Source organism: Podarcis gaigeae (genome assembly GCF_964106915.1).
Source record: "Podarcis gaigeae genome assembly, chromosome: 3".
Lineage (NCBI taxonomy): Eukaryota > Metazoa > Chordata > Lepidosauria > Squamata > Lacertidae > Podarcis > Podarcis gaigeae.
The window spans coordinates 110,315,730-110,560,479 of record NC_139680.1 but is presented as its reverse complement, the minus strand read 5'-3'; the positions used below and the strand labels follow the sequence as shown (position 1 = coordinate 110,560,479).

General features: G+C 46.3%; 1 protein-coding gene across 2 annotated transcripts; it reads right to left on the bottom strand.

Annotated features, from left to right (window-relative positions):
• Nucleotides 1-5,745: 5,745 nt before the first annotated feature.
• SPTBN1 (spectrin beta, non-erythrocytic 1) lies at nt 5,746-240,707 on the bottom strand. Of its 2 annotated transcripts, XM_083732935.1 has the most exons (36): nt 240,208-240,707; nt 174,778-174,977; nt 102,929-103,080; nt 82,245-82,418; nt 80,244-80,335; nt 77,466-77,546; nt 75,069-75,184; nt 72,902-73,014; nt 70,604-70,791; nt 68,769-68,886; nt 65,054-65,212; nt 63,590-63,892; nt 61,543-61,696; nt 59,705-60,575; nt 59,457-59,594; nt 55,431-56,187; nt 54,052-54,254; nt 49,821-49,911; nt 46,143-46,289; nt 45,108-45,371; nt 43,800-44,024; nt 43,398-43,487; nt 41,886-42,164; nt 35,898-36,028; nt 31,705-31,909; nt 29,632-30,006; nt 27,348-27,592; nt 26,410-26,548; nt 25,574-25,658; nt 23,757-23,953; nt 23,108-23,211; nt 22,043-22,106; nt 14,090-14,328; nt 12,202-12,375; nt 9,190-9,232; nt 5,746-7,320 (listed from the first exon to the last, which is right to left on the bottom strand). In XM_083732935.1, the coding sequence occupies exons 2-36, from the start codon at nt 174,923-174,925 to the stop codon at nt 7,108-7,110; spliced, it is 7,077 nt and encodes a 2,358-aa protein (XP_083589061.1). In that variant the 5' UTR covers nt 174,926-174,977; nt 240,208-240,707; the 3' UTR covers nt 5,746-7,107. The 2 variants fall into 2 exon arrangements, with proteins under 2 accessions (XP_083589061.1, XP_083589062.1); XM_083732936.1 differs by lacking the exons at nt 174,778-174,977; nt 240,208-240,707 and adding an exon at nt 146,760-147,686.
• Between the last annotated feature and the right edge of the window lie 4,043 nt (nt 240,708-244,750).

The window sequence follows — 244,750 nt, the reverse complement described above, 5'->3', positions numbered from 1 at the left end:
GCACAGGAGTTGCACGCTCCTTGCGCCGCTTCAGTTTCTTGTCCGTGTGTGGCATATTTTTAGGCTCGGAAAGCTTTCCGATTTAGCCTGATCGCCTGTGAAGCTTTACTCATAATTCAGCTTTACCCTAAATTTAGTGGGGCTTGGGCTGCAATTCTACACCCGCTTTCATGGAAGTGAGATCCTCTCCAATGAGCATTTATTCTGATTTATGTATGGGAACCGCAAACAAAGGTCATTATTTGGCGGGGGGGTGGGGGGGAGTGAGCCTGTTGCAGCAAACCCACTTTAATTATGCAACCTGCATTTGCAGGATGCAATTTCTATTTCTTCTGTTGGTTCAGATGTACGTTTTATGGTAAGCTCCTTGCACATTTTGTAGCTGGTATAAAGCTTTCAACAAATTTGTAATTTTTAAAGCTCTGGTTCAGGTTAGCAACAAGATTTCCAACACATTACTGCATATGGGGCCTTTTTTTGTCCCCAAACCAGTGAGGGGGAGGTGAGAGCTCAGCTTCAATGCATACCATAAGGCAGGGTTTCTCAAACTTGGGCCCTCTGCTGCTGTTGGACTACAATTCCCATCATCCCCAGCTAGCAGGATCAATAGTCAGGGATGATGTGAGTTGGAGTCCAACAACAGCTGCAAGTCCAATTTTGAGAAACCTTTGCCAGCCTGCCACCTTCCAGGTGTTCTGAACTACCCCTCCCATCAGCTCTACACCCCAGCGCTACAAATCTGATTAAAGGTAAAGGGACCCCTGACCATTAGGTCCAGTCATGGCTGACTCTGGGATTGCGGTGCTCATCTCGCTTTACTGGCCAAGGGAGCCGGCTTACAGCTTCCGGGTCATGTGGCCAGCATGACTAAGCCGCTTCTAGCAAACCAGAGCAGTGCACGGAAACGCCGTTTACCTTCCCGCCGGAGTGGTACCTATTTATCTACTTGCACTTTGACGTGCTTTCGAACTGCTAGGTTGGCAGGAGCAGGGACCGAGCAACGGGAGCTCACCCTGTCGCGGGGATTCGAACACATCTGATTACGACTCTGCTAAATGTGGCCGATGGTAGTTGTAGTCTAAAACACCTGATGGGCAGCAGGCTGGCCAAGGCTGCCATGTGCCCTGGAGATGGCTGGGGTGTGAACTATCTCCCCATTGAGCTCACAGCCTCACCTTCCTAAGGTAGGCTTGGGATGCACCTGCTGCTGACCAGCAGCCTCTGATACTTTTCCCATGGGGGACAGTGGTATTTTTTTTTGGAAAAGAGCCCCCCTCCCTTCTAGGGGCACTTGGCACTGATCTACTCCTGAAACTAAACAGGTCTGCACTTGTTGGCTGTTGGATTTCCTAGGAGTCACAGGGAGCCTGTATGTCACTTATTAATATATAATATTATAATAATATAATATAATATAATATTATAATAATTAATATAATATAATCCAAAACATCTGGAGACCACCAGGTTGGGAAGGCTGGCATTTGTTTTCTCCAACTTCCTTCCATCTTATTTTTCCCCTCTGGCAACTGTTGCAGCCAGTGTGGTGTAGTGGTTAAGAGCAGTAGACTCGTAATCTGGGGAACCGGGTTTGTGTCTCCACTGGGTAGTGATAAAGAGGGATATCAAATCCAAACTCCTCCTCCTCCTCCTCCTCCTCTTCTTCTTCTTCTTCTTCTTCTCCTCCTCCTCCTCCTCCTCCTCCTCCTCCTCCAATGCTCTTCCTCCCCCCCTTTTTTTCTTGATACAGATGCATGATTTGTTTCTCTGGAGCCCAGGTTACAGTCTTTACTTAATAATCACACTGGTTTCCTGTTCTTGCACCAAGCAGTTCTAATGAAAAATTTCCCCACAACCAAACCTGCAAAGAAACCCGGAGGTTTTTGTATTAGTTTATAGATTAGATGATTCACTGTTGCACATTTGGTAAGGAACGTAACCTTGTTAAAATTAGGCATTTCTCTTGTTCCTGTGCCCTGTGGTTTCAAAAAGAGAGCCAGTGTGGTGTAGTGGTTAAGAGCGGTAGTCTCGTAATCTGGGGATCCGGGTTCGCGTCTCCGCTCCTCCACATGCAGCTGCTGGGTGACCTTGGGCTGGTCACACTTCTCTGAAGTCTCTCAGCCTCACTCACCTCGCAGAGTGTTTGTTGTGGGGGAGGAAGGGAAAGGAGAATGTTAGCCGCTTTGAGACTCCTGAAGGGGAGTGAAAGGCGGGATATCAAATCCAAACTCTTCTTCTTCAAAAAAAAAAAAGAGAAAAAAAGGCACAATGCACTTCCAAGTCATGTAGAAATTCCAAACAATGTTGATTTAAAAATCAATCTTATTATACATTGGGGGTAGGCATGGACACCAGGGTAAATGGATTTGGTTCCGAGAAATTTGTATAGAATTGCAGCTTCTATTATTCGGACAAGTGCAATGTGAAATGTTTTGCTGTAATGATCTGATAACTCTATTTGTTCAGGATAATATTCCTGTGAACCGCTTACACATTAGTGTGTAGAGCAGTGTTTTGATTTCCTAGGAGACTAAGTGAGGGGAGCATCAGAGCCCCATCATACTGATTTGGGTTACATTTCACATTAAAACCCTTCTGCATTATGTAGTTAAGCTGCTGAATTTCAACAGAGCAGGAGGATGTCGAGCTAATTGCTCTAGGAACTATTTCCCCACCAACACCACCAATACAGCTCTCATGGCAGTTAAGATCTGTTGGGACACTCCTGTTCTTGGTTGCTATGGCTGAGCATTCTATAAACAGCAACAGAGCTTTCAGAGCATAAATGCTTTGTTCATTAGGGCTTCCTCTCCTTTGGTAATGTGCCAAAGTAGCACACACAGAGAGAGATGCAGGATACAAAAGGTGATTCTATTTATTTTATTTTTAAACTGGGCCAACGGCTGTTGGTTACGGAGTGAAGAAAAGTGGTATTATTACTCTTTGATGTACGTTGAAGTGAATCTTTGAGGCTTGGGGAAGCTGACAAAGTTCCCACTAGAAATGGTTTAGCTAAAGGTGCCAGAGAGCAAGGCATTTTCCACCCTCCCTTCTGGCAGGTAAACAGTATTAAGCTAGTTCAGGAACACATTTGAGTGGAACAAAAGCACCCAGGAAGAGCATAGAGTAAGACCAGTGTAGCCTAGGAGGGGGCATGGCCTGGCAATTGCAATATGCAAATATATAATTATTATAATTTTAGTGGAAAAATCTCACAACAGTAGAAAAGACCATGACCCGTGTGTCCTTGCTCTGTCTGCAGCCTGGATGCTAACGGTTGATGGGCAACATCTGAACATTACGCATGGTGTATGTGAAGACTATTATAAATGTTCAATCTCTGCACATGGGTATCAGCTTGTCATATGGAACCACCCCACACCCCTCCTCAATGCTAGTGGTTTTCAAGACACACACACCCCTGAGCCAATTTCAGCCAATGAGAGAAGCACTTGCACAGGGTGTTTGCTGGTGGGGTTAATTAGGTGAATCCCACCCATGTTATTTTGCAGGGTGGGAAATGCAAATCTGCTAATATTTGTATTGCCCTCCAGTTACTTAGCACCATGTCTAAGGTGCAATGAATCAAGTATAAATACATGGAGAAAGGGCAACTACTAAAATATTTTTTTAAAACCCTGCATTTTGTAAAAGCGCCTTTTCTCTTCTTTCTTACTGCAGATAAAACACTTCACTTCACACCAGCCCTGTAATCAGCTAAATGAAGCTTGTTTTAAACAGCAGCTTTCTCTGAAAGATACTTAGGGACCGTAGCTAAGCCCTCACAGAGCTTCAGTTCCCAGCAGCCTTAATAAACTACAGTTCCCATGATTCTTGTGGCGGCGAGAGATGTGCTTTAACTGTATTGTGTGCATGCAACCTTAAGGAAAGGAGCTGCAGTTCAAAATACTCTTGTGCTGGCAAATTTACATACCTATTAATTCCCAAGGAGTAAAGTCACAGATGTGGAGGCATGGATCTGCTTCTGTGCATCACAGCTGCCATGTTTGGAACAAATTGCTAGATTGTGCTGTGGGTCTGCATAAAAACCAATGGCAGAACTAAACTGTGTGATTTAGCTGAAGTTGAAAATAAGCATTACTGTACAGTATCAAATGTAATACACCACTGAATTTAATGTGCACCTCAATTTTCAAAAGCTCAATTTTCAAAAGAAGAATTTGCTGGCGAATGTAAATGTGCCATCAAATCTAATGTGCACCCTAATTCTCACGATGTAATTTGGCCAAAAAAGGTAAATACGGTATTTTTTTAGCTTTGAGGCAGGACCTGCCTTACCAAGAAGATAGCAAGGTTTGGGGGGGTGATAGGCTGCAAAGCAGTGTACATGGCAATAAGCTGGTTGGGTCAATGGCCTGACTCTATATAATGCTACTTCCCATGTTCATAAGCCACAAGTCCAGATGCAGAAGGAGAAAGGTGAAGTGAGAAAGAAAAGATCAGGATGGCAGGTTTTGCAAAGGGTGTCAAATCTTTTTGTTTGTGAATTCCACTGCCAGCTGGTCACACTTATTATAATATAAAGCAGAGGTGACAATGGACATACTAGGATCCTGGGAGGTTGAATCTTTAAGGAAGAGCAGATAGTCTTGTTGGGTGGCATCCATCTATTTTGGGAGACTAAGGAGGAGGGTGCCTTTGGGGGTGAAGTCATAGAATCATAGAATCATAGAGTTGGAAGAGACCACAAGGGCCATCGAGTCCAACCCCCTGCCAAGCAGGAAACACCATCAGAGCACTCCTGACATATGATTGTCAAGCCTCTGCTTAAAGACCTCCAAAGAAGGAGACTCCACCACACTCCTTGGCAGCAAATTCCACTGTCAAACAGCTCTTACTGTTAGGAAGTTCTTCCTAATGTTTAGGTGGAATCTTATTTCTTGTAGTTTGGGTCCATTGCTCCGTGTCCGCTTCTCTGGAGCAGCAGAAAACAACCTTTCTCCCTCCTCTATGTGACATCCTTTTATATATTTGAACATGGCTATCATGCAACCTTAAGGAAAGGAGCTGCAGTTCAAAATACTCTTGTGCTGGCAAATTTACATACTGTTCAAATTTACATACTGTTCAAACTGTTGGAAGGTTATATATAATGTTTGTTGGTCATTAAGTGCACATAGTTTGTGTTTCAATTAGAGTCAAGTATGAATGCCTGATTTCCCATCCAATTTTACTGCTTCACAAAGGATTGTACCCAAAGGAAATATCTCCCCCCCCACCCCCGTGCCACTCTCCTCTCATGTGGGAATCTGCCTAATCCCAGCTTCCCATGCTCATCCAAATAAGATTTCATCAAGACCTTTCATAATAAAGGTAAAGGGACCCTTGACCATTAGGTCCAGCTGTGGCCGACTTTGGGGTTGCGGCGCTCATCTCGCTTTATTGGCCAAGGGAGCCGGCATACAGCTTCTGGGTCATGTGGCCAGCATGACTAAGCCGCTTCTGGCGAACCAGAGCAGCACACGGAAACGCCATTTACCTTCCCGCCAGTGTGATACCTATTTATCTACTTGCACTTTGACGTGCTTTCAAACTGCTAGGTTGGCAGGAGCAGGGACCCCATCACGGGGATTCAAACCACTGACCTTCTGATCGGCAAGCCCTAGGCTCAGTGGTTTAGACCACAGCGCCACCCGCATCCTACCCCTCCCCAAATCAATATCTGTTTCCTCCACCCACTTTTTAAAGGGAGAAGCAGGAAGCAGGAATCTGAACATACCAGGGTTAGTTTTAAAAGCATTTTAATGACATAGCATATATTTAACAGATAGGGTAAAAGTCTAGAGGTACAGTTCCATACAACCGAAAGCCAGTTCCAGTACTATCCTGACTACAGGCCCAGTCATTGAGAAGTCATTCCTATTAAATGTATTTCTTTTCTTTTTTTTCTGATTGTGCAGTAAGATGAAAATTGTTCATTACAATAGTTACAGTGACAGAGAAATGCACACTATGTATCAAAGAGCAAAAGGTAATGTAGCAAAATTATAACACAGTGTAGCTGCTGACAAGCAAGTTAACCATTGGAGTAACATTTTTTTTTTTTTTTGTTTTTTTTTTCTTCCAGTAAATGCTTCAGTTCCACTTTTACACTTAATCGATGATTTTAAAGGGTTTTTTTTTTAATTATACATCTAGCCTTATTATACTTTTTTTACTAGAATTATCTGAAACATACAATATAATGTATTTCAGCAAAAAAAAAAAAATCAAAATTACAGATTATTTAAAACCGTTATCAGTATGCTAAGTCTTTCTTTCCAATACCAACATTCTTAACTGTCGTTGCCGGATGTGGGGTTTTGGCGGGGGGGGGGGGGCGGGCGGTGACAGGGGGAAGAAAGCATCACGTTCATGTTTTAAGTTCACATAAACAAGATGCCCGGATATAGAAATGGTTTTGGCCTGTACGTTAAATGTTGAGCTGCACTCTTTTGTCACGGTAGAAGAGAATATGCCACCATTTCATTTGCCAGGGTTAGATTCGCAGTGGGGAGGACCAAATAGCCAAGGCTCAGCACAACAACCTCAGACGGAAGTGAAAAAAGTGTCTCTGTGTGTTTCTGTGTGTCTGTCTGTCTGTCTGTCTGTCTGTCTGTCTGTCTGTCTGTGTGGGCTTAGGAACTTTGCAAGCACCTTGTATTCCATTAACACTAAAATAGTGATGGGTTGGGGCGGGGGCGGGGCACTGTTGTTTTTTCAAGACAGCCTCAAAAAATCGAGGAACAGTTTAAATAGTAAAGATCTAATCTACATTAACCTCGTTAAAAAGAAGAAAAAAAAGGAAAGGAAGAAAAAACCAGAGAAAGAAAAGGAAAACAACGAAAGGAAAAAACAACCAAAAACCTGGCTCTTCTCTTTTACTCAGAAGCTGCCCAATGCACCTCAGACGTATTTGTAACTTTAGAATCTTTTTGTGTATTTTTTGTTTTGTTTTAAATGCTCTATAAATAAAAAAATTTAAAAAAATTAAATCACATTGAGGAACATTAGGCACAGAGAGTAATGTATTGGTTCTGAGCTTGCATGCTGGAATTCCACTGGAACGGTCGAGAGAGGTGCAGCGTGTAAAAGATAGGAGGGAGTTCACTTCTTTTTCCCAAAAAGACTGAATCTCTTCTCTTTGTCTTTCTCTTTCTCTTTCTCCCGCTTGCCAGGACTGGACTCGCTGGTTATTGTCACACTGGCTGGCAGGGTCTGGGCGCGGCTCGTCGCTGGGGTGCTGTGTGTGCTTGTGGACAACTCGGTTTTGTCCGAGATTGCAGAGGCAATGGCCTGGATCCATGTGTTCATTTCCTCCTGTGGGGGGGAGGGAGGCACGACAGGAAGGTGTTTAAAAAGAGAGAGAGATTTCAAGGAGCCCCAGGCCTTCCCATGCTTTGAAAATAAATAGCTTAAGGCAAAGGTTCTCAACCTTTTTGTGCCCACGGCTCCTGTAACCAACTACAGTGGTACCTCGGGTTACATATGCTTCAGGTTACAGACGCCGCTAACCCAGAAATAGTACCTCGGGTTAAGAACTACCTCAGGGTGAGAACAGAAATTGTGCTCCGGCAGTGCGGCGGCAGCTGAAGGCCCCATTAGCTAAAGTGGTGCTTCAGGTGAAGAACGGTTTCAGGTTAAGAACGGATCTCCGTAACAAATTAAGTACTTAACCCGAGGTACCACTGTATAGTGAGACTTTCGAAAATACTGTATAGTGGTACCTCAATTTTCTAAAGTCTCCGTGGCTGAACGTTTTGGTTTTCAAATACCAAAAAACCCGGAAGAAAACGCTTCCATTTACAATCGCACCTCAGAAGTCAAGTGGCTTCCGCTGAGTTTTTTTCAATTTTCTCTATTTAATTTGCAGACTGCCCTTTGCGCCTCCCTTTTCAAAAGTTGAACAGTCTTCCGGAACAGATGACGTTCGAAAACCGAGGTACCACTGTACTCTGTTCCTGCCGCACCCCTGTGGGGCTCAGGAACCCAGTTACATCACCCCTTGCCTGCAGAACTGACAGCCTCTCACACCCACTTGTCTGTGCATTCCCAATAGCAAGTGCCGGCGGACTGACCATCTGGGCTCCCTCGCCTGCTTGCTTGCTTACTGCAAGGCCGCCTCAGCTCAGCACTGCTGCAACAAACAGCCACACAAGCATTTGGGAGGCAGATACGCGAGAGGGCATCAGAGGAGGGAGGGAAGGAAAGAGGGACAGAGGCCAGTGTTGCCTGCGGCACTCCTGACCATCACTGAAGGCACCCCAGGGTGCCACGGCACACTGGTTAAAAACCACTGGCTTAAGGGATTGTGGTGAACTAAGGCAACTTTCACACCATACATTTTAAACAGCCCCACTCCAACCTCCAAGAGAACTCCAGGGCTTCCTGAGATTTCCCCAGGGGTTGGTTAAAGGGAAAGGGAAAGGGAAAGCGCACGGAAATGCCGTTTACCTTCCCGCCAGAGCGGTACCTATTTATCTACTTGCACCTTGATGTGCTTTTGAACTGCTAGGTTGGCAGGAGCAGGGACCGAGCAACGGGAGCTCACCCCGTCGTGGGGATTCGAACAGCCGACCTTCTGATCGGCAAGTCCTAGGCTCTGTGGTTTAACCCACAGCGACACCCGCGTCCCTACAGGGGTTGGTTACCTTGGAATAAAGGTCAGTGGAGACTGTAGAGCTTAGACTATGTTCCCCCACTTTCATCACTGCAAAAATTCTGCAAGCGCCCCCTGAAATGTGCGTGCCCATCACAACAGAGACAACAGAAATTCCAAAGCTGTCTAGCACTGCGATGTCATAACACATATGCTGAGGGTGAAGGTGTCTGTCAAGCCAGCAGCCCCGTGTTTCCTAAATTTGGGTCTTCAGCTCTTGCTGGACTACAACTCCCATCATCCTTAGCTAGCAGGTCCAGTGGTCGGAAATGGTGGGAATTAGTAGTCCAAAGGCAGCTGGAGCCCCAAGTTTGGAAAACACTTTAGTAGACACTGTACTGGGACGCTTTTAATGCTTGGCATTTTATTGTTTTTATATTTTCCTGGAAGCTGCCCTGAGTGGCTGGGGAAACCTAGTATAAGGTTTATGCAGAATGCGGCTTCAGGAGATCGCGGTGACAGCAAGACACCAGTAGCACCAACATGACTTTAGAAAAAGAAGAAGAACCCAACCAGGGACAGAAACTTACATCGTCTTTGGCTTGGAAGAGGTACTCATTGCCGTCAGTTAACCTGAAATTCAGAACGACAACATCAGGATAAAGAAGCTGCTCTTGCCAACCAATCAGGAGCAACAGGAACTGAGGACCTTGTTCTTTTTGCACCAGTAACCATGCGAAGGGCTCGTTGTCGGTGGACGTACTGCCCACCCCAGTTTTAGAGGCACCTTGCGTATCCCAACATATCCTTGCGTGCTCCATCCCTGAAGTGGACTGAGCACTTCAGAATTTGGGAGTAAGGCTTCAGTACATTGTAGTGTTCCTAGTTCCTCTTCTCGATGAAGATGGCCAGAATAAATCATGCAAAACTTGTGGGATAAATTATGCAAGTGTTCCCAATTTGCACAAATTTATTCAGCTCATATCTGGCAGGGGTGTCTTCTTGGTGCAGAACTAGGATGTCTGAGGCTGGACTGTTCGTTTTTACATTTTTACTTCCCCTTGAAATGTATTTAACAAGATTTATATACCTCTTAATCACCCAAACCTCTAAGTGGTTTACATAAAGTATAAAATACACATTAAAATTACTGATAAAATCAGATATATATATATATTTTAAAGTTAGCCTAACATTTTTCTAAATTAAAATCAGTGGTTTTAAAATTATACATTATAAAATTATATATGATGATGCATGCTGAATTCCTTGAAAGAGTGGGACAAATATTAGGTGCTGGAGGTTCCAGTGCCTCTGTGCTCCGATTCAGCAGGGGAACGTATTGGGATGCTCTGTTTCAATGAGATGCAAGAACTAGAAATCCTTGCTCATTCGGACTCTCTTTGGCTTCAATGAAGAACCTTCACAATTTCCAAAAGCATCAATTCCTCCCCCCCTTTTATGGGTTGGGTGCTTCTCTGTTGCCCTCTGCTATTTTAATAAGCGTAATAATCTCTCCCCTGCCTTTGTGAACTGCTTAGATAAGGCTTCCTTGCTTTGCCTTGTCTGCTTAGGGCTCAGGTAATGCTGAACCATTTTCGACACTGAACCATTTAATGCAAGGTGCCATGGAAGGGATACACGCAGGAGCACACTTGAGAAGCGTACTATAAACCTTTGAAGAGGGATTAGGCTGCCCTGCCGCTTGGGAGACAAGCTGTTGCTGTCTGGGCTCGGAAAGCCAAACAGTGAAGGCAGGGGGAGAATGAGGACCCAAAAGGTACTGGTGCTGAAGGCACAAACCAGTGGCTGGTGTGGTGGAGATGCTAGAGATCATAGATCATAGAATCATGGAACTGGAGAACTCTTTTTGTTCTATTGCATGGAACTCTTTTTGTTCTATTGCAAAGAGGATCCTGGCAACTCTTGGACCTCAAATCTATATGCTGATGGCAGTCCTTTGCAGCTTTGGAACACCTTCATGGTAACATGGGATGAAAGGGAAAAAAGCAAGGTCCTATTCTGGAGCCGCATACGCCAGCATTTCTCAGCCTTGGGTCTCCCTAGATGTTGTTGGACCCCAACTCCCATCATCCCTGACCACTGGTCCTGCCAGTGAGAGATGATGGGAGTTGTGGTCTAGCAACATCTGGGGACCCAAGGTTGAGAAAGGCTGATATACACTAACAAAACATGTCAAGAGTTTTCCAAGCCTATCAAGTTTTGGAAGAGAATGGTTTTTGAGTAGGTCCACTGCTGGAGGCAGTAGGCCTCTGAATACCAACTGTTGGGAATCACAAGTAGGGAGACAGCCATCCTGTTGGCCAACAGTGGGAACAGGATGCTAGACTAGATGGGTCTTCGGCCTGATCTAGCAGTCAGGCTCTTCAGCCTGGATACGTCAGTTAGTTAGAGTGTGTTGCTGCTAACACCAAGGTTGCAGGTTCGATCCCCGTTCAGGACAGTTGCATAGTTCTGCATTGCAGGGAGTTGAACAAGATGATCCTCAGGGTCCCTTCTAACTCTATGATTCTAAAGTCCTTAAAAGGTAAAGGGACCCCTGACCATTAGGTCCAGTCGTGGCCAACTCTGGGGTTGTGGCGCTCATCTCGCTTTATTGGCCGAGGGAGCCGGCGTACAGTTTCCGGGTCATGTGGCCAGCATGACTAAGCCGCTTCTGGCGAACCACAGCCGCGCACTGAAACGCCGTTTACCTTCCCGCTGGAGTGGTACCTATTTATCTACTTGCACTTTGACGTGCTTCGAACTGCTAGGTGGGCAGGAGCAGGGACAGAGCAACGGGAGCTCACCCCGTCGCGGGGATTCGAACTGCCAACCTTCTGATCGGCAAGTCCTAGGCTCTGTGGTTTAACCCACAGCGCCACCCGCGTCCCCTAAAGTCCTTATGAGAGGAATTAAAGGGAAAGAATGAGGCCCAACCCAGATATCCCCTGTGAACTGATCTCGGGACATGTCATCTGCAGCACCCAGGGGTTGTGCTGTGAATTGTGGAGGCAACGCTCCGCTTTTTGAAGGCAAACCTCGCACCAGACATGCAACAGTATGTCAAGGAGCGTTGCGGCTGCTTTCCCTGACCTTTTGCCTTCTTGCCTAGAAAACAGGGTTTTCCCCCTGACCTTTTGTCCATTCACAGATTTGTTTACTAGACATAACACTTGGCTGGAGCATGGCAGGGAACACAGACGTAATCAAGTATCAGGGAACATTCAAGGGAATCACCTGCTGACATGTGCACTTGCTAATGCTAGAAATGTGCGTAGATGGAAGTACGTTAAGTTCAGGGTGGTTTCACTCCTGTTTCCAATTGTTGACTTCTGCTAATAAAAGGAGCCTCTACAGAGCTAGCTGGCAGCTTGGTTGGAGCATGCTTGCCAGCATGATTCTGCACAGCTCACCTGCATCCAACCTCCTGTCGTCTCCGTTATTCCTACAGTGAATGCAGCTGCTCAGAATATCAGTGGATGTGGATAATGTCTGCAAACCGCTGGTGCAGGGAGCCTGGGAACTATCAGTTCCCATCCCTGTTGGGAAAAGGAAAAGTCTCTCTCTCTCTCCTTCTCCTGCAGGAAGAGGTGCCTTACCTTAGCTTGAACACATGCTTTTTCTTCTTGTATTCAACCGCCACTTCGCATGCCGCTTCTTTCAGGCTGACGGGGATCTCGTTGTGGTAGGGGATGCCCGAGGAAGCAGCCTTGGCATCTTTGTAAAAGCCCATGTCTTGCTTGTTAATGACACAGTAGACGTTATGCCAGGATCTTGGGAGACAAATGAAATAACAAGGCAAGCATTAAGGCCGCCGTCACGGATAAGCGCAGCTTCCTCCTTGCTTTTCTAACGCTGCAGCATTGCATAAGCAAATCAAAGCTCTTTTTCTGCGAGAAGATAAAACAGGTTTATGGGCAAGAAGTTTGCACGACACAGCTCTGTTGTAAAAGGGAGAGGGAAACAAAGAGAACAGGTTGTCTGCAAAAACAGAAGAGATTTCTCAATGCTATGCCATTAGGGTTTTTGCATTTTAATGATTTTATGTGCTGCGCCTAATGGTTTTCTAAAATGTTTCTATATTGCTGTACCCAGCGCTGATATTTTGAGAGAGGGTAGATAAATATCAGCACTATTTGGAAGTAAACATGATGGGTGTTTTCAGAGGGGAAGCAGTCAAGTTTGAAAGCTATCAACTTGGATACATCATTTATTCAACAATGTTTACTTGGTTATTTCTATCTTGCCTTTTTCGATCCAAAAAGGATTCCGACATGAAACTAGCAGGATGCAATGAAAACCACCAATCCACTTAAAACCTCGACATTTCAAGACGAAAATAGCCAGCAAAACCAGGGGGGAAAGAGTGTGTGATGCTGTAAGCATCTGAGATAGAAGGGGACCAAAATCAAACCTATCAACAGATAAATAAATTCAGTTTATTTATATTATGCGCATGCCGCCTGACCACAAAAATCCTTGAGGCGTTTTGAGTTTGGCTGTGAATCCTTGTGAGCAGGAATCTGGAATGCTCACCCCGTATGTGGAAGTCTTTGCAGGAGGGCAATAAATGAGGACAGGATGGCTGGCGGTCACCCCTCTCCTTTCAGCCATGCAGAGAGGAAGTGACAACGCTAAGGGAGGATATTCTTAGGCTTCAGGAAGAGTCAGAAAGAGGAAAGCCGAGAAATGCAGGAGAGCAGAGAGGAATTTGGGGGGACACATTCCGCCCTGCTTGCAGAGTGAGCAGGAAGCAGGAACAGGGACCACAAGGTGAATACTTCGGAGGTTGCAATGTATGGGAGGAGGAAGATGCAGGAGATTATCGCCAGGGTGTGTGTGTGTGCAAAGAAGGTTGCACAGCAGGAGAGGCGAGGAGGCACAGGCACGGGGTGGAAGTGAAATCAGGGGTGCAAAGTGGGACCGCGGAACAGAAGAGAGAAACGCAGTTGGGAAGGGGAGTAGCGAGATTAGTAGTTGCATGCAGAACAGGGGGCACGGGTGGGAGGAGTGAGCAGGGGTACAGCCCCTTGTTTCAGCTCGTTCCTTGCTGGGGCAACTTCAGCGGCCCGTGTTTCCCCGAGCACAGCCTGAAGCCTGCCTCCAGCTCGAACCTCACCTTGTCCTACACCCCCGTGGAGCCTGGCCACAGTGCAGAGCGGGACAGCGCCCTCTAAAGCAGCGTCCAAAGGAAGAGGAGAGGAGAAAAGGATATTTGGAGGGGGCAGCCCTCGCCCTTTGAGCAAGTAAGGAGGGAACAAGAAAACAAATGATATGCGAATCGGTCTGGGGCCAGAAGCCTTAGTGGTGGCAAGTCTCTAACAAGAGGTTGGTGGGAAATAAGGAGATAGGATTGGCGGAAGGATAAAGGAGAAACTTGGGGGGGAATCCAGTGATGAAGCGGCAATGATCCCCACTTGCATACCATGAAGGAAGAACAAACTGGAGCTCTGGGGATCCTCCACAGCTGGAGCGAACCGAACAAACCTGTTTGAAGCCTTCTTGTTGTGTGACTCCCATTCGTGTTTGCGATGCAAGAAGCCCTCCATCAGAGTGGAAGGGGCTTCTTGCGTTTTGGCCGGGAGGGTGGCAGCTGTCTGGGCCTGGAGGCCAGCCTTGGCTTTGCGGTCGGCCGTCGGCGAAGGGACGGGGCTGGTCTCTTTGGAGCTTGTCCTCTGGTCCGCTGCTCCATTGACCATTTCGTTGGCTTCCCTCGACTCTCCCATCTAAGAAACAAGAGCGGGACACGTCAGCCGCTGTTCGGCGGCAAGGCTGTTGCACGCAGCACTTTCTCGTTTAATCAAAGAACATCTTAAATGTTCTGTTTGCAAGGCTGTGTACCAAAGCCTAGGGGGTTCCAGTAAAACTACTCTCGCCCCCTCCCCATTGAAGAAACAGAGGGCTGGAGGAATTAGAACGGTATCATTTAGATTAGTACCCAATTGATAGAGGTGAAGGAACAGGAGAAAGGGAGAGGGTAACCCATCTGTGAGAGTTTTACCGCTCTTGGCTTTGCTGATCAAATCCTGAAAATGCCATGATTGAGCAAAGGCAAACTGTACATGCAATAAGGACTTCTCTATTAAGAGGCTATAGAGAACGCAATTCTTTGCTGTTCCGTAACTGGGAATAAGAAACTGGGCCCAGGATTGTGGCCGCACTGCAAGTGTTTTTGACTGTTCCAATATTGCAACAGTAAGAATCTCACTTCTGTTAAGTTCAGAAAGATCGTAAAAAAAGGAGGGGAAATCCAACTGATTCACGCCAGCCACCTTTCAATGCATCTAACGTTACTGCAGTTGGGACTTGTGCAGTACCTCTATAGATGCATTAAGCCAGTGGAAAGAGTACTGCTAACAGCATTCACAGAAGCACCCCGATGTGACCCGGCCCCACCTGCAAATTCCCCCACTCCATCACACCCATCCCCAAGGTGACAACATAATCAGAAGACAACATGCAGAAACCGGTGGGGAATATCCGAGGGCAGCATGCAATTTCATCATGTCCCCCCTCCTAGTTAGAAGAGCTTGGATCGTCAAAGACAGGCAGGTTTAGAGGGGAGAGGAAGGTGGAATGAGGCAGGGTGGACAGTTAAAACGTTAATTTATCTCAAAGTCTCTTATCGTCAGACTTTGGAATCGGGTGGATCGGATTGGGTGTTAAAGGAGCCAGGAAAACACTACAACCACTCAACTCCACACGTCTATTTACCCCCAAGACAAAGACAGAACCAAGGCCTTGGCCATCTCTCGCCTTGCCGGTCTCGATGCCTGCTGTACTGTAACTGAGATGCCTAGTGGGGCCAGCTCTGACTGGGCAGATCCTTGATGTCTTCAGCAGCCATTTCATCACCCAAATCATTTACAACCGGAATCCTGAAACTTTAATCTTTGGCAACAGTGGCTCAGTCCCAGGCGGGACGGATAACATTGATTAAAGGAGTCGGGACTTGGAATTCTGTGCCGTAGGGATTGTGGTTATTAGCAAGTTACTAAAGCCCAGCACCGCTCAATGCTCTAGTAGTAGATTACAAACACTCTGCGCCATTTTTAATTTTTTTTTCATATCGAGGACAAGCAAGGGTTCGCCAAGGACACAGTAATTAAAAGACATTTTTTGCTGCTCCGGCCAGGATTCAGACAATTCAGAAGCAGCAGAATTATTACAAAGCAAGCTGTACACTTTTGCTACAACTGTTTGGGCTGGTCCTTGGGAAAGGTGGCTGGTACCATTGATTCCCATTCCAGTATGTTGGCCAAATGCTAAAGGCCTCCAGTCATCCATGGGCTAAGGCCTTCTAGGTAGTGGCACCCGAGTTTGAAACTCCTTCCTTTGGGAGGCTCAGTGCACCCGTTCCCTCCCAGCTTTCAGCCACAATCCTACTCCTAGTGAACTCAACTTCACTGGAAACAATGGGATTTACAGCTGGTTAAATATGTATCAGATTCTGCTGTTTTCTAAGGCTGCAGTCCTATACTCTCTTATATGGAAATAGGAACTACTGGACTCTGTGGGGTTTACTTCTGAGTAGACATTTACAGAATTGCACTGCAAGCTACCCAGAGCCTTTAAAAAAACAACAGCTCCCCTCACCCCAATCCTTTGAACCAAGAACCAGGTCAAGTTTTGCTGGCACAGTATCAACCCCCCTCTCCCCTTATAAAATAACTTAATGTCCCAGGAGGGGAGCCCAAACCCTGAACTAAATTTAATGTGTGTAACTCCCCCCACCATGTTAACTCTTAGTTTTGTGTTTTTTATGGTTACTCTCCCTTGGGGATGAGAGATGTGGAGAAAGTGGGCTTTGCTCAAAAACTAGGGGAAACTTCCTAGGATTAGTAAAAGAGAAATCAAATAACGGAACCAGAGTTTCCGTGGTAGAGACACTTGAATTCGCTTCCTTGGAGGTTTTGAATGAATGGGCAAGAGATGTTAAGTCAGAGGACTCTAGGTATAGAATATGCTTTCCCAACTTGGTGCCCTCCAGATGTTTCGGACCATCGCCATGCTGACTAGGGAGTCATAGTCCCAGTGATCTGGCAGGAACAATGGTTGGGAAAGGCTGGTAGAGAATATACTGTATTAGAGCAGGGAATGTAAAAAGAGAGACTTGTGGGAGCCAGCAGGGGCTGGTGCCCCTGGGGACTGGCAGGGCAGAAAGTGGGGAGACCAACAGAAGGTGGACCCAGAGCCCACGACAGGCACAGTGAGAGCCAACGGGAGGCAAGAGCCAACTAATTCAACTTCTGTCCTCATCTTCCTCTCGGCTGAGTTTTACAAGTGCAGCACTGAGGCAGGAGAGGAAGAAGATGACGTGCAGTTCAGGCCCTGTTGGCCTAGCTGCAAGTAGGAGGGCAACTGGTGGTGGCACAAGGAGGGCAGGCCAAGGTTGGTGGGGCAGTGCCCGATTCACCAAAAAGCACCAGGCTCCACTGGTGGAAGCTCCTCCGTTCAGATTCTACCAACTGAGAAAAATAAAGGAATTTTGTGGAGTGAAGAATCAACTATATTTGCAAACCAGGCCATCAATATTACACCGTATTTTTCGCTCTATAAGATGCACTTCCCCCTCCTAAAAAGTAAGGGAAAAAGTGTGTGCGTCATGTGGAGCGAATGCAGGCTGCGCAGCTTTCACTGAAGCCAGGAGAGCAAGAGGGATCGGCAAAAGCAACGCGAAGCCTCGAAAGCTCCCGCTGCACTCAGGAGGCTTCGGGCGGCTATCCCTGAAGCTGGAGAGCCGCTGCACAGCTTTCCCTCTCTGTGCAACGCCCCTTCAGCGAAGCGGGAGGAGAAATGAAAAGGGCTCCGTTTCTCCTCCCGCTTTGCTGGAGAGGCGCTGAGCAGAGAGGGAGAGAACATTTTTTTTCTTGTTCTCCTCCTCTAAAACTAGATGCGTCTTATGGTCGGGTGCGTCTTATAGAGCGAAAAATACGGTGCATTGTGGTAATGCCACCTTCCCAGCAGCGCAGGTGGGTCAAGTCCGAGGAAAACCTGAGAGCCAGACACACAGCCTCTGTATTCTTGCCTGTTTCTGGCAACTTCTGTGGCTGCTCATCTGACTCCTGGGTTGCCCAGGGCTTGCTTGCCTGCACTGGCAGAGACTAGGGAAAGAAGCATAGGGAAGGCACTTGTGCTCATGCAAGCGAAGACTGCTGCGGATCTGGCTTTAGCTCGCTGCAGCACGGCCATCTTGTTAAGATTATGAACAAAGCTGTCATTTTGCTTTTCAGTATTTTTGCAGCCTGCTTTCAGAAACGGTTTCCGCAATGAACAGAATAATAATAACAACAACAATAATAACAAGCATGTATGCAAATGATGCATGGTGACACACAGGGGGAAATAATAAGAGCTAAGCAAAACTTTAATGGAAACATGCTTTGAGCATGCAGACAAAACACCATGGGTGACAATGGTTAACAACAACAACAACAGATAAACACAAGCATGTTATGAATACACGTTGTCATCATTGGAAGGTTAACTGCAAGTCAGCTGATTCTTGAGGTATTTAAATCCTGATGCAACACAGCAGCGAGGGACGCAACATGGAATACATCCCCGCTCCCCCCCCCCCAGTTTGCTTTTCAAAGTGCATGAATCAAGATCTACATTCAGTCGTCCACCTCCTTGAGCCTCTGTACTGTTAGATGAGGAATCAAGGGATCTGCGTAAGGGAATGACAACCCACGTGTTGTTCTGTGAAATGCCACAGTTTTTCAGAACCAAAAAAATATAGGCAGCTATTAACAGAGAAGACTGCGGTGTCCTTTGCTGCCTGAGATTCAGGTTTGAGGTATCTTTTCCTCCAGTTTTCCCCTGAATGCTAGAGCTCTATGTTGCCATTATATGAGGAAACTGAGCATCTCTTAGGCATTTTTGGCTACAGGATAGAACAGGTTTGGAACAGTCCCTTTGCCTGGCCAAGGGTCAAAAAGGCATCTCTGGTTCCTGCAGGGTTTAATGCACTTTGAGGGGCAGCAACCTAGAACTGGTGTAAAAGAAGCACCAAAACATGTCAACACATTGATATAAGGAAATCTAAAGAGCATGAATTAAGAAGTTATACGGTGATATCCTGATGAGAGGGGGAGGAAGAGAGAGAGAGACATGTATGATAATGAAGAAAGACATGGTTGCATGGAAGAATAAAATCCTAGCCTTCTCACTCCTCACAAATGTTGCCAGGTACACTTTGAGAAACTAAACTGATAACCGGTACGCCTTCATGTGGACTCGGAGGTTCAGCAAAGGGAAACCAGATTTATCAAATGTGGTTTGCTAATTATAAAGGTTAATAACTAACTAACCCTTATACAGGTGGTAAAGATTGCAGCAGAAATTCTTCATGGGAGGAAACCAAGGCCGTATTGAAAAATGGCAAAACTACAAATAAATTTGGAGACATCTAACAAATGTCAATTATTCTTTACCTTTACCAGCTGAGGCAACCACCCATCGACTATGCTACAATCCAAGTTTATGTAAACAAAAAGTCTTCTTAATGCCACTTTTGTGCAAAATTACTGAATCTGAAGTTGCAACCCCAGAGCGCATGTTTAGCAATCTTTATCGCTACCCACAATCAAGGGAGGTTAAAGAAGATCCCCCCCTTTAAAAGTGTGGAATTTCTCTACTCTTTCAATGTGTCTTTTCATGTGGATTGGTGGTCCTAATTCAGAGGTGAAGATTGCCAGATGACCCCTGGGTTTCACTGAGGGCTTCAAACACCTCACCTTCCTCCTCCTACAGTAGCAGCAGATAGACTCACAGTAGATACCAATTCAACTGTCATTAATTCTCTCCAAATAATCCAAACACATCTCTGCTATAGCCTCTGCTACTGCCTTAACCCCCTCATGGAACTACATTCCAAAGAATTCCTTGAAGAGAAGAATGTTGCCACCCTACCACTACCCAAAAACCTGTAATTTGATACTATGCTCACCCTCCTCTGTTCTCCACCTTCACACAGAATGGAAGTGTCTAGAGCAGGTGTAGTCAATGTGCTGCCCTCTAGAAATTGATGGGCTCAAACTCCCATGAGCCCCTGCCATAATCAGGGATGATGGGAGCTCTGTTGATCAACAACATCCGGCTAAGAATCAGCCTTAAAGGTCTAAGCCCCTCAACCTAGTGCAACCTCAAAGGGCTGTTGGGAGGATTAAAAGGGGAGGAAGGGAAAGAGAATCATGTACGCCACTTTGGAGAAAAGGTGGGATAGAAATCTAATAATTAAATAAACAAAGAGGATGCACCTTCACTATTAATACGTTTTCCTACTCCCCCCCCCCATCTCCTTACACTTCTAGGAATACAAAGGGTTGAAGTCATGGAAAAAGCCAAGGTATCTGCAGCCTAGTAGGGTGTGGGGAGAATCTTAGACCCAGCAGGGCCAAGTGTTGGTGCCTGGCTGGAATGTGTCCTCAAACTCTGGCAATGCCTTTTGCTTCCCTGGGTAGAGGACAGAGAGGTGTGTATGTGTGCGAGAGAGAATGTAAAAACTAGCCTACTGTGCAGAGGTAAAATGTTCACTCATTGCCCCACCCACTTTAGCCCCTGGCTCCTCCCACCGCTGGCAAGTGCCTCTGCCCCCCGCCCAGAAAGGAATGCTGCTCTCGGCTGAAAAGTGCCCCCACCCCTGCTGTAGGATGAAAAACAAGGTGGGCATCAAGGCACTGAGCTCCCCAGGTAGAATGTTGAGGGCCAGCGCATGGGAAAGGCAAGCATCCTCTTTATCTGTGTGCGACAGGTGAGCATATGAAAATGAAGGTGCTTCCTTTCCCGATATATGTTCCGGGTGGCAATGCTAGGAGGGATGGGGGAGGCAGATGTTCAAGGTTCCTCTTCCCCCCAGGGCTTAACTTGCTTGGAAAAGGGGAAAAACTGGGAACAAACAGTCCCAGCAACAGGAACAAGGGATGCTCACGCTATTAAAACCCCACAGTTTTAATGGCCCATTGGCATTTATTTATTTTTTGCAGATTGCAATCCTAACCATGCTTCCTTGGAAATTAAATCCCACTACTGAGTGCAATAAGGTTTGTTCCCTAGTAACTGTGTTCAAGGAGGGTAGCCTGAAAGATGCTGTGGAGAAGACCTGCTCCTGCACATGAGGTGCAGAGGGTTGTCCTGTGTTCAGCCTCACATGATCTGCATCCACCCACTCCAACCAGGCCCTACTTTAAAAGGACTAAGAGAGTCCCGTGGTTTTGAATGGGGTTTATGCACCAAATAACCAACTCACTGGCTAGGGAAGAGGAACACTGGAACAAGTTGCCGAGACAGTAAGATCACACTGACTACTAATTTTGGTAGCGTCCTTCCATTTAAGCTTTATTGGCGGTTGCTGGGTTCACACTGCTTGGAATGTTCAACAACTTACTAACCTCTAGGTCAGGGGTGGAGAACCTCAGGCCCAAGAGCCAAAATGTGGCCTTCCAGGGCTTTCTAACCGGCCCTCAGCACTCTCCCTAGCCATGTCCCCTCACTGGCCCTGTAATGCTGTTGCCTGGCTGGAGTTTGGCCTTGAATTGTGATAATGCCTCTTAGAATAGAGGACACAGGACTGTGGATGCATGTTGAGAAACGTCTGACTTTTGCACGGCTGGGTTGCAGCCAGCACACTGTACTAACAGCTGTATCTGTTACTCCACCCACTTCTCCCTCTGGTCTTGCCTGCTTTTCACCTCTCGGACTGCTTACCATGGGCATGCGGCCCTCATAAGGTTGCGCAGAGCGTAGTGTGGCCCCTGGGATGAAAAAGCTTCCCCACGCCTGCTCTTTTGGTGCAGATGATTCTCCCTGACTCTGAATTCCACACCCCCAGTTTACATATCCTCATCTGCCGCCTGCTTTCTGTCTGTAGGCCTGGATTGTGCGCCTGAAGGCATTTGCCGATATCACAACTGGCTTCCTGGCTCAAAACTGTTAGTACAGCTAGGGACATCGTACCTGTCGGTCTCTATTTCTCGTCTTCCGCAACGATGAGATCTCATTACATCTCAATTACTCACACAAACGGGGCGGCTTTAGCGGCAGAAATCTCAAAAGCTATTAACAAAACGAAAAACTCACAACAAAAGATCATTGAGACAGTCGCAGTGCAACCGGGGTGGGGTGGGGGGGAGCCTTGAAGGATTTAGAGTTGAGGAAATTGAGGGTGCCTACATGGGCACTGGAGAGAGTGGCTGGGTGTGATGGCGACTCAACTGAACACAAGCTGAATGTGGCGGGGTGTGTGGTTGCAGTGGGAGAGAAGCAGTAAAGGGAATTTGGAGGGCCGGCAAATCGGGGAGGAACAGGGGAGAAAAAGCAGCCCGTGGCCTTCTGCAAACCGCTCTGCGTCTTTCAATGTCCAGAACGAGGCCGGTCACTAGCCGTCCATCTGCCACTAAAGTTTTTGTAGTTTTGGTAGGTTTGGGAGCGGTAACTAACCCGAGGAGATTCCTGGTCTGGTGGCAAACCATTCTGGGATACCTGCTCTCCTTTTGTGCTGTCCCTGTTGAGAAAGAGAGAGAGAGAGAGAAAGTGAGAAAGAGATGGAAAGGAGACACCGTAGACCAGGGCATTTGCCATGGGCATCCAGGCACACTGAAGAAAACTCTGGTGAGCTGCCTGGCCTCTGTGACACATTCTGGGGGCACACACTTCTTTCCTGTGGGGGTGCCTTGGCAGCTTTGTTGGATTTCACTGCCCACCTTTGCCTCTGGCCCTTGGAAGATTGCCCCAAAGGAAATCCAGGCCTTGGGCTGATATAAAAGGCTTCTGATAACTTCTCTGGACTACCCAATGCTGCCGCTTACCAGTGCCAGATTTACGTATACGCTAAACAAGCTATTCCTGCCCACCTAGCAGTTCGAAAGCACATCAAAGTGCAAGTAGATAAATAGGTGCCGCTCCGGTGGGAAGGTAAATGGAGTTTCCGTGCGCTGCTCTGGTTCGCCAGAAGCGGCTTAGCCATGCTGGCCACATGACCCGGAAGCTGTACGCCGACTCCCTTGGCCAATAAAGCGAGATGAGCGTCGCAACCCCAGAGTCGGCCGTGACTGGACCGAATGGTCAGGGGTCCCTTTACCTTCTTTACCTTTAAACAAGCTATAGCTTAGGGACCCACTCTCTTGGGGGGCCCCCAAAAAATTAAAAGAAAAAAACGATGTACATTTCCAAAATATAAGATAAAAGCAAATAAAATAAAACCTACACACAGCAACAGTGTTTTGTGTTGTGTAGGCTCCTATGATGTAAGTAATGGGCCCCGCCTGCTAGCCTGCTCCCTGAAATATGACTGGTTTGCTCATTTCTATATATAGGGTGCCTGCATTCTGCATGTGCAAATGGCTTTAGATACCTACTAGGTCCATAAATCACCATATAGCATCTATTCAATACGAAAAACAGTGACAATTTGTTGTTGACAAAGGACAGCTGGACATGCAAAGGTCCCCGTTACCTTCAGTGGCTTAGGGCCTCATCAAACCTAAATCCGGCCCTGCTCCTTACCATTGCTGAGACTCCTCTCCGGTCTTGGGGCTTGGCTCCGGAGAAGGAGGCTGCCTCTTCCTCTCTTCCTCTTCTTGCTGTCGACGTACTTCCAACAATTCCAACTGGGGAGCAGAGAAGAAACAGTGCAACTTTAGGGTCCCTCCGTTCTCAGAAATGTCGGCCATTTTAGATGCTTGTTAGCTCCCTCAAAATGCCACTCCTGCAAGAACCTGATTAGCTGTTGGATTGGATTGGCTCAGGGGAAAAAAGTTCAACTATTCCCCCCGCCTGCAGAAAACAGGAAATCATTCAGTTTATTTCTAACAGAATCTAAATTTAGCTCTGTAACATATTACAGTGGTACCTCGGATTACATACGCTTCAGGTTACGGACTCCGCTAACCCAGAAATAGTACCTCACGTTAAGAATTTTGCTTCAGGATGAGAACAGAAATCGTGCTCTGGTGGTGCGGCAGCAGCGGGAGGCCCCATTAGTTAAAGTGGTGCTCCAGGTTAAGAACAGTTTCAGGTTAAGAATGGATCTCTGGAACAAATTAAGTACGTAACCAGAGGTACCACTGTAGCTTTGTGACTCCCAGCAATAGGAGCTAGAACAAAGCCATCGTGCGTGAGCACATGCGTCCCTGAAATGGCTCCTGCGACTCACCGTAGTAAGTCTTTCAAGCGCCGAAAATCTCTCGTCCCAAGTTGCGGCAGACTTCTCAAACGCTTCGTGCCTCTTGATGAGCTTCTCCACTTCGTCCACGCTTTGCCCGATCTCGCGGCTCGACAGGTACGGCTCCTGCCCCAGCAGCCAGGCCTCGGCAACGCTGGCGTCCCTCGAAAACTGGTGCACTTCCAAAACTAAGCCAAAGGCAGAAACGTCAGGTGCTCAGGGCCAGCAAACACTGTGCAATGATAGGCCTAGCCTCTTAAGGCAGGCGCTTTCTTAAATACATGGCATCTTTCTCCTAGCTCTTGGGGGTCCTGTTTCATCAGGTTGGTACTAAACCAATCCTTTGGGAATGTCCTAAAGTGTCACTGATATATTTTCACCCAGGGGCATCCCCATGATAGACAAAGGACGCCAGAAATCATTGTCATCAATGAACTGTCCTTCTCCCTAAGGTCCCATGTTGCGTTGAATGGACACTCCATGTATCTAGACCAGGGGTGGAGAATCTGTAGCTCTCCATTTTATTTTATTTTTAATAACATATTTATTGAAATTTTCCAAAAAAAATCCAAAAAAGAAAAAGAAAAAAGAAAACATTTACATTTAAACCTTACTTTCAATAACATCTTTCCAAGACTTCCCCGCACCTCCCCTTCTTGTATTCCATTTCCATTTGTTTAGTTCAACAAGTTCTTATCCCAAATTTTTGACCTTATTGTATTTAGCGCATTATTCAATTTTAGTTCATTTTATATAGCCACTTTCCCTTTATAATCCACAGTCTTATACATTAAAATCTTTTTCTAAGGTCGACCCCAATTCCCTTCCACGAATTCCCCTTTTTTATACTCATAACAAGACAAAATAAAGAAAGAAGAAAGATTCAAAATATATTTGTACACCCTTTGGATTCCCAAACTCCAACCCCCCTTTCCCGGTTTCGATCCCCAATGTCCATCAGTCTATCTGCTATCAGCCTGGAGACCTCACATCCGAGGCCCTTAATTCTCTCTCAGTTCCTCTTTGCCGGTTTTTTTGGTAGTCCTTTATATCAAGCACCAAATCTCGGAGAAGCTCTGTCTCGAAAATATCCATTTTTCTTCCATCCAGACCTCTATATTTAAAAGTGGTGTAGCTCTCCATTTGTTGTTGGGTACCCATCACCCTTGACAAGTGGGCAGTCTGGCTGGGGCTGATGGGAGCTGGTATTCATCACCATACGGAGGGCCCTGGCTTTCAATTTTTCCCTACTCCTCCAACACTTAAGTCAGCATTCCATGGCTGCTGAGCATGCCCACTCCCCACACTGGCTGTTTTGGGTTCTTTCCCCTTACAGTTCTCCCCCTTGGTTGTATCTCTGCAAGCCTTTGGGTTCCCTTAACCCTACTGTTCTCAAAGCTACCACCATGAGTTTGACCAAACTGGGGGAGGCAGTGGAATACAGGAGTGCCTGGCGTGCTCTGGTCCATGGGGTCAGGAAGAGTCGGACACGACTAAACAACAACAGCAACAACCCTACTGATACGTCCCTTTGTTTTAGTCTCCCATTCTGTATTAATATTGTTGTTGTTGTTTATTAATTAATATACTGCTTAATTGCAAAGGTGGCTTTTAAGTGGCTGGCTTTGTGCTTGCCATATGTCTTCGGTGTTCACATCACCAGCTTTGCAACAACGGCAAACCGCATACACTCCTGGCCGTGTATTAAAAAATGCCGACAACACTTAGGAAAGACTGCCGCCTTAAAAAAAACTCATTGCTCTAAGATCTCATTGCTCTAATAAGACAGACAAGGGGTTGGGTCTTACTCAGTCTCAGCCACTCCCATCTGTCTTCCCATTTGTCAATCATTTCTTTTCTCTTCTCTGTGAGCTGCAATAGCTTTTCCTTGATCTGCAAGGAATAAAAGAATGGAATGTTAGCATTGTGCTACAGGCTTCTTCTTCTTCTTATATTTGACTTTAACAGAGCTGCATCTGGCATCTGGGATCATGTTAGGAAAAGCAGGCTCTGTGTTTCACATCCAGGTTTCTTGCTAGTCACTGGTGGACAGTGTCCATTGGATCTGGTAGGGGAGGGGGTTTGTTGGGAGGGTGGGGGGAAACAACACGAGCCTTGGTTTGGGATGATGTGACAATAGACTCTGGTTTGTTTTGTCTGTGGAGGAGGAGGAGGGGAGGAGCACAATGAGAATGCTTAGGTAGCATGTATGAGCAGAGCTGGTGTGTAAATTGATTAGATTAGATAGGATGGGACAGAGCAATAGAGATAGAAGCAATAGGATTAATTAGACAGTATAAAATAGTATAGGTATGACATATTAGATAGGACAGGACACAATAGATTAGCTAAGATAGAGTAATAAAAAGGGATCGATTATATTAGGAAGTCAGGATACAGATTAGATTGATGGGATAGGATAAAGTAGATCAATAAAATAGGCTACATTAGATCGCCAGGACAGATGGAGTCCATTAAGTAGGGTCAACAGAAGGGAATGCAAAGCACTTTGGTGAAGTCAAGATACATAACAAAACCTAGATTCAATTAATATAGATGGTCCTCAGGTCTGAAACGGTGATCCTAATACATTGTTTTCTCAACCACCACTCCTGCATAGTTGCAGAGAGGAAGCACACTGTACCTCTTCTGACGCATAGTGTTTCCTCGCCAGCAACGATTTGCCCAGCTCAATGCAAGTCGTAAAGCTGTCATTACGGGCATCTATTTCTGCTTTGATTCCCTGGTGATTGTTCATCAGCAGTTCTACGGAGGAAACATCCCTGAAACGAAACGGTGGTTCAGAAAGTCGCACGCTCGGTTTATTAAATGCTTTTGAAGCCCACCGCCAACAGAAACTGAAGCCTAGTTCTCATGGAGGCAGTAAGCCTGTGATCCTCAGGTATGCCACCTCCTCCTGTACGTGGGGCTCATAACCATTTTACAGACAGGAAGACTGAGGTGGAGAGTTAGCAGCCAAGTGTGTTGCTGGCTGAGAACGGATCTGAACTCAAGCCTCCTGAGTCCAGTTCAATCCCAACATTATGCTTCAAGAATGCTAGGTAGGCCTCACCAGCAACAACCACACGGACACAGCTAGAGGCCTAGCGCTAAACATTTGGCTTGTTGTTCCACATTACCAGTGCTGCATTTACACATAAGCTAAACAAGCTATATCTTAGGCGCCACTCTCTTGGGGCCCCCAAAAAAATTAAAGAAAAAAACAACTGGATGTGCATTTCTAAAATGTAAGATAAAAAACAAATAAAACAAAACCTACATACGGCAACAGTGTTTTGTGTTGTGTAGGCTCCTATGATGTAAGTAATGGGCCCCGCCTGCTAGCCTGCTCCCTAAAATATCACTGGTTTGCTCATTTCTATATATAGGGTGCCTACATTCTGCATGTGCAAATGGCTTTAGATACCTATTAGGTCAATAAACTACCATATAGCATATATTCAACACAAAAAAAACCAGTGGCAATTTGTTGTTGACAAAGGACAGCTGGAAATATAAAGGGCCCCATTACCTTCAGTAGCTTAGGGCCTCATCAAACCTAAATCCGGCCCTGCACATTACCTAGGCTTCTCTTGGGCTTCGATCTGGCGAATGACATCCTCCATCCAAAGCATGAGATCTCGGACCATGCTGAAGAAGCGGAATTTGTCCCCAGTGTCTACCAGCCTGACCCTGCGTCCCTCGCAGGCATCAAGCAAGGTCTTCCACGCTTCCAGAACCTCATTTTCACGCCTTTGGATATCGTCGGCCTTGTCTCCAGCGTAAGCAGACTGGAGGCGGGCGGCATCTTCTTGCAGTTGCCTTACCTGGCGAGGGAAGAAAGAGGAAGCCCATCAGCCAACGCGATTGTTGGAAGGCCTGCTATGGAACTATAGCCAGGGCTGCAACTAGGCTGCAAAACCTGGGAGATGAGTAATGTTGCAGAATGTGGCAGCGGGTACAGAATTAATAATAATAATAATAATAATAATAATAATAATAATAATAATAATTTGTATTTATACCCCACCCTCCCCAGCCAAGGCCGGGCTCAGGGTGGCTAACAAGCAATGATAAAAACAAGTTGAATGAATACAACTTAAAAAAAAAGATTAGAATACAACATTAAAATATTAAAATGCAGCCTCATCACAGGAGGAGAAAGGAAAAAGAAAAAAGAAAAAAGAAAGAGGGGGAGGGAATCAAACTGGCTCCAAGCCAAAGGCCAGGCGGAACAACTCTGTCTTACAGGCCCTGTGGAAAGAAATCAGATCCTGCAGGGCCCTGGTCTCATGAGGCAGAGCGTTCCACCAGGCCGGAGCCAGTGCTGAAAAGGCCCTGGCTCTGGTTGAAGCTAATCTAAGTTCCTTAGGGCCCGGGACCACTAGGGTGTTATAATTTATGGACCTTGAGGCTCTGCATGGGGCATACCAGGAGATATAACCACCTTGGCTTCTTATTTCAAAACAAGACTAACCACCAAGTTCCTAGCCCTTATGACTGTGAAGACAAGTGTCAGGGAACTGCCATCAGCTCAGAGGCGAGAGGTGGGAGGGCAGTTGGGTTACAGGGAGCCTCCAAAGATTGTGCAAAGCAGGACTTCCTCTGCGGAGGAGGGAAGCCACGCCTCCAGTGGGGAAGGGGTGCAGGGCTCGGAGGAGAGCCACAGCACTGAGCATGGACAAAGCGGGGGGGGGGAGGCAAGTCCCCCTCTGCCCACCCCCTCTCTGTGCAGTCGGTTTACGCGCAGAGAGGGGAGGCGTAGGATGGGGGTCAAAAGACTACTCTGCTGGGGAAAGTTTAAGGACCGCCCACTCCCGGATTCTGCTAGTGACTAAGGCATCCTGCACTGTGAATGTTTTTGCACCGATAATAAAGCCTTTGAAAAGACCAGTGGGGGGTCTTGCCTGCCCACTCTCGAGCAACCACGCCGGCAGACATAACAATAAGCTTTAAGACATATGGGCAACCGAGACCAGCCCAAGTCATTTTACTGCCTGAGGCAAAGGACAAGATGGCACTCGCCTGATTCCACATACGGAAGCCAATCAGATTGACCGATGAATCTTACTTGAACATGGGGACAGAGGGCAACAGACCAGCTTAGGTGGCACAGGGAAGGCTGTGTGGCACACAAACACAGTTGTGCCCTCCGACACTTTACCACCACTACCCAACCCCCAGCATTTGCCGCCTGAGGCACTGTCTCATTCTGCCTAACAGCAGGGGCGGCCAAGTTCCACAAGGGCAGCATTGAGTCTATGGAGGAGGAAGCTTGCAATGTGCTACCCCCTTAGCTAATTGTAAGAAGGCAGGTAGGTAAAGTAAAGGTAAAGGGACCACTGACCATTAGGTCCAGTCGTGACCGACTCTGGGGTTGCGGCGCTCATCTCGCTTTATTGGCCGAGGGAGCCGGCATACAGCTTCTGGGTCATGTGGCCAGCATGACTAAGCCGCTTCTGGCAAACCAGAGCAGCACATGCAAATGCCGTTTACCTTCCCGCCAGAGCGGTACCTATTTATCTACTTGCACTTTCAAACTGCTTGGATGGCAGGAGCTGGGACCGAGCAACGGGAGCTTACCCCGTCATGGGGATTCGAACCACCGACCTTCTGATCGGCAAGTCCTAGGTTCTGTGGTTTAACCCACAGCGCCACCCGCATCCCTTGGCAAGTAGGTAGGAGTAGCTAAAAGTAGATTGAGGTTGGTGGGCAGCCATGGGGGACCACCCTAGAAGACCAGAAAACGAAGGAGAGCTGCCGGCAGCCCATATCAATGCACAATCTTCTTTCTTGACCACCTGAAACCACGTAGATCCCTGCATTAAGGGGGCTGTGCTAAAAAATACTGTCTCAGCATGCACACCTGTGTCCCTAAGGCCTGAATGTCATGTTCGAACGTTGTATGCATCCTCTGCAAGGTTTCCACCGTGTTCTGGTCCCTCCCAAGCTCCTCGGGCAGCTTCTTGTGTTTGTCCTGTATCCGCCCAAAGATCTCCTTGGCATCGTGGTAAAATTTGTGCAGTTCATAAGAGGCGGCGAGGATCTGCGTTCTCGTGTCGATGAGTTCCAGGAGGTCAGCCCAGGCCTCGTTGAGACCATCCTTCCACTCAGCGATGGTGGCGGCATCAGAATGTCCGGAGTTGATGAGCTCATCGGCCATGTGGTTGACGGTGTCCACACGCTCCTGCCCAATGTTGCCGGTGTCCCGGGCAAATTCGCGGAATCGCTCTTGCAACATCTGGAAAGAGAGAGGCCGTTAAGGAAACGGGTTCCAAATCAAGTGGAAGGCCACTTTCCAGCTTGCTTGGGTAACAATACATTACAGCATGAGTGATGTTCGAAAAGAGACTGACATCAGCAACACGAGACTGTACCAGAAGCTGAAGAGGAGTCAGATATGTGGAATACATGGATGTTAGTAGTAGTAGTAGTAATAATAATAATAAATTTTATTTATACCCTGCCCTCCCCAGCCAAGACCGGGCTGAGGGCGGCTAACACCAAATATAAAAACAATTGATTGAAATACAGCTTTAAAAACAAGATTAAAATACATTAAAACATTAAAATGTAGCCTCATTTCAGTGGAAACTCAATCAAAAAAATTTGGGGGATAAAAACGTCAAGTCTTCACCAAGGCTAACTATCCAGACTGGTCCTACATGGGCCAGAAAAAAGCCAGGGAAGTCCTCAAATAGGAGTTCCAACACAGAAGGAGAAAGGAAAAAAGAAAGAGGGGGAGGGAATCAAATTGATTCCAAGCCAAAGGCCAGGTGGAACAACTCTGTCTTATAGGCCCTGCAGAAAGAAATCGGATCCTGCAGGGCCCAGGTCTCATGAGACAGAGCGTTCCACCAGGCCGGAGCCAATGTTGAAAAGGCCCTGGCTCTGGTTGAGGCTAATCTGACTTCCTTAGGGCCCGGGACCTCTAGGGTGTTGCTATTTATGGACCTTAAGGTCCTCCATGGGGTCCTGTAGGTACAAGGGTCCTAGGTCGTGTATCTATACATATGTATGTGCATGCATCTATGTGTATGATGTACACCTGTTTACCTGAAGGAGCATCTCCACACCCATTGTCCAGCCCAGACACTGAGGTCCAGCTCTGAGGGCCATCTGGCAGTTACTTCACTGTGAGAAGTTAAGTTACAGGGAGCCTGGCAAAAGGCCTTCTTGGTAGTTGCACCTGCCCGGTGGAATGCCCTTCCATCAGATGTCAAAGAGCTAAACAATTATATGACTTTTCATAGACACTTGAAGGCAGCCCTGTATTGGAAAGCTTTCAATATCTGATGTTTTGTTGTGTTCCTTTATATTCTGTTGGAAGTTGGCCAGAGTGGCTGGAGCAACCCAGTCAGATGGGCAGGGTACAAGTAATAAACTGTTATTATTATTTACACATGCATTATATCGAGACTATTCCCATTGCCTGTATGAATTGTCAGATTGCGAGACTTTGTAGAATTTAACAGCAAGGGTCAAAGATCATTGCTTCTCACACCACAAAAGACCTTTTTTTTTGCTCCCCATACAAGCGCTGGGTAAAATGACCTAGCTCCAAGGAGCTGAAAGTGGTGTGCATGGTCCCTGCCACCATTTTGTCCTCATAACAACTTTCTGTGGTAGGTTAGGTTGAGTGTCGGTGAGTGGCCAAAGATCAGTTGTGGACCTTCATGGCTAAATGGGGATTTGAACCTTGAACTCCCAAGTCCAACACTGTAACCACAACAGCTCTTATTTGTGTGTGTGTGTGTGTGTAAAACAGTGTGGAATACAAGTTTTGGTTTTCATTTCTTGTTCTATGGCCAACTGGCCTTTCCAACCATGGACGTTACCTGTAGACTGCCTTGCATACTAACGAAATACAGGAAAAAAACAAAACAACTGCAAATTGTGGAAAGCTGAAAAAATAGGAAGAGCCATCTGATCATCTTACTGTCACATGTTCGTAATCCTGTCCCAGCTCATGGGATCCGGCCACCACTTCCCTTTCGGCAATCCATTGCTCCAAGTCATCCACTTCGCGGTTCAACTGGAACAGCCTGTGTCTCTCGTCGAGCTTGCCTCTTCTCTCCTCAGCGAGGTCTTTCAGGCCTGCGTACAGCTTGTCTACTTTGGACTGCCGCATGCTAATGCGCTCACTGAGGGGAAGACAAGGGAATGTGTGAAAAGAGAGTTAATTCCATCCACTTAATTTTTTTTTTTTTTTTTAAACATACAATTTTATTTGGAGGCACTGTTCTTCTTTCTACTACAAGAGCGCCGTGGACACTAGGGACAAAATTAGGGTGGCCATGTTTCAAACAGTGAAAATCTGGACAGAAAACTTGTTCAGCTTTTTATTTTTTCTTTCCCTGCCCCAAGTTGTTGTGCTTCTTTGGCAAATTTGCAAAAAAGGAGAGGAAGTTTTGGAGCTATTTTTTGAGGGAAATCACCAATACGGATTTTCCTGGACATTTTAGCGCCTTCCGCTCAGACACTACTTCTGACAGCAGTATTCCGGTTACGTCCGGGAAATTCCGGACGTATGGCAACCCGACACAAAATGGCCACTGCTAGGATGTGGCATAATACAAAATGGCTGCCGCACTGTAAAGAATAGAAAATGGTACAGGCATGGCACCCCAGCCACTGCCATACACAGAAAGAATCTCTTTGCCCCTCTCATCTGCTCAGAATGGATGGGAGGGTGAATGTCTAATTTGGGCAACAAGTCAAATGTACAAGGAGGCTGAGCCAGTGCAAACAGGAACTGAGCAGGAAGAATGGAGAGTCTCTCATGCCCTGTGGATATTTTGAGGGGATATTTGAGGGGCCGACCTTTCATAGGTGCCATTGGTGGTATTGGCAGGTACCCTGGAGTCTGGGGGGGGGAGCACACTGGTGACTCCAGGGAGATACAATCCGTGTCTGCCTAACTGCTGAATGACTAAATTTATTGTTTATTTGCTTTAGATATAAATGGGATCACTCATTTGGCTCAATGATTTCAGTATATGATCCTAAGCAAGTGCTGATTACGTGGGTTGCCAGCACAGATATATGGTGAAATGGCTTACAAATTGAATTTTTCTTATTTTAGTGGTGTGTTTACTTACCAGTTAAAAAAACAGAGTTTTTGTTAAGTTGTGGGTTGACATAGCAGACGACACAGCGATTTCTCCAAAGCAGCTCTTTATTTTGTAAGCTGGAACCGAACTAAACTGAGGAGCTCAGTCAGCCAGCTTATATAGAGCTACAGAACAATTGTAACTGTTGCAACGTTCTAAAACTATCCAATCACTGAACGTCACTTTTCGATCCTTCATTTGCATACAAAACTATCCAATCACTGAACGTCACTTTTCGATCCTTCATTTGCATAACTATCTACAGTATCCCCCTGCTGGTCCAGGGTGAGAACTTCAGTACGTAACAGTTTTCTCATGCAGGCACATTTAAGCTACATTCTCAAAGAAACATGCAAACTATATTTATTAATTCCTAGAGTCCTAACCCTTTCTGATTTTTAGTGGTTTTACTAAAAGACAGGTGGATTGGGGGGGGTTACTAAAAACATTTTGCTTTATTATTATTTTTACGTTGTAACAGAAACAGAAGAGCATGAGCCGCATTGTTAGGCTTTTTCTGTTTGTCAATTTGTTTGGGATTATTTGGATTTTAGTGGCATGGTTATAATAGGTATTTTCTGCATGTGCTCACACGTTTCACAGCCTGTTGATTCCCCCAAAGCCAAACAGATATCCAGAATTAGTTGTAAATAATAATGATCACACCTTATTGGACTTGCCTCTTACACATGGGATGGGAATCGTCAGGCCCGGGGGCCAAATGTGGTCCCTTGTCTCTCTACCTGATCCTTGGGACTCTTACCAGTCCATGACCCCCACACCGCAAGCCACGGCCCTTTCCTAGCCCTGCTCTACAGCATCCTTGACTGCTTTTGTCTAGCTGGAATATGTCCTTCATCTTAGACAATGCTTCCTGCTTGCCTGGGCAGAGAAATGCTTCTATGGAAAAAGCTCTGCCTTTTGCATGGCTGGAATATAGCCTACTGCACAAGCCTACGAGTAAAATCCATTGCTCTGCCCATTTTTCCTTCTGGCCCCACCCATGCGGCCCCTGAAATGTTGCTTATGATGGAATGTGGCCCTCATCCGCCAAAAGGTTCCCCTGCCCTGCCTTCCACCTTTCCAGTTATTGATGCAATCTGCCAGTGCTGCTTGCTGTCAAATTTGGGAAGCTGACGGCTCAGTAAATTTGTTGCGGGGGTCAAATCTGGCCTGTGGGAAACATCAGCCTATTGCCCCCAATCTAGCTCATCGATTGTAGTGGAGCTAGGACGCCAGAACAAAGTTCACAAAATCTGACAGTTTCCAGTTTTGTTTGTTTTAAAAAGACAAGCCTGGGAGATGTGCGCTAAGATACTTTCCAGACCTGACAGCCCGATTCTACGACTTTTTCCCATGACCCAGAGGAAAAGGCTCAGATGTCCAGGATTTCCGCCAGCGATGAATGCTATTGATAAACAGATCATCCACATCGCTGGAAAGGCTTCTTCCGCAGCCTGAGTGTGTTTGAATTTCCAAAGGAAATGCAATGCAATTTTGATCGATGCATCGCTTATTTCCTGTCCAGTGAACGACAATTTAGGAGCACGTGCAAGTTGGCAAATCGTTTCTGGATCCGTGCAGAACAGGACAGAGGAGAAATTAACCTTCTCCAGGAACCCTTTTCCTCCCAGTTTTCTCTGCCCAGTTTATGCTGAATTCCAGCATCAGCTGTCAAATATATGTACTCATGAATTATTTATCATTTCCTTTGTCGGACTGCATTTGGGTTTTTTTCCCCATTTGGCGCTCCCTGCCTCCAGTTTCCTTTTTCAGGGGACAATCGTCTCTGATTTATACAGCTGTTCATCTTGAACTTCTGATTATGGTACCTTTGTCTGTTTGATATAAACACCTCCATCTTACCCTTCTTTGGAACCTCCCTGCAGGTCAGTGGACAGCATGCAAGAGATACTCTGAATTCTACCTTCGTTCCTTTTCTCTTTTTAATAACTAAATATGCATTTCTTTATTCTTATTTTTGGAATTTGTAACCCACTTAAAAGGATTCATTGGAGGCTAAAAGGGGTATTGGGACGCAGGTGGCGCTGTGGGTTAAAGCCTCAGCGCCTAGGACTTGCCGATCGAAAGGTCGGCGGTTCGAATCCCTGCGGCGGGGTGCGCTCCCGCTGCTCGGTCCCAGCACCTGCCAACCTAGCAGTTCGAAAGCACCTCCGGGTGCAAGTAGATAAATAGGGACCGCTTACCAGCGGGAAGGTAAACGGCGTTTCCGTGTGCGGCTCTGGCTCACCAGAGCAGCGATGTCACGCTGGCCACGTGACCCGGAAGTGTCTCCGGACAGCGCTGGCCCCTGGCCTCTTAAGTGAGATGGGCACACAACCCCAGAGTCTGTCAAGACTGGCCTGTACGGGCAGGGGTACCTTTACCTTTTAAAAGGGGTATTAAACATAAAAAGCATCTAAAAATACAAAAACACTCTTTGGGCATCATTTATTTGCAGACAGGATAGGAATGTTAAATATTTATTAGTGTGGTATGTTCCTATTGGCAGCTTTGTTGCTGAGGTTCAATATTATTTCTCCCAGTAGCCTGACAGAAGCCTCGCACTACTGGATAACTGATCAGCTTAAAGGTTTAAACTAAACACAGTTCCCCATGATGTCCAAACTTGAGGAACTGGTTTGTTTAACTATGGTTACTGAGAGCATACCTTAGCTCCAGATCCAACCTTGTTCTGAAACCACAGCATAGGCAAACCATGGTTTCCTGAGAACAAACATCATGGGAAACTGGGGTTAGTTTAAAAGTAGAAGTTGAAGCTTTCAGTTCTCCTCCTCTGGTGTGCAAAAGAAGCATTATTCACATAGTGGGGCACAATTGTTCCTAGTTATATGTTTACTGGACCATAGTCGGGACCATAGTCTGGACCATTTGTTGGTGAGCCAGGATGGGGAGTGCAGAAAGGAAACTACACTTGCTGGACTTAAATCCAGCATGGAAGTTCTTAAAAATTCCTTGGGGAAACGGCAAACTACAAATATAAAACAGCAAGAGTCACCTCTCTGGATGATTGTCTGCCACCAAAGTCCTGCTAGTCTTGGATAGTTGGTGCACGGTCTCAGCATAGTCTTCTACGGCCTGCTCCAAAATCTGGTGTTTCTTCAACATGGAAACTGCACTTTGTTCATCCTAAAGTGGCGAGAGAGGACAGCGTCATTTTCCTTGCATGACACCATGATGGAGGGAGTCATCTTGGTGTGCGTAAATAGGGAGGGCTTCACCTAACAAATCCTGTCAGGAGAAGCTTCTGCTTCCACAATGTGGCTTCTCCCCCTTCTTCCCCTGTGCACCCCCCAAATTGGTTCGGGGGTGTGTGTGTCAGAGAACAGAACAGGGACTGAGGGGAGGGGGAAATTGTTCTGCCTGGCAAGCTGAAATGCTTGCACAGATGTAGTTTCTAAGAGCCTCAAACCGCATTCCACCCACAATGCATATTATAATGTATATTTTAAACTATTTTTACTTATACTTGGGCTTTTGGGGGCGGTCAACTTTTTAAAAACTTCTGTCTTTTATTGGTAATTTTAAGGCACCGATAATTTTAATGAGACAAAGTTGCAGGAGGTGCCCACTACATGCACAGACGCAGGGCTGTCCCTCCGTCATCCTGCTGTCTGCTCCCAACTCAGTAATATCCAGAGGCAGACCCACACCAAGATGATGATGATGATGATGATAATAATATTATTATTAATAATAATAATTTTTAATTTAAAAAAATTAATTTTTTATTATTGAAAAACCAGGCTCAGGGCGGCTAACAACAAATTTAAAACACTTTAAAACACTTAATTATAATAAAAGCAGCATAAAATACAGTATAAAACATGAGTAACAGTAAAATTCAAACATCAAAAATCAATTAGATAATCCCCAGGGCTAGCTGGCTGAATTGGTCCTACTTGGTCCAGCAAGGAGGCCAGGGGAGAATTAGCTGTGGGGTCTCAGAGCAGGTGATCTTCATAAATGGGGAATGGGGAGGAAGAGAAGGGAAATAAAAGATCAGGCTAAATTCTTTAAATATCTTTAAATAAAAGATAAGAGGGGGTGGAAAGAGGGCTGAAGTGCACTAGGGTCCAGAAGCAGCTCTGGGGGGGGGGGGCAGAGTATAATAATATAATATAAATTTATTATTTCGGTCACAGACCAGTTCCAGCTCACATACAATATCAGGGAAGTCATAAAACACGATAGAGATACATTTTAACTTGCAATTGGGTATAACAGGGACAATACAGATATAGAAGCAGTTAAAAATATCTAAGTTAAATCTTAATCACTAAAATATAACCTAAAATCGTCATTTAAGGCCTTGGTCAGTATGGTAACACAGCTTGTTCCCTAGGTTTTATGTCAGTCGCACAGATTTTGGCCACCCTTCGCGTGATCTCTGGATCCTTGTCCTCTACCAGGGATTTTAGACATTGAAGTTCGGACCCATTTGGAGATTTTTGTATAGCAGGGATGATAAGTACCAAATGTATATCCCCGTAGAAATGACAGCGTAGCAAGACATGAGAGACAAGTTTCTACCTCCATCAAGCCGCAGGGGCAGACTCGTTCCGCATATGGTTTACCCTCGAATCTGCCCCGCAATAAGGCAGATGGCAGCACGTTGAATCTAGCGAGGGTAAACGACCGTCTGTATTTAGGTATTTGTAATTTTGACAGATATATTGCTCCCATTCTCTTTTATTGCTGGGTGTTTATTCATCTCACTCACCTGACATTGCAATTCCACATCCCAGATTCATAGAATCATAGAATCATAGAGTTGGAAGAGACCACAAGGGCCATCGAGTCCAACCCCCTGCCAAGCAGGAAACACCATCAGAGCACTCCTGACATATGGTTGTCAAGCCTCTGCTTAAAGACCTCCAAAGGAGACTCCACCACACTCCTTGGCAGCAAATTCCACTGTCGAACAGCTCTTACTGTCAGGAAGTTCTTCCTAACGTTTAGGTGGAATCTTCTTTCTTGTAGTTTGGAACCATTGCTCCGTGTCCACTTCTCTGGAGCGGCAGAAAACAACCTTTCTCCCTCCTCTATGTGACATCCTTTTATATATTTGAACATGGCTATCATATCACCCCTTAACCTCCTCTTCTCCAGGCTAAACATGCCCAGCTCCCTTAGCCGTTCCTCATAAGGCATCGTTTCCAGGCCTTTGACCATTTTGGTTGCCCTCCTCTGGACACGTTCCAGTTTGTCAGTGTCCTTCTTGAACTGTGGTGCCCAGAACTGGACACAGTACTCCAGGTGAGGCTGGGGGCAGAGTGAAGATACAAGAATAGCCTCCTGACAGCAGCATCAGTGCCACTTACTGGGAGAGGCAGTGGCGAGGTCAGGGTGGCACACATGCACCAGCAGAGCCAGTCTGGCACTCTGATACCTCTTTGCAGTCCTGGCCATGCCTCTGCCAAGCTCCCCCCACCTTCTGATAAACAGGAGCGACACTGCTACCAGGAGGCTATTGCAATGCAGCGCAACTTCACTGGGCAAGCCACTCCTGTTTGAGTGCCACTCTGGGCCTGACAGGTGGCATATGTGCCAAAAGGCTGGGCCACCTCCTGACTGCCATAAATTACTTAAGGAGGTAAGAACATGAGAAGAGTTTTGCTGTACCAGGCCAAAGGCTCTATCTAACACCCTCAGCATCCTGATCTTTTCAACGCAGGGTTTTCAAATCAGGCTACAAGCCCCCTTTCCTGACTTTAGGAAGTTGAAAAAGAGGGGCATCTATCTGAACGAAATGGCTGAAAGCTCCAGAAAAGATACACTGGAAAAAAAGCAAACACAAGGAAACGGGTCCAAGCCAAAAGACAGGTTGTGAATTGGCTGGCTAAGATTTATAAAACAGAATCAGATAAGTGTTGGAAGTGCAAAGGAGTGGAGGGAATGTTCCTCCACATGTGGTGGACATGTAAAAAGGTATTGGGAAATGATTTATAATGAATTGGGGGGAAATGTTCGAAACTAGAAGAAGAAGAAGCGTTTGGATTTGATATCCCGCCTTTCACTCCCCTTCAGGAGTCTCAAAGCGGCTAACATTCTCCTTTCCCTTCCTCCCCCACAACAAACACTCTGTGAGGTGAGTGGGGCTGAGAGACTTCAAAGAAGTGTGACTGGTCCAAGGTCACCCAGCAGCTGCATGTGGAGGAGCGGAGACGCGAACCCGGATCCCCAGATTACGAGACTACCGCTCTTAACCACTACACCACACTGGCTTTCCCCCAAAAAGCCAGAGTCCTTTTTGTTGGGGATAACTCAGACTGAAATTCCCAGGTGTTAGAAAAGGTTATTTATGTATTCAACTACCGTGGCCCATGTTTTGTTAGCCCAAAAATGGAAAGTGAGTGAGGTCCCAACTAAATAAGCTCGACAACTTATGAATATAAGCAACTTGCAGATTTAACATATAGAATAAGAGAGCAAGAAGAACATACGTTTAAAGAAGATTGGAAAACATTTATTGAATATGTGGGAAATAATTGTATACAGTTGAAAATGCTGGCAGCATTAAGATAAATTCAACAGAGTAAATATTTTTTGATGGATGTAAAAGTGGGAAATTGATTTGAATGGTTATAGTAAAATATGCAGGGATGTAGGATGGGTAAAATGAACCATGGAAAGAGAAGAAGGGAAGTCATTGGATATTTTAAAGTTTGTAAAATGTTTATTTGAAATTGTAAAATGGGAAATTTAATAAAAATTATTCTGAAAAAGAAAAGACAGGTTGTGAATTAGCTGATAGTGCCAGGTTAGGTCGCAATTATAATATGACCTCTAACCAAGGCAAATCAACGTGAACCAAGTAGAGGAGTTCAAATGCAGTCCTACTTTAGAAGTCGAATGGAATCCATTCTGGAAGTCCGTTCAACTTCCAAAACCTTTGGAAACCAAAGCGCAGCCTCCGATTGGCTGCAGGAAGCTGCTGCAGGAAGCTGCTGCAGCCAATTGGAAGCCGCGGAAGCCCAGTCGGATGTTCAGGTTCCAAAGAATGTTCGCAAACTGGAACAATCACTTCCGAGTTTGGGGCGTTCGGGAGCCAAAACGTCTAAGTACCAAAGTGTTTGGTATTCAAGGTACAACTGTATAAACAAACCTGGGATATTTTGTTTGTTTGTTTGAAAAAGGTGTTCACAAACTAGGGCTAGAAAAAAGGGCCTTTTTGCTCCACCCTAATAAAAACTTGAGAATCCACAGCATATAAAGCATATAAGAGACGGCGCAGCGAAGGAAGAAGATGGGGCTTGATTTCTCTTAAGTGGTTCAATCATGTTCTAAAACCGACTTCAGCAAACGCGCACTGAGAAGCACAAGACTTTGTGGGAAGAAATTACAGGTATCTGCTGGTTCACTCCAGCTACCCTGTGCAATCGCACTGTTTTGCTGTAGCTGTATTTCGTAAACTCACAGAACCTTGACATGTTCTGACTGTGTCTGGGTAGCAGTTCTTGCTGGATATTTCTGTGTCATTAAACATAAATGACGTCAGACTTTCCACAGAAAGGGGGTGGGGGGACACACAGAGAGAAATAGAAATGTGGAAAAATTGAACCTTTCAATCAAAGCGGCAAAAATAGAAACAGGCACCGACTACTGGAAGATGGATTCTGGGCTAAATGATGCTTAGAACTGCACCAAAGCATTAAACTTCTCCACCAGCCAAATGATTTATAGAACCTGAAAGTGATTTCTGCTGGGCAATAACTGTTACTCATTTATCTCTGTCTACCTCTGCAACTCTCTGGGGAGGATTTCATAAAAAGATATGGGACCCCAATTGGTGTTGGGCGGTAGAATAATAGAAATGTAGAGTTGGAAGGGACTCCAAGGGTCATCTAGTCCAACATGATGCAATGCAGGAAACTCAGCTAAATCATCCATGACAGATGGCCATCCAACCAGTGCTTACTAACCTCCAAGAAAGGAGCGTCCACAACTTCCCAGAGACCGCATATGTAAGTAAAATCACGTATGGTAGGGAACACCATCTAAAAAGCCAGTAAACACCTTCTAAACCTCTAGAAGCCCTTGGAAAACCCAGCAGCACTTATTAGGCATTTTCCCTTCTCTTTTTGCAGTTTTTGAGATCGTATTAGAGCCGCTTTTGCCATTTTCGCACCTTTTCGCCGTTTAAATCAAAAAAATTTCTTTATTTCCTAGTGCCACACAAAGATTTGGTCATCAGTGAGTCAAATGTGCCTTAAGTGGGGAGCTGCCTGTATATCCGTTGAGTTTTCCTGCATTAGATTGCTGTACACTTGATGACTGAGGTAACTGAACTAACTCCACCCCAAGGCACTGTGTTTGAGATGGTATGTTGTGTTTGTGGTGTCACATAACCCAATCATACATGCAAGTATACCTGAAGGAGCGTCTCTACCCCCATCGCTCAGCCCGGAAGCTGAGGTCCAGCTCCGAGGGCCTTCTAGTGGTGCCCTCCCTGTGAGAAGTGAGGTTACAGTGGACCAGGCAGAGGGCCTTCTCGGTGGTGGTGCCCACCCTGTGGAACGCCCTCCCATCAGATGTCAGGGAAATAAACAACTATCTGACTTTGAGAAGGCATCTGAAGGCAGCCCTGTTTAGGGAAGTTTGATCTTTGATCATGTTTTATTATGTTGGAAGCAGCCCTGAGTGGCTGGGCAAACCCAGCCCGATGGGTGGGGTGTAAATAATAAATTATTATCATTATTATATGAGAGAACATGGTTGCAATGTGTGCTTCTAATCAAGTGTACAGAAATCAAATTGACAGTACATGCCTACGTTGAACCAGTCCTAAGGACTATTGGAGCCCATAGCTCTATGAAGGGTATATGGGATATCTGGCAACAAAATTGCAGCACCCCTCATAAAATGGCAGTTCCCAGAGTCCTTCAAAGCCATGTCAATTAGCCTGGTTTCCAAACTGGCATAAACCGATAGTGCGGATGTCCCCTGGTGCCAACAGGCCGCGTCTACATGGATGCCGACTTACCTTAGCCTTCTCTTCTGACATCATGTAGAGTTCCTGTTCGCTCATCCAGGCTTCGGCCTCCGCGGCGTCAAAGTAGTACTGCTGGGCTTTGTGGGACTCCTCAAGGCGCTTGTGGCGTTTCTCCGTCTCCTCAATCAGGAGGCTCCACAGCTGCTGCAAGTCTGCCAGCCGCTGCTGGATTGCTTCGGCATTAAGGCTGCTGTCTGTAATGATGTTTTGGCTCCTCTCGAAAATGTCGTCGATGCGAGGCTGGTGCCCCTGGATTTCCTTCTGAAGTGTCTAATGTGGGAAATTCAACACTCGGGTTGGAAATAGCTCATCGAACAAACACTTTGGAAAGAAAGACAACGGGAAGTCATCCAGGAGGGCAGACTCCCAGAATGCTGTGTGAGAGAATTTGAGAGAAAGTGAGAGCACAAAATGTTCTGATGGTACCTGTGCTTCCATCAGTCATTTTGGCCCAGTGGCATAAATTTCAGCGGGCGAAAGGACTCATTACTACTACAGGGAAGGCAACGAGATGACAACTTGAAGGCCTTTGGGCCTTTATGTTACACTCGCCACAGAGACTGGTATCTCCAGGGTGACTTTTGCATCTTACAGTGTTATCCTTTAATACAGGGTTTTCCAAGCTTGGGTCCCCAGCTGTTTTTGGACTACAATTCCCATCATCCCTGACCACTGGTCCTGCTGGCTAGGGATGATGGGAATTGTAGTCCAAAAAAAAAACAAGATGGCGACCCCAGGTTGGGAAACTCTGATTTAATATTTAATAAGATGTATGTTGGGACCAGAGACTCGTTATTTATATTTGTCTTTCCACATAAATGGTGCCAAGATGCCATCCCTAGAGTTTCAACACCCACTGTCCATGGCAGTAAAGTCCGCATGCAGGAGAACACAATGACAAGTGTAACCTATAGAGCAGGTTGTTTTAACCGGATCTCTTTACCCTGGCCTTTTGACACCTGAAATGTATGTTTTTAGGACCCACCCTCCTTCTGTGACTCTAATTTGTTTTGACTGTTTTTAATTCTGAATTTTAAATTGTTGGCACCAGCCCTGGGACCTGTTGGTGAGGGGTGGGTAATACACTTGATCACAGCCACCACCACCCATCCTGGAGGGACATTGGGAAGAGAGGATTCAACTTCTGGCATTGCCATTGATGTCTTAGGTGAGATCTGGGTGATATCTCTATACCACTGGTCTCACAGTCTGTAAAAAGGGCACAACACTTCTGCCAAATCTGACCACAATGCAAAGTGTACACTAAAGACTAGAAGGTAGGGGTAGGGAGATTTCAAAAATGACAAATGTGCTTTCTGGGCTCTACTTGCGTGTTTGTGGGTCAAAGTGATACAAGTACTTCTTTTCGTCTATCCACCTGCTCTGCTTTGTTGGGTGATCCCTAGTATTATGAGAGAAAGCATTCCTAAAGGCCTCCCTTGATCGTCTGCCCATTTGGGAATCACTGTACTACTTTGGATCCAGGCAGGTTTAGCCACTTACCTGATTCTTCTTAATGAGCAACTGTACAGTCTGGAGGTTGTGCCCGTGATCTGTCGATGTGGCAATGGGCATCCTCTCTCCAACCCACAACTAGAGGGAGGGAAATAAGATGGCAAAGTAACTCAATGGCATATCCATGGGAAATGAAGGGTAACAGGCAGACCCAACCATTGCAGCTAGTAGCCCCTGGTGATCTTATCCTCTATTAATCTCATCTCCTTTTAACTTGGTGGGTGCAAATTATGTGCTACGTAAAGAAGAACTTGCTTCTGTCTGCCCTGAATCTCCCGCCACTCAATTTCATTGGATGAAATCAGGTTCCATTACTATGGCAGAAACTGGAGAAGCTTCTCTCTATCTGCTTTCTCAGCAAGTGGACCTTGGAAGAACTTTGAAACTCACAATTTCATCCTCCACATCCCGGTTGAACTGGTGGATCTCCTTGGAGGCCAGCAGATGGGCCTTCCTCTCGGTCAAGGGTTCCAGCAGCTCCACAAACTTCTTCTCCACGATGAAGCGTTTGCTGTCAACTTCGTCGGCACTCTTGCCCTCCTGGCTCAGCGCCTGGGCCTGGCTCTGCAGCTCCTCAATCTCTTTCTTACGGACATCCATTTGGTTCTCAAGCATCTAAAATGGCAGGGAGAGGAATATACATGTTCACTAGCCATTCTCTTCCAGTGCGATGCTGCTGCTGCTGCTGCAGCAGCCTTCCCCAACCTGATGCTCTTTGGAAGTTGCTTGACTCCAGCTTCCATCAGTCCCAATCAACTTGTGGGGCTGTGAAGGAGTGTAGCCCAAAACATCAAGAGGGCACCTGGTGGGAGAAGGTTGTACTACTAGGAAAGTGTGTTGTTGTTGTTGTTATAATAAATTAAAAAATTGTCCAGTAGCACCTTAGAGACCAACTACGTTTGTTCTGGGTATAAGCTTTCGTGTGCACGCATACTTCTTCAGATACCTGTTGTTATGTTACGTATTCTGTGTTTCAATTTCATATTTTAATGTTGCAACCTGCATTGAGACCTTAGGGTGAAGGACAAGTAAATAGGTAGTAATAATAATAATAATAATAATAATAATAATAATAATAATAATATTTTATTTATATCCTGCCCTCCTCAGCTGAAGCCGGGCTCAGAGCGGCTAACAACAGTAAAATAATACAACATTCTAAAATCATTTCATTATAAAATCAGTTGAAATCAAATTAATGGCAACCATTGGGCTAGAGTTCTGTGAGGATTGCCAAAGGAGGGGGTCAGGCTGTGCCCTGACCAAAGGCCTTGTGAAACAGCTCTGTCTTGCAGGCCCTGTGGAAAGATGTCAAGTCCCGCAGGGCCCTAGTCTCTTGTGACAGAGCATTCCACCAGATTGGGGCCACGGCCGAAAAAGCCCTGGCTCTGGTTGAGGCCAGCCTAACCTCCCTGTGGCCCGGGACCTCCAAGATGTTTTTGTTTGAAGACCGTAAGGTCCTCCGTGGGACATACCAGGAGAGGCGGTCCCGTAGGTATGAGGTTTATTGATAATAATAATAATGAAAATAATAATAAATGCTTCAAGAGTGAGGGATTTCAGCCACCTTGGGTGCTCGGTGTTTGGAAAGGCAGTTGTGTAATTTTAATTTTAGAAACAAGGAAATGCATATATTCATATCTTTCTCTATCTCCAACCACCTCTCCTCGCTGAAAGAAGCTGCTCCGATCACTTCACCTGTTGCTTCTTCAGCAGAATATTGACGCTGGTGAGGTCCTTGCCGTAGTCGTCTGACTGAATCTGGCTTTCCAGGCCATTCAGCCACTTATCCAAGTCAGCACAGCTCTGGGTGAACAGCTCAGCCTTGTTGGCATCAAAAAGCCGCTGGGCTTTCGTCTGGGTGGTGCTTTCAAGCACTTCCCACATATGGTGCAGGCTCGTCAGCTTCTCTTTCACGATTCCCTCCGTTTCGGGTTTCTCAGCGATCAGCTGCATTCCTTCCTGCAAACAAACAGAAACCCTTTAAGCTTTGTGGGTTAGAACAGCCTGGGGACCAGAAACAAGTGAATGTTAATGTTTCTTTCTTTCTTTTCTGTATAACAACTAAGGGCATGTTTTGTCACTTGAAATTAAAAACGAGTTTTTAAAAAAATAACATGAAACAGCTGTTACCTCGCTGATTCAAAGAGCAGATTTGTGAAGCAGGTAGACGTCATTCTCTCCACATTAATGGCTGGAGGGAAAGCTGAGAGGACAGCTGTTCTGCGGTGACTGAGGGGATTCCTGGCTGGGATGAGACTTCAGCCAAGGACTTTAAAGCCCAAAGCTGGCATTCTTTTCTTACTAAATCAGCTAGGCCTCTCCGCAGCCTGGAAACATCCCTGAGTATAGTAGCCTGGCTCCTACATATGCATGAAAACACCAGCCTTTAGCTGCCCAGGTGAAAAACAGAGCTCACTGTCACTGCTCTCACAAGGTAACCGCAGGCAGGTCGGTACGGTGAGGATTTCAAAACACTTTGTGCACAACAGAAGAAATTGTACAAATTCACAGCGCCGCCTCGACACATTCGGGAGGAATTCTTATGCCACATCAAACTAATATTAACCCAAAGGCTTGGCAGTCAAAATGGCGCCGTGTGTCTCCAAAGCCAAATGCTCTGAAGCATAAAATGAGCATTTAAAAACAAACAAACAAACAGCAGGCACCTCAGAGACAGTTCCTTGGACATCTTGTGGGCTTTCACACAGCTTTTCCCCCACACGCACTCACCTTCTCAATTTTGTCAAGCCATTCTTTGTTGGAACCAAGCTCTGCCATGAAGGCCTGGTGTTTCAGCCATTTGCTGTGCAGGTTCCTCGCTTCATCATAAGACATGTCCTGCGCTGTAAGCATCTTCTCATTAATCCAGAGTGACAGCTGTGGGAGGGAAGGGGAGAAGAAGAGGGGTATTTTTTGTGTTGTGGCTGCAGATGCCTCGGGGCGGCTCCTCCAACCATATAACCCTCCCCTCCTCTAAGAAGAAGATGATTTGTTCCCATCGTTCTTGTTGCTCTGAGTGGAAAGGGAATGACAGAATGCAGCGACCTTCCTTGGGTGTTACGCCTCTCCTGCGATGGAGAGTTGGGGATAAGCATGGCGACTCTGCTACCTCTGTTGCACCGCCATGTCTGTCTCCACCATCCTCTTTGTGTTGGAGGGTGAACGTTTGCCGTGGGTCATCTTCCCCACTCACATAGGATCTCTGCATAAGTTGGGTCCCTTGGTGTTATTGGACCACAGCTTCCATCCTCCCTGGCCATTGGCTAACTTTGCTAGGGATGGTGTGAGTTGTAATCCATAAACACCTGGGGACCCAAGGATGATTAAAACTCTGAGATTCCCCAGGATGCTAAACTGGTGGGCAACCGACACAGGTAGAGTAGTCTCCCCACTGCAGATATTGGCTGCATATGTACTATACATTTGAAGCATATGTAGGAAGAGTCTGCTGGATCAAGATAATGGCCCATTCTGTCTTCATAGTGGCCAACCGATTGCCAATGGGAAGCCCAAAAGTAGGCCCCGAATGCAACAGCACTTTTACCACTCGTGATGCCCAACAACTGAAACCCAGAGGCATGTTGCCTCCAAAAGTGAAGGTAAAACATAACCAGTCTTGGTGGAGGCTGGAGTAGGTAGTACTAGGTGGACTAGTAGCTTGACCCAACATAAGACGGTCTACACATTTACTAGCGTTCAGCATGAGATGTATTGGGCATCCTTGCATTAGGTTCAATACAAGAAAGCCACAGCTCTTGAAGAAGTGTTTGGATTTGATATCCCGCTTTATCACCACCCTAAGGAGTCTCAAAGCGGCTAACATTCTCCTTTTCCTTCCTCCACCACAATAAACACTCTGTGAGGTGAGTGGGGCTGAGAGACTTCAGAGAAGTGTGACTGACCCAAGGTCACCCAGCAGCTGCATGTGGAGGAGCGGGGAAGCGAACCCAGTTCACCAGATTACGAGACTACCGCTCTTAACCACTACACCCCACTGGCTCTTGCCTTTGCCTGGGGCTGCTGACCACCTGCTATTGCCAACGAACCTAGCCCAGATCAGAAGGCCCCGTTTAAGGTTAAGGAAAGCATGTGGCATGTTTAGAAAAAGCCGTGTGCTCTGCATCTCTCCAGCCAACTGCCCCAACAGGAAAATATGTGCACAGTTTGCTGCTTGCAGCAGAAGTCTCCCACACAGAGAGGACCTCGCCTAAGGCGAGCCCAGCCGCCCCTGGCTTTGGCCTACAAAGGGCATTTTTCATTCATTCACGAACATTTGCAAAGGTCACTTCATAAAAGGCTCGTTAAGGGCGGCAATAAAAGGGGAAATGTTCCGGAATTAGAAGAATCTGCCTTTCAGAGGAAGATAACAAAGAGGCCTGTTCATGGACCAAGGAGTTTCCTGCTGGGGCCTCTGTCCCCAGGGCAGCAACATGTTCCTACTGGGTGCCATATTATCCTGACCTATGGAAAGATGCTTTCTCAGGCTCCTGTCCTGGAACATCATGAGATAAGAGCATAGGAAGCTCACACTAAGTCAGGCCACTGGCTCAGCTAGCTTAGTGCAGTCTATGCTGACTGACAGTGGCTCTTTGAGGTTGCAGGCAGATGTCACAGACTGGCTGGATGCCAAGGAGCGTTGGGAGGTGCCAGCTGGGGAAAGGAAACCCCAGGGGAAGAAAGCTCAGAGCCAGGGGATTGGTGGTGGGATGACGATGAGTGACCAGAGGGAGCAGGTGTTGGAAGCTGAAGAGGTAATAGGGTTTAGTGAGCAGGAAGAGGCTGTGGCAGAGGGCAGTTCAGACTCGGAGGCAGAAGCAGAGGTTGAAGAGGAGAGGGGCCAAGAGGCGGAGGCAGGCTGGTGGAGAAGCCAGGCTGTCTCCACCATCCGCTTGGTCTCCCAGAACCCAAAAAGGTATGAAGAGGGTGGAGCAAAGACAGACAAGGTGTCTGAGTCTCAGATTGCTTGGGAAGGAACTGGGGGACTAGGTGACTTAAGAGAGCTGTGGGAAGACAAGAGACCTTCCTCGTTGGGGCAAGATCTAGCCAGAAGACTTACTGTACTCTCTAGGCCTGAGCCATTGTGCTTCTTTGAATAAAGCCTCAACTTCATGGGCGCCTTATGATTTATTGCTGGCCTGCTCCTAACACCTGCCCTGACAGAGGGGGCATTCTCAGCTCGACTGGGAGATGCCATGGATTGCACCATTCCTTCTCTTCTACCCTTTGCCCTATCTGTCCCAGGCTCTGAAAGGTCTGGACGACTCATATACTACGATCACAGAGAGCTGCCTCATGCTATTCCACCCAGCCTGCACTGTCAACTCTCAGCAGGAGGCAGCTGTCAAGATCTCAGACAGATTATAGCCTTTTCCAGCCCCACCCTGGGAAAGAGGTGTGGGGTGCAATGGGGAGGGTGGGATTTCCCTGCAGCCCTCTGGCTTATTGGGACTGCTTCTCATGAAATTTCTCTCCTTTCTGGGCAATGCACCAGAAGACTCTCTTCGATCTGAATGAAAAATGCATGTGGATTTTCTTAACAAAGTGAGACAACAAGAAGCTAGTCACCTGTGGACTTTGCATTCTGATTTACACAGGTTTCTTTTCCATGAACAGAGCGGCAGGGGGTCCATATAGTAAAAAGGTCCATATAGTAAAAGCTATGGTTTTCCCAGTAGTGATGTATGGAAGTGAGAGCTGGACCATAAAGAAGGCTGATCACTGAAGAATTGATGCTGGAGGAGACTCTTGAGAGTCCCATGGACTGCAAGAAGATCAAACCTATCCATTCTGAAGGAAATCAGCCCTGAGTGCTCACTGGAAGGACAGATCCTGAAGCTGAGACTCCAATACTTTGGTCACCTCACGAGAAGAGAAGACTCTCTGGAAAAGACCCTGATGTTGGGAAAGATTGAGGGCACAAGGAGAAGGGGACGACAGAGGACAAGATGATTGGACAGTGTTCCCGAAGCTACCAGCATGAGTTTGACCAAACTGCGGGAGGCAATGGAAGACAGAAGTGCCTGGCGTACTCTGGTCCATGGGGTCACGAAGAGTCGGACACGACTAAACGACTAAACAACAACACCTAATCTCCAGGATCAAGTCCATAGGGTGGACAATATCCCATTTTTAAAAATAAAAAGAGACAAAATTTATTTAACCGCTAACGAAAAAGGTAGGCGGGGAAATTCTCTAATAACTGGCTGCTATTAGAGGGTAGGTAATCAATTTCTTCAGGGATGACGCCTCTTATCTATTATAAGTTAATGGATCAGAGATGAGAGACAAATGGAAACCCAAAGAGAAAGAGCGTGATTCTAAGCCAGCTTTGTTCAAGGAGAAAATGAGAGGCCTTTCTTGCCAAATATTATTTTCCCTCAAAAAAACAAAAAACAAAAAACAACTTACCTCTTGGCAATCCTGAAGAAACTTTTGAAGATCTCTGTTGTCTTTTAATCTCATCAGAAGCTCGCTGGCCACCTCCCGGTTCTTCTTATGCCTGTTGAAAACAAAAACAAGGAAGGAACTTCTTAAAATGTGGAAACTCTGGAGGACTTTTGTGGTTTTGATTATTATACGCTGCTTGAATGGAAGCTCTGTTGCAGCTCTGAGCATATCTCCCAATCTTTTGGACTCTCCAAACATCCTCTAATCGGGGACAACACTCCTTGAAAAGAAGGACACAATGGCAGGCTTCAGAACTTTTCCCACACGCAACAGAATGAAGCAAAGCATTATGGAGAGTTGTCCGTCCAGAATAATGCAAGAGACATCAACAAAGGATGGGGCTTTGTGTTTAATGTCTGTTCTGGGGAGGGGCAGCAGTTTGCAGAACTATGGACGCTGGAAAAATGAGATACATATTTCCTAAAAAAAATTCCTACACTCCTTAAGAGAGACAGCAGGTTGAATCGTTACTAATGCAGCTATAGTTTTTGAGCAGCCAAAATACTTTCCCCTCAGAAAGGAGCTGAGTGGGGGGCACAACTGAGAGAAGATCCCTTCCTGCGTAGGCGACATGTCCTCACAGCAGTTTCCTATGCTTTGAAACCAGAATTGGAGGGGGTTGTTTTATTATTTATATGCCACACACCTGACTGTGTTGCCCCAGCCACTCTGGGCAGCTTCCAACAAAATATAAAATCGCCAGAAAACATCAAACACGGAAAACTTCCCTGTACAAGAAAGCTCACAAAGATCACCTTGCAAAATCAGACACACCCAGTAAAACACACACACACACACACACACACACACACACACACAAACACCCAGCCTCAGGTATTCTAAACCAGGAGTGTCCAACTCCCAAGAGACTACGATCTGCTCACAGAGTTATAAACTGGCAGTGATCTATCCCCTTTTTGGGGGGTTCAGGCCAAAGTTGAGTTTTTTTTAGGGAGGAGGAAAGCCCCGTTTTTGGGGGGTGCAGGGCAAAAATGTTGAGCTTTTTTTAGGGGAGCCAAAGTTGTTGAGCTTCTTTAGGGGGAGCCAGTGATTTACCAGTGATCTACCACAGACATCCAATGATCTACTGGTAGATCATAATCTACCTGTTGGACGTGACTGTTCTAGACGTTTCAGAGTACAACTCCTCTTTTCCCTATTCAGCCTGTGAAAATGGGGAAGAGTGTTCCCAAGAGGCACATTGCGGTCTCCAACATCAGAAGGTTCGCAGGCGTTATTCTACTAGTAATAACCCTGCCCTGTATATCCATATTATTACTGCTACACTGCAACTGAAGACATGTTGAGCCCCAAAGAGTATCCTGTCTAACTAAGGCTGCCTTCTCAATTCCGGTGAGATTTGAACCCAGAACTCTGTGATTTGCAGCTTCTTCTCTTGGCTACACCGGCTCTCGTTGTATGTGCTAGAAATGAAGCAAGCTAGGCAGAGAGATGGTCCCTTGCCAAAGGCCACCTAGCGAGCAGGAATTTGAAACCAGCCCCTTTCCCTGTTCAAGGCTCCAAAACTCTCACCTGCTGCATTATAATGGCATTTCACTTCTAGAAAGAAAATATGAGGTCCATGTGGTTACACACGCTCCTTTTTTTGTAGGGGAAGAGAACATTAGATTGTAAAACCATGCTGGTTACAGACAGTGGTCATGCGATTTCCTGTACATCATTTGAGCTATATTGGATTTAGCCACAGAGACTGGGCCAGCTTCCCCTGCGCTAATCAAATTAGGATTTCTCTCCTGTTGTACAGGGCAAAAATTGGTCCAACTTTTATTTTAATCACATTAAAGTTAACATGCTTTGACCAAACTTGAAGCCTCTTTCTGATCCCATTACACATTACGAGGCTTTCTCACAGAAGACAAGTTTTCCTCAAAGGCTCTTTAATAAGTCACTGCTATGACTCAGCACCCCATAAACTTACTTCCACCAAGACCAGCTCCAGCGGTTTCTATAATCCCTAAAGAAAGTAACAGCCTTAAGATTGCCTTGCAGGTGATTAGGCTTATGTAAACGGAGGCTGTGGTTTTAAAAAAGCAAAACATCCATAAAAATGTGTCGTTGCTTACCCCAAAAAAGCTTAACGTCTTTCCAGACGCAGTCACAACATTAAAACGAGCAACCCAAACTTGAAACTGCCTGCTGGCGATGCTGTAGAAGACTTGTGCTGCATCGCAGGAGAAGTTGGTCATCCCTATCCAGAGGTATCTTTCAGGTGTTGCCGAACTACAACTCCCATCATCCCCAGTCATTGGCCATGCTAGCCGGGGCTGATGGGAGTTGGCGTCCAAATGTCTGGAGGGCACTAAGTTGGCGAAGGCTGGTGTGGCAAGCTTTGTGAGCCTCTCTTTCCTTCTGGTTCCTTCATTTTGGCGGCCATTTTGTGAGGGAGAAACACAGGTGGTAGTTGACAGAGGAAGGTGTCTCATACCAAGACAGAGCGCTGGTCCATCTCACTGAGCACTGGCAACTCCAAGAGCGCAAGAAGAGCTTTGCCAGATCAACCCAGAGGCCCCTCTAGCTAAGCATCCTGCATCCCACAACAAGCAACTGGATATGCCTATGGGAAGCCCACAACCTGAGAGGAATTGCACTAATAATAATAATAATAATAATAATAATAATAATAATTTATTATTTATACCTCGCCCATCTGGCTGAGTTTCCCCAACCACTCTGGGCGGCTCCCAATAAGTGTTAAAAACAGTACAGCATTAAATATTAAAAACTTCTCTAAACAGGGCTGCCTTCAGATGTCTTCTAAAAGTTTGGTAGTTATTTTCCTCTTTGACATCTGCTGGGAGGGCGTTCCACAGGGTGGGTGCCACTACCAAGAAGGCCCTCTGTCTGGTTCCCTGTAACTTGGCTTCTCGCAATGAGGGAAGCACCAGAAGGCCCTCAGCGCTGGATCTCAGTGTCCGGGCAGAACGATGGGGAAGGATACGCTCCTTCAGGTATACTGGGCCAAGACCGTTTAGGGCTTTAAAGGTCAGCACCAACACTTTGAACTGTGCTCGGAAACGTACTGGGAGCCAATGCAGATCTCTCAGGACCAGTGTTATGTGGTCCCGGAGGCCACTCCCACTCTTCCACTTGTAATCAAAAGTAACCAGTATTCAGAGGCGTGTCACCCCTGATCTGGGGCAGCAGCTATCCAAGGTTACTCAGGGGTTGGAAAAACTCAGGCCCTCCAGGCCTGGCTTTCAGAACACTGCCCAGACCACACTGCTCACTGGCTCACCCCGTGTTTTTTGCCTGGCTGGAATATGTCCTTGAAATCTGATTCCCCCCCCCCCCCCTAGATTTCAGCATGTGTAGGAACTAGCCCACTGCCAAAAGGTAACCATTTTCACTTGTTGTTCTGCTGCCTTCTGTCTCTGGCCCCCCTCTCCATAGGACAGGTGGCCCCTCAAGCAGCAGCCCAGAAGGGAATGAGACCCTCGGGCTGAAACAAGGGTCTTCATCCCTACTCTAAATGAAGATGCCCAAGGAAGAACCTCGGATGTTCTCTGTGCAGACATGTGCCTTTTCTGCTCAAGTGATGAGGCGCGGCAGCTGACATCCCAGAGTGCTGCAGCCTCAAGGGCCAATGTCAACCCTTCGTCCTGCTGTGTCTCTCACACTTCCATCTGGCAGCGGATAACAGACAGCGCTGCGGCTGGCTGGCTGGGTGGGTGCACTGCTCACGGCGAACTTCCTAAGTCTAGACAGACTTGGCAGGGACAGTCGGTGCAGGAAATGTGTTGGGTGCAATTATGAGGTGGCGTTGATAGCATCTGTCAACACCTCCCATTACAATTAGCGGTCCTGAAGCAACGACTTATGCGCTGAGATGGTCTGTTGTTCACGGTGCAATCTGAGAGCCTTTCATAGCCAACATTTTCTAGAACAGCCCAAGAAGCATTATAAAGGGCATGTGTACCTGCTGCCCTTGGGTAGCTGCCGGGGCCACAGCACCATAGCAGGGCCTACAGCTGGCATTCGTCCTGGACTTCCCTTGAGGGAAGGTCTGGCCTGGTAACACTGGTCAAGTAAAACTGGATAGCCATAGTTTAATTGTGCACTGGATAGATCCACTTCTGGATATAAAGTCACATGTAAATTTTGTAAAAACAGGCAAACGCAAATAAGAAAATGGGGAGCCCAAGACTCACTAAATATTCTCAGGAAAGTCTACCTGTCATCAATGGAGTCCACTTTCTCTTGGATCTTGTCAGAGTTGATGTTGCCATCGCTAACCAGTCTCCTTCCGGTCTCTACAACTGCGTTGATCTTCTCCTCGTTGGCATCCATTGTGGTCATGAAATCCTCCTGTTTTTTGATTGCAGCTTCTGCCCCCTCCAAAGTGGTGGGCATTTCAGTGTGTGCCAAAACATATTCCTGTAATGATTAAAACAGCTATAGTGAAGCCTTTCCAACAGTGACTCTGTTGGCACAAATATCACTTCTGTGAATTCTCTATTGTATGCCAAGGAAGCAGCACAACACCTCCCGGAAAACTTTACAAATCTGTGTTGAGCCCAGAGTGGGCAAGTCATCTTCACATATTTATGGGGTATGTTAGAGCATTCACAAAACCAAGCCACGTATCACTGGTTACATTCAGATGCTCTATTCCCAGTCCTCCAGAACACAGTTTAGAGATGACTGGGAACAAGTCTCAAATTCAAACTTCCCTTCCTTCTTCCCCTTTCTCCACTCTTTGTCATGCCTTTTTAGAAGACTTCCTGATTCCCTTAAACTGTGGTTTGCTATTAAGTCTGAACCATCAAACCGTGGTTTGCGTGATCCCTCCAAACCAGAACTGGAAAACAGGTCCAAACTGCGGTTTGCTAGGTTCACTCAAACCACAGTCTAGCGACTGAAACTTCACAGCAAACTATGGTCTGAGAAACCAGGACATCTTCTATTAAGGCATGCCAGAGAGGGAAGGGGCAGGGAAGGAGCCTGAATCATGGTCTGGAGAAGGCAGCCAACAGATCAACTTGAGAAGATTAATTTGTAAGAAAATGGTTCTGTGAAGCAGTTCTTGAGGATCAATTAGGAAACTGCTTCCTGAGTTTTCTGAGCTCTACACCATGGGCCCAGATTCCAAATTAGTTTTGCTGGTACCAAAACTTATGTGCTGCTCATAGCTGTTAACATTTTCCCTTTCTTAAGGGAAATTCCCTTATTCCAAATAGGATTCCTCACAAGAAAAGGGAGAAGTTGACGCCTATGGTGCTGCTACGAGGAAATAACTTACAGTGGAAGGTTAGATTCGGGATTTAAACCTCTTTCAGAAACCATGCATGGCAAATAGGCCCCAGAATTGCTCATATTACGTGACCTTTGACAGGCTAGTCAGATAGAAGCCTAGGGCCTTACACTGAGTCCATCTAACTCAGCATTGTCCACTCTGACTGGCAGTGGCTGCCTGGGGTTTCAGGCAGGGGACATTCCCAGCCTTGACTGGGGATACAGGAAATGAACCTGGACCCTTCTGCCTGCAAAGCACTGTTCCACCCGTGAGCTATGGACCTCCCCACTCCCCTTCTTAACATGACACCCACTCACCTGGTTGTTAAGGAAGGCTTCTGCTTGCTTTGTGTCTCTGAGGAACAGCTGATAGGCATGGGACTGGGAGAGAAGGTTCTGCCGGTTTTCCCACATCTTGTGCAGCTCGTTCCATCCGGTGTCCAAGGCCTGCAGGCGCTGGTGCAGGAACATGTACTGAGCATCCGTCTGCCCTTGGGTCACCATCTCGCCCATGTCTCTCATCTTCTGATAGTCCTCTTCGTAATTGTCGATCTCGTTCTTGATGTTCTCATGCTGTGTGAGCAGCTTCTCGGCCTCCGTCAGCGTGTTCGGCATGTCTTCCGAGGCAATGGCCGTCTGGGTGCGGGACAGCCAAGACTGGAAGTCGTCCAGGTCGCGCAGGAACTGCTGAAGTTTGCTGGCCTCCCCAAGGGACTCCTCGCGGTTCTTCAAAGTCGTCTTCATCTCTTCCCAAACGTCGTTGATTTCGGCGAGCCTTGACAGGATGGCCCGAGCTTGGTCGGGGTGCTCCGATTCCAACTTTTCGGCTTCTTTCTGGAGGTCACTTAACTTGGCCTCAATGGCGACCAAATCGCGCTCCATTCCAGTCAGCTTCCTCTGAAGAGCGATAACGCCGGCCAGGTCATTCCCAAGCTCTTGGGTGGATTCAATGACCTTTGTCTTCTCCCTGATCCACGACTTGGTTTCGTTGCATTCAAGGTGGTAGTTCTGGATACTGAGGGCTGAGAGCAGGGCCTCTTTCTTCACGTCAACGAGCTCTCTGAACTGGCTCCACCTTGTACAGAGAAACACAGGAGGTAAGATGGAGAAGCGTAACATTTATCACGGCTCCTCCTTCCCAATCTGCCAGATGTGCTCTTTAGTATATGAGGTACCTCTGCTCCCTCAGCTCGCAATTAAGTTTAAAGACACCCAGTAGGAGTTGTTGATCGGTGAACTGTAAGTCATGTTCTTATTGTGTACTGGGCCACAGTATTACTGCTAGAGTATCTGAATAAAGAAAATAACTAACAATTCTTGGAAGAGTCTCAGGCGGAACCTTTTCCTCATTTTGATTTTGGAACTTTGCTCCCCCACTTTAATGGCTGTAATTCTAAACAACCTGAAGCAGTTAAGACAGGGGTCAGCAACCTAAGGCCAATGAGCCACAAGTGGCCCACAGGGGTCCTTTAGCCAGCCCACAAACTGAGCTGCCCGCTTGGCAAGCCCCCGCACGCTGCACTAAACTGGTGCAGCGTGGGGACTCGCTTCTGCGTCACTGGAAAATCGCAGGCGCGCGTGCTCATGTGTGCGCACGTTCCAGCCCACAGAGGAATTTCCGCTGCAGTGAACCGGGCCAGGCAAGGTAAACCTTGCCAACGCCTGAGTTAAGATTAAGTGGTAGAGTGGTACCTCGGGTTACAAACGCTTCAGGTTACAAACGCTTCAGGTTACAGACTCTGCTAACCCAGAAATAGTACCTCGGGTTAAGAACTTTGCTTCAGGATGAGAACAGAAATTGTGCTCCGGCGGCACGGCAGCAGCAGAAGGCCCCATTAGCTAAAGTGGTGCTTCAGATTAAGAACAGTTTCAGGTTAAATGAGACTGATGGACACTTGCTGGGGACTGAAACCGGGAAAGGGGTGGGTGGAGTCTGGGAATCCAAAGGGTATATAATTATAATTTGTTCTGTTTTTATTTTGTTCTGCTATTTGTACGGAAATTGGGAAAGTTGTGGAAGGGAAATTTTGGTCAACTTTAGGAAAAATGTTTAAGAATGAGTAATGATGTATAAGTATTGATGTTTAAGTTTGGATAAGTCAAAACTGGCTTTTAAAATGGTTTAAATTAAATGAAAATAAGGTTTGCAAAAATAAATTGAGGAAATGGAAGAAAGAGGAAAAGTAAAATAGCAACATGTTAAAATAAATTATTAAGTTAAAGTTGAGAAATAAGTAATAAGGACTTGCTGAGTTAATAATTTAAATTGGAATACAAGAAGGGGAGGTGTGAGGAGGTCTGAGAAACAAGTTAAAAGAAAATAAGTAACTGAAATTTTATGTGTTTTTAATTGTTTTTAAGTTTTGGATTTTTGTTACTTTTTGTCTATTTTTGTTTTTGTGTGGTTTTTGGAAAATGCTAATAAATACTCATTTAAAAAAAAAGAACAGTTTCAGGTTAAGAATGGACCTCCAGAACGAATTAAGTACTTAGCCCAAGGCAGCACCGTATATAAATCTCTTTCCACTTATGAGGTTTTCAGCCATTTTGGGTCCATGGCTCCCTTGACCAACTACATTCTTTCTGCGGCACCCCTGTGGGGCTCAATAGTCCGGTTATGTCACCCCTTGCCAGCAGAGCCAGCAACCCATCACCCTTTTTTGAACACCCTCCCTTGTGGAGGGTTCCCTCTTCTCTCTCATCTCCTTGGGAGTCCTCTGGGCAGCTGCAGCTGCTGCCCCTGGTCTTTGAGCTTCTCCTCCACCCTAAAAAGAGGTGCCTCGTCCCACTGCCCCACAGGGGCCTGGGAAGCACCCCCTGGCCAGTCCCAGAGGCACCATTCACCTGGGGAGCTTGCAGCCAGCGCTGCTGCAGCAAACAGCTGTGAAAGCCTTGGGGAGGCTGAGACACGAGAGGGCATCTGAGGAGGGAGGGAAGGAAAGAGGGATAGAGGCAGTGGCATAGCGTGGGGGGTGCAGGGGGGGCCGGCCGCACTGGGTGCAACATCTGGGGGTTAGGGTTAGGGGGCGCAAATCCACGCGTTAGGGGGCGCAAATTACTTGCCTTGCCCCGGGTGCTGACAACCCACGCTATGCCACTGGATAGAGGCCAGTGTTGCCTGTGGCACCCCTTATCATCACTCAAGGCACCGCAGGGTGCTATGGCACACTGGTTGAAAACCACTAGCTTATAGACTTTGCAGGGACTTTTCATAATGAAATTGGAACCCAATTACACAAAATACAGGAGGTTAAAAAAGATATACAGTGGTACCTCTAGTAACGAACTTAATTTGTTCCGGAGGTCCGTTCTTAACCTGAAACTGTTCTTAACTAGAGGCGTGCTTTTGCTAATGGGGCCTCTTGCTGCCTCTGCGCCGCCAGCACACGATTTCCGTTCTCATCCTGGGGCAAAGTTCACAACTTGAGGCAACTCTTCCAGGTTAGCGGAGTTTGTAACCCGAAGCGTTTGTAACCCGAGGTACCACTGTATATGTATTTGGATAATAATAATAATATTTATATATTAAATAAGCATATGTATATAGAATTGTAATTGTTGATTCTTATGGTGTTATAATGTGCCTTTCTTTTCCCCACTCACATTTTTACTTTTTATGCTGTTGTTTAAAACATCATAAAATAATAATAAATCTGTACAGTAAATAAATAAATTTCTCATCTTGATCTGCAAGAGGAAATCCAGTTAAGCAACACAAAATCTGTCACGGATGCTTTAGGTGAGATTCCTGCATTGCAGGGGGTTGGGCTAGGTTTGGGGGTCCCTTCCAACTCTACAGTGCTATGATTCTATGAAATGGGGTGCACACCACTACAAAATGACATCAGATCTACGGGGGTTGGGTCCTAATGCTGCCCCACATAAAAGGCAGGAAAGAACCAGTACTGCATTCTTCCCTGAACCCACTGTCAGGGAACTGACATCGGAGCGAGAGGTGGAGGCAAGGCTCCAAAGCGATGCAGGAGAGAGGACCAGCAGGGGGGAAGGAATTCAGCGTAACACCAGTAGAGAAGGGAGGGAGATGGAGGATTTGGAGACAGGGCTCCAAGACCCTTCACCAGAGACTAGTGGGGAGAGCGCTGACACGCCTCTGCCTTCCCCTTACTTGCGCAGACGAGTTCCACGTAGGGAAAGTAGGAGGAGACTTGGCGTCAAACAGCTCTTATGCTGGAAGAGGTTCAAGAAACACCTACTGACGGATTCTGCAAGCGACTGACCGGCCACGGAGTGTGGGCTGTCAGCCAAGGCATGGTTAGCCAGGCAATCTAACCGAAATTGAAGGCAACTTACACACAAGTAACCCCTTACAACCATTACACCCACCTTGTGTTGAGTTTATCTTGCTGCGCCTTGATCTCCTTCTCGCCCGGATGGCCATTGTGGATTAGCTGCCTCGCAATCTGGTTCACCACAGCAACCCGTGACGCCTGATTGTTCATTTCCGGCTCTAAGCTTTCAAATCTAGAGAGGGGGTAAAAAGAAGAATAGGAAGCATGAGCAGAGCGCCGACAACTAAGCAGTATCAGGTGCTGAGCTGCGATTACCCGACGAAGCCCATCTCAGCCTCTCACCTGTGCTGGATCACCTCCAAGTCTTCCAGTTTCTCAGGGATCTCCATGTTGATCAGCCACTGTTCCTTCTCGTCGATCCAAAGCTCACAGGCATCTGCTTCGCTGAGCATCTTGTATAGGGCCAGGGTGTCCTGCAGGGCCTGTTTACGAAGCCGCGTGAGCTCCGCAACCTCCTTGTACCTTTCTTCCATTCCGGACAGCCTACTCTGCACGTCTGTCGATTCCGCGTGCTCCCGCGGCAAGGCCCCGGCCTGTTCATGCAGGGAATCCATGATGGACCTGTAGCTTGCGATCTCCTCCGCGACGTCTTTGTGTTTCTTCACCAAGGACTGAGTGGAATACTCGTCGTGGCCCACGTCGCTGCTGGAGACAATCTTGAGGATGTCCAACATCCACGCGTCGATATCGTCAGCGTCTGCCTGGAACTGGTGGAGGAGGGAAGCTTCTTCCAGTCGCTTCTTGCGGATGGTGGAGAGCTGCTCCAGATTGGCCCACTGGTTCTTGATGTCTGCGATCCTCTCTCTGATCTTCTCCGACCCAAAGTGGTCCTCGGCTATCATGTCCTCCCCTTCCTTGATGGCCTGTTGGAAGTGGCTGCTCCGACCGCTCATCTCGTCCTCAAACGCCTTATGCTTGCTGAGAAGGCGGACGATGCTGGTCAAGTCCTTTCCGTAATCATCCGACGACAAGATCTGCTCTTTTTCCCTTATCCAGCCCTCCTCTTCAGCCATCTCCCAGAAGAACTTCCAGAGGCGCCGGGACTCTTCCAAGCGAGCTCGGCGCTCGGCCGCTAACTGACACAGCTCCTGGTAGCAGAACTCCATGTGAGCCACTCGGTCTCGGATAACTTGCGGGTCGCAGGGCTTGTAACCTGTTGGTAGGCACAAGAGGCATATGGAAAGTCAAACTGCAGAGCAGGCCAAATTATATTCAGCAGCTGATGTTAAGATAATGCCTGTGCTCATGGGCGCTGAGGACCAAACAGATTCACTTTAACAGATGCAATCTTCTGGGATGCCTTACATGTCGAGGCAAATCAGACTGCTGGGACGTGTTTGGAGACCCCACTCAACGTTCTTCTGCCAGCAAGAAGCGCACAAACAGGTCCAAACCCACCCATCCCACACTACATCTGTCATTATCCTGCACCCTTCACGCAGGTGCTCCTATGTCCCCACCCTGCCTCGCCCGCTACTTTCCTCTGTAACGTGATGAGAGAGATGTGCCACCACCCCACATGCTCTGCTGTAGGAAATTCCGAAGGAGCCACATGCAAAGTGGAACGTACGTACAGTCGTACCTTGGAAGTCAAACAGAATCCGTTCCAGAAGTCCATTCGACTTCCAAAATGTTCAGAAACCAAAGCGCGGCCTCTGATTGGCTGTAGGAAGCTCCTGCAGCCAATCGGAACCCGCAGAGGATGTTCGGCTTCCAAAAGAACGTTCAAAAACCGGAACACTCACTTCTGGGTTTTGATCATTTGGGAGCTGATTTGTTCAGGAGCCAAGGCATTTGAGGTCCAAGGTACGACTGTATGTTGTCCACAATGGGAATCTCCCAGATAAAGGAATTACAGCATGCCCAATAGGGGGAAATGGGGCATGGTATAGAAGCTCATGCCTCCTGACTGCTGGTAGAAAAAGTTGGGGCTAAGGAGGCACAGTGAGCCACAAATCGTCTGGACAAATGCTTTATTGGGGTGTAGAGTCACCTTGGTCTACATAAAATTAGTTTATTACACTTGTGGGCCAACAAAGAGCTCAAAAGTGGCTCTCCACCAAAGGATAAGTAAACAAGGGCTTACTAGCCTAAGCTGCTGTTTCTTAAAACAGACTTACCTTCTCCGTCTGTGGCAAATTTTTGGGCTGATGCATTGACCCCTCTCACTCTCTCGGCCTGAATGGAGATGTCAGCCTCTACAAGTGTGTGTTTCTGCAATAGGTCTTCCACTCCGAGGAGATGCTTGCCATAGTCTTGAGACAGCAACAACACCTGTTTACACAAAACCACCCAGTCAAAACCACCATTTTTCTAGAGTTCCTGGGGGCAAACTATGTGTTTTATGGCTGGCTTTTCATTAGAGAGGCGTCTTTTGAGATCTAAATGGTATTTTGTGCCCAAATATGCACGCTTTGCTATGAAGTACTGGTGTTTCCCAGGTAAGCCTTGCAAATGTCGAATTCGGTCTCTCACACCCGCCTGATTCTACACACACACAACTCTCTTAACTGGCTTGAGCCCACGTTTATTTTGGACCCCAATATGACGTGAGAACCAGCTCACAGCGGGATGGGCGCCACTGCCATTTCACTGAGCATGAACATCTGGCGAGGCAACCCACAAAAAATTCAAGATGGCAACCTTGCTGTATGTCATATGTTTGCAGGTTACGAATCAGCAACTAGAAGCCCCTAAACCAAACCCAGCCTTGCAATGAGTCCTGGCTGGTTTCCTAGCTGCCAACCCTGGAGAAAGGTGTGTGGAGGAGATGGTGTTCTGCTCTCAAAATTGCCGTTCCTTGAAACTAGTTGTGGGAACCATTCAAATGATCACCCTTCCATCACTCTGGCACTTGCCTGAATTATCAAAATTAAACAGTGCTATTGGAATTGTGGCAATTAAAAAGTGTTTTGTTTGCTAATATGTTTAATTTAGTATGACCACAGAATCTGTACCGTATTGGCCTGAATATAATCCGCACTTTCCCCCCAAATTCTGACCGTGAACAAGTGCAGCTTATATTCGCAACCTTACGATATTGCTGCTGAAACAGCTGCCCTAGGTCCTTGACCCTGCCTTGCCTTCCAAGGCCGGAATAGAGAGCGCCCGCCCCCCCAGATGCCATCAGAAGGGCCGCCGGGGGTGCGGGACAACGGCGCCCAAGCCTCCCCCGAACTACCGTAAAGGGGGAAGGCCACCGGCAAAATGACGCAGCCTCCCCCCCCCCCCGAAGCAGCCCAGGAGCTTTTCCCCCCTCCCCCTCCATTTTAAAGGTGTGGATTATATTTGGGTACGGTTTATATTTGGGCCAATACGGTACATCCTTAGTTGTGAGACTTGGCTCTTTTTATTTTTAAAAAGATGGTCAAAGAAAATAATAACCTAGGTAATTTCTAAATAATTACAGTCTAAAAGGTCCAGCCCTAATGTTAAATTATTTTTGTATGCCACAACTGCTGCTTGAATTTTACTAGCTAAAAAGTGGAAAACGCAAGAATTACCAACGGTGGAAGAATGGCAGATGAAGATGATGGACTTTTTGGAGCTAGCCGACCTAACCGGAAGAGTCAGCGACCAGAAGGAGGAGGAGTATCAGGAAAAATGGTCAAAATTTAATGATTATTTAGTTAAATATGTTAAGTTAAATTAAGTAGAAACAGCTTGCAGATACTTAATTGGCTTAGGATTTTATATAAATTAAGTGATGAACTAATATATTTAATTTCAAAAGATTTAAGGGTGTTAATCTTCAAGTTAAATTTTATAAGAACTGTGATTTGGAAAACCGTTACAAGGATATACACTGAAATTCAACCAAGGGGAAGTGAGGCAGTCACTTAACAATGCTAATAGGTGTAATTTTTAATAAGGTTATGGTTTATGTTTGTTTGTTTATAATTATGTGAAAATCAATAAAACCTTTTGAAAAATAAATAAAAATAGAAGGTCCAACTCTGTTTCTGAGCCTATTTGTCCCCCACTTCTGCCAATTACCGTATTTTTTGCACCATAACACTCACTTTTTTCCTCCTAGAAACTATGGGGAAATGTCTGTGCGTGTTATGGAGGAAATGCCTACGGGTGGCATGCCTATGGATTTTCCTCCTCTAAAAACTACGTGCGTGTTATGGTCGGGTGCGTGTTATAGAGCGAAAAATACGGTACCTTCATCTCATCCATCCAGTCCATAATATACAGCATCTCCTGGAATATCTTCTGCAGACCAAGGTTCATCTCCAGCCGTTGTCTGCGTGCCCTGAGCAGTTCCAGGAGGTACTCCCATAGGCGGAAGACGTTGTCTTTCCTGGCTGTGATGCGTTTGATGTCGTGGTAGTTCTCAGCCTCCAGCTCCTTGGCCACAGCAACCACCGCCTGGACCCTTTCTTCGTAGGCGGCAATGTCCGTCTCGATGGCTTCGTGCTTCTTCGTGGCAGCCTCCACAGCGGGGAGGTCAAACCCAAAGTTGTCCTGTTAAAAGACAGAGGGTTCCGTTTTTTTAATGGCCCTGTGACAAGGGTTACTGAACGTGGGAAGATTTATGGACGGTATTTCTTCACACAGCAACAAGTTAAATTCCAAACCACATGGAGGCAATGATGGCCAACAACATGGATGGCTTCAAACAAGGAGAAGACTAATTTGTGGAGGGTAAGGTTAGCAGCTAATGGCTATGTTCCCCCTCCACTGCGGGAGGCGCTATGCCTCTGAATGCCAGTCCCTGAAGAACACAAACAGAGAAAATGCTGTTGTGCTCATGTCCTCCTTCTTGGCTTCTCATAGGCTTCTGGTTGGCCAATGTGAGAACAGGGTGCTGGACCAGACATGCCTTTGTTTCAGACATGCCTTCAGATTTCTTTTGTTCTGTTTCAATTTTATTTATAATTTCTCCTAAAATAAAATACAATTGCTCAAACGTTTTCCAATACAGTCGTACCATGGAAGTCAAACAGAATCCGTTCCGGAAGTCCATTTGACTTCCAAAAAGTTTGGAAACCAAAGCACGGCTTCTGATTGGCTGCAGGAAGCTCCTGCAGCCAATTGGAACCCACAGAAGCCCCGTCGGACGTTTGGCTTCCAAAAATAGTTTGCAAACTGGAACAGTCACTTCCGGGTCCCAAAATGTTTGAGAACTAAGCTGTTAGAAAACCAAGGTACAACTGTATATATTTCCTTGAGAGTCAACTTCCCACCCACCCTTCCATGGTTTCCTCAAATTATTTGTTGCTGCTGCATATTATAATGAATCTATACCTTCCTTCCTCCACCTTATTCTCAGAGTAACTTTTTCTGCTGAGCTTACTCCAAATCTGCTAGCGTTTTAGCATGTTTACAATAGGTTTTTTTAAATAATCTGCACACATTTTCCAATACTCCTTAAAAGCTGTCTCGTCTTGTTCTCTAATTCTGCTAATTAAACTTGCTAATTCTGCATATGAACCAGTTGGGCCCATATGGACCTTAGAAATAGGCAACACTTGATGAGCAGTCGGACAAGCTTTAATTTTCTCTGAATTCCACAAGGGGGTTCAACAAGCTGTCAGGTGCTCAGTGCAGAGTGGGTTGGCCAGTAAAATGTTACTTTAAACACACACACACACACACACACACACACACACACACCAATCTCACCTGAGAAACCAGACGCTGGTTTTCGCTCAACCACGTCTCCCTCATAGCTGCCTTGCGGTCAAATCTGCGGGCGAGTTGTTCCAGTTTCTCCTGTCGGATGAGCTCGTTACGCAGTGCCAGTTCTCTTTCATGTTCAGCTTTTTCCAGTCTTTCCCAGGCCTGGGTAAGCCAAAAAATAGATGCATTTTTTTTATTATTAAAAAAATGAATTTACATAAAGAAAAAGTCTGTGAGAAGTTCTATTAAGTGCTGAATCATCAATGCACAATAATATTAATAAGGAAAGATTCGGATGGTTGGCATTAATTAGAGAACAGAAGGCACAGTGCGTGGATTTGGGGTGGGCCAAAGTGTCACAGAAGTTAGTTTTGCCCAAACAGGCACAAAACATGCCTCTTTTATCCAGGTAATTTTCTTTTCATACTCTATTGGAATAGCTCTGGGGCTCTGCATGGCAGTAAACATATGTTCTCTCACAGAACCTGAGGGCTGACACAAGGGGCAGAGAGTAGCTTTCTTTTCTTTTTTTTTAAAGGACATGTTTCTAGATTTCATGGCTGCAGCAAAAAACTAAAGTGAAGTAAAAGCGTAAAACCTAAAAACATGGTATGTAATTCAGGACGGATATGAAAAAGAAGGCTTAAGCTTCCTTTCAGTGTATCACTTTGGACCCGCAGAAAGAAACCGCTAAGAGCTGGGCGAGTCATTTGTATGGAACATTCTGTTCCTTTTACTGAATGTGAGACCCCATCCCCCCCTAGTCCTAAGCATTGATTCTGCTTATTTAGAAAATGTATTGATCACTTTATATGCAAATGAATCTCAGAGTGATTTACAAAGCAGAAATCAACATAATGCAAAATCTTAATAATAATAATAATAAACAACCTATCAAAACAACATTATCCTGTACCAAAATTAGCAGCAATCAGGCCAGGATTAACTTTCTGGGAAGCCCTGGTGAAATAAAAATGTCTTCAAGAGGGGTGCCAAGTTCCCAAAAGGGACAGCGCCTGTCTTGACATCTTGTGGAACGAAGCCCTATAGCACAAATGCTGCTATGCTACTGATGGATGTATCCATCACATTTATATCCCACCTTCCCTCACGGTGGTGCGCTCTCCTCCTTCTCGTTTTATCCTACAACAACCCTGTGAGGTAGGTTAGGCTGAGAGACCGTGAATGGCCCACAATCACCCAGCTGAGTTCCATGGCTGAGCAGGGATTTGTCCGCTATGCAGTGGACGCTGGCAGGCCCCTGATGACCGCAGTGAGCACAGCAGCAGACACGGGTAAGCTGACATCTTAGGTACCCTTGCTTCCCAAAAGGGTTTTGTTCAGTTGCGTACTTTGAAGCCAGAACCATAACGGTGCTGTGCCTAAATGCTAAAAAGCAAGCCAGCCTATTTGTCACGTAAAGAAACAGATCTGTAATTAGCCACATGCTGTTCTGGAGGGTTTTTCCTAAATCCTGGGGATTGTCACGCGGCCTGGAACACAAGGATCTCCAGGATCTTACAGACAAGGGAGTCTTAACAGACAAATACGGGAGTGGGAGAGTTTTATAGCTTGAAGCGATCCGGAGCCAAGCTTGCGGATGCAAGCAACAGCTGCCCTGCGAATTCCAGCCAGGATGAAAAAGCAAATTAGGAAGGCTTACCCTGTTTTAAAGCACTTTGCTATTCCCCCCAGGGATCTCGCTGAGCTGCTTGCTGTTCAGCTGGCTAAACCAGAAAAGCAGCTCTGTGGCTCCCCCCCACCCCTATCTCGGCATCTTTGTTGCACTGCAATGAGACTCCCTGCAAGATGCCCCCATCGTACAAAAGGATCTTCTACAAGGAGGAAAGGTTATTGCATTTGGGCCTTTTTAATTTGGAGAAAAGGAATGAAAGAGGTGACATGATCGGAGTGCATAGAATTATACACGGCTTGGAGAAAGTGGCTTGAGGGAAGTTTTCTTATAATAACAACAGCAGCAACAGCAATTGCATGCCGCCCATCTGACTGGGTTTCCCCAGCCACACTGGGCAGCTCCCAACAGAATATTAAAAGCACGATAAAACATCAGACATTAAAAACTCCCCCCTCTCTCTTTCAGAGCACAAGAATGTGTGGACACCCAACAAAAATGAATGTGGAAGACTTCAGGACAGGCAAGAGAAAGTGCTTATTCACAGTGATGATGGCCATCAACTTGGATAACTTTAAAAAAGAAGTAGGGATATTAATGGAAGGTAATGTTATCTGCGGTGGCAACCCCTAATGGTGATGTTCTGTCACCTCTTCCTTATCACAGAATCATAGAGTTGGCAGGGAATGAGCAGCTATGCTTTATGGGGATCGAACCCGCTTCAAGTTACGAGAAAGGAGATTCCATCTCAACATCAAAAAGAACTTTCTGATGGTAAGAGACAGTGGAATGGTCTCCTTTGGGAAGTTCAGACTCTCTTTTGGAGGTTTCTAAGCAGACGTTGGCTGACCATCTTCCGTGGATGCTTTAGTTGAGATTCCTGCATGGAAGGGAGTTGGACATGGGGTGGCTTCCAACTCTGCAATTCTATGGTTCTACGAAATGGGGTTGCTTTAGTGGAGCTATGTGTACATACACAAGGAAAGGTGTCCCTAGAGGGCACTTTTGAACTGTTGCAGCTCCTTTTCAGTGGTGGCTCCTTGTTTTTGCAATGCCCACCCCAAGGAGGCCTACCTGGAGAGATTTCACATACGGCACTTGTGTGCCATTTCAGGCTTGCTCTTGGCTGGAGCTCGTGGCTATTACAGAGAGAGCTTAACAATGAGCCCTGGTATGGATGGTATGTGAAGCCAAGCCTTGGTTTAGTGAGGTGTAGGAGCAAACAGGATCAGAGAAGGGGACATCCTCTCTGAGACCAAGCACATTTGTCCATCATTTGGCATAATAATAATAATAATAATAATAATAATAATAATAATAATAATAATAATAATTTTTATTTATACCCCACCCTCCCCACCCAGAGCTGGGCTCAGGGCGGCTAACTCCAATAAAAAGAGTAAAAACATAATGGGGGGGGGAACCAATTTAAAATACAGGTTAAAATGCAATTTAAAATGCAGCCTCATTTTAAAAGTAGCCCATAGATCAAAACCACAAAGGGAGGGAAACATAAGGGTCAGACTGAGTCCAAACCAAAGGCCAGGTGGAACAGTACAGGCCCTGCAGAAAGATGTCAAGTCCCGCAGGGCCCTGGTCTCTTGTGACAGAGCTTTCCACCAAGTCGGGGCCAGTACTGAAAAGGCCCTGGCCCTAGTTGAGACCAATCTAACCACCTTGCAACTTGGGACCTACAAAGTGTTGTCATTTGTGGACCTTAAGGTCCTCCGTGGGGCATATCACGAGAGGCGGTGCCATAGGTACGTGGGTCCTAGGCCGCATGGGGCTTTAAAGGTCAAAACCAGCACCTACAACCTGACCCTGTACTCCACCGGAATGTGTTATGCAAACCAAGCCACTGTTGTGTTGGTTCTTTTACACCATTTAGAGGTGCTTTCTGTATATAAAAAAGCAGTCTGTAATTTTTAAAATAAGAAAATGAATACTACGAATAAAGGCATGCTAGAAATCCTATCCCTGGTCCACCTAGGACTCTCTGCATGGAACGGCCTGATTCCACAAAGTACCCATAGCTCAGCTGCTAACACTACAGAAAACAATTAATCCAGGAAGTTGTATATTTACCTTGTTGATATCTGAGATGAGTTTCCCTTCCCTGGGCATGTACACTTTCTGATTATTAGCCCTCATTTTGCTTTGGATGGTGAAGAGCAGGACTTCCAAGTTTCCTTTTTCTGTGAATCTAAAAAAAGATAAAAAAACGAGGGGAGCCGAAAGGGAAACGTTATCTCTCCAAGCAAGCGACCAGACATTTCGTCCCGAGATCTACGTATTTTATATGGTTGACAGTTCTTGTTTTTTGAATCCCCCCTTCCCGGATTTTATATTGCTGTGTGCAAGACACATGTGCTCAGCTAGAAACAGCTGGTTCAAATGTCACAATCCGGACAGGTCAGGCGATTGACCGTTTGCATTTAGCTCCCAGCAGATGAAAGGAACAAGCTTTTATTATTATTATTAAATCTTTTCTCGCAGTGTCTGCTTTGTGCGTGCTTGCTGACCGGTGAATTCGAAGCCTCACTATGCAATTCCTGCAGTTGACGGCAAAACGCCCAGCTAGGTTTCCGCCACAGGATCGGAGCCTTCGAGCTTTTACAAGAGGCACGCATCCTGCTTTTTAATGCTGCACAATTTGTGCGTTTCCAAACAGGCATGTCGGAGTCAACTTGATAAACATTCTGGGTATTGCTCTGAAAATCACCGGTTTAAACTTCCTCTGAGTTATGCTACCGTGAGATAAGGTACATGGCTCAATCCTGAACAATACACTGGAGTGTACATAGAGCTTTTTTGCGAGAGAGGGCTTCCCCCTTCACTCCAATGTCCATGCGTGCGATGAATGTGCGTGTCTGGGGCCTCTGCTGACAGTGAAGAAAACAAGGCACCAGCTCCCGGCACATTAGAGGTCCTGTGAGTCGTGGTGTTTTTTATGATTTCTGATGCCCCTGGGCAGAGAACAAGCTTACTCACTTCTCCAGGTAAGTGTGTATGAAATTACCTGGGAGTAAGCCACTGATCTCAGTGTGATTTACTTCTGAGTGTAAATACAAAAGAGTTTCCTGTAAAATGCAGGAGCAGCGTTACCCCCAAACAAAACACCAACAGGATAAGGCTGGCAAAACCAACCCAATCAAGATCAGTAAGATAAAAAGCTAACTAAATATTATCTGAGAATAACTTTTGGGCATATAAGGGTGATTGCTGGACTGTTGCCAAAGAAAGCCAAACGGATTCCAAAATGCTTCAGATTAAAAAAACGTGCATTCGATTAATGTGTTTGGTAGAGCAGAAAGCTTTCAAGATGCACAGGGCTCTTCTTCAGTCCAAAAGGAACAGCTCTGTGCGACTCAAAAACCTGCCAACTTCTCAGCACATAAAAAGTAATAAGCTACTGTGATTCCCACTTCTGTTTGTTGGCATACCAGGTATTTGCCCAATAAAAGGTAATGTATTAAACATTTGGGACGCCTACGCAAAGATAAATTGTCGTGGGCTGCAGTGAGCTGCTCCTTCCCACAACGCCTTTTCTGCTTTGTGGGTGTGTGCAACTGCTTGCCCCCCCTTTTGTTTACATGCTACAGCGGAGACAACTGCAATCATCTCCAGCATATAATAATGTCCGACACACACACCACTTAGAGCCTTGCAGTTCTGTTTGTGGAGACAATAATTTGGTAGCGGGAGAGACCACAGAGGAAGTAGTACAAGGAGAAACGAAGCTTTTAGCAAATGTCAGAAGGCATCTAACCATGAACTAAGGAGGGCTTGTGAAACATGAGCAGCGTAACTAGCTTCTAATTGTCTGGGACTGGAAGATGCAAACTGCCTAAAGGCTCCCCAACTGTTTTGATCGAGCTGGGATGAATTCCCGAAAAAGGACAGTGTCGGACGAGACCTACTTGGGTGGCTTCTCCACTGTGCGGTAGGTGTTGAACGCCTGGAGCTGTTGCTGCACCCCAACCAGGGAGTTGGCAAACTTGCGGTTGTTCAGGATGATGATGGTTTGCTCAATCCACTCCAGGAGGTCGGAAGCCAGCGACTCGTACTTCTCAATCATCTTCTCTGTTTCGATGGCGTTGTCAAGCACCTAGGATAATAATAATAATAATAATAATAATAATAATAATAATAATAATAAATTTTATTTTTATCCCGCCCTCCCCAGCCGAAGCCGGGCTCAGGGCGGCTAACAATAATAAAATAGTACAACATTCTAAAATCATTTCATTATAAAATTCATTCCAATCAAATTGATGGCAACCATTAGGCTAAAGTTCTGTCAAAGGAGGGAGTCAGGCTGCGCCCTGACCAAAGGCCTGGTGGAACAGCTCCATCTTGCAGGCCCTGCAGAAAGATGTCAAGTCCTGCAGGGCCCTAGTCTCCTGCGACAGAGCATTCAACCAGATTGGAGCCACAGCCGAAAAAGCCCTGGCTCTAATTGAGGCCAGCCTAACCTCTCTGTGGCCTGGGACCTTCAGGATGTTTTTGTTTGAAGACCGTAAGTTCCTCTGTGGGGAACATACCAGGAGAGGCGGTCCCGTAGGTACAAGGGTCCTAGGCCGTATAGGGCTTTAAAGGTTAAAACCAGCACCTTAAACCTGATCCTGTACTCCACCGGGAGCCAGTGCAGCTGGTATAGCACCGGGTGAATGTGATCTCACAGCGAGGACCCCGTAAGGAGTCTCGCCACGGCATTCTGCACCCGCTGGAGTTTCTGGGTCAGTCTCAAGGGCAGCACCACGTAGAGCGAGTTACAATAATCCAGTCTGGAGGTGATCGTCGCGTGGATCACAGTGGCTAAGTCAGGACGAGAGAGGTAAGGAGCCAACTGCTTTGCTTGGCGGAGATGAAAAAATGCCGCCTTTGTTATAGCTTCAATCTGCGCCTCCATGGAAAGGGAGGTGTCGAAGATTACACCCAAACTCTTAACGGACGGTGCTTGCACTAATTGAACCCCCGCAAGAGATGGGAGTTGTCCCCCCCCATCCCATCTCGTCACCTCCAGACTCAAGGGCTGCCCTTGAGACTGACCCAGCCAAAAGCAGGCAGAGAAGCAGGCAGAAAGGGACATCTGAGGGCCTAGGACAAGTGCTCCCCGTGGGGGACAGGAGACAGGAGGGCTGGAAAGGAAGCCAGCGAGGCAAAACCACCGACTCCTGACAACGCACAGCAATGAAACAGTAGGAGAGGAGTGTTGACTCAGAAAGAGGCATGTTTCCATGATCCCAGGTTGCTCCGGGGGGAGCGTGACGGATGGGGTCTTATGACTTCAGAGAACGCGCCTCTCCTGACTGCAAAAGCAGCAGCTGACCTGCAAAAATGCAGCACGCCGTGACTTTCCGAGTGCTAACGGAAAATTATTTCTGTCTGCGCTTCCAGATTGGGGGAGGGAGGGGGGGAACAGACGGTCACACAATTCCGCTTTCAAAACAACAGTTCACAGAAGGTTTGAAACTGGGGCTTCGGCGAGATTATATTACTCAGAATATTTGTGCAGTGCTTTTATCCCAAGTTCGCGTTCTGGTCCCATGAACTACGCTTGGGATGGCAGGAAGCCACAGTGTGACTGTAGCAGCTGCCACAGGCTCCTGCAGAGAGTTCCCTACTGATTGCCTTAGTCCTATCACTTGCCCATTTATTTGACTATTTTCCACTGGCAGTGCCCAGCTTCATCTAGGGCTCTGAGCAAAAAAGGAAATTGCTGCTCTTTGTTACTCCGAGTCCAAGGAAAAGGCTGGTGGCTGACAGCGGGAGGGCATGTTTGCAGAGAAAAGGCCAGAAGTAGGCTCCCTGTAGGCAGCTTTAGTTTCTGCAAAACTGCTAGCTGCTACAGTCACTCAGAGGCTTCCTGCCACTTTCACAGGCCTCTGTGTCAGCTGGGACAGGTGGAATCTACACACATGTAAAAAAGGCTGTGAAAATGCTTTTTTAAAAAAAGTTTTGAAAAATACATTGAATTTTCCATAGCTCACTGTCGCCATCTTGTGCCACATTTGTGCATTGCACTTTACAACCCATTTAAAGCGTTTTATTTGCAGCTGTGTAGATGGGGCCTTAATGCACAAAATACACGGTTCTATGGCATCCAGCAGGTAGGTCACTCGTGTTTTCGTTTTAGAGGAGGAAAACACAGCAAAAGACAGTAATGCTAAGCAAAGTTTTGCGAACAAAGGCCCATGAAACTGTAGAATGCAAACCTTTCCAATGCGCTTTCCTTCCACGGCTAAAGCTTTCATCTTGCTGAAGTAGTGGTAGTATGTCACAACGTAGGTGATGATGGACTTTTCATCAGGGTGGTCAACACTGATATCTGTTAATGTGTGGGAAGAGAGAGAGAGAAGGGGGAAAAACCAACAAGATGGTGTTACTGCAGCAGAGAATTGAGCTGCACGTGATTCCAAAACAATTTGCATCATGCTGGCAACTTAGGCAAGGCCTGAGAATTCAGCTGGAACTAGATGTTAACAGAAAAAGCAGCTGCCAAGACTATCTCCTCACTCCCTGTAGCATCTCAAGGAATTTACCCTGCCTCCTGATGTCACAACCTGCTGTGTTTACTTACCATACAGAAATCCACTAAGTTACACTAACTCTCAAACGAGTCCCCCATTTTGGCCACACCCACGCCACGCATTTAAGGTGGTACCGTACCACTTTAAGCAGTCACGGCTTCCCCCAAAGCATGCTGGGAGGTTGTTAAAGGTGCTGAGAGTTGTGAGGAGACCTCTATGCCCCTCACAGAACTACAATTCTCAAAACAAAAAAAATTCCTTCCAGTAGCACCTTAAAGACCAACTAAGTCAGTTCTTGGTATGAGCTTTCGTGTGCATGCAGATATCTGAAGAAGTGTGCATGCACACGAAAGCTCATACCAAGAACTGACTTAGTTGGTCTTTAAGGTTCTACTGGAAGGAATTTTTTTTGTTTTGACTATGGCAGACCAACACGGCTACCTATCTGTAACTACAATTCTCAAGAATTTCCTGTGGAGAGGAAAGGATGGTTAAGCCACTCTGCAAATTGTAGCTCTAGGAGGGAAACAGGAATCTCCTAATGACACTCGGCTTCCTTAACAAACTACAGCTCCCAGAATGCTTTGGGGGAAAGCCGTGGCTGCTTAAAATAGCACGATACCACTTTAAGTGTGCAGGGTGGATGTGGTTTTCTTGCCATTGGCTCAAGCTGGTGGGAGGCAGGGAAACACGGAGTGATTTCACTGCACAAACAAAGTTCTTGCAGGCGTTACTGGGGATGGAGAGGAGATAAACCTGTCTGCTGCCGCTTTTTTTCTTCTTCTTCACTGTGTTTAGAATAACATCCTACTTCTGGCCTGTGTCAAAGCTCTGGAGTTGAGAGCTTGAAAGTCCAGATTTATTCCCTGAGTGAAAATATATACAGAATCATTCACCCAGCCTGGAAGTTACTCACGATGGATGGTGTGATTTGCCTATGAAGGAAGAGGTGGGGAGATTTTTTAAGCCCAAGGGCCGCATTTCTTTCTGAGCAACCTTCTGAGAGCCACATGCCAGTGGTCGGCAGGAGCAGAGGGCGTAAGTGAGCAGGAGAAATGGATTTTATAAATGGCACCTTTATGCAGGAGGCTCCTTTCTGTGGACATGCAGGTGCCCCTCTCTATCCTCCATCCAAGAATGCAGGGGGATTTTTCAGAATTCAAGGGCATAACCCAGCCAGGCAAAAACACCTGAGGAGGATGTGAATCAGGGCCAGGGAGGGGTGTCCTTGGGGAGGGTGTGTGGCTGGGGGAGAGTCCTGAGGACCATCGAGAGATCCCTGGAGGGCGATGTCAGGATCCGGGCCAGAGCTTCCGGTCCCTGCTACACAGACGTGCATATTTTGTGTAGGTCTACGGCAACGGAATAAGAACCAGGTCACAGAATCCTGTACATATTTGCTGAGAAATGCTGGCCTCGCTGTTTGGCAACTAGAAGACATCTGAAGGCAGCCCTGTTTAGGGAAGCTTTTGATGTTTAATAGATTATTGTATTTTAATATTTTGTTGGAAGCCGCCCAGAGTGGCTGGGGAAACCTAGCCAGATGGGTGGAGTATAGATAAATAAATTATTATTATTATTATTATTATTATTATTATTATTATTATTATTATTTACTAGGTGACTTGGTTGACTCATCTGCAGAATGGGTTTGCAATCTGTGCCTGACCTATCGCCACAATTGCCGCAGGGGAAGTTGCATCTTGCTTGATTCTCCAGCTACTCTTTCCCAACTTCTTCCTTCAGGAGGCAACAAGTAGCGAGAAGAGGCTCCGGGAGGAAGGGGGCAGAGGCACTGAGGGCAGGGGAGAATACGGAACACACTGCTGCATCAGTGGCAGGCCGTTCTTACCTTCCGGGTCCAGGAGTTTAGTAAGGCCAAGGTGCTGCTCTGCCAGGTTAAAAGCGTTCTGCAGATTGTAGTGTGCATTTGATTTCTTCAGCTTATCAAAATCAATTAGGTCGGGCCTAAGCAAGAAACAGGAGAACATAAATCACTTTGTGCCATTTCCCATAAAGTGAACTGAGTCAGAAATATGAACGACAGAAGCAGAAAGACCAGGAGTCAAGTCTCCTAGAAATGTTAGGCACAGCTGCACATGATGTGCAGTTGATAGTGGGAGGCAGTGCTTATGTGACCTCCCGTAAGCGGTGTTGCTGCAATTCTGCCATCCGCTACTGTGCACAGTTGCCAACTTTTCATAGACAAACATCTGTGCTGCATGGTCCTTGGGGCAGTGAAGTGTTGCCCCAAACAGCATGTGGGTTAAGGAGAACCTGATGTTGGGAACTGGGAGGGGAGGGGAAGATGCTGACATGGAAAAGAATGGCAGGCGAGAGACGGAGACATGAACATGTGCAGCAGGCGAAGAGGCATGGGGGGGGGAGAGCATGCACCAGGAGTAAGGTAAAGGTAAAGGGACCCCTGACCATTAGGTCCAGTCATGGCCAACTCTGGGGTTGCGGCGCTCATCTCGCCTTATTGGCCGAGGGAGCCGGCGTACAGCTTCCGGGTCATGTGGCCAGCATGACTAAGCCGCTTCTGGCGAACCAGAGCAGCGCACGGAAACGCCGTTTACCTTCCCACCGTAGTGGTACCTATTTATCTACTTTTTGTTGTGCTTTCGAACTGCTAGGTTGGCAGGAGCAGGGACCGAGCAACGGGAGCTCACCCAGTCGCGGGGATTCGAACCGCCGACCTTCTGATCGGCAAGTCCTTGGCTCTGTGGTTTAACCCACAGCGCCAGCCGCATCCCGCACCAGGAGTAGGTGTGGGCAAATAACAACGAGGGACAGAGATTCCCCTTAGCTGGAAGGGGAAAGGTTGTGTATACAGTGGACGCTCAGGTTGCAAACGTGATCCGTGCGGGATGCACATTCACAACCCGCAGTTGCGTGTCTGCGCATGCGTGGGTTGTGATTCGGCGCTTCTGTGCATGTGCAAAGCGCAATTTAGCGCTTCTGTGCATGTGTGACTGCTGAAACCCGAAAGTAACCTGTTCCGGTACTTCTGGGTTTCAGCAGTCTGTAACCCCCCAAAAAATGCAACCTGAAGCGGCTTTAACCTGAGGTATATGACTGTACAAGAAAAGGCCCCTCCCCCCAAGCCAAAGATTGGTTACAGGTTTCTAGTTTCTAGATAGAGGACAGGATTTCAAGAGGGTGTGTATGAGGGATAATAAGGAACCAGGCAACTGCTTCCCCACTGCTGAAGAGGCAATCCACTCTTCAATCAGAAGAGCGGCTTGTGTTTTCGGCGGAGGAAACTGCTACCGCATGCAACAACCAACAAAGCCGCAGTTGTGACCACCATTCTCTTCAAGCAGGGCTCACATTGCTTCCGTAAATACGAATGCAAAGTGTTACAAGGTCAGTTCCAGAGCAAGGTGAGCAAAATTCAGGTCTCTGTCTCAAGGAGCTTACAAGGAGCTTCAGGCAGGCCAGCAGAGAAAGAGAAGGAAGGGTAAAAAAAGGATATACCCTGAGCCAGTGCAGGATATACTGTATTTTTCGCTCTGTAGGATGCACCCGACCATAGGACGCTCCTTGTTTTAGAGGGGGAGAACAAGAAAAAAAAATCTCCCCCTCTCTGCTCAGCGCCCCTTCAGCGAAGCGGCAGGAGAAACGGAGCCCCTTCCATTTCTCCTCCCGCTTGGCTGAAGGGGCGCTGAGCAGCTCTCCCTCTCTGCTGAAGCCAAGAAAGTCTATCCCTGATGCCTTTGGAGCGCAGCACGAGTTCCCGCTGCACTCCGGAGGCTTCAGGTTCCTTTAGCTGAAGCCGGGAGAGCAAGACTCTCCTGGCTTCAGCGAAAGCAACGCAAAGCCTCCGGAGCGCAGAGGGAACGCTCCCTCTGCGCTTCGGTGGCTTCGTGTTGCTATCACTAGAGCCAAGGAGCCTGCATTCGCTCCATAGGACCCACACACATTTCGCCTTAATTTTTGGAGGGGAAAAAGTGCGTCCTATAGAGCGAAAAATACGGTACTTAGAAATCAATCCAATGAATGCTTCGCTGGGAGTAAGCCCCACTGAATGCAGTAGGATTTGCCTCCTTGTCTACATGCATAGGATTGGTCCGTTGCGGCAACAAAGGGAGTAGAAGCGAAGTCTTTTGCAGAGAGAAAAAGAGGTGATGCGAGGCAGCTGTTCTGGAAGAGGGGACCCAGCACTGCGGCTACGCCATGAGTTGCGATTCTGCATCCGCTGGTCCAGAGCTTAAAAACTTCATCACCGTCTCCGACAAGTGCCCACCTGTGTTTATGGATTAGCGCGTTGAAAGCCATGCCGTCCCTCCAGCTGGTGGTGAAGTTGTGAATGTTGACGTTGGGATAGCTGGCACAACAAAAGAACCAAAGATGGAAGGGTGGGGGGAGAGAAACAAAACAAAGAAAACTCCATCAGTATAGGATTAAGGCTCAGAGATATGAATAATGAGAGGCGCCGAGTTAGCCGGAAAAAAGGTTGTGCTCAAGCAACCTTTGGGTTACTATTTTTAAGTGGAACTGCAGAAGGCCAAATGGGAAACGCCCTCCTGGAGAACTCACTGGCAATTCCTCTTTTTTAAAAAAGATGCAGAGGTTTCAGATATGGAATAGATAATGGACTTACTGACACCTAGGGGAACAGAACTATTACTTAAAAGGAGATGCTCTGAGGCCTCAGTTGGATAGCCAGAGGGGAACACCTTGCCTATTATTCCGCTACCCAGTCATTTGATCCTTGGGAGAGATACTTTAACAGCACTGTACGCTCCTGAGGTTCATCTCGCATCTGTAAAGCCGATCAATGGCTACTGATCATGATGGATGATGGCCATCGTTCTGCCTCTGTGGTCGGAAGCATCAACATTTCTGAATACCAGTTGCTGGAAAGCACAGGAGGGGAGAGGGCTTGTGTTCAAATCCTGCTTGGGGGTTCCTCACAGGCACCTGGTTGGCCACTGTAAGAACAGGATGCTGGACTAGGTGGGCCATTGGCCTCATCCTTCACAGCTCTATGTTCCTACCCTAGTCTGCGGTCACAGTTTATACAGACGGAATGGTTTTTAAATGTTTGCGTTGTTTTTATATGCAGAATTGCGTTTACACTGGTTTTTATTGTTGTGGCGGTTTTGTTTGTTTTATAATTGTATGCTTTATTGTAACGACTCGCCCTGGGACCTTGTGGTGAAGAATGCGTAAGAGATCAAATAAAATAAATGCATTTTTAAAAATAAAATAAAAAGGCCAGGACATTTAGTGTGACCTTTTGGAATCTGCTTCCCATGAAAATCAGGCAGGTAGCTATCTAATGTATTCCTTTTTTTGCTGCCCACAGCAGCCATCTTGTGCTGGCACCCACAGGTTTTTTTAAAAAATCATTTTAATCCCTGAAAAACTGCCTCCCGGGTGCTAAGATCGAAAGTGGATGCCCTCTTGGTTGTTACACCATGTTCAGAAACTCAGCGAGTGGAGGCCTGGGAGGGGCATTCTCTGTGGTGGCCCCTAAGTTGTGAAACTTTCTTCCCATGGGGATGAATCCAGCACCCTCATTCAGCAAATGCTGAAGAGACACCCTGACCTTTGACACTTGAGATGCATATTGCTAGGGCCCACTTTATTTCTGTAATTTAAAATTGTTTCCAGCAGTTTTTAATATTGTGCAATGTTGTGTTTTAATGTTAACATTGTGTTTTAATAGCCGAAACCTTAGGGTGAAGGGCGGATATTAAATTATAATAATCATAATTTTCTTTACCAAAAAAATAAATAAATCCCTCCAGGTACTTCCAAAACTATCATTGGGGGCCTGCTTAACACTCACCTGTCTACCCAGGCAACCCATGTGGCTATTACGATGTCTTATAAATATGACCTACTGAATCTGTGATGCATTTTGCACTAGTTTAACAAATGTAATTTTTGCTGAGTTTTATGAGGTTCACCCCCGCGGCGTTTCATCTCCTTTGTGCTGGAGGGGTAGACATCTTTGCAAACAAATAAATAAAAATTAAGAAGCACGGGGTTGCCGCAGGTGGCAGGGGAAAGGCGGGGAAGGCTTCTGTCAAGGAAATGGAGCCATTTCGGTGACCAAATAGCAGGCTAGGATACAAGCAGGGGGTGGGAGCCAGGCCTCAAAACCTGTGGCAAGATTTGGGCAGCCCAGCTGGTTGACCGATCTGTGCCAAAACTAGGAAGCAAGGAGATGGGGAGGTGGTTCTCGAATGGGGATGGAGAACCCTTTGCAGCCCAAAGGCCACATTTACACCTGGACAAATTTCTGAGGGGGACGTGTGACAGAGGAGGCTGGGGCCGATGACCTTATTAAGGGCAAATTGGGGTGCACACGTCCTGGTCTCTCTACCAGGTCTGGGCTTCAGTGTCAAGGTTTGAAAATGGAAGTGGATCCATCAGGTTACATTCTCCACCACAGAGGATTGTGGGAAGTTGCCTTAAACTGGGCCCAGTCTATGAATTAGTCAATAACGCATATCAGAGATTCAGACAGGGTCCACCAATCCCCACCTGAAGATGGCAGGGATTGAACCTGTGGCGTTTTGCATGCAATGCATGTGGTCTGCCACAGAGCGACAGCCCCGGAGGCTTCTGGGAAGGCAGCCATTTTAAACGCACAACTTCTGTAAAGCATTCAGCCCCTAAATTCCGTATCTTAGTGCCGGCGCTGTTAAGTGTTGTTCTGAGCCACTGTATTCACAAAAACGACCTCTGTTGGCCCATATTTTCTGCAGGACAGCACAAGTTATGGCGCTGCCAAAGAGAAGAAAGTCTTGCTCCCTGCTCTGCACACCGATTTGCCTTAAGGGAAGCTGTTCATTAACTCGGGACACTGCACTTAAGGAGAGGTCGAGGCCTGTGTGTTTTAAATGCACTGCAGCCTCCCCCCAGCCTGGTGCCCTCTGGATGCTTCGGACTACAACTCCCATCAACCCCTTCCAGCTGATGGGATTTGTAGTCTTAAACACTCAGAGAGCACGCGACTTGAGAGAGGCTCCCCCAGCACTGTCTAGAGGACTACTGGGTCAAAACTCACCCGGCTGTCTTCATCTGGCACCATAGTAGCAGTGCATCTTTCGCAGACTTCTTCTCTTTGTTGTCTTCTGTTTCAACACTGATGTCTTGGATCTGCAATGCAACACATGGATCAGCAAGTCAATTTTCCCCCAGCCCATTTATTTTTGGCAGCCTTCAAACTTTCTGAGAGAGCACTGTTGCCGAACCAACTGCAGAGTAGGTGAGTATAAGAACCAGCATGTGAACATGCACGCGCGCGCACGCACACACACACACACACACAGAGGTTGGAGAAACGTGCTAAGAGGAAGGCATGCTTGGCAAATCCACACCATGATCAGCTCCCGCCCAGAAACCTATGTCCCCACTGTGGAAGGATGTCTGGATCCAGAATTGGCCTCCACGGTCACTTATAGACTCATTGTTAAAACTGTGTTTATGGAAGACAATCTTACTCGGCTACTAGTGATTGCCAAAGAAGAAGACAGAAAGCGTGCACCGGATTCCAAAACAATCTGAAGGTTTCCTTCCCTATATATGTACAAAATAATATCGTGAACAGAGCTGGCTACTTCCACTTTTAAAGGAGCATGCTTCATATAGCATGAGAATGACCCAGCCCAGATAAAGTACACAAGCCCCACAGATTTCAAAGTGCGGAACTTTGGTTTCTGCCTATAAACTCCAGCAGGTTCAGCTCCCTCGTAAATCTTTGTGAACTGTAGCCTTGGCTCCGTAGGAAATCGCAGCCCTGATCTGCATAATTACGTAACAAAGTGCTGAGAAGGAATGCCCCGTGGGGAGAGGTTGAGGGAAATTCTCTCTGAAGGGGAAGAGGCAGAAATAAACTGGATCTTTGGTGGGATGGGACCGCTAATATTGGTTTCCTGGCAGGTGGGTCGCTGTTCCTTTCCAGGAGGGAGATGGGAGGTGGACGTTGGTGCCCCAAAAACACACCAGCAGGAGCAGCCCACCTGCCAGAACACTAGCATGGCGGTTTCATCCCACCCAGAGAGACCCGCTACCACAAAATATGTTGCTGTGGCACAAAATGCTGAAGGTTTATCACGGGGCTACACCTTTGTCTTTTTCCTTAATTAATTACAGGTGTTTGTGTGGGGTGTTGGTCTTACTGGAAATACATTATTATTTCAGATTATTTACGTATCTCCCTTTGCACAAGCCACAGGACAGTTTACAACAGTGGTTCCCCAAGTCAGATGGTACCAGACCCGAGGGTGGGGGTGAGGATTACAGGGAGGGGGCACTAAGAGGCAAGCCTTGGTCGTTGGGAGATGTAAATGGTTACCAGGCTTTGACAAGCTCGTATCACTGCAACAAGCTCCTCAATTTTGTTGAAGTGATTAAACTAAATCGCTTCAACTGGATTTTGAATAAATGCGCCGTTTGGAATTTTAATACCTACTTTCGTGGGTCGCGCAAAGTGCTATTCTGAATTGTGCTTTTTATAGGGTAGGGAGCACTGGGGATGGGTTTATGGAAGCAAGGGGACAGCAGTCCCAAAAAATTGGGAAGCGTTGGTTTTCAACCAGGCAAAATTGAGTAAAATTCCTAAAATAAAACAGTCCTTTAAAAATGCATAAGGAACCAAAGAAAAATAACTGTTAATAGAAGCAGAAGCAGCAATGAGTGCATAGGAAGGCTTCACCCTCCGCTATCGGAATGGGAATTTCCCTAGCTCTCAGTGCGGCTTGGAGTATTTTAGGGGGAAAGTTCCTATCGTTGCCAGTGAGAACTTTCTCGCCATGGCTCCCAGGCATGCAAAGGTGTGGGGGGTGATTTTAATTTCGTTCTGCAGCTTAGGAATGAAGAAATCTTCCTCCCCTTCCTATTCAAAGTAAGAACCAGCCCCAGCCTGTATAACTAACTATAAACAAAATGCACCATGCATTCAGGGCAGCCCTAAAGTGATTCCGCTAAAGCTGATGATCTGGGAAGCCGGGAACGATGAGCGTGACTTACAGGGAAAGGCAAGGGCCGAAGGTGATCTCAGATTTACCTGGAACCTCAATATGATAGTCCAAATAAGGCCGAGGGTTAGTCTGTGGTTCCCGTCCACGATATCGTGGGAGCCCATGTTTTCGAGATGCACCCGCTGCTCTTTCAGGAACTGGAGGGCTTTGTCGACGTTCTCCAAGCAGTGAATGCGCATCCTTCCCTTTGTTGGCTTGGGCTGCAAGAAGAACATTCGGAAGAAAAAGAAAGAAGGGAAACAAAACGTCAGTGCAAAGGTGGTCAATCAAGGGTGCATGAATCCAAGCAGACAACTCATTTTCAGTTCTGTGGCTGGCAAGAAGTTCCTGCACACACAAGGCTTTCCCATCCATTTCAATGGACAGTTCTGCATGCGGACAAGGATCCCTGCTGTCAGACAGGCCCCCTCCGCGGAAGTGCATGGGAAGCCCTTGATGGTTAATTTCTGACCCCACAAGGAACAGATCATAGCTGTCAACCGTCCCTTATTTGGCGGGAAACTCCTTTATCCCAGCACCGTGTCCCGCTGCTGTCCCTTATTGATGATGTCCCTTAAATTTCCCGGGTTTCAAAGGAAGCAGCTCCTCTCCCTCCCTCCCTGCCGGCCAGGGAGGCTCCAACTGTGTTGCTTGGCTGCGTTGCTCACCCAATAAGAAGTCTAAGAACAACTGGGGGGTGGAGCTTGCATGCCTTGTGCTGATCAAATCGGCTGCGTTTCCTGGGGACTCGCCTTTGCTCAGCGCTTCCCAGCGGTGAGGTGACGGTGGTTTTCCTTGCTGCATCCCCTTTGCCGGGTTGCTGCGCTGTGGAAACCACCGCTTGAGGCTTCGTTTGGCTGCTGGCTGGGCTTTCTGCCTTTGGCTTGGAGGGGCTCAGAAGTTGAACATACCTGTGCTTGCAAAATCCCTTATTTTGGCTGCTGATCCCTTATTTTTAAGGCTGCTGGTCCCTTATTTTCAAACCTGTAAGTTGACAGCTATGGAACAGGTGTATGGTGGCAATGATGCCAATCAATTTGAATGGGTCTACTCAGAGTATGAATGATGCAGCCCGCTGTATCCTGCTTCTGATGAGTGTCCTGTAATATGAGTGACTACGAAGCAAAGGCAGCCAAAGCCAACAAGGGTGATTATCTCCCAGCATAATAATAAATAAAACCTTCGTTCTTTCGAACTCTTCGTCCACCACTAGGAACTGTCTCCACTCGTAGTCCCCGCATGAATGGAGGGATAATTTTGGATAAGTTATCCAAAATACCTCAGGAAGTTGCCAAAGGAATGCTCATTCAGAGACTCCTTGGGCTGTATCATTGAGCTGGAGAATAAATACTTGTCTTTGTAGCAGGGAGATTTTGTTTGGCGCAGAGAGAACTGGTGTGAAACAGCTTGGCCGACGGGTTTTTATTTTATTTTTCTGGTCAAAAGGCTAAGGAGTAAACCAGACACAAATCCGGACTGGAGTCCCTAAGGCGGTTGGATGGCGCCTTGAACGCTTTCTCCTGGCAACTCCTGCAGCCAAGCTGGTGCCAAATGTATTGCTTTCCTTTCTTTTGGACCCCATCAGCGAGGCTGAGAGGGGGGTCTTGTCAACTGGGCAGTCCAGGACCTCCATATACACTGCCCAAGCTTGCACCCCAGGGAGGTCACTTCCATGCTGCTAACACAGCCATTTAACTTCACCCCTGTAGGTGTACTCCATTGTTTTTTGAGGCAGATGGATGCCGACGATGACAACAACTCAAGGGAAGACACCAGGACCCGTGAAGTTGGTAGAAGAGATCTGAACTCAGATCCTGCTGGCCCAATGCAATGTGCTATCCACTGCCCGCCTTGAACTTCGGACTGCTCTCTTTAGTTCTCACAAGGGCTGGGCGATATCTGGTTTCCAACTTCGCAATATAGCATCGCGATATACCGATATATCACAATGCCTGAAATAAGGATGGATCTACGCAGAGGCACTGGCTGGATTCACTGTTTTCCCTGCATCTTGATTTTTGCCAGCGCCCACTCTTGCGATTTGTTTCCTCCTTTGGGAGGCAAGGGAGACCTAAGTCGGTAGAGTTAAGGGGGCTGCAGAAATCAAGAGAAGCATTTTTTCCCACACTGTGATATTTGCGTAACACACACACACACGTCATGATTCGCAATATCTTGCCAGGTACAAAATTATGAAACCGATATCGTAATTCAAACAGGTTTCGGGTGATATATCGATATATCGCCCAGCTCAAGTTCTCGCAATGCAAACATTCTTGCAAAAAAAAAATCACACTTTGCAGCCAGAATAATTGGTCAAGCAAACCAAAAACATGTGCAAGTTTTTACCAGGTATCAAGCTGGATATAGTATTTGACGATGCAATCTTGAAGGCAGGCCCTTGTCAACAAATTACCTTCCAGTATGCAGAGAGCTAGAAGAAGAGTTTGAATTTGATATCCTGCTTTATCACTATCCGAAGGAGTCTCAAAGCGGCTAACATTCTCCTTTCCCTTCCTTCCCCACAACAAACACTCTGTGAGGTGAGTGGGGCTGAGAGACTTCAGAGAAGTGTGACTGGCCCAAGGTCACCCAGCAGCTGCATGTGGAGGAGCGGAGACGCGAACCCAGTTCACCAGATTACAAGTCTACCGCTCTTAACCACTACACCACACTGGCTTTTTCTGGTCCCTCTTAAAGACTTCAGGTTCCGCAAGAATAGAATAGATAGTTTATTACGGCCATAGGCCCATATTCAATACATCATACAGCAAAACAGATATAACAAAATAAAATTAATAAATTAAAATACGTTTAAATCAAGTACATCTCAAACCGTAAATTTCTAAATTCCATTAAAATAAGAACAATATAGTGCTTAAAATATCAAATTATCAGTATAAATCAATATTATTTAGGCAAAATCAATAATCATAGAGTAATCCATTTTTCCTCTTATAAGCTAATACTGTTATCAGAAATCTGGCAACAGAAAGGGACCTACTCGGATCAGAATCTTGCAGTAAATGTATTAGCTGTATTTCCAAGGAGTCACCCGAGATTTCCAATAGTAAAGGGGACAAAAATCTGATCCGAGAAACTGAATGTAGTGAACAACAGATTCCGGTTCCGCAAAATTTGCAGCACCCACTCTCCACAGGTGCACACATACCTAGACAAAGATTTTGTTCCCTGGCTTGCCTGAAGTTGGGTTTTAAAATACAGAGTGTACATGATGCTAGTTAAATTTAACTGGAACACCCCCATTCTTGTGTCCCTGTACTCGCATTCCTTGCAGTGGTGGGAAAGTGCTAAACGAGCAAATAAAGCTCTGGTTGATCACAGTAATGAGAACTGGGAAGACTCCAGGAAGTGCTGGCTGCCAACATGCAAACCTCTTTTTAAAAAGGCCTGCTCAGAATCACAGCCATGGCTGATTGAGTAGGCTCTGTGAGAAGCGAACTTTACAACTTCTTTTGGGATCCTATATATATATATATATATATTTGCTTTCGTAGATTTTCACGGGTACAGGAATGCAGGTTTTGGTGTCCTCGGGTGTCTTCCCGTGTAAAAGTTGGGGTGTCTAGGCGACGTTTCGACGAGGTCTCACTCGTCATCTTCAGGCTGGTGCTTTCGGCTTCTTGTTACTGGAACAGAGCGGGATCTCAATGTTTGAGTTCCTATAAATACTGTAGAGGGGGTGTGGTGTCTAGCCTCCAATGTTCTGGGCAGAGAGGAAGTTCCCAGGCTAGTGTGCCTTTTCTTCTTTTGTTCCTTAATTACTTGAGAGATACCTTGAGTGATTTCTTGAGTGAAATCCTGAGTACCACTTAGGTGGGTCATTAGGTGTGGATTAGTTGCTAAAGTCTTTGTGTCTTGACCTCTTGAACTTTGTGAAGAGTTTTCCTGAGAAGATGGCTGTATTGCACTTAGTTGTGCTTTGGCTTGGCTTCGTGTATAGGGGCGAGCTGTGGTTTTGTGGCTTGTGTCAGCCAGATCTGTGTAGGGATTGCAGGGGGGTGCAGCATCCGGAGGTGCCACCATGGATTGGCTACTGGATGGTGTCAGTAATTCATCTGTGGAGAGGGTCTGGGTTTGGGTCTGGTGTGGTTGATTGGTGTTGGCGTTCTGTGTGCCTCTGGATCTGGTGTCAGTTTTTGTGGGGAGGGCTAATTTCCAGATGTCTGGCAAGCGGGATGTGTCGTCACGCTTGTTCATGTTGTGAGGGTGTTTCTCTATCTCGATGGCTTCCATGATTATTCTCTTGTGGTGATGTTCCGTGTTAAAGAGCAATTTGGAATCTGCAAAATTAATTTCGTGTCCTGTTTCTTTCATGTGTTGGAAAAGAGAGGAAGTTTTTTCTTCTTTTTTGACGGCATTCTTGTGTTCTGCGATACGTGCATTTATTCGTCTGTTTGTTTGTCCAATGTACGTGGCTGGGCAGACTTTGCAGGGTATTTCATAGATCCCTTGGTTTTCCAACTGGATTTTATACACTTTGAAACCAATGCTTTAGACAAGTCAGAACACAAACCCAAACTTTGGCTCAGATATGTTGACGACACCTTTGTAATTTGGCCACACGGGAAGGAAAAACTGGATAGCTTCCTCACACATCTCAACAACTTACACCCCAAAATACAATTCACTATGGAAATAGAAGCCAACAACCAACTTCCCTTCCTTGACGTCCTAATCTACAAAAAACCTGATGGCTCCCTAGGACACACTATCTACCAGAAAAAAACACACACCAACCGCTACTTACATGCACAATCACACCACCACCCTGCACAAATAAACTCCGTAGCCAAGACTCTCATCTCCAGAACCAAACGCCTGGCTGACAAAGACCACTTGACAACTGAGTTACAGAATCTCTCAAATGTGTTAATTGCCAATGGATACCAGCAAAACAGGATTACGAAGCTAATCCAAAAGGAAACACCCCCCAAAAACCAAGACACAGAAGAAAACAATGGCATGGCCCTCCTTCCTTATATCAAGGGCACTACAGATAAAATTAGCAAAATCCTCCATAAACACAATATCAAAACAGCCTTTTGCACCAACCAAAAAATAGCCAATATCCTCAGAAACCCCAAGGATAAAATCCAGTTGGAAAACCAAGGGATCTATGAAATACCCTGCAAAGTCTGCCCAGCCACGTACATTGGACAAACAAACAGACGAATAAATGCACGTATCGCAGAACACAAGAATGCCGTCAAAAAAGAAGAAAAAACTTCCTCTCTTTTCCAACACATGAAAGAAACAGGACACGAAATTAATTTTGCAGATTCCAAATTGCTCTTTAACACGGAACATCACCACAAGAGAATAATCATGGAAGCCATCGAGATAGAGAAACACCCTCACAACATGAACAAGCGTGACGACACATCCCGCTTGCCAGACATCTGGAAATTAGCCCTCCCCACAAAAACTGACACCAGATCCAGAGGCACACAGAACGCCAACACCAATCAACCACACCAGACCCAAACCCAGACCCTCTCCACAGATGAATTACTGACACCATCCAGTAGCCAATCCATGGTGGCACCTCCGGATGCTGCACCCCCCTGCAATCCCTACACAGATCTGGCTGACACAAGCCACAAAACCACAGCTCGCCCCTATACACGAAGCCAAGCCAAAGCACAACTAAGTGCAATACAGCCATCTTCTCAGGAAAACTCTTCACAAAGTTCAAGAGGTCAAGACACAAAGACTTTAGCAACTAATCCACACCTAATGACCCACCTAAGTGGTACTCAGGATTTCACTCAAGAAATCACTCAAGGTATCTCTCAAGTAATTAAGGAACAAAAGAAGAAAAGGCACACTAGCCTGGGAACTTCCTCTCTGCCCAGAACATTGGAGGCTAGACACCACACCCCCTCTACAGTATTTATAGGAACTCAAACATTGAGATCCCGCTCTGTTCCAGTAACAAGAAGCCGAAAGCACCAGCCTGAAGATGACGAGTGAGACCTCGTCGAAACGTCGCCTAGACACCCCAACTTTTACACGGGAAGACACCCGAGGACACCAAAACCTGCATATATATATATATATATATATATATATATATATATATATATGAGCAAGATGGATGTTAGGAAGGAGAAATTCGTTCCAGCTCGCTCCCACGAAGGAACAAGAAAAGGAGGCACATAATCCGGCGGGGTGGTGAGAGCGGAACGTTGGAGACAAGCTGCAAATTGGGCAGAAACCACATTTAAAAAGCATCTGTCAAGTTGCAGCATTAAAGGGCTCTGTGTGCAGCTCCTAAAGAGGGGAAAGAAGAAAAATGGGGAGGGGGTGAGTCAGCGAGCTAACTGCCTCCGGAACAATTGCAATTTACTACATTGAAGTTAATTGGGATTCGTGGGATTGCTTTGTGAGGAACAGCAGAGCTACAATGCTTCCCAGAATTCATCTAGTATAATGAGTCAGGATTCTCCGTAATGATACGATATTAGCAACATGGGCCCCTCCTCCTCCACCTCCTGATACAGATCATAGAGGCCAAACATGAGGAACCTGAGGACCAGGAGTTGAATGTGGCCCCCAGGCCTCTCTATGTGGCCCTTGGAGCCTTCTCCAGAAGCCACACTAATCGCTAGCCCTGCTTTGCACCTGGAAGCTTTTGCTAGCTGAAAAAGTGTCCCTAATCTGGACGGAAGGCAGAGAGGGGTGAGCGATTGTGTGTGCAAACAAGCCATGGGGACAAAGGTAACATTTGCATCTGCTGCTGGGCCTATTTTTGCACCATTAGCATGTAGCCCTTAGCAGCTTGCCCAGAAGGGAGTGTGTCCCTTGGAGCTCTGGCCCAAGAAACAGCTTTTCTGTTCCTACTTCCTTTTCCTGACTTGCCCATCAGTCCAAGCATTCAAGTCTGCCAGAATACATCACCAAGATATATTCTGCCTAGGTTCCTGCAATGAACCCCAGGAGAGGCATAACATTAAAACACGTCGTTTTCTGGGGTGGGGGGAGACTCTGGAGTCTGCTGGCAGTCCCAAAACGCCACAACTGTTATGTACTGAAGTTCTCACCCTGGGCCAGCAGCGGGATGCTGTAGATAGTTTTCACTCAGGTCCACATATGCAAATAAGGGATTGAAAGTGACGTTCAGCGATTGGATAGTTACAGAAAATGGTTACTGTTGCGTTCTAGTGGAGCTCTATACAGTGGTACCTCGGGTTACATACGCTTCAGGTTACATACGCTTCAGGTTACAGACCCAGAAATAGTGCTTCAGGTTAAGAAATTTGCTTCAGGATGAGAACAGAAATCGTGCTCCAGCGGTGCGGCAGCAGCGGGAGGCCCTATTAGCTAAAGTGGTGCTTCAGGTTAAGAACAGTTTCAGGTTAAGTACGGACCTCCAGAACAAATTAAGTACTTAACCCGATGTACCACTGTATAAGCAGGCTGGCTGAACCCTTCAGTTCAGTTCCGTTCTGGCCTATGAATAAACAAGAGCTGTTTGAAGAATTGCTGTGTCGTCTGATATGTTCACCCACAACTTAACAACGACAATCCCACTTATGGAGGCTTCTATGAAGAGCTACATTCCATTGGTGGCAATGTGTCAGGGAATGCATGGCAACGGTGGGCGGAGCAGGAGCCAGCAGTGGGCGGAGCCAAAACCATAAGTAGGTGGAGCTAAGACCAAAAGTGGGTGGGGACAAATGCCCCCGTCGCAACACTCCTTCTTTCCCTTTCTCTTCCTACCCACCTGGTGGGAGGAGGCAAGACAGGCTGCTCTTGCAAGATGCCCAAACTGATCACTTGGCAAGATGGCTGCTCTATTGCTGCATCAATTTTTGGCCCTCTTCCTCCAGTTCTTCCCCCACCTTGACCTCTTTCCCACGGGGCTCCCATCTGCATATGAAACTGAGCCAAGAGATGCAAGAAAGTAGACCCAAAACTGAAGAGGTGCATTCCTTCCCCACCTACGGCACTACGAGAACGGGGTTAGCGGCATTTTAAAGGCGCTCCTGCACTCAGTAGGGTTCTCTTATCTCAGAGTCTGGCTCAAAGCTGCAGGGTTTTCTTCTCTGGGGAAGATGTCATAGAATCATAGAATCATAGAGTTGGAAGAGACCACAAGGGCTATCGAGTCCAACCCCCTGCCAAGCAGGAAACACCATCAGAGCACTCCTGACATATGGTTGTCAAGCCTCTGCTTAAAGACCTCCAAAGAAGGAGACTCCACCACACTCCTTGGCAGCAAATTCCACTGTCAAACAGCTCTTACTGTCAGGACGTTCTTCCTAATGTTTAGGTGGTATCTTCTTTCTTGTAGTTTGGATCCATTGCTCCGTGTCCGCTTCTCTGGAGCAGCAGAAAACAACCTTTCTCCCTCCTCTATGTGACATCCTTTTATATATTTGAACATGGCTATCATATCACCCCTTAACCTCCTCTTCTCCGGGCTAAACATGCCCAGCTCCCTTAGCCGTTCCTCATAAGGCATCGTTTCCAGGCCTTTGACCATTTTGGTTGCCCTCCTCTGGACACGTTCCAGTTTGTCAGTGCCAACTAAGGGCAAGGGGGCCAGTGCCAAGGCAGAAGGCTTGAGGACATCTGATACGTGTTATGCCCATTAAGCACCAGGCTCTGCCCTCCCCACATCCTGACAGGTATGCTACTAGGGTCTCCTGCCTTCCTCCACCAGGTCCCACCTCTTCCTGCTTACAGAAGGCCAAGCAAACCCCCAGCCAATGTAGCCTTGGGACGCTGCCCTCTCAGTCATGACATTAATGCAACATCTCTTTTGCTTTCCGTTCCGTCGATTTAAGCGACTCACTGAAACAGCTGCGGCAAAAACCAGAAGTTTATACAGCTGTATTATGTATCTCAGGGAAACATGTGGCATAAACATTAATATTTTGCTACGCTCACCCCTTTCTGACCCCTGTGACTCTGATGTAAAAAGTTTCACTTCATCTTGCTGCAACACACTGAAATTCTTCATTCTGGGTGCATAACGGCAAGAATCTCATCTGTTCTTCTCTGGAGGGGGGGAGGTTTATTGGTTTGTGGGGGTTCCCCACCCCCCGGTGTTTGTTCTTGCCTTTTATTATAAATTTTGTGTCTTTATCTTGTATTTTGATGTTGTGAACCGCCCTGATTTCTGCAGCTGAAGGACGGAAATGCAAATTAATTAATTTCTGTGATCTACTAGGAAACTAAAGAAGCTTAAGCTTCAGGGCCACTAGTCCTGGAGGGGCCACAGAAGCAACTTTAGTCTACAAAAAATGGGTCACACAACTCAAATTGATTTATTTTTTTTGTCATATATATATTTCAACAACCCCAAAGTTTGGGGTTCAGCAGCACAGAGGTTGTGCAGGTATGACAATCTGTCATGGAACAATCCCACTGAAGAAGGTAAGAGGGGTTACCCAGACCTCATTGCTGGTTGAGAAGGAGCCCCTCTAATAGTTCAGAACCACTGAAGGCGGTGAAGGTCCTGTGTGAGTGTCTGCAGGCGGTTGGAGGATAGATGGGGGCTAATGGATTGAGGTTGAATCCTGACAAGACAGAAGTACTGTCTTTGGGGGACAGGAGGCAGGCAGGTGTGGAGGACTCCCTGGTCCTGAATGGGGTAACTGTGCCCCTGAAGGACCAATTACGCAGCCTGGGAGTCATTCTGGACTCACAGCTGTCCATGGAGGCACAGGTCAATTCTGTGTCCAGGGTAGCTGTTTATCAGCTCCATCTGGCACGCAGGCTGAGACCCTACCTGCCCGCAGACTGTCTTGCCAGAGTGGTGCATGCTCCAGTTATTTCTCGTTTAGACTACTGCAATGTGCTCTATGCGGGGCTACATTTGAAGGTGACCCAGAAACTACAACTAATCCAGAATGCGGCAGCTAGACTGGTGACTGGGAGCGGCCGCCGAGACCAAATAACACTGGTCCTGAAAGACCTACACTGGTTCCCAGTACGTGTCCGAGCACGATTCAAAGTGTTGGGGCTGACCTTTAAAGCCCTAAACAGCCTCGGTCCAGTATACCTGAAGGAGCGCCTCCACCCGCATTGTTCAGCCCGGACACTGAAGTCCAGTGCCAAGGGCCTTCTGGCGGTTCCCTCAATGCGAGAAGCCAAGTTACAGGGAACCAGGCAGAGGGCCTTCTCGGTAGTGGCACCCGCCCTGTGAAACGCCTCCCACCAGATGTCAAAGAGAAAACAACTACCAGACTTTTAGGCATCTGAAGGCAGCCCTGCTTAGGGAAGCTTTTAATGTTTAATAGACTATTGTATTTTAATATTCTGTTGGAAGCCACCCAGAGTGGCTGGGGAAACCCAGCCAGATGGGCGGGGTATAAATAAAAAATTATTATTATATTATTATTATTATTCAAGCTTCAGGGCCCCCAAAATGTAGGTCCCCCACTGCCCCAGACCACTACACAGCTAGCTGCTCATGGGAAGCTCTCTTGCAAGATATAGTCTGCCAACAAACACATGACCCAGGCTAGTTATTTTTCAGCTGGTATGGAAAGTAACTGCTGAGAAAACAAGGTTTAATTATCACTGTCGGAATAGAACTGGTGGTAATTAAGATCTGCAGGTCAGAGAGCTCCTTATCCTGTTGCTGATCAGCTGGTTTGTGGAAAGAGGGAATATTGATTTTGCTCCTCCAGAATTGCATTTGCTACCACTGGTAATAACTGTTTTTCTTTTTTCTTTTTCTTTATTATGCTTGCGCACCAACAAAACACAAAAAAACCTGTACATTTACGTCATTTGTTACAAAGATATAAAATTAACAAGAACAACAACTCATGTATTTTGAAAATAAATCTTCTTAAAGTACATCAAACTTCCCATCGTCTCCATTACCACTGGTAATAACTGTTTTTCAGCAATGTTGCACGCCAGTGGTTTGCTTTTTTAAAAAAGAAACAGGACTATAAATGAGTAACTTCATAATGTTGCTCAGTGATTAACTGTGCACCCCTAGCCTTATATATTTTCCACCCTAAAAATCAGAGAAACAATATTTTTCGGAGAACTTAGCTTTTGCTACTTCAAAATATTTCCATCAAGTTAATTAGGAGCCCTAATCTTCCGCTCCAACCTTCTGGCAAATAGTGGAGACCTGTGGAAATGAATGTAGTTAGAACTGAACCCAAAAGGTACTTAGAAGCAAAGGAAGAGGAAATTTCTTGTTTTGTCTCTTTGTGCTTCAACCTATAGAACTGGAGCAAGTAAGAACTGTTAAGTTGTGGGTGAACATATCAGACGACACAGCGATTCTTCAAACAGCTCTTGTTTATTCAGAGGCCAGAACAGAACTGAACTGAAGGGTTCAGTCAGCCTACTTATATAGAGCTCCATATAGCCTGCTTATATAGAGCTCCAGTACAACGTAACTGTAACAATTCCCTAAAACTATCCAATCACTGAACGTCACTTTCAATCCCTTATTTGCATAACTATCTACAGTATCCCCCTGCTGGCCCAGGGTGAGAACTTCAGTACATAACATGAACGATTTCACAATGGACACCATTCATACTTGGAACATCTTTCCTCAACCTGATGTCCTCCAGATACTGTGGACTACAGCTCCCATAATCCCTGATGATTGGCCAAGGTGGCTGGGGCTGATGGTCTTTGCAGTGCAAAACATTTGCAGGACATGAGATTGGGGGGAGCAGACATAGAATCACCCTATGCAACAGAAGATAGGGTTCCTATACTTTAATAGGCAGGTAGAGTGAATTTTGGTAAGTAGCGTATTTTTCGCTCTATAAGAAGCACCAGACCATAAGATGCACCTAGTTTTTGGAGGAGGAAAACAAGGAAAAAAAATATATTCTGAATCTCAGAAGCCAGAACAGCAAGAGGAATCGCTGCACAGCGATCCCTCTTACCGTTCTGGCTTCTGGGATAGCTGTGCAGCCTGCACTCGCTCCATAAGACGCACACACATTTCCCCTTACTTTTTAGGAGGGAAAAAAGTCTTATAGAGCAAAAAATACAGTACTGAGTAAAACTTGCAGTGCTAAGACGCTGCAAGGTACCTGCCAAAATCCATGGAACATACAAGGGTTCGTTGGAAACTGCTGAGAGTTTCTTCACTAGATCAGTCACAACGGGCAGGTTTCCCTGCAGAGCAACAGGTAGTCACAAGCAAGCACTGGCTAGGTCTTAAGACGATATCTCATTCTCTCCCCACTCTACACCCTGAGCCACAATTCTATATACATGAATTTGCATCCCAGAATCTTCTGCGATGTGCAGGGCTTCTGTGATGAAGCCGTCAATGTAGAAGAGGGTCCCTGAAGTTTTTAAAATATACTGTTGTGTATAGCTGTTAACACAGCTTTGTATCTACAAGCTTGCCTGGTCACCAATAGGTGATCAAGAATTCTGCTCAGGCGAGTATACATTAGAATAAATTGGAGTATTCCATCCCTCCTCTGTCATTGATGTGTTCTTACACTGTTTGGGACGAAGGGGTTTTTACTTCCTTCACAACCAGCATGAAAACACAGGCTACTAGGCTTTAGTAACTTTCACAGACTATTTTTTTTTTTGCAAACTTTTGTTTGCAAGCTTCTGTTAATACATAAGAGAAACTCTCTGCTCTACAACATCTGATACCCCTTGTCTACACTCAGTGCCAACCCCAGATACTAGCTTCTGGGAATGAAGTGTTTATAAAGGGGAACTTGGAACTTTGAAGCAACATTCACGCAGAACAGAATCGACTGCTTTTGAGATATGTTATGGCCCAGCTGACAAGTAGCATGTTAGGCCTTGACTTGGAAGGTTAAGATTCAGCTGCTTCCCCTGTTCCTGGGTTAATAACAACCTACTCCACAGGCTTACGGCAAGATACTCCCTGATGTAAATAATAATAAACACATTTCCTCTTCCTTCAGTCTGAGGAAGTGGGACGGGGAGTTTGGACAGGGAGGAATGCAAACTGGCTTCCTTCGCTCGCTGTGTTTATGTTTGTTTAAGAATTTCAGTTATGTGCTGGGCACACATAAAGCGAGGCAACTTTAATTCCTTCTAATCTTCCCCCCTCTGTGCAATAAAGGGCAAAATTCGCCAGAGAAGATGTGTGCATGTGAGATGACCTTTGGGGCTTTCGGAAAAAATAAAGGAATTATTGTTAAAGCACTGAACGGCCAAAAGTGCCGTTTTATATAAACGAGCCTCGTGCTGGTTTGTTTGTGTTACTGTCGGGAGGGAAAGAATCCTAAAATGTTGTTGCCTTTTCACGCTAGCTGGATTCTTTTCCCACTTCGCAAATAGGAAAATAATCCACTTTTTAATTATCTGGCGGATTGACCTTTAAGGACTAGCCTCTTGATTTATTTCCCCGAGGGCAAAAGTGACCCACCTTCACTTTCTGGAAACACTTTTGGATTTGGACAACAACAAAGAAGTTGTGAAAGGAAACATCTTTTAAAAATAATAAAGGTAAACTTTAATGGATCTGCTAAGTAGTGGAAAGGATATCAATGTAGAAAAAATAAAATGGGGTGCATTGGTATACTCTTCTTTCACATACCCGCATTCCCCATAACGGCAGCAGCTCCATTCATAAAATTGTAGAGTTGGAAGAGATCGTGAGGATAATCTAGTCCAACCTCTTGCAATGCAGGAATATGCAGCTGTCCCATATGTCGCAGGAACCCCCCCCCCCAATCATTCAGTTTGTACAAACTCGACACACACACACACACACACACACACTCACACACGACATACGCTACGCTTCTGTTATAAATTAATAGAAAATCAACCATACATCGGATCTGCACTGTTGCACTTTTATTTTACTCCATGAAGGAAGGACTACAAAATTGATACAGGGCAGCCATAATCCCTTGAGCATACCAGCACATACACAGGAGCCCTGCCCAGTTGCTAGGCCAACCCTGATGGTCCTAGACAGAAGACCATCAAGGTCACAAAGAACTTGCATATAGGAGTGGATTCAGCACGGACTGGAACAAAGGACAATGATCAACTCTTCCCTCTGGGGGCAGGAAACTGCAAACTCCCCTTTGTCACCTGGAAAGTACTCATGGGGAAGGGGAAAGGGGGGAACCAGCCAGGTGACAGGATACTCAGGTTACCACCACAACTCCTCCCTCAACCCCTCCTTTTTGTGATGTATCAATGATGTAGTTGTGATGTAGTTCTAGGGGTGTAGTTTGGGGAATTAGTAACTAATAAAAGTTGGGGTCTTCTTTTGTTCTGGGCTTCCATTTTGTTTCACCTGGTGGCAGGTGGGAGTCCTGTCATGACAGTCTTCAATAAAGACCAAGCCTACTGGCTGCTGTTTTGCTCTGGTATTCCTGGCTGGTGTTTTTGTCCAAGGAAGCCCTCAGATTTCTCCGTTAACACATATGAGGATCGAACCTGCAACCTTGGCGTTATCAGCATCATGTTCTACCCAGCTAAGCTATCCGCTTGGATCAGGAGATCAGCCACATTTAAGGTACCAATAACCTTGTATTTGCCTACCATATCCCACGCCATAATATATTTGTTGGGGTTGCATCCAATGGTTCAACAAGAGTAAGGCAGCTTGCCCCAAAGATCTTTCTCTTCTCCATCTCCCCTCTGCACCCTCTCCCTCCATATCCCACATCCAAACCCCTCTTATAGGGTCAGGAGCCATTCCTGGTCACTGGGAGCTGTGCTGTATGGAGCGGTAACAGAAGTGGTTAATGTCTGTAATCAGGTGGAGGGATATTGCTAGTGCTTCTATATTGTCATGTTTACCGAGTGTTTTAATATTTATGTCCCTAAAGCGCTTGCTGAATTACACGGGGAAATTTTCGCGGTACGTAACGGCAATCCAATCCCTGTATCAAATAAAAGGGGAGTGCAAAGTTGCGATTAGAAACTTCCCTTTCAAGACCCAGAACTTGAGAGGTAAAATAATACCTACTATACTCTGCTGCATTTAAAAACCAGCTAAGGAGCATTAAACTGCATTCAGGTATCCTGCAAACCATTTCCTGCAAGCGCAAAAGGAGGAAATTAGAAGTGACTTCTCTCTCCTCCATCATCATTATCTTCTTCCAATTTTCTGGACCGTGGAGAACATTTCACACATTTACGTCTTTTTACTGTGTGCAACAATATGGACAAACGGATTCTTCAGTCTCTCGGTCTCTCTCATTTTCCCTTTTTGTACTTTGAGCAAACATCTTCGTCTATTTGAAGCTGCGTCCCCTCCCCCCCCCTTAATATTGTGAAATAAATGAATGGATTATTATTGTTGAATTATTATTTATTTAACACTCGAGTCACTTTTGTTACAAAAGCTCAAAGGAACAAACACATACATTTAAAAAACCCCAGCATAAAACAAACGGGAAAAGGGAAAAACTAAAAACCTGAAAAAGATGTGTCTTTTCCCAAGCAAACCATAGCATGTCATTGATCTGTTTTCAGTTATCTCCACTGGAGCGAGATCCCTCCATTCAATTTTAGGTGAGTCCACCTGCCTCACCTCCTGACTGGAGTCCTATGCACAGTCTCCACTGTTCAACATCCACCTCCCGACCCTCTGTAGAGGTTTCTGGTGGATAGAGAAGGTTGATTTTGAGAGAAGTCTTCTCTCTCTCGGCTGTGACCTGGACTCACAGCTGTCCATGGAGGTGCAGGTCAATTCTGTGTCCAGGGCGGCTGTCCACCAGCTCCACCTGGTACGCAGGCTGAGACCCTCCCTGCCCGCAGACTGTCTCGCCAGAGTGGTGCATGCTCTGGTTATCTCCCGCTTGGACTACTGCAATGCGCTCTACATGGGGCTACCTTTGAAGGTGACTTGGAAACTAGTTAATCCAGAATGCAGCAGCTAGACTGCTGACTGGGAGTGGCCACCGAGACCACATAACACCGGTCTTGAAAGGCCTACTTTGGCTTCCAGTACGTTTCCAAGCACAATTCAAAGTGTTGGTGCTGACCTTTGAAGCCCTAAATGGCCTAGGCCCAGTATACCTGAAGGAGCGTCTCCATCCCATTGTTCAGCCCGGACACTGAGGTACAGCGCCAAGGGCCTTCTGGCGGTTCCCTCACTGCAAGAAGTGCAGCCAGATGGGCGGGGTATAAATAATAAATTATTATTATTATTATTATTATTATTATTATTATTATTATTATTATTATTATTAATATAAGGTGTGGTGGTGAACAGGCAGAGACGCCCTCTTGGCACTCACCAGAATGGGGCATAGCAAGGCACCCAAGAGCTCAGGGGAGCTGCAGTTTGGCACAAACACCTGTGGTGCTGCCACTGCCAACTCAGACCTCCCCATACCTGGCTGGCACTTCCCCCTGTTCTATTGTTGTGGGGGCAGCAGGGCTGATGCCCCTCTGACCCCCACCCCAAAATATGCTGTTGTGGCACAAAATGCTAAACATTTATCACAGGGCTACACCTTTGTCTTTTTCCTTAATTAATTACAGGTGTGTGTGGGGGGGTGTTGGTATTGTTTTCGGAACAAATAAGGAAATAATGGCCCAACAGGAACATGTGTGTGGATGCAGGAATGCTTAAGCGGAGTTGTGAACTAACTTTTTTTTTTTTTACTGTAGCTTATATTCCCACCCACCCATTCTGGTCTTCTGAGGCACCAGACGTGCAGCCATTTTGTGGCTGCTTCTGCAGAAACATTTCCAAAAAGCAAACAGTTGGAAATGGCCCTTGGGTGGCGGCTTATCTAAATTCTGGGCTGCAAAATCCTAGAAGGCTCCCTTGGCTTTAGCCATGATCCTACCCATCGAGCGTGGCAGTGGGATCACCAATGCTTAACTCAAAACAACTATCAGCATGCATGGAGGAAAAAGAAACATAAACAGGAGAGGGTTCAGCAAACGAGATTTAAAAGCTAATCCTGCAAACATACTTCGGAATGCATGCAATTATCTCAAGGCCTTCGCAAACCACTTTATCTAGATGTTTGTTTGCAGTGGAAGGCGTGCCAGAATGAGAGCTCTTTGCACAGAGATTGCTGCACTTGTGTTCCTTCTAAAGTCAAGGCAACCAGGCTGGGAAGCACCTACTGTGTATTATAAAAATCAAGTCTTCGGAGCCTCACACAACTACAGCCAAACACATGTGGTTAATATGATAGCACTGCAACAGTACTGTAAGTGAATTGGGGATGTTGCAGGCAGTTGAAGCTCAAAGACTGGGAAGCGTAGCTCCCTGAGGGGGACAGAGGTCTCCAAACAACTTCTGGCACCGTTAACAAACTACAATTCTCTCTTTTCTTTTTTTTAAAATAATTTTTATTCATTTTCCAAACAAATTTTATACAATCAACAAATTATTTTACACTCATTCTTCAATTTTTGACTTCCCTCAGTTTCTCTGTCAATCTTTTGTAAAATTTCTATTTATTGACGCATTTCTAAACATGATATTGCCTTTCCCAACTCCTTTTCCTCTTACTCTCTTTTTTGCGATATTTCTTACTATCTCACAGTCTCTTCAAAACAACAAACTACAATCCTCAGGATTCTTTGGGAGAAAGCCATGACTGTTAAAGCAGTGAAACAGCGCTTAAATGTATGGAGTGGGTTTGGCCCAAATGCAGCCTTTATTTATCATTCATTCTGATTTCAAAGAATCATAGAAACAAATTGGAAGGGACCCTGAGGATCATCTAGGTCATGGGTAGGCAAACTAAGGCCCGGAGTCCAGATCTGGCCCAATCGCCTTCTCATTCTGGCCTGCGGACAGTCCAGGAATCAGCATGTTTTTACATTAGTAGAATGTGTCCTTTTATTTAAAATGCATCTCTGGGTTATTTGTGGGGCATAGGAATTCGTTCATATTTTTTTCCAAAATATAGTCCGGCCCCCCACAAGGTCTGAGGGACAGTGGACCGGCCCCCTGCTGAAAAAGTCTGCTGAGCCCTGATCTAGCCCAACCCCCTGCAATGCAGGAATATGCAGCTGTCCTGTGAGGGATTGTGGGGTGGCTATACGACAAAGAGCATTCGTCCTGATTTCCTTGTGAAGAGTTATACCGTATTTTTCGCTCCATAGGGCGCACCTGACCATAGGGCGCACCTAGTTTTCAGAGGGGGAAATCAAGGGAAAAAATATGATTCCCCTGAGGAGATTTCACCCCTCCCATACCCAAGAATCTCCTGAGAATCTCCTGAGGTCTCTGCTGACTCTACAGAGAGGAGGAGCAATGTACTGCTCTCTACTTAATTAGTCAAGTGAGTGAATATCTGTGTGTGAGAGAGTCAGTCAGTGTGTTGGAGAGAGAGTGCAAGAGATCGTGTTTATAGATAAGATTGCTGCTAAGAGCAGCTGCAGGCACTCAGAGTATAGCATTGATTTATGCTCAGAATATTTAGCTCTGTATATAGTCTTGTATTATAGCTGTAGTTATAGAATAAAGGAGGATATTTTACAGAGCTGCTCTCCGAGTGGTTTATACTCTGCAAGATTCTGCAAAACGCTGCTGCGCAACGACTGTATTATTGAGACAGTGAATCCGGTGCTCTCAGCTCCAAGCTGTGAGTCCACAGCACTGTGGCCTGTTCCTGTGGGAAAGGAGGTCTCTGGCAGTGCTACCCCAGCTCGCCTAGCCCAGTCGGGGCTGTAGTGCATGAGTCCAGTTAGTACACTGGCTCAAGGGCGATGCTGACATCCCCCCCCCCAGCTCTGGGAGCAGCGGACAGGCTGCAGGCAGCCTGTGCGCTTCTCCCAGACCTTCTCCCTGCTTTTACGGGAGGTGGGGGAATTCCCCCACCTCCTGCAGAAGCCCACAGAAGCCGTGTGCTCTTTAAAAGGGCTGCACGGCTTCTCCTGGCTTTTCTGGGAGGTGGGGGAATTCCCTCACCTCTCACAAAAACCCGCAGGAGCCGCTCGCTCTTTAAAAGGCGCGTGGCTCCTGTGGGCTTTTCTACGAGGTGGGAGAAGGGACTGATGCGGCCAGTCAGTCCCTTCTCCCTCCTGGGGAAAAGCCTGCAAGAGAGCACGGATCTTGTGTGCGGCTCTTGGGGGCTTTTCTCGCCTGCCTCCCCCCTGCATTCGCTCCATAGGGCACACACAAATTTTCTCTTGCTTTTTAGGAGAGAAAAAGTGCATCCTATAGAGCGAAAAATACGGTCTGTCTTTTCACTGATCATTAGTTCATTCCCATTTTTCACTACGTTTTCCCGTACTTTGCAAAAAAACATGCTGTTGTTTTTTTTAAAGTGGGCTTGTTGCACTAGGGCAGTGAATCTTTTTTATCCACTTCAGTTGCACAACACTAAATTTCTTGAACTCCTCCTGCAAAATAGTGACAACAAAGGCACCACTTGTGTGCACATGAGAACACAGAAGGAGGACCACTGGAACAGACCAAGGAGTTTGATAGTCCACCACCTCATCTTTAGGAGCAACAGCCTGTCAGTCAATGAATTTGTTCTTCACTTGTCCCCGTACCCATCTGTGGTGGTTAAGCAATTGGAGCTGATGGCTTTGCTTGCCCGAGATGGAATTCTGGATTTCTGGGCCACAGAAAATATATCTTGAAAGGCTGGTGCCAAAAGACGTGGGTGGAGCTGTGGTCTAAACCACTGAGCCTCTTGGACTTGCAGACTGGAAGGTTGGCTGTTCGAATCCCTGCAACGGAGTGAGCTCCCATTGCTTTGTCCCAGCTTCTACCAACCTAGCAGTTCAAAAGCACGCCAGTGCAAGTAGATAAATAGGTAGCGCTGTGGCGAGAAGGTAAACAGCGTTTCTGTGCGCTCTGGTTTCTATCACGGTGTTCCATTGTGCCGGAAGCAGTTTAGTCATGCTGGCCCCATGACCCAGAAAGCTGTCTGTGGAGAAACGCCAGTTCCCTCGGTCTGAAAGTGAGATGAGCGCCACACCCCATAGTCGCCTTTGACTGGACTTAACCTTTACCAAAAGAAGTATTTGGAAGAGTATGCCCCCAGAGCCACACAGCATCAATAATGATATCACTCTTGTTTATTACTTCACTGTTATCTAGCTGCTAACGGATAAAATGAATGACTGGAGTACTTTACTGAAACTTTCACAAAGCTTGAAATGTTTTTCTAAGCAATTTTATTTCACTTTTACTAGACCTCTGGTCTAGATGACACAAGTTCACCTTAAGATGGGGACCAAAATATGAAGAATGCGGAACGTGGGACTCTCCAAAAGCAGTTGGACTCCAACTCCCATCATACCTGGCCTGGGATCTGGAAGGCCACAGCTCCCCCCAACCTGATACCTTGTAGATGTTGTTGGACTACAACTCCCATCAGCCCCAGTGAGCATTTGCTGGGGCTGATGGGAATTGTTGTGCCACCACCTGTAGAGGACATCGTGTTGGCAGAGGCTGTTATGAGGTAAGAGTCACACACAATAAGTTTATTCAGATAACACACTTTCCTCTCCTGTCCCAGTTATCCAGAGCGAACCCTTTCTAAACCTCTTAGCTCTTCACTCCTGTTAAAATCAAGGCAAGAAAATGAGACGAAGGGTAATTTGCACATTTCACTCACATCAACTGAAATAACACCCCCCCAAAAAACATGGCAGGACTTTAATGTGAAATTGCCCCATGGCCACACTCAGTATATCATGAGAGGCACTCAATGCTCTTGCTTTGACTTTAGAACTAACAGACCTGCAGCAAATTTAGACTCTTGTTACAACAGGGACGGCACAGATGCCATAAAGATTTGCATTGGAAATGGGCACTTACAAGTCTCTCTCCCGAAAGAACTTCCAGCAGTTTGATAAGCATCCGTCCATCGCGAAGGTCGGCGTACAAGTCCGTAATTCTACAGGACACACGTGCCAAGTGAGAGTTAACCCACTTCGTGAAAGTCTTCTTTTGGACTGCCTCTCGTTCATCTGGTGAAAAGACGTACAAAAGAATGGCAGAGTTTAAGCAGGGATGCAATCAAAGCACATCCTGATAAGACACTTCTTTGAGTGCATGACATGATCACACCCCCTGGTCCATCAAGCCCAGAAGTCTCTCCCAAATCGCAGTGGTACTTCCTGGATCAGCTGGCCAGGAATTTTTAAAATTGCACATCCCAGAGGGGACCTGGGACTGTCTACGTTTAGGCTGAGCTACTGACCCGCCTTGTTTCCTAGAACCATTACAACCACCAATATTGTCATCCATGTTCGCCCACGATACCCAAAGGATCACCACAAGCACTGGTTACAGGAGCCTGTAGTTTACCGTATTTTCCGCTCTATAAGATGCACCAGACCATAAGATGCACCTAGTTTTTGGAGGAGGAAAACAAGGAAAAAAATATTCTGAATCCCAGAAGAGGCTTTGTGTGGCTAAGCCAGAAGCTAGAACGGCGAGAGGGAGCACTGCGCAGCGATCCCTCTCGCTGTTCTGGCTTCTGGGATAGCTGCGCAGCCTGCATTCGCTCCATAGGAGGGAAAAAGTGTGTCTTATAGAGGGAAAAATACGTTAAGTCTCACTTGGCACAGGAAGATGCCTTCTATCATGCCAGACCATTGCCCTGTTTAGCTCAGTGCTGTTGACACTGAATGTCTGCGGCTATCCACAGAGCTCAAGCTGTTCCCCTTATTCTGCGTTGATTTAGCTCTTCTAATAAAAAAATGAAAGGGAGGGAAGATCGCCTAATGCAGTGTTTCTCAGACTTGGGTCTGCTGCTATTGCTGGACTACAAATCCCATCATCCCTAGCTAGGAGGACCAGTTGTCAGGGATGATGGGAGTTGTACTCCAGCAACAGCCTGGGAAACGAAGTTTATGAAACACTGAAATTTGTATGAATGGTTCTAAAGCCCCACAAGGTTTGAAGTTAATCTGGTTTTACAGAAACACATGGCCAAACAGGGGCCAGCTTTGGCTGAGTTCTTGGGAGCACTTTCACAATTGTTTGCACGGCCAGTTGTTGGGCAACACAGAGTTGTTTTGCCGTTGCACAAGAGCAGCACTCCAGACAGGTCACCATGCGACTGCCCAGTGACCTTGGGTTGTATTCAAAGGCGGTTCTGTCTTATTTAAAAAATAAAAACCAGCTCATGTAAAGCAGGGCACGTGATTCCCTCTTACCCACTTCCCAAAATCTGCACATGAGGATTGTGGGATCTTAAAGGAACAGAATAAGTTATGGCATAGAAGGCTGCAGCGGTGAGGATCAGTGAAGATAAGAGTATTCTGATTTGTAGAAACACTTTACAGCAAGGTAAAACCCCATTTGATACAACTGCCTTTAATTTTTTGTTAATCATTCCCCCCCCAAAAAAAACACCATAGGGTAATATTTAAATAAAATAAAAATAAAAATTTAAAGCTCTGTGGCAAAGCACATCTTTGCATACTGGCGATCTCATGCTTTTGCCTGTGTTAGAGGTTCTCAGGTAGCAGAGCTGGTGAAGATCCTAGATTGAGATCTTGGGAGACCCACTGTCAGAGCACAGCAGTGCAAGATCCCGACCCCCTAAACAATCTTGGACGCATTCAAAATTAAGTTGCAATGCCCTGCCCCTCCCAGTCCGCCCCCACAAAAAAAGAACAACCTCAGCCTGTTGTTTTCTAAAGACCTTTTGTGATTATTTCCCCTCACAATAATGGTAGCAATACTGTCTGCACAGGACACACAAGACTTTGGGAGGATTTGTGCTTGGAGAGGTGAATTCCCTCTATATTCTAGCCATGGAGCCCACATTCTTTGCTTTCACTGCAAATAAACCTTGAGACAGAGGTCTGGCTGTGGTGGTCAGCCTATGCCATTCATTTAATTGCTAATTTTCTAGCCTGCCCTTCTTCCCAAAGGAGCCCTGGGTGGCAATCAGCAAAACAGTAACTTTTTTCAATTGAAAACATCTTTAAAAAACCAAACAAAAACAAACACATATCCTCACAGCCAATCATTTCAAGCATTTACAGGAACTATATTTCAGCCCTGAGATGCCTGTGTGAACAGGGAACCCACTTCAGGCTGGAGGGGAAGGTTGACACACGAATGAATGTTCCTCCACATGATAACAAGAGTTTCTGGCACATGTAAACATGGAAGTCAGGAACACATGTTCTAGGCCGCACCTCCACCATCCATTTAAAGCATGACGATACCTTTCATTCATAGCTTCCACCAAAGAATTCTGGGAGTTGTAGTTTGGTTAAGGGTGTTGGCACTTACTCCCCAGCATTCCCTGTGAGGAGGGACTGGTTGTTCAAGGATAGTAGCCTAGGGAAAGGAATAGGGGCCTCTGAACGACTACCAGTACCCTTGACAAACTACAGTTCCCAGAATGCTTTGGGGAAGCCATGATTGTTTAAAGTGGCATCACAGGGCTTTAAATGTGTGAAATGTAGTTCCAGTTTTCAATAATAATAATAATAATAATAATAATAATAATAATAATAATAATAATAATAATATATTTATACCCCGCCCATCTAGCTGGGTTTCCCCAGCCACCCTGGGTGGCTTCCTACTGAATATTAAAAACCATACAGCATCAGACATTAAAAACATCCCTAAACTGGGCCGCCTTCCGTTGTCTTTTAAAAGTAAAATAGTTGTTTATTTCCTTGACATCTGAAGGAAGGGCGTTCCACAGGGTGGGGGCCACTACCGAGAAGGCCCTCTGTCTGGTTCCCTGTAACCTCACTTCTTGCAGTGAGGGAACCGCCAGAAGGCCCTCAGCGCTGGACCTCAGTGTCCGAGTTGAACGATGGGGGTGGAGATGTTCCTTCAGGTATACTGGACCGAGGCCATTTAGGGCTATTAAAGATCAGCACCAACACTTTGAATTGTGCTCGAAAACGTACTGGGAGCCAATGGAGATCTTTCAGGACCGGTGTTATATGGTCTCGGCGGCCACTCCCAGTCACCAGTCTAGCTGCCGCATTCTGGATTAATTGCAGTTTCCGGGTCACCTTCAAAGGTAGCCCCAGGTAGAGCACATTGCAGTAGTCCAAGCGGGCGATAACCAGAGCATGCACCACTCTGGCGAGACAGTCTGCTGGCAGGTAGGATCTCAGCCTACGTACCAGGTGGAGCTGGTAGACAGCTGCCCTGGACACAGAACTGACCTGCGCCTCCATGGACAGTGGCAAGTCCAAAATGACTCCCAGGCTGCACACCTTTTCCTTCAGGGGCACAGTTACTCCATTCAGGACCAGGGAGTCCTCCACACCCACCTGCCCCCTGTCCCCCCAAAACAGTACTTCTGTATTGTCAGGATTCAACCTCCTGACAAGAAGGGAAGCTCTCCATGGTGAAGCATTCGATCAAAGAAGCCCTGACCTTCCGTTTGAGGTGTGGCAGAGTTATTAGGCTTCTTGTCTGTTGCTAACCTCCGGCTTCAATACGCTACAGACCTTTGCTCTGTGACATCACTTTCTGTGGTGCGTGTGTGTGTTTTATATTAAGCCTCCATTCCTGTTGCTGTTGTAACTGTTGCCTCATGGCTACAAAGTACACCCAACTTTACTTCCGTTGCAACACTGGAATGCGAAACATCCAAGTGGAGGCTGGAGAGGTTGAAATGATTCGGGCAAACAGAACAGGGAGGTGATCCCCTTCGCTAGAAAGCACAAACCTCATTTTAGCAAAGCAAAATACTTTAAAACCCTATAAGGCCTAGGGCCCTAGTACCTACAGGACTACCTCTCCTGGGATGCCCCACAGAGGACCTTATGGTTTGCAAATAATAACACTTTGGAGGTCCCGAGCCTCAAGGAGATTAGACTGGTGTCGACCGGGGCCAAGGCCTTTTTGGTGGAATGCTCTGCCACAAGAGACCAGGGTCCTGTGGGATTTGACATCTTTCTGCAGGGCCTGCAAGATGGAGCTGTTCCGCCAGGCCTTTGGTCGGGGTTCAGTCTGACTCCCTCTCCCCTTTCATAAGAACTTGCATGAAAGTGGCCTCCTAATTTTTCTCATAGGCCCATATAAGTTCAGCACAAACAGCTGGGCCTGGTGAGCATTTAAGGTCCCCAACCCTAATCTGATTGGATTTTATTCTGATCCTGATCTGATTTGAGGATGTATTTTAATTGATTGTCTGATTTTATGTTAATATGTTATACATTTGATGATGTTAGCTGCTGAGCCTGGTTTTGGGCAGGGTATAAATAAAAATTATTATTATTACCAATGAACGAGTGGCATTGAGTTGTCCTTGTATGAGTATGGCATAATCTCATTGTTTGCTATCATCTCTGAAGGTTAACAGGAATCTTTCTCACCCAATTATTTAAAACTAGCATCAGTGTGTGTGTGTGTGTGTGTGTGTGTGTGTGTAGATATATATAAAATCCACAGTTGAATTTTTTTTTACCCCCATCTTTAACTGTCTTGGATATGAAATTGTTTTAAAATATGCAATAGTTTAATATATGTTTTTACTGCTGAAGGTCATGTTGTTAAATTGCCTTTGAGGTGTCTCACAGGAAGTAATTCATAAATGGAATGGAATGGAAATTTTGAAAAATCTCCTGAGTAATGGGCACAGTTATGCAGATGTTCTGTGTTCAATGGGCCAGCAAAGAGGCAAGCCCATGTAGGCTAGAACATCATCATCATCATCATCATCATCATCATACCCCACCCATCTGGCTGGGTTTCCCAAGCAACTGTGGGCAGCTTACAGCATATATAAAAACATAGTAAAATATCAAGCATTAAAAAGAACTCCACTGACAAATTTGGTTGCTGTCCTCCACCATCCATGAGAAAACGCAGTAACGCAATAGAGACTCACAACTCTTATTTATGCCTGCCAAAATATGGATAAATTGCCATGGAAAGGTTGCCTGGAGTCCAGAAGAACAGTATTTTGCAGGATGAAGTTGAGCCAATACCAGAATTTTGAGTTTGCACATTTATAGTGGATTGAAGTGTTCTGTCACCCCTAGTGTAACAAATCCGCTTTTTAAGAAAAAAATTAAAAATGACTCTCTGTAGTTTGACTATCAGGAAGAATTAGACATACTACCTAAGCAAAGCAGGATGAGTGCACAAACAAATCAAAACTAATGTTCAGCGAAGACTGGATATAATCTAGCTCAACTTTGTGAAAGCAAATTTGGATGAATACTCAATAAAAAAAGGTCATCTGGAGAGGCTCTAAATGAATAGTGCCTTAAGAATGTCATTTATTTCCCAATTTCCTCCGCAGAATATTAAATGCATGGGTTGGTTTTTTTTACTCAGCCATTTCCCCCGCTATTTTACTTCCCCTAATTTCACGTTTCCATGTTTTTAGGCAAGACGTGAAAAACTGTGACTTCTAAGGGACTGTCTGCAGGCTTCCCTGAAGTAAAACACGCAATGCAGGGAAGAGGAGTCCCAGCTGTGTTCACGGAAAAGTTCTCCGGCTCACCCAGCAAATACGGAGAATGTTCCCGGCTGCTGTGTACACACTGAGCATGTTCCAAATACACAGGCTAACCCACATTGCAGGGGCATCATCGGGTCATGAGAGCATTGTGTGAACCGACCTTTGCTGAGCAGATTTCAAGAAGGTTGTGTCCATTTGAAAACAGCTGGCTGTTTCTGTTTGAGAGTTTCACAACCACCAAAAAATCTCTCTGTAGTCTCTTGCCACTTTCAAGCACATAAATCGCACGGACAATTTTCCCTACCAAACCACTGAAGTTTGAAAATGCAACAAGGATGATGTACAGTGGTACCTCGGGTTACAGATGCTTCAGGTTACAGACTCTGCTAACCTAGAAATAGTACCTCGGGTTAATAACTTTGCTTCAGGATGAGAACAGAAATCGTGCTCTGGCGGCGTGGCGGCAGTGGGAGGCCCCATTAGCTAAAGTGGTGCTTCAGGTTAAGAACAGTTTCAGGTTAAGAACAGACCTCCAGAACAAATTACAGTGGTGCCCCGCAAGACGAACACCTCGCAAGACGGAAAACCCGCTAGACGAAAGGGTTTTCCGTTTTGGAGGCGCTTCGCAAAACGAATTTCCCTATGGGCTTGCTTCGCAAGACGAAAATGTCTTGCAAGTTCCTGCGGGGTTTTTCCCCCTTTCCCCCCCCTTTTCCTAAGCCCTAAACCGCTTATCAGCTGATCCGCTAAAAGCCGCTAAACCGCTAATAGCGCTAATCCGCTAAGCTGTCAATGGGCTTGCTTCGCAAGACGAAAAAACCACTATACGAAGAGCCTCACGGAACGGATTAATTTCGTCTTGTGAGGCACCACTGTAAGTTCTTAACCTGAGGTACCGCTGTATAGGTCTTGATGGATTTATTGAATGAAAGACTTTGTTCCTGTACTTAAGAGTGGATGCCAGGAAGTCAGCTCCTAAGGAAGGAAGGAAGGAAGGAAGAAGCATCCACAAAAGAAGATAAATAATTCTGGCAAAATAAATTATTGAACTATGCTGGACAAATCAGTTAACTTGAAACCCAAGAAAGAAAGAGGACTTTGGGGGGGGGGAGGACTTTGGGGGGTGGGAAGGGGGGAGGAATGTTTAATGCATATCTTTTAAGCTTTGTGCATAGTGTTTTACATTAGTATAACTTTAAATGTCACTTGTAATAAGTTGAAGAAGGTTTAAAATTGGATTATTAATAATATAAGGTTTTAAGGACATGCGTGAACGAGTACTAAACAATGGAACCAAGAGGGGGAGAGGATGGAAGGCAAGCAAAAATTATGGTTAAAAATTGCTTTATGGTGTTTTTGTTGTGATTTTTGGAAAATTAATAAAATGTTATCAAAAAGGAAAAAAAGGGGGGGGGGAGAAAATGCAACAAGGATAACTAAACAGTCACATTCCTTTTTGGAGGGCTGAAGTTGTGCTTTCCTCCAACCCCCCAAAAAAGAACAGTTTATTGAAATGCATTCTTTCTAAAAGCAAACGCAGAGCTCTGAAAACTTCCGATAACTAAGTGGACATCTTAGCTTGAGAATTCCATAAAGGTACAAAGGTCATATCTTCATCACCTGCTTTACAGAGGCTGGTCTTCTACCTGAAGGGCTATCAGAGAACAGTTCTCTAACCATCCAAAAAGTTATACAGTCCAAGTCCCATTTAAAGATAAAGAACCCTAAAAAAGAGAGCAGAACCCTAAAAAAAGAGAGCAAAATGGGCTTTGAGGTATGGAAGTGAGAGCTGGACCATAAAGAAGGCTGATCGCCAAAGAATGGATGCTTTTGAATTATGGTGCTGGAGGAGACTCTTGAGAGTCCCATGGACTGCAAGAAGATCAAACGCATCCATTCTGAAGGAAATCAGCCCTGAGTGCTCACTGGAAGGACAGACCTGAAGCTGAGGCTCCAATACTTTGGTCACCTCATGAGAAGAGAAGACACCCTGGAAAAGACCCTGATGCTGGGAAAGATTGAGGGCACACGGAGAAGGGGACGACAGAGGATGAGATGGTTGGACAGTGTTCTCAAAGCTACCAGCATGAGTTTGAGCAAACTGCAGGAGGCAGTGGAAGACAGGAGTGCCTGGCGTGCTCTGGTCCATGGGGTCATGAAGAGTCGGACACGACTAAACGACTAAACAACAACAACATCAAGATTTAGCCTGGACAGCAGATCAAGCTAAGGGTGCTGACCTCACAGAACTACAATTCCCAAGACCCTTAACAAACTACAGTTCCCAAGGTTCCCTGTGGCTGTTGAAGTAGCATAAGAGTGCTTTAAATGGAAGATGTTGGGGATGTGACCCAAATGGGTTGCCAGATCAGGGAAACCCAAATTCCTCCAACTGCTGCAAGAGATCAGCTTGCAAAAGCAAGTCAGGACCACAGAAGCTTTTCTTTTGGGAATTATAGGGACAGAACTACCTAAAATGTACAGAAAGCTAATCATAGATGCTACCACAGAGGCTAGAATGTTACTTGCCCCAAATCGCAAAGAAGCAGAAGTCCCAGCAAAGGAAGAATGGCTACAAAAACTTATGGAATATGCAGAAATGGCGAAACTTACCGGAAGAACAAGAAATCCAGATAACAAACTTTTAATAAAATAATGAAAATGGAATATTTACAGAGAAACTGTAAAGAGATAAGAACATTGACAGGATTATTGTAATAACCTACAGTTTTATAAGAGTATATATTTAAAGTAGATGAATAAATGAGCCAATTAAATGAATTTGGATATGCAGAAAAATAAATTTAAGGAACCATAGAAAGAGGGGAAAGGAAGTCAAGTTTTGAAATGTTAATAAAATTGGTGACATGTGTGAAATTAGTGAAATGTATAAACTTGAAAAGTATACATTAAAAAATTGATTATTTTAAAAAAATCATAGAATTGTAGTGTTGGAAGGGACCCTTATAATCATCTAGTCCAACCCTCTGCAATGCAGGAATACGCCGCTGTCCCATATGGGGATCGAACCTGTAAACTTGGCATTATCAGCACCATCCATGCCTTAACCAGCTGGACAGTCATCTTTTCCTTCATTTTGTGGGGTTATGAACACAGCTATTTTACGGCCTGAGACTGCAAGGCTCCATAGCTCCAGTACACTGAACGTGCTTTGCAGGCAGAAAGGGTTTGGAATCCCTGGTTTTAAAAGGTGTCAGGTATCAGGTGATGGGAAACCTGAGACCCTGGAGAGCCACTGCCGGCCTGAGAAGACCTGACTAGGCTAGCTGGGCAGGCAAGACTGACCTGAAAAAGCAGTTTCCAGTGCTTATCAGGAGCATTTGCAGCTCAGCAATATGACACCTGCTTCACGAGTGTGAGCTTTCGGATTCAACCTCCAGCATCCTCAGCTACAGCTTGGAGCTGTCTGAAGACCTGGACCACTGCCAGTCAGTGCAGAGCCCGCGGACTGTCTTGCCAGCGTGGTGCATGCTCTAGTTATCTTCCGCTTGGACTACTGCAATGCGCTCTACGTGAGGCTACCTTTGAAGGCGACCCGGAAACTGCAATTAATCCAGAATGCAGCAGCTAGACTGGTGACTGGGGGTGGCTGCCGGGACCACATAATACCGGTCCTGAGAGATCTGCATTGGCTCCCAGTACGTTCCCGGGCACAATTCAAAGTGTTGGTGCTGACCTTTAAAGCCCTAAACAGCCTCGGCCCAGTATACCTGAAGGAGCATCTCCACCCCCATCGTTTTGCCCGGACACTGAGGTCCAGTGCCAAGGGCCTTCTGGCAGTTCCCTCATTGCGAGAAGTGAGGTTACAGGGAACCAGACAGAGGGCCTTCTCGGTAGTGGCGCCCACCCTGTGGAACACCCTCCCAGCAGATGTGAAGGAAATAAGTAGCTATCCTATCTTTAAAAGACACCTGAAGGCAGCCCTGTTCAGGGAAGTTTTTAATATTTAATGCTGTACTGTTTTTAATCACTTGATTGGGAGCCGCCCAGAGTGGCTGGGGAAACTCAGCCAGATGGGCGGGGTATAAATTATTATTATTATTATTATTATTATTATTATTATTATTATTATTATATTGAGCTAGATGGACCAGTGGTCTGGCCCTGCGTGAGGAAGCTTCCTGTGTTTTCAAGACCTCTGAGACCCTTTTTTATGAATTAAAACTGGAGTTGCACTCCGCACACCCCAAATGCCCACTTTTCAAGGAGACACCTGCTCTGCCCATTTTGCTTGTTTTTCCTCTTTCTTCCCCCTCCCTCTTTCCTTTTGTGCTGCGTCCTTTAGATTACAAACCTGCAGGCAAAGAACGGTTTTCTTAAGATTAGGTATATTGCTTTCAAAATTGATTTACACATCAATTTACATTACGAATGCCAGAGAAAATAAGATAGAGGAGGAAAATCCTTGTGATAATGTTTAATAAAGTGAGAAGGAAAGACGAGATCATCAGAGGTAAAACAGATACTGGGGTGGAGGGGAACCCGCAAGAAAAATTGTCGTTGGAAATAACACTTGCCCTTCTCTTAATCTACTGAGTTACAAAACTCTTACAGAACCAGAAAAGGACTAATACGAACCCTTGTTTCTTATTCCAAAATATTTTGAAAGGGGGGTCATTCTTGTTCAAACTCTCTTGTTTTTAACTGATATTCCAGAAGCGGCTCTCGGAGCCATCCTGTCTGAAGAGCAGCCGAAATACGCTTTCCGTAAATAAACGATTAAACAAGCAATTGTTATTGATCATTAATTAGCTGGGCATGACATCTAAGGCCCCAGGAGCCTTGAAGGGGTTGCACAGATGGATAAAAGCTTTGTATCTGCAGGGTAGGGTGGGAGACCAGTGCTGAAGATTTCTAATTAAAGCCAGAGGATATGGGTGGAGTAGCCAAACGTCAGATAGCAGTTGTTTCCTGGGGTCTGTATACACACAGAGAGGGGAGGGAGACAATCTAAGCATCGTACAAAGCTCACGCAGCAGGAAAAGGGAAGTAGCTCTCTAGAGTTTTGCATTGATAACACAGAGAGTCGGACTTATCTCTAGAGCCACTTCCACCAGGCGGAAACCCCAGAGGACACAAATAAGCTGTCCAAATAAAGGGCTGGTAACTTGGGAGTTTGGGTCAAGATTTGGCATGTCTCCCTAGAGGTGCAATGCACCTTTACACGGGGCTGCCCTTGAAGAAGCGAGAGCTGGACCATAAAGAAGGCTGATCACCAAAGAATGGATGCTTTTGGATTATGGTGCTGGAGGAGACTCTTGAGAGACAGGATAACGGTCAGCGAGACAGGATAACGGTCCAATCTTTTTTTATAAAAAGTATTATTTCAAAAAGCAGAGACATAACCTTGCCAACAAAGATATTATAGTTCAAGCTATGGTTTTCCCAGTAGTGATGTATGGAAGCGAGAGCTGGACCATAAAGAAGGCTGATCGCCAAAGAATTGATGCTTTTGAATTATGGTGCTGGAGGAGACTCTTGAGAGTCTCATGGACTGCAAGAAGATCAAACCAATCCATTCTTAATGAAATCAGCCCTGAGTGCTCACTGGAAGGACAGATCCTGAAGCTGAGGCTCCAATACTTTGGTCACCTCATGAGAAGAGAAGACTCCCTGGAAAAGACCCTGATGTTGGGAAAGATGGAGGGCACAAGGAGAAGGGGACGACAGAGGAAGAGATGGTTGGACAGTGTTTTCGAAGCTACGAACATGAGTTTGACCAAACTGCGGGAGGCAGTGGAAGACAGGAGTGCCTGGTGTGCTCTGGTCCATGGGGTCATGAAGAGTCGGACACGACTAAACGACTAAACAACAACAACAACAAGCCCTTGAAGGCCGTTTGGAAATTTGCATCCAGAAACTGACTTAGGCTAGCAGTGCATTTGTGTAAAGGAATATTGGCAAAAGATTATAAAGGTTATTTCTGATGTGTTTCAGGTTAAGATAGAAGTCAATAGAGAAATGCTTATCTCAGGAATACTGGGGAATAGTAAAATAGAAAGAAAAGAGCAAGACTGGTATAAAATTATGATCTTGGCTGGTATGCTTGTTTTTGCATTGGGAATGGAAAGAAAAGGATAAATGGACAATGGAAAAACGGAATTACTTCGTTTTTGAATATATACAATCTGATATATTTGAACAGGTAATGACAGAAGATACATGGGAAAATAAACTCAAAAGATTTTGAATAAATGGACAAGTTATAGGAAATGGATAGCATGGGGGGAAGACAACCCAAGCATCCAAATTAGAATGAATACTCTGTAAACATGGTTAAAGATTTGAAGAGAGAACAATTTGGGGGGGGGGAGGGGTTAAAGGGGAGGGAGGAAGGGATAAAATTGGCTGGAAGTTATTGGAATCTTAATAAGAACATGATACAACATAACAAACACTAATATATTTTCTTTTTTCTATGGATAATTTTGTTATATGTTACTTTTTTCTAATTTCAATAAAGCGTTTTAAACACACACACACAAAAAAAAAACTTAGGCTAGCAGGGATTGGGAGCAGAGATTGTATTGAAACAATTCCAGTAGGTTTCTCAGCTCAATTCAGTAGGCTGGACATAATGTTTGAAGCCCTGCAAGGCTGAGGAACCAGATATCGCTGGACTGCCTTCCAGCCATTGCAGACAATACCGAGCCAGATGAGTCAGAGGTCCAACTCAGTAAAAGCCAACTTCCTATACCCACAGGTAACAACACACAACTCGGCGGTTCCCTCTCATTCATTTCAATTGGTTCAGGGGCCGGCCCTGACATTGGGCAGAATGAGGCAGCCACCTCAGGCAGCAGATGCTATGGGGCAAAAAGCAGCGAGAGCCACCGAGTCTGCCCTGCAGCCAAGTAAGCTAACCTGCTGCCCTCAGGTGTGGTGGGGGGCTCTGCCCCATTGCTGGAGGGCAGCTTTCATACATGGGAGATATCTCAGTCAGAAAATGTCTTTTGGTCGACCCCGAACACACTCATTTATACCAAATGAACAGCAGAGTGTGAAGGGCACAGATGGGGGAGCACAGAGCTATCTGTTTATTTAAATACCGTATTTTTCAATCTATAAGATGCCCCCCCATGTATAAGACACCCCCTATTTTGGGGGACTCAGATATAAGAAAATGGGGGGGGGAGATGGCCCAGAGTATAAGATGCCCCCTAATTTCTGACATTATTTTAAAGGAAAAAACCTAGTCTTTTACACGGAAAAACACAGTACTTCTAAGCTGCGCTATTGTAGGAAGTATGTGCAGCATAAAAACATTCATGTTCCAAAGACCTGTCAAAGCAGTACGGTTTTGAAATGGTGTCTAAAAGAAAAGCGGGGGGGACTCCCACTGGACTTCTATTGGCAAGGAGTTCCACAGGCAGGGCCAGCCACGCTAAAGCCTGATGAAGGCCGACTGAACCTCAGGGGCACAGGGGAGACCACCCAAAGGAGCCCATCAGAAGACCTCAGGAGCATAAGGGATTAGGTATTTGGGTCCCGAGCCGTTTGAGGCATAAGAACCTTGAAAACTGGCAGCAAATTGGAACCGGTGCTGCTCTCTCAGCAAAAGTAACATGGCAGTCTGGCTGCTGCATTCTGCAGCAGATACAAAGGCAGCCCTACGTGAAGGACACCTCAAGCCTTGAGGTGACGTTCAGCTGGGTGATCCCAAAATCTCTCCCCAAGCGCCTCCTGCCAAATACACTTCTGGAATCTGAGACCTCCTTGCCAAACAAAGGCACATCTCTTGTTGCGATGCCAGCCATGTATTCGCTGGGTTTGAAATAAAGGCATCGCAGATAAAATTGCCAACCACATTCTAAATGCTTCATGGTAGAATTTAGTCATGCTTTATTTGTTTGGGGTAGCTCGTTCAATCTGCTTTAAAGCGTTTGAACCACGGTGATGCAGAAGGCAGAATTGTCGTCCTATGTGTTTACTCAGGTGAGCAGACTTCCCAAACCTATAATCATCATTCATCATTTATGTGGCATTATTGTGCTTTGCAGTCGTTTGGCATTCCTTCCCACAACCATTCAGGGTTGGAGGACATGTTTTAATGCTGAAAGCAAGGAGTGAAACCGAGACCATGTTGCTCAAAGCTAACCTGTTGATTTTATCCAAGCAGGGAAACTGTGGATACCAGTTTTGGATCTTTAACTATGGTTTGAAGACCTGGTTTGCTCTGAGAAACTGAAAACCATAGTTTCCCGATTTGGACTGAAACAGTAAACTAAGGAAGATTTTGACATTGCTTTCAGAATCACCATGAAGGGAGGAGAGAAATAAGTGCAAAGACAAAAGTCTCATTCTAAACTTAAAAGTGGGACAGGATTGTTAAAACCAGGATTACTCTGTCTATTCTCTGGTGGATCACGCTGGGAATGTTGAAGGAACAGATTTCTGAAATCCTTCTGTTTGCTCAGGGCATGCTAACACCGATGAAATCTCCACACAGGCTATCAGAGTGAATGGGATTATTCTGGTGTAACACGTCCACTGATTCACCCCTCCAGCATGATAAAAAGGTCAATAGTGCGAAAAAAGAAAATAAAAGAGGAAGGCAGGGCAAGAGTCACATTGCTGTCAGGAGATTCAGGATGCAGGGACTCAGAACTGTTTTCTCAAGAAATGGAAATACGCCTTTAGATCCTGCCCCACCCGCCAGAGCTCCATAAATTCCTGCAATTCCTGGAGCTTTTCCCTTCAAGAAGGATGCCCTTGAAAACATTGCTGCCCTGCGAGAGCAGCTTGCTTCTGTTGCTCCTCTTGGGTGAAACAATCGCCCAAAAGAGAACCTTTGGAACCAAAGCAGGCAAAGTACTAGCTGTGGAATTTATTTTTTAATTTTTGCTGGCAACAGGCTCTACCAATTAAAAAAGAAAAACCAGAATTGACCCGAAGCTGAACTTTAGATTTCATGCGGCTTCTCACACTGCACGTGTCGTTAAAGGGCTTGCCCATGCCAGGATGTCTGCGTTATCGACACAACCGCTTTCTGCGAACGGCCACATAATATTCCATTATCCACTTCTGTACTTCTCTGTATTCTATTGGCTTTAGACTTCACGGCTTGTACAGTCCCTGCCCCTGCCCCCAATGCAATGCAATATAACATTTCATGCATCTGATGAACTACACAGTGGTACCTTGGTTTGCATACGTCTTGGTGTGCATATGTTTTGGATTACAAAAATGTCAAACCCGGAAGTGCGTGTCCTGGTTTGCAACCTTTTTTTTGGATTACAACCCCCCCTTTTTTTTTTGATTACGGACAAAAAATTTTGGAGGCCCCATTGGCGAAAGCGCGCCTTGGGTCACAACCTGTTTTGGTTTACAAACGGACCTCTGGAACGGATTATGGTTATAAACGTACGAGCACCATTCAAAGTGTTGGTGCTGACCTTGAAAGCCCTAAATGGCCTCGGTCCTGTATACCTAAAGGAGCATCTCTACCCTCACCATTCTGCCCAGACACTGAGGTCCAGCGCCGAGGGCCTTCTGGCGGTTCCCTCAATGCGAGAAGCCAAGTTACAGGGAACCAGGCAGAGGGCCTTCTTGGTAGTGGCACCCACCCTGTGGAACACCCTCCCATCAGATGTCAAAGAGATAAACAACTACCTGACATTTAGAAGACATCTGAAGGCAGTCCTGTTCAGGGAAGTTTTTAATGTGTGATATTTTAATGTATTTTTAATCATTGTTGGAAGCTGCCCAGAGTGGCTGGGGAGACCCAGCCAGATGGGTGGGGCACAAATAATAAATTATTATTATTATTATTATTATTATTATTATTATTATTAACCAAAGTACTACTGTATTCCACAAAAGGCATAAACTTATACCTTAATAAATCCGTTAGTCCTTAAGGTGTCACAACATTCTTCTTTGTTTCTATTTCATGTGTACTTAGAATCATAGAATCGTAGATTTGGAAGGGACCATGAAGGTCGTCCCTTCCAAGCCCCTGCAATGCAGGAATCTTTGGCCCAACACGGGGCTTGAACTCATTAACTTAAGATTAGGAATCTCAGGCTCTATGGTACTGTGCATAGTCCAGCCTTAGGGATTTAGGAAGCTGCCTTAAACAGAGACAAACCAGAGGTCTATCTAGATTCTAGCACAATACTGTCTATTATAATAAACAAAAATATGCCCTTATTCCTTTATGGGAAACACAAGAGCCCTTGTAGAGTTCTCTGTAGGTTCTCCATCAGTCAGAGAAAATGACAGAGGTCAACCAGAGAATATTGAGAAGCAAAGCAGCTAGTAAGCCTGATCTTTATTAAAGCTGTTGCAACAGGGTGCTCCCCTCACACGCAGGAAAGGAGGAGGACCCAAAACCCAGGTGTGCCTGCCATTATAGAGACATTTTAAATTCCCTGCCCTGGAGCTCAAGACCACCCCTCCATACATCATACATACATCACAGAAGGGGTGTAACCCAAGACCACCCCCCACAAACATCATACCTACATCACAGAAAAGGTGGTCTACAACAGAAATTTGAATGTTGCTGATTTTCCTGTCTGCCAGGTTACCTGATAATGACTTTCCTGGTAGTCCGCCCATTCCTTTGAGATGGTGATCACCCAATTCCTGTAACAAGGAAGGTGTTTTTTTCACCTCCTCCCTCCTTGCAGAGAAACATTTGGTCAGCTTGGGAGTCAAAATGGTTTCAGGACTGTCTTCCTGTGCTGTTTTAGACATGTGGTTTGTATATTTATGTCCATGTTTGCTTGGTACATTTATGAACATTTATTATATATCTAAGACCTTAAAATTCTTGTAACACTATACTATACACTGATTGGCAGCAACACGTTCAGGAAGAGGTCTTTTCCATTCCTACATGGTGATGCCAGGAACTGAACCCAGAACCTTCTTCCATGGATTATTTAGTTGAGATTCCTGAGTCGCAGGGGGCTGGACTAGATGACCCCCCCAGGTTCCCTTCCAACAACTCTTGATTCTCTTATTCTACAAAAATGATTCTGTTATTCTTGTACGCACATGAACAGTCTCAATACTATTTTTCTACATGCGAGGAGGTTAGGGCTCCCTGCCCCCGTCGTGGTGGAACAACCAAACATGATGATGATGATGATGATGATGATGATGATTTATTATTTATATCCCACCCATCTGGCTGGGCTTCCCCAGCCGCTCTGGGAAGCTTCCAACAAAATATTAAAATACAGTAATGCATCAAACATTAAAAGCTTTCAGATGTCTTCTAAAAGTCTGGTAGTTGTTGTTCTCTTTGACATCTGGTGGGAGTGTGTTCCACAGGACAGGTGTCACTACTGAGAAGGCCCTCTGCCTGGTTTCCTGTAATTTGGCTTCTCGCAGCGAGGGAAGCGCCAGAAGGCCCTCGGCGCTGGACCTCAGTGAGAACGATGGAGGTGGAGATGCTCCTTCAGACAAACCTCCCCATTTAACGTCTGCAATGGCACAGTCGAAAGATTTACCATGTGATTTTTGCTGATTGTCTGCACTGGCCCCCTTAGCAGCCAATCACAGAGGCAGAAAACAAAGCACAGTTCGAAGCTCAAAAGTGTATTTGACAACCTACTGACCAACTGACCAAATAATCTGGGATGTTATAATAAGAGGAACACATTATCCTTCCTGGAGCTACTGCTCATTCCACATAATTAATGCCACCCATACTGAATAGCTAGAGGTGCTTTTTGGGGGTGGCGCAGAAGAAGCTTGCCTGATTTCTTTATTTAAAAAGCACAAGCGGTGAGCCACATCAGAGGAAACACAGGGAATGTTTTGCCCAATAGCTATAGTTTGGGGTGCACAACATCACAGGATAGGGTTTCAAAGGAAAGTGGGGGTACTTAGGAATACCCACATGTCAGCCAGGATTCAGCTGGAAGGTGGGCTTTTTAAATTGCTTTATATCGCATACTGATTTTAAACGGCAATTTCTATAATCTTTGCTTTCAAGCAGGCTAACCAGCCCCCAAGCTCTGCGCGTAGAGCAAATGAATTCAGATAAATACTGCAAAAGGAGCGAAGGATGTGGCTGGCTGGCAAACATTTTGAGACTTTTTAGGCCATTATAATTGCTGTCTTAAGGTTGGAGACCCGCCCCCCCCCTCCTGAAGTTGACAGGGATACTGGCTGCCCAGGATGTACTGGCTTGGGGATCAACCAGATCCTCTATGATATGCAACTGGATAGCTCAGTCAGGAGAGCACAATGCTCTTCATCTCAGGGCTGTGGGTTCAAGTTTCCTGCATTGCAGGGGGTTGGAATAGATGACCCTTATGGTCCCTTCCAATTCTACAGTTCTATGATTCTATGAGAAACCAGTTCTTCTTCTTTGGAGATCAAGTAAGATAAACCTGGTTTATCCGCAAACACGGTTTTAACTGTGGGTCCGTGACTGTGGAGGCCAATTCTGGATCCACACGTCCTTCCTCAGTGGGGACAGTGGTTTCCAGGCAGGAGTTGACCACGGTGAGGGTTTGCCAGCGTGCCTTCCTCTTAGCATGTTTCTTCCTTTCGTTCTGAGTTTGAGTGTCTTCAAAGCCCTTGACACCTTTGGTAAAGGCTGTTCTCCAACTGGAGCGCTCACAGGCCAGTGCTCACAGGCCAGCGCTCCCAGTTGTCAGTGTTTATACTACATTTTTAAAAGACTCTTCCTTTGAAAGAGTCTTTAAAACCTCCTTTGTTGACCACCAGCATTACACTTTCCATTTTTATGTTTGGAGGAGAGCTTTGGAAGACCATAATGAGGCACAACATGACCAGTCCAACGAAGTGGATGTTGAAGAATCATTGCTTCGACAATGCCTGGGACTTTTCAGTTGAGAGAAAAGGGCGAGTCTGGAACAGGGTAAAAGGTAAAGGTAAAGGTACCCCTGCCCGTACGGGCCAGTCTTGACAGACTCTGGGGTTGTGCGCCCATCTCACTCAAGAGGCCAGGGGCCAGCGCTGTCCGGAGACACTTCCGGGTCACGTGGCCAGCGTGACAAAGCTGCATCTGGCGAGCCAGAGCCGCACACGGAAACGCCATTTACCTTCCCGCTGGTAAGCGGTCCCTATTTATCTACTTGCACCCGGAGGTGCTTTCGAACTGCTAGGTTGGCAGGCGCTGGGACCGAGCAGCGGGAGCGCACCCCGCCACAGGGATTCGAACCGCCGACCTTTCGATCGGCAAGTCCTAGGCGCTGAGGCTTTAACCCACAGCGCCACCTGCGTCCTCTGGAACAGGGTACAGGTGTCCTAAAAATCTGCATGTGTTGGAGAAAATCGACAGACAACAGCTCTTCTTCCTCTCACAATACTAGAACTTAGAATCCTTCTGATGAAGCTGCAGGGCTCTTATTATGTTCTTATGTTCCTACGGGGTTTGCCAAGGCCAGTTTAGCAATTCAGCATCAGAGCTGGGATTAACACACAGACCTCCCAAGCCTGCCTTTTAATAACAAACACAACTGACCAAACCAGGCCTTCCAAAATAACGAAAAAAGGGGGGATACTTTAGAATTTAATCAGCGGCCAAAACAATCCTGCCCCTTCTACTTTGATACTACTTAAGCCTCAGGGAGATGATAAACAGTTATATAAAAGAATCTGAAAGCATCCCCAGTGAAATACCAGTAGAAGCTGCATGAGTATGGTTAAAAAACAAAAAAAGGGATTTCAGGGTTGCTGGTTGTGTGATGCCCTGATACAGCGGGAGGGCATGAGAAAATCAGCCATCTGGAAAAGCCTCACATACCAATATACGCAACATAAGAAGTCATTTGAGGTTATCAATTCTAAAGCGACAGCTTTTTTTCTCTTTCAAAAAGAATTGCAGCTATTTTTATTTTTTTTAAAAAGATGAATAAATCACATTTCTAAGCAGTTTTATGGTCAAACGTGCTGTGTGCACTGAGAGCGCCTTCCTAAATCCACTCAACAAGACACTTAACCATGTTACGGCACCAAGGGTGAGGTACAAATTAAGCACCGCGTGTGAAAAGTTAATTACGCATTGCGCAAGTGTCCCCCCACCCCTCGCCTGCAGAACCGACTGCCGAGCCATCTAGCTTAAGGATGCTCACCAGAGCTCATTCCTGAGACAGGACTAGAAACCTATCATTTACCCTGTCTGGCTGCTTGCAGAATTCAAAGGGTGTGTGCCCTATCCAAAAGAACAGGTACCATTTTTCCACAGACATCCACCCTCCATAGCCGTCCCTGTGTATGATTGGGGTTTGAGGCAAACCATCGTTTGGCATTTCACCCCAACCAGGAAACTATGGTTTGCATTGGCTCTGCAAATCTGAATTAGAAACCAGTGCATAGGGAAGAATGCAAGGCCACATGAGTCGATTCCTCATCCATGTAACTTCATTCCACAGCTTGGCAATTTGTCTGAATAATCACATAGGGAGTTGCCTTCTGGCTAAGCTTGAAACTACCACAGGACCCAACTTTTTGTCTCAGAATTCTGATTTGGCTTCCTTTTCCGTAGTATTCTAACTGCAAGACACACCATGGGTACTTTTCCCTTTTATCCTCTGAACCTTAATGTGGCAATGGGCTCAAGGTTTTCAAACTCTCAACTGCAGTAGTTTAAAAAGCGACGTGCTCCTGTTTTCAGAACAACAGATTTAACAGAAACTATTGTTGCAGAGGGACACGGGTGGCGCTGTGGCTTAAACCACAGAGCCCAGGACTTGCTGATCAGAAGGTCGGCGGTTCGAATCCCCGTGATGGGGTGAGCTCCCGTTGCTCAGTCCCAGCTCCTGCCAACCTAGCAGTTCGAAAGCACCTCAAAGTGCAAGTAGATAAATAGGTACCGCTCTGGTGGGAAGGTAAACGGTGTTTCCGTGCACTGCTCTGGTTCGCCAGAAGCGGCTTAGTCATGCTGGCCACATGACCCAGAAGCTGTCTGCGGACAAATGCCGGCTCCCTCGGCCCATAGAGCAAGGTGAGTGCCGCAACCCCAGAGTCGGTCACGGCTGGACCTAATGGTCAGGGATCCCTTTACCTTTACTTATTGTTGCAGAAATGAAAGTATTCAGCAAAGTTATCAGTGTCCTAAGCATGTTTACCTGGAAATAAGTCTGACTGGATTCAAGAATGTTTACTCCAAATAAGTTTGCATAAAGATCATAAACTAATAGCACAATCTGATGTATATTTACTTAAAGATTGTCTGCCCCATTATGTTCAGTGGGGATTACCCTGAAGAGGACTGCCGCTTTATAGATAGCTTTTCGCTAGCTGTCTTGAATTGTTGGTAAAAATGCCACTTCAGTCTCATTCCAATATTTTTTAGCGGAAACGGCTGTGTCTACGTGAGGAACTCTGTTAGTTGGGCCACCAGGGTTGACCTGGGTCACTTGCATTGTTCTCTCACTGAAACTCTGGGGGCATTGTCTTGGGAGAATAAAGTCTTCTTTGGATTCCTTTATTTAGAAACGGAAAAACATGTCTCCCCCCTTCCCCACGTCACCCTTGCCCTGCCCTGCCTCCCTCATAATAATAATAATAATTTATTATTTATAACCCACCCATCTGGCTGGGCTTCCCTAGCCACTCTGGGGGGCTTCCATCAAATTATTAAAATATAGTAATGCACCAAACATTAAAAGCTTCCCTAAACAGGGACGCGGGTGGTGTTGTGGGTTAAACCACAGAGCCTAGGACTTTCCAGTCAGAAGGTTCAAATCCCCGCAACGTGGTGAGCTCCTGCCAACCTAGCAGTTCGAAAGCATGTCAAAGTGCAAGTAGATAAATAGGTACCACTTCGGCGGGAAGGTAAACTGTTTAAAGGTAAAGGGACCCCTGACCATTAGGTCCAGTCGTGGCCGACTCTGGGGTTGCGGCGCTCATCTCGCTTTATTGGCCGATGGAGCCGGCGTACAGCTTCCAGGTCATGTGGCCAGCATGACTAAGCGGCTTCTGGCAAACCAGAGCAATGCACGGAAATGCTGTTTACATTCCTGCCGGAGCAGTACCTATTTATCTACTTGCACTTTGACGTGCTTTCGAACTGCTAGGTTGACAGGAGCAGGGACCGAGCAATGGGAGCTCACCCCGTCGCAGGGATTCGAACCACCGACCTTCTGTGCTAGGCTCTGTGGTTTAACCCACAGCGCCACCCGTGTCCCTCTGACAGTGGTAGATGCCATGAAAACACCTCTGTGAGAAGATGCCAGACACACCTCTGTGACAAGGGACTTCTACAACCTAGAAGCTGCCACACTGAATTCCTTCTCTGAGATGACCACAACCACCTGAAGTTCTAAGGTTGGTGGAGCTACCAAGAGGACCTTGAAGTAGAGAATACTAATTGAGATGAACCAGAAGTGTTCTTGCACCAATTTTGAAATGCAATGCAAATAAAACTGCCATTTTTACAGTGACCGGATTTTGTTTTAAAACAATAGAGGAACAGTATAGTAAGCCACTGTGTTGCTGAGATATTAATAATTTTTCTGTCCTCCAAAGATTGGGCTCATAACCACGATGCACAGTTTGTTCCTATGGAAACAGGATGGGGGAAAAGAGTCATTTGCATTCGGTAATTACCACCTAAGCTAGATTTTGAACTGCACAATGCAACACGGTAAGAACTCAGAAATTCAACGACCCCAGCAGATATTTAACTCACTTTGAAATCTCCCAATTTGAAAGCATGTCAAATTATTCCACGGCTTACAGTAAAAATTGCTGTTAACTGGCTGGATCAATTTGAGAGCTTTTTTGCACAAAGCCACTGCAATTTTTTTAAAAAAAGAATAAAGCAGGAGGGAGGAGATTTTTCAAAAAATAATTATACGTAATGAGATTTGGCGCTGATATGATTTGAGAAACATTTTAAAAAAGGCATCTTCTCCCTATCCTTGTGAGCTCTTCTAAGAAAAGAGCTATGAAACTCATTTATTCAAAAGCTTGAGCTTGGCAGATATAAATTCATTAGCATGTTTAGAAGAAGCTGCAGAGAAATGTTAAAATCTGCCTGTTGAGAAAGAACATCATTGTGATCACTGAGGTTCATCACCAGGTGGAACCTATAAGCAAAAATGTGTGGCAATTATTATTTTGTCCATCTCTTCTCTTCGCCTTCCTTTTCCTCAACAACTCAGCATCCCTCAGCAACTCTTCACAGCTTCTGTGCAAAGCAGAACTTTGAGTTTAAAATAAATTCCATGCATCTAGCCCTCTCGATCCAGGTGTTGCCTGAGAAACCTGCAGATGCGCTGGAGATTTCTGCTAAGTGTTAGCAAGCGGCCAAAGCTTGAGTGGGGTCTGCATTGCCTGGGCAGGACTTTTGCATTCCTACCCAAACCCCTCTCTATGATTCACAGCTTTTTCCATTGTGCCTTACTAAGCCTTCTTCTTCCTGGTACCTTCCAGATGCTTGGGACTGAACCAGGTGGGGCTGATGGGCGTTGTCCAAAATGTCTGTAGAACATCAAGTTGGGGAAAGGTGCCCCAAAGTGTAGGCCACAACCCCAGCTGGGCAACATGTTGTTGTTTAGTCGTTTAGTCGTGTCCAACTCTTCGTGACCCCATGGACCAGAGCACACCAGGCACTCCTGTCTTCCACTGCCTCCCGCAGTTTGGTCAAACTCATGCTGGTAGCTTTGAGAACATTGTCCAACCATCTCATTCTCTGTCGTCCCCTTCTCCTCGTGCCCTCCATCTTTCCCAACATCAGGGTCTTTTCCAGGGAGCCTTCTCTTCTCATGAGGTGGCCAAAGTACTGGAGCCTCAGTTTCAGAATCTGCCCTTCCAGTGAGCACTCAGGGCTGATTTCCTTAATGATGGATAGGTCTGATCTTCTTGCAGTCCATGAGACTCTCAAGAGTCTCCTCCAGCACCATAAATCAAAAGCATCCATTCTTTGGCAATCAGCCTTCTTTATGGTCCAGCTCTCACTTCCATACATCACTACTGGGAAAACCATAGCTTTAACTATACGGACCTTTGTTGGCAAGGTGATGTCTCTGCTTTTTAAGATGCTGTCTAGATGTGGGCGACATACAGATGACCGAAAGCTTTGACATTGACTGGAATGTTTCTCTCCCTCCCTCTGAACGGCACATCTGGTCTCACGTAGTGGGATACTGCAGAGTGTTATATGCAAAGAAAATATTTGAAAAGCGCATGATGCAATTCCAGATTCCATCTCTCGAGACCAGGTCAGTAACTATGCATCGGTGGAATTTCGGAACACCGTGGCGCAGGTTTCTTGCAGAAGATCTCTGAAAATAAGTATACCCCTAGCCATCATTTGGTGATGTGTATCTCAAAAGCCTGTGTCCCTTTAAAAACCCAGCATTGTTAGGAGTGTCCCAGAATAACCAGACACTGCTAATGCTTTAACACTGGAGGTATTGCACATCAAGTTTTTTCCTTAATTTCCTTAGGCCTGATCCAGTGGTGCTCTTCTTATATTATGTAATTTCGGGTTACTCAGTGAAATTGCTTGGCATCACATCTAAGAAAGAATGTTACACAATGCACAACCAGTTTCTGGAATTCATGACCACAAGATATGGCTGCAAGCTTAGACGGCCTTGGAAGGATTAGGCAAATACACAGAGAACAGGTTGCTTTCCTGATAGCGTGCCTCCACATCAAAAGTTCCCCGCACTTGGAAAGCTAACACATCAGGGTATTGTGATGCATGACCAAAAAAAAAAACCCCAATATGAAAAATTTCCAGCATTTTATTTTTCTGTGGATTTTTTCTCTGTGTCTCTCAGTTCGTTAGTAACCATGAATGCATGCCAAGCCCAACTAAATTGTCAGCAAGTTTATGTCCGTTTCAAAGTTATTACCTTTATTTACCCAATACGATTAAACTATGCATGCTAAATTAGATCACTGATTCTTTTTCCCTTGACGTACACCAATCTAACATGCACAGCGGAGATTTTCCAATTCAAAAGTTTCTGGAAAACCCACACCGCTATCAGCAAGAAAGGACAGGATAGGAGCTGTGAATGTCCCCAAACCTCACATTTGAGGTTGCTCTTATATTTTGTATGAATGCATACATACACCTGGTAAGAGCTATTTGACAGAGGACTGGACTCCCATAGGAAGTGGCGTACTCTCCGTCCTTGGAGGCTTATCAGCCGAGGTTGGTTGGCCATTCATCATGGATTGAGATTCCTGCATTGCAGGGGGTTGGACTAGGTGACCCTTGGGTCCCAGCTTTAAAGTTCTACGATTCTATGAAAATCTACATACAGTGGTACCTCGGGCTAAGAACAAATAATTATTTGTGGAGGTCTGTTCTTAACCTGAAACTGTTCTTAACCTGAGGTACCACTTCAGCTAATGGGGCCTCCCACTGCCGTGGCACGATTTCTGTTCTCATCCTGAAGCAAAGTTCTTCACCCGAGGTACTATTTGTGGCTTAGTGGAGTCTGTAACCTGAAGCGTCTGTAATCTGAAGCGTCTGTAACCCGAGGTACCACTGTATTAGGAACATGTACAGTGGTAACTCGGGTTAAGAACTTAATTTGTTTTGGAGATCCGTTCTTAACCTGAAACTGTCCTTAACCTGAGGTAACACTTTAGCTAATGGGGCCTCCGCTGCCGCCGGAGCACAATTTCTGTTCTTGTCCTGAAGCAAGGTTCTTAACCCGAGGTAATATTTATGGGTTAGCAGAGTCTGTAACCTGAAGCGTCTGTAACCCGAGGTTACCACTGTATTGAATCAAGAGGAGGGGATATCAAGCTACATTAGGACCACAGCACATGGGGAGATAAAATCTGACCCTTTATGACCCCGGTACTCAAATCTGGGCTGTAACAGTGGAGAACGTCTCCGCTCCAATCTCTGATGAACAAAACGCACACTTCTGAGTCGAATCCTGCAGGTTTCCAAACGAATCATTTTAGGACTGTTGGTTGTGCTTTCTTTTCCACCCTTTCCCCCCCCCTTTTTAAAAAGACAACCATGCCAGAGATTTCACAGGATCTCTCGCCTGCACCATGATTATTATATGCTTGCTTATAAAGAACATTCCACTTGGAGACTGAAGGACCTTTCAATTCGGCTTTCTCCCCAGCCACCCACCCTTTCCTAAGAGGGGAAAACAGTGGGGCATTCAAGCCCTCTGCGGAGACTGGTTAATATTAGTTTGGCTACAGTAGTTTTCTTTCACAAAGGACGCTCTCAGCTCGGGGCTGCCAAGTTCCAGCAGGCACAGTACAAGGCCCTTTGTGCTGGCATGGATTCCCTCCCCGCCATTGTGACCTTAGCCTCTACATTAAAAGTCACAACTATGAGTGATCATCATCCATCCAGCATGCTTTTGGCGGGCAGGAAAAACAAAAAAACAAGAGGCCCTTGCTTCCATTCTTTCTCCATTAAGGTTATATTCACATTCTGAAGAAATAAGAAGTAGTGGGATCTGCAACAAAATGTTGCAGCACGGAGTCCCAGATGTATAAAAATACTGTTTGCTACAATCACTCCTTGCCCGTCAAGGAGAGCTGGTGTTAATCGCAGATCATTTCTCTTTATTTTCAAAAGGCCTCATAATCAGAAGGTTTGGCTTTGCATGTCAACCGAACCCATAAGGTTTTTTCTTGGCTACAGTTGTGGTTAGTGTGAAGAGAGTTTAACCATGGTGTCCCTGTTTGGACAACATGCTCAGCCAGACCTTGGCTCACCACTGCATGACAATGACTGGTGGGGAGGAGTAAAATAGCTTTTTCTCGGGGGGGGGGGGGCGGTCTACACATTCATGCAGTCCCAGTAAACCATGGTTTGCTCTAGATTCACATTCCTGTGAATCTAGTTAACATCATGCATGTCTTTGAGGCTGCAACCTCACCTGCAAGTAATTCCCACTGAACTCAACAAAGTTTACTTCTGAGCACACATGCATGGGATCGCACTGTGAACCACACAAGTGAAAGACTTCCTGCCCTTCCCTTTCCCTCCTATAGAATCATAGAATCGGAAGGGATCCTGAGCAGCTGTCCCATGCGGGGATCGAACCTGCAACCTTGGCGTTATCAGCAGCAAGCTCTAACCAACTGAGCTATCCACAAGAAGGCATGAGACAACCTTGACGGCTGTTGCTCCTTTGAGCCAATGGGAAAACTCACAGAGTCTCGGTAACAACCAGTAGTGAATTCTTGGCTCTTCAAGCAAGGAGGGGAATGATCAGAAATGGTTGCATGACCAAGCATGGCACAATAAGGGATTCACAACACAGGGGTTTGGTCAATATGAATGGACCTTTTCACTCCCACGTGGAGCAAGTGAGTCAAGGCTTACGTCTCCATTGTACTAGTGAACAATGTCCCTCTGCCTCCTGGCACACATGCAGAAGATTCAGTGGTCCATCCCCAGCATCTCCAATTAGCACTGGGAATGTCAGTGTACCTTGGCGTCCCCAGTCAGTGTGGACAATACTGAGCTAGGTAGACCGATTGCCTGACTTCGTATAAGGCAACCTCCTATACCCCAGGCTTTACCTGGCAATGCTGTGGATTGAACCACAAAGCCAACTGTTTTCTGGTTTCAGTTAATCAATTTGTCTTACAGAACATGAGAAATGAGTGGAATAAAGAACTGAGCTTTCCTATTCACCGGGACAATGTTTTAGCTTCCGTAGCAAATGGGTCCTTGGATTAAAAACTAAAGATATTTAGAATTTATTAGACTCCAGTACGCTTGTACAGAAAAAGACTATCTACATCAATGTGTTGTTGGAGATGTAATCCAGAAAATGCTTCTTTGAAACATATGTTTATGCAATGTCTGAAGCTTACCAATTTTTGGAGGAAGGTATTTAGATGAATAAATACTACTTTGGGGAAAATATTAACATTGTCAGGTGATAATAATATCCTAAACCCTCATACCAACTGTATGTTGTTTGACAGTGGATCTACGTAGATGGACCTTACTTCTGCCAAAAGATCGATATTGATTCATTGGAAAGACAATACTATGGCCCCCTTTGAGTAATGGATAAAAGATAGGATCACTCTTGCAACATACGGACCAGATTGCTTTTAGGCGCAGATTGTGTAAGGATAAATACAATGATATTAGGAATGCATTTATAAAAATTACAATGACTAGTTAATAATTTCATGCTCTGTTGAATAATCATACTACTTATATGCTCATATATTGTATCACAGCTTCGAGCACTTTCCCCCCCTTTTTCTTTTGTTCTCTCCCTTTTTTCACATCCTTCATTTATTTCTCCACTGAAAACGGCCAATGAAATATCAATATTAGTTTTGGCCTTCCACACAATACAACCAGCCGGCTATGCAGTGAAAGGAAGATATTCTCCTCTACTCAGGGTTGCAAAGAGTCTTAGAAAGTGTTAGGTTCCCCAAACAGCTTTTGACTGGTCATGTTCATCACTCGTTAGGGTGTGTGTGTGTGCTGGAGCTCTCTCTTCCGAGAGGAGACAGAAAACTGTAGAGCACATGAAATTGTGCATCCAGTGACCAGCCGGCTGCTGTTTTATTGTGCTTTCTGTATTTTGGTGCAAGTTGCCCTTGTACCATGTGGAAAGGCAGAGAAGCAGTGCTTTAAATAAATTAAGCACTGCATAGCCAGCACAGAGTGAAACTATGGAACTTGGTGCCCCAGGAATCAGCGATTGTGGTGGCCTGGGACTCGGGCTCGGAACCAGAGGAGACTCAGCCTACACCAGATCCTTTGCCTCAGGCATCACCTGAACCAAGCCTGGGGCCTGATCCTGAAGAGTCCCAGTCTGCACAGGTTCCCCTGCAACAAACACCAGCTGGGCCGAGTCAGGGGCCTGAGCCTGCCCTGGCTCCAGATGCGGGGATTCCCTCGTTGCCTTCAGCTGGGCCATCGCTTACAGCTGCTCCACTACTGGTTTGGTCAGGGGAGGCTGAGGTGGCCCCTGGGTCTAGTAACCCACTGACGTCTCCAGAGACTAAGGTCTGAGAGAAGGAGAGACCTGAGTACTCGCAGAAGGAGAGCTCGCCTTCGGGCAAAACAGGGAGGTGAGTCGCTGGGGGATCAGGACCAGCCGCTACCCTGACAAAGATAAAAGGCTGTCGGACAATGTCCCAGGTTGTGGGAGCAACATTGCTGTATGCTAGATCCTGTACCTGGCCTTGCCTGGTTTCCTGCTTTGGCCCTGTCGGACTGACTCTTAGCGGAACCTTTGGGTTCTGGACTGGTCCTGGACCATGTTGCACAGGTTACCCCTGGGCCCAGCACAGTGATGGTCACCGACTTGGATGGCTTTAGAAGAGGATTAGACAAGTGCAAGTCTTCTTCTAGCTCTTGTCTCCACGGTGGAAGGCAGCAATGGTTCTGAATGCCAGTTGCTGGAAACGGCAGGAGGGGAGAGAGTTCATGTGCCCGGGGACCTGCTTGTCTGGCTGGCCATTGTGAGAACAGGACGCTGGACTTGGTGGGCCACTGGCCTGATCCAGTAGACTCTTCTGACGTTGTTGAGCGTGCTCACCAAAGGGGACAGACTGCTTTTCTACCTAAGATTGCAGGGTTCTTTGTGGGAACAGGGATGAAAGAAAACGGACAGCTGCACGAATTGTGATAGCTAGGAAGTGGAAGGGGCAAACAGAATATAAAATGGTATAAAGAGGTGTGGGATATAGCTGTTAATGATAAATTTACATGTGCCATTAAGGTAAGGCAGGGAACATGGAGGAGAAATGATTTCAAGGAGATATGGGAAGGTGTTTGTACTGTTAAAACGGAAAGGAGTCAAACCATCACAAGAGGTGTTGAAATTTGAGGAGGTTGGATAATTACAATGGAATGGTCTTGGTGGTAGGGTGCACATTTTTATTCTTATTTATTTATTATGATTACAGCTTGTTCCCTAAGTTTTATGGCAATCGCACAGAATTTGGCTACCCTGAACGTGATCTCAGGATCCTTGTCCTCTACCAGGGATTTTAGGCATTGAAGTTCGGATTCATTTGGCGATTTTTGCATAGCAGGGGTAATAAATACCGAGCGTAGAAACGGCAGCATAACATGAGAGACAATTTCTACCTCCATCAAGCCGCAGGGGCAGACTCGTTCCACGTATGGTTATTACTTTGTCAAAATAAAATAATAATATTTTTTTAAAAAAACAAACAAATACAAAAAGAAAACTACAAGGAAATACCTGCCTCACCATCTGCATAAATTCTCCCTGCTTTTAAAAAGCCCTCGCATCACTTCTTTCCATCCCAAGACATGGATTTCCAGTTATGTTGGAAGGCGTCCTAGTAGGCTTTGAGTGACACAGAAACAAGGCCAGGGTGGCAAAGACATGGGAGCGAAGCCACATGGGCCTACGTGCCATTTCCTATTTTTATAATTCTGCCGCACTCGATTTCGGGCTTGTGAACAATGAGGGATTAATTCCGTAATGAAGCATAATCCCCAGGCTTCTAATTCTGCTTGGCAATGGCCTTTGACACCGACCTTGAAAGGACTATCCTTGCTCAGGAGCACAGGCAGATTTCCTTCCCAAGACCTGTTTAACAGCATTGCCTCTGGGAGCCAATAAAGCCAGCTAGATTAAACACTGATGCTCTGGCAACAGCTAGCCGGTACTCCTGGCTCCACGGACGCTGGCATTTTTGCTGCAGAGGTGAGGAAACCTGGGCAGCCTGAGGGCCACACTTCCTCATAGAGAAGCTTCAGGGGGCCACACTTCTGTGGTGGGTGGGGCCAGAGGCAAAGAAAGTGGGCAAGGCAACAGCTGAAAACCCTTACCTTTATTCCTGCCTTGCAAATGCCAGAGATTTCTGCAGACAGCCAATGTGGGCCATACCAGTTCATCCTATGGGTGATGGAGCAAATGATTTGACTTCTCCATGCCATAGCTGTCAAGCGTCCCTTATTTGGCGGGACAGTCCCTTATCCCAGCGCTGTGTCCCGCTGCTGTCCCTTATTGATGATGTCCCTTAAATTTTCCGGGTTTCAAAGGAAGCAGCTCCTCTCCCTCCCTCCCTGCCTACCAGGGAGGCTCCAACTGTGTTGCTTGCCTGCGTTGCTCACCCAATAAGAAGTCTAAGAAGGACTGGGGGGTGGAGCTTGCATGCCTTGTGCTGATCAAATCGGCTGCGTTGCCTGGGGACTTGCCTTTGCTCAGCGCTTCCCAGCAGAGAGGTGACGGTAGTTTTACTTGCTGCATCCCCTTTGCCGGGTTGCTGCACTGTGGGAACCACAGCTTGAGGCTTCATTTGGCTGCTGGCTGGGCTTTCTGCCTTTGGCTCGGAGGGGCTCAGAAGCTGAACATACCTGTGCCCAGAAAATCCCTTATTTTGGCTGCTGGTCCCTTATTTTTGAGGCTGCTGGTCCCTTATTTTCAAACCTGTAAGTTGACAGCTATGCTCCATGCACACAGAAACCTGGTAGTGGAAGGAGAAGCCTTGACTGGAGTTCTTCTCTTTTGCACGTACAGAGTTTTTATTTTAGTGTCCCGGACATGTCCTAAAGCTTGCGGTGGGAGGTCTGGGAACAGAGGACAAGGCGCGAAGGGCTTCTCCTCTGTTCCCGGGGCTTGCGGTGGGAGGAGGGTTTTTCCTCCCCACCGCCAACATTCAGAATGCTGTTCTGAATGTTGGCGGTGGGGAGGAAAGCCCTCCTCCCACCGCAAGCCTTCAGGACAGGTCCGGGAACAGAGGGGAAGGTGCGCAGCGCTTCTCCTCTGTTCCCAGACCTGTCTTGAAGACTTGCGGTGGGAGGAAGGTTTTCCTCCCCACCGCCAACATTCAGAAGGCTGTTCTGAAGGCTGGCGGTGGGAAGAAAAGCCCTTCTCCCCCGCCAGCCTTCAGAAGAGTTCCCGCCTAGGCTGTGGATAGCAGCCTGCTGCCCCGCGCGAGGGGCGCTCTTAAGCAGAGCGCCCCGCGCGCGGGGCAGACATTCGCCGCTTGGGGAGCCCTGCAGGGGAAGTCCTGCAGGGCTCCCCAAGCTGCAAATGTCTGCCCCTCACGCGGGGCAGCAGGCTGCTATCCGCAGCTTGGAGAGCCCTCTGGACCTCTTCTGAAGGCGGGGGGCAAAAGTCTTTGCTCCCCCCCGCCTGCCTTCAAAAGCCGTCCGGGAGCATTTTAAAATCGCCCCGGGACAGCGGATGAATTCTCCGCTGTCCCGGGGCGATTTTAAAATGCTGGCGGGCGGCAGCGCTGCCGCCTGCCAGCATTTTAAGATCGCCCCGGGACAGCGGAGAAGTCTCCGCTGTCCCGGGAAGGCAGGCGGGGGGAAGCAAAGACTTTCGCCCCCCCCCCCGCCGGCCTTCAGAAGAGGTCGGGGGACAGACTGTCCCCAGACCTGGTCTGAAGGCGGTTTCCATAGGAACGCATTGATTGATTTTCAATGCATTCCTATGGGAAACTGTGCTTCGCAAGACGAAAAACTCGCAAGACGAAAAGACTTGCGGAACGAATTAATTTCGTCTTGCGAGGCACCACTGTACCTAATAAAAATAAAAACAACCCAATAGGGCCAGAAATTCACGGAAGACTGGAGTAAATTTACGGACTATTTGAAAAGTAATTGTGAAGAACAGACGACGTTTGTAGTGTTGCAAGAAGTTTTGTGAGGATTATTATTAGAAGTATTGTGAAAATGGAGAGGGGGGAGGATGATTTGTTAAGAGATGTAAAGGCAATATAAAGTTAAGAAATGCATAAGAAGTGGATAAAACGGTGGATCATCAGAGGTGCTGATGGAAGTCCAAAAAGATTGTATAAGTGATAAGTTTTGTGATACATTTTATAATTTATATGTTAAAATTAATAAAAAATATTATAAAAAAGGAGAGAAGGCCCTGTTCTCATGTTGAATGAACCCCTCGAGGAGGGGATACACACAAAGGAGGGCCGCAGAAGATGATCTCAGGGTCAGGGTAGGTTCATATGGAAAAAGGTGGTTCTTGAGGTATTGCAGTCCAGAGATCTATGGATGAAGGGTGGTATACAAATTTAATTCATAATATTAACCCACCCTTTACACTGTTACAGTGGTACCTCGGGTTAAGTACTTAATTCGTTCCGGAGGTCCGTTCTTAACCTGAAACTGTTCTTAACCCCACTTTAGCTAATGGGGCCTCCTGCTGCCGCCACGCCGCCGGAGCACAATTTCTGTTCTCATCCTGAAGCAAAGTTCTTAACCCGAGGTACCACTGTAGTGCTATCAGAGCACAGGGAATTGCCTTATACTGAATCAGACCATGGGTTCTGATAGCTCTGCAATTTCCCAATCCTGAGAAGCCAGGAAGAAACCGGGAATGTTTTGCATGCAAAGTATCTGCTCTACCACAAAGCTATGGCTGTTTCCAATAGTACCATAAGCAAGATAAAATCTCCAAAGGCTCTAATAAAACTTAGTACTGGAGTTTCGTTTCCCAAATTAAAAAAAAAAAAAGCATCTGAACCATTGAGAATCTGTCTGTTCTAGTAACTAGCCCTAGCAAGAACTCTTATAATTACAATTTCGGGACATGCATTGTGACACCCTTCTGAAATATTCAAACACTTCCAAGACAGAAAGCAAAATATCAAATATTTTGCATGCTCGGAGAAAGAGAGGAGGTGGAGGCAGGGAATAGGAGGCAATTTCCCACTCTTTTAAAGCCAACGTTTTTGGAGCGATTCATTTAATATAAGATGACTGTGCTCCTTTATGTTGCCAGGGCTGTGTTAACGTCTTGCGCTGAAACTGAATAACACAGAGACATTTAATCCTGCTCAGCACAGTTTTTAAATGGGAACTGAAGGGTGGCGGGAAGGAGACAAAACCCCTTTGAAGGAAGTACAGTAATTAAATACCTGCACTATAACCTTGCTCAGGCTTGGCAGGGGGCAGCAGTAGGACAAAGGCAGACCATAGCTATACTTGAAATTCTGGCCATGAACATCTGGGCAATGCATAATAGGAAACACAACAAACTGCCCAGTTTAAAAAAGGAGGGGGGAATCCAATGCAGGAAACGGCTTCTATGAATCAGGATGCAACACTATAATTTTCTCTTCTCCAACTTTCCTCCAGTGCTTTAAATTAAGGCATATTTTAATGGCACTCAAGGGAGAGCATAGTTAAGAGCAAAAATCCATCCAAAAATTGCATGCAAAATAAGAGATGTGCACTGCTAACGTTGCTTCGTACTAAAGTATCAAAGTATTTTTAGTTATATGGGCTGCAAAGGTTCGCCTGATGAAGAACTCTGTGCCACCTTTTTACATGTTTTTGTTGGGACACCTTCGAGGTATGCTAGAGCATTACGCGTTTTTGAAGCAGCATCTGTGCATCATGTCACTGGGATGCAAGGAAATGTCTTACTCACTTGTCTTGCTAAGTGTTGATTCCTGCCAATGAAAGGGTTTCCCCCACAGAAACACTCTGAGATAAGATACATACAGAATTATGGTGCCGGAACAGTTGAGTTCCAAATCACTGGTCACTACAGATTTGGCAAAACCTAACCATAACAAAAAGTAGTGGATCAGTGGAATTACCTCTTGGAAGTATTGTTAAAATAAATAAATCTGTTTACATAGTGTCTTTTTGCCAACTCAAGGTGGACCAGGGGCCAACAGTGACTGCATATGTTGGATCAACAACCATTTGAATAACCAACTGTAACAAAAGGACAAACGAGTACAAAAAAAGGAGCACATATGATGACCTCGAGACTCTCCACAAACAAATCAGCACCCGCCAAAAGGTTGGCAGAACAGCAGTAAAATTCTCCACAGCCTTACTGAAAGTCAAAATGGACTGGACCACTTTGGCCTTGTCATGACTTGAGTCAAGACTCTCCTTCTTCAGGGGACAAGGCTAGTGATCAGAATGCAAGAGAAAATGGCCAAACAGAAGCACTTCTGCAAAGGAAAGCCCATTGTGCTGGCATCTCTCCAGCCTGAAAGCATCGCCCTGCTTTTCTCTAACTCAGAGGCCTCCAGCTCAGAAGCTCCAGGCAGTGGCGTAGCGTGGGGGGTGCGGGGGGGGGGCGGCCGCACCGGGCGCAACATCTGGGGGTTAGGGAAATCCATGGGTTAGGGGGCGCAGATCCACGGGTTAGGGGGCGCAAATGCATGGGTTAGGGGGCGCAAATTACTTGCCTTGCCCCGGGTGCTGATAACCCACGCTACGCCACCGGCTCCAGGGGAATCACAGTGTCAGGTGTGCGTGCAGGAGCCAGGCCCTGTGACCAACAGGACTTTGCAGGACTGGGGCCTTCCTAAGTTTGTTCTGAAGAGGCAAGGCGCAGTTACACAGGTGAGGCCGATTGGTAACTCACAGCACCTGGCGGCAAGAGCTGGGAAGGGATATAAGGTCAGCATTTCCCTTTGGCTCTTTGCCACAGCAACACATTCCTTGCCTTGCTGCGTTTGGCTTCTTGCTTCCTGATCCTTGAACCTCGGCTTCTTGACTTCTTGCTTCTTGATCCTCGGACCCCTGACTCTGTGACTCCCAGCCCTCGGACCCTTGGCTTCCTGGCTTCTGGACCCCTGTTCCTGCTCCCACCCCGCCATATTGCCCCCGGTCCTAACATCCCCTGCCAGGACTTTGATCGCCTGTGAACGGGACTGTGACACACAGTCTCTCTCGCTCTGTCCAAGTCAAAAACTGCTAAAGCTGGCAGGGCCCCCTTAAATTCATAATCATTATTACCTGCCATTCACCAGAAGATCCTGGGGGTGAGGGTGGTTATGGCAGTGAATGAAGAGGCTTCTCTTACCAAAGACACAACTAGCAATTGATATATCTGAGGATGGCTGCGGCTGAAGCAACATTAAGCCTGAGCTCTTCATGGAGCTGTCCAGGTACCTTTGAAGCTTTGCCCCTGTACTGCTGAGGCCATTGTTCAAAACATAGCAAGCCTCCCCAGTTCCAAAGCTGTGGCACCAATACCAAGAAGGCTCTGCTCCATCAAGTCACCAGCCTTGCCTCTCATCTTGCCTCCTCCGAAGATCTGGCTGACCTAGGAGGTTGATATGAGTGAAGGCACTCCTTAAGGTACACTGGCTCAGAGTTCAGAATGCAAGGCACCATCCCTGTATTCCTGTTTCAAAGGAATCCTTGCTCTTTCCTAGGTCAGTTGGGCATTGCAGCTTGCTACGAAGCTGACATGGGAGAAAAGCAGCCTCTGTTTCTTTTACTCATTTGAAATAAACCCACAAGAACAAATCTCTATGATGGAGCTTTCCAAAATATGCACCACGACACGTTACTGTGTCGGCTGCAGTGTGTAAGTGTGTTGCACCAACACACCCCACACTCCTCCCAGGGCTGGAAGGGGGTTAGTTTAACCTCCAGTTTGCTTGTAAAACTGAATTACTGTGTCGCGAAATGATGCATGTCACCAACATGAAAAGTTTGGAAAGCTATGCTCTATAGGATCTAGCAGAAGTCTTTCCCATCACCTGCTACCTGTTTCTTTTCCCCTTTTGGGCCAGGGATTCAACTTGCAACCTTCCTCCTGCTAAGCATGTTCTCCATCCCAGACCTATGGTTCCATGCTTGCATTTAATACTTTGCGTCTCTTCCTGCAACACCGAGAGAGGAACAACAAGGTGCTGTTATTCCCTTTCACAGAGCATACTGTGCGGCATTAATGGTTCATGACCTTACGGTCTATTATCTGCTGGAGCAGATTTTGGAATACAAGCCCCAAAGAAAGTTAACACTCCCGTTGTGACAAGAAACACAGGCCCTGCACAACCGCATTGGCCAGAACAGGCTTAGGAAACGCCGCAAAGTGCGAGCAAGTGCTTGTGAGTCACGACCTGGTTACAAAAACACAGCTGTACACTTTTTGCATTGCCAACAATTAAAAACTTGAGAGTTTAGTCTGAATTGCTCTCTGAGCAGCAGTAGGAACCCATCCAGACCTTGTACAGTGACCATGCTTACAGAACCATGCGGATGCTTGTACCACTGAGATATGCCCCTTCCATCAAACTGACATATAAATGTTCTTAAATAAATATGTGAAATTATAAATGAAATCATGCCACTACTGTCTCTGTTGGGCTGTGGTGTTGGTTTGGGAGGAAAGTTTGCAATATTTGGAGTTTTCTATTTTTTTGGGGGGGAGGGCAAATAAATGGGGGGTGTACACAATTAGGCATGGTGTGGAGAAAAGCGGTGGGTGAGGTTTTTCCTCCCTCTCGCATTGGATAATCCAATGAAGCTGAATGTTGCGAGCAGTGTTTGAAATTCCCATTGTTCTAGGTGCATTTTGCGACAGGGAATTTCGTTAGCATGAGCAGTTTCTGAGCTCTGGGCGTAGTAGCGCACCTAATATTTCAGATTAAAACTGCAGAGTGGAAGGAAAGGAGGACCTTTTTTTTTCTTTTTTTAAATAAGGAGTCTCAAAGTGGCTAACCTTCTCCTTTCCCTTCCTCCCCCACAACAAACACTCTGTGAGGTGAGTGGGGCTGAGAGACTTCAGAGAAGTGTGACTGGCCCAAGGTCACCCAGCAGCTGCATGTGGAGGAGCGGAGACGCGAACCCGGTTCACCAGATTACGAGACTACCGCTCTTAACCACTACACCTCACTGGCTCTCGAAAGGAGTACCTTTTTCTGCCTCTCCCCTTCCAGCTACTCTCCGAAGACTGGAGAAGAGACCCTTTTAAGAATATTAGAGGGGCTTTTATACTGAGGCATCAGAGGGAACCACGTCTGTTTAAAGTGTTGGACGCTGGAAATGCAGTTTCTGTCAGATTGATCGTTTGATTTCTGTCACGTGATTCTTTGACAGCGTTCTACTCACTAGGGCAGGTTTTGCGCCGAAAACGCTAAGGCAGATAGTAAGGATGCTGAACCTGTTTTTAGATTACAACTGCAAACAGAGGTTGTGTTCGCTGGATATTGATTTCTTTTTGCTGACTCACATTTAAACTGATCTAAAATAATCTAAAGTTGTTTAACCAAGCTAGGAGCAAGTGGGCCTCAAGTAAATGGTAGATCTGAAACTGTGCAGAGAAGGAGAAACATCATCCACTGAACACTCTAGCAAACAAGACTGTTTTGACTTGGAACGTAAAGACAGAAAGGCCAGCGCCAAATGAGTATTTCTGGGGTATTCCATAGTTGGGGCACTAATTCAATAAGGCCCTGACCACCACTCATGTAACTTCAGAGAGTGGAGGCATTCAGAGCAGGACCACAAGTGATGATTTCATGAAACTGACAGGCTCATACATATACATAACAGGAAATATGAATTTCCAGTGCAGTAGAATTGTTAGACTTTAGCAGCATCAACCACAAAGAGTTTTGTGGAACCTTAAAAGCAAGGGTGAGGAATGAAGAACAGGATGGACAAATGCAGCCCTCTCAACCTGACCTTCAGAACTGAGAAAGTTCCCCTTAACTGCATTAAAGACTATCAGATTTAAAACAGCATAAACTTTCATGGGCTACAGTCAACTTCAGAAAGGAAGAAGAGAAAAAGAGCCCCTGCTTCAGGATATCTTAGGAAACCTTCTAGCCAAACGAAAATTTCTGGATGGTTGTGATACCCCACCAAGCCTTGACTTCACTCACACTGACTATCTGCAAGAACTGCGGGCCAAACAATAGTTGAGCACACCCTAACAAAATGTTTTTGACAGGATCTGGCAGCGCAAATCTCAACTTTCGCCCCACACCTTCTAGCACAGATCTGTTAACTGATCAAACTTGCTAATGTTCTCATCAAAGCTAGCAATTCAATGACTTTATCTCAGAGTCAGGTGCCTCTTTTCCCACAGGAGAGGCAAATCTGCATAGATACTACAAGTTAATCCGCTTGACAAAACCAACCCCAATCATTCGGAAGGCAGCCAAATCCACACCCCTTTGTGCAATCCAGCATTCCGAAAGAAACACTGTAATTATATGCTGCACACATTAATAACAGCTCCGCTATAAATTCTGAAAATTAATGCAACTAAACGCTGGAGTGTTGTAGCACCTGCCCGTTTAATTATCTAATATGCCACACCACGGGGCAAAGAAAGGAAGGAACTGTCTTCAAAATATCTCTCAGCACGACATTTACATCTCCCTTCAACAGCATTTGTTAGATCAGCACGTTCTAGTGTCTCTACACACAATTGAGATGTGGTTTTTGCCGGCAATATAGACATTTGGCCGTACTTCCTCGAAATCAAATTAACAATAATAGGACACACCCCATTCTTCAACTGTGATTTGTTTTAAACTGCCTTTTTAAATATATATTTTTATTAAAGATTTCTTGGTTCACAAAAGTTATGTGCAATGTCTCTTTTCTCAAGTTACATTTTCTACAGATCAGTTTCATTTGTTGAGCCATTAGTGTTACATTAGGAAGAAAAAGGGGGAAAGAGGTGGGGGGGGAATGGTGAGTGGGGTGAGGTGGTTATGCTTTTATTCTACTTACTGCATATGTGGGGTTTTGTGTCAGCGTCACTTGTGTGGGTTCTCTTCACTATTCGCTTGTATTCCTTTGGTGGTGAGACAGGTTGGGGTTGGTCTAGGGCAGGGGTTGGGGTTGGTCTAGGGCAGGGGTTGGGGTTGGTCTAGGGCAGGGGTAGGCAACCTAAGGCCCGGGGGCCAAATGCGGCCCATTCGCCTTCTCAATCTGGCCTGCGGACAGTTCGGGAATCAGCATGTCTTTACATGAGTAGAATGTGTCCTTTTATTTAAAATGCATCTCTGGGTTATTTGTGGGGTCTGCCTGGCGTTTTTACATGAGTAGAATGTGTGCTTTTATTTAAAATACATCTCTGGGTTATTTGTGGGGCCTGCCTGGCGTTTTTACATGAGTAGAATGCGTGCTTTTATTTAAAATGCATCTCTGGGTTATTTGTGGGGCATAGGAATTCGTTCATTTCCTCCCCCCAAAAATATAGTCCGGCCCACCACATGGTCTGAGGGATGGTGGACCGGCCCACGGCTGAAAAAGGTTGCTGCCCCTGGCCTAGGGTGTGTTTGGTTGCCTTTGACTGGCTGTAGTCGTATTTTAAATCGCTGAGAACAGCCCTGGGACCTTGGGGTAAAGAGCAGAAATAATGACACCAAGAATAACAATGCCTTCCCTAACCTGGTGCCCTCCAGATGTTTGGGGCTACAACTTCCATCAGCCCCAGCGGCAGGTACCTAAAAAGGGAAGACTGCCCCAAAGAGTATCACTGGAAAGACCAATAGCAGACTACTCAAATAACCAAATAACATATTCACACTTATCAAGAGTTACCCAGGTGTTTCTTGACATTCCATGTAGTTTCTCAAGATCCAATCAACTCCCATCAGGGCTGGCCCAGGAAATCATAGAACCGTAGAGCTGGAAGGGACCCACGAGGGTCATCTACTCCAACCCCTGCAAATGCAAGAGTCTCAGCTAAAGCACCCAGGACAGATGGCCACCCCACCTCTGCTTAAAAACCTCCAATGAACAAACCTCCAGAGGGAGTCCGTTCCACTGTCAAACGGCTCTTCCTGTCAGCAATTTTTTTCCTGATCTTTAGTCAGATTCCTCTTCTTGCAACTTGAAACCTTGCTGCCAGAGGTAAAGAACCAGAGGTGCATTCCCTACCCCCACGGTTCCATGTACAAAAGCCAAGCAGACTTGGAATTGAGTTTCAGTTCAACGCTGGCAGGAGGACAGCACCCCACAACATCTCTGAGGGCTTATCCATTCTTCCTCTTGTCCTGCGAATTGCCCTGTCTCCAGGAAAACTGCTCAATCGGAGCAAACAGCACTTCAGGTTTTGTCTGATTGACGACTGCTGTTGGCTCCAGTTTAGCACTAAAGAGCTGGTTTTCCCTGGGAAAGGAGTAGGAGGGGAGAACCACTCAGAATGATGCCTAGGAAGCACGAGTCAAGCAGAAAGCGACTCAGACCCATACTTTTTAGGCACAGAACAAGCGGAAGTGTGGAGGAGCCCTAAGTGCAGCAGGAGAACTTAGGGCTCTGGAGGCAGGCTAAATGGGACACACGTCACTTCCCAGAGTTCCCTGGGAAGGACTGCAGTGCTGTGAAGGAAATAGGGGTCTCCTAACAACTCTCAAAGCACCCATAAGAAACTACATTTCCCAGGATTCTTTGGGGGAAAGCCACGAGTGTTTAAAGTGGAATGATGGTGCTTTGAATGCATAGTGCAGATGCGACTCATGTTTTCTAAGAACAGGGCATTCCCTCATCCATGTTCTGCTAGCATGCAAATATTGTGTGTGTGTATATATAATATATATATATATATAATATATATATTAAGTTTGCTCACATAAATAAAGGAAAGCAATACTTTTTACAAAAGCACGAGCGAGGTTCTACAAAATATTATGATATCCCCGGGGTACCATCTGATGCCGGCCTCAGGAGCGCAAAGATTCAAGCTTTCACCCTCTGGACGTTTTTGCTAATTTTTTTTTATTTGACATTCTCACTTCACAGTGTCTTATTTATTTTTTGAATTTAGGTTCTTCGGAACAGGAGTTGCTAAGGAAACAGCTAGCAGCACAAGATTTGTGTTACAATTACTAGATACGGTTCATGCTCAGTTCACTGCCAACCAAACCTACAAATTAACTGAATGGAGCAGCGATTCCTGCAATTAAATGCATTGCAAACGAGCAGAGCGTTTGGGGGACAGAACAAACTTGCATCTTAAAGTTATGTGTGTAGTAGTGCATGGTGCTGGTTTTGGACCAGAGGGATCGGGTCCAACCCTCTGTGCAGTCAGGAAGTTTACTGGGTAACCTTGGGGCAGTCAATTGGGTAAGATACAAATATGGCGGACCATTTTTCAGTAAGGGGGGTGCATTTTCTCGTGGCAAAACTTCTAGAGGCAACATGCCAGCAATTTTTTAAAGTTTTCTTTAAAAAAAAAAAAACCAAACAAGCTATGATCTAGCAGGGTTACAGATTTGCAATTTGGATTTTCACTGAAACACCACCTTTTTCAAGGGTGAATAATTCTGCGACCTTAGTCGCACCACAGTTTCTCTGTCTTTCAGCTGAAGGAAATTATTGGCTCGTCTCATGGGTTTGGAGGGCAAATGAGCTAAGGAAGCGTTTCCTCTCCCCCCCCCCCCTTGAGCAATAAATCTAATTAAATAAATATAGAAACAATAGGGCATTTAAAGACTTAGAAAAACTCTGCAGGGTTGTCAGCAGAAGCTTTGTGACAGCACACTGTTCGTTTATCCCAATCGTTGGCATTTGGTGCCAATCGTTGGCTCTTGAAGACTGCTTCCTGTACCTAAATCCCACCCCAAACAATGCATTTCATCACCATTTCCCCCAGTTCCAACATCCTCTGCTGTTCTATGAATAGACAGGCCTTTGTGATGGATTGTCCTGCAACAGGGAGACCCTTCCTCCATATCTTCCTTCCAATTCAGCTGCTGTTGTGTTTTTCAATTAAATCTTAATCTTCGCCACACCAGCGCAGAGGGTTTGGCATTTATTTCTGCTAGAGCAAGCCGGTGCACAATTCAAAACCACAAGCAAAACGGGCTGCAAATAAATTCCTCAAGCGGTGAAACTGACAAGGTGATAAACCTGCTTCTTTAGGGCTGTGTCAGGGGAGAGACTGGGGGTGTGATTTCACGCCCAATGGCCAGGCTCTTCCAGGAGCAAGCTAGGATGGTCAGGATTCAAAAGAACTTCACACACCCAAGAGGCTGCTGGCGTGTACTTAATTTTTAAGCAGTAGGCTACCTTTCCCTATGTCACATGGCAATCCGCTTTTTAACTTGAGGGGTTTATTTATTTTTTACCAGATCTGGCATGTAGGCCTTCTGGTCAAAGGGCAGAGAGAGTCAGAAAAGCAACCTGGGCATTCATACTGCTAAAAGAGGTATCAGCTGGCTGGCTCTGGAAAACCCAAAGGTTTGCAAAAGCATGGAAGAACTTTAAGGGGGAACCTAGCGGCAGGGACTAAAAATAGCCCAACGTGAACCCCAATAGGATCAGTGCTCAGAGAATGGAGACAGACAGCTGGTTGGAAAACTGGGAGAAGGAATGAATTGGAGTATCCTACAAAAGGGCTTGGCTGGCTGGCAAGTTGTAGATCCCACTTGTATAACTTCTAACTCGCGCTGCATAGATTTGGATCCCAATTTTGCTTCACCTTCCCATCCAGCCCCAAGCCAATGTCTACTTTGCTCGACAATGTTTCCAAAGGTATGGCTGGTTTTTAATCCATTTGTATCCAGCGCCGGATCACTTCTGTGTGCTTCCCACAAAGATCAACATATTACAATGGATTCCTTCACCACCCCCTACCCCCATGCCAAGAAATTAAGAGAAAAACCAACACAGAATCATAAAATTGTAGGCTTGGAAGATGGCCAAGCCAAAAAACTACATTCTTGGAGCTCGCTTTCTGACAGGAACCACAGCGCTCAAGTCTGTGGGACGGCAGGGAGCAAAAATAAGAAATATATACACTGAGGTTTGAACTTTTGACTGCTTTTTGTAGATATGCAATTCCAGGAGAGAGGGAAAAATGTGTGAGATGTGTGTGTGTGAAATAAAGAGAGAGGGAGAATCAGCTTTAGATTCTGAATTGTCCTTATTTCATCCACGCCAGAGAATCCACCATACATAAAACACACACACTGCTCTAAAATTGCCAAGGACAACCCCGCTCCATCATATTTTGACATCCCCAGAACTACCACATTTCCTAGTTGTCATTGTTTCATGCGAATGAGAAAGCGGATTGGGGGGGGGGCACCCCAGGCTTCCATAGTCAGCCCTGGGAAAGACATCTCTTTCTCTCCCCCCCCAAAAAATCCCCAAGATAAAAGCCATAATCCATGGCATGCCAGGAATGGGGTTGCCCAAGTAGGTGAGGGATGCCCACCTGAAACGGTTGGGAGTCATCCTGTGGTCGCCCGAGTGCGCCCAAAGGATCACAGAGCCAGGGAGAGGGAGAGATTTTACACCTGAAGGCTGTAAATCGCCGGAGGGGGTTTCAGACAAAAAGACCACTCCCTCTTCCCCCATTTCCTTGTCCTATTGTTCTCAATGGCAGAGTCCGAGAGGGGCCCCGGATCACCTTTTCCAGGAGGAGGTTACCGTGACCGGGATCCCGTGAAACCAGGAAAACCAGCCTGGCAGAACTAGGGAATATAATACACCTATTCTTTTCGAAATCGGGTGCCCTCTGCGCGCGCGCCGCCAAAGCGAAGCTCGAAGGAGTATCAGGATCAACTCGCCGTTTTAAGCAGCAGCAACGCTCCATTATTTTATTTTACTGATGAGAGGGAAAGCGAAGTGCAGCCGCTTACCTTGCAACTGCTTGAACCTCCCTTCCAGCTGATTGTAATTGTATGGCACCGAGGCGGGGCACGCGGGGGACAAGGGCACGGGCATGCTAGCCGGGTTCTGCACTTCCATGGAGGAGAGGGAGCCGCTCGGAGGTTAAGATCCCAGCATGCGAAACGGAACGGATGCGCTTAAAAAGAGGAGGGAACCGGCGCAACCCACAGGTTGCTCCCAAAGGCAAATCCAGGCGGATCCCAGTTTCCTCGGGCGCGTGGTGCCCTTTCGCTCCACGATTCCTTTTAAAAAATGAAAATAAATCCTTCTCCGATCTCAGTCCCAGCCTTCTCCACACCCGATTCGATTCAAAGCAGTCCGGCGGAGGATGGCATCCTATAGCGCGCGCGCGCGAACTTAAACCCGCGTGGGCTGCTGGCGATCCCCCCTGCGCGCGATCGAGTTGACTTCGGGTTGCAAGCTTTCTTTACTTGCAATCCGGATCCACGCAAAAAAGAGACACAAAACAACCCGCCCAGGTTGCAAGTCCAGAGTCGAAGCGCGCGCGCGCGCCCGCCCGCCTGCCCGCGCTGCTTTTCGTGCTCCTTCCTTCCTCCCTCCCTCCCTCCTCTCCCCGCACCTCTCAGACCTTTCTGCTACTTTGCAAGATCCCCCAGTAGCCACTGGCGGCGTATTTAGTGGCGGTGATGTCACTGATTAGCATAAAGCATTGTGGAGGACTGTACCAATGGCGGGAGGCGGCGGGGTGGGGAGCGCAGGCGGTGGATCGCGCGCGCCAAGCGAGGCGGAGCTCGCTGGGGATCGAGAGCATCCGCGCGCAGGGGCGCCTCTCCAAAGGTCCCCGGAGAGGAGGCCGAGAGCTCGGGGCGCGCGCCCGTTCCCAAGCGGGAGGGGATGGGCACCTACTGGCGCACGCGGCCGAGAGGCAATGGTACCTTCCGAAAAGCAAGCTGGTAGAATTACGCTCTTTTGTTAAGAGCCTCATGTAACGGAAAAGTCTCAGATTACTATCGCCTGAAAAGGAGGGCACTTTTCCCTCCTTTATCTTCAGCGCTGCGCACTGGAAAGGAGAAAAGGAGAAAGATAGAAAGTAGCTAACTCTCCCGGGACAGAAACACTCATTCAGCATTTAGCATCGGGGGTTTCTTTAAAAAATAATTTTAAAAATCCTTAGAAATGCACACTTTTGGAAAACTATGAATGAGCCCTCTTCACCCAGCAATTAAGTCCCATGTGATTTAATTGGAGATGCTAAATATTTTGACGTCTAGAAAGCAGGGCATGGACCTCGCCATCCAGTTGCGATCAGGCCTTCTGCTCATTTAGCAAATTACACTTGGAACATAATAGCAGTGTTTGCATTTCTGTGTCTTTCATTTAAAATGAGGGCTTTTCCTCTACTTTGCAAGGGCTTGGTTTTTAAATGAAGTCTTTGGGGGGTAAGGGCACATTAGCCCTTCCCAAGTGAGCATCCTTTAAGGGGGGCAGTTGTTGGCCGTGACAGATATGGCTGATCATAGGACCACAGAATTGAGGACTTGGAAGGGATCTTGAGGGTGAACCTGGTCTAACCGCCTGCAAATGAAGGAATAATGATGATGATGATGATGATGATGATGATTTATTTATACCCCTCCCATCTGGCTAAATTTCCCCAGCCACTCTGGGCTGCTCCCAATCGAGTGTTAAAAACAATACAGCATTAAATACTAAAAACTTTCCTAAACAGGGCTGCCTTCAGATGTCTTTTAAAGATAAGATAGCTGCTTATTTCCTTCAGATCTGAAGGGAGGGTGTTCCACAGGGCGGGCGCCTCTACCGAGAAGGCCTTCTGGCGGTTCCCTCATTGCGAGAAGTGAGGTTACAGGGAACCAGACAGAGGGCCTTCTCGGTAGAGGCGCCCGCCCTGTGGAACACCCTCCCTTCAGATCTGAAGGAAATAAGCAGCTATCTTATCTTTAAAAGACATCTGAAGGCAGCCCTGTTTAGGAAAGTTTTTAGTATTTAATGCTGTATTGTTTTTAACACTCGATTGGGAGCAGCCCAGAGTGGCTGGGGAAATTTAGCCAGATGGGAGGGGTATAAATAAATTTAGAAGGCTAAACAATGGGGGTGGAGACGCTCCAGGTATACAGGACTGAGGCCGTTTAGGGCTTTAAAGGTCAGCACCAACACTTTGAATTGTGCTTGGAAACATACTGGAATCTCAACCAGGTCATCCATGACAGATGGCCATCCAACCTCTGCTTTAAAACTTCCAAGGAAAGTGAGACCACCACCTCTTGTGGGAGTCCGCTCCACTGTTGAACGGCTCTTACTGCCAGAAAGTTCTTCCTGATGACCCCAAGGTGGTTATCACCTATGGAAGCTAAGGCTCTGAAAAGACCCAATATGGAGGCCAAATGGCCAAAGTATTGGGAAATATTAGAAAAAGATGGAGATAACTGGAGGCTGCAGAGTTTGGAGAAACTAAAAGATAAAGTGCGAGATTGGCTACATTATGCTCAGATTAAAGAGGTTTTTAAACTGGATAAAAAGATAGGATTCCAGGTGGAAAAATTGAAGTTGGAAACAGAACTGTTAGAACCTAAGACTAAGGTACTTTCAAGAATGTACAACTTGCTGTTAAAATGGAATACACAGGATGAAACGGTTAAATCAGCGATGATAAAATGGGCACAGGATATCGGGTACAATATCATGTTTGTTGACTGGGAAAGGTTATGGACCACCGGTATGAAGTTCACAGCATGTAATGCCTTGAAAGAGAATATTATGAAAATGATATATAGGTGGTACATGACCCCAGTCAAACTTGCAAAAATATATCACCTGTCTGATAATAAGTGTTGGAAATGTAAGGAAACTGAAGGAACGTTCTTTCACCTCTGGTGGACTTGCCCTAGGGTTAAGGCTTTCTGGGAAATGATATACAATGAGCTGAAAAAGGTATTTAAGTATACCTTCCCTAAGAAACCAGAGGCCTTTCTTCTGGGCATTGTTGGCCAGAGGGTGTCAAAGAAGGACCGAACACTTTTTATGTATGCAACAACAGCAGCAAGGATAAAAGGTAAAGGTAAAGGTACCCCTGCCCGTACGGGCCAGTCTTGACAGACTCTGGGGTTGTGCGCCCATCTCACTTAAGAGGCCAGGGGCCAGCGCTGTCCGGAGACACTTCCGGGTCACGTGGCCAGCGTGACATCGCTGCTCTGGCGAGCCAGAGCTGCACACGGAAACGCCGTTTACCTTCCCGCTGGTAAGCGGTCCCTATTTATCTACTTGCACCCGGAGGTGCTTTCGAACTGCTAGGTTGGCAGGCGCTGGGACCGAGCAGCGGGAGCGCACCCCGCCGCAGGGATTCGAACCGTCGACCTTTCGATCGGCAAGTCCTAGGCACTGAGGCTTTAACCCACAGCGCCACCTGCGTCCCTGCAGCAAGGATACTTGTCGCCAAATACTGGAAAACCCAAGATTTGCCCACGCTGGAAGAATGGCAGATGCAACTGATGGACTATATGGAACTAGCAGAAATGACCGGCAGAATCCAAGACCTGGGAGAGGAAGCAGTGGAAGAGGATTGGAAGAAATTTAAGGACTATTTACAAAAACATTGCAAATTGTTTGAGTGCTAAGATGGATGCGAGACTGAAAATAACACGGCACCATTAAGTTAGTTGAAAAGAATATGAGAGTGAGTGAACTTTAAGAGAAAGATAAGCTTTGAATAAATAATATGCCCAAATCAGGGACTTAAGATTTAGACAAAGGCATTCAAAGTTAGGGACATAATATTGGAAATTTATAGAATAAGAATTGAAACAAGGTGATAAATTGCTGGTTAAAGTTGTATAAATCTGGAACGCAGGAGCGAGAGATGTGAGGAAGTCTAAAAAGTGAAGAAAATATGGTTACTAAAAGAGGTTAATTTTATATTTTCTTTTCTTGTTTTGTTTTCTGTTTGTTCTGTTATACTTTCTACTGTATTAATAAAATCTTTAATAATTTTTTTTTTTTAAGAAAGTTCTTCCTGATGTTTAGCAGGAGTCTCCTTTCTCGTAACTGGAATCCATTAGTTTGAGTCCTGGAGTAGAAGAAAGCAAGCTTCTCCCACCCTCCATGTGACAGCCCTTTAGATATTTGAAGCTGGCTATCAGATAATCCTCTGTACCAAAACGGGATAGATGCCTTTGACGGCCTTTCGCCCCAGATTGGAAGCAGTCACAAAACAATGGATATATTCAAATTTCTGAAAGTAAGGAACCTGCTGCTGCTGTGATGCTGTAGGATACTTGGGAGAGGGGAGGAGAAACGATCCAGAAGTGAAGTTTAGTTTACAGCAGTGGAAACTTACATGCATGGTACATCTGTTGACTACTCAGCATCCAATGACCCACAGTTGTTCAAGGAGAGATGGAAGTTCTGCTGCTGCACTTGATGACACGGTTTTAAGAACATAAAGAAATATGAAGAGCCTGCCAGATCAGACCAATGGCCTTTCTAATCCACCCCAGTGACCAACCAGATGCCTATGGGAAGGTCCTGAATGGGGTAATTGTGTACCTGAAGGACCAGGTGCGCAGCCTGGGAGTCATTTTGGACTCACAGCTGTCCATGGAGGGACAGGTTAATTCTGAGCTCCACCTGGTACGCAGGCTAAGATCCTACCTGCCTGTGGACTGTCTTGCCAGAGTGGTGCATGTTCTAGTTATCTCCCGCTTGGACTACTACAATGCGTTCTACGTGGGGCTACCTTTGAAGGTATCCTGGAAACTGCAATTAATCCAGAATGTGGCAGCTAGACTGGTGACTGGGAGTGGCTGCCAGGACCACATAACACCAGTCCTGAGAGATCTGCATTGGCTCCCAGTACGTTTTGAGCACAATTCAAAGTGTTGGTGCTGACCTTTAAAGCCCTAAACGGCCTCGGTCCTGGTTAGGTTGGCAGGAGCAGGGACCGAGCAATGGGAGCTCACCCCGTCGCTGGAATTCGAACCGCCGACTTTCTGATCAGCAAGTCCCAGGCTCTGTGGTTTAACCCACAGCCCCATCCACGTCCCTCTGGAATAAGAGTTATGAGTAAATGTCTCCTCCTCCTCATTTCAACCAGTCCCTTGGAAATAAGGGCTCTGGGTATTTCATCCTACATAGATCACTTCCCGTTGAACCCAAACCACGTGCTTGCATTTGCCTCCTTGCCATGCTACAGGCTCCTGGTTGCACCAGCATTATTCACTGAGTACCCAAATTCCTTTCATTTGAGTCAGAGCTCCCGCCTCCCCCTCCTTCCTCCCCTTTTAACACTGCAAAATGTTGCCTTTGTTTGGTTTCTGTAGTTTTGCCATTTTTTTTTTAGTCATGCAGTAAATGCGAAACTAATTTTTTGTAGGAGAGACAGAATGGCACACAACACGGGGCATTCAGAATCATGCGTGCCCAAAAGAGGAAGGCGGCCTACTCCTTTTTTGCCCTGTTCTATGTGGGATGTGTGAATTTATTCCCAAAACAAGATTCCTCATCAGAAAAGGGGTCTTGTTGACTTTGTCAGGGCTGCTTCTTCTTCAAGGATTTTAGAGATGAGGTATAAATAAATTTGGAGCACTCGTTACTCTATTCTTGGTTTAGAAACACATGCAAAATTTCACAAAGACTGTGGACAGATAAAATCAGATTCTAAATATATGGTTACAGTAGCCCTTTGCTTAAACTTTGGGGTCCAGTGATCTAGTAAAGTCACAGTCCTATACACGACTCAGTCCTAATCTTGTTTACTCAGAAGTAAGTCCCTCTGAGCACAACAGTCCTTACCGTTTGGTTAACGGCATTTAGGGCTACAGTTCCAGTACACTCCTATGGCTTGTTTACTCAGAAGTAAGTGTCGCTCAGTTAATTCCTGTGATGTTGATGAAAAGTGATGGCAATGAAACCAAAATATGTGGTGCACGCCAAACATTCTCAGAGCGTTTAGCTGTCTAATGCAAAATTCAACGAATGCAATCCATTCCCCCCCGATGGTGGGTTTCTGTTCCCCTGAAATATAATATGGGCAGAACCTTTGGGGATTGCTAACATTGCAAGACTGGAGTAGCAGAGTAAAACCTGGCCTTGTGCCTTAGAAAACAATGTGGCTGCATGCAGGGATTGCCAATAATAATAGTGGTAATCGCCTCGTGCTTCATTTTCACTATGGCATCTATTTTGTGTGTTCCTGTGCGCTTCCAGTGCTGACAGAGAGTTCCATCTTCTAAAAAAGCATCAGCTTACGTGCCTCTGCTGAAGGCAAGATAGTGCTTTTAGTGGAACAATGTTCTGACCGTGGAATAGCAAATCCCTGTGTTTCCTCTAAAGCCCTTTCCCTGATAATCTTTGCCCTGCCACCTGTCTCTGAAATAGACAGAATGCCACACAGCATCTCTTCGGTGCTTTCTTTCTTTAAAAAAATGAACAAACCATCCAATTCTCCCATTTAAAAAACAAACAAACAAAAAATGTGCATTCTATATCCAGCCTGGGAGGAACAGGATCATAAAACCAGGTTACCACAATAGTTGATCATCTGGATTTCCCTCCAGTTAAGGACAAAAGACGAGATCGGCTGGATCCATCAGTAGCCCAGCTTCTCAAGCAGCGTCTTAAGAACATGAGAAGAGATTTGCTGGATCAGGCCAATGGCTGGCCCATCTAGCCCAGCACCCTGTTCTCACAGTGGCCAACTAGATACCCCAGTGAAGAAGAAGAGTTTGGATTTGATATCCCGCTTTATCACTACCCAAAGGAGTCTCAAAGCAACTAACATTCTCCTTTCCCTTCCTCCCCCACAACGGACACTCGGTGAGGTGAGTGGGGCTGAGAGACTTCAGAGAAATGTGACTAGCCCAAGGTCACCCAGTAGCTGCATTTGGAGGAGCAGGGAATCGAACCCGGTTCACCAGATTACGAGTCTACCGCTCTAGCCACACTGGCCAGAGAGCTGTCGTATTCACATCCCGCTTGGGAAGCATGCAAGTGGGATGTGAACACGACAGCTCTCTGGCCAGTCTAGCTAGTAGTCATGGGTGGCCCTCTCCTCTGCGAATTTCTCCAATCCTCTTTTGAAGCCACTCAAGTTGTTGGCCATCGCTCCTTCCTGCGGGTGCGAGTTCCATAGTTTAATTATGTACTGCGTGAAGAAGTACTTTGAAGTACGCTTGGACTACTGCAATGCGCTCTACGTGGGGCTACCTTTGAAGGCGATCCGGAAACTACAACTAATCCAGAATGCGGCAGCTAGACTGGTGACTGGGAGTGGCTGCCAAGACCACATAACAGCGGTCCTGAAAGACCTACATTGGTTCCCAGTACGTTTCCGAGCACAATTCAAAGTGTTGGTGCTGACCTTTAAAGCTCTAAATGGCCTCGGCCCAGTATACCTGAAGGAGCATCTCCACCCCCATTGTTCAGCCCGGACACTGAGGTCCTGCGCTGAGGGCCTTCTGACGGTTCCCTCACTCCGATAAGTGAGGTTACAGGGAACCAGGCAGAGGGCCTTCTTGGTAGTGGCGCCCATCCTGTGGAACGCTCTCCCATCAGATGTGAAGGAAATAAACAACTGAAGGCAGCCCTGTTTAGGGAAGTTTTTTATGTTTGATGTTTTATCATGTTTTCAATATACTGTTGGGGGGTATAAATAAATGATTTGTTTGTTTGTTTGTTTTATTATTTATTGTGTGAGCCCTGAATCTTCCAATGCTCCGCTGTTTCTCGATCTACAGTGGTACCTCAGGTTACAGATGCTTCAGGTTACAGACGCTTCACTAACCCAGAAATAGTACCTCGGGTTAACAACTTTGCTTCAGGATGAGAGCAGAAATCGTGCAGCAGCAGGAGGAGGTCCCATTAGCTAAAGTGGTACCTCAGGTTAAGAACAGTTTCAGGAATTAAGTTCTTAACCCGAGGTACCACTGTACTTTCTCTGCAAAGGGAAGAGTAAAAGGGCAGTGCATGTGGCCACACTGTGGGAAGAAATACTTTGTGTCTGTGTTCTGAACCTATTGCTTATCAGTTTCATTTTAGCGTTAAGGCAGATGGTAAACAATATACAGTATATCTCTCTCCAAACTATTTATGACTTTATCGGCCACCATTTCCCCTCTATCTGGATGTCTGTTTGACTGCACCTGGAGCACCGTGCCTGAGCCAAGTTTCAGGAAAATCTAGCCGTTGATATATGTTATAGTAATATTAGCCTGATTTGTAACCCTAGACAAAGATTGGCTCTTTTGATACTCCCTCTACATCAGGATCTCCAATGGTGGCAACTGTTACGTTCCATTCCTGCTGTACTGAATCAACATCCCCAGCTAAGCCGGCAGTACATAACACCTGTAGGCACATCCATTCAACTGCCGGCGCCCCACCCTTGGCAAACAGGTGTTGCTATGCAAGTCTCCATGCTCTGTGACACCAAAGCACAGGTGAACAGGCACAGAGAAGAACTGTGTTTATAACCAAACAAGCGCCACAGCCGCTTGCTTTTTAATGGCTTCTGGCAGAGGCAGCCAATTCCCGGGGCTTTCCAGTGTGTTAAGAAGGCAAGGAAAGAAGAGAGAGATAGCCAAGGTTCATGAAATTATGCAGGCTGCAGAGGAAGGGTGGGGACCCTGTGCCTCGCCACACCTTGCTGGACTACAACTCCCATCATTCCTCCACTGACCTTGCTAGCTGGGGCTCATGGGAGTCGGAGTCCGACAAAAGCTGAAGGACACCATGTTGGTTTATGGCCTTGGGGTGTGGGGAACTCAGGTGAGGCCCTCAAGGCCCCTATGTCTGGCCCTCAAAATTCTCCCCAGGCCCTATTTTGCACCCTCATTTTGCATTTGTGCCTGGCTGGAATGTCTCCTTGAGCTCTGATAATGGTCGCTTGCCTGGAGGACAGAGAAGGGCGTGTGAGTGTCTGAGTGGAAGGTAAAACTGCATCAGTTTTTTTACCTACGCCAAGGTAAAACTGAATTAGTTGCTCTGCCTCTGGCTCCACCCACCACAGACTTGTGGCCCTCAGAAGTCTGTCCAGAAGTGAATGTGGCCCTCAGGCTGCGGGGAAAAAATCCCTGTCCTGCTCTAAACTTAAAAATGAGCTGGCCGGTGGTTGAAAAGAGGAAAGGGGACTATAGCTCAATGGCAGAGCCCATGATGCTTTGCTATTATTATTATAATTATTATTATTAGGCCTTTGTTGTCCTGCTCTGAACACCGTTAAAACATTTGTTTCATTAGGCAAGTCTACCCAGACATGTAATTTTTATCGTGCACAATAGTTTCAAAAATATTGCTTCCATCTATATTTTGATGTTGCATTTATGGTGTTTAAAGTCTGTTTTTATAGTTATCCTTCACTGATGTTTTATACCATTTAATAATGCAAGCCACTTAAAGAAGATTATTGGGGGTTTTCTTAATTAAGTAGGATATAAGTATGAATGAATGAATGAATGAATGCAAACAACCAATCCCAGGCTCAATCCCAATGCTCTCTAGTAAAGGTAAAGGGACCCCTGACCATTAGGTCCAGTTGTGGCCGACTCTGGGGTTGCGGCGCTCGTCTCGCTTTACTGGCTGAGGCAACCGGCGTACAGCTTCCGGGTCATGTGGCCAGCATGACTAAGCCGCTTCTGGCGAACCAGAGCAGCGCACAGAAACGCCGTTTACCTTCCCACCGGAGCGGTACCTATTTATCTACTTGCACTTTGACGTGCTTTCGAACTGTTAGGTTGGCAGGAGCAGGGACCGAGCAATGGGAGCTCACCCCGTCACGGGGATTCGAACCGCCGAAATTCTGATCAGCAAGTCCTAGGGTCTGGACCCAAATAACAGGGCTGGAAAACACATCAGCCTGGGACCACGTGGGAGGCCTGTTGCCGCCCTGGGAGTGGGCTGCTGCATGGCAAAAACTCAGAACATGTCACAAGTGAGGGAAAATCCAGCAATTAGTGCTTACTTCACAGCTTGGACCTTTGCCAGCTTGCATCTTGGAGGTGGGGGCCGAGGGGGTAGCTGTTGAAGCGAGTTCTTGCACAGTTCATTCAGTCCAAAATTGCTCCAAGGCTCAGATTTGCTTATTTTTCTGTTATTAAGCAGTGCCTCGGACTGGTCACGAGGCGCTCACATGCTCTGAGACACTTGCTTCTGGACGTTTAGGCTTTACATCTGTCATCTGTTTTAGCTGATCAAGCATGTCAAGTAATGCCTCACGGAAGAGGAGCGTTGACACCCCTGTGCTGGCCGAGTTTCTTCTCAAAGCGCGGGGTAGTTTTTCTTTACCGCGCAGAAGACCCAGGGGCTGCCCCATTTTATCCTCAAAACGATACTGTAGGCTAAGTCTGGCGTACGGAAAGATAACCACTGAGCAACCTGTCTGGACAGGGCTGTCACCCTGGTCCAAGTGCAGCAGCCCAGCCAAAGAGCCTTGCAGCATGTTAGAGGCTAACAAATTACTTACACATCGCAATTGAGGCAAGTTACGTCTACTCCACAAAAGCTTATGCCTTGATAAATGTTTTATTGTTTATGATGTCACAGGACTTTCTGAAATTAACCATTCTCTCCTACTATAGAGCCAAACTGTGGGAGGCAGTGGAAGACAAGAGTGCCTGTCGTGCTCTGGTCCATGGAGTCATGAAGAGTCGGACACAACGAAACGACTAAACAACATACTAAAGGCCCTTCCAGATACCCTTTTTTCATTGTGCATGTACTGAAAGGTAGGAGGGACAGCAAGGGAGGTAATAATTTGAACCAGGGTGCCAATTTCAAGGAAACCATTGGGTGTGAGGAGTGGGTGTGTATGAACCCAGATAAGGCAACTTGATCCAGAGTCTGAAGTATCTGAAGAAGTGTGCATGCACACGAAAGCTTATACCCAGAACTAACTTAGTTGGTCTCTAAGGTGCTACTGGACATTTTTTTAATTTTTTAATTTATTTTGATCCAGAGTGGAAGCCCTTGATTGTCCATTCTGGGGTGACTGAATCAAAGATTTTGGCTTACCAAAATCTTTAGCTTTCATCAACCTAGCACCCTCCAGCTGTTTTGAACTACAACATCCATGAGACTGGCAAGAGTTGTGTCCAGAACAGCTTCCAAAGACTGAAGTTTTGTCTAGATTGACCGCACACGCTCAAGATCACACCCAAGTAATTAATCTGGAATAGCTACCACTCCCTGGGGCCATTTAGCTCTTTAACATTTACAGATAGAATAGAGGGGAACTCAGCACTCAACTGTTCCTTAAAAACAAAGGTCCCATTCTTAAATTACAAAACCACAGTTGCAATCATCGTCGCTGCTCCACCACTCCAGAAAAGTTGATCTTCCTCCAGATCATGGAGGAAGAACAAGACAAGGGATGCATACATACAATGCTTTTAAAGCACATTCAAAGCACATTTCTCCATCTCAGATTTCTGGGCATTGTAGGGTTGCTACAGGGTTGTAGGGCATTGGTAAGCTACAGGTTCGAAGCAATGATTCTTCAACATCAACTTCATTGGACTGGTTATGTGAGGATGCCTGATTATCGTCTTCCAAAGCAACTACCCTATTCCGAACTTAAAAATGGAAAGTGTAATGCTGGTGGTCAACAAAAGAGGTTTAAAACTCTCTCAAGGCAAATCTTAAAAAGTGTAGAATAAACACTGACAACTGAGAAACACTGGCCTGCAAGCGCTCCAATTGGAGAACAGCCTTTACCAAAGGTGTCGTGGACTTTGAAAATGCTCAAACTCAGGACAAAATGGCGAAACATGCTAAGAGGAAGGCATGTTTGGCAAACCCTCACCGTGATCAACGCCCGCCCAGAAACCTATGTTTCCACTATGGAAGGATGTGTGGATCCAGAATTGGCCTCCACAGTTACTTATGGACCCACTGTTAAGACCGTGCTTATGGAAGACAATCTTACTCGGCTGTGAGTGATCACCAAAGAAGAAGAAGACAGTGTCTAGAATTCTTGAAGGGAAATAATGTGCTTCGAATGTGCACACAGCATCTCTCCTTGCCCATAATCCAGCATCTAGCAAGTGAGGAGCTCTTCCAACGTGATCTTGGTTTCCACATTCAAGCAGTAACAGAGCAACCCTTGATGGAGCCACAGAAAGCAGCAACCACACCACTCCCATAATATAAGGCTCCAGTTGTGCACCAGCGTTGTCAAGGAGTGCTTAGGGATAATTAAGCAATTTGAAGAGATCTTATGGGCCCTGAGGTATTTGACTCACAAGTCTGGAATGGATAATTTCTCTAGTCTTCAGGGTGACACTAAAAAAGTATACCGTTAAGTCTGAGGGCTGCAGGAACCCAGTCAATCCCACTTGGCATGGGATTAACACCATCTGCAAAACAATTTGATGGATTTAGAGAAACCCAAAGTACAATTTGTGGGGGTGTTCACTGTTGTTGGCCCAAAGCTATTGTCGTTTAATTATACAATGTTTGTTCTTAAATATAAAAAATGCGGCTCAGCCCTTTAGAAAAACTCTCATTAAACGGACTTGGAGATAGATTTTGGGAGTAAAATAAAAACAAATCCGGACTTCTAAAATATTTCCAGGTGTTGGACATGACCGAACGCTTTGCCTTCATACTTTGAAAGGCAATTCTACAATAGCAACGTGGCCTAGCAACTTATTTTTTTATAGATAAAAAACGAAAAACTGCCATTCTCAGGATTCCCAGCCACATTCTCCAACTTTCACACAGAAATTCCTTGTGGCTGGATATTTACAAAACAGTGAGCCTGAAGGTTGTGGAGAAATAGTTGAAAACATGCTTCTGTTGAAGGCACAGTCAGAGACATTGATAGGTCCTTAAAATGTTTTTTGGGCAAAGGCCTATACCATAAATTGTTATTTAAATTTGCACATGTGCTAATTTGTAGATATAGCTGGAAATAGAGGCCAACTTTTGGAGGGAAAGCCAACCTATATGAAAAGTAAAATTTAAAAGAAATACACAAGAAGCAAGCAAAGGATGTGTGAGGAAGCTGTCTTATACGCTCAGAAAATAGTGGAATCTTCTTCCTTGGAGGTTTCTAAGCAGGGGTTGGATGGCCACCAGTCATGGATGATTTAGCTGAGATTCCTGCATTGCAGGGGGTTGGACTAGATGACCCTCGGGGTCCCTTCCACCTTACTTTTCCCACCCCGACCTGGCCACAGTGATCCATGCGACGGTCATCTCCTGGCTTGACTACTGTAATTCGCTCTACGCGGGGCTGCCCTTGAAGCTGACCCAGAAACTCCAGTGGGTTCAGAATGCTGTAGCGAGGCTCCTCACGGGGTCCCTGCCATGGGAGCATATTCACCCAGTGCTTTTCCAGCTGCACTGGCTCCCGGTGGAGTACAGGGTCAGATTTAAGGTGCTCCTTTTGACCTTTAAAGCCCTTCACGGCCTAGGACCCTCATACCTACGGGACCGCCTCTCCCGGTATGCCCCACAGAGAGCATAAATAGCAACACCCTAGTGGTCCCGGGTCCTAAGGAAGTTAGATTAGCTTCAACCAGAGCCAGGGCCTTTTCAACACTGGTTCCGACCTGGTGGAACGCTCTGCCTCATGAGACCAGGGCCCTGCAGGATCTGATTTCTCCCCGCAGGACCTGTAAGGCAGAGTTGTTCTGCCTGGCCTTTGGCTTGGAGTCAAATTGATTCCCTCCCCCTCTTTCTTTTTTCTTTTTCCTCCTGTGATGAGGCTGCATTTTAATGTTTCAATATTTTAATGTTGTATTTTAATCTTGTTTTTAGTTGTATTCATTCAACTTGTTTTTATTATTGCTTGTTAGCCGCCCTGAGCCCGGCCTTGGCTGGGGAGGGTGGGGTATAAATAATAATAATAATAATAATAATAATAATAATAATAATAATAATAATAACTATTATTATTATTATTATTATTATTATTATTATTATTATTATTACCTGAAGATGCTAGGGATTATACCTAGGACCAGATGCTCTACCACTGAGCCCTTCCCCAAAGGAGATTTGGGGCATGTTCGCGAAAGGCTTGGGGGGTTGGGACCCCTGGGCCATCCTGTAACAAGCCCCCTAGTCAAAATCCCTAGGCGCTTTTGGGACAAGGATTCCAAGGGCCTTGTCTTCAAACCCTGCATTGTTGTCCGGGGCCTAGCACTCTGTTGGACTCCAAAAATCCAAGAGGCTGTTTAGGAGACATGATAGAGCAAGCAGCGAAACGCAGGCTGGAAGTTACATCATAGGTGTGCAACGACATGATACTTAATGCTGCTTGAAATATTGGAGGAAAGGGACCGATTAAAGAAAGGATAAACTAAATGTTTTCAATCCCCAAATGTAAAGCCCTCCCTTCCAAACTTCTTCTGAGTGCCAAAACGAATGAAATGTACATTTCCTAAAACACTCCAATCCTCCTACGTGGTATTTTTTCTCTTTTTAATATATATTTGTGGTTTGGGAATTGCCTCTTAGTACAAGAGTGCTAGACGCCTGTTTAGATGCGGTCCACACGTTTTCTAGGCCGAAAGGCTGGAGAAATCCCAGGCTCCTTGGCTGGCCAGGCACTGAAGTATTTCGATATTGTTCCGCACTTCTATATATCATTGACACATGGGAGCAGGATTCTAAGTTCTTAAAAGATACGATGTTAGTTAGGAATCTGAAACATTTTTCCAGCTCTGTTGTTATGAAGAGGTGAAGTTACCCACTGAACTTTGAGCAAAGGAGACAGGATAGTGATGAACAATTAATATTGAGGCCTCGCCATGTGTTTTTTTCTGGCAAGCTGAGGCTTAACGAAGCCTGTGACCATATAATTAAAGTTGCTATTGTGGTAGTAAGCTGAGGGCCAAGGGGGGAAATAAAGCCCAATTCATTATTGAGGAACATATGTAGTCCAAAAAAGAGTGGGAACAAGCTCTATGAGCTTGAACATTTCTTCTTCCACCGTCTCCATTTCCCCCTTCCCATCTGTAGGCAGATTTCCTGTTTGTCAAGCAGTTCCCCGTGACATCCCAACTGCAAAACTGTGGTTTAATGGCTCCCTACAAACTGGCATGCAGGTGGCGCTGTGGGTTGAACCACAGAGCCTAGGATTTGCTGATCAGAAGGTTGGCGGTTCGAATCCCCACGACGCGGTGAGCTCCTGTTGCTCGGTCCCAGCTCCTGCCAACCTAGCAGTTCGAAAGCATCTCAAAGTGCAAGTAGATAAATAGGTACCGCTCCAGCGGGAAAGTAAACGGCATTTCTGTGCGCTGCTCTGGTTCGCCAGAAGCAGCTTAGTTATGCTGGCCACATGACCCGGAAGCTGTACACCGGCTCCCTCGGCCAATAAAGCAAGAGTCAGTCACGACTGGACCTAACGGTCAGTGGTCCCTTTACCTTTTACAAACTGGCACTGCAAACAAGGATTTAGGTTTCCTGATCACACTGTGATGGACACTGTGATTTAACAAGAAGATGATTCTCTTCAGGTGCCAGGTGGGCAAGGCGAGGATGGAGGAAAACAAGGGAGAACTCACAGAGGTATAATTTTCAGAGTGGCTTAGCAAATCTATCCATCTTCACAGGGGAATCTGGGAATCGTAGCTCTGAGAAGGGTACGGCGGTCTCCTGACAAGTCTCAGCGCCCTTAACAAACTACAGTTCCCGGGATTATTTGGAGTGGAAAAGCCATGGCTGCTTAAAGTGCCATCATAGTATTTTAAATGCATGGCATGCAGCCTAGCTCTTTCTTTGTCCTGCTGTTATAGATGAAGGGCTAAGAGAGAGAGAGAGAGAGAATGGATTACTTAAGAGGCCTCCTAGTAGGTTCATCATGGCAATGGCAGGATTAAGCCCCTGATTCACAGCTCAGTTTCCTAGCCATTAATGCTGCATCAGTTAATCTTCTTGCTAAAGCGGGTTTGGAATTAACCAAAAGACACTCTCCTAATTTTATTTTGGAACAGGCTCAGCTAGCAATTACAATCCTTTGGTACAGTTTCTAAGCAACGCACAGGCTTCCGGCAAGGGGGGGGGGGTGCAATTCATAGAACAATATTTTCTCAATAAAAGCAGAAGCTTTGCAAGGCGAACACTCGCAAACAAAGATGGCAGAACATTCCCTTCTCGAAACACACTCGGCACACGGGCACTTCAATTATGACTGACATCTGTCAGCAGCTCTTGTAAAATGTGATCGGCAACAGCAAAGTAATGGAAGGGGGAGGGGAATCCCTTTTTAAAATCAGAGCCGGAGAAGAACATTCCATCCCAAAGTATCTAATGTTTACTGCTGTGCCTACTTTGCGCAGCCACTTTTTTGCAGTTTGGTTCCTCCAAAACGGCAAACTTTATATATATTTTTTAATTTGTCTGTCCAGGTCAAACTACTTGGCTGGACCTGCTTTCCCCATTAACAAAACCTGTGTCAGTTGTGCTTTTCCAGATGGTCGCTATTTTTGCAGGAAGGATCCAAAGACACACATTGTGTGTGCCAATTCCATGCAGCAGTTGCCCCAACCATGAAGATACTTCACCTCCCAAATTTCCTGGTCAGCAAGGTTGAGTAACTGGAGGGACAGTGGCATAGCTGTCAACTTACAGATTTGAAAATAAGGGGCCAGCAGCCTCGAAAATAAGGGATCAGCAGCCAAAATAAGGGATCAACAATTACTTTGATAAAATACATATTTTGTTGTGTGCAAATGGCTTTAGATATCTATTAGGTCCATAAATTACCATATAGCATATATTCAACACAAAAAAAACAGCAATAGGTTGTTGTTGACAAAGGACAGCTGGACATAGAAAGGGCCCCATTACCTTCAGCAGCTTATTTAAGGGACATCATCAATAAGGGACAGCAGCGGGACATGGTGCTGGGATATGGGACTGTCCCGCCAAATAAGGGACGCTTGACAGCTATGGACAGTGACTCGGCAGACCGCACTTCTCAAACCTTCCTGCGCAACACAAAATTGCCAGTCAACTTCTTCACAAAGCTAGGTTATGCCAGTGTGGGGTAAATCAGGTTGTGGCTAACCTGCTGTTTTCCTTTCGACGCTGAACTACAACTCCCATCATCCCTGACCACTGAGCCATGTTGGCAGTGAGTGTTCAGCCAAATCTGGACAGCCACAGGTTTCAACCAATGGGGGTGGCGTTTAAATGCTTTCCAGTTTCTCAGCTGTTCTCTGCTTCTCCCATTGACCACATGACCGTGCCTGACAGCTCACTGTGTCCCCTGCTGAAATCACAGAAGCATGAAGTTCGTTCCTTTGTTTGCTTGAAGGCTCCGGCCTGCAGCAAGTTCTTGCCACAGCTCGGAAGGAGCAGAGCAATGTCTACTTCTCAGGTCATAACAGAGGTTAACAAATACAATGGAAATATCCATCTTCGTATTTTATTTTATTTCATCGTTGGCAGCATCTCCCAGATTCTCCTGGATTCATTCTTTTTTCAAGTGCATTTTCTCAGTTCCCAATGGATTTCTGGAAGCTGAGGAATAAAACAGCCACACTCCTCAGAATTTCCAGAGTTGTCCGCCAGCTGCATGCTTGTGCTCTGTTCCACTCACAACATCCATTATTGAGCTCAAACGTCTACTCTCCTAGTGCCATTTATCAAAGCCCAAGCAGTCCCCCATGTCTGATTGTCTCCTTTCTCACCCACCGATCCATCGCTTTCCTTTTGTACACAAACTATAAAGCCATTTTATGCACATTTGCTCCATGCAAAATCAGGCTATGTAGCCTGAGTGAGCTGGAACGTGTGTACAAGGGAACAAATATGATGTCCCTTTCTGTGTTCCTTCTTACACACACCGGCCATTAAGGGTTAAAAAAAAAAGTAGAGCCAGTCTGGTGCATAGCCAGAGCAGGGTGGGGAACCTGCACCTCCAAATTTTGTTTGGCTCCAGCTCCAGCCAGTGTACCCAATGGTCAGAGCTGTAGTACAGCAACATATGGAGGGCTATAGGTTCCCCATCCCTAGATTAGAGCGTCAGACTCTGGAGCAGGAAAACCCAGCTTGCAATTTCATTCAAGCATGAAGATCACTGGTTTACCTCTGCACAGCTAGTGTCTCTCTCTTAGCCATACTCCCTCCCAGGGGTATCATGAAGAGGACAGGAAAAATCATGAAGACCGCCATTTTGTTGGCGACCCCAGTGCTTTTTTTTTGTTTAAAAAATGTTGAGGGATACTCTTGTTTTCCTGCACATATTGAAATACTGCCCCTCAATGAGGCCAAACCTAGATTAAGGGGTTTAGGGGTATGTGCACCCCTGAGCATAGCTGTCAAGCGTCCCTTATTTGGCGGGACAGTCCCGTATCCCAGCGCCATGTCCCGCTGCTGTCCCTTATTGATGATGTCCCTTAAATAAGCTACTGAAGGTAACGGGGCCCTTTCTATGTCCAGCTGTCCTTTGTCAACAATAAATTGTCACTGTTTTTGTGTGTTGAATATATGCTATATGGTAATTTATGGACCTAATAGGTATCTAAAGCCATTTGCACACAACAAAATATGTATTTTATCAAAGTAATTGTTGATCCCTTATTTTGGCTACGGATCCCATATTTTCGAGGCTGCTGGTCCCTTATTTTCAAATCTGTAAGTTGACAGCTATGTCCCTGAGTCACCCCAGGAAAAAACCACTGGGCGATCGCACTTGTCCACTCCCAAACCTAGCTGGAGGTAAGGTTGCTCACATCTTTTGTACCTCTGTTAACTCTGACCTACTTGTTCAGTTGAAACGGACAAAGCTCCATTTTGCTAGCCAAATGGAGAACACCCTTTCCCCCGCTTACTGCAAGCCCACTGCCAAATGAATAGGCTACTGGCAGGGGACAGAATGATCCTATGCTTCAGTTCGGGCCGATTCCTCATCCAGTAAAATGTGCCTTTTCTCCTCTGTCAAATGTTGGAAGGTACGTATGATATGGGACTGCCAAGTGACAAGGGGAGTGTGGGCGTGGGGAAGCAAGGGGGGAGGATTTGGCCTGGCCGGTTTGTTCGAACTCCTGTGGGCCTACTGGTGGAAAGTTTCATGTAAAAGCCAGAAATTTGGAAGGCTTACCAGAGTTATGTGAGGTAATCTGGAATTTGTTGAGAAAGAAGTACAGTGGTACCTCAGGTTACGTACACTTCAGGCTACATACACTTCAGGTTACAGACTCCACACAACCCGAAATAGTGCTTCAGCTTAAGAACTTTGCTTCAGGTTGAGAACAGAAATCGTGCTCTGGCGGCGCGGCATCAGCAGGAGGCCCCATGAGTTAAAGTGGTGCTTCAGGTTAAGAACAGTTTCAGGTTAAGTACGGACCTCCAGAACGAATTAAGTACTTAACCCGAGGTACCACTGTATGCAGAAACTTGCAGATGCGCACTAAGGTGCTGTCAAGTTCAGACCCAAAGTGCTGTGTTTGGTGCAAGATGGCGGCACCTCGTTCTTTAGTTGCCACATACACAAAGAGTGTGTGCTTAGCACAAGTCTCAAGAACAAACTCCTTCAACAGAAAGCAGAGGTGGCATAGGGCTCCCTCCTCGTCACTGAATACTCCTTCCATCTTTACCCCCAAACAGGACTGGCTAGAGTAAGAGATTTCCCCTCCTCCATGCCCAGCCATTAAAGGTTCAAGATTCTTGCCCTTCTCTGTACCTGATCCCCACGCAGCTGGCTGTGCATTGTATATTATCATCATCGCCTTCTCAACCTCTCTGTGGCTTTTGATATCATTGTCTATTATATCCTCCTGGACTGGCTCTGCGGGGTGGGGATTGGTGCACTGTGCTACACCTGAAGATGTAAAGACAACTCATTGGGTTTTAAATATTGGGGTTTTAATATTGTTTGTTAATTAGACTTGCTATCATATTAATGGCATTTGCCATTAATAGGTGAACCACCTTGAGATCTGCGGGTATAGGGCGGTATACAAAATATAATAATAATAATAATAATAATAATACCGCCAGATTATGTCAAGAGCTAAAAGCAGCCTCAGACATCTCTAGGGTATTAACTGTAGCCCTGATCAAAATATCTGTATGTGCAGCATCTCCTGGGAAAGGAAGAGGCCATAGATGTTTGAGCAACCCTGAGGCTTCCAGCTGACTAAATATAAAAAGGTAAAGGTAAAGGTAAAGGACCCCTGGACCTTTATGGCGGCTATGGGGTTGCGGCGCTCATCTCGCTTTCAGGCCAAGGGAGCCAGCATTTGTCCACAGACAGCTTTCCGGGTCATGAGGCCAGCATGACTAAACCGCTACTGGTGCACAGAGTGCCAGAGTGCCACGGAAACGCCATTTGCCTGCCTGCTGCTGAGGTACCTATTTATCTACTTGCACTGGTGTGCTTTTGAACCGCTAGGTTGGCAGGTGCTGGGACCGAGCAACGGGAGCTCACCCCATTGCGGGGATTCGAACCGCCGAACTTCCGATCAGCAAGCCCAAGAGGCTCAGCACCACCCATGTCCCTATTGACTAAATATACTGAGGAGTAACTTGCGAACCAGGTGCTTTGGGTTCTACGTTTCCTCCTACTAATTGACAGAACCTTCAGGCATCCTTCATGGACTTGCTCCTTGGCTGCCTCCACTGCTGCTAGCCCTTCTGAATCAAATCTTGCAGATGGTTTCACTGCACTTACAATGTTTGTGTGTGTGTTGTGTGGTGACATAGGAGGGGGAAGCATAACCCAGAACATACCGCAAACAATGTGGGAGGCATTATAGCTCAGCAGAAGACTTTTGTTTGTAGAAGATCGGAAATGCATGTTCAAGTAACCCAGATTGCTGGGCTAGCACAGAACTCTGCATGAGACCCTCTGTAACACCACACCAGAAATACATTTGGTAAAATGAAGAGGTAACCTTTTTGTGCTATTTTTTCCCAAATTTTACAAATTGTAATGCAACTTTGCCTAATGCACATGTTTTTCAAATTGTTCCCCCCCCCAAATATAACACTTTTTTTTGGGTGTTACTTCCATTAATAAACACACTGAAATGCACACCTTGCCCTAGCATATGCATTTTTGTACACATTACAGAGAAGTGTACAGAGAAGGATGGCTGTGCTTTGGTTCACATATTACTTTAGGAAAGTAAACTGAATCAATCTCTCTCTCTCTCTCTCTCTCTCTCTCTCTCTCTCTCTCCGCAACCTCGCAAATCCCTAGCAGTTCATGCCCTCCCCATTCCCAAATAAATACATTCTGGGGAGAAAGCCGGATAGAGAAGACCTAAATTTAGCGCTGTATCAAATCTACAGCAGGCTTCTCAAAGCACTGAAACGAGTGCCTCTTTTAGACAAGCTAAATAATTGAGTTGCCCACATTGTATTAGATGTCCCTTAAGTGATTGTTTCGTGTGTATTATTCATGCCTCACCTGGGGTGTGAAGCAGCACCCAAATAAAGAGGAGCCTTCCTGATGGGATAACTGCTCACATCGTTGGAACAAAAATCACTACCATTCCCAGCTGGATTAAAACAAAAACAAAAAACACCAGATCATAAGCTCCTGTGACCACACCGCCAATAATACCTCCCATAAAAATTATTTAAATCTATCTAGGTCATCTGGGCAAGTTCGGTGATGCGCCTAAGGAGCCTAGGCAGAAATGCCCTTCTCAAATCCATAGAAATCCAACTACAGTGGTACCTCGGGTTAAGTACTTAATTCGTTCCGGAGGTCCATTCTTAACCTGAAACTGTTCTCAACCTGAAGCACCACTTTAGCTAATGCTATAGCCTGCTGCTGCCTCGCTGCCGGAGCACAATTTCTGTTCTCATCCTGAAGCAAAGTTCTTAACCTGAAGCACTATTTCTGGGTTAGCGGAGTCTGTACCCTGAAGTGTATGTAACCTGAAGCGTATGTAACCCGAGGTACCACTGTAGAGGCATCATCTGATGACTCCAGTTGTAATAGGCTAGTCCAGGCTATACCCAGTGTCTTCTTCCTAAGCACAGATTTGTGCTGTCAGGAAGCGGAGATAGAGACTGATCCAAGAGACAGGAGGAATCCATTGTGCTGACCAGACTGGTCCATGGTGTGTGTAGTTCAGCTGCAGCCCAAGTGGTGCCCCTTCCAGGGGCTCTGGACTCCAATCCCCAGCAGCCCTGACCAGCATGGCCAATGGCAGAGGATTATGGGAGTTGCAGCCCAAAACATCTGGAGGTGCACCATGTTGGCTACCCCTGGTGGAGCTGGCGGGGTGTCATAGTCAGATCAGGGAGTCCTGGGTACAAATCTTGAGTTAGAAATGGGCCTAAGCATCTCGGGGTGGATACAAATGAGATTAGATAAATAAAAAGCATCTATTTAGGGCATCTAAAGGTAATGGTAAAGGGACCCCTGACCATTCGGTCCAGTCATGACCGACTCTGGGGTTGTGGCGCTCATCTCGCTTTACTGGCTGAGGGAGCCAGCGTACAGCTTCCGGGTCATGTGGCCAGCATGACTAAGCAGCTTCTGGTGAACAAGAGCAGCGCACTGAAACGGCGTTTACCTTCTCACCAGAGCGGTACCTATTTATCTACTTGAACTTTGACATGCCTTTGAACTGCTAGGTTTGCAGGAGAAGGGATCGAACTATGGGAGCTCACCCCGTCATGGGGATTCGAACCACGACCTTCTGATCAGCAAGTCCTAGGCTCTGTGGTTTAATGCACAGCACCACCCACATCCCATTTAGGGAATCTATCTACTGCTTATTCATGTGCCTTTCTAAGCGAGATGGTAGTTTGGCCTAGCCAGTCTATCGTGCCTGTTGAGGTGGAGTTTGCAAATTCCCATCGCACCCTTACAACAACAACAACAACAACAAAGGCTTGGTTGGCTTGCTAGGTTAGGATTTTGCTGCAAAGCACAAGGTGCTTGTTGCACACTGTGGATTCCCTGTGGCAGCAGCTTGCTCCTAAGCCAGCCCATCTCTTACTATCAGAACAACAAGAGTTGTCTATTCCCCTTTGCCAAATGGTGGTGCAGTTGCAGGTGCTAGAGAGAGAGAGGGAATGCGCTACAACAGCAGGAAGAATACTTATTGCAAAGTATTGGAAGACACAAGATCTACTCATTTTGGAAGAATGGCAGACGAAGGTGATGGACTATATGGGATTGGCAGAAATGACTGGCAGAATCCGAGACCAGGGAGAAGAGTCGGTGGAAGAAGACTGGAAGAAATTTAAAAACTATCTACAGAAATATTGTAAAATTAATGAATGTTAGAATGATGTTGGATAGAAATTAAGTGGTTTCCAGCTGTAATGCTTTAAGAGAATATGAAAAAAGGGTTATAAACAGGTAAAAATCTGATGGTAAGGATTTGCTGAACCAACAATTTGAAGTGGAATACAAAAAAGGGAGGTATGAGGAGGTCTGGGAAACAAGCTAAAGGAAAACAAGCAATGGAAAATCTGTGTGTTTTTAACTATTTTTATTTTGTATTTTTGTTATTTTTTTCATTTTTATTGTAATACTTTAAAAAACCTTAATAAATATCCTTTAAAAAAAAGAGAGGGAGAGAGAGAGAGAGAGAGAGAGAATGTGTGTAGTTTTTATGAAGAAGGAGAGTTTGGATTTGATATCCCGTTTTATCACTACCCGAAGGAGTCTCAAAGCGGCTAACATTCTCCTTTCCCTTCCTCCACCACAACAAACACTTTGTGAGGTGAGTGGGGCTGAGAGACTTCAGAGAAGTGTGACTGGCCCAAGGTCACCCAGCAGCTGCATGTGGAGCAGCGGGGAAGCGAACCCGGTTCCCCAGATTACGAGTCCACCGCTCTGAACCACTGCACCACACTGGCTCACAGTGGTTGCAGCTATTGCTATCGACATGGCCATCTCCAAATATCTCAAGGGCTGTCCCATGGAAGAGGGAGCAAGCTTGTTTTCTTCTGCTCCACAGGGTAGGACCCAGGGCTTCAAGTTACAAGAAAGGAGATTCCGACAAAACACCAGGAAGAACTTTTTGACAGTAAGAGCTTTTTGACAGTGGCAGTCTCCCTTGGGAGGTTGTGGAGGTTTTGAAGCAGAGCTTGGGTGACCATCTGCCATGAATGCTTTATCTGAGAATTCCTGCATATCAGGGGGTTGGACTAGATAACTGTTGGGGGTCCCTTCTCTACAATTCCATGATTCCTCTTTTTGCAAGGAACCCAGGGGATCTCCAGCACTTTCTGAGTTGGCGTAGTCCTGCCTTTCAGCATGTCTCATTTGGCATTTGGTTCAGAGGTCAGGAATGTCAGCATGCTACCGTGCATTTTGGGGAATCATGCGCAAAGTGCATTGAAATGACTATGCAAGTTAAGATTCTTTTCCCGCGTTGCAGTCATGGGGTTGTTTATATCACATGACGGTGCATGTTTTCATTCCACAGTGTGGGAAGTGACGGACACGGGGTGTTTATATTACTGTGCTTCCGTGATGCAGGATTTTTGTCCCTTTGTTCTCTCTCTTTGCTGTCTGATGCAGAAGAGCAGGCACCCCCAAACTCAGCCCTCCAGATGTTTTGGGACTACAACTCCCACCATCCCTAGCTAACAGGACCAGTGGTCAGGGATGATGGGAACTGTAGTCCCAAAACATCTGGAGGGCCGAGTTTGGGGATGCCGGTTGAAGAGGAAGGAGGTGAGTTGCGATGCTCCGAGTGTATATATGTAAATAAATGTAGTTTAGCCAAAAAGCTGCGCTACTGAGTCTGAACGCTGACTGCCTATACTCTGCTGATCCTGATGTGTGCTGATGCCTCATGGTATCAGTCGCTGTGATGTTCGGGCTGGAGAAAGCTTTTGTATCTCCCGAACGAACGACCAGGAGGGAGAGAACATGCCAGTCAGGCATATGTCTCTGCCGGATTCCTACTCATGTGTAGAGCCTCCTGACACACCTCCTCCCCCCCAAAGGAAAAACCAGAGATATGTTTTTGTGTTCACATACACACACAGGAGGGACGTGGGTGGCGCTGTGAGTTAAACCACAGAGCCTAGGGCTTGCCGATCAGAGGGTCGGCAGTTCGAATCCCTGTGACGGGGTGAGCTCCCGTTGCTCGGTCCCTGCTCCTGCCAACCCAGCAGTTCGAAAGCACGTCAAAGTGCAAGTAGATAAATAGGTACCGCTCCAGTGGGAAGGTAAACAGCGTTTCCGTGTGCTGCTCTGGTTCACCAGAAGCGGCTTAGTCATGCTGACCACATGACCCGGAAGCTGTACGCCGGCTCCCTCGGCCAGTAAAGCAAGATGAGCACCACAACCCCAGAGTCGGTCATGACTGGACCTAATGGTTAGGGGTCCCTTTACCTTAACACACACAGCACTGTGCCCCTGTGAGTTCTGCTCAGCAACTCCCCTGCCATTCCTACCACATTAAGCTCCTAGCCCTTCTCCTTTGCACCCCATGAAACTACTAAGCTTGCTTGTCACCTTCCCAACCCCAATCTCTTCATGCACATGTGATGCTGTGCTGTGATGCAGCACCACAGATCCTCCAAAGGAATGACAGCCTTATGTATAAAGGAAGATATGCACATGCTCATTCATGTGCATGCACATGTATATGTGTTTTGTGTATATGGATTTATGTGTACCTCTGTGTACAAACATACTTGGGCCATATGTAGCATGTTCCAGGCAGGAACAGAATCTGCCCGCTGATGGTTTTTAGCACGGGTAGGCAAATTAAGGCCCGGGGGCCGAATCCGGCCCAATCGCCTTCTAAATCCGGCCCAAAGACGGTCCAGGAATCAGCGTGTTTTTACATGAGTAGAATGTGTCCTTTTATTTAAAATGCATCTCTGGGTTATTTGTGGGGCATAGGAATTCCTTCATATATTTTTTTCAAAATATAGTCTGGCCCCCCACAAGGTCTGGAGGACAGTGGACCGGCCCCCTGCTGAAAATGTTTGCTGGTTTTGAGGAACACAACCTGAGAACTGCTTTTGACTGCCACAGAACAAGTGCAAGGCTCTGGGCTTTGTTTTTTTTCCATTCCGTCTGAGAACTGGGTAACCACCGCCAAGATAACAGATTATGACGCCGCGAGGGTGGAAAATTATGTTGCCCTCTAGCTCCCGTAGGGACACTGAAATGAATGTTGTTGGCACCGTAACTCTTGTGATACAAAGCGACTGGACTTTGCAGACAGGGGTTTATAAACTCTGACAACGTGCAGCTGATTTATGCGTCTTAAGTAGTTTTCTAGACATACATCTGCAAAAGAACTAGACAAAACATTGCTTCGACCCAGGGTGGGAAGTTGAGAAGGGCGCTTGCACCGAAACACAGGGGCTGCTGACTCTGTGATAAATGTTGACTTCAAAAGATACAAGTGCTCAGGGGTCTGTGGGCTACACAGAGATTTTCATCAAGTTTGGCAGTTGGCACAGAATGCCAGTTTAAGTGTTGTCATCGTCCCCCAACACACTTACGTGTGATCAACTCTCCTGCAACTGCGTATAAGTGTGGTGCCAAGAAATCAGTAAAAATTTCAATTTGAACCCGGAAATAGTGGAAGAGAGCTGGAGAGTCCTCGTAGCTCAGGATGAGACCCTCCCTGAAGCCCGAAGGGGATGTCAGTGAGGGCAGAGGAAGCTCCAAAGAGACGTGAGGTGTAGTTGGGCTTTGTTTAGGCTGCTCGGCCTACCTGCCTAATGGCTGATGCAGCTGCTTTCTTGCATATCCTCCAGAGAAGCCCCAGATATTTTGGTTTGGATTGGGAAGAGAGCTTGATTTCAACAACTGCTTCCCCTGTAGATCCTGCTGTCTGAGATGGTTGCCTCATCTTTCCTCATGGGTGGGCCGGCCCTGATGAAAACACCTGTGTGGATCAGAGCCTAACTGACAGCTGGGAAAAGGTGAAGACCAGCTTATATGCAGAGCTCAGTGAATTTGGGGAGGGAGTGCAGGGTCACAGCAGAAGGTGTAAAAGGGATTCTATGCACTTACAGCTGATCTCTCTCTCTCTCTCTCTCTCTCTCTCACACACACACACACACACACACACACACACACACACACACACACAAGCTCTTCCACACTATCAGGAACCCAAGGAAATAACCCGTTTCTGTTTTTCTGTTGAAAACCTGGGAGGTAGGGAGAAGATAGGACCACTGGGCATGATCCTGATTCCCCCCCTTCACAGTTAGACAAAGCAATATGGAAATTGAGAAGAGGTCTTTCTCTACTGATGATGGCAGTCAATCAACCACTATAGACCTTCCTAAATAGTTCTCCATAGGGAAGCTAAATTCAAAGCACCACAGCCATTGATCCATTTTCTGGAGACATCAGCCCCTCATTAAAACTTCTGAAATTGAACTTTCAGAGTACCTGTCCCCATCGCAGTACCGTGTCATTCTTGAAATAGGAGAGTTCACCATTATTATTACTTTATCATTTCTAAAGTAGCTGTCAAATCCATGAAACTTGCTTTAAAGGTGTGGGGTTTTTTTTTAAAAAAAAAGGATGGCTGAAAGATATTAACATGTAGTTTGGTCATTTGGATGTTAACACCCAACCATAAGGTGCTCAAACTATGGCTTGCAAACCACCTTCACCACAGTCTCCAGTCCTGATTTGGTCGCCAATCAGAAATCATGGTTTAAAGCAACTGGTTGTGTGTTTGCTTCACTAAGAGGCAATAGGTGTGGTTATGCTGAACACTCCTGTTAAATAAAAAAAAATTCCTTCCAGTAGCACCTTAAAGACCAACTAAGTTAGTTCTTGGTATGAGCTTTCGTGTGCATGCACACTTCTTCAGATACAAGTGTGCATGCACACGAAAGCTCATACCAAGAACTAACTTAGTTGGTCTTTAAGGTGCTACTGGAAGGAATTTTTTTTGTTTTGACTATGGCAGACCAACACGGCTACCTATCTGTAACTGGAACTCCTGTTAAATAGAGATCAGCTCTGTTTCCTGAAAGTTGTAGCTGGATTCAGAGGGTAGACCACAAGCTATTATTTGGGCCACCTTTGTGCTAGGAACACAAACAGCACAAGATGAATAATTGCACCAATGGTAGAAAAGGTGAAAGTCCTACCTGCTAAGGCTTTGATGCGAGACCTCTCAAACAGCCGTGCGGAACTGTTCTCGTTGTCCCACTCTTCAACATCCCAGCGGTTGTTGACATCGCTGTATTGCTGTTGGATTTCAATGTTGTCATAGTCTGTCGCTACTGTCGTCGTCATCTTGGATCTTCTTAAGCCAGCCTCTGCATCAGCTACCCCTTAAAAAACTCTCCTGTGAAGGAAGAACGAAAGAAAGAAAAGAGAGAGAGGGAGGGAGATGTGTTTAGTTGTTGCTTTTTAAAGATTTCTTCCTAGTTAAGTATGCAAAGGATCACAGCCGAAGTTGTAGACGTCGTTGATCAGGCTTCCTCAACCTCAGCCCTCCAGATGTTTTGAGACTACAATTCCCATCATCCCTGACCACTGGTCCTGCTAGCTAGGGATCATGGGAGTTGTAGGCCAAAAACATCTGGAGGGCCGAGGTTGAGGAAGCCTGTCGTTGATGGTTGTATACCTATAACATCTGGAGGGGCATGTCCTATGGCTTGGGGCCACAGCAGTTGAAGGACTGCCTATTCTGACACAAATCTGCCTGGATGCTGAGATTCATGTGTCAGCCTTCTGAAGCAAAGGGCTTGGTCATTTGAAGACAGGGCCTTTTCTGCTGTGGCACCACATCTCTCAAATCTCCACACCAGTGAGGTTCACCTGGCACCATCTTTGTTCTCTTCCCAGCAACAGATAAACATCCATTTGATTTTCTAGGCCATTTGAGGCTGCAATCCGGGGATAGCTCTACAGCATGAGACCCTTAATCTCAGGGTTGTGGGTTCGAGTCCCATGTTGGGTGAAAGATTCCTGCATTGCAGGGGGTTGGACTAGATGACCCTCGTGGTCCCTTCCAACTCTACAGTTCTATGATTCACCAACCTGGGAGTAAGGCCTATTCAACTCAGAGGAACTTGTGTATAAGATGTGCATAAAATTCTGCTTAGCCTACAGATATAGCTTTATGTTGCTGTTTCATTTTATGCTGTTCTGCTGTGATTCAACTCGTTGTGATTTTATTATTTTACTGTACTGTAAGACCCTCTGAGCACTTTGGCTGAAAAACAGCTAACGGTCGTTTTAAATAAACAGAGAAATGAAAAGTATTGATGAAACCCCCCCTGTCTTTTATTCTGACACCCACTTTTCTGCAACCGGCCCCTCGGCTCAGAATTTTCATACATTTGCCCTGAGTGTTGATATTCACAATCTGGCAATGCAAAAACCCTTAAAGGTCTCTCTCTCTCTCTTGTGCTTTTCCTCTAACTAACCGATGCCACCTACTGACAGTTCAAATTGTTTTCTATTTTCAAGCCAGCCATAGCAAAACATGTTTAATTCCTCTGCACGGACCGCGGGCTGTGAAACAAATTAAGATACTCCCAGGTGAGGCAGGATTTTGGTGGGATGAGTATTCCACATCTGTGGTGACATCTTAAGGCAGCCTTCCTTCCCCAACATGACAGGGGCGGGTTGCTTTGAACTACAGCTCCCATCATTCCCAGCAGGCATAACTAGGGTTGCTGGGAGTTGTAGTCTAAAACATCCAGAAACAACCAGATTGGGGAAGGTTGCCTTGATCACTGTAGAAAGCAATATTTATCTCTTGCAAAAACATTTTAACCTTTCTGTTTTTCTATCTGCTTTGCTCTTCATATAATAATAGAATAAAAGCTCATTTTACCTCTAATTTATCCCTACATTTTTTTGCGAAATAAACCCTTTTATTTATTTTGCTGGTTTTTGAGGAGGTTTTTTTTTTTTTAAAGGGATGCTGTCTCTTTTGTGCAAGTTCCTCTGGCGACTGCTTCATTGCGTCCCGTAGCAGGGTGGTTGTTGTATGTATCTACATCATTTTCTTTGAAGTAGTTTTGGAGAGTTTTTGTGAGGCTCTCTCTCATTTGTTTATTTGTGGTTAGGATATTGCACAGAGGTTGTCAGAACAGTGCTTGAAACTGTATTATAACATTTGCAATAATATCTAGGACCTCCCAGTCCACCTGACCTAGAAATCTATTTGAGTGATGACACAGGACAAAACCCGTTGCTCTTAAAACAGCTTTTTTAAAAACCCCAAACATACAGTTCCTTATTTTACACTTGTGGGTTGATATTTCCCCCCTCAGAGGTTCTTTCAGCCTCAGTCCTCTTTCGCTCTGCTTTGTGTTATTATGTGCCTGATAAACAGAAGGGACACAATGCGAGAGGATTATGCAAGTGTGATTAAGCCACCTGATAAGAAGGTTGCTAGAGCAACGCTGTGATTTCACGAACCTATTGCTCTGCTGTGCAAAGCGGATTGACTTAGCGGGATTTCCTTTGCGTGCATAGAGGTATTTGGGCAAGGCATTGTGATCATCATTGTTATGGTCAATTGAATTTTTACTGGAAACCAGAGTTAAATTTCTTCAAATATCTAAAGGGCTGTCATGTAGAAGATGGAGCAAGCTTGTTTTCTCCTGCTCTGGAGGGTAGGACTCTTAAACCAAGAGTCGAGAGTCGATTTCATGCTCTTTATTCAGCTCATAGTAGTAAGGAGGAATGGAAGTTCCCCCAGAATGTCTGCTTTATATTCATTATTTACACAATGGGCCCCACGTGATTGGCTAATTCTGGGATTCACCTGTAGGCCAATCAGGTTGCAGATTCACTTCTACCCTGAGCTGGATTAGGTAGCTCCTGTGGACCAATCAGACTGCTGCATTCTGGACCCTATTGTTCTAGGACCAATCAGGCTGCTGCATTCTGAATCCTATTGATCTAGGACCAATCAGACTGCTGCATTCTGAATCCTATTGATCTAGGACCAATCAGACTGCTGCATTCTGAATCCTATTGTTCTAGGACCAATCAGACTGCTGCATTCTGAATCCTATTGTTCTAGGACCAATCAGACTGCTGCCTTTTGGATCCTATTCAACTCAGTACATAACACAGTGGTACCTCTGGTTACGAACTTAATTCGTTCCGGAGGTCCGTTCTTAAGCTGAAACCGTTCTTATCCTGAGGTGCGCTTTTGCTAATGGGGCCTCCCACTGTGCGCAATTTCTGTTTGCATCCTGGGGCAAAGTTTGCAACCAGGAGCAGCTACTTCCGGGTTAGCGGAGCTCATAACCTGAAGCATTCATAACCAGAAGCGTTCGTAACCAGAGGTACCACTGTACAGTGAAACCTCGGGTTACAGGCGCTTCAGGTTACAGACTCCACTAACCCAGAAATAGTACCTCAGGTTAAGAGCTTTGCTTCAGGATGAGAACAAAAATCACACAGCGGCAGCGGGAGGCCCCATTAGCTAAAGTGGTACCTCAGGTTTAAGAACAGTTTCAGGTTAAGAACGGACCTCCGGAACGAATTAAATTCTTAACCGGAGGTACAAATGTACAAGAAAGGAGATTCCGACTAAACATCAGGAATAACTTTCTGGCAGTAAGAGCTGTTTGGCAGTGGGACAGACTCCCATGCGAGGTTGTGGACTCTCCTTCCTTGGAGGTTTTTAAGCAGAAATTGGATGGCCATCTGTCATGGATGTTTTAGTTGAGATTCCTGCATTGCAGGGGGTTGGACTGAATGACCCCCGGGTTCCCTTCCAATGCAGTTCTGTGATTCTATTATTCATCTTTATGAGTGTGGCATTAATTGTGCAATTCAAATAACGTATACATTGTTGCTGGAATTAATCAGGTTAGTTATCTCAGTTCAACAAATTCTTTTTTTTTTTAATAAAATTTTTATTAAGAATTTTGTTAATACAGTAGAGAAAAGACAGAATAAACAGATAATAGACAGAAAAAAGAACAAACATAAAATTTAACATCTTGTAGTACCCATCTTTTCTTCATCCTTTGGACTTCCTCACATCTCCCGCTCTTGCGTTCCAAATTTATAAAACTTTAGTCAGCAACTTATCTTTATAAAACTTTAGTCAGCAACTTATTACCTTGTTTCAACTTATCACCTTGTTTCAACTTATCACCTTGTTTCAACAAATTCTTATCAAACGTAATTCCTACATAAAAAGGTAAAGGGACCCCTGCCCATTAGGTCCAGTTGTGGCCGACTCTGGGGTTATGGCGCTCATCTCGCTTTATTGGCCGAGGGAGCCGATGTACAGCTTCCGGGTCATGTGGCCAGCATGACTAAGCCGCTTCTGGCGAATCAGAGCAGCACACGGAAACGCCGTTTACCTTCCTGCTGGAGCGGTACCTATTTATCTACTTGCACTTTGACGTGCTTTCGAACTGCTAGGTTGGCAGGAGCAGGGACCGAGCAACAGGAGCTCACCCCGTTGCGGGGATTTGAACCGCCGACCTTCTGATCGGCAAGTCCTAGGCTCTGTGGTTTAACCCACAGCACCACCCGCGTCCAATTCCTACATAGGAGGTGCCAAATCAATGGGGAAAGTGCAAAAGGCCTCTCCTAGTCATTTTGATATTCTGCAACATTGATGCAACAATAGTGGGTTAGTGGTAGATTTACACTGGACCAGCAATACTTATATCATTCCCTTCTATGATGCTTCCCCTGTGCTCTTTGCATTATTGCCCTCTGGAGGGGCACTTGTGCACTACAGTGGAACAATAGTGGGGCTCAAAAAAGAAAAATTACTGGATTTCAGCAGGAAGTTACAGAACAATCACTGATCGAAAGAAACAAAACAGTATGTCTGCCCCGAAACTTTTGGCAATGAGATGATGTATGACCACCATGATATTCACCATCATGCTCAAATAATCAGCTGTACACAATAAAATTTATGTCTGGAAATTGAAATACTTTATTGTCACTTGTACAACTTGTATACAGTGAGATTACACGAGCACCCCCCACTCAGCTCTCTTAAGTCTTAATTCCCCTCCTTTACTGACGCCCACCCACCAAACCCGAAAGTCAGTTGCCCTGTTGTTATCTTTTCATTCAGCAGCCTAACAGCCCACAGATAGAAGCTGTTCTTTACCCTGTTGGTGCGACTAATCATGCTTCTATATCTTCTGCCCGAGGGCAGGAGATCAAGAAAGTGCCGGCCAGGGTGTGAATCATCCCTGAGAATTTTCCTCACTCTCCTGAGGCAACTTCCACGATGTCATCCAGCAGATTCATGGGACAGCCCATAATATCTTGTGCTGTATTCACCACCCTCTGTAGGCACTTCTTATCAGTTGATGTCAAACCACACCATGATACATTATGATAGAACATTTTCTATTGTTGATTGATAGAAGGAGATCATCAAATGTTGATTGACACCGTTTCGCAATACTCTGAGGAGATGGAGTCTCTGTTGGGCTTTCTTAACCACCTGGGTTGTATTGATTTTCCAAGTAAGGTCTTCACTGAGATAAACTCCTAGGAATTTAAAGGAAGGAACTCTCTTTCTGGAGAGGCCCTTTCCACAAGTTCAGTACCCTGCCATAAACGGGCATTCTGTTTTTAGGGCTTGGAGCCGAAACAAAATAATTAACTCTGAACTCTCTTCAAATAATCTCTTGTTTAACATTTGAGGAAGTTGGGGCAGCTCCCTAACCACTGTATATTGACAAAAATGATTCGATTTTATTATATGCAAATGCAGAACTGCCTAAGAACTTATCATGGGGTTGAATTAACAACGAAACCAATTTTCCCCCTCTTTGTCTTATAACAGCAGCAGCAGCAATAACAACGACATAATTCCAGCTTGTTGACAGGCATGCAAGGAGAAAACTGTTTGAAGGAACTCTGCTGTGGAGCAGATTGTGCATTTAATAAAATAAAATAAATACCTCTTTTAAAAAAAAAAGCTATCCAGATGGCCAAACTTATTGTTCCCAGGGAAATGTTTCATTTTTCTCTGTCCGGAGCCATTTAAAAGTAAAATTGGAGGAGAACTCGGCACCTCTTCCCGCTCCATTGCACAGGCTACATCCATCCATCTCATTTTTGGCCCAAGATCACCAAACTCTATTGTGCAATCTGAGCTTTCCCTGATGCGCAAAAAAAGAGAGCATCCATGGCTGCTGTGACTGGCATAATAAAATCATTATTAGAGAAGGGCAGAATCAGTACCATGGAGCCAGGCAAACACGAAGCAGAAAGCCAGTAACTGAGCCAAAGGCAAAGAATGCACTGATGATACCCTGAAGGAAACTTAAACAGATAATTCATATCGGGCTGTGCTCGGTGGCTAAAAAGAAAACAAGAAACTCCTCAAGACGTACATTGGCTCCCAGTACATTTCCGAGCACAATTCAAAGTGTTGGTGCTGACCTTTAAACCCTAAACGGCCTCAGTCCAGTATATCTGAAGGAGCGTCCCCACCCCCATTGTTCTGCCCGAACACTGAGGTCCAGCACCGAGGGCCTTCTGGCGGTTCCCTCACTGTGAGATGTGAGTTTACAGGGAACCAGGCCTTCTCGGTAGTGGCGCCCTCCCAACAGATGTCAAGGAAATAAACAACTACAGTCATACCTCTTCTTACAAATGCTTCATGTTGCATTTTTCGGGTTAAGAACGCGGCAAACCCAGAAGTGTTTACTTCCGGGTTTTGCTGCATGCACATGCGCAGAAGCATTATGCCCGGTTCGCACATGCGCAAAAGTGTTCTGCACGGTTCGCTCATGAGCAGAAGCACTCTATCGCACTTCACACATGCGCAGAAGCCCCGCTCTGATTGCAGACTTTTCGGGGTACGAATGGCATCCTGGAACTGATTGTGTCTGCAACCACTGTATCTGACTTTTAGAAGACATCTGAAGGCAGCGCTGTTTAGGGAAGTTTTTTAATGTTCGATGTTTTCTCATGTTTTTAATATTTTGTTGGGAGCAGCCCAGAGTGGCAAGGGAAACCCAGCCAGATGGGCAGGGTATAAATATTATTATTATTATTATGCCACTCAGCACCTAGAATCATAGAATTGTACAGTTGGAAGGGACCACGAGGGTCATCTAGTCCAACCCCCTGCAATGCAGGAATATTTTTTCCAATGTGGGACTTGAACCCACAACCCTGAGATGAAGAGTCTCACGCTCTACCAACTGACCTATGTTGCAGCTTCAACATTCAAACCTGCATGATCTCTTCTGCTGGGGAATGGCAAGAAGCTATAGAAAGCATTGAAGGTCTACTGGCCGAAGGATACACTTTGCAGCATCACCTGAGATTTCATTGGGCATTCCCCAAGACACTTCCAAGCATCCCAAACCACAGGGGCTAGAAACTTGATTTTTTAAACATGGAAGTCGAAAGCTGAATTCTGCACCTAGCACCACATTCTGCATTGGTGTGTGCACAGACCAGGCCACCCCTGGATATGGGGAAGTGTCCTTGACGTTCTCCAGGTATAGGAAAGGACATGATCAGGAAGTTGTCAAGGGAAACAATGGCTCATTGGCAGAATCCCATTAGCCCAAACTGAAGGACTATGGCTCAGTTGCTTTTTCATTCTGTTCACTGTCCGCCCTGATGATTTCAGCAAGCTGCTTTGTAGGGTCTGAACAGCTTTGACCAGCCACAGAGTCAGCAGAAAGCAGGAAACAGCCGTATTGTCCGACATCTGCTTACGACTGCACTTTGCCACTGGGCAGACAGGACCTGGTTGTTGCTGCTGTTTTGTCCTGCAAGTACGTTTCCTAGCACAATTGAAAGTGTTGGTGCTGATCTTTAAAGCCCTGAAGGAGCGTCTCCACCTGTATACCTGTAGTGGTGCCTGCCCTGTGGAACACCCTCCCAGCAGATGGCAAGGCAATAAACAACTATTTTACTTTTAAAAGACAACTGAAGGCGGCCCTGTTTAGGGAAGTTTTTAATGTCTGATGCTGTATTGTTTTTTATATTCAGTTGGAAGCCGCCCAGAGTGGCTGGGTAAACCCAGCCAGATGAGTGGGGTATACATAATAAATAATAATAATAATAATAATAATAATAATAATAATAATAATAATTATTGCATGCCCTTTCACAACATGCAGGTCTGTGACGGAGGTCATTCTCACTCCCCTAGCCTATCTTTAAAGCAGAGATTGACATCCATTTTGGGGGTTGTCAGCACATTTGCAAACTGGCATTGCATATCCAGCACCAGGGAAAGGTTCTGCAGGGACTTGTGTGCCCAGAAGCACTGTGTTGGCAACCATAATCTAAATGCCTGTGTCTTCCAAGTCAATGCCTTGCCTATGGGCTTCTCACAATTGTCTGATGGGTCACGAATGAAAGCAGGATGCTGGAAGAGGATCAACCTCTGGTTTGATCCAGCTGTACTTTTCTTCCATCACTGTTGTTGTTTAGTTGTGTCCGATTCTTCATGACCCCATGGACCAGAGCGCGCCAGGCACTCCTGTCTTCCACTGCCTCCCCCAGTTTGGTCAAACTCATGCTGGTAGCTTTGAGAACAGTATCCAACCATCTCTTCCTCTGTCATCCCCTTCTCCTTGTGCCCTCAATCTTTCCCAACATCAGGGTCTTTTCCAGGGAGTCTTCTCTTCTGATTAGGTGGCCAAAGTATTGTAGCCTCAGCTTCAGGATCTGTCCTTTCAGTGAGCACTCAGGACTGATTTCCTTAAGAATGGATATGTTTGATCTTCTTGCAGTCCGTGGGACTCTCAAGAGTCTCCTCCAGCACCATAATTCAAAAGCATCAATTCTTCGGTGATCAGACTTCTTCATGGTCCAGCTCTCACTTCCATACATCACTACTGGGAAAACCAGCATCGTTAGCAATCCCTAAAACTGGGCAGCCTGTTCTGGAAAGAGCCCATGCATTCCCCAGGTTTTGCTGCTCTGATGAACATAGCTGCTCATTAAACTTGTTATCAGGTTTTTTTTTTATTTAAAAAAATCAGCATGATATTATGTTGGTTTTATTATATTTTGTTAGCTATATTAAACTGTGTAGTCATTTAATTGGAGACATGATGGCGATGATAAAGCAATAATATGTAGATTCATTGCAGCCTTCAAGATTATTATTTACTTCCAATAGCCTTGTTCACACACTGAACACAGGTACAATCTATCTCTACATGTGTACCTCTACACACACACGTGTGTGTCTTTGTGTGTGACTCTACGCTTGCTGAAGATTATCTGATAATAACAGTACAAGTGTGCAAGTCAAGTATTGTGTGCCCAGGTACGCAGCCTGTACACTTATTGAATGCAATGTGTGAATGCTCCTAACATTAAGACTCAGTTCAGTTCAATTGTTTGCCTGTGACCCATTCAACAACGAAAAGAAAGATTACACTGTGGGATATTTTGCAACCACAGGAAGTTCACAAGAAAGCCATTTCTAAACCCATACACTTCAAAGCCCATTTCAGATATTAAAATAGTCTCCTTTCTCCTGGCATCCTCTTCAAAATGAGAGAGATAGAGAAGAAATAAAATGGTTTATAAGATGTGATTGGGAGCAGCTTTTTCCACGTCGCTTTCAAAGTCAATTTCTAAAGGGCAGGACATGTATATTTACTCCCATAAATAAACCGGATTTTAATGCATTTATCTGATAAGGACTAAGCCATTTGATCTAAACCATCTGAGAACTTTTTATTATTTTTATTATTATAAAGAGAAACAAAGAGGAAGAACCTCACACCCTTATTGCTTAACTTGGGTGCACCAGGAGGCTGGCTGTTTAAACAGGAAAAGGTTATAGTTGCTGTAATCCTGTCTCGGCAACATCTGGATTTACTTCGCCATGCTCGTACTATCCTGACAGAATAATATTTGCTTTAAGGAGTTATTATTCCTTTGTAAAATATCCTCTCGTCAGTTTCAGGTTACCAGCAGAGCCGGAGGATTATCAAGGGGTTTGAGGAGAGCTGTGTGGCAGCCAGCAAGCGTCTCTGAGTGGCAGTCCCAAAGGGACTCATTTCTATGCAAATGATCTGCTCGCTGACTAATCTGCCGAACGGCCAAGTGCACTGCTCCTAGGACAGCCTCGCAAATAAATAATTTGCTGGACTGCGGGGCCCAGAGACCAGAGGAACTCCCGCCGAACCACAGGCAGCTGGAGCAAATTCTGGAGCCTCTTGTGGGAGCCAAAGGAAATGTCACAAAAAAAGTGTGCAAGTTCTCAAGTCCTCCAGAGCTCTTTCATCAGGATATTATTGATTGAAGAACGCTCCATCACTACGTACGCTAACGTTGTATTTTTCTGTTCAACGCTATCTTCCCTCCTGTTTTGATTTAGGCTGTTGATTTAGGCTATCCGTACTGTTTTATATGAAGCTGCACAGGTTTGCTTTCTTTTTTTAAAAAAAAGATATTCAAAATTATAACAAGACATATTATCCAAAAACTTATCATCCTTATTCCCCCCATTTTTCCTCCCTCCCCCCTCCCACACAGAACCCCCCCCCACCCCATCATATGTGGTGGGATTGTAAGGTAATTAAATTTTTGGGGGAAATGATATACAACGAATTGAAGAAAATGTTTCATTTAACATTTGTTAAAAAACCCGAGGCATTTTTGTTGGGGATTGTAGGGAAAGACCTGCCAAAAAAATTGAAAAACATCTTCATGTATGTGAAAACGGCTGCGAGAGTTCTGGTAGCACAAGGATGGAAGACTGAAGAAATCCCAACTAAAGAATCATGGCAAGAAAAACTGATGGACTATGCAGAACTGGCAAAACTGACATATAAGCTACGGGACAAGGATAACTTTGACTTTAAGGATGAATGGGAACCTTTTACAAAGTATCTGAAGACGCAACAAAGCGAACTGGACTCCTTGGCAGGTTTTGAATAAACATTCACAATTTTTTTTACTGATAATAATCAGCTAAACAGTTGGAGGATCTATACAACTTTGTAACATGCAGAAAACAGCATTATTAGAGAAACCAAAGACTGGAACTGAGGGAAGTCGGGGGGTGCACGGATTTGCTTTCTGTATCTATTGACGCCGAAGGTATTTTTAATTGTTATCGGTATGTTCTCCGGAGTGTTGCATTTATTGTTTCTCTGATATGCAGTGAGCCACTTTGGGCACAAGTCTGCAGAAAAGCAGCATATAAATATTAATGGCAGATGACGATGACCAAAGGTATTTGGGATCCAAACTATTCTGATGTTTTGAATCCCAAATGTAAAAGGCAGAAGATTCTGGTGTCATAGCGAGACAGGATAACGGTCCAATCTTTTTTCATAAAAAGTATTATTTCAAAAAGCAGAGACATAACCTTGCCAACAAAGATATTATAGTTCAAGCTATGGTTTTCCCAGTAGTGATGTATGGAAGCGAGAGCTGGACCATAAAGAAGGCTGATCGCCAAAGAATTGATGCTTTTGAATTATGGTGCTGGAGGAGACTCTTGAGAATCCCATGGACTGCAAGAAGATCAAACCTCTCCATTCTGAAGGAAACCAGCCCTAAGTGCTCACTGGAAGGACAGATCCTGAAGCTGAGGCTCCAATACTTTGGCCACCTCATGAGAAGAGAAGACTCCCTGGAAAAGACCCTGATGTTGGGAAAGATGGAGGGCATAAGGAGAAGGGAATGACAGGGGACGAGATGGTTGGACAGTGTTCTCGAAGCTACCAGCATGAGTTTGACCAAACTGGGGGAGGCAGTGGAAGGCAGGAGTGTCTGGCATGCTCTGGTCCTGGGGTCACGAAGAGTCGGCCACGACTAAACGACTAAACAACAAAATTATTTTCAATAGAAGTTCTTTACAAAAACTGATGGAAAGCCAGCATCTTTGCTTCTCACGCAAGGAAGAGTTATTCTAAGACGGGCAAGCTACATAACGTGTGTGCCTTATCAAAAACAAAGAAAGGTATCGTGCTTCTTGCTTCTGGTATATTCTTTGACCCGCTTGCAAATTTAAACTATAGATCAAGTGAGTAAAACTAATACAAAAAATATGGTTTTTATTGTGTTGCAGCCCTGCTTCTTATGCTGATATTGCTCCATGAACATCATTTGCCCGAATGGGAGGAAGTTAAATTGGAAGAGTTAGAGAGAGAGTTAGAGAGAAGGGGAATCCAGGGAAAAGGTGCTAATCTTTAGGCATAATGTGCCCAAAAGCAAGCAGCATGCTGTTGTAACTCCATTTTGCCAGCTTACCACAAGTAAAACAAGATCCCTGTCTCCTTCTATGGCTTTGTTTCAACCACCCAACTATTTCTGCACTGCCTCCCACATCCTTGTAGCCGGAGGCACGTCCAGGAGTTAGTAGCAGAGATAGCGGACAGAGATAAGCTTTTCTCTTTGTCTCATAACAAGTAGAACTTGGAGGCCATCCAATGAATGATAGGAGATTCAGGGAAGACAAAATAAAGTACCGTATTTTTTGCTCTATAAGACTCACTTTTTCCCTCCTAAAAAGTAAGGGGAAATGTGTGTGTGCCTTATAGAGCGAATGCAGGCTGCACAACTATCCCAGAAGCCAGAACAGTAAGAGGGATCGCTGTGCAGCGATCCCTCTTGCTGTTCCAGCTTCTGAGATTCAGAATTTTTTTTTCTTGTTTTCCTCCTCCAAAAACTAGGTGCGTCTTATGGTCTGGTGCGTCTTATAGAGCGAAAAATACGAAAAATACCTCACACAGCACATAGTTAAAACCATGGCGTCCACTTCCACCGAATGCGGCGATAGCCACCAACCTTTAAAAGAGGATAAGGCAAGTTTGTGGGGGATAAAGCAATCAGTGGCTACAAGTCAGGATTAAATAAATCAATAAATTTTTATTTATACCCTGCCCTTCCCGGTTCAGAAAACCGGGCTTAGGGCAGCTAACAACAAATTTAAAACACTTAATTGAGGCAACAAAAAACAGCATAAAATAACAATAAATTCACAATTCAAAAATCAGTTTAGGAGGAAATCCATCTAATAAACATTAGATGATCACTAGGGCTAGCTGGCTAAATTAGTCCTATTTGGGCCAGTGAGGAGACCAGGGGAGAATTAGCTGTGGGATCCTAGAGCGAGTAATCGTCATAAAAAGGGGAGGGGGAGGGAAGAGAAGGGAAGGGAAATAAAAGATCAGGCTGAATTCAAATTAAAGACCAGGTGGAATAGCTCTGTCTTACAGGCCCGACGGAAGGAGGTTAAATCCTGAAGGGCCCTGGTCTCATGGGACAGAGCATTCCACCAGGTTGGAGCCATCACTGAGAAGGCCCCGGCCCTGGTAGAGGATAATCTGACTTCTGTAGGGCCCGGGACCTCTAAACTATGATTAGAACAGATTTAGACTCATAAGAGTTGGAAAGGACCCTGAGGATCATCTAGTTCAGGTTTCCTCAACCTCGGCCCCCCAGATGTTTTGAGACTACAATTCCCATCATCCCTGACCACTGGTCCTGCTAGCTAGGGGTCATGGGAGTTGTAGGCCAAAAACATCTGGAGGGCCGAGGTTGAGGAAGCCTGATCTAGTTCAGCCCCTTGCGATGCATGAATATGCAGTTGTCCCTTAAGGGGATCAAACCTGCAACCTTGGCATTGTCAGCACCATGCTCTAGCCAGTGTGATAGGAATTTTGAGGTCTTAGATATATGTTAAATATTCATAAGTGTACCAACCAAGCACATACATAGATCAGCACAGGAAAACCGACCTGAAACCATTTTTGATTCCGAAACTGACCAAATGTTTTCTCTGCAAGGTCAAAGGAAAATGGAAAAGCCTCCCCATTGTCTTTTCCTTCACAAATCCTGTCTTAAGGGCACATTTAAGATATGAATAGGGTGTGAGCCTGTGACCTGGCTCAGGAACTAAGTATTTATCATTACAAAAGATTGGCCAGGCTCCCCAGGAAATCCAATCAAGTGACCATTAAACAGGTAACCTGTCTGACGAGCTAAACAACGCACTCAGATTTCTGCTGTAGACCACCTTTTCTGTGATGTAGGTATGATGTATCTGGGGGGTGGTGGTCTTAGGTTACACCCATTCTGTGATCCAAGTGATGGATGGATATCTGCTCCCTTCCACTGTAGGAGGCAGTGAGCCTCTGAATGCCAGCTGCTGGGAATCCCAAGTGGGGAGGGTGCTGTCCTCATGGTCCTCCTTTGGGGCTTCCCCCACAGGCATCTGCCTTTCCACTGTCAGAACAGGGTGCTGGACTAAGATGTGCCTTTGACCTGATCTTAGCAGCCGCCAGCAATCCAAAGACAACCATTGGAGAACGGGAAGGGCTTAGAAGGAAACTTCTCCTAGCTGCCAGCAAAGAAACTACTTTAAAGGTAAAGGGACCCCTGACCATTAGGTCCACTCGTGGCTGACTCTGGGGTTGCGGTGCTCATCTCGCTTTATTGGCCGAGGGAGCCGGCGTACAGCTTCTGGGTCATGTGGCCAGCATGACTAAGCCGCTTCTGGAGAACCAGAGCAGCGCACGGAAACGCCTTTTACCTTCCCGCCAGAGCGGTACCTATTTATCTACTTGCACTTTGACGTGCTTTTGAACTGCTAGGTTGGCAGGAGCAGGGACCGAGCAACGGGAGCTCACCCCGTCACGGGGATTCGAACCGCCGACCTTCTGATCGGCAAGTCCTAGGTTCTGTGGTTTAAGCCACAGCGCCACCCACGTAAAGAAACTACTTTACTTGTCTGTTAATCAAAGGACCAGAGAAAAAGTTGTCTCTTCACTTGACGGGCCGAGGAATTACTTGCTCTGCAGCCACATACTCGGGTGGGGTGGGGTGAGACAGAATTCTTGTCACATTTTGAGACAGTCAGCTTGCAAACCATGACAATTTAGACCTGGCACTATTGGGAAAAAAAAAACTGAACAGAAAACGAAAGCAGTCATTTAACTGGAATAATTTTATTTCTGAAGAAAACCATGCTATTTAAAAGGAACAGAAAGCGAAAGCAGCTTTAACTGGAATAATTTTATTTCTGAAGAAAACCATGCTATTTAAAAGGAACAGAAAGCGAAAGCAGCTTTAACTGGAATAATTTTATTTCTGAAGAAAACCATGCTATTTTAAAAGATTTCTAAATGTGGAATTAGTTTCTGTCCCCCCTGCAGGTTTCTATTCCCTGCAGTCTGATGAAATTCCTAGGGATTTCTGATCTGGTAACTATTACCTCCTTCCTGCAGGGACTCTGCCAAACAAACAGGCCAGGAATTGTTGCATTTCTAGTGGATACACACACACACACCCTTTCCTCCTGAATTCTCACCTTCTTCCCACCCTAATCTTCTTAGGAGCATCCCCCACCCTCCCAACTTCTTTGCTGGTTAGTAAAATGGGCAGCCAGCTATGTGGCTAAATTAACAAAGAGGAAGGGGCTTTTAAAGCAAGGCCCATCTCTATATAGTGGGAAGAGGGCACATCGGCAAGTAGAAGTCAATATGGATTGCAGCATGGGAAGCGTGAAGGCACCAGGATAACTTGAGGCAGCCTACCTACACTGGTCCATTTTTACGATGCCTATAAAACAGAGAGGATCATAGAAGAATTGTGGAAGGGACCCAAGGGTCATCTAGTCCATTGCAATACAATGCAGGGAACCAGACAGAGGGCCTTCTCGGTAGTGGCGCCCACCCTGTGGAACACCCTCCCTTCAGATGTGAAGGAAATAAGCAGCTATCCTATCTTTAAAAGACATCTGAAGGCAGCCCTGTTCAGGGAAGTTTTTAATATTTAATGCCGTACTGTTTTTAACACTTGATTGGGAGTCGCCCAGAGTGGCTGGGGAAACTCAGCCAGATGGGCGGGGTATTATTATTATTATTATTATTATTATTATTATTATTATTATTTCGGATAAAGCATCCCTGACAGAACACTTGTAACTGTCAGATGCTGATGGTGGTTGCTCGTGAGTAACCAGTCAGGATACCCAACCTGTCTTTTACAGGTTTTATTGTGCAAACTATTTACAGTGCAGACCTACAAAGTTCATGTCCGTCTCAGTCACTTGCAGAATCCGGGAGCGGCCCCTAACATAAGAACTCCAAGCTTCCTCCTTCCCTCCTCGCATTTCACCCCTCTGTGCAAGCTGGGCAACGGAAGTGGCATGCGTCCCTCCTGGCCAGCCTGGCAAGGTGAGGCGCTGGGGCTCTCAGCAGCATCCTCAAGCCCTTTCCCTGCTTGGCTGGCCCCTTCCCTCTCTTCTTCACTGGAGGTGTGGCTTTTCCCACCCCTGGAAGAGGAACTGCTCCTCAGGAGTTTCGGAGGCTCTCTGTATCCCAACGGCCCCCCTGCCCCCCTCCCCTGTTCTGATGGCAGTCCCTTGACAGTAACAATAGATGAAAATCTAAAAGATGAAAAAATTAAACCTGTCATGGGCCAGGAGTCGGCTTCACCTGCTGAACAGCAGCCTGAAGGAGCAGAAGGTGAAGTGGTTCCACCTGCTGCTGATGAGCTTCCTTGCTCCTGGTGAGAACCAGCTGGCTCCAACTTTCTTAAGCATAGTTTCCAGCCTTAGTCGGTTGCTGGAAACAGCATTCATCACTCCTGATAAGACCTTGCTGCTTCTTGTGACCTTGGACCCTCGGCTTTTTTGACCCCCGAATCGCCTGACTACATGAACTGAGATACTTCTGACCTTAGGACTGGACTGAACCTTGTACAGTGGTACCTCTGGTTAAGAACTTAATTCGTTCTGGAAGTCCGTTCTTAACCTGAAACTGTTCTTAACCTGAGGTACTACTTTAGCTAATGGAGCTTCCTGCCGCCGCTGCACAATTTCTGTTCTCATCCTGAAGCAAAGTTCTTAAACCGAGGTACTATTTCTGGGTTAGCAGAGTCTGTAACCTGAAGTGTCTGTAACCCAAGGTACCACTGTATATGGACTCTGCCTCCAGGCAAGTACCCCCCTGAGACTTGGCTGGCTTCTCCTTCCACTGAGCTCTGCCATGACTGGCAGCACAGGACTACGACAAAACCAAACCATAATATGGGCACATAGAATGAGTACAGCTGCACATGGGTGAAAATGAGAAAGTCCAGGTAAAAAAATATTAGCAGTGCCATTTGATTATCAGGTATCATTCCCAATCTGCCAGGTGTGTGTTGAAGGTTGTCTTGAAAATGAGGGTTCCTCTGGAACAGGCACTTAGTAACAAAATGTCTCTGCAACTTCTTAGCTGGAATTGTAACGGTTTGAACCTTCCCCGAAGAAGACGCCAAGTTTTTCATATTTTGAAGAGAGAACAGTTAGACTTAATATGTTTGCAAGAAACCCATATTGCCAGGACACACAGGAAATTATTGATAAATAAGAGACTTGGACAGGAATTTATCTCATCAGACAAAGTATATATTCTAAACAAAAAGCAAAGTTAATTGTAAACAATGTGGTAACGGAAGAAATATCTATAGAAAAAGGGACACGACAGGGTTGCCCAATATCCCCTCTGCTTTTTATATCAGTCCTGGAGGTTTTGTTAAATATGATTAGAAGGGACCAGTTGGTTAAAGGAGTTCAGGTCGGAGCCAGACACCACAAATTAAGAGCATTTGCAGATGACCTAGTTTTGACTTTGCAACACCCAGACTCTAGTACCAAAAGAGTGCTAGAACTAATTGAAATATTCGGTCAGGTAGCAGGATTTAAATTGAACAAACAGAAAACAAAGGTTTTGGAGAAAAATTTAACAACGGAAGAAAGAGAGAGGTTTCAGAGTGAAACAGGTTTGGAAATAACGAAAAAAGTGAAATACCTGGGGGTAAACTTAACATCTAGGAATGCGAATTTATTTAAAGATAATTATGAAAAATGTTGGTCAGAAGTAAAGAAAGATTTAGAAACATGGTCAAGGTTGAAACTGTCCTTGTTAGGTCGAATCGCTACTATTAAGATGAATGTATTGCCTAGAATGCTATTTTTGTTTCAGACCTTACAAATTATGGACAAGATGGATTGTTTCAAGAGGTGGCAGAAAGATATATCAAAATTTGTCTGGCAGGGCAAAAAGCCCAGAATTAAGTTTAAGATTTTAACTGATGCGAAAGATAGAGGGGGTTTTGCCCTGCCGGACTTAAGATTATATTATGAAGCAGCAGCTTACTGCTGGCTGAAAGACTGGCTACTTCTTGAGAACACAGACATTTTGGATTTGGAAGGATATGATAACAGTTTTGGTTGGCATGCATACTTATGGTATAACAAGGCAATGGTGTACAAAGGCTTTAAAAACCATATTGTTAGAAAAGCATTATATAATGTTTGGAGCAGATACAAAGACCTATTGGAAAGTAAAACTCCCAGGTGGTTGTCACCAATGGAAGCTAAGGGGGTGAAAAAACTTAATATGGATTCTAAATGGCCAAAATATTGTGAAATCTTAGAATATGAAGGTGAAAGGGTTAAGCTTCAGAGCTATGAAAAACTAAAGTCCAAAGTTCGAGACTGGCTGCATTACCACCAGATAAATGAGACATTCAAAGAGGACAGGAAAATAGGATTTCAGAAGGAGAGGTCAAAGTTAGAAACAGAACTGTTAGAACCCAATACTAAGAATCTGTCTAGAATGTATAATTTGCTGCTTAAATGGAATACACAGGAGGAAACGGTGAAATCAGCTATGATTAAATGGGCACAAGATATCGGTCATGACATTATGTTTGCTGACTGGGAACAGTTATGGACCACTGGTGTTAAGTTCACGGCATGTAATGCCTTAAAAGAAAATATAATGAAAATGATCTACAGGTGGTACATGACTCCAGTCAAGCTTGCAAAAAATTATCATTTGCCCAATAATAAATGTTGGAAATGTAAGGAGAATGAAGGTACCTTCTATCACCTATGGTGGACCTGCCCGAGGGTGAAAGCATTCTGGGAAATGATCTATAATGAAATTAAGAAAGTCCTTAAATGGACATTTACTAAGAAACCAGAGGCTTTCCTCCTGGGCATGGTTGGCCAATTGGTGCCAAAGAAGGATAGGATCTTCTTTATGTATGCTACTACAGCAGCAAGAATTCTTCTGGCAAAGTATTGGAAGATGCAAGAACTACCTACTCTGGAAGAATGGCAGACAAAGGTGATTGACTTCATGGGACTGGCAGAGATGACCGGCAGAATTCATGACCAGGGGAAAGAGGCAGTGGAAGAAGATTGGAAGAAATTTAAAATATATCTTAAAAACTGTTGTAAAATTGAGGAGTGTTAAGATGTCAAGGGGTAAGAAGCAGAGAACTACAGCTGTAACCAATAAATTTATGGGAATTTAATGAAAAGGAACTAAATGGATAAATTGATTAAAGGGTTGCTAAAAATTATTTTTTAAAATAAGGATGCAGCAAAAGGGAGGTATGGGGAAGTCGACTGAAAGAAGTTACAAGAAAATAAGATTATGAATTTATTTTTGTTTGATTTGTCTATGTTTGTTTGTGTTTTGTGATGTGTTTGCCTTTTAATTATGTGTTTTAAAAATTGAATAAAAATTATTTAAAAAAGAAAAAGAAAATGAGGGTTCCTCTGTATACGTAATGAAGGAATGCCAAATCGTATTAAAAAGTGTCAGGGGGTGGGGGGGTGTTTCTGGTTTTTTATTTATACTTAATGGTGAGAATAAGGCGTGTTGTTAATCCTTAAGTTGCATTTCGCAAAGCAACGTGCATCGCCTTATAATAATAATTTATTATTTATACCCTGCCCATCTGGCTGGGTTTCCCCAGCCACTCTGGGTGGCTTCCCACAAAAGATCAAAAATACACTAAAACATCAGTCATTTAAAAATTCCCTAAACAGGGCTGCCTTCAGAGGTCTTCTAAAAGTCAGGTAGTTGTTTATTTCCTTGACATCTGAAGGGAGGGCGTTCCACAGGGCGGGCGCCACTACCGAGAAGGCCCTCTGCCTGGTTCCCTGTAGCTTCGCTTCCCAAAGTGAGGGAACCGCCAGGAGGCCATTGGAGCTGGACCTCAGTGTCCGGGCTGAATGATGGGGGTGGAGACGCTCCTACAGGTATACTGGGCCGAGGCCATTTGGGGCTTTAAAGTTCAGCACCAACACTTTGAACTGTGCTCGGAAACATACTGGGAGCCAATGTAGGTCTTTCAAGACCGGTGTGATGTGATGTCGGCTGCCGCATTCTGCTGGTTTTCATTTAGTCATAATGCTAAGATAAGGCATCCAAAGAATTAGCAATTGATGCCCTTGCCACACTGTATTTTGGGCTGCAGGAAGTGGAGGGAGGTTGATGGGGCACACTTGCTTCCATCCAGCCCTCACCTCCTGCAGCCATACTTGTGCCATCACTTCCTGTGCCATCACTTCCTGTGCCCTCAGCTGCTTCCATGATGGCAGCTGCAGAGCAACCAAGCTACCCATTGCAGTGGATTGCTGTCTAGGGAGCCACAGAAACAGATTAGGAAGTGACCAGTGTGTCCTTTGCACCTTGGAGAGCTCCCTCACTGCAAATATGACTATAGAAAGGTGGGGCCTACAGTTGGCCATAAATACCTTTCTTACAAAGAAAGGTTCTTGCCTTTTTCCTGCCGCTTTGCCACAATTTGCACTTCTCTATTTATCAGCTTTGCGCCTCTCCAACCAAACAATGTTGACAAAAATGCGTATGTTGAGGGGATAAATATAGATATAGATTAGCGGAAATGACAAAAAAAGGCATTGTGTTAGGGAAACAGCTCTCCAGAGATAAGTACGTTGGGCAAAATTGCATACAAAACTGGATGTATTAGGAAAAATTCCCACTAAAATGCTGGCAAAGTTTCATGAGGGCTTAATAATAATAATAATAATGATGATGATGATGATGTCAGGTGCAAAAATATGGTTAACTGAAAAGATTGAGAAAATGAGAAAGACCAAGACTGACAGATTTGCTGATCGGTAGTTCTAGCACAAAGAAATCTTTCTGAAAGGAGATGAAGAGGTCAGGTGAAAATGGAGCAAGCTGGCTGTGTTTGCCCATTCTGAAGCTCTTACTTAATAGAGTGCAGCTGCCCCCCATTCCATACTGCATGCCTCACATTTTTCCCCCAGCCAACTCCCCACAAGGAGCTCTCTTGATCTTCTGAGCTCTAGCTGATGCAGAGATAAAACAGGTGCTATCAGTCAGAGAAATAGAAATAGAATAATACACAATTATTGTTGTGTATTGTGTATTCTACTGTGAATTAGAAATAGAAATAAAAACACACAGTGCCACCACTTTTCTTACTAGGTGCATGACTCTTAATTCAGGGGTGGGGAATCTGTGGCTCTCCAGAGGTTGCTGGACTACAACTCCCATTGTCCCTGACCATGGACTACGCTGGCTGGGGCTGATGGGAGTTGGAGTCCAACCACCTCTGGAGGGCCATGGACCCCCTGTCCTTGCTGTAGATCTTTAGCACTACCACCTATCACTGTAGAGGCAAAGCCATGAAGGTTTAGAACTTGCAGAGGTGGACTGCATTTCAGGAGAGCTGTTTCAATGAGTTTTGGATCTCAGCGACTGAGCTGCTTTGCCCTAATTTGTGGCTGAGACAATTTCTGATCTTTTTGGTTTCACAGAAAACCACACAACCAGCAGTGTGGAAAGCTCCTGGAGGCAACAAACAACGACTCTTGGCGTGTGTGTTTTGCTTTAGAATGGGAAAGACACCACCAGGCAATTTGACGACATGCTTCTGGTACAATGATTGGGGCGCATTTCTGCAGTATTGACACTGGCAATGTTTTAGTTATTGTGAAAATGCTATTCCTCGCCCGTTTAGCACAATCGCTGCTAATTTCATTGTCGTGTAGGTATTGGGGTGCCTGTCAAAGAGCACAACCTTCTTGCGCACTGCTCTTCCGACTTCTCATCCCGTTTTCTTTTTTCGAAACTGCATATGGAGGCAAATGAAGGGACAGTCACTTTTCGTGGAAGCCTGAGTGCTGCTAGACACACAATCATGAACTGCCTGGACCTTAGTCTGATGCAAAAAGATCATTGTTTAAGTTCTCATGAAGCACCCTATGTCATTTTTCTTGTGATTTTAATCATTTATCAGGTGTTCCACATCCATCGCTGTAGTACTGCAGATAGTTGCAACGTTAGGTTTGTGCATGAACACTTGACAATCGTACCAGAACTATTAATGACAGTAGTGGCTGTCAGATCCATGTAGCCAGATTTGCTGAGGCTTTAGTAAAAACCCAGGACACGGGTGGCGCTGTGGGTTAAACCACAGAGCCTAGGACTTGCTGATCAGGTCGGCGGTTCGAATCCCCGCGACGGGGTGAGCTCCCATTGCTTGGTCCCTGCTCCTGCCAACCTAGCAGTTCGAAAGCACATCAAAGTGCAAGTAGATAAATAGGTACCGCTCTGGCGGGAAGGTAAAAGGCGTTTCCGTGCGCTGCTCTGGTTCGCCAGAAGCGGCTTAGGCATGCTGGCCACATGACCCGGAAGCTGTACGCTGGCTTCCTTGGCCAATAAAGTAAGATGAGCGCTGCAACCCCAGAGTCAGTCACGACTAGACCTAATGGTCAGGGGTCCCTTTACCTAGTAAAAACCCAGCCTAGATTGTGTTTCACAGCTAACTTTTGTGCCTCCCATATGGCCTTCTCCAGTCTCTCAGTCCCCACTCACATTATTTGCTGGTCTGCTTTTTTTAAAAAAGGAAGCAAGAATGAAAACTATTTTTTAAAAAAACAACGCCTCTGGAGACTAGTTTTCTTGATCATATAAACAGCCATTGGTCCCAAATAAACAGATCACTTCCCACCGATGACCTCCTTTGCTTAATAAAGAGATTGAGTGGATTAGCAAACTCATTTCTGCGAGGATTGGGTGGAGCACGGGACAGAAAGATTAAAGGGCATCTTCATATTCTGCCCTCTTTTTAATTAGATTGTAATATTTAGGCCTTTCAACGGAACACAAGCACATATTCCAACCAAGGTTATCTCATACAGCAATGATTGTGTACTCCAGATGTTTTAGACTATATAATTTCTATCAACTCTTCCCGTTGCCCAGGCTGGCTCAGGTCTGATGAGAGTCTGAAAATACCTGGCAGGCACAAGTTTGGGGAAGGCTGTTCAACAGAAAAGTCATAAACCTCAATAGCAGAAACAATAGTAGTGGATTTTTTTTGCCCGGGGAGAAAAGAAGGAGGGAGTTATCAAACCAATACATAAATCTAGGGTGTTCCTTACATGTTCCTTCAAGCTGGGCTATAACATAGCAAAGATCACAACGAAACCTCCCAGTTATAAATCGTATCCAGCCATTAACTCTAAACTTAGTGTGAACTGAAACTTTTGAGATATCTACGTACTGTATCAGATCATTAATTTTCATCTAAGGAGGGGATATTTGAGGGTCAGGAGAAAACACTGGGCTGCTCAAAAAATGTGCTGTTGCTTGGACGGTGCTCAGCTCAACAGCTGCATCGCTTCGTGACTTCGACAAACACTCTCTGGGTTAGCCAAAACGTCTATTTGTGCTGGCCAGCCTCCAAGGTTTTATTATTATGTACGATTAGTTTGTACTGAGAAATGCGAGCCGAGAAGAAAAATACACCCATCAAGGCTCTGTAATTGGGGACATATGTTCCCCTTTCCCCCCTTTTCTTTCGGGAAGTCGGATCCGCCAGCCAGGATACCGCATATCGTTTTGATCACCTGTTTGCATTTTGGGGTTGTTGTTGCTTTTAATAAGATAGCTATGCCAGTTATGCTCTGAGAATATTCTGGACTGTCTCGTTCAATATAGAAATCACTTTTGAGCTCCTGTTTCCCCCCCATCTCTTTCCCTCAGCCTTCTCTCTGTGTTAGATTCCCTCTGTGACAGGTTCCCCTTCGGTTATGTGAACATGTAAAACGTTCAGGAAAAAGGTTATGTTTTAAAGTAAAGGAGGCCCATTATTTCAGCAAACATCCTTCCTGCCCCCTGCAGTTTTATTCCCCGTGGCAGATCTCACTGAGAAATACTAGTGCTGGGAATTATTTTTCCTTTGTGACTGGAAGCTGGAAATTATTGTATCTGCTCACTATTTGCATTCCATCTAATTTTAAGGATATCTGGAAAGTGATTGAAATAATTTTTTGACTTAATTGACAGGTCCAGAGCTCCTGGGTGCACACTAGGGTTGTGGACACAAAAGTTTTTGAGCTTTTTAAAGTTTTGCCCAAAGCTGTTGAGCATTTTTCCTTGCTGTTGAGCAAAGAAGTTTCTGAGCTATTTTTAAGGCAATTCACCAAAAACTACACTTCTGAAATGGGTTGGCATACGTCCGGATTTTCCCGGACATTGGAGCAATTTCTACCTGGATACCGTTTGACCAAACTGCGGGAGGCATTGGAAGACAGAAGTGCCTGGCGTGCTCCGGTCCATGGGGTCACGAAGAGTCGAATGCGACTAAAGGACTAAACAACAACAACAACAACCGTTTCCAATGGCCGAATCCCAACAAAGTCTCAGAAATTTCGGACAAAAGGCAACCCTAGCAGTGCTGGCCCAAGATATTCTGGCACCTGAGGTGAACCACAGAATAGAGAAATCAAGATTGACATCAGAATCTGCTGCCCCTCTGGATTCTGCCGCCTGAGACTGTCGTCTCACCTTGCCTCATGGGTGGGCCAGCCCTGGCACATCCAAGTGTACGACAACATGAAAACATTTAAAGCAAACACAAAGCAATCATTAGAGTGGCTGCCTTGAGTGACATCCTCCAGCTCATCGATCATCACCACATTTCAGATTTCCATGCCAAGGGAAGCTTTTCTTCCAATGCAAATAGCAGCTGTGGAGGACCTGATCCAATCTGGGACCAAATTTGGCATGGGAGGGGAGACAAATAATTTAGGCTCCCCTCCACCACATTGCCCTTCATACCAGTGTCCTGATCTGCACATGGGAAGGTTGCGCTTCCTATTTGTTCATGTTTTTAAAGGCATTAGGTAATCCCTAACTCTGCAAGCTGTCTTCAAAATGCCATGCTACGTTTTTTCATTTTTTTCGGGGATCTTACTGCTTTATTCACTATCACAGATGAAATTTTCAACATGCACACACAGATTGCCATATTTTATTTCGGTAAACCACTGTCTCTGTATTAAGTGGCATGTAAATATATTAAATGAGATAAATAGGTAGATAAACAGGTTCCACTCCGGCGGGAAGGTAAACGGCGTTTCCGTGCGCTGCTCTGGTTCGCCAGAAGCAGCTTAGTCATGCTGGCCACATGACCCGGAAGCTGTACGCCGGCTCCCTTGGCCAATAAAGCGAGATGAGCGCCGCAACCCCAGAGTTGGTCATGACTGGACCTAATAGTCAAGGGTCCCTTTACCCTTACCTTTACTGTACCAACGGAGCTATCCCAGCTATCCTGGGACCTTCTGCATGCAGCTCAGGGACTGTACAACTGAACTCTCCCTTTACATAAAGACATACTCAAAAAACAGCATTCCTGATACAAAAAGAGGGAGGACCTTGTGTAGCGGGGAATGCCGCTAAATGGCAAATTCCGAGTTGTTTGTTTTGTGTTAGAACAGTTGGCCACATTTCTTCTTTCCCCTGTCAAGGGCCGTGTTATCTTGGGGGTTCATCTATAAGGGGCCACATTTCAGTGGAGCGCAGAGCCAAAGCTGATGATGAACGGAGCCAGAGGCAAAAGTGTTCTGGATTAAGCACTCCAGGATGACCCCGCCCCCGCTCCATTTCTATTTTCACCATGGCTATCTTAAATTAGGTTTCCCAGTGCTACGAGGAAAGAGTGCCTGGTTGGTTCAAATCCTTTTGTCATCAGCCCAGAAGTCTTCCAGGTGGCCTCTGACAAGTCACTCTCCCTTAGCACAACCTTCCTGGTTGCCATGAGGATAAAATGCAGGTTTGTGGAAGGAGCAGATAACCAGATGGAAAGGCAATTAGGCAATCCCATGGCAACTACCAGGTGTGTGTGTGTGGAACCTGCAGCAGAGAAATCATATTAAGCTGATAATCTTATCTTCTCACCATCAAGACCTCCTTATTCTTGCTATTCCTGCCCTGTGTGGGTTGGTCCGGTCATTTGTATCTGTTATATTGCAGTGGTGTGTGTGTGTGTGTTATGGTTTGCAGATGGTGTAGGGGTTTCTGGGTGTATGTGGTCCCTCCCCCCCGTAATAATAGAGGGGTTGCTCCCATTCACTGTCATGGGGGAAAGTAAACATACTCAGGTATTGTGGTAAAGCTGCCCATGGTATATGCCATTTTTCATGGGAAGAGGCTATAGCTCAGAGATAGAGCTCCAGGTTCAATCCCCAGCGTCTGGAGTTAGGGGTAGGAGAGATCCTGGTCTGAAACCCTGGAGAGCTGCTGCCAGTCAGTGTAGACAATACTGAGTGACATGGATGAATGCTCTGGCTCAGTGTAAAGCTGTGTTGCTGGGTACCACACCGGTCTTGAAAGACCTACACTGGCTCCCAGTACGTTTCCGAGCACAATTCAAAGTGTTGGTGCTGACCTTCAAAGCCCTAAATGGCCTCAGCCCAGTATACCTGAAGGGGCGTCTCCACCCCCAGCCACTCTGGGCGGCTTCCAACAGAACACAAAAATACAATAACCTATTAAACATTAAAAGCTTCCCTAAACAGGGCTGCCTTCAGATGTCTTCTAAAAGTCTGGTAGTTGTTTTTCTCTTTGTCATCTGGTGGTAGGGTGTTCCACAGGGCGGGTGCCACCACCAAGAAGGCCCTCTGCCTGGTTCCCTGTAACTTGGCTTCTCGCAGTGAGGGAACCGCCAGAAGGCCCTCGGCGCTGGACCTCAGTGTCCAGGCTGAACGATGGAGGTGGAGACTCTCCTTCAGGTATACTGGACCAAGGCCGTTTAGGGCTTTAAAGGTCAGCACCAACACTTTGAATTGTGCTTAGAAACGTACTGACTCAGGACTGACATCCTGAGATTTGCTTACACCTGCCCATCTGCCTCTGCATGTCTGCTGTTGCAAACAGAGGAAGGAACTCGATATATGAGTCAGAGAGGTGTGGGGCCCAACAACATGGTTTCTCATACAGCACTGGTGGCTTGTAATTCAGAAGATATACTCAAACAAAGATATAAAACTTTGACATCCTGTGAAGGCTGCCAATGGAACATCCATTCCCCTGAGATCTCTCTTTGGGAGAGGCTTGTGTAGGAGGAAGGGAGGAGGCTGTGAGATGCCAAGAATGTAATGGGACAGTCCGAGCTGATCAGAATCTGCCGGGGAAAATAATTCGCATTTTCACCTTCTTCCAAATCGCCTCGAGATAATCCCGATATGGACCCTGGCCACGGGGCAGTCTAAACTGCATCCTGTTTTGGCAAAGTTCAGAGATCTTGCTTGGACGGTGTCCCTATTGCCATTTCCTCTTAAGCGCGGCAAACGCTTACGTCCCTGCAAACGGAAGATCCGGGGCGTGCTGGCAGGAAAGCAGTTTATGGGAAGGGAGGACTTGGGAGCTACTCAGGGCAGGAAAAGGAGCCTGGGTTGTTCGTCGACGCTCTCCAAGAAAAGAAGGTTTTCCTGGAATGTTTTCTGCGTACACTGGAAAGTGCAAAGCAGGGGAGGCCAGACCATTGGGGCAAACGGGGTACTGATCTCAGTCTGCCCTCTGCCAGCCCCCATTCGCCTGCCTTCCTGCTGGCAACTGGTCCAGAGGGTGCCACAGCTCACCAGTCTCTTCCTTAAGGCTTGGTGTTGCCCTTGTAGGACTCGTCAGGGAGGAGGATGGAGACAAAACTAGAATTCATTCTGGCTCCACCCACTACTGGGTATCCAGCCTTCCACCCTACATGTTCTAATGGGCATCAGCTGCCACCGGTACAGAGTATAGCACCGAAGGGGCAGAGGACCAGCTGAGATGCCGTTCATTTCATTCTATATATTTAAAGGTAAAGGGACCCCTAACCATTAGGTCCAGTCGCAAATGACTCTGGGGTTGCGGCGCTCATCTCGTTTTATTGGCCAAGGGAGCCGGTGTACAGCTTCCGGGTCATGTGGCCAGCATGACTAAGCCGCTTCTGGCAAACCAGAGCAGCGCACAGAAACGCCATTTACCTTCCCGCCGGAGCAGTACCTATTTATCTACTTGCACTTTGACGTGCTTTCGAACTGCTAGGTTGGCAGGAGCAGGGACCAAGCAACAGACCCTCACCCTGTCACGGCGATTCGAACCACCGACCTTCTGATTGGCAAGTCCTAGGCTCTGTGGCTTAACCCACAGCGCCACCCACGTTGGTAGAGTAGGGGGACCCTTAATCTCAGGATCGTGAGTTTGAGCCCTTTGCTGGCCAAAAATTTCCGCATGGCAGGGGGTTGGACTAAATGACCCTAGCTGTCCCTTCCAATTCCATGATTCTATGAATCCCCAGCATCTCCAAGCAGGGCTGAGAGGGACCCCTTCCTAAAATCGTCATGTTTGCTGAGTTGCTTGGTTAGCTCAACTGGGTAGAGCATGGTGCTGATAATGCCAGGTTCACAGGTTTGATCCCCGTATGGGTGCATATTCCTAAATTGCCGGAAGTTGGACTAGAATCCACAGGGTCCTCTTATGATTCTATGAAGTTATCTCCCAGGATTTCCTTAGCAACTGTGGAACGTGAACCCCCTCTTCGTTTTTAGTTGTTTTGTTTTTGTCCCGCTGCTGCTGTTCCCCCAACATTCAGGAGAGGGCGGCCAAAGAGGCCAGCGAAATGCAAAGACCAAAAAAAAAATCACCCTTTCAGTGTGCATTTCTAAAGGTTCCCCCAATTGATACAAATCCCAGGCAGAGAAGAGAGGATTTGCAGGTTAGGGAAAGCAGAACAGAAGCAAAGCTTCAGGCAACGGCTGGATTTATGCAATTGGGTTTTGCAACTTATTATTTCGCAGTCGTTGGCAGGCCCACCCCTGCGTTTCACTGGTGTGTTTTACATAGCACCGACTTTGTAAACTGTTACAGAGGTGCGGCAGGTCAGAAGGCGGCCCAGTTGAGAGGAGCGAAAGATGTGCCAGAGACCACCTCTGGCTTCGCTTAGATGTGGTTCTCGCATACAACAACCAGATGCGCTGGTGAGGCTTCTGAAAGCAAGGAGGCGGGTGGAATCGGGGCCCATAAAAGCCCCCAGCTTGATCCACCTGCAGAGATGCGCCAAGAAAGTCGAAAAGGGGGAACGGTAGGAAATAAACAATATTCCAAAGGTGATCTGTGGGTGTTACGCAGATGCTTTGCTGGCACGAAGCTCTTGCGGAGGATTTATTTCGGAAGACGCGAAGCAGATGACCGCGCCAGCGAAAGGCAGCGCCGCTTCTCCGTATGGGCCTGGAGGGCATTCAGAAGGAGCAAAGAATCCAAATGTCTGCGACATCTGGATTTCACTCTGCTCAGATGGAAAGCTAAGCAGCAGGGAGATCCAGGAGAGGAAGAGGGGAGCTAGCTAGTTTATCCACAGTAAGACCACTGAGCTCAGTATTGAGTGAGTGGCTGGCTACCAGTCCTACCTGGAGCTGCCAGGGGCTTCTGCATGTGAAGCAGGTGTCTACCAATGAGCCACAGCCCCTTCCCCTTAAAAATTCAGATGCATATCCTGAACACGGCTTTGAGAGCACAGTACATGTGAAAAGGATCTAGGAGTCTTGGTTGACCACAAACTTGACACGAGCCAACAGTGTGACGCGGCAGCTAAAAAAGCCAATGCAATTCTGGGCTGCATCAATAGGAGTCTAGCATCTAGATCAAGGGAAGGAATAGTGCCACTGTATTCTGCTCTGGTCAGACCTCACCTGGAGTACTGTGTCCAGTTCTGGGCACCACAGTTCAAGAAGGACACTGACAAACTGGAACGTGTCCAGAGGAGAGCAACCAAAATGGTCAAAGGCCTGGAAACGATGCCTTATGAGGAACGGCTAAGGGAGCTGGGCATGTTTAGCCTGGAGAAGAGGAGGCTAAGGGGTGATATGATAGCCATGTTCAAATACATAAAAGGATGTCACATAGAGGAGGGAGAAAGGTTGTTTTCTGCTGCTCCAGAGAAGCGGACACGGAGCAATGGTTCCTAACTAAAAGAAAAAAGATTTCACCTAAACATTAGGAAGAACTTCCTGACAGTAAGAGCTGTTCGACAGTGGAATTTGCTCCCAAGGAGTGTGGTGGAGTCTCCTTCTTTGGAGGTCTTTAAGCAGAGGCTTGACAACCATATGTCAGGAGTGCTCTGATGGTGTTTCCTGCTTGGCAGGGGGTTGGACTCGATGGCCCTTGTGGTCTCTTCCAACTCTATGATTCTATGATTCTATGAAAGAGCATAGGATGTTGAACACTGGAAACTACCTTATACCGAGCCAGTACTGAGGTCAGTACTGTCTAAAAGAGAGGGACCACAACTCCCATCAGACCAACCCAACAATGGACAATCTCCAAGGATGATGATGATGATGATGATGATGATGATGATGATAATAATAATAATAATAATAATAATAATAATAATAATAATAATTTATTACAGTCATACCTCAAGTTGAATGTGCTTCGGGTTGGGCGCGTTCGAGTTGTGTTCCGTGGCAACCCGAAAGTAACGGAGTGCATTACTTCCGGGTTTCGCCACTTACGCATGTGCAGACGCTCAAAATGACATCATGCGCATGCGCAGAAGTGGCGAAATGTGACCCGTGCGTGCACAGGTGCGCCGTCACTTCTTGCGTTCTGTTTGTGATGCAAACAGGGCTCCAGAACAGATCCTGTTCGCATCCCGAGGTACCACTGTATTTGTACCCCGCCCATCTGGCTAGGTTTCCCCAGCTACTCTGGGCGGCTTCCAACAAAGATGAAAAATACATTAAAATGTCACACATTAAAAACTTCCCTGAACAGGGCTGCCTTAAGATGTTTTCTGAATGTTTATCTCTTTGACATCTGATGGGAGGGCATTCCACAGGGCAGGCACCACCACCGAGAAGGCCCTCTGCCTGGTTCCCTGTAGCTTTCCTTCTCACAATGAGGGAACTACCAGAAGGCCCTCGGCGCTGGACCTCAGCGTCCGGGCAGAACGATGGGGGTGGAGAAGCTCCTTCAGGTATACTGGGCCGAGGCCGTTTAGGGCTTTAAAGGTCAACACCAACACTTTGAATTGTGCTCGGCTGCTAGACTGATAGAAGTTGTAGTCCAAAATATCTAGAGTGGGGTTTCCCAAACTAGTGGTCTCCAGCTGTTTTCGGAGTACAGGCAGTGCCCCTTCACACAGGAAATATGGGTCAATCACTATCTTCCACTGTCATTTTGCAGCCACCTGGGCAAATTCCAAATGACCCTTTCCTACTTCTTGAGGGTGGGTGGGAATTGTTGTTGTTGTTGTTGTTTAGTCGTGTCCGACTCTTCATGACCCCATGGGCCAGAGCACGCCAGACACTCCTGTCTTCCACTGCCTCCCGCAGTTTGGTCAAACTCATGCTGGTAGCTTCGAGAACACTGTCCAACCATCTCGTCCTCTGTCATCCCCTTTTCCTTGTGCCCTTAATCTTTCCCAACATCAGGGTCTTTTCCAGGGAGTCTTCTCTTCTCATGAGGTGACCAAAGTATTGGAGCCTCAGCTTCACAATCTGTCCTTCCAGTGAGCACTCAGGGCTGATTTCCTTAAGAACGGAGAGGTTTGATCTTCTTGCAGTCCATGGGACTCTCAAGACTCTCCTCCAGCACCATAATTCAAAAGCATTAATTCTTTGGCAATCAGCCTTCTTTATGGTCCAGCTCTCACTTCCATACATCACTACTGGGAATGTGGGTGGGAATAGGGTCCACCAAGGCCCCATCGAAAGTGAGAGAAGGGGTGAAATAGTGATTCCATCGTTCTATCTTCATAATTCCTCCTTTCTTTGGATTCAGGGCCAAATGCAGGAAGTGGTTTCCAGCCAAGGACAGCCAGCCAGCGCACCCAACTTTCCTTCACTGGTCTGAGTCACTGATAGAGTTGAAAGCCTTGTGTGTTGTTGCTACCACACTCAGGAAGAAGTCGTAGAGATAAGTGGATTGCAGGATTTGAGTTGTGCAGTCTTGCAGAAGATGGATGCACTCAGAAGGATTTGGGGTGTGTTTGCATACCCTTGCAATAGATGGATACAAGTTATGACTCAGGGGGTCTGGTTGACCGCCATACCTGCAACCGGAAAGGGAATGTCCAAAAGGTCAGGCAGGCCATACCATGACCTCAAGGAATGTGATCCTTTGCCTTCAGAAGAGGGCTTGAGCCGTTTTCTTGAGCGCTCTGTAGCGATCTGATCTGCTGGTGCAGAGCCCTTATGTAACATAGCTGCATTGCTCTCTGACTTTGCTGAAATGTGAGGATTGTTTAGGAAGGGCAAGTGGTCCTGTTTTTGAGCAGAGAAGTCATAACCACAGACGATCCACTGGCTCCTTCCAAATCTAGTATCCTGCATATGCATATCGAGGTGCGTAAATGCAGCTTTCTGCAAGTAGAACACCCTAAGTTATGGCGGGGAACAGAGACACAGGGAGCGTCTGGCCACACGCCCTGCTTTATTTAAGGTTGGGACTGGCAACAGCGGTGGAGCACTGCAGAAGAAAAACCACTGGCCAATTAGATGAGATACAAGAGGTCTGAGTCAAGTGTTTGGCAGCGCATCAACAGAAGAAGGAGGACCTCCTTTCCCCCTCTGCCGACAGCAAGTGCAGTCAAGACAATGCCGACTGCTGCATCATGGCTCAGCAACTGGGAGCAAGGCAAAGGGGTGGCTCCTCTTCTTCTCTTTGAGCGCAAATCAACCTTTGCTGGGTTGAGCCCACACTTAACTGTGACGTCAGTCATCGGTGCAGCTCCCAGTTGGCCCCCGATCACAGTTAACATAGCTGCTGCGGTATGTTGCTTGTTTATTTTATTCCCCAACCATAGAGTCGCAGAGCTGGAAGGGATCCCGACGGTCACCTAGTCCAACCCGCTGCTGTAATGCAGGAATCTCAACTCAAGCATCCATGGCACATGGCCATCCAACCTCTGCTTAAAAACCTCCAAGGAAGGAGAGTCCACAACCTCCCGAGGGAGACCATTCCAATGTCTAACAGCTCTTAGTGTCAGAAAGTTCTTCCTGATGTTGAGTCACAATCTCCTTTTTGTAATGAAGCCATTGGTTCGAGTCCTGCCCTCCAGAGCAGGAGAAAAACAAGCTTGTTCCCTCTTCCATGTGACAGCCCTTGAGATATCTGAAGATGGCTATCATGCGTCTTCTCAGTCTCCTCTTTTCCAGGGTGAACATACCCAACTCCCTCAACTGTTCCTCATCAGGCTTGGTTTCATCTTGGTTGCCTTCCTCTGCACACGTTCCAACTTGTCCACATCCTCCGTAAATTGTGGTGCCCAGAACTGGACACAGTACTCCAGGTGTGGTCTGAACAAATTACTTAATTAATTTCTAAGCCACCTTGAGCTACCAAGGTGGCGCAAACCAAAATGGTAGAACAATTGGAAATGAAGTCAACATTAAAACAAGTTGGATAACAAATTGATATGGAATAATGCTCAAAGAAAGTTGCACAATGGTAGGACGGGGCAGGCAGAGGGAGAGTTTTGGACACCATGGCATCTTCCCCACTGCAGGGAAACCTCAGGCCTGGTGGTCAAATGTGGCCCTCCAGGTTTTTCTTTCTCTCACACGCTGTTTCCCTAGCCCAGGGTTTCCCAAACTTGAGTCTCCAGCAGTTTTTGGACTACAACTCCCATCATCCCTAGCAAAGCAGGACCAGCGGTCAGGGATGATGGGAATTGTAGTCCAAAACCAGTTTGGGGAACTCTGCCTTAGGCCTTGTCCCTCACTGACCTTGCTTCACAAACCCCTTGCCTGGAAGGAGGATAAAGGGGTTTGAGAGAGAGTAGGTAGCGATTCCCCTCCTATCCAAACATAAAAGGGATATTCTGGGCTCCACCCTCTTTTGCCTCTGGCCGTGCCCTCCACTGTCATGTGGCCCTTGACAGCTTGCCCAAAGGGGAATGTGGCCCTCAGGATAAAAACATCCCCCCAAGTCAGCTTGCCAGTCAAGGCGGTGGTGGGAGGATCACACCCTAATTCTGTGTTCCCTCAGAAGTGGAAATTTACCGTCGCCATGCGGGAAGGGCAGGGAAAGGTGAACGGCAGCACCGCTTTATTGAGTGCTGTTGAGAGACTTGAAAGAAATGACAAAAGGAATCAGGCAGAAAAGATCTTTCGTGTCATGGCTGATCATCTCCCAGCTGCTCTCGGATTCTTTCGGAGCCCCAAGAGGGACAATATTTCAAAACCTGCTCTGAGGTTATAGAACAGAGTGTACATTAAAAAAAAAAAACCCAAAACAAAAACCCCAACACTCCTTGCAAGCAGAAAATTAGCACTGTGGGAAACAACAGGCTGCTTTAAGTCCTGATTCAGTATAAGACAGCTTCCTATGTTCTTATTGCAGGGAGTTCCCTCACCCCCCCCCCCATAGGGCAGAATCTGAAAATGGCTTCCCTGGCCCGCAGTCTAAAGTGGCGCAGACCACCCTCCCAACACCCCATTTTGCCGCATGCGTAGAAAAGCCTGGAGAACGCTCTGGCTTTTTTTTTCTTTGGAAAATGATTTCAGAAGAAAGGAACAGGCCCAGACAATCATTATCGCAGTGCTGGACGAGATCCAGCCCTGAGATAATTTCTGGGAATCGATACAGATTCAAGCCGTTGTCCCCACCCTCTCGGCTAAACATGACTTTAATTTAAATCAGGCCTTGGCCGCAAATGCATTTGCACCCCTCTAGTGAGAGTGAAACAAACTTGTTCACTGCGGTGGGCCAAATTTTTTCTCCCCCCACCCCACCCCCAGCCCTACAGCCTTAGTAAATCCTACAAACAGCCATGAGTTGTGAATGGCCATCAGCTCTTTCCTTAGAGAACAATTTTCCCTGGAGAAGGAAGGGCAGTGGAGATCTTTCCCCTGCACAGAGTCACCCCCCAAAAAAAAACTCCAACCACCTCCACCTGCCTCTGTCCCACCAAGTTCTAGACCAGGGATGGGGAATCCTCCAGATTTTGCTCAACTACAACCTCCATCATCCACAGCCTTTGGCCATGTTGGTTGGGGCTGATGGAGCAACGTCCAGAGGCCACAAGCTCCCCATCTCTCTGCTAGACCTGCCCCTATATCCCTGGTGGGGGGGTGGTGTTTCAGAGGACAATCTATTAAGAACCCTCTTTATGGGGTGAATTGTCCTCCCCAAATTGGAGTTGTCGTTCACTCCCTTAAAAGGGGGAACAATGTCAAGACTCAAGAGCATAAGAATGTGCCGGATCAGGCCAGTGCCCCCCAAGGAATCATGGAAACTGTAATTTGCTAAGGATGCTGCATCTCTGTGAGAAGTAAATTACAGCTTCCACGGTTTTTTTAGGGAAAAGCCATGGCTGTTAAAGGCATGGTGTCGTTGTGACCTCTAGCACAGGGGTCAGCAAACTTCTTCAGCAGGGGGCCGGTCCACTGTCCCTCAGACCTTGTGGGGGGCCGGACTATATTTTGAAGAAAAAAATGAACGAATTCCTATGCCCCACAAATAACCCAGAGATGCATTCTAAATAAAAGCACACATTCTACTCTTGTAAAAACACACTGATTCCTGGGACATTGGTGGGCCGGATTTAGAAGGCAATTGGGCCAGATCCGGCCCCCAGGCCTTGGTTTGCCTACCCATGCTCTAGCACAACAGCACTTCTGCTTCAATGGGTATTCAGGCGCATGATCATCTCTGATACTTTAGATCAGCCTTTCTCAACCTGTGGGTCCCCAGCTGTTGTTGAACTACAACTCCCATCACCCCTAGCTAGCAAGGCCAGAGCTCAGGGATGATGGGAGTTGTAGTCCAACAACATCTGGGGACCCACAGGTTGAGAACCACTGCTTTAGATACAGTAGTAGCACACAGCTACCAAGCACAACAGCTGTGTGCCGCTGAAGACTCTCTGTGAATCTGTCTAATCTCCCTTCGGAAGCTACCCAAATGGATGGGCATTGCCACATCTCGTAGCAGTGAATTCCACAGTTTAACCTTGCACTCTGTGAAGGAACGCTTTATTTCGTCTGCCCTGAGTCTTCGGCTTCACGGAGATGAACCCATGGTGCTCTTGTATTATGCAAGCAAGAGAAAAGCTTTGTGAAGCACAGCTGGAGTGTCATCTGCTGCCTGCCTTGCACTTGGACTGAATCTGGGTGACTCACGAAGGGTTTACACATTTTCAAGTGCGGATCAAGAGAAGCGCTCTTAGTCCTGGCCGACCGAACCCAGAACAGACCAGCAGATTTGGGTGTGGGTTGCAAATCCAAGGGTTGGAGGAAATTACCAAGTGGCTGAAATATTCGCAAGAATTCCTTCTCAGAGGGAAGCTGCCAAACAAAGCTGTAACAGTCTAACAGGCAAAGATAACGGGAACTAAGATTGTGGGAGACCATTTAAAAAAAAGTCATTGACTCTCCTTTTGCTCCCATTACGTCCTCATCTACGAGAAAGCCCTGAGTGACATTTAAGCTGCATCCAGGTGCAAGATTCAAGAAAATTCTTTGTCCCGATCCTGCTACCTGCTCAGAGCCTCATTTAGGGCTAGGAATGGGCAAATCTGTCAATCTCAGCTTTTCTAAAGTTTCACAGTTTTCTAATCTTAGCTCTAGTTCTCTATATTTGCAAATCAATTTGCACTTTTCAAAAAAGCCAGTGTGGTGTAGTGGTTAAGAGCGGTGGACTTGTAATCTGGTGAGCCGGGTTCACGTCTCCACTCCTCCACATACAGCTGCTGGGTGATCTTGGGCTAGTCACGCTTCTCTGAAGTCTCTCAGCCCCACTAACCTCACAGAGTGTTTGTTGTGGGGGAGGAAGGGAAAAGGAGATTGTTAGTCACTTAGGGTAGTGATAAAGCGGCATATCAAATCCAAATTCCTCCTCCTCCTCCTCCTCCTCTTCTTCTTCTTCTTCATAAAACTCATCAGCGCTTTAGTGAGAATTTATCCCAATATACACATTTTTGTATGCAGTGTTCCTCAATGCACATGTTTTTGCAAAGCAATTTGCCCTAAAGGCATTTCTGTATGTAATTTCCACTAATAGATGCATTTTTTGTGCACACTTTACACTAGTACAGTGGTACCTTGCTTTAAGAACAGCTTAGTTTATGAACAACTTGGATCAAGAATGTTGCAAACCCGGAAGTAGGTGTTTTGGTTTGTGAACTTTGCCTTGGAAGCAGAACATGTTGAGTGTTCCATTTGTAAATCGAGTCCCCCGCTGCTATGGGAAAGCACGCCTTGGTTTAAGAATGGTTTGGTTTAAGAATGGACTTCCGGAACAGAGTAAGTTCATAAACCAAGGTACCACTGTACATGCATTTATGTATACATTGCCTGGCTGGAGGACAACACAGCAAACTTTGGAGAAGTGGCGTTTTCGAGTAACGGCTGTGTTTTGGTTCTCGTACGTTCTCGGAAAGTGAAAATTAGGTACGTTCACCTTTCAATGAGAACGGAATCAAAGTTCTCCCCCGTCCCTACTTGGGACTCCTCTAACAACCTGTTTACTGAGCATCCATCCTGATTTGCACAAAGCTTCCACAGAGGTTAGACTACAGGCTCATCTACAACGTACCCAAAAATCCACATCTTCCACATTTGATTTGCCCTCTCTTCTCCTCTGCTGGGCCATACCTTTCTGATTTGTACACAAATCACACCCATTTTCCAACCAGACATTTCAAGGACCCAGCACTGTATGGCCGATAATTCCTGCTTATTTTGCTTTTTCATCCTTCCGCTCCTCTACCTGCTTTTCCTCTCTCCAATATTACATGCACATCAATGCTCCCCACTCAATGCATTGTTTCGTGGGAAACAACCGGCAAGGCATCAGATTCCCACCTCAGTCCTTCCCACCCCCCTTGCCATCTCCCCCCTTCCCTCTCACTCATATTTCACAGCTTGTTTGTTTTTTCAATTCTTTATCTGCATGCAAATCTGTATATGTGTACATATTGAATTTTCAACTGAATGCAAAACACGCACGAAATACAGTGGTACCACTGGTTATAGAATAGATAGTTTATTACGGCCATAGACCCATATTCAATACATCATACAGCAAAACAGGTATAACAAAATAAAATTAATAAATAAAAATGTGTTTAAATCAAGTACATCTCAAACCGTGAATTTCTAAATTCCATTAAAATAAGAACAATATAGCGCTTAAAATATCAAATTATCAGTATAAATCAATATTATTTAGGTCCATTCTTAACCTGAAACCGTTCTTAACCTGAGGTACCACTTTAGCTAATGGGGCCTCCTGCTGCCGCCGCTGTGTAATTTATGTTCTCATCCTGAGGTAAAGTTCTTAACCCGAGGTACTGCTTCCGGGTTAGCGGAGTCTGTAACCTGTAACCTGTAACCTGAAGTGTTTGTAACCTGAGGTGTTTGTAACCCGAGGTACCACTGTATTAGCCGCTGGCGCACTCACCACGCCAGCCAGAAACAAATATCCTGGTTTCCTGAGAAACAGTGATTAAGGCACCCAACTCCATCCATGCGCCTTCCTGACTTCCCCACAACATACCAAATATGTGGGGAGGACAAAACATGCGACCACACAGCCCATGCCAATTAACACAAGCCAGCAAGCCTGTTGCACCCCACAGTCAAAAGTAAGCAGGACAGGTGTCAGAACCAGAAAGAACAAATGTTATGCTTGCCACCCTGGACCAGGAGACAGATAAAAATTTGCTAGAGCACTTATGCGCATCATGTACACCGTGCATGTTCAATGTTACCAAAAAAAAAAAAAACCAACCATGGAAAAATAATCATTTTTTAAAAGGGCTTTTAAAAAGACACCCAGCAGCCACAATTAGCAACCAGCCACAAATGAACGAAATCGCTCCCAGAAACAAGAATGAGAAACTGTCAAAGCAGGAGGCAGGAAGGAGGAGGGACGTCCTCTGCATGCAAAACAGGCTCTGGTGGATTTAGTGGATGAGGCCGATAGTGGGTCTAATGGTCCAGAAGGTGGTTTCTGCATGTGCCGTAGAGGGAAGTGAGGGGCAGATGGGGCTTGTCAACCTGGGAAGGGAGCCCATCTAGAAGAAGGAAAACTCTGATCCTAAACCTCCGCCGTCTTGCAGCTCTACTCATTCCAATTAAAAAAGCAGCCTCATTTTAATAATAGCCCATAGATCCAAACCATAAGGGGAGGGAAACATAAGGGTCAGACTGAGTCCAAACCAAAGGCCAGGCGGAACAGTAAACTACCTTGCAGGGTTGTTGTTATAAGGATTAATGAGCTGCTATGCATGGAGCTATGCATGGGACGCGGGTGGCGCTGTGGGTTAAACCACAGAGCCTAGGACTTGCCGATCAGAAGTTCGACGGTTCGAATCCCCGCAACGGGGTGAGCGCCCGTTGCTCTGTCCCTGCTCCTGCCAACCTAGCAGTTCGAAAGCCCGTCAAAGTGCAAGTAGATAAATAGGTACCGCTCCGGCGGGAAGGTAAACGGCATTTCCGTGCGCTGCTCTGGTTCGCCAGAAGCGGCTTAGTCATGCTGGCCACATGACCCGGAAGCTGGACGCCGGCTCCCTTGGCCAATAAAGTGAGATGAGTGCCACAACCCCCGAGTCGTCCACGACTGGACCTAATGGTCAGGGGTCCCTTTACCTTTACCTATGCATGGAGCACATTTAGCACACACACAAAAAGAGGTAAATAAATGCTCATTATTCTTATCGTCTAGCAGCAGCACGGCCTTTCAGCCCTCAAACAAATTGTACTGTACTTCTTACGCAGATAGCTACACAGCTACCCTAGACTAAATAATATGGAGGCTGCAATGGAAGTCTGCAGGCAAGGATAAACTAATAATAATAATAATAATTTTTATTTATAACTAGGCTTCACGTCATATCCATGCTCAGAAATATCCCCTCCCCCATTACATCTAGCCTGATGAAACCTTCTGTGTAACTCAGAAGTTTGCCTGTTGCGTTCCAAACACTGGCTGGTCCTCATTTAAAGGAATTACTTCACTCACTCTGCATCTTCCCCCAAACCCAAACAAGCTGCCTTTTAATTGCAAGACCCGTCACAGCGGCCTCTGTGAATCTCGCTTTGGGTTTTTAATACGTTTGTAAAATTGCAGAGGTATGCCACATAATACTAGTGAAAGGAGAAAACTGCCCACCCCTGTTCTCCCGACACGTTTGGATTTCTCTATTAGTCTATTCCAGTGTTTAGGCTACCATGAGATAAGGTGGCATTCTGACCTCTAACTTGTACTGACAGGTGACAAATGATAGCATTTACTTGTTAGTTAAACAAGCTACTGGATCGGCCTTTAGCAGTCTGTGCCGGCTGGGCCTGATGGCACTTAATTGTCTGAAATATCTGGACGACTGCCGGCAGCTGCACTAGGTCTTCGTAAGAGGCCTTTCGAGGTCGGACACCTGGGCGCATCTTTCAGCAGTGGGAAAACAAGAGGAACTGGCGGGTCTGCTGTGTTGAGCATTTGAATGGTGGGCAACCCAGACGATAAGGGCATCTGGCGATAAGAGTATCTCCAGGAAGGTCAAAGATTGCTCCCCGTCTGGGATGCAGGAGTGCAGCTGCCAGTCAGTGTGGACGACGTTGAGCTCGATGAAGCAATGACTCATTGCAAGGCAGCTTTCTGTGCCCCTTAAGCACCGTCTCAGGTCTGGGCACAGGGAATCATTTCTCTGGAACAATGGAAGCATTTGCCCTGCCACTGTGGCTATTGCTCTGATGCAACCACGGTAGACAGAAAGGGAGGGAATGCTTGTAACAGGGAGAGGGGAGGAGTCTATATTGTCTCTGCTTTCCTAATTTCTAATTACAGCCATTCCTCCAATTCCCGGAAAAGTGAGCCGGGTGCGAAATCAATTTCACACCAGAAGGGGAAACACAATTCCCTTCCGTTTTTTAAAACGCAACAATATCTAACAGAATTTATATACCACTTGCTTGTAAACGGAACCTCGGATTTGTAAACCCACGTGATTTACATAAAAAAAGGACTTTAAAATTATCAACAGAAGACAAAGTTAAAATCAAGTATTTCAAAAAATTCAGAATATAATTAAAATCAACCGTTAAACTAAAAACAGACTAAAGCACATGCCGACTTCTGCATGTCCAGATTGCACTGCCTAAACAAAAATGTTTTTAGCAGACACTAAGAATCATAGAATTGTAGAATTGGAAGGGACCCCAAGGATCATCTAGTCCAACCCCTTGCAATGCGGGAAGAATTCAGCTGCCTGATATCAAACATGCGGGGAGTTCCAAAGGATAGGTGCTGCCATGTTAGAAGATGGGTTTCTTACAAGTGTTGAAGATATTAAGAAGAATGCTACCATGCGGCTGGTGTGCTTTAACGCCGAAATATTGTTTTTTAAAAAAGAACACACACAAACTATTGACTTTTATTGTCATTCTGCAGAGCTGTTATCTGTGTGTGTTATTTATACCACTGCTTTCACTGCTACTTTATTGTTATTTATTGTTAATCCCACCACTGTTTTGCGGTGCTGCAAGTTAAATCTAGCCGTTTGGTTGCATTTTTATGCTTTGGAAGTAGGGACGTGAGAGAAATTTCATTCAGTTCACACATAAAGGCAAACCTACCCAATTCAGTGTGCCTTTGAACCTCAACTGCAAAATAGCAGAAGTCCGGCCACACACTGTGATAATTCCTAACCAACCTACAGAGCTGCAAAAGGGATGCACAGCTCTCCTTTGTAATATAAATACCTTGCCAACAATGGTCCATATAGTTAAAGCTATGGTTTTCCCAGTAGTGATGTATGGAAGTGAGAGCTGGACCATAAAGAAGGCTGATCACCAAAGAATTGATGCTTTTAAATTATGGTGCTGGAGGAGACCCTTGAGAGTCCCATGGACTGCAAGAAGATCAAACCTCTCCATTCTTAAGGAAATCAGCCCTGAGTGCTCACTGGAAGGACAGATCCTGAAGCTGAGGCTCCGATACTTTGGCCACCTCATGAGAAGAGAAGACTCCCTGGAAAAGCCCCTGATGTTGGGAAAGATGGAGGGCACAAGGAGAAGGGGACGACAGAGGATGAGATGGTTGGACAGTGTTCTCGAAGCTACAAACATGAGTCTGACCAAACTGCGGGAGGCAGGGGAAGACAGGAGTGCCTGGCGTGCTCTGGTCCATGGGGTCACAAAGAGTCGGACATGACTAAACGACTAAACAACAACAACAACAACAGTCATACCTTGAATTACAGTCGCTTCAGGTTGCGTTTTTGGGGGTTACGGACCCGCTGAAACCTGGAAGTACCAGAACAAGTTACTTCCGGGTTTCGGGGGTCGTGCATGCACAGTAGCGCTAAATCATGCTTTGTGCATGCACAGAAGCGCTGAATTGCAACCCGCACATGCGCAGACGCGCCGCTGCGGGTTGCAAATGCTGCGGGTTGCAAACGTGCATCCCACACGGATCACGTCTGCAACCCGAGTGTCCACTGTATGCCATTCCCACCCACCCACACTTAAACAAAGCTGAAAAGCAACTGACAGCATCTGCTGACATTCCAAAAGCATTGACTTTTTTAATCTGTTTACCTCTCCATTAACAAGGCCCTCTTTCCTCTGGCTATCTCACCAATGCCCTTTAGCCTTCATTCCAAATGCAGACACTGAACTCACACATGCACACACCACCCGGGAGTCAAGGATGCTTGAACACTCTCACCTAAGAAGAAGCAGCTAGAGCCTTCTCAACAATATATTGGATGCTGCCAGCCACAACACTAATGCTAGCTGCAATGCCAGTTAAAACAAAACATGCCAGATAAACCTTATTGCGATTTACCACACCTCTTGCAGGAAGCCAGAATGGCAAGGTCTCTTAGGAGAAGAAAAACCTAAGAGGATCCTTAAGCTGAACCAAAGAAAATCCCAAGTCAGGGGTGGCGAAACTCACACTGTGTCCTTGGGACTCTCCCCAGCTGTAAAGTGTCCTCGAGCTCTAATAACAGCGATATTGAGAGGCAGTGTAGTGTAATGGTTAGAGGTGTTGGACTATGACTCAGGAGACCAGGGTTTGAATCCTGACACTCAGCCGTGGAACTCCCTGGGTGACCTTGGTCCAGGCACCGTCTCCCAGCCAACCCTACCTCACAGGGTTGTTGAGAGTATAAAAGGTGGAGGTTTCTCTGAAATTTCCACTCCACCCCCTCACAGTGCTGAAGAGGCATAGCTGTCAACTTTTCCCTTTTCTTGCGAGAAATCCTATTCGGAATAAGGGAATTTCCCTTTTAAAAAGGGAAACATTGACAGCTATGGTCAGGGGTAGGCAACCTAAGGGCTGCGGGCTGGATGCGGCCCAATCACCTTCTCAATCCGGCCCCCGGAATGTTATGTTGTGGGTGAACATATCAGACGACACAGCGATTCTTCAAACAGCTCTTCTTTATTCAGATGCCAGAACAGAACTGAACTGAGGAGCTCAGTCAGCCTGCTTATATAGAGCTCCAGAACAAAGTAACTGTTGCAACTTTCTAAAACTATCCAATCACTGAACGTCACTTTTGATCCTTCATTTGCATAACTGTCTACACTATCCCCCTGCTGGCCCAGGGTGAGAACTTCAGTACATAACACGAACGGTCTGGGAATTAGCATGTTTTACATAAGTAGAATGTGTACTTTTACTTAAAATGCATTTCTGGGTTATTTGTGGGGCTTGCCTGGTGTTTTTCCATGAGTAGAATGTGCCCTTTTATTTAAAATGCATCTCTGGGTTATTTGTGGGGCATAGGAATTCGTTCATTTTTTTCCTTCAAAATATAGTCTGGCCTACCTCAAGGTCTGAGGGACAGTGGACCGGCCCACAGCTGGAAAAGGTTGCTGACCCCTGATCTGGGTGATTTCCCCCCCCCCCCTAGCAAAGGTGTGTCTTACCTCTTCAGCAGCTTGAGCTCTTGCAGGTGTTAATAGGTGGGTCACAGTCTGCCTCTGTCACCCATACCAAATGTGTACAAGCAGTACTGTTTCCTTTATACATTTGCCCTATCTTATCATAGAATCATAGAGTTGGAAGAGACCACAAGGGCCATCGAGTCCAACCCCCTGCCAAGCAGGAAACACCATCAGAGCACTCCTGACATATGGTTGTCAAGCCTCTGCTTAAAGACCTCCAAAGAAGGAGACTCCACCACACTCCTTGGCAGCAAATTCCACTGTCAAACAGCTCTTACTGTCAGGAAGTTCTTCCTAATGTTTAGGTGGAATCTTCTTTCTTGTAGTTTGGATCCATTGCTCCGTGTCCACTTCTCTGGAGCAGCAGAAAACAACCTTTCTCCCTCCTCTATGTGACATCCTTTTATATATTTGAACATGGCTATCATATCACCCCTTAACCTCCTCTTCTCCAGGCTAAACATGCCCAGCTCCCTTAACCGTTCCTCATAAGGCATCATTTCCAGGCCTTTGACCATTTTGGTTGCCCTCCTCTGGACACGTTCCAGTTTTATGGTCGGCAATAGAATAAATTCATAATCCAAGGGATTGCAAAGAAAAGGCCCCAAACATTTATCTTACAACATGGCCAGCTAAAGCTAATTTCCACCCCAAATTCCACCACTGGCTCCTTGGCCTGATGCTGCTCTTCATTCCATCCAGAACTTTAAAAAACAAAAACAGCTGTACTTTCCTGACTGCTGTGGAAGAAGAAATAAAATTGCTTTTCCCCCCACCTCCCTCTCAAACTGCCCATAGGGTGGCAGAGAAGTTTGCCGATCCATGCAGGGAAGCTGTGGTCACATGCCCACAGCCACAGTAACAAAAGCTTAATTCTCTTTAATCCATGGTCTGTTCTCATGGGGCATAGGTTCTCATGTTACGGCTCACCACCAGGGGTGAACCGAAAATGATTTTTTGGGTTTTTGGTCTTGGTGTGGCAGTAGTTCCAAGCCAGTCGCCGCATGGAATGGCTAAGGAGCGTGGGGAATGTTTGTGACAGCACCACCCACCCATGTTCCTTACACTGATGCAAGGAGGATTCAAAGCATACAGACAGAGCGTTGATATTATATCTGCAGAGCGGGCTTCTGAAACCGAAAGCAGGGAGAGTTCAGGCAGGCCAGTTCATCTACAATTCTGTGAATGCACACCTGGTTTGCAGAGAATCTCATCTTTCATTATTATTATGTTTTTAATGAAAAGCAGGATTCCAAACTTCATGGTCTGAAAGGTGTTATGTACTGAGCTGAATCCTAGAGCAATAGGATCCAGAATGCAGCAGTCTGATTGGTCCGCAGGAGCCACCCAATCCAGCTCCAGGTGGAAGTGAATCCGCAACCTGATTGGCCGGCAATAGCAGCCAATCAGGCTTCTGGAGGAAGCGAATCTGCAACCTAATTGGCCTACAGGAGCAACCCGGAATTAGCCAATCATGCGGGCCCCATTGTGTATATATAGCTGGACGTTTGGGGGAAAGATTCATTCAGTGCTACTACAAGCTGAATAAAGAGCACGAAATTCACACTTGACTCCAAGTATATTTCAAAAGGTATGCCTGAAAGCCTGCAGGAAGTGTCTGGGAAAGGTTCCCACGTTCATCTGACTTCCTGCCATAGCTAGGGATGATGGGAGTTGTAGTCCAACAACAGCTGGGGACTCAAGTTTGAGGAACACTGGTCAAGGCTTGCCAGACATGGAAGTGGTTTGCGCACTATTTGGAAAACCCACACCAGTTCGGCCAGCCTTCCCTAACCTGTTGCCTCCCAGAGGTTTTGAACCACAACTCCCATCAGCCCCAGCCAGCATGGGCAACGGCCATGGATGATGGGAGTTTTTGTCCTAAACATTTGGAGAGTACAGTGGACACTCGGGTTGTGAACGTGATCCGTGTGGGATGCATGTTCGCAACCCGCAGTGTTCGCAACCCACATCTGCGCGTCTATGTGTGGGTTGCGATTTGGCGCTTCTGTGCATACGCAAAGTGTGATTAAGCGCTTCTGCGCATGCGCGACTGCCAAAGCCCAGAAGTAACCTGTTCTGGTACTTCTGAGTTTCGGCGGTCCGCAACCTGAAGTAGCTTTAACCTGAGGTATGACTGTGCCAGGTTGAGAATGCTGGGTGGGTTAAGGCGTTCTTTCCGATGGGGAAGAAACTGCTGCTTAAAATTCCACACGCTTTGTGTGTGCATGTGCTGATGTTCAGAACACCTGCATTATGAACATCCACATTGTAGCCCTGGCCTGTTTTTAACCCCATCACTTTATTTTTTTATCAGGAGGGGCCAAAATGCACTCTCCTCTTCAAGATCACGCTTATTTGTTCCTGTGTCCAAAAGAAGCCTGCTAACCATGCTGGTTGTGCTCTAGTTTCACGCTAAAAGGCAGAAACATTTCTAAACACCAGTCGCTGGCAACCATGGGAAGAGAGAGTTCTGTTGTGCTCATGCGCTGCTTGCAGGCTTCCCATAATATATTTGGCTGGCTGTAGTGAGAACGCGATGCTGGACTAGATGGGTCACTGGCCTGATCCAACGGGACTTTTCTTATGTTGAGATGCTCTTAAGTCGCCGAGCCTTAAGAAGGAAATGTATAATTCCTTTTTTCAGCCTCAAACAAAGAGTCATATTTAGCAAGAAGCAGTCATCCACAAAAGGGATGGGTTAAACCACAGAGCTTAGGACTTGCCGATCAGAAGGTCGGCGGTTCGAATCCCCGCAACGGGGTGAGCTCCCGTTGCTCGGTCCCTGCTCCTGCCAACCTAGCAGTTCGAAAGCATACCAGTGCAAGTAGATAAATAGGTACCGCTCCGGCGGGAAGGTAAACGGCGTTTTTGTGCGCTGCTTGGTTTGCCAGAAACGGCTTAGTCATGCTGGCCACATGACCTGGAAGCTGTACGCCGGCTCCCTCGGCCAATAAAGCGAGATGAGCGCCACAACCCCAGAGTCGGTCACGACTGGACCTAATGGTCAGGGGTCCCTTTACCTTTTAGTCATCCACAAATGGCAGAAGAGAGGCTGAATGCAGTGATTTTACATCACTCAAGCAAATGCCACCTGTAAACCAAGGAGGGGGGAGAAAGGAAGGGGAGAAGGAGCCTCCAGCCCTTTAATGCATTGTCGAGAAAGAATTTGTGCTAGAATGAGGTAAGCGACAACACTCTTCAGTTCTCTTGTCAACCAGGCCTGATACTATTTTAAGGTATAGCACGGCTGCATTAGCAAGCGTTTGTGGAACAGGCTCGTCTCAACCTCCTGGACAGACGCCAACACATTCCAGCATTTAATGCACAGCTTTGCTTGGGATTTGGTCGCGCAGATTTCCGAGACGCAGCCGTCCTCTGCGTTTCCCACATTATAAGGCGATCCACCCTTTCCTAGCATGAGGTCACGTTGTACAAATCTCTGGCTGCAAACGAGAAAAACATTTGGAACCAGCTCCTCCCGAGAGCCCAGGTCACAAAGAGAGCAATTAAACAAGCTTCCTCCACGAAGGGGAAAAGAAATACAAAATAAAGGGAGAAGAAATAAAGGGGGAAGGGGGAATCCTTAAGAGCTCGGAGAAAATGGTGGGCTGGTTTTTCAGGCTGCTCTAAATCAGCCTAGTTCCACTGCAGATTTGCTCCACAGAATGTGTGCACAGAGTAACAGCAGTGAAATATTGAGGCTTGGTTACAGCGCACTGTGAAGGTGATGGCAATTCACTTGTAAGAAAAGGAGAGCAGGTTGCCATGGAACCACCAGAAGCGATTTGCTTCCAAAATGTCTTTGGCAGTCAAAGCTAGCATGGCCAGAACTGTGGGTTTTCATGCCAAAGAAGGAAATAAGCAGAACAAACGGAATAAGGCCTCATCCGCACCAAACATTTTCAGAACTACTGTTATCACTTTAACTGTCATCGCTCCCCGCAAGGAATTGTGGGAACTGTACTTTGCTAAGGGTATAGGGCCTCTAGGGAAAAGGGCAGTATATACCGTATTTTTCGCTCTATAAGGCGCACCAGACAAGGCGCACCTAGTTTTTGGAGGAGGAAAATAAGAAAAAAAAATATTCTGAATCTCAGAAGCCAGAACAGCAAGAGGGATCGCTGCGCAGTGAAAGCAGCAATCCCTCTTGCTGTTCTGGCTTCTGTGATAGCTGTGCAGCCTGCATTCGCTCCATAAGACGCATATACATTTCCCCTTACTTTTTAGGAGGGAAAAAGTGAGTCTTATAGAGCAAAAAATATGGTAAATTCAATAAATTGTAAAAAGAATAAAGGGGGTGTCGAGAGACTCCTGATCTCCTCATGGAGCTATAGTTTTCCAGGAAGGATTGACTATTAAACTACTCTGGGAATTGTAGCACTGGGAGGGAAATAGGGTGTCTCCTAACGGCTCCCAGAACCCATAACTATAGTTCCCATAATTATATTTACCATTCACAGTCCTGGCACACACAGCCCTGGTTTCCTCAGGCCTGTCGTCGAAGGAGAAGGCAGAGGGCATGATAACAGCGCAAGATCAGTGGTAATGGGAGAACAGGTGCCCTGAAGCTCGATTAGCAGTTGGAGAGACTGGTTAGGCATGATAAATTAACCCGTCTCTTTTCTGCCAGCTTCATAGCTGTCAAATCTGGTTAAGTCAAATGCCACGACTGAGAGAGTACAAACATTTCTTGATTTTTTGCAAGCTTCATAAGCAAGGGCCCTGTGGATCAGTTTTCTGAGGGGGTCAACTTGCCCCACATGTGTTGATTCAGGCGCTTCGATATGTAGAACACATATTTTTGTGATTGCCACAGAACATTCATTCCACATTTCTGAGGAGTCTTATCTTTTTGGCATGGCAGCACCTTTGCTTTGGAATTCCTTAGCTATGGGCCGTGCTCTTGCCACAATCTGCCAAAATGCTTTATTTTAGCGAGCCTACCCCAGACATATAATTTAGTTGCCTTTTATTTTTTTAAAAAACACCCTCTACATTTTAGTGATCATTATTTTACGTATGTTTCTTGATTTTAAACAGCTTTGTGCATCTTATCTGCATTTCAACTACTATTGGGTTATATTTACACTGCTTGGAGAGCTTTGCGATTAAGCAGGTTGTAAATCTTTCTAAATAAACCAAGTTGATTTTACCGTATTTATTACATTCACATCCTGCCTTTTGTCCAAGGAAGCTCAAAGTGGCATACCAGTTTCTCCCACACACCTTGTTTAATCATCACAACAGCCTTGTAAGGCAGTTGCAAGGCTGAGAGAGACTAGCCCAAGTTCACCCAATGTGCACTGGGGATTCGAACCCTGATCTCCTGGTTCCTAGTGCAGCGCTCTAACCGAACTGGCTGGCGCGCACGCAAAAAGTGCTCTGCAACTGGAGAGATGCATAGACTTTTCAGAGGCGAAGGAGCAAGGCTGAAAGCGCCCTTCAAAAGTCATTGCAACCATGATCTTTCAAGGGTTCCTTCAAGAGCAAACAGGAACAGCTAAACCTCACGCTGCATTCCACCGGCGCTATAAATGCAATGCTTAATTAGAAATCTTTGCTCCTTACACCACTATGCCTAGCTGCGCTCCATTCCTTCTGCCAAGAACGGCTACAGATCATCTTGAAACGCTTTAATTAGATATTTGTTTATTGCGAGGGAAGTCAGAGGCAGGGCTGGCAGGGCCAGTGGGGTGGGGGGAGGAGGAAAAAGAAGAAGAAATAGCTGTTTGGAACATAATAAACATGTTAAGTCTTTAAAGGGCCACAGGATTCTTTGTAGTTTTTGCACATGCAATAGGTGAACCAGCATAATATAATACCTTTGCCATGTATCTTTAAAAATATGCAAGCCAGCCATTGATTCTGATACGGGGGGGGGGGGGCGAGTGGGGTCTTTGCGGAAGGGGGCGTCCTAATTGAGACACGGGATTCTTACGAGACGTGTGGCTGCCTGCCAGCAAAATGGTCTTTCGCAGCTGGAAAAAATAAACACTCTTGGGAGAAACGCTCTACGGTTATGGTTGGCCATAGACACAAGTGAGCATCATTTCACTTAACCACCTAACCCCTGAATGTGGGATCCAAAACCAGGCAAACCCAGACCTCAGCTGGACCCTGGAAAGTCCCCACCCTTCCTTCTGGAGAGGCCCACTCAGCTGCGTGCTAAGGGAAGGTTGCCTTCCGTACCCCAAGGAGGAGAAAGGAGTGAGTCTCCTTTTTTTTTTTTTGAAAAGTTTTTATTGTTAAAGTAATTCAGCATTAATACACACATATTGTGAATATACAAACATACATTTCATACAATCCTTAAAAATGTTCAAACATACCTACACTCAATCCCACAGATAATTCCTTTTCCCAGCACCATCCACCACCCCTCACCCCACCTTTGCGTTAGACTTCCAATCTACTCAATTGCCATTTCTTCCACTTCTATTACTTCCTTTCACACACCTTTAACCTAATTTCATGCTTCTTTTTCTATTACAGATTTGTTATCCATCTTATTTAGTATTCCAGTATTTAAAACGGAACTTGTTTATTCTAATAGGAGTTCTGATTTTTCAATATGGTTTTGCAAGTATCCTTTAAACATCTCAAAAGAGAAGACAGACAGGGACTGGAAGGAGTGAGTCTCCATTTGCCTTCAGTCCCATGGCAAATGGAGAGTGGAAAGCAGGCGACTGGTTTCTCGCTCCCACGAGGGCCGGGGTGGGGAACACAGGTCCCTCCTGATGGCACTGAACTACCCACTCCCATTATCGCTGACCACAGTAGCTGAAAATGCTAGGAATTGTGCTCCAGTGAGATCTGGGAGGTCACAGGTACCCCATCCCATGCACTTCACCTGGGGAAGGGCTATAGCTTAGTGGTAGGGCATCTGCTTTGCACACAGAAGGTCCCTGGTTCTATCCCCAGGAACCCCAGGTAGGACTGGGAGAGAGACCCGACCTCCCTCCGGAAACCATGCCAGTCAGTGTGGGCAATCCTGAGCTACATGGACCAATGGGTATGACTCCGTATAACTGTCTAAGTCAGGAGTCCCCAAACTAAGACCCGAGGTCTGGATAAGGGCCGAGAGACTCGTTCATCCAGCCCGCGGCGACCCCTGCTGCCCACTGCTGCCGCCCACTCTTATCGGCGCTGCACTGTGTGGCTGCCCACTTCCGGGTCAGAGGAGCACTGGAAATAGCTTGAGCGCATGCGCAAGCATTACACTCATACCTCAGGTTTAATATGCTTCAGGTTGAGCGTTTTCAGGTTGCGACCCAGAAGTAACAGAGCGTGATACTTCCGGGTTTTGCCGCTCGCACATGCACAGACGCTCAAAATGATGTCATGCGCATGAGCAGAAGCAGCGAATCAGGACCTGTGCACGCGCAAACATGGGTTTCGTTCTACTCAGGATGCGAATGGGGCTCCGAAATGGATCCTCTTCGCATCCAGAGGTACCACTGTATTTGCGCATGCGTTATTTCCGGTGCACATCCGGGTCGGAGGAGGCCCGTGCACATGCGCACAAGCTATTTCCGGTGCTCCTCCGACCCGGAAGTGCGCCGGAAATAGCGTGTGCGCATGGGCACACACTCCCCCGCGATCGGCGCTGGAGACACCAGCCTGAGGCGTGGTAAGTTTGCTGACCGCTGGTCTAAGTGCACAGATTGGTTTTCAAGTCTGCTGATGATGCTCAGCTCTGCCTTTCTTTCCACCCTCAGATCTCAGAAAGACTGGCGGAATCCTAAACCAGAGCCCGGAGGCCGTTCTGGGACAGATGTGGGCAAGCAAACTGAGGTTGAATCCAAACAAGATGGAAGCGCTGAGCCTAGGGAGATCTGCAGCTCCCGAAGGTCTTTTTGCAGCTACTCTGCGATGGGGTGGCAGTTTGGGAGTTTCTCCTGGATTCTGCGCTGACTGGGGAAGCATCGGTGACAAGGACTGTCTTTTAGCAGCTTCAGCTGGTACGCCAACAGCACTCCTACCTGGGGCGGGGAGCTGTCTTTGCCACAGTGACCAGTGTCCTGGTCACATGCGGGCTAGACTAGACTGGTGCAATGCGCTCTAAGTGGGGCTGCACTTAAATGCAGTTCAGATACAGCTGGAGGCCTATTGGGGACAACATGGTCAGCATCTAGCCAACTGCAGGGCCTACTGGTGGGTTTCCGGGCCCAATGGAAAGTGCTGTTGAGTCCATCTTGTGGTCCACCCCTTTAGTATACCCCATAGGACAGCAAGGGGGATAACCACGAGAGAGAGGACCTTCTCTAAGTGGCCTCACGGGTATCAAATCACATTCCGTTGGACCTGTGTCAAATTTCTACATTTCAGGCCTTTCTGGAGACCCTGAAAACTTCCTTTTTATGGCCCTCAAGGCATTATGTTTAATAACCGGGTGATGGGCTGACTAAACCATGCTCTTTCCAGCTCTGTGGAACATTGTTTGGTGGCCATTTTAAGCCTTAAAATGTTGTCTACTTTTCCTTTTTATTTTTACCTTTCCTTTTTATCTCTAGTTTGATTTGTAAGTCGCTTTGAGCAGGCACTTGCCCAGGAAAGCGGCCTCTTTAGAAAAAAACAGGCAAATAAACACATAAGCGGTTGCAGAAAAAAACCTTTGGTTGATTGTCAGCTAATTGACTGCCAACCAACCAGGGCAGCCCGCAAGCAAAACTTTTGAGAGCAACAGCACTCTCCCCACGCTGCTTCTGACAGTAGAGGCAGAACATAGCCATCGTGACTGGTAGCCACTGATAGCCTTGTAAAGGTAAAGGTAAAGGTACCCCTGCCCGTACGGGCCAGTCTTGCCAGACTCTGGGGTTGTGCGCCCATCTCACTCAAGAGGCCAGGGGCCAGCGCTGTCCGGAGACACTTCCGGGTCACGTGGCCAGCGTGACATCGCTGCTCTGGCGAGCCAGAGCCGCACACGGAAACGCCGTTTACCTTCCCGCTGGTAAGCGGTCCCTATTTATCTACTTGCACCCGGAGGTGCTTTCGAACTGCTAGGTTGGCAGGCGCTGGGACCGAGCAGCAGGAGCGCACCCCGCCGCAGGGATTCGAACCGCCGACCTTTCGATCAGCAAGTCCTAGGCGCTGAGGCTTTAACCCACAGCGCCACCTGCGTCCCCTTGTACATAAGCACAAACCTGGTAACTACAAGGAAGAATGGGTTGCATGCAGTTGAGCACATGGAAGGATATGCATTTGAGTGAATGGGCTAGTGGAGAAGGAGGGGGGGGCATTCTGCCCCATTTTTTAACCCAGCAGAGAAATAATATGGGCTGCAGCAGGAGGGACAGAGTTTCCCATCCATTTTCTGCTAGTAAGTGTGTGTGTGTGTGTGCATTTGTACACTTATAACTTTTGTGGGGACGCAGGTGGCGCTGTGGGTAAAACCTCAGTGCCTAGGACTTGCTGATCGTAAGGTCGGCGGTTCGAATCCCCACGGTGGGATGAGCTTCCGTCGTTCGATCCCAGCTCCTGCCCACCTAGCAGTTCAAAAGCACCCTTAAGTGCAAGCAGATAAATAGGGACCGCTTTATAGCGGGAAGGTAAACGGCGTTCCGTGTGCTGCGCTGGTGCTGGCTCGCCAGCTGCAGATTCGTCACGCTGGCCACGTGACCCGGAAGTGTCTTCGGACGGCGACGGCTCCCAGCCTCTTAAGCAAGATGAGCACGCAACCCTAGAGTCGGACACGACTGGCCCGTACGGGCAGGGGTACCTTTACCCTTTACCTTTAACTTTTGTGGACTTATAGGAAAAGACGAAACAGGACAAAATCATATGCATGTTTACTCAGAAGTCCCACTGCATGTAAAGATTGCAGCCTCAGTTAATCAATCAACTGGGTTTTTTTTAAAAGCATAGAATCCATCTTATTAAAATGTTTAATTCTTTAAAAGTTTCAAGTGGTTGACAAGACTCTTGAATTTCCCCATTATATTAGTGGAATGGGCTTTTCACTCAAATGGGAATTTAACATACAGACAAGATTAGTCATCCAAAATCGCAGCTTATTCGTATGGATGTTCTGCACAATAATTACATGCTAGTGGTTTTCTTCAGAGTTTGCTGGTGTATAATGTGAACCCATTAAAACCTCCACAGAAGATTCCACTGCTTCCCCAAGGAACTTGTTCCACTTTCTTGTACTTTTTCTTCATATCTTGTTTAAATTTACACTGCAGCAATCTTAAGAGCACTACCTCCTTAATTTCAGGCAATAATGACCAAAGCCTGCCTTTCCCTATTGCAGCTTTAATCAGCGAATGTTCTTCGGATGCACAGCAATTATCAGTATCATGGCGTCCCAACAGAAACACCCAGGGGACACAAAGGTTTAAATTCTATCATCCAAGGATGGGGAACCTATGACGCACCAGATGCTGGGCAATAGCTCCCAGCCTCCCTGACCATTGCCCATGCTGGCTGCAGCTGACGGAAGCTGGCATCCACCAACACCTGGCTCTCCACCCAGTTTTGTGCCAAAGTAAACTGCAATGTAAGGGACGCAGGTGGCTCTGTGGGTTAAACCACAGAGCCTAGGACTTGCCGATCAGAAGTTGGTGGTTCGAATCCCCAAGACGGGGTGAGCTCCCATTGCTTGGTTCCTGCTCCTACCAACCTAGCAGTTTGAAAGCACGTCAAAATGCAAGTAGATAAAAAGGTACCGCTCTGGTGGGAAGGTAAACGGCGTTTCCGTGCACTGCTCTGGTTCGCCAGAAGCGGCTTAGTCATGCTGGCCACATGACCCGGAAGTTGTATGCTGGCTCCCTCGGCCAATAAAGCGAGATGAGCGCCACAACCCCAGTCGGCCATGACTGGACCTAATGGTCAGGGGTCCCTTTACTTAAACTGCAATGTATTCCGCTAGAACTGACTGCAGGTACTCTAGGGGAAAAACACAAAGAGGGTGGCAGCGATAAGACCTCAGCCAGGCCAGATGTCTACCACTTGCCAGCCTTCCTGCTTAACAACCAGCCCAACTGCTTCCTTAGTCTCACATGTGTTCCTTGGGATAGCTCAGTCGCTAGAGAATCAGAATCTTAATCTCAGCTTCATGGGTTCTGACAAAAGATGCGAGCATTGCAGGGGCTTGGAGTAGGGGGCCCTTGAGGTCCCTTCTACAATTCTATGATTCTAAGTTCTGAAGCAGGGTCCGGATGTGGCCCTCAAGGCCTCTCTATGTGGCCCTCTGAACTCTCCATAGGCCACACCCCTCGCCAGTCCTGGCTTTGTACGCTGAGAGTTTTTGCCTGGCTGGAATGTGTCCTTGAGCTCTGGTATTCCAGCTTGTTTATCTGTATGGAGAGTATAGAGATGCCCAAGTGTGTGTGGAAACTAGACTGGTAGCGACGTCTTCAGGTGCAAGGAGAGCCCGGGCGATTTCAAACGTCTCCTCTCCGCAGACGCTGAAGAATATTGCCCTCTTCTTGGCGTCTTCTTCATCGGTGACACCTTTGGCTTCTAGGAGGAAGGTGAAATGGGAGGCGTACGCTTCCCAGTCTCCAGATGCTGGGTTGAATGGCGAGAAGCTGCTGTCGGTTGCCATTCTGAGTTCCTTGTGTCCCGGAGCTGAAGCCTGGATACACGGTGCGAGGCAGCGGTGCGGCAGGTGGCGGTGCTGCGGGTGGCAGTCAGCTCAGCGGGATCCCATTCTCGTCGCCAGTGAAATATACTCAGAGTCGCAAAGTGATTTCATGCTCTTTATTCAGCTCATAGTGGTGAGGAGGAATGAATGCAAGTCCCCTCAAAGTATCTGCTTTATATACATTATTTACACAATGAGCTGCAGATGATTGGCTAATTCCGGAATTCTACTGTAAGCCAATCAGGTTGTGGATTCACTTCTATCTAGAGCATGATTGGGTGGTTCCTGCTAACCAATCATACTGCTGCATTGTTCTAGGACCAATCAGACTGCTGCATTCTGAATCCTATTGTTCTAGGACCAATCAGACTGCTGCAGTTTGGATCCTATTCAACTCAGTACATAACAAAAGGTAAAATTTACACCCCTTGCTCTGCTCACATTTCCTCTGCCCCCCCCCCAAAAGGTTGCCAAGAAGAGAATATGGCCCCCAGGCTGAAAGGTGTTTCCCACCCCTGTCCTTAAGCTGTGCCGTTTCAGTCATGTTTCTGTTTGTAATCTTTGCCGTGCGGTTTTATCTTTAACAAACTCCGTTCTCCTCTGAACATCTGGAAGAAGTTATGTCATTGGAGTGACCCCAACACCACTCCCATTGTTTAGGAAACCAAGTGTGCGGATTTTTAAAATCCAGATGTTCCTGAAAAGGCACACAGGTGATTGCTAGACATGCTCCACAGCTGTGTGGGCAGAAGATGTTTAGCTCTCATTGAGGTGGCAAACCTGTGTCTGGGATGTGCCTCTTCGTACTATAAACTGAGGTTTACATTATATTATTATTATTATTATTATTATTATTATTATTATTATTATACAGTTGTACCTTGGTTTTCAAACAGCTTAGTTCTTGAACGTTTTGGCTCTCGAACGCCGCAAACCCAGAAGTGACTGTTCCGGCTTGCAAACTATTTTTGGAAGCCGAACGTCCGACACGGATTCTGATTGGCTGCAGGAGCCAATCAGAAGCCGTGCTTTGGTTTCTGAATGTTTTGGAAGTCAAACAGACTTCCGGAATGGATTCCGTTTGACTTCCAATATATAACTGTAATAATATTTGTACCCCGCCTGTGATGGGATAATGAGCTGCTTGTGCGTAAAGCTTGATCCCTCCGGGTTTTGGCTGGTCAGCCAACCTGAGTCTCTAACGGAGCCCCCAAAGCATGACTCCGTCAGTCGCTGGTAGAATCCGACAGTGGGCGTCTACGGAACTTACTCCAACATAAAAGCTGTTTGACGGACATGCGCCTCCTGGACTCTCTGCGTGACAGCTTCCGGCGAGGGGTGGGGGTTGCTAAAGGGGGTCTTGTTACCTCCTCACTGTTCTCACTGGAAGTATCCCAGAGCCTCCCCTCCGACTCCCTTTCCCTTTGAGCTCCTGCTCTCCCCCTACTGGTTCCCTCTTCTGCTGCAGAGTCTCTCCTATTCTCCTGGAGCCTTTCTACCACCTGTTCTTCCGATGGCAGTTCCCTGACACCGCCCATCTGATTGGGCCCATTACAGAATACTCCTCCACTGCAAAAAAACACAACTCCCTCAATCTAAGGGAGAAAGAGTTTAGCTCTCATTGAGGTGGCAATTTCATCAAGGCTATTAATAATGGTTAGTAGCCAGAATGGCTTAATGCTGCTTCTTGAATCATGGTGCTTCCATTTGATGGCTTAACATTACATATGGCTCACAGATATACTCCAAATGGGCTGTTGGCAACAGGGTTTTTTTTTAAAAAAAGATGGTCTGCAGAAGGAGAAAAATCTGGTTTAAACAGGGGGGTATATGGCCTGGCATTCTGATGCCCACAGCATTGTAAGGTGGCTGCAAAAAGGGCATGCTTGAAGACCACCCATTCCATGACTAAACGACTAAACAACAACAACATGCCATGTCTCAGCAAAAAAAGTTTGTGTGGATTAGAGAGCATGTCTCGAATAACTCTCCAACCTTAATTTGCCCTTGGGGAGAGAACCACAACTATTGACTGTACAGGTGGCCGCTGAACTATTTCCCCTTCTCGTCATTAAAACCCTATATATCAATCACTCTCTTTCACAGCCACCAGAACTCCCACCTTTCATTAGCAAGCTAAAAAAATAAGCCACACAACTATAGAACTTATTTAAAGGTTTTGCATCCTGACTCCAGCCTTCCAGGTGTTTTGGGACTACAATTCCCACCATCCCTGATCACTGGTCCTGTTAGCTAGGGATGATGGGAGTTGTAGTCCCAAAACATCTGGAGGGCCGAGTTTGCCTATGCCTGACCTGGAGGCTCTCAATAAAGCATCCAAAAGCCCCCAATAAACATAGGAAAAGAGGAAGAAGCTTCCTTATAGTGAGTCAAACCAATGATCCATCTAACATAGTATTGTCTAGACCAGGCTTTCCCAAACTTGGGTCTCCAGCTGCTTTTGGACTCCAACTCCCATCATCCCTGACTCCCATCACAGGGATGATGGGAGTTGTAGTCCAAAAGCAGCTAGAGACCCAAGTTTGGGAAAGCCTAGTCCAGACTGACTTGTGGTGATTCTTCTCCAGGGTTTCAGAATACACAGTGTGAGTTCTTTTCTTTTCATTGATCTGGATTTAACTGAAACTGACACGGGGACAAACAGAAGAAGACGCCTTCACCCCGGTATGGCTCCCCTTTATCACATACACAGCCCAACAAGACAATGACAATAATCCACCAACAGCATACAAATTAAATGGCTAACCTGATCCAAAACACCCACCCACCCCACTCACACACGAAAACAAGGACCACCACAGCCAACCACAAATGAACAGCCACACCCTAGGCCAACCCCAACCTCTCTCGCCACCAAAGGAACACAAATGAACAGCACGAGCAACGCTGACACCAAACCCTACATACATTAAGCAAAATAGAACATCGCCACCCGACCCCCCCACCCCCAATGTCTCAACAAATGAAACTGATTTGTAAAAATGTTACATGGAAAAAATACGAGAGATATTACACATACTTCTGTAAAACAAGAAAATCTTTAATAATAATAATAATAATAAAAATACATAGTGTGACCAAACCAAATCTACTAAGACAGAACAATTCGCCCAACTGCAAATGCTTTTCTGCACCAGAAGACCAACAAATATATCCTCTGAGAAGCCTCCTCTTGGAGGTGATTATATCTCGGGGGCCACCACATCACAAAAGTCATGCAGGCACACACAAAATCTCACAGCATCCATTACACAAGCAACCTCAAAACTCTCCAAAAGAGTCTGTTAATCAGAAGTTTGGATACATGAAAGCATCCCTGTGTCTCACAACACTCCCTGATCACGTTCGAAAACCATGGCGCAGCTTCCGATTGGCTGCAGGAGCTCCCTGCTCTCAATCGGAAGCCGCGGAGGACGTTCAGCTTCCAAAGAACATTCGCAAACTGGAACACTCACTTCCGGGGTTGCGCCGTTCAGGAGCCAAAACGTTTGAGTCGAAAGGCGTTCGTCAACCGAGGTACGACTGTATTCCTGACTTATATAAAACGTGTCCCTCTAGCTGCGGACGTGCTCTGCTTCTTTAGCTCTCCAGAACCAAGTACACATTTCCACTGGATGTTTTCCAGGAAAAGCGAAATGGGAGATCTGACCATCGGGGCCTCCTTCTGCAGAAATTTCTCAGAGGGGGGGGGGAAAGCACTGGGAAATGTAGTTTGGGCACTGAGCCACCAGGAACCTTCTTGGGCGAGTTTGATTTGAGTCCATTTTATAGGAAACTTTATAGGAGACGTTGTAAGACCATGCTGAGTTAGACAAATACACCGTAGCTTGCAAGTTACAACTGGTAGGATTGCTGCAGTTTGCACCATGCTACAGGTTCACCGTGGCAATATTAGGTAAGATATATGAGTACTTCAAGATTCTTAATTATTTTTTTTTAATTGAAGGCTGCGATCCTGCTTACGCTTATCTGGAAGCAAGTGCTGTAGATGCATTAATGGGCCATAGGTCAGTGATAGGGCGCATGCTTTGGCATGCAGAAGGTCCTCCTTTTACTCCCTGGCATCTCCTTTGACGCCAGAGAGGTGCTGCCAGCCAGAGTAGGAAATGCTGCCAGTCAGAGTAGGCCAAGGTGGAGAAATTGTTGTTGTTGTTGTTTCCCCTTTCTACAAGGGGCACTCTCAAGGTGGCTATCATTAAACAGGAACAGAGTGGGTGTATGGGGAAGCTGAATACAGCCTGTAAGATTTCATTCCTCCCAGTCTTCATGGTTTCCCTGATTCTAAATGTTTTCATACACAGGGCAAGTTCTTGCCCTGTCATTAAAAATGCAAAAAAAACCAAAAACCACCCTCTAAACACAATCAGAGTGCAAAATTTAAATGTCACAGGAATCATCACCAGACTTCCTCCTTAAAAACTACAAAGACTAGTTCCAAGATAAGGGAAAGTGTTCAATGAATGCATGAGTCTCAAATTCTGATTTGTGTGTGTGTGTGTGAGAGAGAGAGAGAGAGAGAGAATGTGTGACACTGTGTGCATGTGGGGTCACTCATGGGACTTCTGCTGGATTTTCCATAACCTCACTGAGACATTTTCCAAACACATCAGCAGGGGGGGAAGTGACTTTCTCAATTGGTTCCCAGCAGAAAATGGCCAACAATCCCCTCATCTACTGATCCCGGAAATCAGGGTACAACGACCCGCACATCTGTGAAAATTCAGCTTCAGTGGCATGGATTTACATGGTGAATGGCTGGGATGATGCTGGAAAACATTTAAACCACAACCATGACCTCCTTCCCCTCAACATAATACTCATTCCTTTTTTTCTTTCAGTGAGAAAATGCCACATGAATAGCTCTCACCATTCAGGGTTATCAACTCTCTCAAACCATAAATGACATCTATTTCAGTAACCACAGTGGCTAAGACTGCAAACCCTAACCCCAGCTACCTGGGAGTAAGCCCCATGGTATTCAGCAGGACTTGAATTTGGGGTAGGCATGGCTAGGACTGCAAGCCCAGAAAAGCAGCTGCAGACTAGGAAGCTCTGAATCTTGCTTCTGACATCAGCTGGCGTCTATCAGGTGTCACCCTTTGACAGCTCCTGGGGCTCAAGGGCATTGGCGAGGTCACAGGATTTGACACCTGCCTTGGGCCTCCCTCTCAAACATTCCCCCATCCATGGGATCATTTGGTGGCAGAAGATGAATCCATGCCTAGTATACAGCCTTTCATTTTGAATTTCCCACAATGCCCCGGAACAATGCTACGTTGGGGCATTATGGGTAAATAAAATGGCAGGTGGCTTTCAGTTGCTGCTACGTTGCCTCACCTTGATGGTGAGTGGGTGATGTTGATAAGCAAAATTGGGGGAGCCAGCAAGCAGTGATTTGGGCAGGGGGTGGCTGTGAGACGATAGAAAAGCTAATAGTTGAGATTCCTGCATTGCAGGGAGTTGGACTAGAGAACCTTTGGGGTCTCTTCATACTCTACAATTCTATTTTATTATCTACCTTGCAGGGTTGTCATACAGATCACTGGCATAGCATCTTTGAGGTGCAGTTGCTTTTTCAAATGTGCACCTTTTTTGTTTTACTTTGAAAGTCTCTAAATCGCGCCTTCGTCCCAAACATGGGACGATATTACAATATTTACAATATTTAAAACGAACGATTAAAAACAAAATTCACAAAGTCATTTTAACTGTGTGTAGATGACTGAATTACTCTGCCAAAGTTTAAGTGTTATGTTTAAGGTTCAGATCTGCATTAAGCAGCTACAAGGATAAAATGCAGGATAAAACATCATAACAATACAGTACATGCACAACTCAAGCTCATGCCATGTCATGAAGGTACTGTTTATAACCTGCCCAGCAAGACAGCCGGTTTGCATGGTCACCAAGTTGATAACTCCAGTAGCCACTGATGCACCCCAGGTAAACCAAACCCCTTTGTGCCACCGTGACTGTTCAGTTAATTTACGACATTCACATATGCATTTAAAAACAACAATAAAAAATACCTTTATTCAATATTTCTTAGTTTACAAAAATACATGCATTGTCTCTATTTATGTGTGCATTTGAACCAAACCATGAAGTTTTATCTGGACACAGTTCAGGCATCAGGTGATGAGTTTTATGTTTGAATCTCCACTGAACAAAAACTTGCATGCAGAAAAAAACTTGTGTGTAAGAGAGAAGGGTTCAGACCAGCTTTCTCCCTGTGACTATTCTGAGGCTGTTTGTTTTTAAGTGCAAGCCCAGAGAGGATTTCCCCCTGACACACACACAAGCCACCATCATTACCAACAGGAACATGAAGTGGTACAGTCCAGGAAAATCTTTACCACTTGCTCCAGCTTCAAATTAATATCTTTCTCTGCTTTGCAAGGACCAAGATCCCTTGCCTGCTTGCTTCTGCTAGCTGCCGCCCCTGCTGCCATCACCGCGCACTTGTTTCTCTCACCCTTGAGGCATCGGAGTGCATGCAAGTGTTTTTCTCGGCTGGTGATTTTGCACCTGGTTTCTTACTCAAAACGCCAATGGTCCCCCGTGACGCCGTCGCACTGATGGCGTTTCTTAAAATAAAACCGCAAACAATATATTGCCTAGGCCACCTTTAAATCTGTGTGGCCCTCCGCCTGTGTGCATGCGTTGGTCACACCACACAGCTCACCGTTTGTGCTGAGAAGCTGCATCTAATTGAGACAAATAACACACGGGCTGGAAAAAACAATGCTCTATTCCAATCAATTTCCAATAGAGAAACCGTGACGGCTGCACTTAAAAGCCAAACTGGCCTTGCTGAGCCAGACAAAAGATCCGTCTAGCACAGCTCTCTGTGTCCAACAGAGCCCAGTCAAGGGCCACACAGCAGATCACAAGAGAGGGCATGATGGAGCTAGGTCACCTCTAGCTGTTTGACCCTGCTGCCTCATAATCAATGATATACTGCCTTGGAACATGGAGGTTCCAGTCCTATCTATCATAAAAGAACAGCAGCACTCAGTCACTAATACCTCTAATCCTTTTAAAAAGTCGCTTCTTCTATGCATCTCCAAGCACCCTAAGAGGCTGCTCTCTGTTTTTTCCATTTCCTGGCACATCCTGTCGATTCATTCAATATTTATGATGCAGAACAGTCTTGCCATAAGCCCACGGAGGCCTGAGTGGATAAGTCTGGAAAGGAAGAGGATCCCTATCGCATTTTAATGCAAGGGTAAACAATAAAATTGCAAGGGTTTTAAAAAGAAATTTGTCAGAAGAGAGAGCTGAAACAATAAAACAACAACATCCAGTTCACTACATTCTGAAATTACATAAATGAGAGGTGGAATAGCTCAGTCGGTAGAGCATGGAACTCTCAATCTCAGGTTAACTGGTTCAAGCCCCACGTTGGGCAAAAGATTCCTGCATTGCAGGGGGTTGGACTAGATGACCCCCGCGGTCCCTTCCAAGTCTATGATTCTATGAAATGCAATTTGGATATCCAAAGAGCTGTGGTGAATTAGGAAGCTTCACTGCCATGGGCAGACTACATGGCCTTAGGTACTTTCAGCTTCACTCCTTCCATCCGCATTGTGGTGAATATTAGTAATTCTGACTTTTTTCCATGGTGATTGTAAGAATTACAACAAGATAAAGCACAAGAAGCACTTTGAATACTTCAACAGAGCTATGCAGATGTTGCACATTGTTACTCTACGGCAAGGCTTACCCTGGATAAGGTTTGTCAAAGCTAATAAAAATAAAATGTAGCTGTCAAGGAGTCTGTCTGTCAGAGACTTGTCTGCTCTGCTTTAGTCTCTCAAGTGTGCCTTCTTTTCCCGATACAGTGTTGGCCCAGTTAGCATCCACGGTCTAAATTTGCAAGGAATACACAGAATCCGGTGCCTTTTATGATGGTGAGTAATTAAGTGATGGTTGTAATAATGTAGGATTTCTGTTCTCCATCCCCCAGCAAAGTCCATAAAACGATCGGCAAAAGCAGTAAGAAACAGGACAAAGTAATTCTTCCAACAATCAGGGGGGAAAATGGGTACAGCACTAACACCTTTAAACGCAACTTGCTGATTTCTTCCTCTTCAAATAATGTACAGCAGACATAAAAAATATATGCCCTCGTCAAATGGAAATAAATGGCTATCCGGAGTTTTCTCTGAGACGCAGCTATGAGCACGATCTATTTCAACGTATCCACACACAATCAGCTGCACCATTTTAATTTTGATAATTTTTTTGTGGTGTCACTCGGAGTTTCGTGTGAAAGGGCAACGGGCGAAATGACCGTTTCTCCAGAGCAAAAGGAGCGGTTAAGTGGAACCTGCTATCCTTTCCAATATGGAAGGGCACTTCACCCACAACACCCAGCTCGGATTGACTTCTCCGCCTTGGGCTCCTTCCAGCGGCCTGCAGAACAGTCCGGAAGCGAAGGGAAATGCCCAGCCATCGCCTCTCGCCATGCACAACACTCTCCCCCCTAATGCAACCCCTCCCTTATGGCGCTACTTTTTGTAGTATCAGATTAATCTTCCACAGCTGCAGGCTGGGCTCCCATCTGACCGCATTAGATCTGCAGGGCTGCAATCACATTACTCCCCTCTTCATTGCAAGAGACCGTGGGGCGAGGGGAGGGGAATGGGGCTGGTGGAATAAGTGGAGATGCCAACAGTTCCTATAGAGATATCTGCATAATATGACAGCTGGGGTTGTGGGGTGGGGTGGGGGGCTGGCGGAGAGGATGGGTGGGAAAGGTTTCCAGTGACAAAGCAGTCGCGATCCAGTCCCCTTGGCATTAAGGGAAAGGGGGAGGGAAAACTGGACCTGGATTTCTGCAGGGTGGGGCTGTGGTAATGCCCAAGGGAGGGAGGGAGAGATTTTCATGCAAAATGTGTCCCAGAGAAGGAGGGAGGGATTCAGATGCATTTTGCTGCATTTCTGGCCAGGCATCAAAAAAGAGAGAGAAATATTTTTGGAGGGGGGGGCGTTGGTGGAGAAGTAAAATAATTTAAGACACACGTCTGATCCAGAGTTTCCCCCCCCCCCAACCTTTGACGCACGCACACTCACGCTTCCGAAAATAATAAAGACCTCCCCAAGGGAGAAATCGCAATGGAGGCAGGTGAGGGCGGGGGTGGGGACAGGTGGAGGTGGGGGGGTGTCCTCACATCTAATATCGATAGGTAAATCAATAGGGAAAGCGACTTTTTAAATGCATATTATGATCAGGAAGAATAAGCCCCTCCCAATCCGCTTTCCACCTCTGTTCCCCAAATGGATCCATTTGCACAAACCTGTTGAAGTATGAAGGGTGGGGGGGGGGGAGAGGAAGCTTGCCTGACCCCCAGTCCCTCTCTTCCAAGCCACTGGGTGCAGAGAGGAGGAAGGAGACAATGAGGCAGACTAGGGAGCAACCGACCACGCCTGTTTTGCAACCCACGGACCGTTACGCGAACCAGCAAGCCGCCCAGGTCGCTCGCCGGGGATGCTGCGCCGCCGCGTCTCCTTTTAGTGCGCCGTCTCCAGCTTGGTGTCACCCGCCTCGCCCGGACCTGGATCAACCTCTTACGGGCAATGCCAGACCCCGGTTCCCACCGATCGTCCCGGGGAAACGGGGCGAGACAGCAAGCGAGGGGGGCTAAGTTAGCCCTCGTGGCGATGCTGCTACTGCAGCGATGTTGGAAGCGTTTATTCGCAGGAGAGAGGCATCTACTCGCCCGCCGGGCACCGTGACCCTCGAGGGAGGGCGATCTCGTCCCTGCGGAAAGGGCTCCCCCATCACCCGCAGCCGCTGCAGCGCCACCGGCGCGACCCCTTTCCACGCAGCGCCACCAGCCACCCAGACAGAGATCGGCGACCGAGTGCCAACGTCTCTGCGATCCCCGGTGCCCCGATCCGCAAGGGGGAGGCAACCCCCGCACCCCACCCCCAAATCTACGCATAACCCTCTCGTTCGGTTTAGCAAACTGGAACGAAATCGCCTACCTCTCCTGGCGAGGGTGGTGGTGCTGGTGGGGGGCCGGGGGGTGTCCGATCTCCTTCGCCCTTGTATGCAATGCGGCGCGCTCCCTCTCTCTCAGCAGTGGCGGCGGCGGCGAAGTGCAGGAGGAGGAGGAGGAGGAGGAGGAGGTGGGTGGGTGGGTGGCGATGATGATGGTGGTGATGGTGATGATGCAGCAAGAGGCAGCGAGAAGAAGCAGCAGCCTCTCTGGCTGAAGCTGGCAGAGAGAAGGAGGGGGGAAGGAAGGAGGGAGGGAGGGAGGGGGCAGGCTGAGAAAAGAGGAGATCCGAGCAGCAGGCAGCGGCTCCGCGGCAGAGGAGGAGGCTAGCAATGGATGGCGGCGGGTGGCGTTTAGCGAGGAGGAGGGGGGTTCAAGGGAGTGGACGGCAGGAATCCGCAGCCAGCCAGCCGGCCTGCTTGCCCGCCCCCTCCGATGCCCGCCCGCCCGCACAGCGACAGCTGCACTGATTGAGAGAGGAGAGGAGGGGAAAGGGGGCGGGGACAGAACGCTCGTACTCCTGCGCGTTCGCGCGCGCGCACACATATACAGACAGCCCCGCGAGCGCGCTTCACAATGGAGGCGAGAGCGCGAGCGCGCGCGGCTGCCCAGCGAATGAGGGAGCAGGGAGGGATTGAGGGCGCGCGGCGGGGAAGGCGATGGCCGCGGAGTCACAAGGCTCTTTCCCCGCTTTCCGCAGCGGACGAGGCTTCTACACGCGTAACGCATAAGAAAAACGTGTGAGCCCAGTGACTCGGGTCTCAGACCCGCACCCAAACGAGGGGGCGCGGTTTCTCGACCACCCTCGCCACGGTCCCGGAGGAGGGCTTCGCGCGCCCTTGAGCGCATCCTTGGCGCTCCCTTCTGAGTGGGCCAGTCCGGGATGGGGCAAGCTCTCGCGCCCGGCCTGGGATGTACCACTTCTTCACGTTTCAGGTGGTTGGGGGGGGGGCGCGCGCGAAGGAGGGGCTCCCTCGGCGGAACGGCCCTCCCCTGCGTGCCGGAGAGAAGGCGAGAGGCGCCTGCGTTTCATCCCTGCGCGCCCCGCGTGTAGGCGCTGCTTGGTGGAGCGGGGGAGGGATTCGTTCGTCTCTTTCGGCCGGGCTGCCTGGAGCTCGGGGTGCCGCGGGCCAGTCACCGCTTGACCACTTCGGCAAGGCCCAAGTCCTGGTTTCCCATCAGCCCCTGGTTTTTGCGCCCCCCTCCTCGCAGGCAGCCAAAGGGGCTGCAGTATGAAGCAGAATCCTTGTGCGAAGGAGGGAGAGGGGCTTCTTGACCCTTTCATCGCTGGCATATTATTATTATTATCATTCACTGTGTATTATTATTATTATTTATTCCTGTCATTCCTTCCAAGAGATTTCCTCTCAGAATCACAGAATGTACCCATATCAGTTCCTTTGCTGGACATAACAAATAACATTAAAATGTAATGGTCTGTTGTGAGTGTATTTAGTGGGGAAATGGCTCCAGGTTTGGGGTGAGCATGGGGGTTCTGTTTCCTATACAGCCACCTTGATTTTATTGTTACACACAGAGACGGAGAGAGAAGCTACATGTGATTCTGAAGACAGCATGGGATACTCATTTTGAGTAAATAAGGAAGCCGCTTTCACTAGCTCCAAAATAATATGTCCCACCTGCTATTGAGCTCACATAAGGAAAAGGTGGCATATAAATGTCATCGTCGCTGGCATCCATCCGTTCTGAGAGACAATGGAGTGCGCCTCCAGGGGTGAAGTCAGAAACCGCTGTGTTGTCAGCACTGAAGGGACCTCCCCAGGGTGCAAGCCTGGGCAGGATGCATGGAGGTCCTGGGCTGCCCAGATGATAGGACCCCTTCTCTGCTCAAAGCAGAGCAATACTTTTGACACCAGCTTGGCTGCTGGAGTTGCTGGAAGGAGGCGTACAAGATGCCATCCAACGGCTTTAGGGCCTTCACTCTGGATTTGTGTGGGGTTTACTCCTGAGCCATTTCTTCTCCCAAGGATATTGTGCAAGGCAGATTTAGGATCAGAGTTTTCCTTCTAGATGGGCTACCTTCCTAGGTTGACAAGTTCCAATCTTCACCTCACTTCCCTCTGCGCCATGTGTTATAACCACATTTTCGGCTGTTGGACCCCCTATTGGTCCTGTCTGCTCTATCCGCCAGAGCCTGTCTTTGCATGCAGGAGAAGTCCCTAACTCACTGAAGGTTCAAGACCCAGCAGATACCCACACATGCTTTGTCACATGCTGGTAGCTTCTAGGAGCCACATCTGAGAGCTGAATACAGGGTGGGGGTCAAAGGTGGACAAACTACCCCAAAAGGAGCATGATGTGTCACCCACCAAAGATACTACCCCCCAACACCCCATTCATTTTAATAAAAAGGATGTAAACAAACGCGCATATGGAGCTGTCAGCCCCAGACACATCAGAAGCAACATGCAAAAACAGAATTAAGAGCCAATTTTAATAACCACTTCCGGATCCATATCCCACTTCCTTTGACGTTGGAGCAGAGTACCTGTGTGCTTACAAGTGATGAGGGAAGTTGTTTACTAGGTTCCTCACAGCACCTTGGGGGAGCTTTTATAAGTCACCGTTGCTAACAAGCGGTGTGAGCCTCCCACAAGGCTCTGTCAAGGAACCGCTTATCTATGCCACCCTCATCCCCTTAAGATTTCAGGGCATTTCTCAGCTGTGCTTGAGAGATTTGTACCTCTGTTCAGGCCCCTTTTCCCTGACAAGAGCTGTAATTGGTTGTGCACCGAGTCAAACGCCTGGTGCTTCTTTTCTTTTTAGAGGAGCTCTGTGGGAGCCTTATCAAAGCAGAAGATGTGCAGAAGTGTCCATAGTTCAGTGGTTCACCACAGGTATCCAATTTTGTTGTTTAGTTCTTTAGTCGTGTCCGACTCTTCGTGACCCCAGACCAGAGCACGCCAGGCACTCCTGTCTTCCACTGCCTCCCGCAGTTTGGTCAAACTCATGTTGGTAGCTTCGAGAACACGGCCCAACCATCTCATCCTCTGCCGTCCCCTTCTCCTTGCGCCCTCCATCTTTCCCAACATCAGGGTCTTTTCCAGGGAGTCTTCTCTTCTCAGGAGGTGGCCAAAGTACTGGAGCCTCAGCTTCACGATCTGTCCTTCCAGTGAGCACTCAGGGCTGATTTCCTTCAGAATGGAGAGGTATGATCTTGCAGTCTATGGGACTCTCAAGAGTCTCCTACAGCACTGGAATTCAAAAGCATCAATTCTTCGGCGATCAGCCTTCTTTATGGTCCAGCTCTCACTTCCATACATCACTACTGGGTATCCAATACTGGCGAGGAAAATAGGGACATTCCAGGATCAAATCAGAAGCTGGGGTGGCTTTCGTAATTCTGGGACTGTCCCTAGAAAATCGGGACACTTGGAGGGTTTGTGTCACCCGCTACTGCAGGTATCTTCTGTGTGAATCACAGCCACTGCTTTTTGTACACTGCTATTTTACTTGGGTGTGGGAGCTGTTGCATTTCCTTTTGAAACTTCTTGAAGCAGGCACTGTTCTTAGAGCAAACTAAGAGCATATGTTTCCCTGTTTATTCAGATAACACTGGGCTGTATACTAACCCTGTACAATGATTAGTTCCAAATCCACCCAGAATCCTTTGTGGTAAATGCAACAACACTGAAGTTTTAGTGTAATAAAACACATAAGGCTGCTACTCAGTTCTGCAGACATTAGACATTTTAACGACTTCATTTATTCAAATGGGTGGTAAAAGTATTGGTTGGCTCTCATGGATACTTAAGGTTGCCATTAGGAAAGTTTGAGGGAAAAGAAACAGGGAATAGAGCATGTTGCCTTTCAGGAATTTTTTCAGCCACCAAATTTTTTAGTGATGTTCATTTCCCCCAAAATGCAAATTCTGTGAGAATGACATTTGTGAGGTTGGCATTTAAAATTTTGTAACTACACTCGTACCTTAGTTCTTGAATTTAATCCATTCTGGGAGTCCGTGCGACTCCCCAAACGGTTCGAAAACCAAGGCACGGCTTCCGATTGGCTGCAGGAGCTTCGGACATTCGGCTTCCCAAAAACGTTCACAAACTGGAACATTCACTTCTGGGTTTGCGACATTCGAGAGCCGATTTGTTCGACAACTAAGGCGTTCGACTACCAAGGTACCAATGTAGTCTCTAGAAATTTGAAAGATTAAAATGCGCCCTTTGAGTGGCTGATCAACAACATTTTGGGCAAGAGGCCTAATAATATCCTGGTTTTCCTGAACATACTACCTCCCCACAGGAGCAAATGGGCAGTATAAAAAGAGGCGGCCCCTTCCAATATGTAATTCTGCCATTTCTCAATGAGTTGTAGTTGGCATCTATCTGTCTCGGGAGACAATGGCATTCCTTCCAACATTTATCCGATGAAAATAGAGGCACCCTATTCAGCAACAACAACAACATTTTATATTTATACCCTGCATCTTACTGGGTTGCCCCACCCACTCTGGGCTGCTTCCAACATATATAAAAAAACAAGAAAACATTAAATGTCCA

What these genes read in the sequence shown, in the direction of transcription:
- SPTBN1 (XM_083732935.1), bottom strand. Translation starts at nt 174,925, where the DNA reads ATGACGACGACAGTAGCGACAGACTATGACAACATTGAAATCCAACAG. An exon ending in TCGCATCAAAGCCTTAGCAG is followed by an intron (nt 103,081 to 174,777) that starts GTAGGACTTTCA and finishes TCTTTTCACCAG; the next exon opens with ATGAACGAGAGGCAGTCCAA. An exon ending in ATGGGAGTGGCTGAGACTGA is followed by an intron (nt 23,954 to 25,573) that starts GTAAGACCCAAC and finishes CCTTTGGCTTAG; the next exon opens with TTTTGGAAGTGCACCAGTTT.